At 41.2% G+C, this 288358-nt stretch overlaps 2 protein-coding genes, 2 long non-coding RNA genes and 2 pseudogenes across 7 annotated transcripts; 2 read left to right on the forward strand and 4 right to left on the reverse strand.

Annotated features, from left to right (window-relative positions):
• Positions 1–107949: 107949 nt before the first annotated feature.
• On the reverse strand, positions 107950–109650 carry LOC130142026 (uncharacterized). The gene is made up of 2 exons (XR_008819266.1): positions 108044–109650; positions 107950–108004 (listed from the first exon to the last, which is right to left on the reverse strand). It is a non-coding gene; the product is annotated as an uncharacterized LOC130142026 (long non-coding RNA).
• A 22954-nt stretch (positions 109651–132604) lies between these two features.
• On the forward strand, positions 132605–144460 carry LOC130142030 (uncharacterized). Its single transcript, XR_008819270.1, has 2 exons — positions 132605–132939; positions 139382–144460. It is a non-coding gene; the product is annotated as an uncharacterized LOC130142030 (long non-coding RNA).
• Positions 144461–145226: 766 nt separating this feature from the next.
• LOC130142021 (secretory carrier-associated membrane protein 1-like) lies at positions 145227–216947 on the forward strand. 4 transcript variants are annotated; one of them, XM_056323421.1, is made up of 9 exons: positions 145227–145463; positions 151736–151813; positions 162711–162809; positions 163081–163192; positions 194830–194958; positions 199689–199848; positions 203300–203401; positions 211506–211623; positions 213409–216947. In XM_056323421.1, the coding sequence occupies exons 1-9, from the start codon at positions 145407–145409 to the stop codon at positions 213565–213567; spliced, it is 1014 nt and encodes a 337-aa protein (XP_056179396.1). In that variant the 5' UTR covers positions 145227–145406; the 3' UTR covers positions 213568–216947. The 4 variants fall into 4 exon arrangements, with proteins under 4 accessions (XP_056179396.1, XP_056179398.1, XP_056179399.1 ...); XM_056323423.1 differs by lacking the exon at positions 151736–151813; XM_056323424.1 differs by lacking the exons at positions 145227–145463; positions 151736–151813 and adding an exon at positions 156394–156492.
• Positions 216948–217917: 970 nt separating this feature from the next.
• LOC130142023 (uncharacterized) lies at positions 217918–219970 on the reverse strand (annotated as a pseudogene).
• An 8039-nt stretch (positions 219971–228009) lies between these two features.
• Positions 228010–229212, reverse strand: LOC130141925 (uncharacterized; annotated as a pseudogene).
• A 28606-nt stretch (positions 229213–257818) lies between these two features.
• Positions 257819–258750, reverse strand: LOC130142022 (uncharacterized). The gene has a single exon (XM_056323425.1). The coding sequence runs from the start codon at positions 258684–258686 to the stop codon at positions 257829–257831; it is 858 nt and encodes a 285-aa protein (XP_056179400.1). The 5' UTR covers positions 258687–258750; the 3' UTR covers positions 257819–257828.
• Positions 258751–288358: the final 29608 nt, after the last annotated feature.

Here is a 288358-nt window from a genome sequence, read left to right on the forward strand (position 1 = left end):
AAGTACCTCTCATTCCTCGCAGTATTAATTGTATACTACAATATATAGAAAGACCAAGGAAAAGGGACAAAGGGAGAAAAATATAAGTAATTGAAACTGTAAACATACTGATAATCTTAATAAGCCAGTACTGAGATCATTAGCTATACAAATTAATGAGGAAAACCTGGTTTTTAAATCTTCTGCAAAGTTTGTGCTTTTATTAAATACAGGTTCAATATTACCTTTTATTTAGTTTCCACTAAAAACCTTCCATTTCATTATTCTATTATGCAATTTATAAAATGAAAGCTTTTTTTACTAGCAACTTCTAGTCTCGAATCCAACAGAAAGTTAAACCTACAGGGTTCAATATTAACATCCCAGGTAGCAAAAAGCAGAAAATAGATATGAAAAATTTAAAACCCATATTTTTTTAAAAAATATTTTTCTTTTTAACTTTTCTTATAATTGAAAAACAAATGATGAACTTTATGCTAATGAATAAGTTATGTCACAACTTTCCCTACAGTACTGTCAAGATCAACTTTATGTTCAAAACTAAACAAATCATAGAAAGGAGACTCCAAGTGAAGTCATCATTATGACACTTGACATCTTAAATCTTATTGCCAGTAAATCAAAAATTATTATTAAACAATAAAAAGTGATAAAAAACATGTGAAAAGATGAAAGAACTGGAAGATTTTTAGCAACATACTGACGTACGGAATTAGACTCTATAACTCGAAAGTTATAAAGTAGGTATGTTTATTGCGCACAGATGCACGGGGGATCGCTCCTCCACAAGCGTGCATACCCGAAGTGATGAACCATCTCACATTTATACAATAAAACAAATGAATATTCAATTAATGCCTTTACATATCCCTTACCTAAACCCGCTTACTCTTGCTTCCTATGTTAATTAGCTTATCAGTCCTTTGCCTGGAATGTGGTGGTCTTGCAGGTTTGTAGGTGATTCATGTCCAGCAAGGAGACAGCACTCCCTCTAGATAACATTGGAATGTCTCTCATCCTTTTCTCATTCTTTTTAAAATAGCCCCTTGTTAGAGGAAGAAGGGTAGGTGTCTCCTCAAAGCTGTGTGCCTATGTGACCAGACACCACACCCATGACCAGTCACCATACCCACATTCCTTGAGCAGACATATACAATCACAATCGATGTCCATTGTCCCCATTTCACACTATTTCTCCATATCAATACTACAAGGTTTTTTACTACTGACAAATATCTAAGGTCAAAGAGAGAACAATTTAATTGCTGGTAAATTCTATGAATGGTACAAATATTGGCATAATAGCATTCAAAGAAGCATGATTTTACTTGATAACTTGCACTTAAACATCTCAGTTTAATAACAGAAAGTTAGAGATCATAAATCAATACCATATTTAACAGATATGAAGAAAATGATTTATGGAATACGGAAGATAAACAACTGAACCTATTCTCAGTGCGATGTGGTGGCAATCATATCTAACAGTTGGGTTTTGTGTGAGATGTGGAATTATCTCATAGATGCTGAACAGTGATTTTAGAAAAAGGCTGTGCTCTAAGAAAATTGTTATTGTAAAACTGCATTCAGTTTATTTCCAAAGTTTTCTGGCAGATTAGAAGTGGTTTTGAAAAGAGTTAGACATTAGTCAGAGTCTAGAAACTTATTTCAGGTAAGAAAAAAACCCTGATTGTTAAGCTTGACGTGCGGAATTAGACTCTATAACTCGAAAGTTATAAAGTAGGTATGTTTATTGCGCGCAGATGCACGGGGGATCGCTCCTCCACAAGCGTGCATACCCGAAGTGAGGAACCATCTCACATTTATACAATGAACAAATGAATATTCAATTAACGCCTATACATATTCGTTACCTAAACCCCGCTTCGTATGTTAATTAGCTTATCAGTCCGCTTCCTGGAACGTGGTGGTCTTGCAGGTTTGTAGGTGATTCATGTTCTTGTGACCATCCGATCTTCTTCAGGTGATTGTGACCACCCAATCTTTTCCAGCAAGGAGACTTAGCACTCCCTCCCTCTAGATAGCATTTGAATGTCTCTCATCTTTTCTTATTCTCTTTTAAATAGCCCCTTTGTTAGAGGAAGAGGGGCAGGCCTCTCCTCAAAACTGTAGTTGTCACCGCACCCATGACTAGTCACCATACCCACATTCCTTAAGCAGACACATACAATCACAATCCATGTCCATTATCCCCATTTCACATTATTTCTCCATATCAATCCCCCCTTTTCTATTAAATTAAGTAAATTCTTTTACTTAAGCAGTCTTCCCGAATGATATAAAGCATCATACATAAGTGTTACCCTTTTAAACATTCTCCAAACCCACAAATACAACATAATGGTTAGTATTAAGGAAATTCCTAAACTGATCAATAAGATCACAATGGGGTGTACCATAGTGTTAAGAATTCCTGTTGCAGAAGGTGACCAGCCAAAGAGAGTATCCCACCAATTATGGTTTCCATCCTGTTCTAATCAGGGTGTCTCCCGAAATCTTGGTGTTATCCTTTTCATTATGTTTGACACCCTACTTTTATCCTATCTCCTAATTTTCCCCATAATCGGTCGACTTTGTGTACATCCTCCCGGTCCCATTGATTCCTTTGGTACACCTCATTTTCAGAAAAAAAACACCATAGCTAGTTTGTCTTTGAGTCCACCCTTCCCATTATTCCAGTGTGTTTTTTTCTGGGCATGATTCCAAGGCCAGTTATCAGGCTCTTGGTTGTAGGCAAGAGAGAGGGTACAAAAAACCACAAATGGTTTAAACCCACTATTGATCATTTTAAGAATCTAAACGTTCCTCATATTTGATCAAAAATATCTTTGTTTGTTTGAGTTGGGGCTTACTGATAACAAGTTGGGCAAGACTGGCCACTGGCTCAGTCCCAGACTCTTTTGTTCTATATTGTTTGTTGTGGTGCCCTTCCCATATGGTGGATCCGCAACCGCTCAGGTTCACTTACTTGCCACCCACATTGTTCCCATTTGTCCGAGTAAATTTGAGTTTCAGTTCTTTTTTATCTGGGGTTACTTTCCACGAAGTTGCAGGGGCTTTCTTAATCCGGGTATGGTGAATCCAAGAATTCTGTCCCTCAACCTTGATTGCAGTGTAGGTGGTGAGTAGGACTTGAAAAGGTCTGTTCCACTGTGGTTCCAGGGTTTTATCTGCAAAACACTTAACGTATACATAGTCTCCTGGTCGTATATCGTGAACAGGTCCATCCAGACCCCTACTGCATGTTCCCATCACATGCTTTTCAATTCTTATTAATTGTTTGTTTAGTGCCACCATATAGGAAGTCATTGTTTCTTCACCAATTTGTGAAGACATCCCCTTTTGTACCCCATAGGGTCGTCCATATAAAATTTCAAATGGGCTAAGCCCCTCTTTTGCTCTCGGTCTAGTTCGAATTCATGTAAGAGCTAATGGCAAAGATTGGGGCCAAGTTCGATTTGTTTCTTGACCTAACTTGACAATCTGTTGTTTGATTAGATGATTCATCTTTTCCATCTGGCCACTCGATTGTGGTCAGTATGGGGTATGTAATTGCCAATCTATTCCTAGATGGTGGCTGATCTGTTGTACTATTCTGGACACAAAATGTGGTCCTCTATCCGAGGACATTACTGCTGGGACTCCAAACCTAGGTATTATCTCTTGGAGTAGTATTTTGGTCACTTCCTGGGCTTTAGCAGTTCTGCACGGGAAGGCTTCTGGCCAACCTGAAAAGATATCTGTTAGTACCAATAAATATCGATACCCCCCTTTTCTAGGAAGTTCCAAGAAATCGATCTGCCAATGTTGCCCTGGAACAATTCCTCTACTAATGTTCCCTAGTTTTATTTTATTTGCTGTATTGGGATTATTGCGTAAACACATTTCACATTGCTGAGTCACCTGTTTTATTACAGTATACAAGTTTCACCCTTTCAATTTCTGATTTAGACTTTTATATAAAGTATCAGCTCCCCAATGCGTCTTATTAATAATAGGGCTGTGGTCCATATTAAATTGGATGGTACCACTATACGACCATCCCTTAAATAAGTCCACTTACTTAATTTTATTTTATCATTCATGTCCTGAATTACCTTTAAGTTTTCTTTAGAATAGTTTGGCTCTTGATCTGTACTTACAGTTTGGATTTTATCATCTGGTATTAAGGATAATTCCTCCTTTCCTACCTCCTCTGTTACTCGTCTGGCCTCATGGTCGGCCAGGCGGTTTCCAATTTCCAAATCAGTGCCTCAGAGTGGGCCATGCCTCATATCAAGGTCTGGCATGGCATATGTTCCCACCGCTCAACGCCTACTAGGTTGCAGCCAGCAGCGGAGCTCAAGATTCTTCTTGGTGGCAAACACAGAGGCCAACCCAGTCTTGCCCTTGACTATGGTAGGAGGCACCTGACCAACCTTATTCCTTGTACTTCATTGTCAATGCAGTTTCATCTGCACATCCCATAACAAGTCACTGTCATGGCAAAACACACAGATTTACATTAGTAGAACTACTACAGAGTGTATTTTATTTCACTTTTTCTGCCAATATCCCCACAGCCTTGCTGACCAAGGGATATTGTTTTTATCTGAACTGAGCAAGCCTCCCCCTTATCATTTTACTGTAACAGGTAAAGCATTTTTCACCTTTCCTGGAATTTATTTTCAGATACACCTGGTTAAAAATTTCTCTTACTTCAGGGAGGTCCTCTTTTCCTCTTTTCTGCTGAATTAAAGATAAGCTCAATATTTCAATTACTTGATCATATTTAACTTTTAATTTCATTTCCCCTTCTTTAAACGTCTAGATGTTCTAATATATCTCATCCCAACAAAGATTTTAGTGAATTTGGCATTCTTATTTGTTTTTTTAGTTTGTACTTTAAAGGTTTCAGGATGTTTTCCTGGTGGCCAGCAGCTCCCACAACTGTAACAAATTTATTTATTTATTTATTACTGAAGTTTAACAAATAAGTTGGTTTTGTATTCACTAAAATTCCACCTCATACCCATTCCCTGCCCTAGAAGGGCCGTTACCGGTCCTGTTGTACTGCAAATGCTGCAGCAATTGGGGTGACATTGTCAGGTTCTTCTGCTCAATTGTCAGCAATAGCAACCCCTCCTCCTCCTCAGCAGAAGGGTTCGGGGCAGGAGATGCTCTTCCTGCTCTGCAGGTTACACACGCCTGCCTCTGCAACAGCACTTCTGTTTTAACTCTTTCTTACCCTGAATGCAAATCTGCTACTTGTTGCTTTAAGCCTGTGTTATTACGTATCATGCCGTTGTAGGCAAACAGAAAACATCCTGCCATGCATCCCAGCATGATTCAGTCGCACCTTCGAGGGGGTACGGGGGTTTGTACAAACTCACCCCAACACTTTCACAAGGTCTTTGATTCTCCACACACACACGCACGCCTCAGGTTTTACATACATCAGTACAAGTTTTTATATCTTACAACGTGTTTCATTCCGGTTGCTCCACAGAAGGAACCGCAACCTGAGCTTTTTAACACAAAAATTTCAACAAGAACATCTTTCTAGTTTAGGTCTCAGTTTTTTCCTATCCTTTTCTAGAGCCACAATCAAAGATCAGGTGATGTTAATCCCACACTCTTTCTAGTGCTAGTACCATAGGATCCCGAGGGGGTACTAATCCACAGTCCTTTTGCCACTCAGGTTTGTCCTGGAGGACGAAGAACATGTCTGCATACGATACTTCGTCCCATTTTCCTTCTCTTCTCAGACACAACATTAATTGCAGGAGAGTGTTATAATCTAACGTTCCTCCCTCCTGAGGCCATTTCGCATCGCTCTCCAATTTATACAAAGGCCACCACTGATTACAATATTTAACCAATTTCCTTCTATTTTCGGTACCACCATGTCCTACGGTATCGCTCCAATGTTTTAATATACAACCGAAGGGCGATTTTTCACAGGGCTTACTCCTTCCATTTCCCATTTTGCAATTTTAATTACTTTGTTTTTCTCCGGCCGCCTTAGCCACCCAAGGTCGGAAACGCGGATAGAGCTTCTTACTCGTTTTGCACTCAAACGCCTGTCTCAAGCACTCTTGCACTCACACTCAGTCAAAATAATTAAGCTATACACGGAAAATCAAAATGCGCATCTCAATCACACCATTCACACTCTCCGGGCAGCCCGCAGTCACACAAGCAGTATGTTATACGGTACCGTGCACTTATGTACAAACTCTTAGGAACACTAACAGTTCACAAAGTATGCATTTCAATGAACAATTGCCAAAAAAAGCAAACAATAAACAAAAACCAATTTTTCCTGGTCTTAAGCAGAGTGTTAAGTTTTCCGCTATTTGCCACGAATTACCAGAATGTTAATATTTTTCAACATACATTTCATAACTCCGAGTTTTGAACATATAACAAGACAACACATAGAACAAACAAGACACAGAGCGCTATTTCAGTTGTTACATTCCAGGAATTCCCCAATTCTTAAAACAACCTAAAGGAAGTTTTTAGCTTCCTCTTTTTCCTACGCAAAAGTTTCCCTTTTACTTTTGCTGTGAGGTCCCTCTGGTTCCTGTGAGATTCCGCCTTATTGCGTCCCGCCCCCCGCTTTCCGTCACGAGGCCTCCGGGCTTTTAGGAATGGCAGTAACCTCGGGTTTGCTCGATCTGCCCTCAAGATCGCTAGCGGCCACCCCTTGGTCAGCAAACCCCCTCCCAAGGTACCTTTCCTCCTGGGGACTACGCTGCGCGCCGGACGTCTCCGTGCGTCTCACCAGCCGCCCCGTTACTAAACATACCGTTTTATCCGTGGATCCAGGGGTTTCTCTTCTGCTCCCGGGTGAACAGCTAAGAAGAGGAGGCTCCTCCGAGGAAATCTCCCGGGGCGCGCCTAGGAGCGTCCGCTCCGCAGCTGGTCCCTCAGCCGAGCAGAAATCCTCCTGCCTGGCTCGCCAAACTGACGTGCGGAATTAGACTCTATAACTCGAAAGTTATAAAGTAGGTATGTTTATTGCGCGCAGATGCACGGGGGATCGCTCCTCCACAAGCGTGCATACCCGAAGTGAGGAACCATCTCACATTTATACAATAAAACAAATGAATATTCAATTAACGCCTATACATATTCGTTACCTAAACCCCGCTTCGTATGTTAATTAGCTTATCAGTCCGCTTCCTGGAATATGGTGGTCTTGCAGGTTTGTAGGTGATTCATGTTCTTGTGACCATCCGATCTTCTTCAGGTGATTGTGACCACCCAATCTTTTCCAGCAAGGAGACTTAGCACTCCCTCCCTCTAGATAGCATTTGAATGTCTCTCATCTTTTCTTATTCTCTTTTAAATAGCCCCTTTGTTAGAGGAAGAAGGGCAGGCGTCTCCCCTTTGTTAGAGGAAGAGGGGCAGGTGTCTCCTCAAAACTGTAGTTGTCACCGCACCCATGACTAGTCACCATACCCACATTCCTTAAGCAGACACATACAATCACAATCCATGTCCATTATCCCCATTTCACATTATTTCTCCATATCAAGCTTATCAAGAACAGGTTGGGTGGTGACTTAATTGTGGTGCAGTAATTGTTTTTGCAATGATATGAATATTCACTGTCACTGGAAGTCTTTTCTGAAGATGCCTACTCTTCATTAACAGGACAAACTGAGGTTAGAAATAAAGTTCAATTATGTGAGTAATGCCACAGTGATTCACCATCAGCATGGTCTTTTCTGTTTCTAAAAGTACCTGCATCTTAAAATATCCTGGAAATAGTACAGAGCATACTATACTCATGATGCCTATCTGTCCTGGAATCCTGACAGGGCACCAACACTAAGAATTTGGCTTGGATTGACAAAGAATTTAGGCATATAATTGTCTAATTTAAAAATGTGAGACGCAAAGGAAAGCACAATTTAATAAATCAATAACAGCTATGATTCTCTTTGTGAGTCTGCATCACTAAAACTGACAGTTTGTGCCATCCTAGACTGCTGAGAACTTAAGCATTAAAATCTAGCTATAGTATAGTCATCACATGCTATAGAAGTTAGATTCAAATGTTCTCATATTTTCTCTAATATTTTGTTTGTCCTTAATATTTGGACCATGTATTGCATTCAGTTCAGGTGTTTTACTTAGTAGCTGTGGGAAAATTACTTGAGGGGAATTAGAGAAAACTGGGACCTAATAGAAACATAATATTGCAGAAAGCTTTTTAGGGTAAAATACAGTTATCACTTTCAGGATGGATGACATGCACGAAATCTACTTTACCACAGCTCCTTAAGTGACACACCCTGCCATTTTAGAACATGCTGATAGAAGAAATGGAGGGTGGAGTGGAGTGGAGACACCATGGTTAGCCTCTGTTGTACTCCCTGCAGGAGAGGGAACTTGACAGTACCACACAGTGCTGAGATGATGTCCGCTGCTGAGCCTATCATTGTGGTGAAATTGCTTTCCTCAGATGAGATGATCTCATTGCAATACCAACACACACCTCCATCCCAGTTACCTGCCTCCAAGGTACTACAGCTCATTGGGCACACAATACCAATCAGTAACAAAAATATGTATGATTAGAGTCACTCAAGCTCCACCTAAATGTGACAGAAATTAACTGGTCTTGGACTGAAATAAATCCCAAAGGGGGGGGGGGGATTATTATCTACACTCCCAAATTACCAAACTCTTAGTGTTTAACTATATGTTAAACATTTCTGTGCACAAAATTCAGGTCGAGCAGACCCACTCTCTCAAGTCATCAAAATTGATGAATGAAAGAACTTCTAATCAAGGGAGTCAGCCTTGAGAAACAAAGAACAGATGGGGAAAAGAACATGGTTATCTAAATTATGCAGAAAGAAGCCTACAAGTGAGAAAGTTCTGGCCAAAGTGATAAGGTGAAAATAGGACAAAAGTAATTGTGGTAGTGGGAAATCGTGACCTCCGACTCAAATAGCCTCCTCAAAAGAGGGCAAAACCCTGCTTGAGGAGCATGCGTAGTTAGTGAAAAACTTCAGTAGTGCTATTTGAGGATGCGTACTAATTTGCATTAGAAGCAATAAACTTGTAACCAATCCTGTGCATGATAAATGAATATGCAATGTACTATGAAGTATAAAACGTGAACAAATTGGGGGAGAAGTTAGGGAAGATTCCAACGTAACTTCTGGGATCAGTCGACAGGCTTCTCCCCCATAGGGACACCTACTGGGTAAGAAATTTATTCTATGACTAACTCATGCTAGCTGTTATTAGGTGTATTGATTTAAGGTTGTTTTACAGTCAAGTGTATTATCACTGGCAATTTTTGAACCTTATTCTGTCACAAACTTGTATTTTGTATAACAAAAATATTCACCTGAAGTTCATTTTCGAAGAGGGTCCCCCGTGGAGAGTCGGCCAAGTCATGACAATCACACCAATATGGCTACATGCCGTGCTCACTTTATTAAACAAACAGGTCATATTTATAACTTAAACCGACTGCTCACCCGACTTTACACACAGGTGATTGGATAAAGGTTTCTGGCCACATGGGTGTCCATGTCGCTGATTGGTGAGCATGCTGCAGGCACCTGATCAGAGTGTGCTTATTAGAGTGACGTGCGGAATTAGACTCTATAACTCGAAAGTTATAAAGTAGGTATGTTTATTGCGCGCAGATGCACGGGGGATCGCTCCTCCACAAGCGTGCATACCCGAAGTGATGAACCATCTCACATTTATACAATGAACAAATGAATATTCAATTAACGCCTATACATATTCGTTACCTAAACCCCGCTTCGTATGTTAATTAGCTTATCAGTCCGTTTCCTGGAATGTGGTGGTCTTGCAGGTTTGTAGGTGATTCATGTTCTTGTGACCATCCGATCTTCTTCAGGTGATTGTGACCACCCAATCTTTTCCAGCAAGGAGACTTAGCACTCCCTCCCTCTAGATAGCATTTGAATGTCTCTCATCTTTTCTTATTCTCTTTTAAATAGCCCCTTTGTTAGAGGAAGAGGGGCAGGCGTCTCCCCTTTGTTAGAGGAAGAGGGGCAGGCGTCTCCTCAAAACTGTGGTTGTTACCGCACCCATGACTAGTCACCATACCCACATTCCTTAAGCAGACACATACAATCACAATCCATGTCCATTATCCCCATTTCACATTATTTCTCCATATCAATCCCCCCTTTTCTATTAAATTAAGTAAATTCTTTTACTTAAGCAGCCTTCCCGAATGATATAAAGCATCATACATAAGTGTTACTCTTTTAAACATTCTCCAAACCCACAAATATAACATAATGGTTAGTATTAAGGAAATTCCTAAACTGATCAATAAGATCACAATGGGGTGTACCATAGTGTTAAGAATTCCTGTTGCAGAGGGTGACCAGCCAAAGAGAGTATCCCACCAATTATGGTTTCCATCCTGTTCTACCTTTTTTAAAACTTTCTTGATCCCCTCTACATCATGATGGACCATAAGAAGAGTTTCATGTCCCTTTTCTTTGGTTTCTTCCAGTATATGTTGGAAATCTGCATGTTTTAATAGTTCTTTTATACTGCTTATATTATAGTCCTATGGGGGTAGGAATTATTATCTGTGATAGGGTAAAATTGGATTTTAAGAATTGATGAGACACTACTGGGGCTAAGTAACTAAAATCGCATCCTGTGATAGTAGTAAAATTACAAATACAATAATTTGAATACTGTGCAGTCTCTTTTACCTCCCCATCTACGGTTATTGTGTTACACTTAGTTCTCAAACACGCACATCCCTTCCCTGCATATATAATTACTGCTTTCAAGTTTGCATTTGGTCGGGCCTCGAAATGACATATTTTCTGATCTGTATCTAAACAAGTATCCTGAGCCATTATAGTATTGCTTTCACAGAGGAAGCCCTGCTGCTCTCGCATAATACAAGATTCCAAATCTACTGTTTGCCACTTGTCGCCTGTCTTTCTGGCCCATGTTCTATGTTCAAAAGGGTATAGGAGCACCCCATTATGGTTAATTCCAAGGGCTACAATGGGGTGTATGGTAATTATTACTGCATTACGTATGGTTAACACAAAAGCTGTGATGGTGTGTGTGTTGGGGTCATAGGTAAAGTTCACCATATTCCACCATGACTGGAGTTTTCTTTCTACCTCCGTAGCACTGTCCCAAACCATCTTTCGAATTTCTGTAGGAAATATGCCTTCCTCTCCTTCTCTTATTATGGATGCAGCTATTGATTGCATCCACATTTGGGCTTGGATGCAACTTAGAGCCGGGGCGACGTCATCCTGTAAACTGCCTAATGCCTTAGTGATGAGTTGATGATCTTCCATGTTTATTTGTTCCCACCTGGGGAGTACCTTCGATATCAACCATTGGTGTGCCCCTAATGCCAATAATGAAGATTTTAGTGGTTGTTGTAGTTTTGATAGATCGGCCGTGGTGGCGGCTAGTTTATTCATTATCACCTCTGAGTCTATGGAATTTAATACTCCGAGTCCTGTTCCCAACATTCCAGTTACATCTCTCACTATTCTGTTTTGATAAATATTTCCCCTTTTTCTTAACCAAGTTGTCCATCCCTCATAAGAGGTTCGTAAGAAGGGGGAACAGGATGGCTTAACATCAGAAACATTGACTTGTATTTGTAACTCTATTCTTTTAAGAGACCATTCTGGGTTAAACAACATTTGTTGCTGACCTGTATTTCTGATTACATATGGTCCAATTGTATAAATCTTTGGATCTGGTTTAGTTAATTTAAGATCAAGCGTTAATGGGGTTGTTGTAACTGTGGTGGTGGTAGGAACAGTGGTTAGTATGATTGTTATTTTGATCTTATAAGTCAGAGCTGTTCCTGGGGATTCCTTTCCTAGGCATATTATAAAGATGGGCTCGGTTAAGGTAAAATTGTGCCAACATTCCCGTGAATTAAAGCACATGGTTGTATTTAGAAGGGTAAATTCCTTATCTACCTTTCTGACATTAATCAGGGTGTCTCCCAAAATCTTGGTGTTATCCTTTTCATTATATGTTTGACACCCTACTTTTATCCTATCTCCTAATTTTCCCCATAATCGGTCGACTTTGTGTACATCCTCCCGATCCCATTGATTCCTTTGGTACACCTCATTTTCAGAAAAAACCACCATAGCTAGTTTCGTCTTTGAGTCCACCTTTCCCATTATTCCAGTGTGTTTTTTCTGGGCATGATTCCAAGGCCAATTATCAGGCTCTTGGTTGTAGGCAAGAGAGAGGGTACAAAAAAACACAAATGGTTTAAACCCACTATTGATCATTTTAAGAATCTAAACGTTAAAATCTGTTTTGATCAAAAATATCTTTGTTTGAGTTGGGGCTTACTAATAACAAGTTGGGCGAGCCTGGCCACTGGCTCAGTCCCCGACTCTTGTTCTATATTGTTTGTTGTGGTGCCCTTCCCATATGGTGGATCCGCAACTGCTCAGGTTCACTTACTTGCCACCCACATTGTTCCCATTTGTCCGAGTAAATTTGAGTTTCAGTTCTTTTTTATCTGGGGTTACTTTCCAAGAAGTTGCAGGGGCTTTCTTAATCCGGGTATGGTGAATCCAAGAATTCTGTCCCTCAACCTTGATTGCAGTGTAGGTGGTGAGTAGGACTTGAAAAGGTCCGGTCCACTGTGGTTCCAGGGTTTTATCTGCAAAACACTTAACGTATACATAGTCTCCTGGTTGTATATCGTGAACAGGTCCATCCAGACCCCTACTGCGTGTTCCCATCACATGCTTCTCAATTCTTATTAATTGTTTGTTGAGTGCCACCATATAGGAAGTCATTGTTTCTTCACCAATCTGTGAAGACATCCCCTTTTGTACCCCATAGGGTCGTCCATATAAAATTTTGAATGGGCTAAGCCCCTCTTTTGCTCTCGGTCTAGTTCGAATTCGTGTAAGAGCTAATGGCAAAGACTGGGGCCAAGTTAGATTTGTTTCTTGGCCTAACTTGACAATCTGTTGTTTGATTAGATGATTCATCTTTTCCACCTGGCCACTCGATTGTGGTCGGTATGAGGTATGTAATTGCCAATCTATTCCTAGATGGTGGCTAATCTGTTGCACTATTCTGGACACAAAATGTGGTCCTCTATCCGAGGACATTACCGCTGGGACTCCAAACCTAGGTATTATCTCTTGGAGTAGTATTTTGGTCACTTCCCGGGCTTAAGCAGTTCTGCACGGGAAGGCTTCTGGCCAACCTGAAAAGGTATCTGTTAGTACCAATAAATATCGATACCCCCCTTTTCTAGGAAGTTCTGAGAAATCGATCTGCCATTGTTGCCCTAGAACATTCCCTCTGCTAATGTTCCCTAGTTTTATTTTATTTGCTGTATTGGGATTATTGCGTAAACACATTTCACATTGCTGAGTCACCTGTTTTATTACAGTATACAAGTTTCGCCCTTTCAATTTCTGATTTAGACTTTTATATAAAGTATCAGCTCCCCAATGCGTCTTATTAATAATAGGGCTGTGGTCCACATTAAATTGGATGGTACCACTATACGACCATCCCTTAAATAAATCCACTTACTTAATTTTATTTTATAATTCATGTCCTGAATTACCTTTAAGTTTTCTTTAGAATAGTTTGGCTCTTGATCTGTACTTACAGTTTGGATTTTATCATCTGGTATTAAGGATAATTCCTCCTTTCCTACCTCCTCTGTTACTCGTCTGGCCTCATGGTCGGCCAGGCGGTTTCCAATTTCCAAATCAGTGCCTCAATGGGCCATCTTATGTTCTTTCTTCCGGGATGACCCTCTTATAACAGAGGGTGCCATTCCTCACATCAAGGTCTGGCATGGCATATGTTCCCACCGCTCAACGCCTACTGGGTTGCAGCCAACAGCGGAGCTCAAGATTCTTCTTGGTGGCAAACACAGAGGCCAACCCAGTCTTGCCCTTGACTATGGTAGGAGGCACCTGACCAACCTTATTCCTTGTACTTCATTGTCAATGCAGTTTCATCTGCACATCCCATAACAAGTCACTGTCATGGCAAAACACACAGATTTACATTAGTAGAACTACTACAGAGTGTATTTTATTTCACTTTTTCTGCCAATATCCCCACAGCCTTGCTGACCAAGGGATATTGTTTTTATCTGAACTGAGCAAGCCTCCCCCTTATCATTTTACTGTATCAGGTAAAGCATTTTTCACTTTTCCTGGAATTTATTTTCAGATACACCTGGTTAAAAATTTCTCTTACTTCAGGGAGGTCCTCTTTTCCTCTTTTCTGCTGAATTAAAGATAATATCAATATTTCAATTACTTGATCATATTTAACTTTTAATTTCATTTCCCCTTCTTTAAACGTCTAGATGTTCTAATAAATCTCATCCCAACAAAGATTTTAGTGAATTTGGCATTCTTATTTGTTTTTTTAGTTTGTACTTTAAAGGTTTCAGGATGTTTTCCTGGTGGCCAGCAGCTCCCACAACTGTAACAATTTTTATTTTTTTTTTTTTTACTGAAGTTTAACAAGTAAGTTGGTTTTGTATTCACTAAAATTCCACCTCATACCCATTCCCTGCCCTAGAAGGGCCGTTACCGGTCCTGTTGTACTGCAAATGCTGCAGCAATTGGGGTGACATTGTCAGGTCCTTCTGCTCAATTGTCAGCAACAGCAACCCCCTCCTCCTCACCAGCAGAAGGGTTCGGGGCAGGAGATGCTCTTCCTGCTCTGCAGGTTACACAAGCCTGCCTCTGCAGCAGCACTTCTGTTTTAACTCTTTCTTACCCTGAATGCAAATCTGCTACTTGTTGCTTTAAGTCTGTTGTTATTACGTATCATGCCGTTGCAGGCAAACAGAAAACATCCTGCCATGCATCCCAGCATGATTCAGTCGCACCTTCGAGGGGGTACAGGGGTTTGTACAAACTCACCCCAACACTTTCACAAGGTCTTTGATTCTCCACACACACACACGCCTCAGGTTTTACATACATCAGTACAAGTTTTTATATCTTACAATGTGTTTCATTCTGGTTGCTCCACAGAAGGAACCGCAACCTGAGCTTTTAAACACAGAAATTTCAACAAGAACATCTTTCTAGTTTAGGTCTCAGTTTTTCCTATCCTTTTCTAGAGCCACAATCAAAGATCAGGTGATGTTAATCCCGCACTCTTTTCTAGTGCTAGTACCATAGGATCCCGAGGGGGTACTAATCCACAGTCCTTTTGCCACTCAGGTTTGTCCTGGAGGGCGAAGAACATGTCTGCATACGATACTTCGTCCCATTTTCCTTCTCTTCTCAGACACAACATTAATTGCAGGAGAGTGTTATAATCTAACGTTCCTCCCTCCTGAGGCCATTTCGCATCGCTCTCCAATTTATACAAAGGCCACCACTGATTACAATATTTAACCAATTTCCTTCTATTTTCGGTACCACCCTGTCCTACGAGTTCCCTCCAATGTTTTAATATACAACCCAAGGGCGATTTTTCACAGGGCTTACTCCTTCCATTTCCCATTTTGCAATTTTAATTACTTTGTTTTTCTCCGGCCGCCTTAGCCACCCAAGGTCGGAAACACGGATAGAGCTCCTTACTCGTTTTGCACTCAAACGCGTGTCTCAAGCACTCTTGCACTCACACTCAGTCAAAATAATTAAGCTATACACGGAAAATCAAAATGCGCATCTCAGTCACACCATTCACACTCTCCGGGCAGCCCACAGTCACACAAGCAGTATGTTATACGGTACCGTGCACTTATGTACAACTTTTAGGAACACTAACAGTTCACAAAGTATGCATTTCAATGAACAACTGCCAAAAAACAAACAACAAACAAAAACCAATTTTTCCTGGTCTTAAGCAGAGTGTTAAGTTTTCCGCTATTTGCAACGAATTACCAGAATAGTAATATTTTTCAACATACATTTCATAACTCCGAGTTTTGAACATGTAACAAGACAACACATAGAACAAACAAGACACAGAGCGCTATTTCAGTTGTTACATTCCAGGAATTCCCCAATTCTTAAGACAACCTAGAGGAAGTTTTTAGCTTCCTCTTTTTCCTACGCAAAAGTTTCCCTTTTACTTTTGCTGTGAGGTCCCTCTTGTTCCTGTGAGATTCCGCCTTATTCCGTCCCGCCCCCCGCTTTCCGTCACGAGGCCTCCGGGCTTTTAGGAATGGCAGTAACCTCGGGTTTGCTCGATCTGCCCTCAAGATCGCTAGCGGCCACCCCTTGGTCAGCAAACCCCCTCCCAAGGTACCTTTCCTCCTGGGGACTACGCTGCGCGCCGGACGTCTCCGTGCGTCTCACCAGCCGCCCCGTTACTAAACATACCGTTTTATCCGCGGATCCAGGGGTTTCTCTTCTGCTCCCGGGTGAACAGCTGAGAAGAGGAGGCTCCTCCGAGGAAATCTCCCGGGGCGCGCCTAGGAGCGTCCGCTCCGCAGCTGGTCCCTCAGCCGAGCAGAAATCCTCCTGCCTGGCTCGCCAAACTGACGTGCGGAATTTGACTCTATAACTCGAAAGTTATAAAGTAGGTATGTTTATTGCGCGCAGATGCACGGGGGATCGCTCCTCCACAAGCGTGCATACCCGAAGTGACGAACCATCTCACATTTATACAATGAACAAATGAATATTCAATTAACGCCTATACATATTCGTTACCTAAACCCCGCTTCGTATGTTAATTAGCTTATCAGTCCTTTGCCTGGAATGTGGTGGTCTTGCAGGTTTGTAGGTGATTCATGTTCTTGTGACCATCCGATCTTCTTCAGGTGATTGTGACCACCCAATCTTTTCCAGCAAGGAGACTTAGCACTCCCTCCCTCTAGATAGCATTTGAATGTCTCTCATCTTTTCTTATTCTCTTTTAAATAGCCCCTTTGTTAGAGGAAGAGGGGCAGGCGTCTCCCCTTTGTTAGAGGAAGAGGGGCAGGCGTCTCCCCGTCTCCCCTTTGTTAGAGGAAGAGGGGCAGGCGTCTCCTCAAAACTGTGGTTGTTTACCGCACCCATGACTAGTCACCATACCCACATTCCTTAAGCAGACACATACAATCACAATCCATGTCCATTATCCCCATTTCACATTATTTCTCCATATCAAGAGTGTGTTGATTTCGTGGTTCCCAGGACTTGCTCTGCACCTGGCTTCTTGTTTGTGCATAGCTTGTTTTCTTTCTCACACTGCCTGTTCCCAGGACAACTTAAAGTTGCTCTGCAGCTTCAACTAACAGGCCTGGGTTGTCCAACCCGGACAATGGTAACATATTTCCTTGGTCCTTTAAAAATCCCTCTACACATTTTGTATAAATCTCTGGAGATTTGAGTAGTTGTTATAAGGGATTTGACTCAGTGACACTGTCAGTGGAAGTCCCTGAATAGGTTAGTCAAATCACCCTCTGATACAGTGGGCTGTCAAAAAGCAGGTAGCAGACAGGCTGGTCAGACAGAAGGGTCTCATCTTTCTTGGGAAACTGACAGGCTGATCAATATAAAGGGTTCCAGGAAACCGCCCTTTTTAACGTGACAGGAGTTAAGTTAATTTCAAAAAAGAAAGAACCACCATACTTGTCCTGTAACAGACACTAGAGAGTATTATCACCACTTTTAAAGAGGGATATATTTTACTTTTCGATCTTTCAAATTTTCTAGGAACATAGATATTTAGTAGCTCAACATTTTAATAAGAAAGGAATTTTTCATACAGCAGCATTTTGGCTTTGAGGCAAGGTCTTTATATTTCATAAGAGCAGCTTTTGGCAGTATAGGTGTTTTATATGTCTTTATCAGATCTGTAGAAGTTACTTTCACTGTATTCCTCCACAACCTCATCATCCTACTGAAAAAGTGACAAAAAACATACACAGACTGCTTGAATCAACTGGTTTAATTAATTTAAGTAACATATACCACCAAAATTTCATGCAAGATTCATACACTTTTTTAAAAAAATAGCCATCAGTTCTACTTCAGTTTCCTCAAAGCAATAAATCATAGAATGGTTTGGGTTGGAAGGGACCTTTAAAGTTCATCTAGTTCCAACCCACTTGCAATGAGCAAAGACATCTTCAATTAGATCAGGTTGCTCAGAGCCCCATCCAACCTGACCTTGAATGTTTCCAGTGATGGGGCATCTACCATCTCTCTAGGCAATCTGTTCCAGTGCCTCACCAATCACATTGTAAAAAATTTCTTCCTTATATCTAGTCTGAATCTACTCTCTTTCAGTTTAAAACCACTACCCCTTGTCCTATTGCTACAGCCCCTACTAATAAGTCTGTCCCCATCTTTTTTATAAGACCACTTCAAGTATTGAAAGGCCACAATAAGGTCTCCCCGGAGCCTTCTCTTCTCCAGGCTAAACATCCCCAACTGTCTCACACTTTCCTCATAGGAGAGGCATTCCATCTTTCTGATAATTTTTGTGGTCCTCCTTTGGACCTGCTCCAATATGACCATGACTTTCTTGTACTGAGGTGTCGGTTTCTTTCATCTGGGATAGAGTTAATTTTCTTCTTAGTAGCTGGGGCAGTGCTGTGCTTTGGATTTGGTGAGAGAACAATGTTGATAATGCACTGATGTTTTTAGTTGTTGTTCAATAATGTTTGTACTAAGTCAAGGACTTTTCAGTTTCTCAGGCCTTGTTAGCGAAAAGGCTGGAGTGGCACAGGAAACTGGGAGGGGACACACCCAGGACAGCTGACCCGAACTAGCCAAAGGGATATTCCATACCATATGACATCATGCTAAGTATATAAACGGGAGGAAGAAGGATATAATGAAACAGAATAAGGTCTTAAAAGATTATTCAGGATGAGTTTGGTACAATGCTCTGGGTGATGCTCTGTTTGTGTTGAGAAAGGAATGTACTCTGAATAATTGGAAAAGATAAGGTGGGCACCTGAAGGAGATAAGGAGACCATAAGTCAGGAAATTGTTGAACAAAGAAAGTTGAAAGGTCTATTCCACCTAGATACCACCTATTATGAATGGAATGATTGGGTGTCAAAATCAAATGAATATGTATGTAAAGATGTTGTAACCTCTCACAAAAACTGTATACAATTCCTAACTTTTCACTGAAAACTTTGGAGCTAGTTTGTCTGGTGCGAATCGGCTAGCTCCCCCAACGTTGCACGAAATAAATACCTTTGCTGCTTAAAGACAAAATTTGTCTCTGAGCAGTTACTCTGTGACGTTTTGGCATCAATAGAGTATGGAGACAGTGCGTTTGACATTGATAATGTGGAGCTGTGACCTTGCTTTAATGATGTCCAGCTATTATCCTGCAGCAAAGAAGCAAATAACTTTGAGGGAGTGTGAGAAGAAACCCAGAGGGAACGGAAACAAAGGAGGAATATAATCTCACCTCTAGAAGATAAGGAGACATCATGAACAGCAGAGAGTAGCCTATAGTGAACAGCGGCTGGGCATGTGGAAAGTAGAGTTTGACCAATAATAAGGCTTTTAGCAGCACATGTACAGAGTATAAACTTATAAAAGCTGTAACTAACAATAAAGGTCTTTGCTTCAACATCCCTGCAAAGTCCGTGCCTCAGTCACCACAAATGGTGACCCCGATGTGATGGTCAATAAGCCGTGGGCCATAGAGCAGTCGGTGGTGACGCCCAGCTGAACTCAAGAAAACAGCGGTAGAGAGCTGTTCGGTCCAGACCTCATCACCTTTACAGGTGAGCAGCTGGGGACATTATGGGTTTGCATATGTCACACGAAGAAAAATCAATATGCAGTATGATAATGAAAATACTGGAGAGGAGAGGGGTGAAGTATGACGAAGGAGCTGTGAAACTTTTGCTTGCCTGGCTGCGCAAGCAGGGACATGCTGCGGATGCCACAACAGCATTTCGCACTCAGCTTTGGGAAGAAGCTGGAAAGATGCTATTTGACACAGTCTCAAAAGGAGATTCCATAGCCACCTCCTCCTTAACAATGTGGGGCTTAAGTAGGAGGCTCACGGAGCCCCAAACTGGTGGCGGAGCCTGACTGAACCAGGATCCGCGGAAACTTTGTGCACCCATCACCTACAAAAAAGATGAACAGTCAGGAACAATAAGAGGGAAGTTATCCTGAGATCAACAGTGCAGCCTGGACGTATTGCGACGGCTGCTTGCAGCTCAGCAATGAGCTGTGACAGGTCCGCAGCCAGTGACTCTGTTAGAATGGATCTGTGACAAAGTGCTGGACTTTCCACCTGATGGCACTTTGCAAATTCCTGCCTGGCAAGTGGTCAGCAGACAATCATATGATGCTGCTACGGATGGGGACTCTGTGGCAGGAATGCATTTAGCACCTTGGTGGCAAATTCTGACTACTCTTCACCAAGTGTCGACTAATTCTACTAACGGTACTAAACCAGAGGAAGCTGTAAATTCCACCAACAGTGTAAGCACTGAACTAGAGGAGGCTGTAAATTCCACCAACAGTGTGATTCTTCTCAACACACCGTCAATGATGGCGACTCCATCTGCACCTCCTCTGCCCCCAAAGCTCCTGTTGCCAGTTGCAGTGACCCTCACAGCACAGGACCAATTGCAGAAACAGGACAAATCAGACAATGATTCCATTGATACTGATAAACCTTTTGACCCAGGCCCTGTAGATCCAGAAAAGGAATTGGACTTTTTTCATTCCCCACCCCCCACCCCCCCCCCACCCCACCCTGATGCGTTGATTGTATTTTCAGGGAGGGTGAAAGGGGGTCCAGGGGACTGATGGCAGGAATGCAAGCAGGAAGTGCTTAAGCGAGTAGATTTGGGAGTTGCTATGGCATGTCCAGTATTTTATTGGTCAAATCAACCTCCAGAGTGGCAGCCTGTGCAATATGAGGCTGTTAAGGAGTTAAGAAAAGCAGTGCAGGAAGGGGGGATTCATAGTACATTTGCTATGTCCCTTCTTGAAGCCATGGCAGAGTCTTATACACTTGTACCACGTGATTGGAGGTCATTGCTTTGTATGGTACTAACTCCGATGCAGTATATGATGTGGTTATCTGATTTTTGTGGCTATGTGTAGTGGCCTTGATTGAAAACCTTAATCGGGGAATTGCTGTTAACTATGAGCAGTTGTCTGGGGAAAATAATTATGCCAATTCCGTGACTCAGGCAAGGTATCCCAGGGATGCCTATTTGCAAATGAAGGAGATGGCTATTAAGGCAGTCCGGATACAGGAGTCTGGGCAAACCTCTAGTGAGTTGTTCGACACAGTCTTGCAGGGTCCTAGATAGTCATATAGTAACTTTATTGATTGGCTTCAGAATATTTTGCAACAACAAGTCAAGCATGAGAAAACTGGAGGGTTGCTTTTAAAACAACTAGTTATGATAATGCCAATGAAGACTGCAAGTGAGCATTGCAGCCCTTTCACAATTGCAAGCCCACCATGTGTCAAATATTTATAATGCAGACCTCACAGCAGCCTTTAACTCTCAGGCTGAGTTCTGGAATGCAGCGCAACACATTTTTGCTTCTCTTAATCTCTTCTGTAGGAATAGTACACGCTCTTAACTTGCTTAATAAATTAGGCTGCTAGCTTGCTAAAGAAAGTAATACTACAAATACTGCTTTTTCTGGCTTATTAACAGATGTCAATTCTGTTCGACATACGTTGCTACAAAACTGAGCTGCATTAGTTTGTGAACTTAACTGCAAATCCTTTGGTGAAAATGAAGTTGTCATAGAAGTTAGACTTTAACCCAAGTAACATACCTTTTGATACCTTGTAAGTGAGAAAGACTGTGTCCCAACAGCATGCCGTTTCCCACACTTGTGCCTAGAGTTATACTTGAAATCAGTTCGCATGTTAAGTTTAAATGTAATCACACAGATATCTCACAGTCCACAAAGATACATTACTGCTTAGGGTATTCTTGCAATATAGCAGGTGCAAAACTGTGGATAACTGGCTAGCTGAAAAAGTTCACATAGACATAGTCCAGCTGGCTGGACAAAAATGCACATTGCTCTCAGCTTATCTGAAGTAAAGCAAAAGTTACAAAATAACAGGAAGATTTTGGTGGGAAAAGAATGTTGCAGGTGGGAACAGATGACTACAGAAGAGAAACTAGGGGCGGGCTTGGTATTTAGGCAACTAACCAATAATGAGCTTAACTTTTGTAATATGTATGAGCTAATTATAAGAAGGCATAAAAGGTGACTGTAAGGGACAATAAACGAAGTCTGCTGATCACTCATATTGAGCGACTGTGTCTTCCTTCCGTCGCGACAAATGGCGCCCGAACAGGGACCCTAGAGAGGGCTGAACCTGCGAGCCACGGATCGACGGAGATTCGGGTACCGGTCCTGAAAGCAGCGCAGGAGGCGGAAGGGCACAGTCCCCGCGCCCGGGAGCACCTACAGAGGGTCCCGCCGGCCACGCGTCGCCGAAGTCTCGCAAAGGCTGCAACAGCGCTGACGACGGTATGGAGAGACAAGCGACGTACGATTCGCTCAAATGCTTTTTAGAAAAGCGGAGCGTTCGGGACATAGATTGTAAAAAGGAATTACTCGGGTTATTAGCGTATGGGATAGCGTCCGGGACCCCCGCGGCAGCGGCAAGCGGCGGCGCGCAGTCCGGCAGGCCCCTTCCCGGCCGCGGTTTCTCTCCAAGGCGGCACCCACACACCCCCCCTCCGATCGGCGCCATGGCGATGCAAGCGGCCAAGCGAGCTAACATCCGGCTGCCCCCAGAGGTCAATCGGATCCTTTATATTCGGAACCTGCCGTATAAAATCACAGCGGAGGAAATGTGTGATATTTTTGGGAAATACGGACCTATTCGACAACTCAGAGTTGGAAACACTCCTGAAACAAGAGGAACAGCTTAAGCTTCTCAAGGGAAAATACGGAATTGATTACAAACCCACCAAAAAAAGTGCTTCAGATGTCCCCTACAAGAAATGGGTTTCTGCCTTGAACTAGCAAACATCTCTGTGCTTAAAGAGAAGCCTTTTTGCCTTGATGGAGATAATTTATTCTGCATTCTATATTTATGCTGTATTCTGAATGTGGAAATTGGTTGGGACTAGGAGGCTGGCTTAAAGGCATTTTGCAAACGGGATTATTATTTTTGATCATTATTGTAATAAGTTTTTTTGATCAAAACCAGCCAAAATTTTTTGTAAGCATTAGGCATATCTGAAGAGAATGCCTTTATTTGAATCAGCAGTTAAGGTGTAGTTTAGTCTGAGGCTGTGGTTTTATCTGCTTCTGGTGAATTTTTGAAGTGATGAAATCAGAGATACAAGGTATACTAAGAGTTATGAGGGAATAAGGTAATAATCTAAGTAAGGGTGCTGTCTTTTATATCTACAAGTGCAATATGCTTTTATGTAGCAGAGAGAAACTTTAACAATAATGTTGCTTGAGCGAGATGTGCATGTGACAACTTGGGAAAAGGGATATCACAACTGGAGTGCAACAGTGTTTCTATGTCTGGCAGAGTGAAATCTTTCAAGACCTGAGTTTAGACAGTCTAAAATAAATTGTTAGTATTCAGAAAACCCATCTTAAGCCTCTTTTGCTTACATAGTGTTATGGAAGTCAACTGCAATTGTAGAGAATTAATGATTTTTTAATACATATTAACAAATACTACTATTTTAACTTGAGGCAGTTGAGTGAGAAATACTCACGTGTAGCATTTGAGGGAATGTCAGCATAAATCGCACTTACAGTAAGACTGCATTTTTATTTACTGTACTCGTTAAGATTCGATGATGCCATAAGGCTAAGGCCTTTTATCACAGATTGGTTCTGAACTAAAAGGTGTGTGCACATGTAGATATGCACATTTGTGTTATTTTCCTTAATTGGCTACAAAATAATATAATTAGGTTGGGGACTAGATCTTGGGAATTTGTCTATTATACTTCTGTTTGTTAAGGAACGTGCATAACACACAGCACCCATGTAGGCTTGGCTTGTGGCATAGTTGTCAAATTTAGCATAGACATTCAGACAGATAAGCAATGTACTCTTCTTGTGTGTATCACCTACAAGCCATTATGGCTTAAGTGTGTAAATCTGTATGTAACTATTGAATGTATACAGCTTAGAACTAATAAAGCAGACAATAAACGAAGTCTGCTGATCACTCATATTGAGTGACTGTGTCTTCCCTCCGTCGCGACACAAAACCAGTTCTAAAGTAATGATCTAAAGAAGTGTTTTCTTTCAGGAACACCATTTTTTCACTTCTAATAGATCACACACAATGCAGCATAATATCTCTCCATAAAGTGTCTTATGGATAGAATGCATTCTGCAAATTTGTATTAGAAATAAATGTTCGTATTTTCACCTGATTGAAATGTACAAATATACACATAAAATAAGGCTAAAATTGGTAATTAAGTGATGAAAAAAAAAAGAACAAACAGTTCATAACACGTTAAAACAGAATTTTGTAATTGAAAAACAAAAAGGGGGAATTATAGAGTACAGAGACAGTGGGTTTGACATTGATGATGCACAGCTATTATCCTGCAGCAAAGAAGTAAATAACTTTGAGGGAATGTGAGAAGAAACCCAGAGGGAACAGAAACAAAGGAGGAATATGATCTGACCTCTAGAAGATAAGGAGACATTGTGAACAGCAGAGAGTAGCCTATAGTGAACAGCGGCTGGGCATGTGGAAAGTAGAGTTTGACCAATAATAAGGCTTTTAGCAGCACATGTACAGAGTATAAACTTATAAAAGCTGTAACTAACAATAAAGGTCTTTGCTTCAACATCCTTGCAAAGTCCGTGCCTCAGTTGCCACAGAAGGAAATGGGGGACATTTGGCATTATGGTGTTTGTCTTTCCGAATAGCCATTACACATGATGGAGCCCTGCTTTCCTGGAGATGGCTGAACACCTGCCTGCCAATGGGAAGTAGTGAATGAATTCCTTGCTTTGCTTTGCTTTGCTTGCATGTACAGCTTTTGTTTTACCTATTAAATTGTTTTTATCTCAACCCTGGAGTTTTACATTCCTTTCTGATTCTCCTCTCCATTCCTCTGGGTGAAGGGGGAATGAGCAAGCAGCTGCGTGGTGCTTTGTAGAGGAATTTTTAAAGGACCGAGGACATATGTTACCATTGTCCGGGTTGGACAACCCAGGCCTGTTAGTTGAAGCTGCAGAGCAACTTTAAATTGTCCTTGAAACAAGCAGGGTGAGAAAGAAAACAAGCTATGCCCAAACAAGAAGCCAGGTGCAGAGCAATTCCTGGGAACCATGAAATCAACACACTCTGATAAGCACACTCTGATCAGGCGCCTGCAGCATGCTCACCAATCAGCGACACGGACGCCCATGTGACCAGAAACTTTTATCCAATCACCTGTGTGTAGAGTCATGTGAGTGGTTGGTTGAAGTTATAACTATGACCTGTTCGTTTAATAAAGGGAGCACAGCATGTAGCCATATTGGTGTGATTGTAGTGACTTGGCCGACTCTCCACGGGGGACCCTCTTCAGTGCTTGGTTGCCAGCCGGGGTTAAACCACAGTTAAGGTCCCCAGAGGTGAATGCAGTGCTCCAGATGGGGTCTCACAAGAGTGCAACAGAGGGAGAGAATCATGTCCCTCGACCTTCAGGCCACATTTCTTTTTCTACACCCCAGGATATGGCTGGCTTTCAGGGCTGTGAGTACACCTTGCTGGCTCATGTCCATCTTTCATACACCAATACCCCCAAGTCCTTCTCTGCAGGGTTGCTCTCAATCCCTTTGTTCCCCAGCTTATATTGATACTGGGGGTTGCCCCAACCCAGGTGCAGGACCTTGCACTTGGCCTTGTCGAAGCTCATGAGGTTCACGTGGGCCCACTCCTTGAGCTTGTCCAGGTCCCTTTGAATGGCATCCTGTCTCTCAGGCATGTCAACTGCACCATTCAGCTTGGTGTCATCTGCAAATTTGCTGAGGGTGCACTCGATCCCACGATGTCACTGATGAAGACATTAAACAGTACTGGTCCAAATACAGACCCCTGAGGGACACCATTTGTTACTGATCTCCATCTAGACATTGAGCTTTTGACCACTACCCTCTGGATGCGACTATCCAACTAATTTGTCATCCACCAAATAGTCCATCCATCAAATACATATCGCTCCAATTTAGAGAGAAGGATGTTGTGGGGGACCATGTCAAAGGCCTTACAGGAGTCCAGAGAGGTGACATCCATAGCTCTTCCCTTGTCCACTGATGTAGTCACTCCATCGTAGAAGGCCACTAGGTTGGTCAGGCAATATTTGTCCTTGGTGAAGTCATGCTGGCTGTCTCAAATCACCTCCCTGTCCTCCATGTGCCTTAGCATAGATTTTAGGAGGATCTGTTCCATGATCTTCCCAGGCACAGAGGAGAGGCCGACAGCTCAGTAGTTCCCAGGGTCCTCCTTTCTACGCCTTTTAAAAATGGGTGCAATGTCTCCCTTTTTCTAGTTGCTGGGGTCTTCACTTGACTGCCATGACTTTTTCAAATATCATGGAGAGTGGCTTGGCATCTACATTAGCCAGTTCCCTCAGGACTCTGGGATGCATCTCGTCAGGTCCCATAGACTTATGTATGTTCAGGTTTCTCAGGTGGTCTCAAACGTGATCTTCTCTTACAGTGGGAGGGACCTTGTTCCCCCAGTCCCTGCCTTGAGGTCCATCCACTTGAGAGGTGTGGGAAGAGGAATTGCTAGTGAAGACTGAGGCAAAAATGTTGTTGAGTACCTCAGCTTTCTCCTCACCTGTTGTTACTCATTTTCCAGTCATGTCCATCAAGGCGTGTGGTGGGTTGACCTTGGCTGGATACCAGGTGCCCACCAAGCCGCTCTATCACTCCCCTCCTCAGCTGGACAGGGGAGAGAAAATATGACTAATAGCCCATGGGTCAAGAAAATGACAGAGATATCACTCAGCAATTACCATCACAGGCAAAACAGACTCTACTCAGGGAAATTAATTTATTTCAAATTAACACCAGAGTAGGATAATGAGAAATAAGAACAAATTATAAAACACCTCCCCCCCCCCCCCCTTCTTCCCAGGTTCAACTTCACTCCCAAATTCTCTTTCTCCTCCCCCTGAGCAGCACAGGGGGATGGGGAATAGGGGTTGTGGTCAGTTCATCACACATTGTCTCTGCCACTCCTTCCTCCTTACACTCTTCCCCTGCTCTGTGGTGTACGAGGCACAGACTTTGCGAAGATTGTGAAGCAAAGACTTTTACTGTTAGTGTAGAGCAGGGGTACTCAAACTTTTTAAACAGGGGGCCGGCGCGCGGATGAAGTGGCAGAAAGCCATCTGCGGCTGCTTGGTTTCCCCCCCCAAGCCCTGGCGGGGGGGGGGGGGGGGGGGGAACGGGGGAGTTCTGTAAATACTGGGGGCCGGACTGAGGACCCTGGGGGGCCATATCTGGCCCGCGGGCCGTAGTTTGAGGACTGGTGTAGAGGAATGAAGGCAGTGGGTTGATTAGCATTGATAACATACAGCTGTGGCCTTGCCGCAGAGGCAGTGGGTTGATTGACATGGATGATGTGCAGGTGTAGCTCGTTCCTGCTAAGTGGTTAAATAGCCCTGAGGACTGTGGGAGGGAGTGTTGGATGGAGGAGGAGTAGTGTGGTTTGTTCTCTGGAGGAAGGAGATACAACACAGACGGTAAACTGACCAATGGTAAAGCCTTGTTGCAGTCTACTAGTTTAATTGTGCTGCAACAAGTTATTTACACCTTTTATAAGTTTATACTCTGTATGCATGCTGCTAAAAGCTTTATTATTGGTCAAACTCTACTGTCTACATGCCCAGCTGCTGTTCACTATAGTCTACTCTCTGCTCTTCATGCTGTTTCCTTACCTTCTAGAGGTGAGATCATGTGGTGACACAAGTTAAGGCAGACAGAAAAGAAACACCATGTCTGTGTGGCTGGGTTTGGACAGAATGGCCTTTATTGTTTATACAAATTATCTATATATCTTAGACAGTGCAGGTGTTAGACCCTGATAGGCTTTTGTTTCCTTCTTCTTGCTTGCTATTTGCTGTTGCTGTAGGTGCCTGTATGCTGCGGTTCTAAGTTCCAATTCTTCACATCCTGTTTACATACCTGACAATTTGTGGTTGTCTTAAAAGTACATGGCTAAGTCTTTGAAGTCAACTAACTTGCCTGCAGACCCCAACAATTCCCCCTTTTTGTTTTTTGAACAGCTAGTACCAGGTTTGCCATGTTCTGCAGGGCCCTTGCAAACATGACAGCAACCAAGGAAATGGCAAATTAAATAAATAAAAAAAAAAAAAAAACAAAAAAAATAATGCCAATTGAATAAATTGATGCCAAAAAGGCTGACATTTTCTCAGATTTTGATAACATGTTGCTGCAATGGGGTGCCTAAAATCCATGCAGCACATACCATCAAAATCCTCACAGCCATGTCCTTGAGCCGACAACAAAAAGCCAATAGTTGCTCTGTTTTGTATATAATGGTGGCAAATTTGACTCACACTCTTAACAGCCTAACAAACAAGGTGATTCAATTTTTTAATGCTTTCCCTGCTGTTACTTTGAATAAGAGAAGAACCGCTGCAATACGTTCCCATCAGTTCCATAAATCAACTACATCATTACCATGTGTTGATTTATGCAGGTGTCATGGTCCCATCATAGCCTTTCACTACATTAGCATCTACATAAAGACAACTATCAACATTCAAAGTGCAAACAATATTGACTTCTTTTGGGTTAACATTATACAGAGGTAATCAATTATCCCAAATATCAAGACTTTCAGTAAGATTCTTCATTCCCCGCGTACATTCACTTTTTTGCAACAATGTCTGAAAGTCAGTTTCAAGGAAGGGCACACCAGACAAGGACTGGTTCAGTAAGGAGGCCACACATTAGTTGTTGGGTTGAGTGGCGGCAGCAGCGCTCCCACGATCCGGCACGCTAAGCTCAGGCCGCACACAGCCAGCAGGTATCCATCGTGGACCTTCATCTGTAGAAACACAAGCATAACCTCTCCCCCAAGTTAACAATTCATGCGGTCCCGACCAATGCCCGGTACGAGGGTCTTTCATGCATACTGACACCTTCATGCTTTTGCTGCTTGTCACCAATTGACACAAAATGTTGCACAATGGGAGGCACCGCGTGGTTGGCAGAGATTTTCAGAAAGTTCAAAACATAACATGCTTTCTCTGAATGTGCCTCTGGGGTCATTCCCTTCATTCCCCCTTTTTGTTTTTCAAGCTGGCATTTAAGAGTACCATTCATGCGTTCAACAATGGCTTGGCCCGTAGGGGAATGGGGAATTCCAAATTTGTGGGAGATACCCTATTGGGAAAGGAACTGCATGGCTGGGTTCAGACAAAATGGCCTTTATTGTTTATACAAATTATTTATATATCTTAGACAGTACATGTGTCAGACCCTGATAGGTTTTTGTGTCCTTCTTCTTGCTTGCTATTTGCTGTTGCTGTAGGTGCCCGTATGCTGCGGTTCTAAGTTCCGATTCTTCACATCCTGTTTACATACCTGACAATTTGTGGCTGTCTTAAAGGTACACTGCTAAGTCTTTGAAGTCAACTAACTTGCCTGCAGACCCGCTGCAGACCCCAACAAGATCACATTCCTCTTTTGTTTCTTTTTCATCCCGTTTTCTTCTCATGCTCCCTCAAAGTTATTTACCTCTTTGCTGCAGGATCACAACTGCACGTTATCATTGTCAAACAACCCACTGTCTCTGTTCCCTACACTGCTCCAGAGTGGGGTCCCTCCCATAGGAGACAGTCCTCCATGAACTTCTCCAACGTGAGTCCTTTCACAGGCTGCAGTTCTTCATAAACTGGTCCACTGTGGGCCCTTTCCACAGGGTGCTCTCCTTCAAGAAGACTGCCCCAGTGTGGGTGCCCAATGGGGTCACAAGTCCTGATAGAAAACTTTCTCCAGCATGGCCTCCTCTCTCCGCAGGGTCACAGGTCCTGCCAGGATCCTGCTCCAGTGCAGGGTCTCCACAGGGTTACATCCTCCTTTGAGCGCATCCACCTGCTCCAGCATGGGGTCCTACAGAGGCTGCAGGGTGGATATCTGCTCCATTTGGGACCTCCATGGGCTGCAGGGGGACAGCCTGCCTCATCATAGTCTTTACCACAGGTTGCAGGGGAATCTCTACTCTGACACCTGGAATACCTCCTCCTCCTTCACTGATCTTGGTGTCTGCAGAGTTGTTTCTCTCACATATTCTCACTGCTCTCTTCCGGCTGCTGTTGCACAGCAGTTTTTTTCCCCCTTCTTAAATATGTTATCACAGAGGCACTACCACTGTCACTGATTGGCTCAGCCTTGGCCAGCGTTGGGTCCATCTTGGAGCCAGCTAGCGTTGGCTTCATCAGACATAGGGGATGCTTCTAGCAGCTTCTCACAGAAGCCACCCCTGTAGCCCCCCTGCTACCAAAACCTTGCCTCACAAACCCAATGCAGGGGGATATGCTTTCTTTGACCTTCCTTTTCTTGCTGACATACGTATAGAAGCCCTTCTTATTATTCTTTGGGTCCCTTGCCAAGTTCAGCTCCAGCCATGACTTGGCCTTCCTGACCCCATCCCTACACAACTGGGCAATGTCCCTATACTCTTCCCAGGATACCTGTCCCTGCTTCCACTGTTTGTGCATATCTTTCTTTGCCTTTAGTTTGATCAGCAGGTCTCGACTCAACCATGCTGGTCTCTTGCCTTCCTTTCTTTTTTTTTTATACCTGGGGATCAAGAGCTCTTGCGTCTATGGAAAGCATCCTTAAAGATTTGCCAGCTCTGTTCTGCTCCCTTGTCCCTCAGGGCAGTTTCCCAGGGGGTCCAGGAAGTTTGCTTTCCTAAAATTCAGGGTCCTGACTTTACTCTTCACCTGTCCCATATCCCTCAGGACTGCAAACTCTACCAGTAAATGTACCAACATGAAAAATTGTTTAATAGTATATGTAAAATTTCCTTTGAAATAAGATGAACTACTAAATGAAATACCTTCATTAATATTCTGTAAACGATATAAAGTATGAACATTGGTCTTTTTTGGACTTAAAAGCCCATGAATAGAAATTGACATTTCTGAAAATGGTCACAGTTCTTTAAAATTCACTCTTTTTGGAAAACTTAATGCAAGTCATGTGCATTCTTTCTTCTCGAGCAATATGTTATCTGTGAAATTAGCAAACCTCAAAAAAAAAGACATTTCTTAAGAAATTAGATGGGATAAAAGGTTATCTATCCTGAGCCCAGTTTTCTCTGATGAAGTACAAATCCTTGAGTTTATTTAAATAAAGTTATGAACTATCAGCATAATGTCACTTAAAAAAAACAATTCACACTAAAAGAATTAATTAAAGTTCGAGATACTAGTAAATTAAGCTTTTTTTTTTTTTACTCCAGAAGGCTAAATAAAGGAAAATAAAGGAATATATCTGATTATGTAAACATGATAAATTAAAACAAATCTTAAGATTTCTGTTGTGGATCTAAAAATGGATAAATATGCTTATATTTAATTAGCACTAATGTCCATAATTTTAAAGAAAAATAAGATGAATACTATCAGGATTAGATCAAAACAGAATGTCAAATCCTAGCAGCTGTGGTGTAAGCTTATGTGGGTCTGCACAACCACACTATGCAGGAGGTACTGTATCCACCAGCATGCATAGGAGAGAAAGGTGGAAAAGTAAGAGGTGCACAGACTTTTTTAACTTTCACCCTGTAACTTTGTACTCAAGTCCCTAGAACTACATGTAGTTCTACTTGATCTTAGTATCAACTAAGTTGATTACTTATGTGCAACTAAACGCTTTTTTTCCTTAAAGAAATGAATGTCAGGAAGGGAGAGAGCAAATATTCTGGTTAAATTAATTTCTAACATTCACTGGCTTCATGTAGAGCTGCCAAAGCATACCGAGATCTCTACTTGCAGGTTTAAATATTTATCTCTCAGGATTATGAATAATATATTGTTGTACTGCAGCTATGCCTAAACTCAATCTGATCAAAGTCAGGGCCTTAGTGTCAGCAGAAAGCAACTTGTTTGTAAAGAAACACATATTTAAAAGGTTTTAATATATTTAAAAAGGGGGTTATTGGGAAGATGGAGCCAGACCTTCTCAGAGGATACAAATTGCAGCAAGGGAAATTCCAGTTAGACACCCAGTGAAAGAGATTACAATCAAAACACAGTAATTATCATTGCCCAGAGAGTTTGTGGAATCCCCATTCTTGAAGCCTTTCAAAATTCAAATGAGACTGTGGGCAACTCAATCTAATTCTTCAGCTGGCCCTACTTTGAGCAGGGAGCTGGACTAGAAGACCTCTAGAGGTCCCATCCAACCTAAATTATTCTGTGACTACAATGGGATAGATGATTTCTTATGACAGGTTGTTGGTAGAAGGGGGAAATGGATGAAAGTGGTTTGTGGATGACTTTGACAGCAGATATTCTTCTGACAGAGGTAGTTTCTACCAGGATGGCTGTTATCATAAACTAGACTTAGCACAGCTAAATTGAAAGGCATGACAAACTTACTCAGCTAAGCAATTAAGAACTAGGAGGAAAGGTAGAATTCTCCTCTTTATGTTTAAGAATCATGAGCTTCTTAAACCTGCATGACCAGAGTATGGCCAAATAGATATCTAAAGGGCTACAAAAAGATTAATGATGCTAGCACACGAGTATCCTGGAATACAGATGATCACTTTAGGAAGAAAGCCTTATAGCAGCAATAGGCATACTTAAGATGTATTACACACTCATTTCTGAAAAAAAAAAAGAAATAACTAAAGAGTAGATTATAAAAATTCACAGTACTCACCATTACAAAACTTAAAGAAAAAAAGATACTGACATTGCAACCTGTTATGTCCAAGCATGTGTCCTTGCTCTCCTAAATTCTTCCATCTCACTTTGTTACTAGAACAACTAAGAGAGCATTATTGTGCCTAGCTGGATCTATTCACGTTAAAATGGGATGGCTGGTACCAAACACTAACTACACCAATAGCTTTGCTCGTCTTTCTCTTGTCTCTGTCCACCTCTTTTAAGGAGTATACAATTCTACACAACTGTTTTAAGAGGATTAAGCCATATACTCAACTGCTGATATTTTAAAAAGACAAAATTACTTTTGAGAAAAATATATCTTTTAAATTCTGGCTGGCAATAGCAGAGAAATCAAAAGTGGATGGAATAATAGCTAGAAATTAAAACAAAGGCAACGGTAACTTAAAACTTTTGTTGCATACCTTGGTCAAAACCTATCAGTAGTGAAAGAGCCTATAAAAGAGTCTTCAATAGAACAAATGGGGGGGGGGGGGAAGAAGTGACAGTAAAACAAAGTTGTCATTTTAAACTGTTTTTTTATTACAAATGGAAAGGACCCAAAAATAAAACTTCCCTTCAAATTTCTTCTCACTTTTATTCCTTGACACCAACAGTGCTCTCAGTGTTTTACAGAATTCCTAGTAAGCATTTATCTCTTAGATTACTTATGCAACAGAAACTGAAGTTGTTTAGATGTGCACACAACTTTGTGGTAGTCACCCTTCTAAATTAAAAAGACACAGAATGATAAATCAAGAGTACCAGTGTTGTGGTTTAACCCTGGCCAGCAATCAAGTATCACACAGCTGCTTGCTCACCCCCCCCATCACCCAGAGGGATGGGGAAGAGAATCAGAAAGGAATGTAAAAGTCAGGGGTTGAGATAGGAAGAATTTAATACATACAGCAAAAGCTGCGCACACAAGCAAAGCAAAGCAAGGAATTCATTCACTACTTCCCATGGGCAGGCAGGTGTTCGGCCACTCCCAGGAAAGCAGGGCTCTATCATGTGTAACGGTTACTCAGGAAGACAAACACCATAATGCCAGATGTTCCCCCCCTTCCTTCTTCTTTCCCCAGTTTATATACTCAGCATGACATCATTTGGTATAGAATACCTCTTTGGATAGTTTGGGTCACTGGTCCTGGCTGTGTCCACTCCTAAATTCCTGTGCGCGCGCCCCCCCCCCCCCCCAGCCCTCTTGCTCACACGGCCCAAGAAACTGAAAAGCCCTTGATTTAGTATGAACAACACCCAGCAACAACTGGAAACATAAGTGCATTATCAACATTGTTCCCTCACCAAATCCAAAACACAGCACTGCACCAGCTACTGAGAAGAAAATTAACTCTATCCCAGCTGAAACCAGGACAGTATCCACCCCTTCTTCCTTACCATTTACTTCATCCCATACTCTCCAATACAACCTCATTAACCACCATCACCCTTGTCATCTTTTGATACAATACAAAGATATCATTCCCCTAATCCATGCACCACTCCTGTAAAAATGTCTATAAAACATCCACAAATATACACAAGTGTCCACAAAATGTCCATTGAGTTCATTTAGTCCATGAACACGATCTCTTATGGTGGTCACTCAGGAGAAGTTGCGTGTTGTACGGGGTTATCAGGCATCAAAGCCAGCTCAGGTCAGGTCACTGTTGCACTTGCACTGCTTCTTGTAAGGCTTCTCCTCCAATGGTTCAGGTGGTTGCTGCTATAGTCACTCCTGTAACGTGAAACTCATATCATGGGTTACAACCATTTAAAGGTATATCCATTACAATCAACACCCCTGGGCCCTTTGGACCACCCCTTAGGGTTCAACATTGCAATGAACTCCTCCCCTTGCCCCTGCTCCGGCTTGGACTTATCCACAGACTGCAACCTGCTCCAGGTGGAGCCTCAGCTACGAGCCACAGTCTCTCCAGGGGTATACCTGCTGCGGCATAGACTCATCCACAGCCACAGTCACTTTGAGGTGCACCTGTTCCAACATGGCCTTATCCATGGGCCATCACCATAGACCTGCTCCAATGTGGCCTTACCCACAGCCACAGTCCCTTCAGAAGTAAATCAGCTCCAGCATGGCCTTACCCCTGGCTGCCTCCAGGGCTGTACCTGCTCTGTCATGGGCTTATCCATGGCCACACACTTTGAGGTGCTCCAGCATGAGCTCATGCACAGCCACTGATGCTTCAGGGTGTACCTACTGCAGCACAGACTTATCCACAGCCACAGATGCTTTGAGGTGTACCTTCTCCAACATGGACTTGTCCTTGGGCCACAAATCCTTCAGAGGCATACCTGCTGCAGCACAGACATAACCATGGCCACAGACATACTGAGGTATACCTGCTCAGGCATGGACTTAGTCACGGATACAAATGCTTTGGGGTGTCCTGCTCCCACATGGACTCATCCACAGGTCACACAGTCCCTTTGACTCAAGTTCACACTGGAGTTCCAGCCTGTCCAGTACAGCAGCACAGAAACAGCAGCAATGCCCTGGCCACCTGCCAGCCCCGGTGCATTGCCATTGCTGTTATCAAAATCATCATGTGCTGCACCCAGGAACATCAGTAGTGCAGCAAGCAGTGAAAGCAAGAAGCAGCCACTAACAAGCACCAGACTAATATACATTAAGGCAAGCAAGCCCCATGGTAAGCACAGAATCCCACCCCTTCATAGCTAAACAGCAATAACAGCTATAAATTCAAACTAGCACATTCCAATTAGATCTGTTGTTATCCCAAACCCTTAGTGTCCCATGTTGGGTGCCAAAAAGGAATGTTGTGGTTTAACCCTGGCCAACAACCAAGCACCACACAGCCACTTGCTTACTCCCCCCCCACCCAGAGGAATGGGAAGGAGAATCAGAAAGGAATGTAAAAGTCAAGGGTTGAGATAAGAACAATTTAATAGGTAAAGCAAAAGCTGCACACACAAGCAAAGCAAAGCAAGGAATTCATTCACTACTTCCCATTAGCAGGCAGGTGCTCAGCCATCCCCAGGAAAGCAGGGCTCCATCACACATAACAGTTACTCAGGAAGACAAACACCATAATGCTAAGTATCCCTCCCCTTCCTTCTTCTTCCCCCAGTTTATATACTCATCATGACATCACATGGCATGGAATACCTCTTTGACTAGTTCAGATCACCTGTCCTGGCTGTGTCCCCTCCCAGTTTCCTGTTCCCCCCAGCCCTCTCACTAGCAGGGCCCGAGAAACCAAAAAGTCCTTGACTTAGTATAAACATCACCCAGGAACAACTAAAAGCATCAGTGTCCTATCAACATTGTTCTCACATCAGGGCCAAAATACAGCACTGTACTAACTACTAAGCAAATTAACTTTATCCCAGATGAAGCCAGGACAAATGTCTATACTAAGTCAAGGTATTTTTGGTTTCTCAGGCCCTGCCAGCAAGAGGGCTGGAGAAGCACTGGAAATTAGGAGGGGACACAGCTACGAGAAATGACTCAAACTAGCCAAAAGGATATTCTATACCATAGAATCTCATGCTGAGTATATAAGCTGGGGGAAGAAGGAGGAAGGGGTATAGAGAAATGAAGCTGGGTTAAATAATATTGATAACATACAGCTGTGGGCTGGCTTTAGGGGCAGTGGGTTGGCTGATGTAGATAAGGTGCAGCTGTGGCTGGTTCTGTTAAGTGGTTAGGCAGCCAATGAAGAGAGAACAGCCAAGGAAAAAAGAAAGAGAGCATGTTCTGCATGAAGAGAAACTAGGAGAAGGTAGTAAAGGGTCTGGTATGATAGTTATGTTGGTGTGTGGTGGTGAAAGACTTTATTGTGACTTGATAGTTTGGAGAGCGCTGTGATAAAGGGAGGCATATTTGGAGTTGTGGTGTTTGTTTTTCTGAGTAGCCCTTATGTATGGTGGAGCTCTGCTTTCTTGGAGGTGGCTGAACATCTGCCTGCTTATGGGAAGTAGCGAATGAATTTCTTGTTTTGCTTTGCTTGCACGTGTGGCTTTTGCTTTACTTATTAAAATGTCTTTATTTCAACCCCTGAGTTTTCCTTCTTTTACTCTTCTAGTCTTCTCTTTCTGTCCTACTGCGGGTGGAGTGAGTAAATGACTGCATGGTGCTTATTTACCAGCTCGGGTTAAATCATGGCATACAGATAACTTTCTGCACCCTTATTCTCCAATACTCAGTATCTGTATTTTGCCCACACTAAGCTGTGGGATATGTTTCTTCACGCTTGCTTGAAGAAATGCTAGATATTTGTGGCACTTGCATTTTAGTTTCCCAGATTTCTAATTGGAGCTAAAATCAATTATAACTACTATATACTAGCAGTTCTATCAGGAAAGAAAAAATCCAACCCACAACTCTGATCCCTTTTGACAGGAAAGAGACAGCATGATAGTTCAGGGAGTAGATTCAAATGTTCCCATGCTTTCACTTGTTCTTTCACTTTAGGTGCAGTTTCACAGTTGATATAAGACTAATCATGCCATTACAAGGTTTTGTTTGTTTTTTAAAAGCATGTTTCATTTTCTTCAGGATCAGTAAAATTTCCTGGCTCACCCTGTGGTCGCAGGATCACTAGAACTGCTGAATTTCTGAAAGCAATATGTGGTAAAGGGAAAAGGACAGAACAGAGGCATTTCCTTTCAGCAGAAGTCTTTTGTTAAACTGCATTAAGTACACTTACAGTGTGTATAACAGCACATAATTTAATTGCACAGTTAATAGATTATTCTATATTGGCAAATCACTAAAGCTCAGAACCCTGGGAGAATGAAGTGATTAAAATCTGAGAGACCACCAGCATTCTAGGCTAGGAACTGCAAATGGACTTTGCATTCCCCATCTTATGTAATTTATTCAGTCCAGTAGACAGGTGAATATTTTAGTGCCAGAGAACATGCATCACTATTTTTTTACATTATTCCGGGTAGTTTGGCAGTTTCTTCATTTAAGCTGTTAATACTTCATGAAGATATCTCCTAGATAAAAAGTTCCATTAACCTGTTTTTAAAGTCACTAAGTAAATGAGCTAACATTTAAATAAGATCTTGCTTGAAATTACATTAAATATGGCATAAAAGTTGAGAATGTGCCTTCCATGTAGGGTAAAGCACATTATGCAAACACTGCAATTACCTCCAAACAGAGCTTCACTGAAATCTGAAGCATGAACACATACTATTTGCCTACTGTACTGTTACCGAAATCTCGGAATGAAGAACTTATCAACACCAATGTGATGAAGATAAGCAGACACTTCTTTATTAACGTCCGGGTGTGTGAGTCCTCTCACGATCAACGCACACCAAATTTCAAAATCAGACACCATATATAGAACTTATTCATGCATATTCATTAAGTATTCATGCATAATCATAGTATTTCCCATAAATCATTAACATACTCTCCTCCCATATCTGATTCTGCGCAGTAAAGGTTAGAAAGGTCCAGAAATGGGTCTGGGGTACGATTTGGGTAGGTGGTATATGAGTCAGTGGTCGCGATCTCCCCCTGCCGGAATTACCTTTTACTAAAGTTCACGGTTTCTTGGCAGGTAACTACAAGCTGTTCCAGTCGACTCTCCCCAGTTCCCATTAATCCTATATTCTGACATTTCAATACACTTTCTACATACAGAAGACTAGTTAACTACAAAGAAACCTTTCAAACCCTAAATTTATTACCTAAGTTTTAAACCCTGATTCTCGTCCATTCTTCTGGCCTTGGTATGGGACTGTACAAAGGATTTCATAACAGCTTTTACTGTGCAACTATAAGTTTCATTAAAATATATTTCTTATCCCTCTATAATTCTATTAAAAAAATGATTTTATAAAACCAAATAAAGTCAATCAATCTTAACTTATTAGCAAATCTGTAACACTACTAGCCTTAACTGTCTTTTATTCAAAAGTGATTTGAATATTTGCATTCCTAGGTTAAGTGCAAATTATTTTAAAGATATAGACTTTAGTTTTAATCCTCAGATTCATAAGGAAATACAGAGCTTTTTTTATTACTGCAGCAGAATCTTTTTGCAGATAAGATTTTCACTATCATCCAGAGCCCTTTCTAATATTTATAAGAACTGCTCTCAAAAGAGTTTGGGATAAGCTAAGTTTGGAAGTTAAGAAAAGTTTTGGGACTATTCACTAGTCTGTGAATCCAACTGCAATACCAAAAGCACCTTAGCAAACCAAGATCAGCAGTCTGCTTGTTTATCATGAACAGCATCCTTGGAAAAGGGAAATGGTACAAAATGCATAGAACAGTTTCCTACTTAAAGAATCAATGATGTATCCAAGACAGATCTGAAATTTTGATGCTGTTTGTGAAGATGCCTACCCAAATCTTTCCACGTGCTTAACAGATGGGTTTCAGAACAGTAGAATAGACCTACTTTTGATGTCTCAGACCAAAATAAAAACTATCCTCAAAACTGTTCAGAAAGTCAAGAAATGAACTGTGACAACTTTCAAATGGACCTCCATCTGAGATGAGCAGACATCAACCAATCACACTTGTTAATAACCAAATGCTGGTAAAAGTATCCATACTCTCCACAATAGGAAGTCCTTCAGTAAGATACAGGCATGCCAGTATAGTTTCTCCTGCTTTCAGCTGGGATAGAGTTAATATTCTTTCCAGGAGCTGGTACAATGCTGTGCTTTGGATTTAGTATGAGATTAATGTTGACAACACACTGATGTTTTTAGTTGTTGCTAAGTAGTGTTTATACTAAGTCAAAGACTTTTTGGTTTCTTAGACCCTGCCAACAAGAAGGCTGGAGGCTGCAGGAGGGGGCCTGGAAATCAGGACCATGTTAGCTGAAAGGAATGTGCTCGAGCTTGTAGGCCACAAACCTTGGGGGGACAGGGAATGTGAATAGATAACAATTAACAGGATGAATCATGCCGAGAGAAGATAAGGGAATGAGGAACAGATGGCAACAAGGAGAAGTTATGGGTTGCTATTAATTGATGAGTGTAAACACTTACTTAAAATGTCCTTTGTTTGTAGTTAACCACCAATCAGGGATTGCCTAGTATGTAATGCTTAGCTTAAATTACCAATCTGTTTAAAGCGCGCAGCTTCTGAAAACATATATAAACTTGTGATTGTGTGTACAATAAATCGACATTTGCTTGCATCAAGCATCGTCCCATCTCTTCATTCGTCACAGGAGGTGCAAGGGAAATTGGGAGGGGACACTGCCAGGACAGCTGACCCAAACTAACCAAAGGGATATTCCATACCATAGAATGTCATGATTGTGATAAAGGCAGTTATGATTCATGTCAAAAATAAAATGTACTGTGATAAGTGTAGTTGTTGTACCCTGTGTAAATCTGGGACCTGTATCGCAGTTGTGGTGAGTGGGCACATGTGGTTCTCCTTTAAGACAATTTGATGGCTTCCCCTTCCCCTGAGGCAATCGCTGCTTGGAAACGCCAGCCAAAGGAGATAAGGAAAGTGAAACCATGCCAGAGAAGACCCACCGAAGGAGACAAAGACCTTGAGATTTGAAAAAGCGCGCCAAAGGAGAGCCAATAGGAGGAGAAGGTGTACCCTAACGACCCAATGGGGAAAGAGCAGGACGAACATCCGGCGAGAAGAGATTGGTCAAGATCCGGGCATAAAAGATGCTGCTTTTAGGGCTCAGGTGTGCCTGTGGTGGAACTAATTGAGTTCTCCACACACCCGGTGCTGTTTTTGCTTATTGTTTCTCAACCTAAATTGATTGAACCCAAAATAAATTTGTTTTAATTGTTATCGTTTATAACAATTTGGTGACCCTGACGTGATCTCGCTGTGCTTTCCCGAACTGTGACTTTTCGAGGGGCGCCCCACAGATTGTGGCTCGAGAGTAGCAGTCTAGGTCAGTCTCTGGAGATCAACGAACAAAAGAGAAACAATAACCAAAAGGGATTGGAGCTTCTAGGGCAAAACTGCAGTATAAAGGACCCGTAATTCTGGTGCACGAAGATCCGAGCACAGACGACGGAGTCGTGAGTATAAGGGAAGCCGTTCGGTTGGGTGGGATCGGTTACTTGTGTGTAAGAGTGTGATTGAGATGGAATCTAATTCTGGAAACGGACTCTAGGTTCAGAGCCAGGATTTGAATTCCGAAGCGAGTGTGGAGGTCTTCTAACCGCGGTTCCAAACTTCCGCGAGGGACTTGGCCCGTGAAGGACCGAAGCTGTTCCTAATAGGATTCATGGGTGGGATCTGGACTCCTATAGGGTATGTGGGTGGGTGAAGGGTTCAGCCCCCTACAGGACACTCTTACCGGTAACTAAGGGCGATAGGAAGCCACTGTAAAAGTCCTAGGATTCGCGGGTGGGTGATAGGTCCAAAACCCCCTGTAGACATTGGTATCGGTAACCAAGGATGTAATACTCCCGGATATCATAGGGGGGCGTCAGATTTGAGACAGAACCCCTGCAAGACACTTTTTGGTTGCTAAGGGCCATAGGAATTGCCGCAAAATTCCTAATACAATGGGCCAACAGGACTCAAGATTTGAAGAGGAAACAAAGGAAGAAAAGGAATACCCACAAATTATTCCCCTGAATAGTGCTTTAGGAATAATGCTCAGGCATTGGGGCCACTGGCCATCTCAAGAGGGAAAAACTAAACCAAAAATGGTCCATTACTGTATGAATGTGTGGACGAGAGAGGAAATTCGATCCGATTATGCATATTGGCCAATATTTGGATGTTTTGATGATTGGATGTGTGAGACATTAAATTTATATGTGAATAATAAAGAGCCCTTTAGTCAGGAAGAAAGTGAATATGCTGCACTGTGGAGAGGGTCGGAGACAGGAAGATTGGTTTCATTATTTCCTTTGAGAGAAAAGAGGGAAAGGGAGGCACGGGAGATTGAAACTAAAACAGCCACGTCATCATGGGAGCCATTAGACAATTTGCCCCCGCCTTATTTAAGGCAGGACGCGGAAGGCCGTCAGGAGAGGATACATCTTCCACTGCCTCCTGACCCCGTTCCGTCGGCTCCCCCACTGCCTCCTGACCCCGTTCCTTTGACTTCCCTACTCTCTCCTCCTTCTAGTCACACAAGGAGTAAAACAGTACAGAAAGAGAGAGATGAAATTTATAAAAAAGAAGGAACAGTGGCTCTGGCTCCCCTCCGAGAGGTACCGGTGGGAGGAGATACAGAAGGAATTGGATTTGTATCGGTACCTTTGAATACAGGAGATGTGAGATCTTTTAAAAAAGAAATGGGTCGTCTACTAGATGATCCTTTGGGAGTCTCTGAACGATTAGACCAGTTCCTAGGTCCTAATACCTATACCTGGGAAGAAATGCAATCTACCTTAGGAATATTATTTACAGCTGAAGAAAGGTCTATGATTAGACAGGCAGGGATACAGATGTGGGAAAGAAGGTATCAACAAGGCCCTCCTGGAGAACAGAAATGGCCTAACCAGAACCCAAACTGGAGTAACCAAAATGCCCGTGATAGACAAAATATGTCAGATTTGAGAGAGTTGATTATCCAAGGAATCAAGGAGGCAGTCCCAAGGGGGCAGAATATTAATAAGGTTTTTAGTGAACAACAGGAAAAGGACAAATCTCCTGTGGATTGGTTAGAGAAACTAAGGAAAAATTTACAAATGTATTCGGGGCTAGACCCAGCCTCTCCAGTTGGAGAAGCATTTCTAAAAATCCAATTTGTGGCTGGATCATGGAGGGATATAAGAAAGAAACTGGAAAAGTTGGACAGTTGGCAAGAATGAGGATTACAAGAACTGTTGAAGGAAGCTCAGAAAGTGTATGTACGGAGGGATGAGGAAAAACAAAAAGAGAAAGCAAGAATGTTTGTAGCGGCAGTCCGGGAAACTCAACAAATGGAGGATTTCCCGGGGAAAATGCCCGAATGTTATCATTATGAGCAAAGGGGACATTTCAAAAAGGACCGGAGGAGACGAATGAAGGACAAACAGATGTTTAATGAAGATGAATAGGGGTATCGGGGCTCTACATTCTGGGGACAAAAACAACATCTGAGCCCTTGATAAATTTAAAAATTGGTCCCCAAGAGGAGAAAGTAATGGGTTTTTTTGTTGATACCGGAGCTGAACGGTCTACAGTTTGGCACATCCCTTTGGGATGTCAAGCAAGTAGATATATAGCTTTGATAGTAGGAGCAACAGGGGAACCTTTCAGGGTTCCTATTATTAAAAATGTAAAGATTGAATTTAAAAGAACTTGATGTAATGGCTGGGGAAATTTATATTGACTTCCGTAAAAGGGTAATTGAATTTACAAAAATGTAAAGTACAGGAGACCCGATGTTATCTTTAGTAGCTGATGGAACCTGCTTTTCCCTAATTTTCCAGGACCTCTGTTGGTGTTTGTTATGTTGGGAGTCGCACACCTTGATAAAACTGGAGAGGGCAAGACCGGAGGGAATCGGTGCTGCAGCTGACAAGGTCTGCCGAGGGCTGCAACCCCTGGGGCGGTGACCGCTGAGCATTAGGATCCTGACCGGACCTCTCTTGATAAGGGTCCTGATTGGAACCCTGTGGGAAGGTGTGGACACCCTTTATACTTCCAACTTTATATTAAGAAAACAGAGGGATGGATAAAGAAAGGAGAAGATAAAAAACATTGTTTGTTATCTAGCTTGTTTTATCATGAGATGAAAATGGGAGTCAAATATGAAGTTCCCACAGTTGCTAAAAATGTGTTTGTAAAACTAGTTAAAAATATAACAAAGGGTAACTATTTAATCTTACCAATGGTTGTATGTAATTGAGTTACTGAAGTGAGTGTTATACTCTTGGGAATATTTGGGGGGTTGTTACTTGTCCCTGTTTGATTTGAGCATTGGAAACTAAGACATGAATCAATAAGGTAAACAAAAACAAAAGGGGTGGTTGTGATAAACGCAGTCATGATTCATGTCAAAAATAGAATGTACTGTGATAAGTGTAATTGTTGTACCCTGTGTAAATCTGGGACCTGTATCGCAGTTGTGGTGAGTGGGCACATGTGGTTCTCCTTTAAGACAATGTGATGGCTTCCCCTTCCCCTGAGGCAATCGCTGCTTGGAAACGCCAGCCAAAGGAGATAAGGAAAGTGAAACCATGCCAGAGAAGACCCACCGAAGGAGACAAAGACCTTGAGATTTGAAAAAGCGCGCCAAAGGAGAGCCAATAGGAGGAGAAGGTGTACCCTAACGACCCAATGGGGAAAGAGCAGGACGAACATCCGGCGAGAAGAGATTGGTCAAGATCCGGGCATAAAAGATGCTGCTTTTAGGGCTCAGGTGTGCCTGTGGTGGAACTAATTGAGTTCTCCACACACCCGGTGCTGTTTTTGCTTATTGTTTCTCAACCTAAATTGATTGAACCCAAAATAAATTTGTTTTAATTGTTATCGTTTATAACAATGATGAGTACATAAACTGGGGGGAGCTTGCTGGGGCTGGCCAATTGCTGCTCGGGGGCTGGCTGAGTATTGGTGAGCAATTGTATTCTGCATCGCTTGTTTAGGGTTTTTTCCTTTCTGATTTTTTTCCTTTCTCTCTCCTTTTCATTACAACTGTTTTTATTATTATATGTTATTTTATTTTATTTCAATCATTAATTTTTTCTTATCTCAACCCACAAGTTTTACCTTTTTCCTGATTCTCCTCCCCATCCCTTTGGGGGGGGGGGTGAGTGAGCAAGGGAGCGAGCAGCTGCGTAGTAGGGTGTGAGGAAGAGGTAGAACAAGAGGTAACCACTTGATCCCTGTCCCTGAGTGAGCTGTGGGATATTTGAAAGGATTTTAGCCATCATACAGGTGAGCACACTATCACCTTGTCGCATGCCGTCCAAGACCGGAGCATGGTTCTGTTTGTATTCTCGGGAGCAGAATTAAGGCTCGAAATGGAGTCAAGAGCCAAGGAACTTTATTTGCCCAACAAGAGGTTTGCAAATGCAAAGGAGAGACAGAACGATAAAGAGAGAAAGTAAGGAAAGAAAGAAGGAAAAAATGAAAGAATTCACAGCAATAGCTACCACCCCGGAGCTGCAGCATCCTGACAGTCCAATTCATTTCCAAGTCCAGTGGGGAGAATGTTCTGTCCGATGTTGGTTGGTTCCATTCTTTTATAGGCTTGTCACGAGCTGTTCTGCTTAACCACACCTTCCACTCGGTGGTGGTGTGCGTACTCAATGTCATCAGGTGGTCCTCAGAGGTCTCCAGGCCCCTTGATCCCCCTGACCTTGGTTCTGGGCGCATGCACAGGGGTTTGGTTAAGTTTCTCAGGATTAGCTCCCCCCATTGCTCCACGGTGTCAGTCGGTGGGTTTCCTGCCTTTACAATGTTGAGATAAACCTCTGCTGTGGCAGAGGTGTTGGCTTCTTGCAATAACAATGTTAAGATAAACATTTGCTGTGATGATGGTGGTTCTCACCAACGCAGTCTCTTACACACCTGGCTGCTTCCATGCTGGGATAATGGGGCTGATAGCTTGGAATTAGAGGTCAGGGAAGCCAAGAAGCTGACATCTCTTTATAGAGAAGGGGGCATTGATAAGGCAATTAGAGGAGGGACACAAGTCCTCAGCCTCTAGAGGTGATTCCTGTCAAGCGTGAAGGAAAGGTATCCCTTCAGGGAGGATATTACATGTCGCCCAGGTAAGTGGACTGCAACAGAAAGAGGTATCCAATACCTGAGTTAATTAGCCATGAAAGAGATTATTTATTATGACCAGAAGAACATGCAGCTAACCACAGATCTCAATGAAGTTCCATGCACATGACCTATGTGGTGGAAATTTGTACAGAGTGCACCATTGTCTTATGCCAACTCATTGGCAGTAATGACCTGGAGAAATGAAACAGCACTGATGGTGGATGAAGTGGCTCACCAGCTCCAGGAATACAAAGACAATTTATCTTCCTCATCTGGACTGTGGAGAAACTGGTCCAGCAATTCAATTAGTATAGATCCTACTCCCTGCCTGTATGGACCTGCATTTCAGCTATTAACAGCAAGTGTCCTTTTACTTGAGAGGGAGAATATAGGAGGTACACACCATGGGGTACCCTTTGGTTTTTCCTGCAAGACCACGGAGAGGACATGAGGAGGTGGGATGGAAAATCTGCCTCAACCCTGGAGTCATGGGTACATGAATTACAAGAAAAGCAATCACAAATAGGGGTTCCTCTGGGAAAATTGCTGCTTCAGTCTCCAGTAGGCAGTTTCCCAGACAGTGAAAGGGCTGATCTTACTCCTAAACCTAGGGAAGGGAATTCTAATCCATTTTTACAAGAAGTAAGTGGAGAATCCTATGACCATGGCTAGAAGGGCCCTGCCCCCAGCCAGGTGGAGGAGAGGGAGAACCAGCTTTACTGGACTGTGTGGTTCCAATGGCCTGGCACATCAGACCCACAGGAGTATAAGGCTCTAGTAGATGTCAGCGCACAGTGTACCCTAATGACATCAAGCTGTACAGGGGCAGAACCCATTTGTATGTCTGGAGTGACACAGGGATTGCAACAGTAAACTGTCTTGGAGGCTGAGATAAGCCTGATTGGGAATGAGTGGGAAAAACACCCCATTGTGACTGGCCCAGAGGTTCTGTGTATCCTTGGGATACGCTACCTCAGGAGAGGGCATTTCAAGGACCCAAAAGGGTACAGGTGGGCTTTCAGTATAGCTGCCTTGGAGGTGGAGGAAATTAAGCAGCTGTCTACCTTTCCTGGTCTCTCAGAAGACCCTTCTGTTGTGGGGTTGCTGAAGGTAAAACAACAATAGGTGCTGATCACTACCACAATGGTGCACCGGTGGCAATACTGTACCAATCAAGACTCCCTGATTCCCATCCATAAGCTGATTTGTCAACTGGAGAGCCAAGGAGTAATCAGCAGGACCTGCTCATCCGCTAATAGCCCCATATGGCCAGTGCAAAAGTCCAATGGAGAGTGAAGATGAACAGTAGACTATCGTGGCCTGAATGAAGTCATGCCTACGCTGAGTACTGCCATATCAGACATGCTAGAACTTCAGTATGAACTGGAGTCAAAGGCAGCCAGCACTGATATCACAAATGTGTTTTTCTCAATCCCTTTGGCTGCAAAGTGCAGGCCACAGCTTGCCTTCATTTGGAGGGGTCTCCAGTACACCTGGAATCGACTGCCCCAGGGGAGGAAACACAGCCCTACCATCTGCCATGGACTGATCTGTGGCATATGAAGGCACAGACCCCAAGTCAGTGAAGAAGTGAGATCATCTATTGCATATGTATGTGCTAGTTATATACAAATGTTTATTTGCCCAAGTTCTGCCTGGAATGTGCCTACGTGCAGCAGAGCACCTGGGAATTTGTCTATGGTGTAGCAAAGCAGTTGCTCTTTATGAGCTGTTCACATGCTTGTGGTTTTACGGCCAAATTTGGCCACTTATCTGTACACTAACAGCTCTGTCAATTCAGCCTTCTTTCTCTACAAGGTCAACTTATTTTAGTCCCCTACGCTGATCCAGGCTGCACTAGAAAAGGGTTAATCTCCGGAACACCTGCAATACATTGATGACATCATATTATGGGGCAATAGGGCAGAAGGATTTTTTTGAGAAAGGGAAGAAAGTAGTCCAAGTCCTTCTGAAATCTGTTTTTGCCACAAAACGAAGGTCAAGAGACCTGCACAGAAGATCCAGGTTTTGGGAATAAAATGGCAAGATAGTGTCACAACCCAAAAGGAGGTGTTTAGGATGACCTCCCTCCCCTTGGGACCAACGACCAAGTTTGTGATACCCTTGGACTGAATTAATGTGAAACAACACGAACCAACCAGTTTTACGATTTATTAATATAAAATACAAGGCATGTGGTTAGATACGATAACTCAATGGCAATTACTTTCACTGGATAAGCAAGTCCCGTGCCACACATTGTTATTTAGATCTGGTCACTATTCAATAAAAAGAAAGAGAGGAGGGGGGGGGGGGGAGAGGGAGAGGGAAAAGAGATATCACCACCTGTGGATCCAGCAGCGTTCCGTTGGTCCTTTTCACCGTGGGTGTCTTGGTGATGGGGGTCCCACCTGAGCTTTTGTGGATACAATTTTTATTCTCTTAAGAGGTTGCCTTCTCATTTACATAAAAATTGAGGGTGGGTATGGTCTGTGTCTGCACAAGCTCAACATGTGAGTGGTGGTTGCAGGGGGTCCTCATTGCTTTTCATGAGGGGTTTTAGACAACCACTGCTATGCACGAATAGTTGCCTTATGTTACCACAGAAGTTTTTTCCAGGAAGCTCTAGCTAGATCTTGCCTTCGCAAGACCTAAAGCTTTTACATCCTATACCACCTTGTGGTTACCAAGTTAGGCAACAGCAGCTCACTGCAGCAGCAGCAGCAGCTCATTTCAGTTCCTCTGCAATCTGAACAGAACAGCTTTGCACCAGTTCCACTTGAATTTGTGCACTAAGCAATGTTTCAGGCAATTATCAAGATATCAGTTCTTTATGGATAGACATCATCAGATCCCAATGGATGTGATCAACAAAATAACAGCTCTGTCTCCACCAACTAATAAGAAAGAACTCAGGCTTTCTTAGGCATTGTGGGGTTTTGGAGAATGCACATTCCAAACTACAGTCTGATTGTAAGCCCTCTTTATCAAGTGACACGAAAGAAGAATGATTTCAAATGGGGGGGGGGCCTGAGCAACAAAAAACCCTTGAACAAATTAAAATGGGAGATGGCTCAAACAGTAGTCCTTGAGCCAGTTTGGACTGGGCAAGATGTAAAGAATGTGCTCTACACCACAGTCAGGGAGAATGGCCCTTCTTGAAGCCTCTGGCAGAAAGCACCAGGGGAGACTCAAGGATGACCCTTTGGACTTTGGAGTCAGGGATACAGAGGATCAGAGGCTCGCTATACTCCAACTAAAAAGAGATATTGGTAGCTTATGAAGGGGTTTGAGCTGCTTCAGAAATGATTGGTACTGAAGCACAGCTCCTCCTGGCACCCCAGTTGCTGGTGGTGAGTTGGATATTCAAAGGGATGGTCTCCTCTACAAATCATGCAACTGATGATACATGGAGTAAGTGGGTCACACTGATCACAGAACAAGCTCGAATAGGAAATATGCCTTGTTCACTGACGGGTCCTGCCATATTGAAGGAAAGCAGCAGCAGTGGAAAGCGGCTGTATGGAGTCCCCTATGACATGTCGCAAAAACTGCTGAAGGAGAAGGTGAATTGTGTCAGTTTGCAGAGGTGAAAGCTATCCATGTGGTGTATGAAGGCATGGACTCAGTTTGTGGTGCAACCAGAGACACTTTATTGTGCAAAGAAGGTCATATTTATATCTTTGAGCCCAGATACAAATTCCAGCTGTATGTTCCACCAGGCTCAGGGCAGAAGCCATTCATGCAGTTACATAGCCATATATGGTTATAAACACGCAAACACCTTTTGGCCAGATAAACATGTTTTTCTTTCTTACTTTCCTTCATAAGACCCAGCTGTTTTCTTACTTCCCATTAGTAATGATCAGACAGTCTTCATCCTCTTCCACAATCCAAGTGGCTTTAGACATTATTGAATGAGAAAAATGCCCAGAACTTTATGTCTATACTGACTGATGGATGGTGGCAAATGCCCTGTGGGTGTGGTTGCAGCAATGGAAGCAATTGGCAGTGCAGAGGTAAACCATCTGTGCTGTCATATTATGCAAGATATTGTTGATCAGGTGGAGAATCTGGTTGTGAAGGTACATCAAATAGATGCTCATGTACCCAAGAGGCGTGACATTGAAGAACATCAAAAGACCCAGCAGGTAGATCAGGCTGCTAAGATCAAAGTGGCTCAGGTATATTGGGACTGGTAACATAATGATGATTTATTCATATCTCAGTTGTCCCATGACACTTCAGGCCATCAAGGAAGAAATGCAACATATAGATGGACTTGTGATCAAGGGGTGGACTTGACTATGGACACTATTGCACAGATTATCCATGAATGTGAAACAGGCACTGTAATTAAGCAAGCCAAGCGGTTAAAGCCTCTCTGGTATGGAAGATGATGGCTAAAATATAAATATGGGGAGGCTTGGTATATTGACTATATAGCACTCCCACAGACCCGCCAAGACAAGCACCATGTGCTTACAGTGGTGGAAGCAGACACCAGTTGGCTTGAAAACATACCCTGTGCCCAATGCCACAGCCCAGAACACTATCCTGGGCCTTAAAATCAAGTCTTATGGCAACATGGCACCCCAGAAAGAATTGAGTCAGACAATGGAACTCATTTCCCAAACAATCTCATAGACACTTGGGCCAAAGAACATGGCATTGAGTGGGTATATCACATTCCCTATCATGCACCAGCCTCTGGGAAAACTGAACAATGTAATGGACTGTTAAAGACTACACTGAAAGCAATGGGTGGTGGAACTTTCAAACATTGGGATAAACATTTAGTAAAGGCTACCTGGTTGGTTAATACTAGAGGGTCTGCTAGCCGAGCTGGTCCTGCCCAATCAAAGCTTTTGCATGCTGTAGATTGGGATAAATTTCCTGTAGTGCATCTTAAAAATATGCTTGGGAAAACAGTCTGGGTCATTCCTGTTCCAGGCAAAGGCAAACCCATTCATGGGAATACTTTTGCTCAGGGGCCTGGGAGCACATGGTGGGTAGTACAGGAGGATGGGGAAGTTCGATGTGTGCCTCAAGGGGATTTGATTGTGGGTGAAAAAAGCCAATAAATTGAGTGATGTTAATTTTTACATAATACTGTATATTGTCATTGGTGACAATGGTAGAATTTGAACTCACGCCCCCGGAGAGACTAGATATCTTGTGCAGAAGCGAAATAATGGACTCAATGACATATCAATATGACCCTAGTTGAAGACCCTTTACTTAAGTTTCTGCAAACTTATATACAATTTTCATATCTGTACACGCATCACGCCTTAATTCTATTGGTTACATACACTGTTCACGCGCTGTGAAAGCGTCGTTATACAGATACTAATTGGTTAAAAGCATACAGGCTCTCAGTCCCATTTTTAGAATTGTTGACATTCTTGCGGTTATCAACTCTCAACTTAACTCCTGCTTTTCTGCCTGCTTGACTGTCAAAGATCCTGTTTTCTTTGTTCTCGGTGTCTTTCTCATAACCTTGTGGCCTTGCTGAGCAGGCAAAGCCTTTAATCATGTAAAGCTGCTAAAGCAAGAGTGACTTTTGATAGGCCAAATGTCCCTTTTCTTCCAAATACATTGCCACAATCTTGTGGCACCCATCTCTACTATTTTAGATTTGAAGATTTGAACCTTATTCCTCTTCAACTGCCACACCAATAAAGACTGACTTTGGTGAAACCAGATCAGTGCAGCTGTAATAGAATCAGAACTGGCTTCAACATGGAACAATCCAACAACTCATACCACCTTCCCTGCCCAGAAAGACTGTTATAACAGATGAAGCTCAACATCATGGACTAAATGAACTCAATGGACTTCAGAGGGATGGCCCATAGACTAAGGGAATGATATCTGTGTATTTATGTTAAAGGACAGGAGAGGTGACGATGTATTGGAAAATGTAGCATGACATAAATGGTATGGAATAAGGGGTGGATACTGTCCTGATTTTGGCTGGGATGGAGTTAACTTTCTTCCTAGTAGCTGGTGCAGTGCTGTGTTTTGGCTCTGATGTGAGAACAATGTTGATAAAATATTGATGTTTTTAGTTGTTGCTGGGTAATGTTTATACTAAGTCAAGGACTTTTTGGTTTCTCATGCCCTGCCAGCCAGAGGGCTGGAGGGGCACAAGAGACTGGGAGGGGACACAGTCAGGTCAGCTGACCTGAAACAGACAAAGAGGTATTCCATACCGTGGGACGTCATGCTTGGTATATAAACTTGGACCGTTAGCTGGGGCAGGGGGGATGGTTGCTCAGGGACTGGCTGGGCATTGGTCATCAGGTGGTGAGCAGTTGTACTGTGCATCATTTGTTTTCCTTTCTCCCTTTTCCTTTGGATTTTATCCTTTTCCCCACCTTTCCATTATAACTATTATTATTATTGTTATTATGCTTACCTTTTAATTCTGTTTAAATTATTAAATTGTTCTTATGTCAACCCTGGAGGTTTATTCCTTTCTGATTCTCCTCCCCACCCCTCTGGGTGGGGGGAGAGTGAGCAAGCGGCTGTGTGGTGCTTGGTTGCCGACACCCCCCTCCTGCAGCTCAGCCATCTGCAGGTGGTTGAGGTCTAGACACTTCCTGCAGTCTGAGGTCTGCAAGGCGGTCTCTCCCTTCAGCAGCTCTGTCTGGGTGGAGGCATTGGCCACAACCAGGGTAGATGGTACAGTACCCCAAGCCGGAGGTGCAGCCTTGGCTCTCAGACGAGTGCCCACGATTCTGCCTTGATGGCGAGGTAGAATGAGTGCCCTTGACCTGTGCATATGGTCACAGAGAAGTGCCTGATAGCTGGGTTCCGTAGACTTCAAGTCTCTCCAGTCGGCCAGTGGAATGTCTCTCCTTCAGAGCGGTGCCCTCTCTGCAGGAACTGCCAAGCAAACTACCACACCACACCCTGGCTGACACGCCACACTGTTCACAGCACTCCTGATTGCTTGTGGGAGTGGGGGGTGGGTGGGTGACCGTTGTTACTCCTGGCCCCGCCCCCACCTCGTCAGCCACTCTCGTGCAAGCTTTCAGCTCCTGGTGGTCTCTGCGCTCCCCCGGGATTTCCCCACCTCAGGAAACACCCCTATACCCTTTGATCCCCTGCTTCACTGTGGAATGTGCCTGCACCGGAGCTGATCGCCTCAACAAGTCTATATAATAATATATTGCCTTGGAGAGTTGATATAATAATATATAGAATATATTAGTTATATAAAATATGCATACAAAATTATCACACTACCAAACATTGCATTCTATCACTCCACCAGGGACCAGACCTGTTGCTCCTAAACAAATTAAAAAGTACAGTTCAGTGAACTATAATGGAATGAAGAACCAATAAAGATGGCAAGATCATAATGATATTACTCTGGCATACTTGAATAATTTTTACTTCAGTTATAACTACAGTCTAGTCATTACCATTGGGATAGAGAGGTCAGATGGAAAACTTGAGGTTTTGTTTGAATTTGTAGAACTATGAAGATCTGAAGCTACTGAAACAGACTTGGCCTTCTACAGTGCCCTTTTCTGAGGACATTTTTTCAGTTTACAACTCTATTCAAATGAGTCTGCTAGAATTACACTGAAAATGTAATATAATAATACATTTATATAAAAGATAGTATAGAATTCCAATAAATTGCAATGGAAATTGGTACTTTAGTTTTACATTTTAGATAAAAGCTATCATGTTCTGGTCAAATGAGATTTTATGGTCTCTTGCACACAATGATATTTGTGGGGTTTTAAAGTTTATTTATCTAAAGCAGGGGTCCTCAAACTTTTTAAACAGGGGGCCGGCACACGGATTAAGTGGCAGGAAGTCATCTGCGGCTGCTTGGTTTTCCCCCTCAACCGCTGGCGGGGGGGGGGGGGGGCAGGGGGGCTCTGTAAATACCGAGGGCCGGATTGAGGACCCTGGGGGGGCCGTATCTGGCCCATGGGCCGTAGTTTGAGGACCCCTGATCTAAAGAGATAAACATGCTTTCAGCTAATATAAATTGAAGTATTAATGGAAATGGTAGTTGTGACAAATTGAAAAAAATATTTGGGTCACTGCAAATTATATTGTCTGATTCTAACCCTCATTCTATAAACTGTGTATTGTGCTAATACAGTCACATGATGTTGAAAACCAATCTATTTTTCAAATGCAGACATCTGCCAGGGAATGAGACAACCTGAAAAAGGATTTACAACATGAGTGCCATTGAAATTTCTTACCAGATTTTGTCTAACCCAAGGGCCAATACAGTCTCAACCACCTATTAATACAAAAAGCCAAGAGACATGAGAAAGGTAATTTGAGAATCCATGATCTAAAAATGCAGGAAAAAATGGGCCAAAGTAGTTTTCAAAGAAGAAAAGCCCTGTCTTCTTTTCTGTCTTCAATGCATTTATACCAGTAGACACTCTTTATTGTTTTCAGTGTATTAGCCAAAACCAAGGCATTGAGTTCACACAAGAGGTATGTAAAGGAAGAGACTCAAACTCTTATGGGTTACTCTAGGTTCGCAGTTTTAATCGGTGCAGCAGCGTTGGGTCACCTCCGTAGAGAGTGACAAGGTTACAGGATTTTTAGCTCTACATTTATAGTCTCTACAAAGCATTACCTAATCTATTGGTTTCAAACAAGTCTTTTATTAGTCCTTATCTTGACAGTCAGTTTCACAAGTTGTTCTATATCTTGACCACTTCGCCATTTTACTTCTTCTTTCAAGGATGATCGCTTCGGGTTCTGCACGTCTCAGTTCTGAGTAATCACAATAGACAATCTCCACCGTCTCAGCCTCCTAGAGGTTAGGGTCTTCTGTTCTTAGAATCCTCTTTGAACTGTCAGGTACAGTCTTACTAATATTAAACTTTCATTGTCTAGCATCTATTTACTGACCGCACTTGCAGTCCTGGTCTGGGGCTATACAGGGGACAAAGCTGAGGTGTACAGCCTACAGTAGCACTGATCTGGCATTTTCCTCCAACAGTCCCCCATTTTCTTTTTAGATACTCACTATCTTAACGAATACAGTAGGGATATGTTGGTATATGAGACACACAAGACATACAACATTGTTCCCATTTTGGCATCATTTTGTTTTTACGTTTAAATGATTTCACAAACACTTCATCTCCTACTTTATAATTATGAACTTGTACTTCAGGACTAACCCCTTGATATCAATAAACATATTTCCGAATTCAATCAAAAGAATCTTACAAATATAACAAATACTGAGTGACATTCTCATCCCCATCTAATAATGCAGGTTTTGCTGAAATATATAAACCTGGTGCTGCTAAAATTCATCCAAATAAAATCTCTGCAGGACTCAGTCCATGTGGTTGTTTTGGAGTTGTTCTCAAATCTCATAAAACTAGGTTTAAAGCCTCTGGCCACTTAAGACCAGTGCTAGCACAAACTTCTGCTAGACGTTCCTTAATGGTTCGATTCATCCTTTCTACTTGTCCAGAGGATGGAGGATGATAAGGAGTATGAAACTGACCTTTAATATCTAAAGTCACATAAACTTGAAGCAAGATCACAGCTGTAAAGTGAGGTCCTCTGTCTGAATCAATTATTTCAGGGATTCCATATCGAGGAACAATTTCTTTTAACAGAGTTTTTACCACAGTCTTAAAATCATTATATAGGGTAACAGGATTTGGAATAGAAAAGAAATTAGTAACCACCACGTCAGGGGTCGGTTGATTTTTGATTGCGGCCGCTCGGGCTGCTGCGGCGAGTGAAGAGACGGGACGCAGCTTGATGCAAGCAAATGTCAATTTATTGTACAGAAGCACGCGTTTTTATACACTTTCAGAAGCTGCGCGTTTTAAACAGATTGGTTCTTGAAGCTAAGCATTGCATACTAGGCAATCCCTGATTGGTGGTTAACTACCAGCAATTAACAGAAAGGTGTTGCCTTTCCTTGGCGCCACGCGTCTCCCACTCCCCTGTGCTCTGTAAACATGCCTCATCGTGTTAATTGTTGTCTAGACAAGCTCGAGCACATTCCCCTCAGCTAACTGATTGCCACGCATGGTCCTAGTTTCCAGACCGCTCCTGCAGGCTGCGGCATCAGCAAGTGTGTTTCCTGCAGCAAGTTGATCGGTTCATCTAGTGTGTGCAGGTATATAAACAACTGCAATTTCTTCGGGTTCCTGTATAGCTAAAAAGCAAATTATTAATTAGATGACCATGAGCGATTGTTTTACCTGCAGATGTTAAAAATCCTCTTTCTTTCCACAGGGCTCCCACAGCGTGACAGATTCCAAAGGCGTATTTTGAATCCGTATAAGTATTAACTCGTCGTCCTTTAGCATATAGGGCTGCTCAAGTCAAAGCAATTAATTCTGCTGCCTGTGCCCCCAAAGTTGGAGACAATGGTTTGGCAAACAACACAAGGTTTTCAGTTGCTACCGCAAAACCTGTGAACCTTTTTCCATATAGATAATAAGATGAGCCGTCAGTAAAGAGGTTTACATCAGGTGCAGTTAAAGGTGTATCTTTTAAGACCTCTCTGGTTTTACTTACAGTTTTGATCACTGCAATACAATCATGTGCTCTTTCTGGTTCACTCACAGGTAATAAGGTGGCAGGATTCAAAGTCTTTGATCTTTCAAGTTTGACTTTTTCTGTTAATAACAAGATGATCTCGTATCGATGTGTCCTTTGTGCAGAGAGCGCTTTTTCTGCATATCTTGTTAACAGCATCTCCACCTCATGTGGGACAGCAACAGTAAGACGGTGACCTAAGACAATGTTTTTTGATTTTTCTACTAGTTCAGCGGCTGTGGCTACAGACCGCAGACAGTGTGGAGATCCTCTGATAACAGGGTCTAAAGTGAGTGAATAATAAGCTATTGGTCTCTCATAAGGTCCTTGGTTTTGTACCAGTACTCCTTTAGCTATTCGTTTGGCTTCTGTAACATAAAGTTTAAATGGTTTTTCATAATATGGAAGTCCTAAAGCTGGTGCATTTACCAATGCAGTTTTAACATTCATGAATGCCGTTTCTAGTTCTTCAGTCCAGGGTATTGGTTCTGGGTATGCATCCTTGGTGGTCCCCACTAATGGTTTGGTAATTTCAGAAAATCCCAAAATCCAAGGTCTACAAAATCCTGCTTGACCTAAAAAGGCTCTCATTTGTTTCTTGGTGAGTGGTCTTGCTATTTCTTGTATTGCTTGTACTCGACTTGGATCTAACTTCCTAGTTCCCCCTGCTAAGATAAACCCTAAATATTTAACTTCAGGCTCACAAAACTGCAATTTAGAAAGGGATGCTTTATGTCCTTTTTAAAAAGCTTGTTACAGACATATTCAGTATCCTTTACACAATCTTCAAAAGTTAAACTAGCAATAAGTAAATCATCAACATACTGAATCAATATTGATTTGGCTGGCAGTTCCAAGTCTTGTAAATCCTGCTTAAGGATCTGAGAAAACAAAGTTGGTGAAGCGGTAAATCCTTGCGGAAGGCGAGTCCAGGTGTACTGGCGACCTTCCCAAGTAAATGCAAATAAATTTTGACTTTCTGGGTCAATGGGAATAGAAAAGAATGCTCCGGTTAGATCTAACACAGTATACATACCACTTTGCCCAATTTGGTATCTTTGTTAAAATGGTTGATGGATCAGGGACTACTGGGTGTGGGGGTTCCACATATTCATTGATTGCTCTTAGATCTTGTACAAAACGATATTCAGGATTTCCGTCTTCATCAACTCGGTTTTTATTTACAGGTAAAATTGGAGTATTAAATGGACTAATTGTAGGTCTTAAAACTCCTTGATTCAAAAATTCTTGAATTTGTTTCCGAATACTGGGGATAGCTTCTGTTACTATGGGATATTGCCTTATGGCCGGAGGGATTCCTCCTTTTGTTTTAATTTTTACTGGTACTGCTGATTTTAAAAATCCCACATCTTTACTTGATTTGCTCCAAAGACCCATGGGAACATTCCTTAGCTCCCAGGGTACAACTGGTGGTTTGGTAGGTTCCTTTTGAACCACCACCGCTGATTCTATAAAAACTAAATGGATACCTTTTTTCCCTAGGGCTATTTGAGTTCCTAAATCTTGTAAAATGTCTCAACCTAATAATGACACAGGAGAACCTGGGGAAACTACAAATCTTGCCCACGTGTGTCTATCACTAATTGTCACAGGTAAAGGTTTAGTCATAAATTTTTCCTCTTTACCTATCACCCCTTTTATTATTACTGTTTCATTTGATTTTTCAAATTCATCAAAATTTAACAAAGACAAATTTGCACCAGTATCAACTAAAAAGGTTACATTCCGCCCATTCACTTCAGCTATCAACTGTCCATCAGCATTCAAAGGTACCGACAATATTGTGATAGACTTCACTGCCGAGGCGGAGGTCTTCCGCTGTAAAACAGCAGTATAGTTGGCTCCTGAAAGACCACTGGTTGTCTTGGGCGAATTGGACACTCTCTTTGTATATGACCTAAATTACCACACCAAAAACATTCAGTCGGAATTTGAATATCTGGTCACCAATCTCCTCTACCTCTGGGAAAACCCAGTCTTATACCTCTGTTACCTCGCCAAATACCTCTTCCTCTGCCATTTACACCCTGAGCTATAGCAGCTGCTAAAAGGATCATATCATCTCTTTTCTCTTTCCGTTCACGTTTTCGGTCCTCCTCTCTCTGTTTTTCTAATTTTTTCCTGTCTTCTTCTCTTTCTCTTTCAAGACGTTCCTGCTTCTCTCGATCTCTGCCATTATAAACAAAGGTAGCTACAGAAATAATCTTTTGTAAATTCTCATTTTGCCATCCAGGCATATGTTTTTGAAAATACTTCCTAATATCAGATGGTGATTGATTGACATAAACATTGATGGCTAGTGCCTCTTGAAAATTCTGTTCTGTCATCCCACCAAACTGTAATAAATCCGTACACAATCGCTGCCAAAAATCACTGGGGTGTTCATCGACTCGCTGCATACACTCTTGAACTTTTGCCCAATTAATAATTCTTTCCTCGCATTGACGTACCGCTTCTATTAATAAAGTAGTTGCGGTTTGCCAAGCCTGTAACCCATCTTGAGTATGTATCTGCCAATTTGGATCATTCGGAGGCCATATTGGCCTACCTTGGGTGTTTTGACTCATTCTCTATACTTTTGCATAATTCGCTCTCGCTCTTCATTAGCGAAAAGTTCCTGCAACAAGGTTTGCATGTCTTCCCAATTAGGTTTATAATCTCGGATTATGCCAGATAAAAATTTTGCACATTTTTCAGCATTATTTCTCAAGCGTGGCATTTTCTCTTGCCACAACATTAGATCACCTGGTTTCCAGGGTTGGTGAATAGAGACTGCAACAACAGGTGATACATCTGGACCAGAATTGGGACCTGCCCTTGGATTGGAGTGAAACTCGACTACCATAGGAAATTGTCCAGCTTCAAGAGACTTGAACTCTTTATCATACTTCTGGTTTTCCTCTAAGAGACTTGAACTCTTACTATACTTCTGTTTTTTACTCTAAGAGACTTAAACTCTCACCATACTTCTGGTTTTTCTCTAAAAATGCTAATAATTCCTCCCTTTTCATAGGTTTCTTAAAGGCCAGCCTTTTTCTTAAATCAGCCCATTCTAACCATAAAAACAAATAATTCATTTGTTGAGGATTCCTGTCCTCTAATATTGATCTCAAACACCTTATTCTGACTTCATCAAAAGTTCCTTCAGGTGGCCACACTTATTGGGATCCAGCCCCTTTTACTCTCGTCAAAAATGGCCAATCATCTTGACACAAGGTAATAACCTTTGATTTCGTCAACCCTGCTGTACCCAGATAGTTTGTTCCAATTACTTAATAATTCTGCCAGAGGAGATCCTTTTGGAATTGATGGATAACCTCCCATGTTGCAAGTTTAATCGTGATGGGTACTCCGAGGTATCTAATTGACTTAACACCGTACAAAATACAAGAAAAGGGAGACTTGAACTCACCAATTCTGTTGCCGGGGAGACTCAAACTCACTAATTCTATTGCTGGCGTCTTTTGTAGGATGTTAAGCAAGGATCCTCACAATCCTTCCTTCCCCGTCACGACCTAGAGTCCCATCTGGGGTGCCCAAACTGTAAAAGAGACTCAAACTCTTATGGGTTACTCTAGGTTCACAGTTTTAATCAGTGCAGCAGCGTTGGGTCACCTCCGTAGAGAGTGACAAGGTTACAGGATTTTTAGCTCTACATTTATAGTCTCTACAAAGCATTACCTAATCTATTAGTTTCAAACAAGTCTTTTATTAGTCCTTATCTTGACAGTCGGTTTCACAAGTTGTTCTATATCTTGACCACTTCGCCATTTTACTTTTTCTTTCAAGGATGATCGCTTCGGGTTCTGCACGTCTCAGTTCTGAGTAATCACAATAGACAATCTCCACCGTCTCAGCCTCCTAGAGGTTAGGGTCTTCTGTTCTTAGAATCCTCTTTGAACTGTCAGGTACAGTCTTACTAATATTAAACTTTCATTGTCTAGCATCTATTTACTGACCGCACTTGCAGTCCTGGTCTGGGGCTATACAGGGGACAAAGCTGAGGTGTACAGCCTACAGTAGCACTGATCTGGCATTTTCCTCCAACAGGTATTGCACTCAAGAATAATTGTTTTCCTACAGATTTCATCTCACCAGCACAGACAAGATGTTTTTGAGCTCAATTAATCCCTTTGCTAAAAAGGCTTTGAATTTTCTTTTATTGATGGGTTGTTTCAAAGAGGTTCAACAGCTGAGGGAAGGAAGGAGTACAATTTCCAGAGTTATATTTTATAAGGGCACAAGATTGTGGCAATGCTCTCATGGTCTAAACATCAATTGCACCATTCCAAGACTTAAATAATTTGGAGTTTAGTATCATCCAAACCAAGGTAACCTCATGACAATTATGCACTACCAGTAAGAGAGGATTGCATCAGCATGTGACAACAGTTCAATGCTGCAAGAAATACGATTCATATTAGGTGAGATTATCAATAGTATCTATTTTTTGGCTTTAAAATACTAGCTTTAGTTTCCATTCAGTACCAACAAACAAGAAAGCCATTGCACAAAATCCTCCAGTATCTCTTGGTATTCTGCATTTAATAGCGGTTTACTGACTATGATGTTTGTAACATCCCTATTCTAGGGCAATTTTGAGACATTACTCTGTAAAGGGATTTGTCTTGTGAGTCAGCTTACCCTGTAGCAGCAATAGCCTCTGGAGTTGCATATTTCAAACTGACCAAAACATTTTCACATCTCTTTAGAAAAGCTAAATTTTAATGTGGCTAAGGAACTGACAATAAATTTCTACTAGTTTGGGAAGATTTCAAAAAAGCTTTCTATACAAAAATCTTCAAATTTATAAAGATAGTGACCTTGATATCTAAGCTACACAAAGGTACTAAGACACCTACTCAGACTTGAGAATCAGACTGTGGCACATTAAATTTAACATTAAGGCATTTTCTGTCACATTGCTCTTAGATTAACTTCTGGCATATATAAAAGTTACATGATAAATGATAAGTAAAACAAGCTCCATTTGTAGTTTACTACATCTTTTATTCTCATATACATATTCTAAGACTATATTCCTACATATTGTCATTTATACAATAACCTATATAATCCCACTGTAGATCTACGTGTTTACATACATAGGTATATGGGAAATTTGGTGGGTTTTTTTAAAGAATGAAACTCATATCACATGAAAGACTCTTCAAAGACTCTTCAATCCAGCTTTACAGTGGCATTTAAAAATCTTCTTAACCTATAACATAGTTTTGAAAACAAAGCAAAAATATTGAATTAATTAAGAGCTAGTGAAAAACTAAACATCACAAAATGTTCTTCAGAAAGCCTGTACTTAAAGTTTTATACTACAGATCAGAGTCAAAAGAATCAAACAAGTGGAAGTATGGGTTTGAGGATGACTAAACAATATTTTTTTCCCAATATATCACAATTACAGAAACATTTGTGCTAAGTAATATCATACTGAAGTAATGTGAAAACTCAGTAAGTGTTCAAAACCTCATTCTCATTTCTACCAGAGGCAGCAACTAAAGCTAGGACTGCTGTCTAAAAATAGAAGCTAAGAGTTAAATATGCTGCAGTAATTAACATCTTTCTGCAGCAAACCCAAATTCCCAATTATTGCTATAACAAAGTCTCACAATACCTGCAGCTAGAATTAAAACAGTTATTATTTTTAGATCAATTTCATTCATTCAAAACAGTCCCATTCTCCTCAAAATGGAAGTGAGGCATAAAGTAGCTTTCTCTTAATATAAAAACACCATCATTTTGATAGTACATGGAAAAGGAACCATAAGAAGAGTGCGAAGACAAATTTGCAAAGCAAAGAACAGAAAAAACATTTAGGACATAAGAAGGGGAAGAACAGAAAATATAAGGAAGAACAAGAAGGGATAAAATAAACATTGCAAAAAATGGTGAAGGAGCAAAGGTGAAGGGATAATTTAAAGGGAGAAAGATATCATCTACCTCTGTTACTGGCTAAAATTTCCCCATTTTTGTTCTCCAATTCAAAAATTAAAGTGGAATTTGCAACTTGTATTCAGAAGTTTGATTAAATGCTTGAGCAGTTTTTAGGTTTTTTTATGAGGGTTAAGGTTTAATCTCAGTTTAAATTTAATCTCAGTTTAAGTACTTGAAGAGTCAGTATAAGGCATCCTATAAAGATAGCAAGCACTTATAAGTCAACCACTGAGCAAAAGTATTCTTCCATAGGGTTGCACAATAAGTGAACCTTAAAGAAAAACAAGTAATTGTCAGTTACTTTGGGGATACAATGAAGAGAGGGGTACTACATGCTCTAGGAGTAGTCATCACCACCTGTCATGAATTAAAAAAAAAAGTATGGAAGAACAGGGATGTCTCAGGGATCCTCAGCCTGCACAGAACTGTAATGGTTCACAGTGCCCCTCCTTTTCTAGTGTTCCAAATATACACTCTAGTAACACCACATACACTTCATGTACCTTTACTCTTTAAAACTACTCAACTCCTTTCTCTCTGGAAGGAATGTACATAATTATAAATATAAAGTCAAAGAGAACAAATAGATCTTCCCCATTCCACACAACATGCAAACACACTCATATCTTTATTTTTCATTTTTATTTATCCCTACCAGTAGTTTTAGGATTTTTTACAGTTACTAAAATGTTTATCCAACATTTAAACTGTATTTGGACTAAAGCCCTAGCTCTAGATGTTATTTAGGAGCCTCAAAATTTCAAGTCATAAAATGACTGGAAATCTTAGAAGAATGCTAATTGTACCAATATACTTGTTCTTAGATTGGCAGCCTGAAAGATGAAAGTCTACTATTCTCACCAGAAAGTCTGTCCTACTTGTCTAAACAACATAAACGGACAATAAATCCTGTATTACAAGCTTTTTTTTTCCTTCATCTGAATGCATAAGTAGGCAAGTGAGCTGAGAGCATCTTAAAATATCTATTCATTTACTTCACTGAAATTCTCAGACAAAAAATTGATGGTATATTTGTTCTGATGGTAAAGCCATGATGGAAAAGCATGTACTGCTACCATTCAGGCCTGTTATACCCAGTCTTCTTGTCTGGCATTTTTCCAACCATAAACTGGAACAAACTTGTGGATGTACTATCAAAGAGATGGACGATCCAAGATAAATTTTATATTTACTGTTCCTCATAGTCTTTTAGAGACATGCCAAAACCAATCAGGAATATTACCCGATATTACAAATAGTAGAATGTACAGGCTCAGACTCAGGAGACTAAAGCTTCCTCAGAGCAGAGGTCTGACCTCACATAAGTATTCCTCAAACAGCAAAAATTAAACAAAGGCTTAGTTTCGCAAAGAAGGATCTAAGGAAGCTTGTTTTGCAACATTTAGAAATTGTGGATAACTGGCTAGCTGAAAAGGGTCACATAGACATAGTCCAGCTGGCTGGACAAAAATGCACATCGCTCTCAGCTTATCTGAAGTAAAGCAAAATACACTGTCTTTGGCTGTCCTTGTTACACAATAACAGGAAGATCGCGGTGGGAAAAGAATGTTACAGGTGGGAACAGATAACTACAGAAGAGAAAGGGGCGGGCTTGGTATTTAGGCAACTAACCAATAATGAGCTTAACTTTTGTAATATGTATGAGCTAATTATAAGAAGGCATAAAAGGTGACTGTAAGGCACAATAAACGAAGTCTGCTGATCACTCATATTGAGTGACTGTGTCTTCCCTTCGTCGTGACAAATGGCGCCCGAACAGGGACCCTAGAGAGGGCTGAACCTGCGAGCCACGGATCGACGGAGATTCGGGTACCGGTGCTGAAAGCAGCGCAGGAGGCGGAAGGGCACAGTCCCCGCGCCCGGGAGCACCTACAGAGGGTCCCGCCGGCCACGCATCGCCGAAGTCTCGCAAAGGCTGCAACAGCACTGACGACGGTATGGAGAGACAAGCGACGTACGATTCGCTCATATGCTTTTTAGAAAAGCGGAGCGTTCGGGACATAGATTGTAAAAAGGAATTACTCGGGTTATTAGTGCATGGGATAGTGTCCGGGACCCCCGCGGCAGCGGCAAGCGGCGGCGCGCGGCCCGGCAGGCCCCTTCCCAGCCGCGGTTTCTCTCCAAGGCGGCACCCACACACCCCCCCTCCGATCGGCGCCATGGCGATGCAAGCGGCCAAGCGAGCTAACATCCGGCTGCCCCCAGAGGTCAATCGGATCCTTTATATTCGGAACCTGCCGTATAAAATCACAGCGGAGGAAATGTGTGATATTTTTGGGAAATACGGACCTATTGGACAACTCAGAGTTGGAAACACTCCTGAAACAAGAGGAACAGCTTAAGCTTCTCAAGGAAAAATACAGAATTCATTACAAACCCACCAAAAAAAGTGCTTCAGATGTCCCCTACAAGAAATGGGTTTCTGCCTTGAACTAGCAAACATCTCTGTGCTTAAAGAGAAGCCTTTTTGCCTTGATGGAGATAATTTATTCTGCATTCTGTATTTATGCTGTATTCTGAATGTGGAAATTGGTTGGGACTAGGAGGCTGGCTTAAAGGCATTTTGCAAACGGGATTATTATTTTTGATCATTATTGTAATAATAGTTTTTTGATCAAAACCAGCCAAAATTATTTGTAAGCATTAGGCATATCTGAAGAGAATGCCTTTATTTGAATCAGCAGTTAAGGTGTAGTTTAGTCTGAGGCTGTGGTTTTATCTGCTTCTGGTGAATTTTTGAAGTGATGAAATCAGAGATACTAAGAGTTATGAGGGAATAAGGTAATAATCTAAGTAAGGGTGCTGTCTTTTTTATCTACAAGTGCAATATGCTTTTATGTAGCAGAGAGAAACTTTAACAATAATGTTGCTTGAGCGAGATGTGCATGTGACAACTTGGGAAAAGGGATATCACAACTGGAGTGCAACAGTGTTTCTATGTCTGGCAGAGTGAAATCTTTCAAGACCTGAGTTTAGACAGTCTAAAATAAATTGTTAGTATTCAGAAAACCCATCTTAAGCCTCTTTTGCTTACATAGTGTTATGGAAGTCAACTGCTATTGTAGAGAATTAATGATTTTTTAATACATATTAACAAATACTACTATTTTAACTTGAGGCAGTTGAGTGAGAAATACTCACGTGTAGCATCTGAGGGAATGTCAGCATAAATCGCACTTACAGTAAGACTGCATTTTTAATTACTGTACTCGTTAAGATTCGATGATGCCATAAGGCTAAGGCCTTTTATCACAGATTGGTTCTGAACTAAAAGGTGTGTGCACATGTAGATATGCACATTTGTGTTATTTTCCTTAATTGGCTACAAAATAATATAATTAGGTTGGGGACTAGATCTTGGGAATTTACCTATTATACTTCTGTTTGTTAAGGAACGTGCATAACATACAGCACCCATGTAGGCTTGGCTTGTGGCATAGTTGTCAAATTTAGCATAGACATTCAGACAGATAAGCAACGTACTCTTCTTGTGTGTATCACCTACAAGCCATTATGGCTTAGTGTGTAAATCTGTATGTAACTATTGAAAAATCCACTTATGAATGTATATAGCTTAGAAATAATTTCTTCCCTTTGTTAATTCTTTGATATCAATGAGGTATTCTTCAGAAAATGTATGGACTGGTTGGTTGCATAAGGGCAGTTGTTATTTGGACAGAAAATTGTTAATGGTCAGGGATTTTTCACTAAAATATTTGCAAATATTCCTAGTCAAACATCAGTTTGGTTTCTTTTTGGGTTTTGAGCTTGCATCAGTCCAGGTTCAGAACTTTAAAATTACCTTTGAAGTTTTTAAACTTTTTATATTACTGGAACAGAAAGAGCATCTAAATTAAAGCTTCAAGCTAACTTTATTTTTCAAGTATTTCTGGAATTACACTTCTGAACAGAGATTTTATAAGTTGGCTGTGTATTTTCCTGTGTTAAAATGCTGTTATTGAAAATGGTCAACCAGGCCTATGTCGCCCAAAATAAAAACGGGGGAATTGTGGATAACTGGCTAGCTGAAAAGGGTCACATAGACATAGTCCAGCTGGCTGGACAAAAATGCACATCGCTCTCAGCTTATCTGAAGTAAAGCAAAATACACTGTCTTTGGCTGTCCTTGTTACACAATAACAGGAAGATTTTGGTGGGAAAAAATGTTGCAGGTGGGAACAGATGACTACAGAAGAGAAACTAGGGGCGGGCTTGGTATTTAGGCACCTAACCAATAATGAGCTTAACTTTTGTAATATGTATGAGCTAATTATAAGAGGGCATAAAAGGTGACTGTAAGAGACAATAAAGGAAGTCTGCTGATCACTCATATTGAGTGACTGTGTCTTCCCTCCGTCGCGACAGGTAGTGTTAGGTTAATGGTTGGACTTGAAGATCTTAAGAGTCTTTTCCAACCTAAATGATTCTATGATTCTAAATATTGAACTTGTTTGCTGGGGATGTTTGGCACTGTGACATTTACAGTGAATTACAATTAAAATACATATATACACTAAAGCTAGCCCATTAGTATCTTAATAGTTTCACTAAAATTATTAGAAAGAAAATGTCAAAATTCCACATTTAAATTTTTGGAATATCCTTCCTCTGAAAATATCTCATGTAAGAGAGGAAAAAAAACACTTTATCACTTCAAGATCCTTTGCTCTTCATGTAGCTCTGTAGTTTGCATTGTATAAAGGGATGTTGCTTTTCTAGGCATTTATTGCTTTAAGAAAAAATTTAGACTTGCAGAATATACAAAATATTTACGTTGTAGTAGGTCTTTTTTAAGAAATGTGACCACATTAGTTTGCTATTATGTTTGCAACAAGCAGGTTGGGAATGAAGTGAGACTTGTTTGTCTAATATTAGGCAAGAAAGCAGTATAACATGCTGGTATATTTGCAACATAAATAATAAAAAAAATTAAAGCTATTACTGTTAAAAAGTAAGTCTCTTGGTGTTAGCCTCTTAGATGAATCCCATAGTTTTGTTAGAGGTTCATCTAGCTTCTTAGAGGAGCTGGCAAAAAGACATAGAAATTCTGCATTAAATGTTTCCTAAGGAATTTACATTATTCAGTCAGTGTGTGCCCATGTGTATGCATCAATGCTACTGAAAAATATCACATTCCTTCAAGTTTCAAGGAATAGGTGTATAAGTGAGAGACCATATTAGTGCCCCAAATGAGGGAAAACTTGCAACATTAACTAAACTACATTATTAGGCACCAGAAAATTGATAGAGGGCACATTATGAATGCCTCCAATTATAGAGAAAGCTTTGGAGTTCATTCTTCACTAAACAACTTGAAATCTTACTGCTAATTTCAAAGCCAAAAGAAAGCTGGTTGTGTGAGTTATATCTTCTAGTCCTCCAGTTAATATAATGTGGTATCTGCTCTTTGTCTAAGTTAAGGTCCTGTACATTTTAATCTGAACACATCTAACAAAGGACTATATAGAAGACATACAGCCTTCCCTGCACTTCATTCCTCTGTTGGTTAGTATCTTCCTGGTGTTCCCTCTTACTAGTCTTCTTCAGCCCCTGTAACTGCTACCATCCACGTAAAGGGTATTTTTGTATAATGTAAGGGGGATGACCTGAACATCCAAGACTACTTTCTGCCACAGAAGCACAACCCAGCAGCTAACACTGGCTGAAGCATCCATTTCACTACAGCTTTGGTCCTACCCACTTCTGTGTTTAGAGGGTACTTCTTAAAGGGACATCTCCCAAGTTGTTACATATCTGCTATTAGTTAGAATTAATTAACCATATTTGATTTTAATAGGAATATAGAGTTATAAGAAATATCTTAGTGGAGTTTGTGTTTGCATAGCAACTGACAGCTACTATGAAATCCTCTGTACAGCCCCATACCAAGGCCGAAGGGATTGGTCAGAATCACCTAGTAGGAACGATTAGAAATTAGATAACAGTTTCATGATTGAATGCATGATTGGATACAGTGTTTACGTGTAGCCTAGGAGAATGTATTGAAATGTCAGAATGTAGAATTAATGGGAACTGGGGAGAGTCAAATGAAACAACTCATAGTTACCTGCCAAGAAACAGTGAATGTAGGTAAAAGGTAATTCTGGCAGGGGGCATCGCGACCACCGACTCATGTACCATCTACCCGAATAATACCTCAGACCCATTTCTGGACCTTTCTAACCTTTACTGCGCAGAATCGGATATGGGAGGAGAGTATGTTAATGATTTTTGGGAAATACTATGTTTATACATATTCATTAAGTATTCATGCATAAGTCCTATATAAGGTGTATGATTTTGAAACTTGGTGTGCGTTGATTGTGAAAGGACTCACTCGCACACCCGGCCGTTAATAAAGAAGTGTCTGCTTATCTACATCACATTGGTGTTGATAAGTTTTTTATTCCAAGATTTCGGTAACAGAGTGATACAAGCTTGGAGTAGAAGGAGCAGTCAAGGCACTTTAGGAGGCCACGTATGGAAGCTCCTATTAGTATTCTATGAACACATATGTCTCTCATTACACCCAATGCCATAGTAAGCAATACACCCTGAATTATGATATTCTTACTGGTACTGTTATTTATCCTATAGAATTTATATTTTCAAGACTTGAATGACAGGAAAGCTTTGCACTTTTTGCCATTTTTTTTTAGAGTATTAGAGTTTAGAGTAAATATTCTGGATTGTCCAAAGGGATCCTAAAGCCAGGACAGGACAAGCTGTTGAAGGGTGGCACTTGCACAGCTTAGCTGTGAAGGGGGTAAGAATATGTGGCTGAAACAGAATTATTTCAGAATTCCAGTCACAAAGAAATAGATAATTTATAGTTCTGTGTGTAACTTGTCCATTTCCCTTCTTATTTCAAATACAGCTGTATGTCACATACTTAGTTGAATATATATTAAGAAATAATATATAATGTACAATATACAATGTAAAAGATATAAACAATTTCATACCAAAGTAGTAATAGTATATTGTTATGCAATATTGTTATTATAAACATATTCAATATTACACAATAAAACACTATATTATTAGTATTTAAAAGATGATATGTGATATAAAATATTATTATTGAAATCCCTTGCTTGAGTTTTAAAATTAAAAACAGCTGGTCTAAGACAGAAATAAGAGAAGAAATATTTTAAATCTTATATGATGTGTATTTATGTGGTAGGTTGACCCTGCCTGGATGCCAGGTACTCACCAAAGCCTCTATATCACTTCCCTCCTCAATTAGACAGGGGAGGGAAAATATAACAAAAGGCTTGTGGATCAACATAAGGACAGGGAGAGATCATTCACCAATTACCGTCACAGGCAAAACAGACTTGACTTAGGGAAATTAATTTATTACCAATCAAATCAGAGTAGGATAATAAGAAATAAAACCAAATCTTAAAAACACCTTCCCCCACCCCTCCTTTCTTCCTTGACTTAACTTTACTCCTGATTTTCTCTACCTCCTCCCTCTGAGCAGCACAGGGGGACAGGGAATGGAGGTTGCGGTCAGTTCATCACATGTAGTCTCTGCTACTCCTTCCTCCTCAGGGGGATGACTCCTCACACTATTCCCCTGCTCCCAGCGATGGGTCCCTCCTATGTCAGCCAGTCCTCCACAAACTTCTCCAACATGAGTCCTTCTCACAGGCTGCAGTTCTTCACAAACTGCTCCATAGTGGGTCCCTTTCACAGGATGCAGTCCTTCAGGAACAGACTGCTCCAGCATGAGTCCCCCACAGGGTCACAAGCCCTGCCAGCAAACCTACTCCAGCATGGGATCTCTCTTCACAGGATCACAGGTCCTGCCAGGAGCCTGCTTCAGCATGGGCTTCCTACAGCAGGGTCCACAAGTCCTGCCAGGAGCTTGCTCCAGCATGGGCTTCCTACAGGGTCACAGCCTCCTTCAGGTGCATCCACCTGCTCCAGTGTGGGGTCCTCCACAGGCTGCAGGTGAATATCTGCTCCAGTGCCTGGAGCACCTCCTCCCCCTACTTCTTCACTGACATTGGTGTCTGCAGAGTTGTCTCACATATTCCCACTCCTCACTCTGGCTGCAATTGCTGTTCTACAGCAACTTTTCCCCCTTCTTAAATATGGTATCACAGAGGGGCTACCACAGTCACTGATTGGCTCGGCATTGGCCAGTTGCCTGTCTGTCTTGGAACTGGCTGGCATTGGCTCCATTGGACATAGGGGAAGTTTCTAGTAGCTTCTCACAGAAGCTACCCCTGAAGCCCCCTGCTACCAAAACCTGGCCATGCAAACCCAATACAATGTATCATGGCAATTTTCAAAGTTGCCTAAGTATAATCATACTATTTCCATTCAAAACAATGATCTGTTTGGTTAATGCTGATTCAAGCTAGAAAAAAATTTGAAAGAGTTTTAAAATGCATCAAGAGAAGTGTCTCTTCACTATTTCATAAAAGCCAGTTTTCATTCCTTCTTCTAAATTGAATCCACATATCATGTATTGAAAATGTTAAAGCTGTTAGACACTAAACAAAAAAAAAAACCAAAAAAAAAGCACATAAAGCATGATATTCTGTATTGATGTCATTTATTAAATGCAGTATATGTAATTTCTTGTATCAGTCAATCTGGTTGTCACATCCATCATATTAGTCAACAGACCTTTCAGCCACTGAATTAATACATTAGATGTGGGACAACTGAAAGTTAGCACATTCATATACTTTTCTGTTCTATAAAAGCATCCAGTAAGTAGTGCCTGGTAAAGCAAGTGTGTAAGAAAGGAATTACATTTCAGGTGTAGATATGTGCATGTATTTGTCCTGGTTTCAGCTGGGATAGAGTTAATTTTCTTCTTAGTAGCTGGTGCAGTGCTATGTTTTAGATTTGGTGTGACAACAATGTTTATAGGACACTGATGGTTTTAGTTGTTGCTGGGTAAAGTTTATACTAAATCAAGGACTTTTTGGTTTCTCGGGCCCTGCCAACGAGAGGGCTGGAGGCGCAAAGGAAATTGGGAGGTGACACAGCCAACACAGGTGACCCGAACTAGCCAAAGAGGTATTCCATACCATATGACGTCATGCTGAGTATATAAACTGGGGGAAGAAGAAGGAAGGGGAGGACATCCAGCATTATGGCCTTTGTCTTCCTGAGTAATCATTATGTGTGATGGAGCCCTGCTTTCCTGGGGATGGCTGAACACCTGCCTGCCGATGGGAAGTAGTGAATGAATTCCTTGCTTTGCTTGCTTGTGTGTGCGGCTTTTGCTTTACCTATTAAATTGTTCTTATCTCAACTCTTGAGTTTTACATTCCTTTTTGATCATCCCTCTGGGTGAGGGGGAGTGAGCAAGCAGCTGCCCGTGGTGCTTGGCTGCCAGCCAGGGTTTAACCATGACAGTACTGAATAACTGTGAATTTGAAAGACCTTACTGCTCAGCTGACAAAATTTTGGCCTGCCACACTGGAAATATGGTGTCTAATATCACCTCTTTCTAGAATGTTCTTCTGCAAGTTTACTGAGTTTTATTTGTAAAGTGAAGGCAAGTTAGTACTTTCTCAGAAAGTCATAAAGGCTACAAAGTTCACAAATCATTAGAGATCGCCATTAGAAGTGATGCTAGAGCTCATGGGTCTCACTGTTGTACTTCTGTTCCAAAGCTATGAGCAATATACAGTATTTGTAGGTGCTGATCAGTAAGAACTCTGAGGCTGGATACCTTTACAACTTTAGTATAAGGATGACCTATGAACAATGAAGAGATGAGCTGGTGAGTGGAGAAGAAGGCTCTGTAGATTTCTTAGTCTGACCTCTTACCAGATTGATTCTCACAAGTAAGATCTGGCTCCAACAAGGCTTGCTTGGAAGATTGTTCCATTTTCAGAATATTTTAAAATGTTGACAGAATATTGTAAAGTGTTGGGAAAAAGAGGTCAAACTAATGCTGGTTAATAAGAAACACACTTTCTAAGCCTAATGAGCAAAGCAATATTAACTGGAAAAAAAGAGTTCTGACTAGCTGCTTAAGTCCAAGATCAAACTCATTTCAAAACAGCCAACTGAGAATATTACTAATAATGTCCTAATTTGAATGGGGAGTTATCAATAAATAAAAGGACAGAATTAAGCAAAGTTTTTGAAGATGTCATAAAATACTGGGAAGGGGTAAGGAATTACTGAGAATTTCTCCAGTGTATCAGGTGATGCCTTGTGTAAGTGAAACCATATTGTTGCCTGTAATGTATTCTTATTTTTGAAGCAGGAATTATTATATGGAGTACTTCATGATCTGAGTAATAAATCCTTTCTCCTACTTGTCAAGGAGGAAGAAAGACACTCAATATAATAAAAATAAAACACCAATTCATGTAGAAAAGGACAGATGAGAGAAGGAAAAATAACTGGTTAAAGGATCTCTTTTCTGAGGAACATGCCTAACTTTGTGAATAGTAAGCATCTATTTCAGTTCTTATATAGCTCATTTCACAACATCTGGCATGCTTTAAAAGTCATATCTGTGTAAAAAAACCCTCTTTTGTCTTCAGTCACAGGCTGGAATAATTAAATTCACTTTTTAACAATTTCCTTTAAAGATGCATTAAAATTGTGCAACATTAAGCAATATATATTCAGCAACATTTCCTCCAGACCTCCAGAAAAAATGAACCAAGCTAGAACTTCTGAAATTCATTGGTCAAAGGAAAAAAAAAGATTAAGATAACAAATATTCATAAGTGTAAATTAAAGCAATCGAAGCATAAATTATTAAAGGTAAATGACACACTGTATGCTTAACTGAGGCATCCTTAATTTGTATGAATATTCCACTAAGACAGGAGAACTACTGAAACAGTACTCACAAATAAAGGATGATAAGTCAGGACCTTAGTCTAAACCTTTAGCCATCTATCAGAAAAAGAGAAGTCACAATGCAGGTCACTTTTCCGTTTTTTGAGAAAGACATGTTAGGCAATAAAATACCTTTAAATATAATATAAAACCATGACGTGACTCATGAGTAAATAAACATCTTTTATTGTTTATCCATTACTGAAGGTGGAGAAAACAAGGCTTTTTTAACACCAAAGCTAATAGGATGAGAGGAAATAGTCTCAAGTTGTGCCAGGGGAGGTTTAGATTGAATATTAGGAAAAAAAAAATTTCACTGAAAGGGTGGTCAAGCATTGAAACAGGCTGCCCAGGGAAGTGGTTGAGTTGCCATCCCTGGAGGTATTTAAAAGACATGTAGGCGTGGTGCTTGGAGGCATGGTTTAGTGGTGGACTTGGCAGTCCTGGGTTAATGGCTGGACTTGATCTTAAAGTTCTTTTCCAACCAATTCTAGGATTCTATGAATTAAATGAAGAAACATGTCATATCAGTAGTCATTATATTCTAAATATTACTAAGAATTACTAAAAGAATATTTTAAGAGAATAAAATGCAGTAAGCAATTTAAAAAGCCAATGTTATGCATGAAGAATAAACTTTGAATTAAAACTGTTTTACAAAATCTAACATTAAAAGAAAATGTGCAAATGCAAACCACAGCCAAAACAACTTGTTTAAACATCAGTGGTCTTCTGTGTTGTATACAACACATGTTATTATACCAGTGATGTACCTTGAGAACCAAGGAAGCAAAACAGATGAACACATTAATGTAAAAGACAATTTTCTGTATTGAATTAAATTCCAAAAATAAAATACATGTACAACTTTATTATGTACTGAAATAAAAATATATATAAAAGAAAAATAATTTCAATTCTTCCATTGCACTTGCTCTAAACAGAGAAGATTCTGGACAAAGAATTGCAAGATTATTAGGAAAACAAACTTATTACCCCTTTATGAAATCTTCAGTCTATTTTTGGATTGTATCCTCACCTAGTTAGTGCAGAATAGCTTCTGACAATAACAAAATTTATGAGGCTGCCCCCATAAATTGATCTCTTGATATAATGGACATAAAAGTGATATGGAGAAATAATGTGAAATGGGGATAATGGACATGGATTGTGATTGTATGTGTCTGCTTAAGGAATGTGGGTATGGTGACTAGTCATGGGTGCGGTGACAACTACAGTTTTGGGGAGACGCCTGCCCCTCTTCCTCTAACAAAGGGGAGACGGGGAGACGCCTGCCCTTCTTCCTCTAACAAAGGGGCTATTTAAAAGAGAATGAGAAAAGATGAGAGACATTCTAATGCTATCTAGAGGGAGGGAGTGCTAAGTCTCCTTGCTGGAAAAGATTGGGTGGTCACAATCACCTGAAGAAGATCGGGTGGTCACAAGGACATGAATCACCTGAAGAAGATCGGATGGTCACAAGAACATGAATCACCTACAAACCTGCAAGACCACCACATTCCAGGAAACGGACTGATAAGCTAATTAACATACGAAGCGGGGTTTAGGTAACGAATATGTATAGGCGTTAATTGAATATTCATTTGTTCATTGTATAAATGTGAGATGGTTCATCATTTCGGGCATGCACGCTTGTGGAGGAGCGATCCCCCGTGCATCTGCGCGCAATAAACATACCTACTTTATAACTTTCGAGTTATAGAGTCAAATTCCGCACGTCAGTTTGGCGAGCCAGGCAGGAGGATTTCTGCTCGGCTGAGGGACCAGCTGCGGAGCGGACGCTCCTAGGCGCGCCCCGGGAGATTTCCTCGGAGGAGCCTCCTCTTCTCAGCTGTTCACCCGGGAGCAGAAGAGAAACCCCTGGATCCACGGATAAAACGGTATGTTTAGTAACGGGGCGGCTGGTGAGACGCACGGAGACGTCCGGCGCGCAGCGTAGTCCCCAGGAGGAAAGGTACCTTGGGAGGGGGTTTGCTGACCAAGGGGTGGCCGCTAGCGATCTTGAGGGCAGATCGAGCAAACCCGAGGTTACTGCCATTCCTAAAAGCCCGGAGGCCTCGTGACGGAAAGCGGGGGGCGGGACGCAATAAGGCGGAATCTCACAGGAACCAGAGGGACCTCACAGCAAAAGTAAAAGGGAAACTTTTGCGTAGGAAAAAGAGGAAGCTAAAAAACTTCCTTTAGGTTGTCTTAAGAATTGGGGAATTCCTGGAATGTAACAACTGAAATAGCGCTCTGTGTCTTGTTTGTTCTATGTGTTGTCTTGTTATATGTTCAAAACTCGGAGTTATGAAATGTATGTTGAAAAAAAATATTAACATTCTGGTAATTTGTGGCAAATAGCGGAAAACTTAACACTCTGCTTAAGACCAGGAAAAATTGGTTTTTGTTTGTTGTTTGTTTTTTGGCAATTGTTCATTGAAATGCATACTTTGTGAACTGTTAGTGTTCCTAAGAGTTTGTACATAAGTGCACGGTACCGTATAACATACTGCTTGTGTGACTGCGGGCTGCCCGGAGAGTGTGAATGGTGTGATTGAGATGCGCATTTTGATTTTCCGTGTATAGCTTAATTATTTTGACTAAGTGTGAGTGCAAGAGTGCTTGAGACAGGCGTTTGAGTGCAAAACGAGTAAAAAGCTATCCGCGTTTCCAACCTTGGGTGGCTAAGGCGGCCGGAGAAAAACAAAGTAATTAAAATTGCAAAATGGGAAATGGAAGGAGTAAGCCCTGTGAAAAATCGCCCTTGGGTTGTATATTAAAACATTGGAGTGATATTGTAGGACATGGTGGTACCGAAAATAGAAGGAAATTGGTTAAATATTGTAATCAGTGGTGGCCTTTGTATAAATTGGAGAGCGATGCGAAATGGCCTCAGGAGGGAGGAACGTTAGATTATAACAGTCTCCTGCAATTAATGTTGTGTCTGAGAAGAGAAGGAAAATGGGACGAAGTATCGTATGCAGACATGTTCTTCGTCCTCCAGGACAAACCTGAGTGGCAAAAGGACTGTGGATTAGTACCCCCTCGGGATCCTATGGTACTAGCACTAGAAAGAGTGCGGGATTAACATCACCTGATCTTTGATTGTGGCTCTAGAAAAGGATAGGAAAAAACTGAGACCTAAACTAGAAAGATGTTCTTGTTGAAATTTTGTGTTAAAAAGCTCAGGTTGCGGTTCCTTCTGTGGAGCAACCAGAATGAAACACGTTGTAAGATATAAAAACTTGTACTGATGTATGTAAAACCTGAGGCATGCGTGTGTGTGTGAAGAATCAAAGACCTTGTGAAAGTGTTGGGGTGAGTTTGTACAAACCCCCGTACCCCCTCGAAGGTGCGACTGAATCATGCTGGGATGCATGGCAGGATGTTTTCTGTTTGCTTGCAAAGGCCTGATATGTAAGAACACAGACTTAAAGCAACAAGTAGCAGATTTGCATTCAGGGTAAGAAAGAGTTAAAACAGAAGTGCTGCTGCAGAGGCAGGCTTGTGTAACCTGCAGAGCAGGAACAGCATCTCCTGCCCCGAACCCTTCTGCTGGGGAGGAGGAGGGGATTGCTATTGCTGACAATTGAGCAGAAGGACCTGACAATGTCACCCCAATTGCTGCAGCATTTGCAGTACAACAGGACCGGTAACGGCCCCTCTAGGGCAGGGAATGGGTATGAGGTGGAATTTTAGTGAATACAAAACCAACTTACTTGTTAAACTTCAGTAAAAAATAAATAAATAAATTTGTTACAGTTGTGGGAGCTGCTGGCCACCAGGAAAACATCCTGAAACCTTTAAAGTACAAACTAAAAAAAAAAACAAATAAGAAGGCCAAATTCACTAAAATCTTTGTTGGGATGAGATTTATTAGAACATCTAGACGTTTAAAGAAGGGGAAATGAAATTAAAAGTTAAATACGATCAAGTAATTGAAATATTGAGCTTATCTTTAATTCAGCAGAAAAGAGGAAAAGAGGACCTCCCTGAAGTAAAAGAAATTTTTAACCAGGTGTATCTGAAAATAAATTCCAGGAAAGGTGAAAAATGCTTTACCTGTTACAGTAAAATGATAAGGGGGAGGCTTGCCCAGTTCAGATAAAAACAATATCCCTTGGTCAGCAAGGCTGTGGGGATATTGGCAGAAAAAGTGAAATAAAATACACTCTGTAGTAGTTCTACTAATGTAAATCTGTGTGTTTTGCCATGACAGTGACTTGTTATGGGATGTGCAGATGAAACTGCATTGACAATGAAGTACAAGGAATAAGGTTGGTCAGGTGCCTCCTACCATAGTCAAGGGCAAGACTGGGTTGGCCTCTGTGTTTGCCACCAAGAAGAATCTTGAGCTCTGCTGTTGGCTGCAACCCAGTAGGTGTTGAGCGGTGGGAACATATGCCATGCCAGACCTTGATGTGAGGCATGGCCCACTCTGAGGCACTGATTTGGAAATTGGAAACCGCCTGGCCGACCATGAGGCCAGACGAGTAACAGAGGAGGTAGGAAAGGAGGAATTATCCTTAATACCAGATGATAAAATCCAAACTGTAAGTACAGATCAAGAGCCAAACTATTCTAAAGAAAACTTAAAGGTAATTCAGGACATGAATGATAAAATAAAAATAAATAAGTGGACTTATTTAAGGGATGGTCGTATAGTGGTACCATCCAATTTAATATGGACCACAGCCCTATTATTAATAAGACGCATTGGGGAGCTGATACTTTATATAAAAGCCTAAATCAGAAATTGAAAGGGTGAAACTTGTATACTGTAATAAAACAGGTGACTCAGCAATGTGAAATGTGTTTACGCAATAATCCCAATACAGCAAATAAAATAAAACTAGGGAACATTAGTAGAGGAATTGTTCCAGGGCAACATTGGCAGATCGATTTCTTGGAACTTCCTAGAAAAGGGGGGTATCGATATTTATTGGTACTAACAGATACCTTTTCAGGTTGGCCAGAAGCCTTCCCGTGCAGAACTGCTAAAGCCCGGGAAGTGACCAAAATACTACTCCAAGAGATAATACCTAGGTTTGGAGTCCCAGCAGTAATGTCCTCGGATAGAGGACCACATTTTGTGTCCAGAATAGTACAACAGATCAGCCACCATCTAGGAATAGATTGGCAATTACATACCCCATACTGACCACAATCGAGTGGCCAGATGGAAAAGATGAATCATCTAATCAAACAACAGATTGTCAAGTTAGGTCAAGAAACAAATCGAACTTGGCCCCAATCTTTGCCATTAGCTCTTACATGAATTCGAACTAGACCGAGAGCAAAAGAGGGGCTTAGCCCATTTGAAATTTTATATGGACGACCCTATGGGGTACAAAAGGGGATGTCTTCACAGATTGGTGAAGAAACAATGACTTCCTATATGGTGGCACTAAACAAACAATTAATAAGAATTGAAAAGCATGTGATGGGAACATGCAGTAGGGGTCTGGATGGACCTGTTCACGATATACGACCAGGAGACTATGTATACGTTAAGTGTTTTGCAGATAAAACCCTGGAACCACAGTGGAACAGACCTTTTCAAGTCCTACTCACCACCTACACTGCAATCAAGGTTGAGGGACAGAATTCTTGGATTCACCATACCCGGATTAAGAAAGCCCCTGCAACTTCGTGGAAAGTAACCCCAGATAAAAAAGAACTGAAACTCAAATTTACTCGGACAAATGGGAACAATGTGGGTGGCAAGTAAGTGAACCTGAGCGGTTGCGGATCCACCATATGGGAAGGGCACCACAACAAACAATATAGAGCAAAAGAGTCGGGGACTGAGCCAGTGGCCAGTCTTGCCCAACTTGTTATCAGTAAGCCCCAACTCAAACAAAGATATTTTTGATCAAAACAGATTTTATATGTATATATGAGGAACGTTTAGATTCTTAAAATGATCAATAGTGGGTTTAAACCATTTGTGGTTTTTGTACCCTCTCTCTTGCCTACAACCAAGAGCCTGATAACAGGCCTTGGAATCATGCCCAGAAAAAACACACTGGAATAATGGGAAAAGTGGACTCAAAGACGAAACTAGCTATGGTGTTTTTCTCTGAAAATGAGGTATACCAAAGGAATCGATGGGATCGGGAGGATGTACACAAAGTCGACCGATTATGGGGAAAATTAGGAGATAAAAGTAGGATGTCAAACATATAATGAAAAGGATAACACCAAGATTTCGGGAGACACCCTGATTAATGTCAGAAAGGTAGATAAGGAATTTACCCTTCTAAATACAACCGTGTGCTTTAATTCACGGGAATGTTGGCACAATTTTACCTTAACCGAGCCCATCTTTATAATATGCCTAGGAAAGGAATCCCCAAGAACAGCTCTGACTTATAAGATCAAAATAACAATCATGCTAACCACTGTTCCTACCACCACCACAGTTACAACAACCCCATTAACGCTTGATCTTAAATTAACTAAACCAGATCCAAAAATTTATACAATTGGACCATATGTAATCAGAAATACAGGTCAGCAACAAATGTTGTTTAACCCAGAATGGTCTCTGAAAAGAATAGAGTTACAAATACAAGTCAATGTTTCTGATGTTAAGCCATCCTGTTCCCTCTTCTTACGAACCTCTTATGAGGGATGGACAACTTGGTTAAGAAAAAGGGGAAATATTTATCGAAACAGAATAGTGAGAGATGTAACTGGAATGTTGGGAACAGGACTCGGAGTATTAAATTCCATAGACTCAGAGGTGATAATGAATAAACTAGCCGCCACCACGGCCGATCTATCGAAACTACAACAACCATTAAAATCTTCATTATTGGCATTAGGGGCACACCAATGGTTGATATCGAAGGTACTCCCCAGGTGGGAACAAATAAACATGGAAGATCATCAACTCATCACTAAGGCGTTAGGTGGTTTACAGGACGACGTCGCCCTGGCTCTAAGTTGCATCCAAGCCCAAATGTGGATGCAATCAATAGCTGCATCCATAATAAGAGAAGGAGAGGAAGGCATATTTCCTACGGAAATTCGAAAGATGGTTTGGGACAATGCTACAAAGGTAGAAAGAAAACTCCAGTCATGGTGGAGTATGGTGAACTTTACCTACGACCCCAACACACACACAATCACAGCTTTTGTATTAACCATACATAATGCAGTAATAATTACCATACACCCCATTGTAGCCCTTGGAATTAACCATAATGGGGTGTTCCTATATCCTTTTGAACATAGAACATGGGCCAGAAAGACAGGCGACAAGTGGCAAACAGTAGATTTAGAATCTTGTATTATGCGAGAGCAGCAGGGCTTCCTCTGTGAAAGCAATACTATAATGGCTCAGGATACTTGTTTAGATACAGATCAGAAAATATGTCATTTCGAGGCCCGACCAAATGCAAACTTGAAAACAGTAATTATATATGCAGGGAAGGGATGTGCGTGTTTGAGAACTAAGTGTAACACAATAACCATAGATGGGGAGGTAAAGGAGACTGCACAATATTTAAATTACTGTATCTGTAATTTTACATCTAACTTTACCCTATCACAGATGATAATTCCTACCCCCATAGGACTAAATATAAGCAGTATAAAAGAACTATTAAAACATGCAGATTTACAACGTATACTGGAAGAAACCAAAGAAAAGGGACACGAAACTCTTCTTATGATCCATCATGATGTAGAGGGGATCAAGAAAGTTTTAAAAAAGGTAGAACAGGATGGAAACCATAATTGGTGGGATACTCTCTTTGGCTGGTCACCTTCTGCAACAGGAATTCTTAACACTATGGTACACCCCATTGTGATCTTATTGATCAGTTTAGGAATTTCCTTAATACTAACCATTATGTTGTATTTGTGGGTTTGGAAAATGTTTAAAAGGGTAACACTTATGTATGATGCTTTATATCATTCGGGAAGACTGCTTAAGTAAAAGAATTTACTTAATTTAATAGAAAAGGGGGGATTGATATGGAGAAATAATGTGAAATGGGGATAATGGACATGGATTGTGATTGTATGTGTCTGCTTAAGGAATGTGGGTATGGTGACTAGTCATGGGTGCGGTGTCTGGTCACATAGGCACACAGCCTTGAGGAGACGCCTACAGTTTTGAGGAGACACCTGCCCTTCTTCCTCTAACAAAAGGGGCTATTTTAAAAAAGAATGAGAAAAGGATGAGAGATATTCCAATGCTATCTAGAGGGAGGGAGTGCTAAGTCTCCTTGCTGAAGAAGATCACGGATGGTCACAAGGACATGAATCACCTACAAACCTGCAAGACCACCACATTCCAGGCAAAGGACTGATAAGCTAATTAACATACGAAGCAAGAGTAAGTGGGTTTAGGTAACGAATATGTATAGGTGTTAATTGGATATTCATTTGTTTTATTGTATAAATGTGAGATGGTTTGTCACTTCGGGCATGCACGCTTGTGGAGGAGCGATCCCCCGTGCATCTGCGCACAATAAACATACCTACTTTATAACTTTCGAGTTATAGAGTCTAATTCCGCACGTCATTTTAGCAATTAAAATAAATATTTTAAATTTTTTTCTTCCTATTATTCCTCAAGAGACAGACTACTTTCCATGACTCATGGCTTTAGGTATATACGTTCAAAGACTTGTTATTTTTCTCCTAAAAGTCTTTATTCTTTTAGATATTTTTCTTCAGGTTTAATCCTCTCTCCCCATCAGTTATGTCAGTCTCAACTTCTGAGCACTTTAAATTGAGAAATTCTTCAATAATTAATCCTAAAAATGTAAGCTTGAGACTAGTACATAAGTACTGGTTTATAAATAACTTCACTATGACTGAAGCCCATGAGCAATCTGAATTCACCATTTTTTTCAGTCTTAATTGAACACCAAGAAAGTTTATTCCTGTAACCTGCAATTGTCTGAAATGAAGCTGATCAGCCCTGAAAGTCACTTTTTTTTTTTGGCGAGACTATAGCTTTCAGCTCCATTTTGCTCTCTTCAATGACCGTTGAAACTTCTGACCAAGTCAGCTGTTTTTAGAAAACACCCTCCAACATGACACACTCATTTGGTCATTTGGTGGTGGATCTATATACCAGGACAGCTGAAACAGTCATTGCCTTCTGTGATGTTTGACTCCTTGTGGAAACAGGGATAGCTAAACCACTTGAAAAATCAGTTCCTAAACTGCTATACTGCAGCTCAACACATTCATGCAAGCCAACAGCAACATTGTTTTAAAAATCTTCATGTATTAGGCTGTAAACTGTAATGGTCCAGGAGCTATTTTGCAAACCTGGCAGTCCCAACAACTCCTGAGAAAAGGGCAGGGCAAAACATTTAAGCTGTAAGGCATCAAGGTGTTATCTGCCATCAAATATGTCTTTGTCACCCAGAAAATTGTTGGAATTGTTCTTCCCACTTAGTTCTGAACAGGTATTTTCACTCCAGAATATGAGTGTCTTGCTCTCATTCTGGTTAACGTTAAAGCTGGACACAGTTTATGAAAAAAAAAGGTTATTCAGAAACTGCTATTCACAAGTAACTAAAAAAACAGCCTCTAAATATTTCAAAACTAATAGGATAAATCAAGGACATTCTTTCTCACAGTGATCATGGTCAGAATTAAAAATTCTACACTTCAGAGAAGCTAAAATAGGAATACAAAGTGAAGTATTCTTGGTTAATGGGTAACTGAAAGTTTTGCAACAACTTTAAGCATATTGCTCAAAAAAAGGATTTTCCTCCATAACTGGTACATTTTTCAAAATTTTCTTTAGGTTTCTAAATGCAAAAGAAATCAATTCAAAACATTAAACCATCACTTGGGAATTAGCTCAACTTGAAAAAAAGCAGCATATGTTTCTCAAAAAGCAGGGTAAATTTTAGTGAATAAAAATAAAAATATGCATTTGAAGTCTTTAATTTATTAATCTGATAGGTTTAATTTTCATTTTCCTGCATCAGCTTTATTTAGAAAGTGTCATGCCCTATAAATATACTGTTAGTTTGTATAGTCAAGCACTCTTTTAACAAATCTAATTAATATGTAAATTTAAGTCAAACAGTCTTCTCCATGTGTGCCATGAATTCCTAGTACATCGTATAATTGGATTTGACTTGGCATCCATTATTTATCAAATATGTCAGTTAGAAAAATTATGGAAAATGCACTGCAATTGATATGACTACAATTTACTTTGTCAAAATTTAATTGTTCCTCAAATCATACATTTACAAACAGCCTAAATACTGATCTATAACAATGCAAATAAACTGAACTGAAAAACTCTTCTACTGCACAAGATGCCCTGTTGTCTGTGTTCATTTAAGAACCTTTTGACAAAGGCATGCATTTCAACTAGCTCCAGAAAAAAATTCTGCTGATGTAATTGCTGAGTAGGTAGACAAACTAAATTTTGCACAGAAGCTCATGAAGGTGGAAACAAAGCGTTATTAATACTATACCACTGATGAATAATTTTAGGTTAACACTGGCAGTATTGTTACACAAATCTTTTGCATTCCTACAGCAGAAGCCACAGGAACAACTGTCATCCATCTGATTTCAATTAAAAAAAAATAATTGCAGTCTTAAAGAAACCTAATCCCATCAAGGTCTCCAACCTCTCAGTCCAAGAAAGGAAATCGTCCTTCTCTTCTACTCTTCCTTTGCCCAATCACAGACTAAAACTGGGTTAAACCAAATATGAAACTGTATCTTTAGACAAAGCAAATTTTCAATTTTGATTCTTTTTAAAGTTTGGAGAGAAGAATGTCAGCTACTTCCTTTCAATAAGCAACGTGTAATAAACATTCTTCTTCAAGGATTTAGGGAAACATATTAATTGACTCATTATCAAAAAATACTTCCATGATTTTAAGCAATTTTCTGGAAAGATTTAATTTAACAATTTAATTTTCATCTGAAATTAAAAAGGGAGTTCCAGAACTCAACTGGTAGTCCAAAAATATGATTCTACTTCAGATGTTTTTGCTAAGTTTATAATTTTCTAATAATTATATCCTCTGCTTATTTAAGATGAAGGGAATATAGATGTAAAGTAAATCTGGCTGAAATTAGCCATTTGTCCAAATGCATCTCATTATAATTATTTTCACATAATAAATTATACATCTATTAACAATGAATACCACTGCATTGCAGTTCCATTCCCAAATAGTATTAAAAGACAGAGTTTCAATGAACTCAGTGATAGCTGGTATCATTCTCTATTCCAATGCTTGGATGGAGGGAGAATCTTTAAAAAATTGTTAATATGTTCTGTTGTGCATTAACCCAGCAGGCAACTAAACATCACATACCCATTCTCTCACTCCCCCACAGTGGGATGGGGGAGAGAATCAGAAAAAAAGTAAAACTCATGGGTTGAGATAAAGACAGTTTAATAGGACAGAAAAGGGAGGGAAAATAATAATAATAGGAGAATATGCAAAACAGGTGGTGCACAATGCAATTGCTCACCACCCACTGACCAATGCTCAGCCAGTCTCCAAGAAGCAAGCTGCCACCCCCAGCCAACTCCCCCCAGTTTATATACTGAGCATGATGTCATATGGTATGGAATATCCCTTTGGACAGTTGGGGTCAGTTGTCCTGGCTGTGTCCTCTCCCATCTTCTAGTGCATCCCCAGCCTACTCGCTGGTGGGGTGGTGTGAGAAGCTGAAAAGTCCTTGACTTAGTGTAAGCACTGTTCAGCAACAACCAAAATATCAGTGTGTTAACATTATTCTCATCCTAAATCCAAAACAGCACTATATCAGCTACTAGGAAGAAAATTAATACTATCCCAGCCAAAAGCAGGACATCTTATTTATACTAGTTACAAACCATAATAGTCTGCACTGAAATAACAATGCATTACAGAAGTGTTAAGGTACATTAGCTGAGCTATAGCAGAACTACTTCAGTCTAGATAAATATAGTGGGAGTAAAAAATTAAATTAAAAAAAAAATCAAATTATGACATTTTCTCTAAAGGCTGTAGGATAATCTTATATTCATTACAAGTAGGTACCCTAAATATCCATTTATGTGACTATCATGGTTTAACCCCGGCTGGCAACCAAGCACCATGCAGCCGCTTGCTCACTCCCCCCCACCCAGAGGGGTGGGGAGGAAAATCAGAAAGGAATGTAAAAGTCAAGGGTTGAGATAAGAACAATTTAATAGGTAAAGCAAAAGCCGCGCACGCAAGCAAAGCAAAACAATTCATTCACTACTGCACATCGGCAGGCAGGTGTTCGGCCATCTCCAGGGAAGCAGGGCTCCATCATACATAACAGTTACTCGGAAAGACAAATGCCATAACGCCCGATGTCCCCCCCCTTCCTTCTTCTTCCCCCAGTTTATATACTCAGCATGACGTCATATGATATGGAATACCTCTTTGGCTAGCTTGGGTCACCTGTCCTGGCTGTGTCCCCTCCCAATTTCCTGTGCCGCTCCAGCCCTCTGGCTGGCAGGGCCCAAGAAACTGAAAAGTCCTTGATGCAGTATAAACATCACCCAGCAACAACTAAAACCATCACTGTCCTATCAACATTGTTCTCATACCAAATCCAAAACACAGCACTGTACTAACTACTAGGAAGCAAAAATATGTTCACCTGATTGACAGGCATAATCTTTCCACATGTCTTGCAGTTCATTCAGGGATAGGGATCGAGAGGTTACCTTCTTCACCTTCTTCCTCCTGATCCTGTGATGGGCCTGCTTCATCATCCTCTACCAAATGAGCTGCTTTTTGTTTCCATTTCTTCTTCTGTATAGGGGTCACTGATACTGACACAGGTTGGTCTTCTGCATCATTCGTTGCAGGGGCTGAGGTAGCTGGAATGCCTGCCACAGGGGCTGGAGTAGCCTCAGCATTTCCATGAGGCTGTACTAGCCAGGGCTGGAGCAGCTGATGTTTCTGACATGGAGGCTAGAGTAATGATAACTGGTTGCTTAAATCTCCACCAGGTCCAGGAGGTGAAAATGACATTCAGTATGCCTAGCAATCGGGTCCTGGGCTATGATGGTTCCAGCAGTCCAAAGATATTCAGAATTTCTAAAAATCCTAAATTCTTCAGTAATTAGCCCTGGGGAGAAGGGAGAGGTGAAGGCCCCACCCATAAGTTGGGTCTCCAAAAAAGCCAAAGGTGCAGTTGTTGGCATTCCCCACCAGGGGCCACCCGACCCAAAAGGGTGACAACAACACCGAATATATAACCAGGTTATTTTTAAGACCAGCAAGTCCATCATATCATAAACCAGTACTATATAGTACAGCACTATGATAACTTTAGCCCAGGCCCCATGGAGAACAAACAGCACAATGGGGAACACATACTGCAAGTAAATAACACAGCCCTGAGACCATGGACAGCAACTTTCAGAACAGAGGAATCGGCATTGTGGCCAGTAATTATTAATCCAATAAAATGAATGTCAACAACAATTTCGTTCTAACACGCTCTTGTTGAACCTGTCGTTATCTCAACCCTTCGTGCCCCACGTTGGATGTCAAAAAGGACTGTCATGGTTTAGCCCCAGACAGTAACTAAGTACCACGCAGCCGCTCGCTCACTCCCCCTTCACCCAGAGGGCTGGGGAGGAAAATCAGAAAGGAATGTTAAAACTCGAGGCTTGAGATAAGAACAATTTAATAATTGTAATAAAAATGAAAGAACAATAATAATAGCAATAACAGTTATAATGAAAAGGAGGGAGAAGGGGTGATGCCAAAATGGCACAGAGTAACTGCTCAGAGATGAATTTTATGTTTAATCAGCAAAGGCATTTATTTCGTGCAATGTTGGGGAGCTAGCCGATTCGCACCGGACAAACTAGCTCCAAAGTTTTCAGTGAAAAGTCAGGTAATTTATAGTTTTCGTGAGAGGTTACAACATCTTTACATACATATTCATTTGATTTTGACATCTAATCATCATATTCATAATAGGTGGAGTTTAGGTGGAGCTTGAGGCGGAGTCTTCTGGAATCATGTTTTGGGGGCATTTTTGGGTGGTAGTTCCGTTCTTAGGCCTCACTCTTGGGGGTTGCTCAATCTTCTTCCTCGCTTGAACTTTTCAACTTCCTTTGTTCAATGATCTCCAGACTCATGGTCTCCCCATCTCCTTCAGGTGCCCACCTTATCTTTTTTAATTATTCAGAGTACGTTCCTTTAACATTGTCAGCAGAACTAACAGGATGTGCCATCTATCTTATCTAAACACAAACAGAGCATCACCCAGAGCATTGTACCAAACTCATCCTGGCTAATCTTTTTAAGACCTTGCTCTGTTTCAGGGGAGAGGGATGAAATCCAAAGGGAAAGGAGAAAAGAAAACTAGTGATGCAAAATATAATTGCTCAACATCTACTGACTGATGCCCAGCCAGTCCCTGAGCAACAATCCCCCTGGCCCTGGCCACCCCCACCACCACCACCCCAGTTTATATACCGAGCATGACGTCCGATGGTATGGAATATCTCTGGCTAGTTCAGGTCACCTGTCCTGGCTGTGTCCCCTCCCAGTTTCCCGTGCCCCTCCAGTCCTCTGGCTGTCAGGCCCTGAGAAACTGACAAGTCCTTGACTTAGTATAAACATCACCTAGCAACAACTAAAAACATCAGTGTCCTATCAACATTGTTCTCACACCAAATCCAAAACACAGCACTGTACTAGCTACTAAGAAGAAAATTAACTCTATCCCAGCTGAAACCAGGACACCCCTGCCAAACCAGATGATAGATCTTTAAAAATGTTAAATGTTTATAGGGTGTATTGGGTCTGGCTGAGATGGAGTGAATTTTCCCCATAGCAGCCCTCATAGAGCTGTGCTTTGTATTGGTAGCTAGAAAGGTGGTGATAACACACCAGTGTTTTGGCTACTGCTGAGCAGTGCTCACACAGCATCAAGGCTGTATCTACAACATTCCTCCCTCCCCTCCCCACTAGGTTGAGGGTGGGCAAGATCCTGGGAGGGGACTGTGGGAAAATCGCTTGGAGGGGGAAATTAGAGAAAACTGGGACCTAACAGAAGTTGTAGTATTATAACAACCTTTTTAGGGAAAAAAACAGTTGCCACTTTCTGACAGTTGGCATGCATGGAATCTACTCCACCATGGTTCCCTAGGCAACACAACCCTAGAGGAGCAGTGGAGGGTGGAGGGAAGTGGAGACCTTGCTGCCAGGCTCTGCTGTAGTCCCTGAAGGATTGGGAACTTGATGGTACCATACAGCTGATAAGCTGCATAGTGGCTGTCAGATGAGAAATATGAGATGTCCGTTGCTGAGTCAACAACTGTGGTGAAATTATTCTCCTTAGATGAATCTTGCTCACTATAATCTCATTATAATACTAATGCACACTTCCATCCCAAAGTTACCCACCTCTAAGGCATGACCACCTCTCACTGAGCATGTGCTTTCTATTTCTTATCAACTATGTCTTTAAATGAAAGTGAAGGAATTTTACACCAATCAATATTGAAAGAATGTATGACTAGAGTCACTCAAGCTCCACCTGAGAGTAAAGAAAAGTATAAAAAGTGAATGAATGAGGGGAGAAGTTAGGGAAGACTCCAAAACTTCTGAGATTGGTCAATGGGCTGAACGTGTCTTGTCCCCCTAGGGACGCCTATTGGCTAAAAACTTTGTCTTATGCATGCTAACTAACTCACACTAGCTGTTATTAGTGATTAATTATTTTTTTTAATATAGTTTGGTTGTATACCACTTCAAGCTTGTTTTTGCAGACAGTCCCTATTGCCGGCAATCACGAATTTTAACTCATCACAATTTTATATTAATAGAGTGTTATTCTGTAAACTGTTAGAGTCAGTCCTTTGTGGGCGCTAGCAGTTGCCAGCAGTAGGTAACACATTCAAATAAAGTGGGAAGACCTGCTGAGGTGGCCCCCTTATGCTATTGGCGTGTTTCCCTGAACAAATCAGTCGAATCGCCCTCCAATCCAGTGGGACTGTTCAGTGAAGGGTCCTTGTAATGGGACGCTGTCAGACTGGTTGGGCACAAGGGTCTCAGCTTTCCTAGGGTGCTGACAGACAGATAAAACACCTGGGGTTGAAAGAATCTCCATCCCCCCCTGCTTCACGTGACAGGGACATAACCAGGACAGATGACCCAAATTGACAAAAGGGATATTCCATACCATATGACATCTGCTCAAATATAAAAACTAAGGGGGGGGGGGGGGGCATTCATTATTTACATTTGCCTTCCAGAGCAAACGCTACACCTACTGAATTCCTGCTTCCCAGGAAGTGGCCTAACATTGCCTGCTGATGGGAATTAGAGAATAATATCTTTTGTTTTCCTTTGCTTCTGCATGTGTGACCTTTTCTATTGCTTATATTAAACTGCCTTTATCTTGACTCAGAACTGTTTTTTATTCCATCTTATTTTCTTCCCCTTTTTTTGCTGAGGAGGGTAGTGATAGAGTGGCTTGGTGGGCATCTGGCATTCAGCCAAGGTTAAGCCACCACAGTACTTTTTGGTGCCCAATGTGGGGCTTGAGATGATGGCAGTTTTGTATAAAGTGTGCTATAGCTATAGTAATTATTAAGTGGCAAGCTCCTGTGCAGGTCATGGAGTTTGTTGGCTGAATTGCTTCTCTCTTTATTTTGCTAAGCTTGGGAACATGTTAATAGAAATAATGACTATGTCCTTTGCCCTGGCATTGATGGCCTTGCTGTACTGAGAGAGCTGTCTTCTGGAGAAGATGAGGGAATACATCTCCCTCTCCCTGCCTGGGGCCTGATGTGGATGGTTTTGTTATGCAGGCTCCCAAGATCCTTGTTCACCCTTATGTGAGCTGTTTAATACTGTTAGTTAATACTGTTGGCATATTATGGGTTTTGTGGAATTTGGTCTCATCCTGGTGTAAGAGGAGACAACTTTTGGATGAGGCAATACTGAAATGTGCCCTTAGGCAGCTGGTCCCAGGGTGGCAGGGAGTGTGGAAGGATTTGGGAAGATTCCTAGGATGGTTATCACCTCCCATAACCTGGGAATTTACACCTGAACAGGCAAGCAATCTTGGCAAACTGGCACACCACCTGATAAAAGGGTGCCTTGTCTACCCCAATGAACAACAACAGCTTCTAACACTGTACTGGGGCCTGGCCTGTGCTTATTGAGCCACAGTTGAGTACTCTCAGGTGACTGTGGTTGAGGCAGGGACCCAAATTACATCTGAAGACACCATGGTTGAGATAGGGATACAAACAACAACAACTAGAGTAATTGCCCCAGTAGTGAAAAAGAAACAGTGGACAAGGAGAACAATGGGTCCATATCATCAATTAGTAAGGGAGGAAGAAAAAGAGGAAAGTTTTGATCAAGAGACTGGTCCTTTGACAAAGAAATTGGAGGAAGGAGCGAGAGTATTTAGACAAGAAGCAGAAGCTACCTGGTCCCTGACCTCATCAGAACTTCAAGATATGCATAAAGATTACAGCTGCCAGCCAGGTGAACAGATTGCTGCCTGGCTGTTTTGATGCTGGGATAACGGAGCTGACAGTCAGCAATTGGAAGGTAAGGAAGCCCAACAGCTGGGATTCCTTGCTAGAAACTGGGAAATTGAGAGAGGAATTGGAAAAGAGGCAGCAATCTGCAGTCTCTGGAGGTGGCTCCTCTCAAGTGTAAAGGCAAGATATCCAGTCAAGGAAGATCTTGTGAACTCCCCAAGAAAGTGAACTACCGCAAATGAAGGCATCTAGTATCTGAGAGAACTAGCAGTGCTGGAAGTCATCTACAGTGATCTAGACGATGATGAGGTCTCCAAAGAACCAGAGGATGTCTTGTGCACACAGGCCATGTGGAGGAAGGTGATTCAAAGTGCCCCAATGTCATATTCTAACAGCTTTGCAGCAATGTATTGCCCAGAAATGGATACACCAACTGTGGAGAAAGTGTCTTCTTGGCTCCAAAACATTGAATAAAATCTCTGTACTCCCTTAGCCCCATGGGCCAGCACCCCAGCTATCAGGGGTGCCCCAAGAAATCAGTCCTCTCCTGCTCCAGTCAGAGGGAAAGGGAGCCCCAGGTGCATGCCATGTGGCACACTCTGGTTCTTCCTGTGTGACCAGGGGGAGGACGTGAGGAACTGGGATGGTGGACCCACCTTTAAGCTGGAAGCCTGTGTACATGAACTGAGAGGGAAGACAGCTGTTAAGAAGGGATCACCTAAGAAGGCTGTCAGCGTAATGGCTGTAGAGACACACAAGGCAGTAATCAACAGTCTCCCAGACACAGAAGAACTGAAATCACCTCCCTTGATCCTGGTGAGGGGACTTCTGGTCTGGCACTGAAAGGGTCAGACAGTGAATACTGTGACCAGGAACAGGAATAGGCAGTCCCTATCTTCTGCCAGGAGGAGGAAAGGGATGACCGGGTATACTGGACCATGTGGATTCGATGGCCTGGCACATCAGACCCACAGAAGTATAAGGCTTTGGTAGATGCTGGTGCACAGTGTATGCTGGTGCCATCAGAGTATAGGGGCACAGAACCCCTCTGGATCTCTGGAGTGACAGGGGGATGCCAAGAATTGTCTGCATTGGAGGCTGAGGCGATCTTAACAGGGGACAAGTGGCAAAAGCACTCCACTGTGACCAGCCCAGAGGCCCCTTGTATCCTTAGCATAGACTACCTTAGGAGAGGGTGCTTCAAGGACCCAAAGGGGTACCAGTGGGCTTTTTGTGTAGCCACTGTGAATACGGAGAAGGTCAAACAGCTATCTACCCTGCCTGACCTCTTGGAAGATACTTTTGTTTTGGGGTTGCTGCAAGCTGAAAACCAGCAGGGGCCAATTGCTACCAGGATGGTGCACTGGAGGCAATATTGCACAAGCTGAGCTCCCTGGCTCCCATCCGTGAGCTGATTCATCAACTGGAGAGCCAAGGAGTGATCAGCAAGACTCACTCACCTTTTAATAGTCCCATATAGCCAGTGCAAAAGTCTGATAGAGGATGGAGGTTAACAGTAGACTATTGTGGCCTGAACAAAGTGACACCACCACTGAGTGCTGCCGTATATGAACTGGAGTTGAAGACAGCCAAGTGGTATGCTACAACTGACATTGCCAATGCATTTTTCTCAATCCCTTTGGCAGCAGAATGCAGGCCACAGTTTGCTTTCACATGGAGGGGTGTCCAATACACCTGGAATTGGCTGCCCCAGGGGTGGAAGCACAGCCCTACCATCTGCCATGGACTAATCCAAACTGCACTGGAAAAGGGTGATGCCCCTGAACATCTACAATACATCGATGTCATCATCATGTGGGGCAACAAGGCAGGAGAATTTGACAAAGATAAAGAATAACTCAGATTCTTCTGAAAGCTGGTTTCACCATTAAAAAAAAGCAAGGTCAAGGGATCTGCACAGGTGATTCATTTCTTGAGAATAAAATGGCAGGATGGATGCCATCATGTGCCTCTGGATGTGGTCAACAAGATAGCAAATATGTCTCCACCAGCTAACAAGAAGGAAACACAAGCTTTCCTACACCTTGTGGGGTTCTGGAGAATGCATATCCCAGGTTATAGCCAGATTGTGAGCCCTCTCTATCAAGTAACCCAAAAGAAGAACTATTTTGAGTGGGGCCTTGAGCAACAACAGGCCTTTGAGCATATTAAACAGGAAATAGCTTGTGCAGTAGCTCTTGGGCCTGTCAGGACAGGACCAGCTGTGCAAAATGTACTCTACGCTGCAGCTGGGGAGCATGGTCTCACCTGGAGCCTCTGGTAGAAAACATCAGGAGAAACTTGAGGTCAATTAAAAAAAGAAACTAGCAGCATATGAGGGGGTTTGAGCTGCTAAAGAAGTTGTTGGTACAGAAGCACATCTTCTTTTGGCACCACAATTGCCTGTGCTACACTGGTTGTTCAAAGGAAATATCCCCTCTATGCATCATGCAACCAGCGCTGCATGGAATAAGTGGGTAGCGTTGAATATGCAATGAGTTCAACTGGGGAAACCCAACTGCTCGGGAATTTTGGAAGAGATCAAGGACCGGCCAGAAGGCAGAGACTTTGGAGCATTGCCTGAGGAGGTGTCTCATGCCCAAGGGGCACCACCATGAATGAGTTATCAGAAGATGAAAGGCATTATGCTTTGTTTACTGATGGATCCTGTAGTGTGGTAGGAAACCAACGGAAGTGGAAAGCTGCTGTGTGGAGTCCCACATGACAAGTCATTGAGGTCACTGAAGGAGAAAGGGAGTCAAGTCAGTTTGCAGAAGTGAAAGCCATCCAACTAGCCCTAGAGATTGCTGAATGAGAAAAGTGGCCAGTACTCTATACTAACTCCTGGATGGTGGGTAATGCCCTATGGGGGTGGCTACAGCAGTGGAAGTAGACCAAGTGGCAGAGCAGGAGTAAACCCATCTGGGCTGCTGCATTGTGGCAGGGCATTGCTGCCCAGGCAAAAAACATGGCTCTAAAGATATGTCATGTAGACACTCACATACCCACAAGACGCACCACTGAAGAAATTAACACAATGAACAGGTAGACAAGGCTGCCCAAATTTAAGTAGCTCAGGTGGATCTGGACTGGGGGCATAAGGGGGAGCTATTCGTAGCTTGATGGGCCCATGAAACATCAGGACATCTAGGGAGAGATGCAACATACAGATGGGCTCGTGATCGAGGAGTGGATCTGGCCATGGACACCAACACACAGATCACTCATGAATGTGAAACGTGCTGCAATCAAATGAGCCACATGAGTAAAATCTCCCTGGAACAGAGGGCAGTGGCTGGGGTTTTGATATGATAAGGCCTGGAAAATTGACTATATTGGACTACTGCCACGAACATGCCAAGGCAAGCGTTACATACTCACCATGGTGGAAGCAACTACTGAGTGGCTAGAAACATACCCTGTAAACGATGCCATTGCCCAAAACACCATCTTAGGCCTTGAAAGGCAAATTTTGTGGTGACATGGTATCCCAGAAATAATTGAATCAGACAACGGGACTAATTTCTGCAATAAACTTATAAACTCCTGGGCAAAGAAACACAGCATTGAATGGGTGTATCACATCCTCTACTACCCACAATCCTCTGGAAAGATTGAGAGATATAATGGACTGTTAAAGACTATGCTGAGAGTGTTGGGCAATGGGGCATGGAAGCATTAGGATACAAATTTAGCAGAAGCCACTTGGCTGGTTGTCATGGTTTAACCCTGGCTGGCAACCAAGCACCACACAGCCGCTTGCTCCTCCCCCCCCCAGTGGTATGGGGGAGAGGATAGGAAAAGTAAAAGTGAGAAAACTCGTAGGTTGAGATAGACAGTTTAATAGGTAAAGCAAAAGCTGTGCATGACAAGTAAAGCAAAACAAGGAATTCATTCATCACTATCCCATTCACAGGCAGGTGTTCAGCCATATCCAGGAAAGCAGGGTTCCATCATGCATAAGGGTTACTTGGGAAGACAAACACCATAATGCCAGATGTCCCCCCTTCCTTCTTCTCCCATTTTATATACTCGGCATGACGTCATATGGTATGGAATATACTTTGGCTAGTTCAGGTCAGCTGTCCTGGCTGTGTCCCCTCCCAGTTTCCCATGCCCCTCCAACCCTCTCACTGGCAGGGTATGAGAAACTGAGAAGTCCTTGACTTAGTATAAACATCGTCTAGCAACAAACAAAACCATCAGTGTCCTAAAAACATTGTTCTCACAACAAATCCAAAACACAGCACTGCACCAGCTACTAGGAAGAAAATTAACTCTATCCCAGATGAATCCAGGACACTGATTAACACCAGAGGATCTGCTAACCCTCCTGGTACTGCCCAAACAAAACTCCTACATACTGTGGGAGGAGATAAGGTCCCCGTAGTGCACACAAGGAAGTGGCTGGAGAAGACAGTGTGGGTTGCTCCTCCCATGGGAAAAGACAAACCCACTTGTGGGATTGTCTTCGCTCAAGGACCTGGGTATATTTGGTGAGTAATGTGGAATGATGGGGAGATCTGGTGTGTGCCTCAAGGGGAAAAATAATCTGTGGTGTGAGTTGTATGTTGTAAGAAGTAATGTAGCAGGTATGACTTGAAGCAATGAAGAGTGAGTTTTGTAAGGAACCAGATGAGCGCAACCATGACCCAAATCAAGCTGGTGTTGGTGTCCAACAATTGAACATACTGCTTCTCCTCTCCTGAGTACCCATCTTGACAGATGGGGCCCAAGTCATAGGCTGTTCTTATGAACATCTGAAGGAGTGGAGGAAGCTCATGGAACGGAAGAGTAATATCTGTCTGTTAAAGGACAAGGGATAGTAGTTAATGAGAATTTGTATGTTTGGTATAAAGATGGCTTAAGTATGTAGTTAAAGCTGTAAGTGTTGGTAAGAAAGGATTTCAGTAATGAGAATTCAATACAGTGGAGTGGTTAGAAGATATATATATGTATTAAGTTATGTGAGACCTGAACATGATACAAATGGTATGGAATAAGGGGTGGAGATTGTATTGGGTCTGGCTGAGATGGAGTGAGTTTTCCCCATAGAAGCCCTCATTGCACTGTGTTTTGTATTGGTAGCTAGAAAGGTGGTAATAACACACCAGTGTTTTGGCTACTGCTGAGCAGTGCTCACACAGCATCAAGGCTGTATCTACAACATTCCCCCCTCCCCTCCTCACTAGGTTGGGAGTGGGCAAGATCTTGGCAGGGGACATAGACAGGACAGATGACCCAAACTGACCAAAGGGATATTCCACACCATATGACATCTCAGATATTAAAGCTAAGAGAAAAGAGGAGGAAGCAGGGGCATTCCTTATTTATGACATTTGTCTTCTGGAGCAACCACTATGCGTACCAATGCCCTGCTTCCCAGGAAGTGGCCAAACATTGCCTGTAGATGGGAAGTAGAGAATAACATCTTTTGTTTTCCTTTGCTTCCATTTGTAACCTTTGCTATTGCTTATATTAAATTGCCTTTATCTTGACCCACAAGGGTTTTTTTCCATCTTATTTTCTTCTCCCCCTGTCCTGCTGAGGAGGGGAGTGATAGAGCAGCTTGGCGGGCACCTGGCATCCAGCCAAGATCAACCCATCACATAGGGCTATTATGACTATATTTAAAATGTACTTGAGATGTTACATCTAGGTTGAATATAGGAGACCAACTGGAAGCTAACAACTGGTAATCCCCTAGAACAAAGGACTGTTTGCTCAGAGGGGTACGGACAATGGCAGGAGACAAAACTCGATAAGGGAACAGGGGGTTGAGACCCTCTGTACCTGTCCAAGAGATGCCTCAAACACTTAAAAGACTGATGAGAGGGAACATCCTTCCAAAAGCTGGGTGATTGCCCAATAAGCAGCGGAATCAGCAGATATCAACTCAATTCAAGACCAAAAAGACTTGCTCCCCCATGCCTGTAAGGAGCATGTGTGCTAATTCACATAGCAAGCGCAGCTAATTTAAATAAGAGGTGGTCCACATTGAAGAATAAGAATAAAAGAGGAAGGCAAGTGCCATTGGGGGGAATAATAAAAGAAGAAAAAGCTTCTGGACGAGTATTCCTACAGACCAGAGACCCCCTGTTGGCTGAACCAACACTGGAACCTGGACTAGTGATGTCTCTCTCTCTCTTCTCTTTTTCTCTTATTCTTTTACCTTTTTCTAGTAAGTAATGCAAGGCATAAAACTTTATACACATGGCAAGTGATAAGCATTTCAGCTACCTAATTATTTACCAATGAGTCTAGCTATGGAATAAAAGTCTTTGTTTACCTATGGACCTCAGGTATAGTGTATACCCTATTCCAACCAAGAGAATCAGTGAATCTGAGTAACTCCTCCCTCCTTCTTGGTGGGATGTGACAATGACCCATCTGTTCTGCTCTCAGGGGCACCAAGTCCCAGCCTGCTGGTTGTCTAGTCTTTCAATTGTAAGGCTTTGGTGCTGCACAGTTATTAGATCCAGCACTCCACAGAGGAGTTTGCTCCTTCTCATTGCTTCAGTCAAAACAGCCAGTGAGACTTACATAGAAATTTTTTTTTCTCTGTAGCAGTAAACTATGATCCAGATTTTTGTTTCTAGAATCCAGGCTACTTCAGTCATTAATTTTCCTATGAACATCAGACAAGCAGCTAGCATGTAGAAAAGCAGCTAGCAGCTAAGAAAAGCAGAAGTCCTAGTCATAATGTACTTCCTTTCAAACCTTGATAGTGTTTAAAGATTTGCCAATATGTCATGCAAACCTTCTGACACCATTGTCATCAGAAAATTTTGCTTCTTTTATGTCTGCATTTCTTCCTTCTTTTGATCATTAGTGACTGGTTCATGAAATGCTAATAAAAGAAGACAGCTGCATTTCTATTACCTTCTTTTACTGGGTATTCATCAGGGAAAGACAGTTGCTTGTTACTGGTCTGAGTTGCTACCCAATAATCAAAGCTTTTCATGTTTATTTTTATTAGAAGAGGAAATTGATGGGATAAGCAAAGTCAAAGTAATGGCCGGTGTTGTACAAACAGAGCAGCTCTACAGGGGCACACAGGAGTGTCAGTTATTCTGAAACTGCAAAATTGAGCATGCAGCATAGATGAACCTGGCACATTAGTCTGGATAGTGGGAGTATGGGAGTAGGATGAGGAATGCAGTTGGGAGAACAAGGAATACTACACCAACACAATGGCCAGGGTGGTCTGCATCTGGTTCTCCTCAGCAGAGCTTTGTGCACTGGGCTTTGCTTCTGGGGCAGAAGATAACAGAGCATTGGAGAGCACATGTTCACTTAGATGTGGGTTTGAGGGAGCAGGGAAGAAGATGAAAGCACTAGAGATTTTGCCCTTGATACCAAACAGCCTTCTTTCTGCCTTGAGAAAAGCATTTCTTTGATGCAGCTTTGTATACAATGTCTTATTCCCTGAAAACAGAGACACACAGACCAAATAACAGTTTCCTTCTGCACAATTTCCAAGTCACTTTTTTCAGCAAAACTGGGGCCCTAGAAGTCCTCTTTCTATATTCACTCAGGCTCCCATTCACACTTGCTTCTTCTGATGGCTGATGACTTTCTGCCTCTTATCCACATTTTACCAATCTAGGTGTTTAAGTGATTGATTGTCAAAAAAGAGGAGGAATTTTTCAGCAAAATTTAATCTAAGCAGAATTAGTACTTTTATAAGCAGTCTACTTTTACCCAAACACTTGCTAATGAATCATAGAATCATAAAACCATAGAATGGTTTCAGTTGGAAGGGACCTTTAAAGATCATCTAGTCCAACCCCCCTGCATTGAGCAGGGACATCTTCAACTAGATCAGGTTGCTCAGAACCCCGTCCAACCTGACCTTGAATGTTTCCAGGGATGGGGCATCTACCACCTCTCTGGGCAACCTGTTCCAGTGTTTCACCACCCTCATTGTAAAAAAATTCTTCTTTATATCAAGTTTGAATCTACCCTCTTTCAGTTTAAAACCACTACCCCTTGGGCCTATCTCTACAGTCCTACTAAAAAGTCTGTCCCCATCTTTTTTTACAAGCCCCCTTTAAGTATTGAAAGGAATGAAAGTGTCTAAATTCAGGTACTCTCATTTTAAGGGCTAGGCAGTTACAAACATCAGAACAGAGTACCAGCAAAGTGCTTTTAAATGGAGAACTTTCAGGCTTCCTGAAAGAGCAATAGGTTTAAACTTTAAGCTACATAGAAACTTAATAGTTTGTCTGCCTGAAGGACATCCCTTCTCCCATACTTCAGACTTTCATCAATACTGTTCTTAATTTATTTCTATTCATTGTTTGCTCTTTTTTAGTTTCTCTGAGTGGCACTCAAGTTCCTATATGACAGAAATGGAGACAAAATTTATTACCAGACACTGAGAAAGTCTGAGAAAGCTCTGTCCTGGTTTCGGCTGGGACAGAATTATTTTCTTTTTAGTAGCTGGTACAATGCTGTGTTTTGGATTTAGTATGAGAATAATGTTGATTACAACACAGAACAACTAATGTTGCTGAGCAGTTCTTACACTAAGTCAAGGACTTTTCAGTTTCCCATGCTCTGCCAGTGAGCACGAGGACAAGAAGCCAGGAGGGAGCAGAGCCAGGACAACTGACCTGAATTAGCCAAAGGGATATTCCATACCATAGAATGTCATGATCAGCAAATAAACTGGGGGGAGTTGGCTAGGAGCTGCTGATCACTGCTCAGGGACTGGCTAAGCATTTAGTGAGCAATTGTATTATGCATCACTTGAGGTTTTTTCCCCCTTGGATTTTATTCTTCTCTCTCCCTCTCCTCTTCATTACAATTATTGTTGTTGTTGTTACTGTTATTTTTACTTTATTTCAATTATTAAGCTGTTCTTATCTCAACCCATGAGTTTTACCTTTTTCCGACTCTCCTCCCCATCCCTCTAGGGGGGAGGAGTGACCAAGCAGCTGCATGGTATTTAGTTGCTAGCTGGGGTTAAACCACAACAAGCTCTCAAAAGTATTATATATTTTTGTCCTATTTTTACTCTCCTTGGGAGAAAGTAGACTAGGAGATGACCCCTTGTTCTGACCCACTATGACCTTTCTTATGATTTTGTAATTGAGCCTGTGACATAGAAGTAGTACATGAAAATATCTTCTACAGCAGTAAGGGGAAAAAGTATGAAATTTGAATGGAACAGAAAATGGAAAGTCACAAATAAAATTACCTAAGAAATACAATATTAGAAGAAGGACTGGAGGAGTACACAACAGAAAACCTTTCCATTCTCTCCACAATTTGTAGGTTAAAGACACAAAATCTGATTCTCTAAAGATTTTGCTATTGTTTACTCATTTCTACCCATACAAAGTAAATAAAATTCTAAGCCTCCAAATGGTAAAATAAAAATTTACATTCATCAGGCACTTTTTTTTTCCACTTAGAGTTATTTTGAGATTTTTGAAGTAAACTTAGCTTTGACATTTAACTTAATTGTGTTAAAAATCAGGGCTCTTGAAACTTCCTTTACATGGACTGACTTCCTGGCCTGTCCTTGTCCCCAGGGAGACCCCAGCCCCTGCTGCACCCTGACATGTTCTATTCTTATGTTTAAAATTCCATAGACAGAAAAACACTGTCCACAGATCCATATTCTCTTTACAGCATAAAAATCTATATTATTATTATGTAACATTGTCAAAGGGAAATATATTGAACTTTATTCTAGAGTAGATAATGAAAATATCTTGTCTGTAGCAGTTCCAACTTTGGGCACAAGAGGTAGATGTTTTCACGTGAAACTTCCAGCAAATACTCAATATTACTGAATAACTCTCTCTTACGCTCCAAGGTAAATGATGACCACCAATTGTTCATTTCCTCTTCTGTCTTATGAAGGAATACATTTACAAAAAGTGAGATTAATTGTAAAGAAGTACTGTGGAGAATGGGAATTGCCATGAATTGATTTATAATGGACTATAGTGGGTTATTTATATGTGCCCAGGGGATCTTAGGATGAACAAGCCAAATAGATTCTATTAATACAATTCCAGTTCAGGAATTTAAACAGAAAGAACAGAACGAGACTGTCTTGCGCTGTCACTGATTGCCTTGGGGTGAGTTTCTAGAAACTTCAATCAGCACAGACTGATTACAGACCTGGTAGGTAAAGAGTCTGTACTAAAACCAGTCCAGCCTGCAGAAGCTGAATGTGACTTTAAATCAACTGTCTTTCTTATCAGCCAAAAATGGCTGTTTCATGCAGAGAAACCACAGATATACCCTGTCCTGTCACCCAGGCAGTGAGAAGCCAGAAGCAGTGGGTCTGCAGTGCTACAGCAATATGTATTTCAGGTCTCAGGCTTCTTCTATGAGCGCAGGCCAGCTACCACAAAACAGTTTTGCAGCAGTTCTATTTTTTGGCTTTGCATCCTGACTGATTCAACTGACACGTTTTTACTAACAAGGTTCTGAGCTCAGCTAACATCCCAGTTCTTTACTACATAGAGCAAGAGCAGCCTAAAGGAAGGCTGAGTCATATGCCATAATACAGTAGTACATAAAGCAATACATAAACTACAGCTTATGACTATATAAACTAGCTTATGAATATATAAGATTGTCTATCATGTGTGATTAGTTTCTGTGAAGCAAATAGTCACAATATACTTATGTGATAAATGCCAAATATAATGAGTTACAGCAGGAAACTGAAGCAGAAATAAGTTACAAAACCAGGTGAGTTTGGACTTCTGAGCTGGATTTGGTTTCCTGTTTGAGTATCCAAAGTGTACCAGGCAAAAAGGTGAATGAAGCTTGCAGAACCAGTGGGAAATAATGGGATGATGAATTATGATTACTACTTCAAACTCAACATCTGCTAGCTTAAAATAAGATTCATGTTATTTAATGCTATGCACTTTACATTTTTTAATGTTTTAGAATAACAATGTATGAAAAAAGCTAAACATAGCAGAACTTAGTTGAGGCATTGGACATTGACAAATATTACATAACAGTGTTAACCTTGAAAAATCCAACTGTTAGTAAAATGTGAATGTTTTCCAAATTTACTTTTGAACTATATTCTTTATATTTTTCAGAAATTTAATCTCATTAAGTGCAGGCTTAAAATAGAACATTATGAAAATACAATTTAATAGTGGAGTACTGCTAACACTAGCTCTCCAGTGACTATGCAGACAGCTGTGAAAACTTAATAAAACTGTATTTCCTCATATATATATATATATATTGCTACTTTAACACCATGTAGAATCATATGTTTAATTAAAATAATTGCTTATATGGCCCCAGGTAGTCTTTTTACCATGAAATGGAGATTTGATATGGCCTTCTACCTACTCCTTATTTTAATTAAGCTGAGCTGTAAATCTCTTTTTTGTTGTTGTTGTTTTGTTCATTGTTGGCTCCATTTAAGCTATTCTCCTTTCTCCCCTTCAGAGTAATTATCTTATAGGTATCCCAGCCATTGTTCAATAATCTAGTCCTATCTGTATGGCCAGAGTACCATGTACACGATTTAGACATTTGTAGAACAAGTTAACTCCGGAAAGAACCTGTGTTTCCTCATCTGATCCCCTTCATAAACCAAATTATAAAATATACATTGACTCCTATTTCAAATGAAAACTATTCTGTACTGTGACTATTATTTAGAACATTGTGTCTTCACTGTATTGACAATCCATTAATTTGACACAGTATCTGATCACTCTTGTTAAAATTCAGTGTATTTGAACCTGAATTCATATCAATTCAGCCTTAGTCTCCATTTTTCTGTCTTTATTTGATAGATTTAGCAATCATGTTCCCTGTGTATGTATTATTAAAGATAGGTTTAGGACTAGAGTTGTCACAGTTATTCCAATTTTCTTAAAGAAGACTATGTGGACAGCATGGAATAAGTAACATGAGCATAAATGCCTCATAAATACATCTGGATATATATATCTTTATTTGAATTTTGTACTTTCCGAGATTTTCAAGAGAAGTACTAGTAACAGGAGGGTCTACTCCACTGAGAGGAAGAGAGTCTGAAAACCTCCTGGTTTTGTTCTTATCAGATCCAACTGGGAAGTGCCCAAGGCTTTCTATATAGAACTGGAGAGGATTAATTAAACTGGAGCTTTGATTTGAGGAAAGGTGATGGATACTGGGATATGGGGAAAATACCAATAGAATAATTTAGGCCATTTTGCACAGGGAGAGTCAAACTGTTGTCAAAATAGGGCTTGTGAAGATTTTTGGTCAACAACCCTAACTGCTAATAGTGTTGGTAATTCTGTTCAGTGCTAAGTTTCCAGAAATTTCTTATAAATTACTTGATACCTCTTTTGGATATTAAAATGGTGACTAAATAGAAATTATAATTAATGAACCTACAGTGGAAAGAAACCTCTCAGCTAATAGCACGGGTTTAGATTATCCCACACACATGATTATGAAAGTGTGGAATAAACTAGCTAAACTATTTTATCAGCTTTAGCCGAAAGAGTAAAAATCACTCAGAAGTTTTGGCTATTAATTTTAATACCCAGCCTCCAACCATATGACTGAAATGAACATTTGCTCTCTTTGCTGTCACAAAATGTGAAATTCAAGGAGATGGTCATATTTTGCAAGAACTTGTGTCCCATGTGCCACATATTTAAATTTGCCTGTCTCTTCCATCCTACCATGTGACTTGCACTAATGTAAAATTCTCTGATGTGTTTCTTGAAGGATGAAGCTTATTGCTGCTCTTCTAGTACTGCCCTTCTGCAATTTACTTCTGCCAAACTATGCTTAAGTAGATTTTTCTCCTACTTAAAAAAATGTGAAAGTTAAATCCTATTGTCCAAGATTTTACAATTTATTATACAAGGTAGGTTTACAATTATTTATACTGGCAGGATCACATTAGACTGTTGCCTAAAAGGAGCAATAGGAGGATATTTTGCTCTTCTTACTTAATTGAATAATTCTATTATGCAGATTCTGTGGTAAATTGTTTTATTTCTTGTTTTAATTTATCTTAAAATTATTAGAGATACTGCAGTAATTTGCTTCATATAAATGTATATAAGAATGACTAATCTCTTTATAAACAAAAGTTAGCTTTGGAAAAATATATTTCTATTTAAGAAGGAGGATATTGGTGCTTCTACCACCCTAACTTATTATCTCTTTATTGCAAATCCTGAAAAACAGTAGGCACTATATAATTCAGAAATTAAAAATCCATGAATGCTTTCATTGATAAGACTATATGAACATAATTTTCATATTGTGGGAAAATCACTGTGAGGGGGAGAATTAGAGAAAAATTACAGACCTAATAGAAGCATAGTATTACAGAAAGCTTTTTAGGGTAAAATACAGCTATCACCTTCAGGATGGTTGGCATGCACGGAATCTACATCACCACAGTTCCCTAAGCAACACAACCTATCCTAGATGAGTAGTGGAGGGTGGAGCGGAGTGGAGACACATGCGGCCAGGATCTCCTGTACTTCCTGCAGGACTGGGAACCTGATGGTATCATACATCCGATACGCTGCATCGTGGCTGCCATGAGATGTCAGTTGCTGGGCCAACAACTGTGGCAAAGACGAAAGCAGGAGCCTCATTATCTGTGAGAGAAGGTCGGGAACTCAGCGCCCTTAGCACTTCAAGGAAAAGATAAGACAGATGTAGATGAGCTCAACAAGAATGTAAATAAGGAGCCTTCTGAGGAGGAGGTGCTAACTGCTAAAAGAAAACAAACTGCTGATGAGATAAAACTCAAGGATGCTAGGGTAAAATAACTGTGGTAGTGGGAGATCACAATGGCCGCCCCTGAAGAGGATGAATCCCCCACTCGGGGGGCATGCGTAGTAAATTTAAAATGAACTATATCTTTCAATGAAAGCGAGAGAACTTTGCACCAATCATAATAAAGGAATGTATGACTAGAGTCACTCAAGCTCCACCTGAGAGTAAAGAAAAGTATAAAAAGTGAATGAATGAGGGGAGAAGTGGGGAAGACACTATTGAGACTGACTCCTGGGGCTGAGCCTTTCTATTCCTCCCCTTGGGATGCCTTGGGTGAGACTTAAACTAAAAGTGCTTCTTAAGGAAATTTAGAAATATCTCTAGAGAGTTATTCTTTAATGTTTATAGCCAGGCTGTATTGTTTGTAACTTTTCCATTCATTTTATACTTTATAATATTTTATCTGCATGTGCTTTCTTGCAGACAGTCACTATCACTGGCAATCCAAAAACCTGTATATCTGTTGCACAAATAAAACTGCACTGTTAAGTAGGAGGTCATCACAGTTTCTCATTGAACGTGACCAAACCCTAGAGTGTGGCTGTGCCAGTACATGAGCACAACTGGACTGGCAGTGTAGACCGCTATTAGTGTATCCAGAACCATGGTAGTTTAATATACATATTAAACATGACTGAACTGATAGTGGTAAATTTGACATCACTTAGAATGTAAACCTAGCCGCACCTAACCTCCTACCTCGGTGAGGAAAGTTAGAAGCAAGAGGGGGTTATTTTCTGCCAAATTACTCCATCCCCTTTAATGCAACACATATTTTTATTTGAATAGCAAAGGACTAAACAAACAGATATTCTTTAATCAGTCTGGCTAAACTTTTGGTAATATACTACTTAAATTGAAAATACCCTCCAGAAAGATGCTCAGTGCACAGAAGTATGTGCCAAATTATGATAGTTTTCAAAAAACATTTTCATGAGTTTTGATGCAAATCAGACAGCTACCAAATAACAAAATATTAAAAATAAAAGTTATTTCTGAGACAGTAGTAATTTTGGGTTTAGTGGTTACAGAACAGACCTCAGCACCAGCAATAGGACACAAAAATTGAAGAGAGATATTCTTAAAATTAAGGCAGATTTTCAGATTTCTTATTTAGAAGATTTCAGAATTCTTATTAGGAAGAATGGCAGAGAAAGCAAAGGTATCAATGACCATTAAAATGGAACAAAAATAAAAGGAATAGAATTTATTGCTGGAGACCAAGGAATGTCATTCTGAAGTAGACATCTATGCTGTGTCATATGTATCATTCTCTACTTCTATTTCTATTTCTTGCTATTAACTATAAATGGCGTTTTGGATAAGTAGTGCAGATGTGGAGGGATAAATTGCAGACAGGTAAATTTAGTCAAATGAATCCCACCCAAAAAGAAATGAAAAATTGGGCAAGGTTTTGGAGTTATAAGACAAGTTTTCACTCATGATATGTATTTGACCATCTGTCTGAAGACCTGTTGGAATATGCAAGTTGTTGTAGACTTCAGGAACCCTGAAAAGAAGAGGAAGAAATGCAGCTAAATTTACTGGAAAGTATTCTAGTCCACTGACCAAGGGAAAACAGAGAACAGAGAAGGCAAATACTTTGTTACATAACTAGTAAGAAATTGAAAAGTTCCGTGGAGCCCTAGGCCACTGCAGGAGCGGTCTGGAAACTAGGACCATGCGTGGCAATCAGTTAGCTGAGGGGAATGTGCTCGAGCTTGTCTAGACAACAATTAACATGATGAGACATGTTTACAGAGCACAGGGGAGTGGGAGACGGATGGCGCCAAGGATGGCGCCAAGGAAAGGCAACACCTTTCTGTTAATTGCTGGTAGTTAACCACCAATCAGGGATTGCCTAGTATGCAATGCTTAGCTTCAAGAACCAATTAGTTTAAAACGCGCAGCTTCTGAAAGTGTATAAAAACGCGTGCTTCTGTACAATAAATTGACATTTGTTTGCATCAAGCTGCATCCCGTCTCTTCATTCGCCGCAAATTGGTGACCCCGACGTGATGCGTTTAAGGATCTAACGTGAAGGGCTTTTGAATCGCCTATCTGAGCGATATGCAGCGAATCCCACAGAACTTTGAATGATCTGCTGAAAGGAAGCAGGAGCCGGCCTGAAATCCCTCCGGAGTTCAGAGGTGAGCTGTGGGAAATCCGTAACGGGGAATCAGGCTTCGTCCCCAGAAAGAGACGTATATGGACTCATAAAGGGTCTTCTAGTCAGATCAGGGAGTCCGTGCCTCAGTCTCCTCAAATGGTGACCCCTATGGTGGTGTTCCGAAGCCTCGGAAGAATAAGGACGGAAAAAAGACAGCTCGTGGAAGAGGGCTGCGTTCCGGAGGAGACGGCTTGGCTGAACGATCGTCTTGCTGTCTGGACCAGGCGGACAACCTAAACCCCGAGGATAAAAACTGTATTCATCGAGACGGGTGAGCAGCCAAGAAACTTTAGAGACTTTGAAAGAATGAAAGTGTGTACATACAGCAGCCAAATGTATGATGCTGCCGCGGAGGGGAACTCCGTGTCGGGAATGCATTTAACATCTTGGTGGCAAATTCTGACTACTCTTTGCCAAGTGTGGACTAATTCTACTATCGGTGCTAAACCAGAGGAAGCTGTAAATTCCACCGACAGCGCGACTCTTCTCGAGACACCGTCAGCGATGGCGATTCTGTCCACACCTCCTCTGCCCCCAAAGCTTCTGTCACTGATTGCAGGGACCCTCACAACACAGGAGCAAGCACGGGAACAGGACAACTCGGACAATGATTCCATTGACACTGATAAACCTTTTGATCCAGGTCCTATAGATCTGGAAAAGGAGCTAGACCTTTCCCCCACCCCCTTGTCTCTCCCGATGCATTGATTGTATTTTTGGGGAGAGTGAAAGGGAGTCTGAGGGACTGGTGGCAGGAATGCAAGTGGGAAACACTTAAGTGATGGGTTTTGGGAGTCGCTAGGGCATGTTCGGTATTTTGTCAGACAGATCAACCTGCAGAGTGGCAGCCTGTGCAATACGAGGCTGTTAAGAGTTGAGCAAAGCAGTGCGGGAAGGGAGGATTCATAATACATTTGCTATGTCCCTTCTTGAAGTGATGGCAGAGCCTTATACGCTCACACTGCATGATTGGAAGTTACTGCTTTGTATGGTACTAACTGATACAGTATATGATGTGGTTATCTGATTTTTGTGAGCTATGTGTAGTGGCCTTGACTGAAAACCTTAATCGGGGAATTGCTGTTAACTATGAGCAGTTGGCTGGAGCAATTAACTGCCGATTCTGTGACTCGGGCAAGGTATCCCAGGGACAACTATTTGCAAATGAATGAGATGGCTATTAAAGCAGTCAGGATGCGGGAGTCTTGCCACAGTCTTGCAGGGTCCTAGAGAGTCACTAATTTTAATACTAACTTTATTGATTGGCTTCAGAATATTTTGCAACAAGTCGAACATCAGGAAGCTCAAGGGTTGCTTTTAAAACAACTAGCTGTGATAATGCCAATGAAAATTGTAAATGGGCAACTTTCACAATCGCAACCCCAACATGTGTCAAATGATTGTAACGCAGAACTCACAGCAGACTGTAATTCTCAGGCTGAGTTCTGGAATGCAGCATAACAGATTTTTGCTTCTCTAATCTCTTCTGTAAGAATAGTACACGCTCTTAGTAAATTAGGCTGCTAGCTTGCTAAACAAAGTAATAATACAAATACTGTTCTTTTTTTTTCTGGCTTATTAACAGATGTTGATTCTGTCCATCATATGTTGCTACAGAACCGAGTTGCTATTGATTTTTATTATTAGCACAGGGACACAAGTGTGAAGACTTTGATAGGATGTGTTACATGAATCTGAGTGACCACTGTGAATTAATTTACAAAAGTATACAAAACTCAAAAGCCTTAAAACAAAGATCTGCAACAGAGCCAGGGGCGGGATGCCTTTGGTCTCTTCTCACGGCTGGGAAACTTTGGGCCATGACTCAAAAGTATTACAGGATTTATTATAATTATCTTTAACCACCTAACTGATGTTTGCCTTATGTCTCCCATACCTTTTTTTCCTGTATTCAGTGTTTAGTTGATTGTAACATAAAGCAGGTCATGGTCACCCAGCTACACACAACCTTTGCCTTGTCGCAATTAACAAGCAAAAAAGGGGAGGATAGAGAATGTCTGAAGAGAGAGATAGGAGAGGAAGCTGGAGAATTATTTGACCTAACAAGAGATGAGAGAACAGCTAGGTATTGTGAAGGAGACTAGGAAAGATAAACATGGTTATCTAGTGTTTAATAGGTGTCTGCATACTTGTAGAGATATATAGCTATGTAACTACATGAATGATTTCTGCCCTGAGCCTGGTGGAGCATACAGCTGCGGTTTGTGTCCGGTTTGTGTCCGGGCTCAGAGATGTAAATAGGGGCTTCTCTGTTATGGTAAAGTGTTTCTCTTTGCATAAAAAAGAGGGAATGAGGGGAATGACCCCAGAGGTATGTTCAGAGAAGGCATGCTATGTTTCGAACTTTTTGACTGAACCAGTTCTTGTTTGGTGTGCCCTTCCATCTATGTATAATGTTAATCCGAAAGAAGCTGATATTGTTTACACTTTGTCGATAATTGTCTTTCTGTAGATGCTAATGTAGTAGGAGGCTATGATGGGAACGTGTCGCAGCGGTTCTTCTCTTATCCAGAGTAACAGCAGGGAAAGCATTCAAGAGTTAAATCACCTTGTTTGGTAGGCAGTTAAGAATGTGAATCAAAATTGCCACTGCTTTTTGTTGGTGGTTCAAGGACATGGCTGTGAGGATTTGGATGGTACGTGCTGCGTGGATTTTAGGCACCCCATTGCAGCAACATGTTAACAAAATCTGAGAAACTTTCAGCCTTTTTGGCATCCATTCACTCAATTGGCAGTATTGTTTGTTTGCTATTACCTTGGTTGCTGTCATGTTTGCAAGGGCCCTGCAGAACATGGCAAACCCGGTACTAGCTGTTCAAAAACAAAAAGGGGAAATTGTAAAACTGTACGGAACAGAGACAGTGGGTTATTTTGACATTGATAATATGTCTTAGTTGGTTTTTTATTTGTTCTATTACTTGTGCCTTGTTTTTGCTCGGTTTCAGGGGTTCTTTTGTGCAACAGGAAGGGGGAGATGCAGGAGCGGTCTCGAAACTAGGACCATGCCTGGCAATCAGTTAGCTGAGGGGAATGTGCTCGAGCTTGTCTAGACAACAATTAACACGATGAGGCATGTTTACAGAGCACAGGGGAGTGGGAGACGCGTGGCGCCAAGGAAAGGCAACACCTTGCGGTTAATTGCTGGTAGTTAACCACCAATCAGGGATTGCCTAGTATGCAATGCTTAGCTTCAAGAACCAATCTGTTTAAAACGCGCACCTTCTGAAAGTGTATAAAAACTCGTCCTTCTGAACAATAAATTGACATTTGCTTGCATCAAGCTGCATCCCGTCTCTTCATTCGCCGCAAATCACTTTCCAAGAAAGTAGTTAAAGGAAGTAGTAGTAGTACTGGGAATACAATGTTCAGTTCTGCTTTCATTATAAAAAATATTGATTAACCACAAAGGGTATGAAAGAGACCCAAAAAACCTGTTATAAATTGAGACCACAATAGATCATAATCCAATTAAATTTTTTATTAATTATAGCAAGTAGAATATGAGCAAAAACAGCGCTGGACGACAGGGGAGTCTGCGCTCCGCCAACTGCCGTACTGAGCAGTTCAAACAGTCCCTTTTTATACTTTTTTTTTACTTTCGTGTTCATGAAGTAGTGGAGGTGTTGGCCCTTCATTCATATGCACAAGCAGCATCCTGGACACCTGGCGGTGATCTTATCTTTCACAAGCGGCATCCTGGACACCTGGCGGTGATCTTATCTTTTGTTGCCTAATCTTTACATTGGGCTTAACATAAATCTTAATAAACAATACCCTAGTCCATAGTTTCTTACAATTCCCCCTTTTTCTTTTTATCCTATTATTGTTTATTAGACGCTGCTTTCATTCTCGGCACTGTGAACAAACCTTTTTCCACAATCCCAACATTTATCATAACACTCACAAGGTAATACCTCACAATTACAATAGGCATAGTTTTCACATGGCATAACGCATTCGCAACAATCTTCATCCTCATTAATAGATACACTCTTATATTTTGCCCTAGACCTCGTAGTTAAAATAAGCAATTTAGCTATGCCAAACCGTTCTCTAATAAAGTGTAGCGTAATATACAATGCCCAAATATAAGTCCCAGAATCAACATAATAAGTGGTCCTGCTAAAGCAGACAACAAAGTGGTTAGCCAAGGTGAGATATTAAACCAGTTTTCATACCATGACCTGCCCGCCTCACGATCTTTCTTACATTGATCTAACCTTTTCCGGAGTTCAGACATGGTGTCCTGGACTACTCCAGTCCTGGGGAAGTTCGGCCATTGTTGCTTTAGTGTCCCATTGTTCTGGTTCTTTTCTCCACAGTTTGTTCCTCCTCTGCCTTGCCTGTCGACTCGGTTGCTTCAAGCCACGGGGTGTACCATCTTCTCGGCAGCAAGGGAATTCTTCAGGAGAACGGCTGCTTCGGGCTTTCTGCCTGTTTACATAGGCTTCCCACTTTGCAGCTTTAATTGCCACCCACATTGTTCCCATTTGTCCGAGTAAATTTGAGTTTCAGTTCTTTTTTATCTGGGGTTACTTTCCACGAAGTTGCAGGGGCTTTCTTAATCCGGGTATGGTGAATCCAAGAATTCTGTCCCTCAACCTTGATTGCAGTGTAGGTGGTGAGTAGGACTTGAAAAGGTCCGGTCCACTGTGGTTCCAGGGTTTTATCTGCAAAACACTTAACGTATACATAGTCTCCTGGTTGTATAACGTGAACAGGTCCATCCAGACCCCTACTGCGTGTTCCCATCACATGCTTCTCAATTCTTATTAGTTGTTTGTTTAGTGCCACCATATAGGAAGTCATTGTTTCTTCACCAATCTGTGAAGACATCCCCTTTTGTACCCCATAGGGTCGTCCATATAAAATTTCAAATGGGCTAAGCCCCTCTTTTGCTCTGGTCTAGTTCGAATTCATGTAAGAGCTAATGGCAAAGACTGGGGCCAAGTTAGATTTGTTTCTTGGCCTAACTTGACAATCATTTGTTTGATTAGATGATTCATCTTTTCCACCTGGCCACTCGATTGTGGTCAGTATGGGGTATGTAATTGCCAATCTATTCCTAGATGGTGGCTGATCTGTTGTACTATTCTGGACACAAAATGTGGTCCTCTATCCAAGGACATTACTGCTGGGACTCCAAACCTAGGTATTATCTCTTGGAGTAGTATTTTGGTCACTTCCCGGGCTTTAGCAGTTCTGCACGGGAAGGCTTCTGGCCAACCTGAAAAGGTATCCATTAGTACCAACAAATATCGATACCCCCCTTTTCAAGGAAGTTCCGAGAAATCGATCTGCCAATGTTGCCCTAGAACATTCCCTCTGCTAATGTTCCCTAGTTTTATTTTATTTGCTGTATTGGGATTATTGCGTAAACACATTTCACATTGCTGAGTCACCTGTTTTATTACAGTATACAAGTTTCGCCCTTTCAATTTCTGATTTAGACTTTTATATAAAGTATCAGCTCCCCAATGCGTCTTATTAATAATAGGGCTGTGGTCCATATTAAATTGGATGGTACCACTATACAACCATCCCTTAAATAAGTCCATTTACTTAATTTTATTTTATAATTCATGTCCTGAATTACCTTTAAGTTTTCTTTAGAATAGTTTGGCTCTTGATCTGTACTTACAGTTTGGATTTTATCGTCTGGTATTAAGGATAATTCCTCCTTTCCTACCTCCTCTGTTACTCGTCTGGCCTCATGGTCGGCCAGGCAGTTTCCAATTTCCAAATCAGTGCCTCTATGGGCCACCTTATGTTCTTCCTTGCTGGATGACCCTCTTATAACAGAGGGGGCCATTCCTCACATCAAGGTCTGGCATGGCATATGTTCCCACCGCTCAACGCCTACTGGGTTGCAGCCAGCAGCGGAGCTCAAGAGTCTTCTTGGTGGCAAACACCGAGGCCAACCCAGTCTTGCCCTTGACTATGGTAGGAGGCACCTGACCAACCTTATTCCTTGTACTTCATTGTCAATGCGGTTTCATCTGCACATCCCATAACAAGTCACTGTCATGGCAAAACACACAGATTTACATTAGTAGAACTACTACAGAGTGTATTTTATTTCACTTCACTTTTTCTGCCAATATCCCCACAGCCTTGCTGACCAAGGGATATTGTTTTTATCTGAACTGGGCAAGCCTCCCCCTTATCATTTTTACTGTAACAGGTAAAGCATTTCTCACCTTTCCTGGAATTTATTTTCAGATACACCTGGTTAAAAATTTCTTTTACTTCAGGGAGGTCCTCTTTTCCTCTTTTCTGTTGAATTAAAGATAATATCAATATTTCAATTACTTGATCGTATTTAACTTTTAATTTCATTTCCCCTTCTTTAAACGTCTAGATGTTCTAATAAATCTCATGCCAACAAAGATTTTAGTGAATTTGGCATTCTTTTTTTTTTTTTTTTTTTTTTTTTACTTTGTACTTTAAAGGTTTCAGGATGTTTTCCTGGTGGCCAGCAGCTCCCACAACTGTAACAAATTTATTTATTTATTTATTTTTTACTGAAGTTTAACAAGTAAGTTGGTTTTGTATTCACTAAAATTCCACCTCATACCCATTCCCTGCCCTAGAGGGGCCGTTACCGGTCCTGTTGTACTGCAAATGCTGCAGCAATTGGGGTGACATTCAGGTCCTTCTGCTCAATCGTCAGCAACAGCAATCCCCTCCTCCTCCCCAGCAGAAGGGTTCGGGGCAGGAGATGCTGTTCCTGCTCTGCAGGTTACACAAGCCTGCCTCTGCAGCAGCACTTCTGTTTTAACTCTTTCTTACCCTGAATGCAAATCTGCTACTTGTTGCTTTAAGTCTGTGTTCTTACATATCAGGCCTTCGCAGGCAAACAGAAAACACCCTGCCATGCATCCCAGCATGATTCAGTCGCACCTTCGAGGGGGTACAGGGGTTTGTACAAACTCACCCCAACACTTACACACACACACACACGCCTCAGGTTTTACATACATCAGTACAAGTTTTTATATCTTACAACGTGTTTCATTCTGGTTGCTCCACAGAAGGAACCGCAACCTGAACTTTTTAACACAAAAATTTCAACAAGAATATCTTTCTAGTTTAGGTCTCAGTTTTTTCCTATCCTTTTCTAGAGCCACAATCAAAGATCAGGTGATGTTAATCCCACACTCTTTCTAGTGCTAGTACCATAGGATCCCGAGGGGGTACTAATCCACAGTCCTTTTGCCACTCAGGTTTGTCCTGGAGGACAAAGAACATGTCTGCATATGATACTTCATCCCATTTTCCCTCTGTCCTCAGAAACAACATTAATTGCAGGAGAGTGTTATAATCTAACGTTCCTCCCTCCTGAGGCCATTTCGCATCACTCTCCAATTTATACAAAGGCCACCACTGATTACAATATTTAACCAATTTCCTTCTATTTTCGGTACTACCATGTCCTAAAATATCACTCCAATGTTTTAATATACAACCCAAGGTCGATTTTTCACAGGGCTTACTCCTTCCATTTCCCATTTTGCAATTTTAATTACTTTGGGGTTTGTTTGTTTGGTTTTTTTTTTTTTTTTTTCCGGCCGCCTTAGCCACCCAAGGTCAGAAACGCGGATAGAGCTTCTTACTCGTTTTGCACTCAAACGTGTGTCTCAAGCACTCTTGCACTCACACTCAGTCAAAATAATTAAGCTATACACGGAAAATCAAAATGCGCATCTCAATCACACCATTCACACTCTCCGGGCAGCCCGCAGTCACACAAGCAGTATGTTATACGGTACCGTGCACTTATGTACAAACTCTTAGGAACACTAACAGTTCACAAAGTATGCATTTCAATGAACAATTGTCAAAAACCAAACAATAAACAAAAACCAATTTTTCCTGGTCTTAAGCAGAGTGTTAAGTTTTCCGCTATTTGCCACGAATTACCAGAATGTTAATATTTTTCAACATACATTTCATAACTCCGAGTTATGAACATATAACAAGACAACACATAGAACAAACAAGACACAGAGCGCTATTTCAGTTGTTACATTCCAGGAATTCCCCAATTCTTAAGACAACCTAGAGGAAGTTTTTAGCTTCCTCTTTTTCCTACGCAAAAGTTTCCCTTTTACTTTTGCTGTGAGGTCCCTCTTGTTCCTGTGAGATTCCGCCTTATTCCGTCCCGCCCCCCGCTTTCCGTCACGAGGCCTCCGGGCTTTTAGGAATGGCAGTAACCTCGGGTTTGCTCGATCTGCCCTCAAGATCGCTAGCGGCCACCCCTTGGTCAGCAAACCCCCTCCCAAGGTACCTTTCCTCCTGGGGACTACGCTGCGCGCCGGACGTCTCCGTGCGTCTCACCAGCCGCCCCGTTACTAAACATACCGTTTTATCCGCGGATCCAGGGGTTTCTCTTCTGCTCCCGGGTGAACAGCTGAGAAGAGGAGGCTCCTCCGAGGAAATCTCCCGGGGCGCGCCTAGGAGCGTCCGCTCCGCAGCTGGTCCCTCAGCCGAGCAGAAATCCTCCTGCCTGGCTCGCCAAACTGACGTGCAGAATTTGACTCTATAACTCGAAAGTTATAAAGTAGGTATGTTTATTGCGCGCAGATGCACGGGGGATCGCTCCTCCACAAGCGTGCATGCCCGAAATGATGAACCATCTCACATTTATACAATGAACAAATGAATATTCAATTAACGCCTATACATATTCGTTACCTAAACCCCGCTTCGTATGTTAATTAGCTTATCAGTCCGTTTCCTGGAATGTGGTGGTCTTGCAGGTTTGTAGGTGATTCATGTTCTTGTGACCATCCGATCTTCTTCAGGTGATTCATGTCCTTGTGACCACCCGATCTTCTTCAGGTGATTGTGACCACCCAATCTTTTCCAGCAAGGAGACTTAGCACTCCCTCCCTCTAGATAGCATTAGAATGTCTCTCATCTTTTCTCATTCTCTTTTAAATAGCCCCTTTGTTAGAGGAAGAAGGGCAGGCGTCTCCCCGTCTCCCCTTTGTTAGAGGAAGAGGGGCAGGCGTCTCCCCAAAACTGTAGTTGTCACCGCACCCATGACTAGTCACCATACCCACATTCCTTAAGCAGACACATACAATCACAATCCATGTCCATTATCCCCATTTCACATTATTTCTCCATATCACTTTTATGTCCATTATATCAAGAGATCAATTTATGGGGGCAGCCTCATAAATTTTGTTATTGTCAGAAGCTATTCTGCACTAACTAGGTGAGGATACAATCCAAAAATAGACTGAAGATTTCATAAAGGGGTAATAAGTTTGTTTTCCTAATAATCTTGCAATTCTTTGTCCAGAATCTTCTCTGTTTAGAGCAAGTGCAATGGAAGAATTGAAATTATTTTTCTTTTATATATATTTTTATTTCAGTACATAATAAAGTTGTACATGTATTTTATTTTTGGAATTTAATTCAATACAGAAAATTGTCTTTTACATTAATGTGTTCATCTGTTTTGCTTCCTTGGTTCTCAAGGTACATCACTGGTATAATAACATGTGTTGTATACAACACAGAAGACCACTGATGTTTAAACAAGTTGTTTTGGCTGTGGTTTGCATTTGCACATTTTCTTTTAATGTTAGATTTTGTAAAACAGTTTTAATTCAAAGTTTATTCTTCATGCATAACATTGGCTTTTTAAATTGCTTACTGCATTTTATTCTCTTAAAATATTCTTTTAGTAATTCTTAGTAATATTTAGAATATAATGACTACTGATATGACATGTTTCTTCATTTAATTCATAGAATCCTAGAATTGGTTGGAAAAGAACTTTAAGATCAAGTCCAGCCATTAACCCAGGACTGCCAAGTCCACCACTAAACCATGCCTCCAAGCACCACGCCTACATGTCTTTTAAATACCTCCAGGGATGGCAACTCAACCACTTCCCTGGGCAGCCTGTTTCAATGCTTGACCACCCTTTCAGTGAAATTTTTTTTTTCCTAATATTCAATCTAAACCTCCCCTGGCACAACTTGAGACTATTTCCTCTCATCCTATTAGCTTTGGTGTTAAAAAAGCCTTGTTTTCTCCACCTTCAGTAATGGATAAACAATAAAAGATGTTTATTTACTCATGAGTCACGTCATGGTTTTATATTATATTTAAAGGTATTTAATTGCCTAACATGTCTTTCTCAAAAAACGGAAAAGTGACCTGCATTGTGACTTCTCTTTTTCTGATAGATGGCTAAAGGTTTAGACTAAGGTCCTGACTTATCATCCTTTATTTGTGAGTACTGTTTCAGTAGTTCTCCTGTCTTAGTGGAATATTCATACAAATTAAGGATGCCTCAGTTAAGCATACAGTGTGTCATTTACCTTTAATAATTTATGCTTCGATTGCTTTAATTTACACTTATGAATATTTGTTATCTTAATCTTTTTTTTTCCTTTGACCAATGAATTTCAGAAGTTCTAGCTTGGTTCATTTTTTCTGGAGGTCTGGAGGAAATGTTGCTGAATATATATTGCTTAATGTTGCACAATTTTAATGCATCTTTAAAGGAAATTGTTAAAAAGTGAATTTAATTATTCCAGCCTGTGACTGAAGACAAAAGAGGGTTTTTTTACACAGATATGACTTTTAAAGCATGCCAGATGTTGTGAAATGAGCTATATAAGAACTGAAATAGATGCTTACTATTCACAAAGTTAGGCATGTTCCTCAGAAAAGAGATCCTTTAACCAGTTATTTTTCCTTCTCTCATCTGTCCTTTTCTACATGAATTGGTGTTTTATTTTTATTATATTGAGTGTCTTTCTTCCTCCTTGACAAGTAGGAGAAAGGATTTATTACTCAGATCATGAAGTACTCCATATAATAATTCCTGCTTCAAAAATAAGAATACATTACAGGCAACAATATGGTTTCACTTACACAAGGCATCACCTGATACACTGGAGAAATTCTCAGTAATTCCTTACCCCTTCCCAGTATTTTATGACATCTTCAAAAACTTTGCTTAATTCTGTCCTTTTATTTATTGATAACTCCCCATTCAAATTAGGACATTATTAGTAATATTCTCAGTTGGCTGTTTTGAAATGAGTTTGATCTTGGACTTAAGCAGCTAGTCAGAACTCTTTTTTTCCAGTTAATATTGCTTTGCTCATTAGGCTTAGAAAGTGTGTTTCTTATTAACCAGCATTAGTTTGACCTCTTTTTCCCAACACTTTACAATATTCTGTCAACATTTTAAAATATTCTGAAAATGGAACAATCTTCCAAGCAAGCCTTGTTGGAGCCAGATCTTACTTGTGAGAATCAATCTGGTAAGAGGTCAGACTAAGAAATCTACAGAGCCTTCTTCTCCACTCACCAGCTCATCTCTTCATTGTTCATAGGTCATCCTTATACTAAAGTTGTAAAGGTATCCAGCCTCAGAGTTCTTACTGATCAGCACCTACAAATACTGTATATTGCTCATAGCTTTGGAACAGAAGTACAACAGTGAGACCCATGAGCTCTAGCATCACTTCTAATGGCGATCTCTAATGATTTGTGAACTTTGTAGCCTTTATGACTTTCTGAGAAAGTACTAACTTGCCTTCACTTTACAAATAAAACTCAGTAAACTTGCAGAAGAACATTCTAGAAAGAGGTGATATTAGACACCATATTTCCAGTGTGGCAGGCCAAAATTTTGTCAGCTGAGCAGTAAGGTCTTTCAAATTCACAGTTATTCAGTACTGTCATGGTTAAACCCTGGCTGGCAGCCAAGCACCACGGGCAGCTGCTTGCTCACTCCCCCTCACCCAGAGGGATGATCAAAAAGGAATGTAAAACTCAAGAGTTGAGATAAGAACAATTTAATAGGTAAAGCAAAAGCCGCACACACAAGCAAGCAAAGCAAGGAATTCATTCACTACTTCCCATCGGCAGGCAGGTGTTCAGCCATCCCCAGGAAAGCAGGGCTCCATCACACATAATGATTACTCAGGAAGACAAAGGCCATAATGCTGGATGTCCTCCCCTTCCTTCTTCTTCCCCCAGTTTATATACTCAGCATGACGTCATATGGTATGGAATACCTCTTTGGCTAGTTCGGGTCACCTGTGTTGGCTGTGTCACCTCCCAATTTCCTTTGCGCCTCCAGCCCTCTCGTTGGCAGGGCCCGAGAAACCAAAAAGTCCTTGATTTAGTATAAACTTTACCCAGCAACAACTAAAACCATCAGTGTCCTATAAACATTGTTGTCACACCAAATCTAAAACATAGCACTGCACCAGCTACTAAGAAGAAAATTAACTCTATCCCAGCTGAAACCAGGACAAATACATGCACATATCTACACCTGAAATGTAATTCCTTTCTTACACACTTGCTTTACCAGGCACTACTTACTGGATGCTTTTATAGAACAGAAAAGTATATGAATGTGCTAACTTTCAGTTGTCCCACATCTAATGTATTAATTCAGTGGCTGAAAGGTCTGTTGACTAATATGATGGATGTGACAACCAGATTGACTGATACAAGAAATTACATATACTGCATTTAATAAATGACATCAATACAGAATATCATGCTTTATGTGCTTTTTTTTTGGTTTTTTTTTTTGTTTAGTGTCTAACAGCTTTAACATTTTCAATACATGATATGTGGATTCAATTTAGAAGAAGGAATGAAAACTGGCTTTTATGAAATAGTGAAGAGACACTTCTCTTGATGCATTTTAAAACTCTTTCAAATTTTTTTCTAGCTTGAATCAGCATTAACCAAACAGATCATTGTTTTGAATGGAAATAGTATGATTATACTTAGGCAACTTTGAAAATTGCCATGATACATTGTATTGGGTTTGCATGGCCAGGTTTTGGTAGCAGGGGGCTTCAGGGGTAGCTTCTGTGAGAAGCTACTAGAAACTTCCCCTATGTCCAATGGAGCCAATGCCAGCCAGTTCCAAGACAGACAGGCAACTGGCCAATGCCGAGCCAATCAGTGACTGTGGTAGCCCCTCTGTGATACCATATTTAAGAAGGGGGAAAAGTTGCTGTAGAACAGCAATTGCAGCCAGAGTGAGGAGTGGGAATATGTGAGACAACTCTGCAGACACCAATGTCAGTGAAGAAGTAGGGGGAGGAGGTGCTCCAGGCACTGGAGCAGATATTCACCTGCAGCCTGTGGAGGACCCCACACTGGAGCAGGTGGATGCACCTGAAGGAGGCTGTGACCCTGTAGGAAGCCCATGCTGGAGCAAGCTCCTGGCAGGACTTGTGGACCCTGCTGTAGGAAGCCCATGCTGAAGCAGGCTCCTGGCAGGACCTGTGATCCTGTGAAGAGAGATCCCATGCTGGAGTAGGTTTGCTGGCAGGGCTTGTGACCCTGTGGGGGACTCATGCTGGAGCAGTCTGTTCCTGAAGGACTGCATCCTGTGAAAGGGACCCACTATGGAGCAGTTTGTGAAGAACTGCAGCCTGTGAGAAGGACTCATGTTGGAGAAGTTTGTGGAGGACTGGCTGACATAGGAGGGACCCATCGCTGGGAGCAGGGGAATAGTGTGAGGAGTCATCCCCCTGAGGAGGAAGGAGTAGCAGAGACTACATGTGATGAACTGACCGCAACCTCCATTCCCTGTCCCCCTGTGCTGCTCAGAGGGAGGAGGTAGAGAAAATCAGGAGTAAAGTTAAGTCAAGGAAGAAAGGAGGGGTGGGGGAAGGTGTTTTTAAGATTTGGTTTTATTTCTTATTATCCTACTCTGATTTGATTGGTAATAAATTAATTTCCCTAAGTCAAGTCTGTTTTGCCTGTGACGGTAATTGGTGAATGATCTCTCCCTGTCCTTATGTTGATCCACAAGCCTTTTGTTATATTTTCCCTCCCCTGTCTAATTGAGGAGGGAAGTGATATAGAGGCTTTGGTGAGTACCTGGCATCCAGGCAGGGTCAACCTACCACATAAATACACATCATATAAGATTTAAAATATTTCTTCTCTTATTTCTGTCTTAGACCAGCTGTTTTTAATTTTAAAACTCAAGCAAGGGATTTCAATAATAATATTTTATATCACATATCATCTTTTAAATACTAATAATATAGTGTTTTATTGTGTAATATTGAATATGTTTATAATAACAATATTGCATAACAATATACTATTACTACTTTGGTATGAAATTGTTTATATCTTTTACATTGTATATTGTACATTATATATTATTTCTTAATATATATTCAACTAAGTATGTGACATACAGCTGTATTTGAAATAAGAAGGGAAATGGACAAGTTACACACAGAACTATAAATTATCTATTTCTTTGTGACTGGAATTCTGAAATAATTCTGTTTCAGCCACATATTCTTACCCCCTTCACAGCTAAGCTGTGCAAGTGCCACCCTTCAACAGCTTGTCCTGTCCTGGCTTTAGGATCCCTTTGGACAATCCAGAATATTTACTCTAAACTCTAATACTCTAAAAAAAAATGGCAAAAAGTGCAAAGCTTTCCTGTCATTCAAGTCTTGAAAATATAAATTCTATAGGATAAATAACAGTACCAGTAAGAATATCATAATTCAGGGTGTATTGCTTACTATGGCATTGGGTGTAATGAGAGACATATGTGTTCATAGAATACTAATAGGAGCTTCCATACGTGGCCTCCTAAAGTGCCTTGACTGCTCCTTCTACTCCAAGCTTGTATCACTCTGTTACCGAAATCTTGGAATAAAAAACTTATCAACACCAATGTGATGTAGATAAGCAGACGCTTCTTTATTAACGGCCGGGTGTGCGAGTGAGTCCTTTCACAATCAACGCACACCAAGTTTCAAAATCATACACCTTATATAGGACTTATGCATGAATACTTAATGAATATGTATAAACATAGTATTTCCCAAAAATCATTAACATACTCTCCTCCCATATCCGATTCTGCGCAGTAAAGGTTAGAAAGGTCCAGAAATGGGTCTGAGGTATTATTCGGGTAGATGGTACATGAGTCGGTGGTCGCGATGCCCCCTGCCAGAATTACCTTTTACCTACATTCACTGTTTCTTGGCAGGTAACTATGAGTTGTTTCATTTGACTCTCCCCAGTTCCCATTAATTCTACATTCTGACATTTCAATACATTCTCCTAGGCTACACGTAAACACTGTATCCAATCATGCATTCAATCATGAAACTGTTATCTAATTTCTAATCGTTCCTACTAGGTGATTCTGACCAATCCCTTCGGCCTTGGTATGGGGCTGTACAGAGGATTTCATAGTAGCTGTCAGTTGCTATGCAAACACAAACTCCACTAAGATATTTCTTATAACTCTATATTCCTATTAAAATCAAATATGGTTAATTAATTCTAACTAATAGCAGATATGTAACAACTTGGGAGATGTCCCTTTAAGAAGTACCCTCTAAACACAGAAGTGGGTAGGACCAAAGCTGTAGTGAAATGGATGCTTCAGCCAGTGTTAGCTGCTGGGTTGTGCTTCTGTGGCAGAAAGTAGTCTTGGATGTTCAGGTCATCCCCCTTACATTATACAAAAATACCCTTTACGTGGATGGTAGCAGTTACAGGGGCTGAAGAAGACTAGTAAGAGGGAACACCAGGAAGATACTAACCAACAGAGGAATGAAGTGCAGGGAAGGCTGTATGTCTTCTATATAGTCCTTTGTTAGATGTGTTCAGATTAAAATGTACAGGACCTTAACTTAGACAAAGAGCAGATACCACATTATATTAACTGGAGGACTAGAAGATATAACTCACACAACCAGCTTTCTTTTGGCTTTGAAATTAGCAGTAAGATTTCAAGTTGTTTAGTGAAGAATGAACTCCAAAGCTTTCTCTATAATTGGAGGCATTCATAATGTGCCCTCTATCAATTTTCTGGTGCCTAATAATGTAGTTTAGTTAATGTTGCAAGTTTTCCCTCATTTGGGGCACTAATATGGTCTCTCACTTATACACCTATTCCTTGAAACTTGAAGGAATGTGATATTTTTCAGTAGCATTGATGCATACACATGGGCACACACTGACTGAATAATGTAAATTCCTTAGGAAACATTTAATGCAGAATTTCTATGTCTTTTTGCCAGCTCCTCTAAGAAGCTAGATGAACCTCTAACAAAACTATGGGATTCATCTAAGAGGCTAACACCAAGAGACTTACTTTTTAACAGTAATAGCTTTAATTTTTTTTATTATTTATGTTGCAAATATACCAGCATGTTATACTGCTTTCTTGCCTAATATTAGACAAACAAGTCTCACTTCATTCCCAACCTGCTTGTTGCAAACATAATAGCAAACTAATGTGGTCACATTTCTTAAAAAAGACCTACTACAACGTAAATATTTTGTATATTCTGCAAGTCTAAATTTTTTCTTAAAGCAATAAATGCCTAGAAAAGCAACATCCCTTTATACAATGCAAACTACAGAGCTACATGAAGAGCAAAGGATCTTGAAGTGATAAAGTGTTTTTTTTCCTCTCTTACATGAGATATTTTCAGAGGAAGGATATTCCAAAAATTTAAATGTGGAATTTTGACATTTTCTTTCTAATAATTTTAGTGAAACTATTAAGATACTAATGGGCTAGCTTTAGTGTATATATGTATTTTAATTGTAATTCACTGTAAATGTCACAGTGCCAAACATCCCCAGCAAACAAGTTCAATATTTAGAATCATAGAATCATTTAGGTTGGAAAAGACTCTTAAGATCTTCAAGTCCAACCATTAACCTAACACTACCTGTCGCGACGGAGGGAAGACACAGTCACTCAATATGAGTGATCAGCAGACTTCCTTTATTGTCTCTTACAGTCACCTTTTATGCCCTCTTATAATTAGCTCATACATATTACAAAAGTTAAGCTCATTATTGGTTAGGTGCCTAAATACCAAGCCCGCCCCTAGTTTCTCTTCTGTAGTCATCTGTTCCCACCTGCAACATTTTTTCCCACCAAAATCTTCCTGTTATTGTGTAACAAGGACAGCCAAAGACAGTGTATTTTGCTTTACTTCAGATAAGCTGAGAGCGATGTGCATTTTTGTCCAGCCAGCTGGACTATGTCTATGTGACCCTTTTCAGCTAGCCAGTTATCCACAATTCCCCCGTTTTTATTTTGGGCGACATAGGCCTGGTTGACCATTTTCAATAACAGCATTTTAACACAGGAAAATACACAGCCAACTTATAAAATCTCTGTTCAGAAGTGTAATTCCAGAAATACTTGAAAAATAAAGTTAGCTTGAAGCTTTAATTTAGATGCTCTTTCTGTTCCAGTAATATAAAAAGTTTAAAAACTTCAAAGGTAATTTTAAAGTTCTGAACCTGGACTGATGCAAGCTCAAAACCCAAAAAGAAACCAAACTGATGTTTGACTAGGAATATTTGCAAATATTTTAGTGAAAAATCCCTGACCATTAACAATTTTCTGTCCAAATAACAACTGCCCTTATGCAACCAACCAGTCCATACATTTTCTGAAGAATACCTCATTGATATCAAAGAATTAACAAAGGGAAGAAATTAGTTCTAAGCTATATACATTCATAAGTGGATTTTTCAATAGTTACATACAGATTTACACACTAAGCCATAATGGCTTGTAGGTGATACACACAAGAAGAGTACGTTGCTTATCTGTCTGAATGTCTATGCTAAATTTGACAACTATGCCACAAGCCAAGCCTACATGGGTGCTGTATGTTATGCACGTTCCTTAACAAACAGAAGTATAATAGGTAAATTCCCAAGATCTAGTCCCCAACCTAATTATATTATTTTGTAGCCAATTAAGGAAAATAACACAAATGTGCATATCTACATGTGCACACACCTTTTAGTTCAGAACCAATCTGTGATAAAAGGCCTTAGCCTTATGGCATCATCGAAACTTAACGAGTACAGTAATTAAAAATGCAGTCTTACTGTAAGGGCGATTTATGCTGACATTCCCTCAAATGCTACACGTGAGTATTTCTCACTCAACTGCCTCAAGTTAAAATAGTAGTATTTGTTAATATGTATTAAAAAATCATTAATTCTCTACAATAGCAGTTGACTTCCATAACACTATGTAAGCAAAAGAGGCTTAAGATGGGTTTTCTGAATACTAACAACTTATTTTAGACTGTCTAAACTCAGGTCTTGAAAGATTTCACTCTGCCAGACATAGAAACACTGTTGCACTCCAGTTGTGATATCCCTTTTCCCAAGTTGTCACATGCACATCTCGCTCAAGCAACGTTATTGTTAAAGTTTCTCTCTGCTACATAAAAGCATATTGCACTTGTAGATATAAAAGACAGCACCCTTACTTAGATTATTACCTTATTCCCTCATAACTCTTAGTATCTCTGATTTCATCACTTCAAAAATTCACCAGAAGCAGATAAAACCACAGCCTCAGACTAAACTACACCTTAACTGCTGATTCAAATAAAGGCATTCTCTTCAGATATGCCTAATGCTTACAAATAATTTTGGCTGGTTTTGATCAAAAAACTATTATTACAATAATGATCAAAAATAATAATCCCGTTTGCAAAATGCCTTTAAGCCAGCCTCCTAGTCCCAACCAATTTCCACATTCAGAATACAGCATAAATACAGAATACAGAATAAATTATCTCCATCAAGGCAAAAAGGCTTCTCTTTAAGCACAGAGATGTTTGCTAGGTCAAGGCAGAAACCCATTTCTTGTAGGGGACATCTGAAGCACTTTTTTTGGTGGGTTTGTAATCAATTCCGTTTTTTCCCTTGAGAAGCTTAAGCTGTTCCTCTTGTTTCAGGAGTGTTTCCAACTCTGATGTGTCGAATAGGTCCGTATTTCCCAAAAATATCACACATTTCCTCCGCTGTGATTTTATACGGCAGGTTCCGAATATAAAGGATCCGATTGACCTCTGGGGGCAGCCAGATGTTAGCTCGCTTGGCCGCTTGCATCGCCATGGCGCTGATCGGGGCAGGGGGGGTGCCGCCTTGGAGAGAAACCGCGGCCGGGAAGGGGCCTGCTGGGCCGTGCGCTGCCGCTCGCCACTGCCGCGGGGGTCCCGGATGCTATCCCATACGCTAATAACCCGGGTAATGCCTTTTTACAATCTATGTCCCGAACGCTCCGCTTTTCTAAAAAGCATATGAGCGAATCGTACGTCGCTTGTCTCTCCATACCTTCGTCAGCGCTGTTGCAGCCTTTGCGAGACTTCGGCGACGCGTGGCCGGCGGGACCCTCTGTAGGTGCTCCCGGGCGCGGGGACTGTGCCCTTCCGCCTCCTGCGCTGCTTTCAGGACCGGTACCCGAATCTCTGTTGAACCGTGGCTTGCAGGTTCAGCCCTCTCTAGGGTCCCTGTTCGGGCGCCATTTGTCACGACAGAGGGAAGACACAGTCACTCAATATGAGTGATCAGCAGACTTCGTTTATTCTACCTTACAGTCACCTTTTATGCCTTCTTATAATTAGCTCATACATATTACAAAAGTTAAGCTCATTATTGGTTAGTTGCCTAAATACCAAGCCCGCCCCTAGTTTCTCTTCTGTAGTTTTCTGTTCCCACCTGCAACATTCTTTTCCCACCAAAATCTTCCTGTTACTGTGTAACAAGGACAGCCAAAGACAGTGTATTTTGCTTTACTTCAGATAAGCTGAGAGCGATGTGCATTTTTGTCCAGCCAGCTGGACTATGTCTATGTGACCCTTTTCAGCTAGCCAGTTATCCACAACTACCAAGTCCAACACCACTAAAGCATGTCCCTAAGAGCCATGTTTACATGTCTTTTAAATATCTCCAGGGATGGCACCTCAACCACTTCCCTGGGCATCCTGTTCCAATGCTTCATAACCCTTTCAGTGAAGAAATTTTTTCTTAATATCCAATCTAAACCTCCCCTGGTGTAACTTGAGGCCATTTCCTCTTGTCCTTTCCCTTGTTACTTGGGAGAAGAGACCAACTTTTCCACTCCACAGCTGCCTGGAATGCTCTCCTTACTCCCAAATAGCATGTGTTCACTTTGCCATATCTTCCCTCATTACTGTAGCTTCCTATTTATTGCTCCCACATGCTGGCTCCCACGGTAGGTTAGCCATCCTCTTAAAGGCAGCATTTGTTGCAGTGTGTGGCTGCATCCACAGGTGTCACGACTCTTTAGATAAGGGGGAGATTGCTACTGTTCTGTCTCCAGCTAGACACATACATAAGTATTCTTTCAGCAGGAATAAACCTTCCATGATTACATCCTGCTGTCTTGGCCAGTGCTAATGATTTCTGGGCTTTATAAGTGTGATCGTGCTTACCTTTGCTGCCTGTGGGATGGGAAACAGGCAGACAAGTTCAGTCTGGGAGAAAAATGAAGATGACTTGCTGGTGATAGCTATGCTGTGTCTGCACATTCCTAAGATACAGGCATCCTCTGCCATGGGAGAAGGGCTCTACTCCTTGGACAAGGACCAGCAACTGGTCCACAGGAAAAAGAAGCAGAGGAAAGGATGGTTTGCTGATGGTCTATTCTTTGTAGAGTCCCAGAACAGATAGAGCAGAATAGGCCTAAGGGAAATACGAAGAGCAGCAGAGACTGATGACTCCACTGGGACAAGCTTTTACTTTTCATATTTAAACTTCATTTTGAATGACATGACATTGAGCAATGTCATTCTAGGTCAGCAAAAATGATTCTTTTCTCAAGCCAAGAATGACTCAATTTTGTTACTATACAGTATACCCTTAGAGCACCTGGACATTAGCAAAATCAGTTACTCAAAGTAACAAGTATGAGATTTTGGTTCTCTGCTGTGAAGTAAAGTTCAGTTCTGATGCCCCTGAAACACTACATGAGGAATGGTTGCTGGATGCACATGTTCTTGTCAGTGCAGGTCTGGGGTATAGCATACAGGGCATGTTCAGTCAGAGCAACAGAGTGGGATAGAGCATGGAGATACAGGGCATGAGATCACTGCTAGTACTAGACTGACCTTTGGCAAAATGACCACAACCTGGCTATGCATCAGTTATCTGTTCCCTGCTATGATTCAGCTATTGCCCTGGGGAATCCTTCTCCTACCTCTGAAAAGGTTAACTGTCCACAGAGAAGAATTGCAAACAACCTGCTACAGTTTTGGAACACAATAGGAAAATCTAAGTGTGCAGCTTCAGAAAGTGGTCAGGGTTCTCATAAAAAGGGCAAGACACTCACCAGCTTGTGAGTATTCAGTTGCACTTGTTAGGCGACCCCAGAGGTTTGGCTTGGTCATGCACCACCCCCTGTGTGCTGGCTAAGCCGGTTCTACTCAGAAAAGGATGCAAGTAACAACAGCAGAACTGGCAAAGCTGCCTTGCTCCCAGAAAAAGACTAAAGATACCTCTTCAGACTTTAAACAAGTTTATATTGGCTCAACACTTTGCATGATGGAAACACAGAAATTTTGATTCAGCAATCAGCATACTGAAAGTGGATTTATTATCTTGCAGAACCAGGGCTTCATTGATTGTAAGAAAGAGAGAGGTTAAATGGGAGTCTGCATGTAGCAGATTTTGAGAGTTCTGAATGCTGCTATTATTTCTGCAATTTCTCCTCTCTTCTCCGCACTTATTTCTTTAAAATTGAGGCAAAAGATTTTGGGGAATATTGCAGATGATGACCTTCAAGTATTATATTGAAATGCCCACTTATCACACTTCTCTTTTCTCTCTCCTAAGTTAAAATATTTCCAGCATTTTCTAAGTAAAACTGTCTGCTGTAAAACCTAGAAAAAGGTTCTCACTATTTTAAATTCTTCCAAGAGCTGTTATCAAATAACTGTTCAGGTAGTTTTACTTAACAGAGTAGGTGTCTTCTCCCCTAAACTTTCAGCAAGACTTTAAAACTAGTATCTGCATATGACCTAATTTAAAGCTGTACCTTACACTTACAGTGCCATAGAGTTCCCTTGCTTGTTTCTTCTATATGAGTTTCTAGCAATCAGTCATTTTGCTTAACTTCTATAGCAGAGCCTTAGCTAAGTGCTCATGTAGCACATGGACATTCTCCATCCCTGTTTTTTTCTAACAGTTATGCTTACATTTGATGCTGCATAGACTTCTCCATTCTATGAAATGAAACACTTCTTTAGAAGGGTTACTAGGACTTACTTGTTACAGCTTGTTTTATTTTTTGAAGGTTCATCCTCTGTAAAACTGTGATCTACTTTACTGGGACAGAGAGCTGATCAAGACACATCACTTGGTTGGCTACTCAGCATTCAAGCATTTTGGATTGAGGAAAACCTGATGGATTTTCCTGTCAGCTGATCTGAGCATTCCTTGCCACCATCTGAGGTTGGCGTAAACATTGCAAATTCCACAAGTGATAGAAAATTGAGAGAACCAGGACTTGAAGGAATATCAAGTCAGTTACCTTACACAAGATTTCTGAAACACGAGTATACAAGTACAGTACTCACACAAATAGTTCAAATATATTGTTTGTTGAAGTTTAATCTCTTCTTTCTGAGAAAATGGCCAATTCAGATTAAGATAATTTTGTTTGCTAAGAAGGCAACTATTTCAGAATTATTGAAAACCACTGAATGAAACCAATTCTGTGAGGCTGGGGAATTTTTAGTTGAGAGATATTTTTATCTAAATAATGTCACCCATTCTCTACTAGAACTTATTTTTCAATGAACTTACTTATCAGCATATTAAAATTCAGACTGATGTATTTATGAGCTATATCTTGTACCAGAATTAGAAACAGTAAAAAATTAAATTCTACTATTTGGAAAGCAAGGTGTAGAGAGGACTTGGGGGGGGGGGGGGGACATGTACCTTTTCTAATTCTGACTCCTTTGGAAGATGAGGAAAATAACTGACAATGTCAACTCTCAGCATCAAATGATGACCATTTATATTGCCTATGTTGTATATGTATAGTATAAACTATTCAATTAGCTGGCAGCATATATTCATTCTCATTTTCTATTAGCTGGCAGTCAGTTGGTATCTCCCAAAGTTAACATTTTTAGTAGCAAGCAATGATACACTGTCAAAGTTCTATCATTTAACTGTAAAATACTTATTATTCTTTCTAAAAACATTCTAATGCAGTTTCATTTTTGCCTTGAAAGTCATATATGATGACAGATTATTCCCCTTTAACTGTGCACAAACAAAATATTATCAGAGAAATGTTGCAATGGCCATAATTTGAATCACCAGCAGACACACAGGAAAATATATTCTTTTCAGCCAAACATTAATTAATTCATGCATGGATTAATTTATTCATGTTAAGTTGAAAGAAGAGCAAATGCACAATTACCAATGCACACAGCTTTTGAACTATCAACATGTATCATTGAGCTATTGTATATTGAGCCATGATATATTGAGCCATGGATGGATATTGGAAAACATGATTTAATTTGCTGTCACCTATATGAATGAGCTATATGAATGACTATGACTAGTACTGTAACATACTTTTGTTGATTGTACAACAGATGTCTTTGTGTTTTTTGAAGTATGAAGCTTTTTACACTTCATAACAACAAAAAAGTTGAAAGTGTTTTGTTCTTTAGAAGCTATGTTTTAATGATTTGTTCCATTTGCATACCAACTTATATCTGACAGTCTTTCATAAATAAATGAGAAACTTCTGCATAAATTAGAGCAAGCCTTGAGGCAATTATTGCTTTCTTTACTGATCCATGCAAAATCAATTCTCTTGTACATGTGGGATTTTTCCTGACTTGTTGATAAAACATCACATTCGCAATGACTGCCAGTGTCAGGATCAGAGTAATGATATATGTACAGCCATTAAAATACATAAAAGTGATAACATTCTGAGTCACCCTTTGACAAATCCTTGACAGCGTGCCTCAAACTTAGTCTATGATTACTACATAGGGAAAAAAACTCACATTTGAATACCAAAAATTTAAAAGGCCAGTTTCACTCTCGTAGCAATTTCTTTTAGGTAGGCTACAGGCTAACCTGTCTCAAACCTCTCTTTTTGCATTTAAAAGAAAATTTAAATAATTTCATTAGAAAGCATGTAAAGAAATCCAGAATTCATTGGTTTTAAAAGTGTTGCATCAATGTAGACCATTACTTTTCAATATCAAGCAATACAGGATTTCAGATTTTAATGATAGCTCTGAACTAGAGGTTCTTCAGTGCTTCAAACAGCTGTTCCCACTTATTTGCATAAGTCAGACTGGGTTCTTCAAAGTGCAGTGTCAGCATTTCTTAGGAAGTATTTGAAAAGTCTTTGGAACAGTTCAAAATGGTTGAACATTTCCAAGAAGCTCTTTCAATGTGTCCACCTGTTACCTTGTAGACATACACTTAGTTATATTTTATATATTTAGGTAAAAACAAACTAACAGTTAAAGAATGAAGTTATAACTTAGGGATAGATACTAACTCAGGAGAAACATGGTATACATGGTATTCAAGGACTGTTTAGATTATATATAAAGTCTACTTAATTTATGGCCCTATTATTCACAGATAAAACTTAGGAAGTAAGTGAATAGCTGCCAGTGTTACAGATAAGGAACCTCTCAGGGTTACAGACTTGCTCAACCAAGGACATACATGTTCTTAACAAGAAGTTGGCAAGATAAGCAAGAACTCTGGTGTCCTCAGGTGACACATTGTGGATAACTGGCTAGCTGAAAAGGGTCACATAGACATAGTCCAGCTGGCTGGACAAAAATGCACATCGCTCTCAGCTTATCTGAAGTAAAGCAAAATACACTGTCTTTGGCTGTCCTTGTTACACAGTAACAGGAAGATTTTGGTGGGAAAAGAATGTTGCAGGTGGGAACAGATGACTACAGAAGAGAAACAAGGGGCGGGCTTGGTATTTAGGCAACTAACCAATAATGAGCTTAACTTTTGTAATATGTATGAGCTAATTATAACAAGGCATAAAAGGTGACTGTAAGAGACAATAAACGAAGTCTGCTGATCACTCATATTGAGCGACTGTGTCTTCCCTCCGTCGCGACAACACATAACCATAAAAGGACAAAATGAGTAGGGATATTTTTCCCCAAGTGACCGCTGAAGGTCCTCTGAGACCCCCACACAGGCATAGAAGTCTGCTTGCTCAGCAGAATGAATATGTATTAGATAGCCAGAATAATTGTATTAGATAGGTGGAATGCTGTAACTTTTGTATACAAATATCCAGTAAACAATACCTAGTAGGTGTGCTTGATTTGTGGAAATCTTCCACCTTTCACCTTGTGCAGAATAAAACAATATCTCCTCTGTAAACATACTTTGTGTGTATTTTGTATTGAAAGTAACACATCCAATTAAGCAGGATTGTGTGACCATGGTTCAAAGCCATACCTACATACAGCCCTTGTTGAACCTCTGTACAAGACATCTGAGAAACCAAACACTTGGCATGCTATTTATCATGCCAACAGGAGAAGGGAATAAGGGAGAAAATATGTATTTTACCAAATAAGTCTCAAATATGAAAGCTTTGTCGTTACGTTTGCATGTGCATTTCACTTTCCAGACAAGGCAGGCTGTCCTGACCCATTCTGAGGGGCAGGATGGAGGAAAGGAGAGGCCATGCACCTCCTCCCCTTGGGTACCATCTGCAAAGTACTGACATGCGGAATTAAACTTTATAAATCAGGATACGTTATAAAGAAGGTATGTTTAATTCACCGGTGGGTATCAGGGTGGATAATTCCAAAAGTACCTGCTGCCTCCGCTTCTTTGTACACATTTGATTTAAAGTATACATTCATACATATTCAATAGATGCCTGAGAATAGGTTGGGTTAGGATAATTAGTCTACTGAGAAGTCATTAACATAAGTTTCCGCCCATTTGCACTTGCGCACTGTCTCCTGGTGGGGGTCGTTGTCTTGAGTTTCTTCAAAACAAAAAAACAGGACAGATTGCATGTAGAGGGATTTTTAAAGGACCGAGGACATATGTTACCATTGTCGGGGTTGGACAACCCAGGCCTGTTAGTTGAAGCTGCAGAGCAACTTTAAATTGTCCTTGAAACAAGCAGGGTGAGAAAGAAAACAAGCTATGCACAAACAAGAAGCCAGGTGCAGAGCAAGTCCTGGGAACCGCGGAATCAACACACTCTCATTGGCACACTGATCAGGCGCCTGCAGCATGCTCACCGATCAGCGACACTGACGGTCATGTGGCCAGAAACTCTTATCCAACCACCTGTGTGTAAAGTCGGGTGAGTGGTCGATTTAAGTTATAAATATGACCTGTTTGTTTAATAAAGTGAGCACGGCATGTAGCCATATTGGTGTGATTGTCGTTTCTTGGCCGACTCTCCACGGGGGACCCTCTTCATCTGGTGCCCTAACAGGGACCCATTTAGTCGCTTAAACGCGGTTTAGCTTAAATGCTGTTCACTTAAATGCGGCAGTCTCTGTGCATCGGACCCGAAGGGAAGTTGTCCGATTAGGGAGCTGGAGGTCGGAGGCGGGCGGAACCTGGAAGGCGAAAAGCGGAGTCCAGAGTTCGGTGTAGAGCTGCAGATCGCACCCCCGCCGGAGGTAAGACCGCGTTGAGTAAATCACGGCAGGGCTCCCCGCTGAATTCCTCTCTGTGTGGGGAGGGGAGGGGAGGGGGGGGCACTAAGGAAGACCGCGACGGGTGTGGCGGGGCTCTCCACTGATATCCTTTCTGTGAGAGGGCGGAGCTCTGAGGAAGACCGCAATTGAATTAGACGCGGCAATTAAACTGTTAATTAGCATCCTCTTTAAGAGAGGGGAGAGTATTAAAGAAACAGAAGAGGAGACACTAGTTCACTGGGCACGAAAAAAGGATAAGATTTCTGAGCCCGCGTTATTGTTTAGTATTACGGAATGATGTGGGAAATTGCCTCTGGGATACTACGATCAAGGGAGGTAAAGAAGGAAAAGATGCTAAAGCGTTAGGAGCTACGTGGTGCTCTTTAATTAACACTCTGGAAACTATGAAGGCGGGAAAAAAAATAGCGGCAGCAGCTATAGAAGCGTTGGGGGGAGATGTGGTAGAAAAGCCAATAGAGCAGAAGGGTGATTCGCCTAAGCCTTCTCTCTTGGCTACATTTTTCGGAGTTGGGCACACTCATCCTATGAAGGGTATGTCAGCCTCTGCGTGTTCAACAGTGCAGGAGTTTTTAGATAAGACAGCGGACAAACCGGAAGTTACTCCTCGGGGGTCTGTTGTAACTGAGCTGAAACCGGAAGAGGCTGTTGAGCCTCCCCAGGAAGGAGGAGCAGCAAGTAATGCTGCGCCAATCGGAGCTGTGGGTGGAGGAAGACCAAAACGGAGGGTGGCTACAGCTCGTAGGTCAAATCAGGGAGGGCAAAAGCGCTGTCTGATGTCGTATCCTCCTCTTCCTGAAACATCATCAGACGAATTTGAGGAGGAAGGAGGGGAGAAGCTTTGTGATAACAATACAGAGAAAACCTTACAGGAGGTAATAGATAAATTAAGAAACCTGGAAAAGCGAGTTGAAATGAACCTGCCTACTACTTCAATACCTGTAGTTCCTCCAGTTAGCCCGACTACACCTCTGATGCTGAACTCGAGAAAAGATCCAATACTACAGCGTTGGTCTGGTGGTGTTCGTGATGCTGTTTTGGAAGGTGACTGGCAGGTGACTAGCTCATTGGCTTGTCCAGTAGTGGTTAATAATCTGGATGCACATAACTGGGACATGATTTATGAAAGGTTAATGATCAGATTTTAGCAATGGGAATGTTGCAACCTGGTCTTCCAACTCCTACAACGATCCCTCAGAATTGGCAAATTGTCGTGATAGACTTCAAAGACTGTTTCTTCACGATTCCCTTACATCCTGATGACACGCAAAGATTTGCATTCACTCCGCCATCAATAAACCGTGCCGCTCTGGCTAAACGGTATGAATGGGTTGTCTTACACAAGGAATGAAGAACTCTCCTACGATGTGTCAGACTTTTGTAGATCGGGCACTTGTTCCGGTACGACAACGTTCGCCTCACGTCCTGATCTATCATTATATGGACGATATTTTATTGGCTGCTGAACAAGGGATTTCAGATGGTCAAATGAAATGGCTTGTTGACCACCTTCTATCATGTGGTTTGATTGCGACGCCTGAGAAGGTTTAACATTCGGCCCCATGGAAATATTTGGGCTGGCTCATCTCGGATGCTCAGACCCAACCACAGAAGGTAACTCTTACTACACAAATAACTACTCTGCATGATGCTCAAAGGCTTTTAGAAGACCTACAGTGGGTTCGTAATATAGTTGGCCTCACTAACGATGATTTGCAACCGTTCCGATCCTGCTTGCATGGCACCGAAGCCAACAGCCCTCGAACTTGTTCACCAGAACAGTGGGCTGCCCTAGAAGTTGTGTCCCGCAAGATTCAGACTGGCTGGTGTGGTCGCCGAATGGCGAATCATCCATTATCTTTTTTGGTTTGTAATGCTGCCACTTCACCTTTTGCCCTTATTTTGCAATGGCAAAAGAAAAAGGGGGAAAATACAGCGAGTGTTTTAGAGTGGTTGTTTTTGCCATTGCAACCCAGACATCTTATTTTAAGTCGTCCTGAAGCAGTAGCGGCCTTGGTGAGAAAAGGAAGAGACAGGATTGTTGAAATTGATGGGACTGAACCGGCAGATATCAATATTCCAGTCCGTGGGTGTCGCGACGGAGGGAAGACACAGTCACACAATATGAGTGATCAGCAGACTTCGTTTATTGTCTCTTACAGTCACCTTTTATGCCTTGTTATAATTAGCTCATACATATTACAAAAGTTAAGCTCATTATTGGTTAGTTGCCTAAATACCAAGCCTGCCCCTAGTTTCTCTTCTGTAGTTTTCTGTTCCCACCTGCAACATTCTTTACCACCGAAATCTTCCTGTTACTGTGTAACAAGGACAGCCAAAGACAGTGTATTTTGCTTTACTTCAGATAAGCTGAGAGCGATGTGCATTTTTGTCCAGCCAGCTGGACTATGTCTATGAGACCTTTTTCAGCTAGCCAGTTATCCACAATTCCCCCGTTTTTATTTTGGGCGACACAGGCTTGGTTGACCATTTTCAATAACAGCGTTTTAACACAGGAAAATACACAGCCAACTTATAAAACCTCAGTTCAGAAGTATAATTCCAGAAATACTTGAAAAATAAAGTTAGCTTGAAGCTTTAATTTAGATGCTCTTTCTGTTCCAGTGATATAAAAAGTTTAAAAACTTCAAAGGTAATTTTAAAGTTCTGAACATGGACTAATGCAAGCTCAAAACCCAAAAAGAAACCAAACTGATGTTTGACTAGGAATATTTGCAAATATTTTAGTGAAAAATCCCTGACCATTAACAATTTTCTGTCCAAATAACAACTGCCCTTATGCAACCAACCAGTCCATACATTTTCTGAAGAATACCTCATTGATATCAAAGAATTAACAAAGGGGAAAAATTAGTTCTGAGCTATATACATTCATAAGTGGATTTTTCAATAGTTACATACAGATTTACACACTAAGCCATAATGGCTTGTAGGTGATACACACAAGAAGAGTACGTTGCTTATCTGTCTGAATGTCTATGCTAAATTTGACAACTATGCCACAAGCCAAGCCTACATGGGTGCTGTGTGTTATGCACGTTCCTTAACAAACAGAAGTATAATAGACAAATTCCCAAGATCTAGTCCCCAACCTAATTATATTATTTTGTAGCCAATTAAGGAAAATAACACAAATGTGCATATCTACATGTGCACACACCTTTTAGTTCAGAACCAATCTGTGATAAAAGGCCTTAGCCTTATGGCATCATCGAATCTTAACGAGTACAGTAATTAAAAATGCAGTCTTACTGTAAGGGCGATTTATGCTGACATTCCCTCAAATGCTACACGTGAGTATTTCTCACTCAACTGCCTCAAGTTAAAATAGTAGTATTTGTTAATATGTATTAAAAAATCATTAATTCTCTACAATAGCAGTTGACTTCCATAACACTATGTAAGCAAAAGAGGCTTAAGATGGGTTTTCTGAATACTAACAACTTATTTTAGACTGTCTAAACTCAGGTCTTGAAAGATTTCACTCTGCCAGACATAGAAACACTGTTGCACTCCAGTTGTGATATCCCTTTTCCCAAGTTGTCACATGCACATCTCGCTCAAGCAACATTATTGTTAAAGTTTCTCTCTGCTACATAAAAGCATATTGCACTTGTAGATATAAAAGACAGCACCCTTACTTAGATTATTACCTTATTCCCTCATAACTCTTAGTATCTCTGATTTCATCACTTCAAAAATTCACCAGAAGCAGATAAAACCACAGCCTCAGACTAAACTACACCTTAACTGCTGATTCAAATAAAGGCATTCTCTTCAGATATGCCTAATGCTTACAAATAATTTTGGCTGGTTTTGATCAAAAACTATTATTACAATAATGATCAAAAATAATAATCCCATTTGCAAAATGCCTTTAAGCCAGCCTCCTAGTCCCAACCAATTTCCACATTCAGAATACAGCATAAATACAGAATACAGAATAAATTATCTCCATCAAGGCAAAAAGGCTTCTCTTTAAGCACAGAGATGTTTGCTAGGTCAAGGCAGAAACCCATTTCTTGTAGGGGACATCTGAAGCACTTTTTTTGGTGGGTTTGTAATCGATTCCGTATTTTTCCTTGAGAAGCTTAAGCTGTTCCTCTTGTTTCAGGAGTGTTTCCAACTCTGATGTGTCGAATAGGTCCGTATTTCCCAAAAATATCACACATTTCCTCCGCTGTGATTTTATACGGCAGGTTCCGAATATAAAGGATCCGATTGACCTCTGGGGGCAGCCAGATGTTAGCTCGCTTGGCCGCTTGCATCGCCATGGCGCCGATCGGAGGGGGGGGGGGTGCCGCCTTGGAGAGAAACCGTGGCCGGGAAGGGGCCTGCCGGGCCGCGCCACCGCTCGCCACTGCCGCGGGGGTCCCAGATGCTATCCCATACGCTAATAACCCGGGTAATTCCTTTTTACAATCTATGTCCCGAACGCTCCGCTTTTCTAAAAAGCATATGAGCGAATCATACGTTGCTTGTCTCTCCACACCTTCGTCAGCGCTGTTGCAGCCTTTGCGAGACTTCGGCGACGCGTGGCCGGCAGGACCCTCTGTAGGTGCTCCCGGGCGCGGGGACTGTGCCCTTCCGCCTCCTGCGCTGCTTTCAGGACCGGTACCCGAATCTCCGTCGAACCGTGGCTTGCAGGTTCAGCCCTCTCTAGGGTCCCTGTTTGGGCGCCATTTGTCGCGACGGAGGGAAGACACAGTCACTCAATATGAGTGATCAGCAGACTTCGTTTATTCTACCTTACAGTCACCTTTTATGCCTTCTTATAGTTAGCTCATACATATTACAAAAGTTAAGCTCATTATTGGTTAGTTGCCTAAATACCAAGCCCGCCCCTAGTTTCTCTTCTGTAGTCATCTGTTCCCACCTGCAACATTCTTTTCCCACTGAAATCTTCCTGTTACTGTGTAACAAGGACAGCCAAAGACAGTGTATTTTGCTTTACTTCAGATAAGCTGAGAGCGATGTGCATTTTTGTCCAGCCAGCTGGACTATGTCTATGAGACCTTTTTCAGCTAGCCAGTTATCCACATGTGGGGATGTTTATGAGTGGCTCCTGAGACATTCAACAGCCATACAGGAAGCCTTGATGGGTTATACAGGTGTTGTACACAACAACCGGCCAAAAGGAGCTCTCTGGAAGATGTTAGAACATTACCAGTGGATTGCGAGACCGTTATGCTCAAAAAGACCAGTTGAAGGGCCAACGGTGTTCACAGATGCAGGACGAAAGATGAAGAAGGCTGCGTGTGTTTGGCAATCCGATATTCAGTGGCAGAAACACACGATCACCGGTGAACCAGGGGACAACCTTCAAACCTTAGAACTGAAAGCAGTGTGTTGGGCATTGGGAAGCTGGAACAATATACCTGTAAACATAGTATCAGACTCATTGTACGTAGTTGGTGTAGTACAGCGCATTGAAGATGCCTTGTTGAGAGAGACAAAGAACCAACATCTTGGTGACATGTTTATACAACTGCGTAGCACTCTTCGACAGAGAAAACATGAATTTTGTATTATGCATATTAGAAGTCATCAGTGGACCACTCGGTTGGGAGAAGGTTATGCTAGAGCTGATGAAGCAGTCAGCTGTCTGGCAATAACTCCTCCAACAAAGAAGTTTGAAGAAGCTTGTAACAGCCACGAGATGTTTCATCAGAATGCAAAGTCTTTACATCGACAGTATCAAATACTAATAGCAGATGCAAAGGGTATTGTCCGCTCCTGTCCTCCATGTAGTCATCATGGACCTGGTTTAGGGGTGGGCACTAACCCAAAAGGTCTGAAGGCACTTCAGGTTTGGCAAATGGATGTAACACATGTACCTGACTTTGGGAAGCTTAAGTATGTGCATGTCACAATTGACACCTATTCTCATTTTATATGGGCCACTGCACAAACCGGTGAAAAGGCATTACATGTGGAGAGACACTTAATGTCTTGTTTGGCTGTCATGGGAGTACCTGTAGAAATAAAGACAGGCAATGGCACAGCGTATAGTAGCCAATGAGTTGCTAGGTTTATGACAACTTGGGGAATTAAACATGTTAAAGGGATTCGTCACTCCCCAACGGGGCAAGCAGTTATTGAAAGGGCAAACCGTACCCTGAAGGATTGTCTTCAGAGACAGAAAGTCTCGCAGGACATCGATGTAACTAAATGGGTGACTAATAAGTTGTTTACATAAACTATCTGTCTCTTACGGAGGATAGAGCGGGACCACCTGTTGTTATACATTGCCCAACAGCACGAGGGAACCAAACAACTACAGTTCCTGGTTTTAATGTTTTGTATAAAAATATGGCTTCAGGTATATGGGAAGGACCTAATCTGGTGTTATTTATCGGTAGAGGCTCTTTTTGTATCTCCACAGATAAAGGACCTATATGGGTCCCTACTAAGTTTGTGCGACCTGTATGTCAAGATCAGAAGACGGAAGAGAAGACTCAAAGCGAGCAGACAGAATAAACTGTCTATGTTGTAAGGGATGTAAACCATGGGTATTATGCCAATGTATGCTATGTGGGGTAAAACAGTTCTGTAAGCCAAAGCTTAAATGTAAATGGTGTAAAAAGTGTATGTGTTTGATTAGTAACCGGGCATGAAGCAAGAGAAAACATATGACTAGTGTAATACCATGCTGATTGGAGACAGTATACATCAACAGAATCTATGAAAGCACAGATTTGTGGGGTGGAATGTAGTAAAAAAAAAAAAAAAAAAAAAAAAAGTGGAAATTGCAGGAGTAAACATGATTGAGTGGTGGACTTGGTTTACGGTCTTGATGAATTTTTTACCCATTGACAAAGTATTTTTGACATCTTGCCTAGGACAAACATATGGGTGACTGAGGATAACTGGCTAGCTGAAAAAGTTCACATAGACATAGTCCAGCTGGCTGGACAAAAATGCACATCGCTCTCAGCTTATCTGAAGTAAAGCAAAAATACACTGTCTTTGGCTGTCCTTGTTACACAATAACAGGAAGATCGCGGTGGGAAAAGAATGTTGCAGGTGGGAACAGATAACTACAGAAGAGAAACTAGGGGCGGGCTTGGTATTTAGGCAACTAACCAATAATGAGCTTAACTTTTGTAATATGTATGAGCTAATTATAAGAAGGCATAAAAGGTGACTGTAAGGTAGAATAAACGAAGTCTGCTGATCACTCATATTGAGTGACTGTGTCTTCCCTCTGTCGTGACAAATGGCGCCCGAACAGGGACCCTAGAGAGGGCTGAACCTGCAAGCCACGGTTCAACAGAGATTCGGGTACCGGTCCTGAAAGCAGCGCAGGAGGCGGAAGGGCACAGTCCCCGCGCCCGGGAGCACCTACAGAGGGTCCCGCCGGCCACGCGTCGCCGAAGTCTCGCAAAGGCTGCAACAGCGCTGACGAAGGTATGGAGAGACAAGCGACGTACGATTCGCTCATATGCTTTTTAGAAAAGCGGAGCGTTCGGGACATAGATTGTAAAAAGGCATTACCCGGGTTATTAGCGTATGGGATAGCATCCGGGACCCCCGCGGCAGTGGCGAGCGGCAGCGCACGGCCCAGCAGGCCCCTTCCCGGCCGCGGTTTCTCTCCAAGGCAGCACCCCCCCCTGCCCCGATCAGCGCCATGGCGATGCAAGCGGCCAAGCGAGCTAACATCTGGCTGCCCCCAGAGGTCAATCGGATCCTTTATATTCGGAACCTGCCGTATAAAATCACAGCGGAGGAAATGTATGATATTTTTGGGAAATACGGACCTATTCGACACATCAGAGTTGGAAACACTCCTGAAACAAGAGGAACAGCTTAAGCTTCTCAAGGGAAAAAACGGAATTGATTACAAACCCACCAAAAAAAGTGCTTCAGATGTCCCCTACAAGAAATGGGTTTCTGCCTTGACCTAGCAAACATCTCTGTGCTTAAAGAGAAGCCTTTTTGCCTTGATGGAGATAATTTATTCTGTATTCTGTATTTATGCTGTATTCTGAATGTGGAAATTGGTTGGGACTAGGAGGCTGGCTTAAAGGCATTTTGCAAACGGGATTATTATTTTTGATCATTATTGTAATAATAGTTTTTTGATCAAAACCAGCCAAAATTATTTGTAAGCATTAGGCATATCTGAAGAGAATGCCTTTATTTGAATCAGCAGTTAAGGTGTAGTTTAGTCTGAGGCTGTGGTTTTATCTGCTTCTGGTGAATTTTTGAAGTGATGAAATCAGAGATACTAAGAGTTATGAGGGAATAAGGTAATAATCTAAGTAAGGGTGCTGTCTTTTATATCTACAAGTGCAATATGCTTTTATGTAGCAGAGAGAAACTTTAACAATAACGTTGCTTGAGCGAGATGTGCATGTGACAACTTGGGAAAAGGGATATCACAACTGGAGTGCAACAGTGTTTCTATGTCTGGCAGAGTGAAATCTTTCAAGACCTGAGTTTAGACAGTCTAAAATAAGTTGTTAGTATTCAGAAAACCCATCTTAAGCCTCTTTTGCTTACATAGTGTTATGGAAGTCAACTGCTATTGTAGAGAATTAATGATTTTTTAATACATATTAACAAATACTACTATTTTAACTTGAGGCAGTTGAGTGAGAAATACTCACGTGTAGCATTTGAGGGAATGTCAGCATAAATCGCCCTTACAGTAAGACTGCATTTTTAATTACTGTACTCGTTAAGATTCGATGATGCCATAAGGCTAAGGCCTTTTATCACAGATTGGTTCTGAACTAAAAGGTGTGTGCACATGTAGATATGCACATTTGTGTTATTTTCCTTAATTGGCTACAAAATAATATAATTAGGTTGGGGACTAGATCTTGGGAATTTGTCTATTATACTTCTGTTTGTTAAGGAACGTGCATAACATACAGCACCCATGTGGGCTTGGCTTGTGGCATAGTTGTCAAATTTAGCATAGACATTCAGACAGATAAGCAACGTACTCTTCTTGTGTGTATCACCTACAAGCCATTATGGCTTAGTGTGTAAATCTGTATGTAACTATTGAAAAATCCACTTATGAATGTATATAGCTCAGAACTAATTTCTTCCCTTTGTTAATTCTTTGATATCAATGAGGTATTCTTCAGAAAATGTATGGACTGGTTGGTTGCATAAGGGCAGTTGTTATTTGGACAGAAAATTGTTAATGGTCAGGGATTTTTCACTAAAATATTTGCAAATATTCCTAGTCAAACACCAGTTTGGTTTCTTTTTGGGTTTTGAGCTTGCATTAGTCCAGGTTCAGAACTTTAAAATTACCTTTGAAGTTTTTAAACTTTTTATATCACTGGAACAGAAAGAGCATCTAAATTAAAGCTTCAAGCTAACTTTATTTTTCAAGTATTTCAGGAATTATACTTCTGAACTGAGGTTTTATAAGTTGGCTGTGTATTTTCCTGTGTTAAAACACTGTTATTGAAAATGGTCAACCAAGCCTATGTCGCCCAAAATAAAAACGGGGGAATTGTGGTTAACTGGCTAGCTGAAAAAGGTCTCATAGACATAGTCCAGCTGGCTGGACAAAAATGCACATCGCTCTCAGCTTATCTGAAGTAAAGCAAAATACACTGTCTTTGGCTGTCCTTGTTACACAATAACAGGAAGATTTTGGTGGGAAAAGAATGTTGCAGGTGGGAACAGATGACTACAGAAGAGAAACTAGGGGCGGGCTTGGTATTTAGGCAACTAACCAATAATGAGCTTAACTTTTGTAATATGTATGAGCTAATTATAAGAAGGCATAAAAGGTGACTGTAAGAGACAATAAAGGAAGTCTGCTGATCACTCATATTGAGTGACTGTGTCTTCCCTCCGTCGTGACAGGTGACATGGCAAATATCACGGGAGTAAGAAACTTTTGTTTAAGTCTACAACAGGCAGACAACCCCTTCAGAACTTGTTTAATTGGTATTCCCCTGCAAGAGAATGAAACAAGTTTTGATGTTTTTTGGAATGTTAGAACAGTGGATCTGACTTCCAATCAGAATGGTACATGCATGAGTCCAAATGGGCAATATGTTTGGCCTTCTATGCGTAATGCAGCGTGGCAGAAGACGGTTATTGAGAATTTAAATCAGCCACATCATTTACCTTTGCAGGAATTAGACCTATTGGATAGTGTTGTACCTGTTGAGTATGTCAACGTTACTGCAACTGGTACGGCAGACTGTACCCACATGTCATCACCACTTCAACCCCTGAATGGCACTGGAGTAATTTGGTTTGGTGACCCATGGCAGTTATGGCTAACACATCAAGGTGAACGGGGGTTTTATACAGGGTTTCAAAATCTAACCGGTTCACCTAGTTGGGGTGAATTGAAATCTGGGGGTTTCCATATAGATGCATCAGGGGTTTATCATTTGCCACCGGGAGTCTTTCTGATATGTGGGGACAGAGCGTGGCCAGGGATTCCTTTGTATCAGTTGTTGGACCATGTTATTTAGGGCGTTTGACTTTGTTTGCTCCACATATGAAAATTATTGAAAATGGCTCAACAATCTCAGATCACGGAGGGTACTGTGCAGCTTTGATGAAACATGTAATGACCGAGTCGATCTACATTCAGTAACAGCAAATGTCCTAGCCTCCATATTTATGCTGGAGGCAATGGCAGCATTAAATGCTAAGAATATCCGAAGGTTAGCATGCTGGGGAGAGAAACAATTTAATCTTACATCACAGATTTTAAGTTTGTTATTGCTTGATGTAGATAGTACTAGGCATGCTACGTTACAAAATAGAGCTGCAATAGATTTTTTGTTATTAGCACATGGACACGGTTGTGAGGATTTTGAAGGGATGTGTTGTATGAACCTTTCTGATCATTCCATATCGATGCACAAGAAGTTGTCACAACTGCAGGGAAACATGAAGCATATTCTTGCTGATGATAATCCCTTTGATGAATGGTTGAGAGGATTGGGGATAACAGGTTGGTTAAAGACATTATTGATGGAAGGCATACACTTTGTTATAATCGTTGTTGTAATGTTTTTAGTTTTTAGCTGTTTATTTTCTTGTTTGAAGAAAGGTTTACCATCTATTGTGAAACAGACATGGGTTGTCCAAAAAGAAAAAGTGGGATATGTAGAGGGATTTTTAAAGGACCGAGGACATATGTTACCATTGTCCGAGTTGGACAACCCAGGCCTGTTAGTTGAAGCTGCAGAGCAACTATAAATTGTCCTGGGAACAAGCAGTGTGAGAAAGAAAACAAGCTATGCACAAACAAGAAGCCAGGTGCAGAGCAAGTCCTGGGAACCGCGGAATCAACACACTCTCATCGGCACACTCTGATCAGGCGCCTGCAGCATGCTCACCGATCAGCGGCACTGATTCCCACGTGGCCAGAGACTTTTATCCAATCACCTGTGTGTAAAGTCGGGTGAGCGGTCGGTTTAAGTTATAAATATGACCTGTTTGTTTAATAAAGTGAGCACGGCATGTAGCCATATTGGTGTGGTTGTCGTGACTTGGCCGACTCTCCACAGGGGACCCTCTTGGACTGCATACCACTGTCTTCTTATCAGTACACAGAGCATCCCAGGTACATCTTATCAGTAAAATGGAAAAAAACAAGACAGATCTAGTTTTCCTATCTCAAGGCAGAGGTGTTCGCATGCCAGTGTCTTCTTATCAGCACAGGAGCACCCCAGGTCCATCTTATTAGTACAAAGGTTACTAGGACTGGGCCTAATTTGGAAAGTCATACTGTGAAGCTCCTCTTTGTACATACAGTGAGAGTTTTAATTAATATCCTATTAATCTTGTTATTTCTAAGCTTTCTACCCTGGCCGAGCCGGCGACTCAGAGCTGCCAGGCCGGGTGCCGCTCTGTGAGGAGAGGCACCCTGTTCCCCCCCACGGCCGTTGAGAATGTACACACGTGGTTCCCCAGCTGCCTTGCTGGGTGGGAAGCCTCGAGCTTACTTCCCCGCCGCCCCCCCCCCCGATTCCAGACTGGTGCTGACAAGCGAGGGCGGTGGGAGAGAGCCCCCCCATCTGCTCAGCCGGTGCGGCGAGGGCGACGGGCGCCTAACAGCCCTCACCGCAGCAGGTCTCCAACCCTCGCAGCCATCCCCCTCTACGGGAATGGGCTCTTCCAGCTCTCCTCCCTCCCCACCCTGGGAATGGTTCTTCCAAGCCCTGCGCGCTCTAGGAGTGGATACCTCCCTCTTTCTTCCAGAACTATTCCGCCCCCCAACCTCACTTCCGGGACAGCCATTTTAGGAGGTCGGTGTTCTGTGGCTGGTTGGTTTGGTCCTAGGCTGCAGAAGCTGGTGATATTGGCGGGGGATAGTCCAAGAGCTGGCGTGTGTGGGGAGTGCTGCAGGGCAAGAGCCGCCGCCCAGTGACTGTAGTGCCTGCCTGCCTGCCTGCCCGCCCGCCCCTGCCATGTCGGACTTCGACAGCAACCCCTTCGCTGACCCGGACCTCAACAACCCCTTCAAGGTGAGGCTGCAGACAGCGGCCGGTGGGGGGCCGCGAGCTTTCCTCGGTGCCGCGGTGGGGGCAGAGTGAGCTGCGTGGAGCCGTGGGCATCTCAGGGAGGGAGGGGCACTGGCACTACTGCGGTGGCGGGGAGGTGGGGAAGCGTTAGCGCTGCGGGGTAGCGCTGGCCTCGGGGAGGGGGGGAGTGGGGGGCTGATGGGCTAGGGGGCGCTGCTCGGCAGTGCCGGAGGCGCCTGCCTTCCGCTGGTCTGGGAAGCTTATAGGATAAGCAGCGCTTTTGGAAGCCCTAGAAACGGGCATAGCCGTTTCACAAGTTCAGGCGTCTGTGTTTCATCTTGCCTTCTATTGCTAAAATAACGCAAATTGCGTTTCAGGTGCATTATTTTGAAGGAAAAGAAAAAAAATTTTTTGATTTTGGCAGTAACTTAGTATATGCATCCATAATGCTACAACATTTTTTTTCTTCTATTTGACTGACCTAGGTAGTTAAATTTATTGAATTTACTCCCTTTTTCATCTCTTGCCTCCTCCAAGCTCCCGTCAAGCTTACCCACTTCTTTACATTATTTCTGAAGCATGCAGGGTACTGATGGTTAGGCATAAGTTCTACCCTGCATCTCAAAATGCTGTGTTATAATATATTCTACAGATTTTAGTTTTTGCACTACTGACCTGTCATACAGATGAGACTTGTTTCTTTACCTGCTGTTTTGGCTTCAGCTGTCACGATGAGTTGACCTCCTTGGATGCTTCCCCTCCTTATCTGTTCTTTCTTTGATATTTGAATCATAGAATCATATCATTTAGGTTGGAAAAGACCTTTGAGACCATAAAGTCCAACCGTTAACCCAGGACTGCTGAGTCCACCACTAAACCATGCCTCTAAGCACCATGTCTATGTTTTTTGAATACTTCCAGGGATGGTGATTCCACCATATCCCTGGACAGCCTGTTCCAATGCTTGACCACCTTTTCAGTGAATAATTTTTTCCTAATATGCAGTCTAAACCTCCCCTCGCACAACTTGAGGCCATTTCCTCTTGTCCTATAGCTTGTTACCTGGGAGAAGAGACCAACACCCACCTGCCTACAACCTCCTCTCAGGTAGTTGTAGAGAGCAATAAGGTCTCCCCTGAGCCTCCTTTTCTCCAGACTAAACTACCCCAGTTGCCTTAGATGCTCCTCATAAGACTTGTGCTCCAGACTCTTCACAGGCTTTGTTGCTCTTCTTTTGGGCGTGCTTCGGCCCCTCATTGTCTTTCTTGTAGTGAGGGGCCCCAAACTGAACGCAGTATTTGAGGCATGGCCTTACCAGTGCCAAGTACAGGATGCAATCACTTTCCTTGTCCTGTTGGCCACACTATTTCTGATACAAACCAGGATGCTATTGGCCGCCTTGGCCACACTGCTAGCTCCTGTTCAGCCAGCTGTCAACCAGCACTCCTGGGTCCTTTTCCACCAGGCAGCTTTCTAGTCACTCTTCCCCAAGCCTGTAGCATTGTGTGGGGTTGTTGTGACCCAAGTGTAGGACCTAGCACTTAGCTTTGTTGAACCTCATGCAATTGGCCTCATCCTGTCCAGATTCCTCTTCAGAGCCTTCCTACCCTCAAGCAGATCAACGCTCCTGCTCAACTTGGTGTTGTCTGCAGACTTACCGAGGGTGCTCTGGTGGAAGTTTATTAAACAATGATTGATTATTGCTTATGGAAAAGTCTTTCATTATATATTTAATTAGGAATTGTTTAACTTGGCAGTGAGTTCAAGGACAACTATAAATTGCATTTGATGAACCTGACACACTGTGCTTGTCCTGAGCCCCCTGAACAGGCAGGATGTGAGCAGGACCATCCGGACAATAAATACTGTGTGCAGCTGTGTCATGACAGTAACTCAGCCATGCTCGGACATCTAGCCAGAATCCCTGGCATGTGTGGAACTTACGGATCATGAGACAGTGCATGCCTGCACTTGGCACAAACTTAAAAGCTTGCATATACTAGGTATGTAAGCTGGTGTCCTGGTTTAACCCCAGCTGGCAACCAAGCACCACACAGCTGCTTGCTCACCCCCCCCCCCCAGAGGGGTGGGGAGGAGAATTGGAAAGGAATGTAAAACTTGAGGGTTGAGATAAGAATAATTTAATAGGTAAAACAAAAGCTGCGCACACAAGCAAAGCAAGGAATTAATTCACTATTTCCCATGGGCAGGCAGGTGTTCGGCCATCCCCAGGAAAGCAGGGCTTCATCATGTGTAAGGGTTACTCAGGAAGACATACACCGTAAAGCCAAATGTCCCCCCCTTCCTCCTTCCCCCAGTTTATATACTCAGCATGATGTCATATGGTATGGAATATCCCTTTGGCTAGTTTGGGTCACCTGTCCTGGCTGTGTCCCCTCCCAATTTCCTGTGCCCCTCTAGCCCTCTGGCTGGCAGGGCCCAAGAAACCGAAAAGCCCTTGATTTTAGTTGTTGCTGGGTGATGTTTATACTAAACCATCAGTGTCCTATCAACATTGTTGTTACACCAAATCTAAAGCACAGCACTGCACCAGCTACTAAGAAAAAAATTAACTCTATTCTAGCTGAAACCAGGACAAGTTGATAGATGTTCTTCCCTATTTTTTTCTCTAGGTATAAACAAGTTGACTGCAGCCATTAAGAAAATATTATTGCTGCACCTGTAGATTAAGCTACTGCTGTTAAGATTAAGATAATGTTGTAATAGATGCTGATTCTAAGAATCTAGATTTTATTTTTCAGTAGCTTAATAGTTTTTGTATTTAAGTGTAGATTCAGTCACTTTTTAAAAAAATGACAAATATTTCATATTGAGATTTTAAATTTAAAGGTCTTAAGAGGAAATATAAACGTATATAAATACTTATCTTCATCCCAGCCTATTGACTCTAGTTTGTTTTCTGCTGTTGAACCAGAATGTAGAAATTAAGAAATGTGTGTATATATATACATAACATTTATAAATAGTATATTTATAGCTATTTTGTATATTTGATATACATATGAAATATTGTGCACTTGTTTTGTCTATATATGTAAATATAAATGTAACTAGCCTTATCAAATAAGTGGAATTCTTAATTTTCAAGAAAACCTTCCTTTCATTCATTATTATGTTCTGAAGATGCAAAAATCTTATAATTAAGCCACAGATACAACATAGCGGAACCAGGCATCACATGAAATATGTACAATTTTTCTTTATATGGAGTTAGTGTTGTCTATGGTAGTGGGTACTTTTGCAGAATCAAGCCTGCCTGTCTCTAGCACAGAGAAATGTTTCATTCCTGAAATTGCTTTTTCAGGCTAAACTTAAGCAGTCTTTTTTACTGTAGAGTTCATTGGAGGAAAAAAACTACACCTTTTTCTTAATTTTGCCAGTTCAGGTAGAAGCTGAACCAGAGGTGCTTTTGGCATTATGGGGCACTGTTTCTTCAGTTTCATTTTTCTGAAATGCTTTTCCTGTTCCTGAAGGTGTTGGAGGTATTTCTGGGTAGGGAAAACCAAAAGTTTACAAAAACCTCTTTTCTTCTGTTGTGCTCTTTGAGTGTGTAGTTGTGGAGTCCAGTGGTCAGCATAGTTTTCTTCCTTTCTCTATTGAGAGCCTTTTTCCCTTATAAATCAAATGTATAACAGATGGAGTTTCTTTTAGACTATGTTAATCTAGTTTTGTAAGAAGCTCAGGATGGAACAATGTCATTTTGGGGACAAAGAAAGAGGTGGATATTTACAGGCTTTTTTTAGTGAACACAAACTTTTTTGAGTTTTATATGATATAACTATATGTGTTTACTTGTTGCTTGTGTACATATACATATCCCAACTGAAACCAAGACACCTCAGGAAACCTCAGTTATACAGTCTGGACTTCAACAGAAGTTCATGGCATTATCTCTTCCACTAGCTAGAAGACTCAAGGAGAAGTAAACCAGAGATCACAGGAAGAGTAATTTCATAGCTGAAGGCAGCAAATACTAGCTTGGATATCCACATCTCTCCACTCATTCACTGAGATCTTCTGTAATGCTAGAACTAACCTCAGTATGGAAAGAAAAAATATCTTCATAGTTTTGGAGGTCCAGGTGTAGGCTGCTGGACTTTGAATTGTTCTGAACACATATAGTGCAGTGAATTACTGATGCCAACAGGAGCTACACTTCAGATTTCAAAATGGTACTTAACAATATTTCTGAAAAGATTAGACCTGACGTCCCGAGGAACACAGAGAATTACTATGAATTGTGTACTTTATGCTTATTGCATCTTACTTAAAAATGGAGCAAATGCCAACTCATCTAGATGCAGTGAGAATAACTACAAAGAACTTGTACTTATTGCTGCAGAATAATAAAATATTTAATTCATAAATTAATCAGTGTAATTAACATGAGCAACAAGTGTTGTGCAGGATCACATACTCAGAAAAAATGACATTTAAATTAATGCTATCAAATCTATATGTTGCATGACTTGTATCCTAGTGGTTAAAAAAGTGAAAACTGTAATATTCTATAGGAATAAGTAAATCAAGACTGGCATAATTTATTTTTCCATATTTGATATTCCACCTAGATAATAAAGTTAAAATGTATTATTTTTGAGTTATTTTTGTTTGTTAATATTAAGAAACAGAAAAAAGCCACAAAGACAAGTTCCAATAGGTAATAATATACAGACAGCAACACAGAACAGCAACATGGCTGGAAACACCAAATATCCAGAGACCTCAACCTGCTGCATGATTTAGAGTGATTAAAAATTGTGTTATCCTCTGCAAATACAGAAAATGGGGAATTTCTGGGACAGACTTTAAATATCTGATGTCAGCTACTGAATGCAGCAACAGTAAAATGCCTGGTCCAATCTCAAACTGAGAAGGCTATGTCCTGGTGGACCAGTACTTCTGCCTGAAATGGTTCTGCCCTTGCACAAACTCCTTGCCGCAACCTGATTGTCTTCAGCCACCCAGCCAGTCCCAGTACCTGCTCCTTATAGTGCTGATCCCAGTAATTCTCATTTTTGCTTACTCAACTCCTTGTTCCCTCTTTCCAGCTCACACTTCTTTCTCCAACCTTATCTCACCCAAGCTCTTGTCAGTTCAGCACCTTGAGTTTCTGGTAATTTTATTTAACTATTAGTCATACCAACCAGGGAGTGGAATTTAAGAACAGGCCATTTTTCATACCCAGATACTGTTACCGAAATCTCGGAATGAAGAACTTATCGACACCAATGTGATGCAGATAAGCAGACACTTCTTTATTGACGGCCGGGTGCGTGAGCGAGTCCTCTCACGATCAACGCACACCAGGTCCCAAAATCAGATTCCATATATAGAACTTATTCATACATATTCATTAATTATTCGTACATAATCATAACATTTCCCATAAATCATTTACATACTCTCCTCCTATATCCGATTATGCGCAGTAAAGCTTAGAAAGGTCTAGAAATGGGTCTAGGGTACGATTTGGGTAGGTGGTATATGAGTCGGTGGTCGCGATCTCCCCCTGCCGGAATTACCTTTTACTAAAGTTCACAATTTCTTGGCAGGCACCTACAAGCTGTTCCAGTCGACTCTCCCCAGTTCCCATTAATCTCATATTCTGACATTTCAATGCACCTCTGCGTACAGAAGACTGGTTAAATACAATGGAACCTTCCAACCCTAGAGTTATTACAATAGTTCCAGGCCCTTCTTCTAGCCTTGGTACAAGACGTACAAAAGATTCCATAACGTCTCTTATTGCGTAGATGCAAGTTTCCTATAAATTTTTTTTTCCTTAGCCTTCTACATTTTAATTCTATTAAATGATTTTATAAAATCAATTAATTAATCAAATAGAATCAATCAATTTTAACTTATTAACTAATCGGTAACATTTCCCCCCTTTGAAAGTGTTGAAAATCATTATTTCAATACTTTCACTTTATTCATATATCTTTTGTTTCAACATATTTGGGTAATGGATCATGTCTTGGTGAAATAGTTGGTACTTCTCTCATAATCATACGACTCACTGCAATTCAAGGAGGAGGGTGTATGGTGTGGTGTGGTATGTGGAACTGCTGCGCAACAGCAGCCGGAAGACAGAGGAGTGAGACTATGCGAGAGAAATAACTGCAGACACCAGGGTCAGTGAAGAAGAAAGGGGAGGAAGTGCTCCAGGCACCAGAGCAGAGATAACTATATGTGTTGACTTGTTGCTTGTGTACATATGCATACATTTACAGAACTGTTGTCTCTTCTAGAATCCTTCTGTTTCACAAGCGATAAGAAATATTCCTCTGGGGCTAGATGAGTACAATCCTTTCTCCAATTCAAGAACAGTAAGCACATTTATTAATAATGCTGTTAATCTTTTCAGTTAAGATTTGTGGGGTATTGTTTTCAGAGTTGTAAAACATACAAATTGGGGGATGAAAGGCTGGAGAGCGGTCTCACGGAAAGAAATCTGGGGGGTCTGGGTTGATGGCAAGCTGAATATGAGTCAACAGTGTGCCCTGGCAGTCAAAAGGGCCAACTGTGTTCTGGGGTGCATGGAGCACAGCATAGGTCAAGGGAAGAGATTGTCCCCCTCTGCGCTGTATTTGATTTATTTTTCTGAAGCTTGAAGAGTTTCAAAATTGCTTTGTACAGACAATAAGTTATAAATGTCAGGTAGGTGTGTTTAAAAATAATAGGTCTTGTTTAAATAAAAAAAATATCTGGAGCTACTTGAGCTACTCTGACATTTTTAATTACTTTTCTACTTATTTTAACATGCAGCTCTGTCAGAGAAGGAAAACTGAAATATATGGCTAAGTTTATCTGGCTTCTAACAGTCAGCTGTGCATTTATAAATTCTAATTGTTCATTACAGATGTCACTCATACAGAAAAATTGGGAGGATGGGGGAATCTTGAAGTCAGTGTTCAGATCTACTGAATATGTGCTATGTTCATGCACTGTGATTAAATTAATAATCTATGGGATGTTACCAAATTCATAAAAACTGTCTATTGAATGAATAGATCTTTCTGCAGAGGAAAAAAAGGAACTTCTTCAGGCTTTCTCTTCAGTACAATATATATTCATCTAAGAGTGTAGTAATAATCAACCTTTATACTCCTCTTCCTCTTTCTGTATCTTGTGGATGCTGAATATGTAAAGAAGTATTTCATAATTATATGCATTTGCAGGAATGTGCTTAGATACCTGAGGACATGCTCACAATTCCGTGTACTCACCTCTTTTTCTACCAGCTTTGTGTGCAAGAGAAGGGCATACTATGCATGTACAAATGTATATGCAACAGGAGTAAGGGAAGATAAAGTGGAAGTGAATGCCTTTTAAAGACTGGATGAACAGAGGTAGGAAAGCAAGGTCTGTGAATATTAGACTTGGAGGATTATAATGCCCATCAGGGTAGGGATAGAAATTACTCTATATTTTGTGTGCTGCTCAGAGAAAAAACGTCCAGATAGTTTCCAGGGGCTTGGATTTGCTGCTGTTTTTTGTTCTACCTTTGTTGGGAAGCTGAGCCATCTTGAACAGCTTTGTGCAGGTAATCCTGCTTCTAACATTTGAAAACCATGATGGCACTAGTGAGCAGAAAGGATATATGCTGGTGGTAGCAAAATATGTCCTGGAGACTTGTGCTCTTCAATTTGAGAATCACTGGCCTGTAAGACTTTAAATGATTGTGTTTCACAACAAGTAACAGTGTGTAGCTCTAGTTTTTAAGGAAACTGAGAATTATATGCTTCAATTATAAACAAGAAAAATTTGAATTTCTACATCTTAGCTAATTCTAAGATGGTATCTTACAGTCTATAGCATTAACCTTCCCTCCAAATTCAAGTTAACAAAAAATTCTGGACTGCACAAACTCCATTGCAAATCCAGGCAGGGATATATTTCTTCTGTGAGAAAGTGACTTCAAACTCTGAATACTGACACTCATTATCTTAGCTCAGTTGTGTTCTCCCTTTGCCAAGGGAAATGCTGCCTATCAGATCTTTCTTGGTTTTCAGGATAGGACAGGGGAAAAAAAAAAGGTAAACTGTATTTTATCCCCCCCCCTTCTAATTTGGTTTGGTTTTTTTTAGTATTTTGGTGCATTCACCTTTTCTCTGTCAACTTACATCCTTTACATCTGCAGTGGGAAACTTGGTAGGAAAATAACACGTAAGACATAATGAGGAAAATGAACGGGCATAGGAGACTTTAGGTCCCAAGTGTCACCACCTTGATATCTAACATGAGAAATCAGGAGTTTTTTCTTTTTTGGCTTCTTATCAAATGTCAAAGCTTGTCTTATTTTTGATTGTTAAACCAAACAAAGTTTTCAGTGAATGGTATAAATGTTAGACTAAATATAATTGCCTGCATCTTCAGTGGTTTTGTCTCCAGGTCTAACAGTTGCCATGGAGAGGACTTTGTGTCTTTTTTCATGTTTCTGAAAACAACAAGGAACAGATTAGACAATTATTATTTCTGCTTCATCATTTAATGAAGCTACTGTTAAAGAAGGCTTTTAAACTCTTCCAGCTTCTACAAGTATTGCTAATGCAGGCTGAACTCCTCTGAGCACTGTGTGTATATATGTATAACGTATAGCATGCTCTTTCAAATTGATATGTTAAAATTTTGAAAAAAATCATTACTAGAGATGGGTTTTTCTTCTTGTTGCTGGTTTTAAGAGGCATATTTCAATGGATTTTTTCAGTAAATTCCTGGACAGCTCCTCTCCTTATGTCTTGCATCCACTCACAGTGAAGTGTTTATAGGAAATCAGATTGATCAGCTACACCTGGCTTCTTTTGGAACACTACCCCCCCCCCCCCCCCCCCCCCCCCCCCCTTGAATAAACCACTTACATGGGAAAAATCTGTTCAATAGAGAACTTCTTTTGAGCATTTATCTCCAGCCAACCTCTTCTCTTCAGGAGAGGTCATACTAATTTGATTTTTCTCCTATTGTAGCTGTGACAGCAAGGCATGAAATAAAAATATCTGTTCCAGAAGTACCATTTGGGGTAGGGACAAAGAGGTGCTTTAGAGAGAGGTTTGTTGAATTTCAGGATAAAATTTGTCAGTGAGGGTCAAAGACCATGGATCTGTGAAGTAAAGTCTCTCTAAAAACAGTTGATTTGGTTCCCCTGGCCAAATGTGGGTGGTATATCATGACATGATATTATTCAGTGATGGCTGGAGGTTATTGCAGTCCTCACAATACAAGTCTGAGTAATTAGTGTTAGAGTTACACCCTTAAAAAGACAGACTTGCTAAACATCTGTCTTGCTGCAAATGTCTTGTCAGTCCTATCTAGGCTGTAAGTCAGTCAAATATCTCTCTTCCATACCCAAATTCCTAAGCCACCAACACCCCATGGACAGACAGGTATGACAAAATAAGTGCCAAGTCATAGGTTACAAGGGACCTCTGGAGGTCATCTTTTTCGATCCCTCCCTATTCAAAGTTGGTCACTAAGTCACATTTCTCAGCATCTTGTCCTGGTGAGTTTTGACTATATCCAGGGATGGAGATTCTCTGACCTCACTGGGCAACCTGTCCCAGTGTTTGGCAGTTCTTGCAGTGAATTGTTTCCCCCCTAATATCCAATTAGTTTGCTGTGTTCCAGCAAGTAACATGCTGTGTAATAAAAGCAGCGTCATCTTTTCCCAGCAATCCCATGTGTATGCTGATCAATAAGGGAGTCAAAATGTATCTGTTTCATTTCTTATACATAGTACATTATGTATTATTTAGGGCAGAATTCTGCAGCGTTAGCCTAATAAGTGGATAAGCCAGGCTTTGCTTCAGTATGAGATTAAGAAATGAAAGAATTCTTATGGGGTGACTGACATTCTTATCAGGTAAGAAACACCAATCAAGTCTTGTTTTAAAATTTTCATTATGCATGATGTGGGGCCAAGTCTTCTAGGTTCCAGAAGGATGGATTGAACTGCTAAATTTGAGAGGGGAAAGAAGAGGCTTGACTTCTGCTGCCCTGAAGCCACCTGAGAAGCCTATGTCTACCCATCTGCTTCTGAGACAAAAGGAGGAACAGTAATTTTTGGTATGCTCTGGTATGAACTGCATAAGATGTTCATCCAGGTTAAAGGAGTTACCTGGAAAATGCCAGATTCAATAGTTTCTTTCAAAGCTACCTCAGCAATTTTTATCCCTAGAAATCCTATGTGAATAAAAATCAAAATAACATAAAGAGACAAAAGTATACTGTATGACAAGAATTCCTGTTCTGCTTATTTAATAGTTATGGATCTTGGTGTCTTTATGAAGTGTCCATTACTTATTAGAATTAGTTCCTACAGTTACCTAGTTTGACATCTTCAGGATTTTGATAGTTATTGACCAAGTGTCTTTCTCCCACTTGCATCTTTTGTGCTGATAAAACATTTGAGTTGACCTCGGAAAGTGGATGTTTGCTTTTAGATTTAAATAGCAAATCAATTGCTCCTATACTTAAACTAGCTCTAATCTGACCACTTGGTAATAGTATTTCCTCAATAAGATTTAAATTTACACTTAATATATGCAATTTTTGTCTGTATTAAATTGATGTCCCTTGCCAACCTTTTTAAAACCTAAATCTAAGCCATTGCTTTCCAGAATGGCTTAAAAATGCCTCCAATTTCAGACTTCTTGCATCTTGTACAACAGCACTTATGTCATTTCAGACAATTTTTCAATACAGGAGTGTTGATAGTTTAACCCTGGCTGACAACTAAGCACCATGCAGCCACTCGCTTGCTCCCCCTACAGTGGGATGGGGGAGAGGATCAGAAGAGTAAAAGTTAGAAAACTCATGGGTTGAGATAAAGACAGTTTAATAGGTAAAGCAAAAGCCACACACACAAGCAAAGCAAAACAAGGAATTTATTTGCTACTTTTCAGGAAAGCAGGGCTCCATCACGTGTAACCGTTACTTGGGAAGACAAATACCATCACTCTGAATGTCCTTCTTCTTCCCCCAGCTTATATACTCAGCATGACGTCATATGGTATGGAATATCCCTTTGGCTAGCTTGGGTCACCTGTCCTGGCTGTGTCCCCTTCCAAATTCCTGTGCCCCTCCAGCCTTCTTGCTGGCAGGGCCTGAGAAACCGAAAAGTCCTTGACTTAGTATAAACATCACCCAGCAACAACCAAAACCATCGATGTGTTATTAACACTGTTCTCGCACCAAATCCAAAACCACATCACTGCACCAACTACTAAGAAGAAAATTAACTCCATCCTAGCTGAAACCAGTGTTTCACCACCCTGATTGTAAAAAATTTCTTAGAAGATGGTTTGTAATACCTGTGCCTGTTATGCATTGAATTATGAACTTTAAATAATGACCTGTAAAAATAAGCACATTAAAGCAATATTGAACTTCCACTGTTAGAGGTAGATTTGAACACTGACACTTCATTCCCCTGTGTACACATTATGAAGCTAAGATTTCATTTTTTATATATATCAACCTAGCAGAAATTCTGCAGTGATATCCAGCAAAAATTAAAAACAGATGTTGAGGCAGATACATGATTTTTCTTATCCTTTCCTTAATACCTTGGATTCTCTTACAAGCTCTTCTCTCTACTTTTTCTTACATTGTTTATTAATTCTAGCAAGTGATATTAAATAACACAAGTGATATTAAACACACAATAACTTAAACTAATGGTGTAGGCATACCTACTGTAGCACAAAAATAGCTACTTTAGATGTACCATAAGAGACTAACCATGCTGTGTGGAAGAGGAGGATGGAGAATGTCTGAAGAGAGATGTATGAGAGGAGGATGGAGAATGTCTGACCTGGCAGGAGATGAGAGAACAGCTGGGTATTGTGAAGGAGAGTAGGAAATATAAATGTGGTTATCTAGTAGCAAATAGGTGTCTGCATGCTTGTAGTGATATATAGCTATGTAACCACATGAATGGTTTCTGCCCTGAGCCTGGTTGTACATACAGCTGGAATTTGTATCTGGGCTCAGAGATATAAATAAGAGCTTCTCTGTACAATAAAGTGTCTCTGGTTGCACCACAACTGGAGTCTGTGCCTTCATACGCCACAGTGCTGGCTTTTTACTTCTTTTGATTTACACGGTGTCAAGCATGCTACTGGGGTAAGACGGCATTTAGAAAAGTGGAAACTATTTTCAAAGAAAACTTAAGAGCTTAAACTATGGTAAGCTAAGTGTGAAACTAAGGCAAGCTCAAAGCTCTGAGGAAAAATCTTGTAGAGCAACTTGGGAAACTTTCTTTCCCAGAAGCAGGAAGCTTCTACCATCTTTAAGGTTGTAAGAGTACTAATAGAAGATAACAATGTAGGAAAAAGCCAAATTAATTGTTTCTTTACAAGGGAAGTGTCTTAAACTTGAATTCCTAATAAATAGGCTTTAGAGAAGCAATAACTTGCTTGAAACAGGTAGCATTCAGCTGAGTGTTAAGAAAACTAATGTGGAAAATTGCTAAAGCATGAACTAGAATGTACCTCAACTGGCTTTATACTAGAGGAAGGAAAAGTGATGGCTGTCACATTCACTATAGAAAAAGTTCTTAAAAAGGATTCAAGAAATTAAGAGGCCAGGAGGTACAGGTTCTTTACTGGACATGTAGAAAGGGAGGGCAAGGAAGTCTACTAATCATAAATGTTTGTTGGTTGGGTGGGTTTTTTGTTTATTTTGGGGTGGTTGGTTGGTTTGTTTTTAGTGAACTCTACATATACAGGGGTTTTAACCTTCAAACAGACATGGCAGTTGTCTTGACTGCCGAGTCATTCCTGCATTAAGTAATGGACTGCAGTGCACAGATCTGACAAAGTGGGACTAAGTTCAGCTGCTTTCTTGCACTGTAGTGCTTGAAGAAATAATCTGGAGTGTCCTCCTTCATGTTAATAAAGTGATATGGCTGGCTGTATGTTTTTTGGGGGGCTGAGGCCTGAAGTAAGATCATAATCCCAGTTGTATTATTACAGAGTATCCAAAGGGCCAATTAATTCCTAATCATGTACTATCCTTGAAATAGTCATGATAGCCTTTCAGTTGTAAACCTCCATGATGGTCATGACTATCCAAATATTCCAATCAGCCATACTGGTTACTGTAAAGATATGTGGAATGTGAGAGCATCTGTTTCATTGAGGTTATAGACCTTTTCAGTTTAAAGGGAGTAATAAGTAACAGGGAAAGTGATGAAAAAACCCAGATAGATGAGTGATAACAGAGACATAAAGTAAAACTCTTCAGCCACTAATTGATAGGCCATTAAGAAACAGCAGGTGTAGCTTTGAAGAGATTCAACCTGGACTTTGTAACTGATAAGAAGGGCAAAAGGAGATAAACATGAATATTATGGATAGTCAAGGGGAGCCTGTGAGACTATGCAAACTTTATTAAGGAATATTAGGGAAATAGTCAAAGGTCAGTTGGGAACTGGGGAGGAACAAGGAGGAGACTAGTGAAGAGGATGGATAAAAGGGGCTGGTTGTATGTAAGTTGTTATCAGTCAGTACACTTGTATGACAGAGCTATGCATCTAATCACTGAAGTTATTGTTAAATCCTTTCTTAACTCTTTCTGTGAAATTCACTCTATACCATCTGTGAGTGCTGCAAAGTCTAGGTGCCAGCAACTGGAGAGACTAGAGTGAATTAGGTGGGTGTCAGCGATCTGGTCAGACCCCAGTAGTAGTGGTCTGTATGTCTGTGGTGTGAACAACTGAGCATCCCAGTGTCAGCAGCTGGAGGGACCATGGGTCATAAGGCCTATGTGTTTGGGGTGCCAGCAACTGGAGGGACCAGTGTGTTTTCCTCTGTGTGTATATGTGTAATTTACATATATATGTGTATGTGTTTTCCTCTCTATGTATATGCGTAATTTACTAGCAAACTTCACGCTGGACTACCTGGCAAATAGGAGGAAAACCTGTCTCTGGGAAGACTCAAATTCTGAGCCAAAAGTGAGTAAGGGAGTCCAGTGTCTGGACTTAGATATATGGCAAGCTGAGAGCCTGTGCTGGTGTTTGAGGGAGCTGCGAGGGTGGGGGATGCTTGTGAGACTAGTGTTTGAATGCATGAATCTGCTAGTGAACATCAAGCTGGGCTAACTGGCAAACAGGAGGAAACCCATATACCAGGTAAGAGGGCCCTGGATCCGGGCAGGTATATCAGACAGGCTAAGGGCCCATCCTTATATCTGAGGGATCTGCAGTTGTTGGCATGTTTGTAATTCTGGAGAGGCATGTGTTTTTTAATAGTGAACTTCAATGCTGATCAGCTGGAGAGGAGGAATGGAACACGACTCTGTGTACCTATATTTTATGTAGTTCTGATAGTGGTATGTGGAGGTGTTGTTAAAGGCAGTGCCCTACCTGTGGCAGCTTGTGTAGCTGGCTGTGCTAGTATCCTTGGTACGTGTGGTTGTGTGTGTATTTGTGTGCATCTCTGGGATACGCACTCAGTCTTGCTACTAGCTGAACCTGGAAACAGGAAAGCAGCAGCTATATCCATCTGACGGAGAGCCCTCAGAGGGTCTGAAGATGTGCTGGATTAAGCTCCAGCAGTTGGAAAGGAGTTGTCCCGGATCTCAGAGTCAGCTGGAAGAGGTAGCTTTTGTCTCCCAACCTCTCCTGACCTTAGGATTCCAGGATGCACAGCCCCTGCTACAAATCACTGGTTTAGTCTCTCTTGTAGTGAGCACAGGCTCTTACCTAGGCATGTGCATAGTGGACAGCAATTTTAACACTGTATAGGTGGTCAGCTAGCATATAGTGGAACCTATAGTGGAGTTTACTAGGGCATGATGTTTTCTCCACAATGTATTGCATTTGTGCATTTCAAAAGATGATTGGTCTATTGGGTTTGCGTGGCAAGGTTTTGAGGTGTGTGTGTGGCTTATAGGGGTGGCTTCTGTGAGAAGCTGCTAGAAGCTTCCCCTATGTCTGATAGAGCCAATGCCAGCCGGCTCCAAGATGGACCCACCACTGGCCAAGGCTGAGCCAATCAGCAATGGTGGTAGCTCCACTGTGAGAACATTTTTAAGAAGGGGGGTGGGGGAACTGCTGCACAACAGCAGCTGTAAGCAAGAGGAGTGAGAATACGTGGGAGCAACAACTCTGCAGACACCAAGGTCAGTGAAGAAGGAGGGGGAGGAGGTTCTCCAGGTGCCAGAGCAGAGATTCCCTTGCAGCCTGTGGTGAAGACCATGATGAGGCAGGCTGTTCCCCTGCAGGCCATGGAGGTTAATGGTGGAGCAGATATTCACCTGCAGCCCGTAAAGGACCCTACACTGGAGCAGGTGGATGCACCTGAAGGAGGCTGTGACCCTGTAGGACAGGGGTACTCAAACTATGGCCCGTGGGCTGGATACGGCCCCCCAGGGTCCTCAATCCGGCCCCTGGTATTTACAGAATCTCCGCGTGTGCCCCCCCCCCCGCCAGGGGTTGGGGGGGAAACCAAGCAGCCGCAGATTACTTCCTGCCACTTCATCCACGCGCCGGCCTCCTGTTTAAAAAGTTTGAGGACCCCTGTTGTAGGAAGCCCATGCTGAAGCAGGCTCCTGGCAGGACTTGTGATCCTGTGAAGAGAGAAGATCCCATGCTGGAGCAGGTTTGCTGGCAGGGCTTGTGACCCTGTGGGGGACCCATGCTGGAGCAGTCTGTTCCTGAAGGACTTCACCCTGTGGAAAGGGCCCACTCTGGAGCAGTTTGTGAAGGACTGCAGCCTGTGAGAAGGACTCATGTTGGAGAAGTTCATGGAGGGCTGTCTGCCATGGGAGGGACCCATCGCTGGAGCAAGGGAATAGTGTGAGGAGTCATCCTCCTGAGGAGGAAGGAGCAGCAGAAACAATGTGTGATGAACTGACTGCAATCCCCCTTCCCTTGTCTCCCTGTGCTGCTTGGGGAGAGGAGGTAGAGAAAGTTGGGAGTGAAGTTGAGCCCTCAAACTAGGTGTTTTAATATTTGGGTGTATTTCTCATTATCCTACTCTGATTTAATTGGTAAAAAATTATATTAATTTCCTTGAGTCGAGTCTATTTTGCCTGCGATGGTAATTGCTGAGTGATCTCTCCCTGTCCTTATCTCAATCCACGATCTTTTTGTTATATTTTTCTCTCCTTGTCCAGCTGAGGAGGGAGAATGATAGTGGCACCTGGTGTCCAGCCAGGGTCAACCCACCACAGTTGGAAAAGATACAGATAAGCTGGGCCAAGTCATAATTTGACATGTTAGTGGTATTCAGTTTATTCCTGCTTTGTTTTAACGTGCTTTTTTATTTAAAACATCACACTGTCACCATATTTTTGTTCTTGATTTCCATCATATTAGGAACATGTGGTTCTCTGTCTTAAAAGATCACAGTATGGGGAAGTCTTTCATGTTGCAAGCTCTGCACAAAGATGTGAATTGTAGTTTTCTCCCAGGCATATTTAAGAATAAAATAACATCATAGTAGGGCTCTACTGGTCTGCTTTGGTAAAGTTCAGTTTATAACTTTAATCTAGGTAGTAGTAATTTTCTTGGTTTGATAGGTAATGGTTAATACTGTGTATGATAGAGAGTTGTGGAGAAAGTCAAGAGATGAGGACAAACAGGAATAAGCAGGAGAGGATTTAAAAACAAACAAAACCATAAAATTGAAAAAACTGAGCTACTAAAAGGTTCTTGTAAGATGTGTTCTCATAGGAAATGGCCAAGTGACTGAGTTGCTAGTGGTAGTTGAAACTAGATACTATAGTACATACTGGTGGAATAGTTAAGCAATAGGTTATGGATCATCAATTGAAAAATTTAATACGGTACATTGCTTCTCTAGTTAACCAGGTGATATAAGCCTTTGTTAAGTAGAAAGCTCTGGAAGACATTACTAATAAATGACATCATTTTAGAGAATATGAATAGATCACTCTTAAATCCTGCAATTCTCTTAACTTACCCTTAATTCATGTTCATGTCTGAAAAAATTAAAATTCTGTTTACTTTCTGATGATCCATAAAATTCCATATGTGTTTATGGCAAGTAGTGCAGTGTAAGAACAAACAAGTAGAACACTTGAATATATTTATCTTCTTTTTCCTAAAAGTTATAAATATTGCAGGCAGCATATCAGATTTTCAGTTTATCAGTAGCACTTCCTTTAAAACAACTGGATTAGTTCTTAAAGAGTTAATGAAAAGATGTTTATTATAATAGGAGACTGTTTCCCTATAATTGTCTCTTGTTTTCTTAGACTCCTCCAGGAAATGTGAAAATGCCTAATGTACCCAGTGCCCAGCCAGCAATAATGAAACCAACAGAAGAACCACCTGCTTACATGCAGATTGCAAAGGTTTGTCTATAACTTTCAGGCACTAGGTTCCTTCCAATTATAATCATATAAATATGTTTCTGGAATAGTGTCTTTTATAAATAAGCATTGCTTTTCTTATGATTTATGAAAATTAATACTGCCTTAAAGTAATCAGTTACTGCATGAATTCATGTAATATTAGGTCAGTGTCTATCCATAACTGGAGATGCTTAATTATGGAAAATAGAATTGGAATATTTATTTTCTTTGTATTTTTTTATCAATATCTAATGATGCTTGTTTTCTTCAGGAGCATGCCTTGGCCCAGGCAGAACTGCTAAAGCGTCAAGAAGAACTGGAAAGAAAAGCAGCTGAACTAGATCGCAGAGAAAGGGAAATGCAGAGTCTCAATCAGCAGAGGGGTATGCATGAAAAAAATACTTTCTTAAATTGCAGAAATTTAACTTTTTCTTAGAAGCTGGTTTAGTTTTACAGTGACATTGTGAAACTGATAAAAGAGGGGTTTTTATAATTTCTTCAGGAAAGGAAAATTGATCTCCTTTGAGATAATGCATACAGTGAATAAAAACTGTCCTGGCCTGTGAAAAATTTCAAAGCAAAAATTTTAATTGTGGCCTTGTCCTGATTTTGGCTGGGACGGACTTAATTTTCTTCCTAGTTGCTAGTACTATGCTGTGTTTTAGATTTAGTATGAGAATAATGTTGATAACACACTGATGTTTCAGTTGTTGCTAAGTAGTGCTTACCCTAATTCAAGGATTTTTCAGGTTTCCCATACTCTGCCAGTGAGCAAGCGCACAAGAAACTGGGAGGGAGCAGAGCCAGGACAGCTGACCCATATTAGCAATAGGGATATTCCGAAGAGGGTCCCCCGTGGAGAGTCGGCCAAGTCACGACAACCACACCAATATGGCTACATGCCGTGCTCACTTTATTAAACAAACAGGTCATATTTATAACTTAAACCAACTGCTCAGATGACTTTACACACAGGTGATTGGATAAAAGTCTCTGGTCATGCGGGCGTTCGTGTCGCTGATCGGTGAGCATGCTGCAGGCGCCTGATCAGAGTGTGCCGATGAGAGTGTGTTGATTTTGCGGTTCCCAGGACTTGCTCTGCACCTGGCTTCTTGTTTGGGCATAGCTTGTTTTCTTTCTCACACTGCTTGTTCCCAGGACAATTTATAGTTGCTCTGCAGCTTCAAACTAACAGGCCTGGGTTGTCCAACTCGGACAATGGTAACATATGTCCTCGGTCCTTTAAAAATCCCTCTACATATCCCACTTTTTCTTTTTGGACAACCCATGTCTGTTTCACAATAGATGGTAAACCTTTCTTCAAACAAGAAAATAAACAGCTAAAAACTAAAAACATTACAACAACGATTATAACAAAGTGTATGCCTTCCATCAATAATGTCTTTAACCAACCTGTTATCCCCAATCCTCTCAACCATTCATCAAAGGGATTATCATCAGCAAGAATATGCTTCATGTTTCCCTGCAGTTGTGACAACTTCTTGTGCATCGATATGGAATGATCAGAAAGGTTCATACAACACATCCCTTCAAAATCCTCACAACCGTGTCCATGTGCTAATAACAAAAAATCTATTGCAGCTCTATTTTGTAACGTAGCATGCCTAACACTACCTGTTGCGACGGAGGGAAGACACAGTCGCTCAATATGAGTGATCAGCAGACTTCCTTTATTCTACCTTACAGTCACCTTTTATGCCTTCTTATAATTAGCTCATACATATTACAAAAGTTAAGCTCATTATTGGTTAGTTGCCTAAATACCAAGCCCGCCCCTAGTTTCTCTTCTGTAGTTATCTGTTCCCACCTGCAACATTCTTTTCCCACCGCAATCTTCCTGTTACTGTGTAACAAGAACAGCCAGGGATAGTGTATTTTTGCTTTACTTCAGATAAGCTGAGAGCGATGTGCATTTTTGTCCAGCCAGCTGGACTATGTCTATGTGAACTTTTTCAGCTAGCCAGTTAACCACAATTCCCCCGTTTTTATTTTGGGCGACATAGGCTTGGTTGACCATTTTCAATAACAGTGTTTTAACACAGGAAAATACACAGCCAACTTATAAAACCTCAGTTCAGAAGTATAATTCCAGAAATACTTGAAAAATAAAGTTAGCTTGAAGCTTTAATTTAGATGCTCTTTCTGTTCCAGTGATATAAAAAGTTTAAAAACTTCAAAGGTAATTTTAAAGTTCTGAACCTGGACTAATGCAAGCTCAAAACCCAAAAAGAAACCAATCTGATGTTTGACTAGGAATATTTGCAAATATTTTAGTGAAAAATCCCTGACCATTAACAATTTTCTGTCCAAATAACAACTGCCCTTATGCAACCAACCAGTCCATACATTTTCTGAAGAATACCTCATTGATATCAAAGAATTAACAAAGGGAAGAAATTAGTTCTAAGCTATATACATTCATAAGTGGATTTTTCAATAGTTACATACAGATTTACACACTAAGCCATAATGGCTTGTAGGTGATACACACAAGAAGAGTACGTTGCTTATCTGTCTGAATGTCTATGCTAAATTTGACAACTGTGCCACAAGCCAAGCCTACATGGGTGCTGTATGTTATGCACGTTCCTTAACAAACAGAAGTATAATAGGTAAATTCCCAAGATCTAGTCTCCCCAACCTAATTATATTATTTTGTAGCCAATTAAGGAAAATAACACAAATGTGCATATCTACATGTGCACACACCTTTTAGTTCAGAACCAATCTGTGATAAAAGGCCTTAGCCTTATGGCATCATCGAATCTTAACGAGTACAGTAATTAAAAATGCAGTCTTACTGTAAGGGCGATTTATGCTGACATTCCCTCAAATGCTACACGTGAGTATTTCTCACTCAACTGCCTCAAGTTAAAATAGTAGTATTTGTTAATATGTATTAAAAAATCATTAATTCTCTACAATAGCAGTTGACTTCTATAACACTGTGTAAGCAAAAGAGGCTTAAGATGGGCTTTCTGAATACTAACAACTTATTTTAGACTGTCTAAACTCAGGTCTTGAAAGATTTCACTCTGCCAGACATAGAAACACTGTTGCACTCCAGTTGTGATATCCCTTTTCCCAAGTTGTCACATGCACATCTCGCTCAAGCAACATTATTGTTAAAGTTTCTCTCTGCTACATAAAAGCATATTGCACTTGTAGATATAAAAGACAGCACCCTTACTTAGATTATTACCTTATTACCTCATAACTCTTAGCATACCTTGTATCTCTGATTTCATCACTTCAAAAATTCACCAGAAGCAGATAAAACCACAGCCTCAGACTAAACTACACCTTAACTGCTGATTCAAATAAAGGCATTCTCTTCAGATATGCCTAATGCTTACAAATAATTTTGGCTGGTTTTGAACAAAAAACTATTATTACAATAATGATCAAAAATAATAATCCCGTTTGCAAAATGCCTTTAAGCCAGCCTCCTAGTCCCAACCAATTTCCACATTCAGAATACAGCATAAATACAGAATACAGAATAAATTATCTCCATCAAGGCAAAAAGGCTTCTCTTTAAGCACAGAGATGTTTGCTAGGTCAAGGCAGAAACCCATTTCTTGTAGGGGACATCTGAAGCACTTTTTTTGGTGGGTTTGTAATCAATTCCGTTTTTTCCCTTGAGAAGCTTAAGCTGTTCCTCTTGTTTCAGGAGTGTTTCCAACTCTGATGTGTCGAATAGGTCCGTATTTCCCAAAAATATCATACATTTCCTCCGCTGTGATTTTATACGGCAGGTTCCGAATATAAAGGATCCGATTGACCTCTGGGGGCAGCCAGATGTTAGCTCGCTTGGCCGCTTGCATCGCCATGGCGCTGATCGGGGCAGGGGGGGTGCTGCCTTGGAGAGAAACCGCGGCCGGGAAGGGGCCTGCTGGGCCGTGCGCTGCCGCTCGCCACTGCCGCGGGGGTCCCGGATGCTATCCCATACGCTAATAACCCGGGTAATGCCTTTTTACAATCTATGTCCCGAACGCTCCGCTTTTCTAAAAAGCATATGAGCGAATCGTACGTCGCTTGTCTCTCCATACCTTCGTCAGCGCTGTTGCAGCCTTTGCGAGACTTCGGCGACGCGTGGCCGGCGGGACCCTCTGTAGGTGCTCCCGGGCGCGGGGACTGTGCCCTTCCGCCTCCTGCGCTGCTTTCAGGACCGGTACCCGAATCTCCGTCGAACCGTGGCTTGCAGGTTCAGCCCTCTCTAGGGTCCCTGTTTGGGCGCCATTTGTCACGACAGAGGGAAGACACAGTCACTCAATATGAGTGATCAGCAGACTTCGTTTATTCTACCTTACAGTCACCTTTTATGCCTTCTTATAATTAGCTCATACATATTACAAAAGTTAAGCTCATTATTGGTTAGTTGCCTAAATACCAAGCCCGCCCCTAGTTTCTCTTCTGTAGTTATCTGTTCCCACCTGCAACATTCTTTTCCCACCGCGATCTTCCTGTTATTGTGTAACAAGGACAGCCAAAGACAGTGTATTTTGCTTTACTTCAGATAAGCTGAGAGCGATGTGCATTTTTGTCCAGCCAGCTGGACTATGTCTATGTGAACTTTTTCAGCTAGCCAGTTATCCTCAGTCACCCATATGTTTGTCCTAGGCAAGATGTCAAAAATACTTTGTCAATGGGTAAAAAATTCATCAAGACCGTAAACCAAGTCCACCACTCAATCATGTTTACTCCTGCAATTTCCACTTTTTTTTTTTTTTTTTTTTTTTTACTACATTCCACCCCACAAATCTGTGCTTTCATAGATTCTGTTGATGTATACTGTCTCCAATCAGCATGGTATTACACTAGTCATATGTTTTCTCTTGCTTCATGCCCGGTTACTAATCAAACACATACACTTTTTACACCATTTACATTTAAGCTTTGGCTTACAGAACTGTTTTACCCCACATAGCATACATTGGCATAATACCCATGGTTTACATCCCTTACAACATAGACAGTTTATTCTGTCTGCTCGCTTTGAGTCTTCTCTTCCGTCTTCTGATCTTGACATACAGGTCGCACAAACTTAGTAGGGACCCATATAGGTCCTTTATCTGTGGAGATACAAAAAGAGCCTCTACCGATAAATAACACCAGATTAGGTCCTTCCCATATACCTGAAGCCGTATTTTTATACAAAACATTAAAACCAGGAACTGTAGTTGTTTGGTTCCCTCGCGCTGTTTGGTGATGTATAACAACAGGTGGTCCCTCTCTATCCTCCGTAAGGGAGAGATAGTTTAAGGTAAACCACATCTTAGTCAACCATTTAGTTACATCGATGTCCTGCGATACTTTCTGTCTCTGAAAATAATCCTTCAGGGTACGGTTTGCCCTTTCAACAACTGCTTGCCCCGTTGGGGAGTGAGGAACCCCTTTGACGTGTTTAATTCCCCAAGTTGTCATAAACCTAGCGACTCGTTGGCTACTATACGCTGTGCCATTGCCTGTCTTTATTTCTACAGGAACTCCCATGACAGCCAAACAAGACATTAAGTTGCTCTCCACATGTAATGCCTTTGTTTGTGCAGTGGCCCATATAAAATGAGAATAGGTGTCAATTGTGACATGCACATACTTAAGCTTCCCAAAGTCAGGTACATGTGTTACATCCATTTGCCAAACCTGAAGTGCCTTCAGACCTTTTGGGTTAGTGCCCACCCCTAAACCAGGTCCGTGATGACTACATGGAGGACAGGAGCAGACAATACCCTTTGCATCTGCTATGGGCATTTGATACTGTCGATGTAAAGACTTTGCATTTTGATGGAACATCTCGTGGCTGTTACGAGCTTCTTCAAACTTCTTTGTTGGAGGAGTTATTGCCAGACAGCTGACTGCTTCATCAGCTCTAGCATAACCTTCTCCCAACCAAGTGGTCCACTGATGACTTCTAATATGCATAATACAAAATTCATGTTTTCTCTGTCGAAGAGTGCTACGCAGTTGTATAAACATGTCACCAAGATGTTGGTTCGTTGTCTCTCTCAACAAGGCATCTTCAATGCGCTGTACTACACCAACTACGTACAATGAGTCTGATACTATGTTTACAGGTATATTGTTCCAGCTTCCCAATGCCCAACACACTGCTTTCAGTTCTAAGGTTTGAAGGTTGTCCCCTGGTTCACCGGTGATCGTGTGTTTCTGCCACTGAATATCGGATTGCCAAACACACGCAGCCTTCTTCATCTTTCGTCCTGCATCTGTGAACACCGTTGGCCCTTCAACTGGTCTTTTTGAGCATAACGGTCTCGCAATCCACTGGTAATGTTCTAACATCTTCCAGAGAGCTCCTTTTGGCCGGTTGTTGTGTACAACACCTGTATAACCCATCAAGGCTTCCTGTATGGCTGTTGAATGTCTCAGGAGCCACTCATAAACATCCCCACATGTGGATAACTGGCTAGCTGAAAAAGGTCTCATAGACATAGTCCAGCTGGCTGGACAAAAATGCACATCGCTCTCAGCTTATCTGAAGTAAAGCAAAATACACTGTCTTTGGCTGTCCTTGTTACACAGTAACAGGAAGTTTTCGGTGGGAAAAGAATGTTGCAGGTGGGAACAGAAAACTACAGAAGAGAAACTAGGGGCGGGCTTGGTATTTAGGCAACTAACCAATAATGAGCTTAACTTTTGTAATATGTATGAGCTAATTATAAGAAGGCATAAAAGGTGAATGTAAGAGACAATAAACGAAGTCTGCTGATCACTCATATTGAGTGACTGTGTCTTCCCTCCGTCGCGACAAATGGCGCCCGAACAGGGACCCTAGAGAGGGCTGAACCTGCGAGCCACGGTTCGACGGAGATTCGGGTACCGGTCCTGAAAGCAGCGCAGGAGGCGGAAGGGCACAGTCCCCGCGCCCGGGAGCACCTACAGAGGGTCCCGCCGGCCACGCGTCGCCGAAGTCTCGCAAAGGCTGCAACAGCGCTGACGAAGGTATGGAGAGACAAGCGACGTATGATTCGCTCATATGCTTTTTAGAAAAGCGGAGCGTTCAGGACATAGATTGTAAAAAGGAATTGCCCGGGTTATTAGCGTATGGGATAGCATCCGGGACCCCCGCGGCAGCGGCGAGCGGCGGCGCGGCCCGGCAGGCCCCTTCCCGGCCACGGTTTCTCTCCAAGGCGGCACCCCACCCCCCTCCGATCGGCGCCATGGCGATGCAAGCAGCCAAGCGAGCTAACATCTGGCTGCCCCCAGAGGTCAATCGGATCCTTTATATTCGGAACCTGCCGTATAAAATCACAGCGGAGGAAATGTGTGATATTTTTGGGAAATACGGACCTATTGGACAACTCAGAGTTGGAAACACTCCTGAAACAAGAGGAACAGCTTAAGCTTCTCAAGGAAAAATACGGAATTGATTACAAACCCACCAAAAAAAGTGCTTCAGATGTCCCCTACAAGAAATGGGTTTCTGCCTTGAACTAGCAAACATCTCTGTGCTTAAAGAGAAGCCTTTTTGCCTTGATGGAGATAATTTATTCTGTATTCTGTATTTATGCTGTATTCTGAATGTGGAAATTGGTTGGGACTAGGAGGCTGGCTTAAAGGCATTTTGCAAACGGGATTATTATTTTTGATCATTATTGTAATAATAGTTTTTTGATCAAAACCAGCCAAAATTATTTGTAAGCATTAGGCATATCTGAAGAGAATGCCTTTATTTGAATCAGCAGTTAAGGTGTAGTTTAGTCTGAGGCTGTGGTTTTATCTGCTACTGGTGAATTTTTGAAGTGATGAAATCAGAGATACTAAGAGTTATGAGGTAATCAGGTAATAATCTAAGTAAGGGTGCTGTCTTTTATATCTACAAGTGCAATATGCTTTTATGTAGCAGAGAGAAACTTTAACAATAATGTTGCTTGAGCGAGATGTGCATGTGACAACTTGGGAAAAGGGATATCACAACTGGAGTGCAACAGTGTTTCTATGTCTGGCAGAGTGAAATCTTTCAAGACCTGAGTTTAGACAGTCTAAAATAAGTTGTTAGTATTCAGAAAACCCATCTTAAGCCTCTTTTGCTTACATAGTGTTATGGAAGTCAACTGCTACTGTAGAGAATTAATGATTTTTTAATACATATTAACAAATACTACTATTTTAACTTGAGGCAGTTGAGTGAGAAATACTCACGTGTAGCATCTGAGGGAATGTCAGCATAAATCGCACTTACAGTAAGACTGCATTTTTAATTACTGTACTCGTTAAGATTCGATGATGCCATAAGGCTAAGGCCTTTTATCACAGATTGGTTCTGAACTAAAAGGTGTGTGCACATGTAGATATGCACATTTGTGTTATTTTCCTTAATTGGCTACAAAATAATATAATTAGGTTGGGGACTAGATCTTGGGAATTTACCTATTATACTTCTGTTTGTTAAGGAACGTGCATAACATACAGCACCCATGTAGGCTTGGCTTGTGGCACAGTTGTCAAATTTAGCATAGACATTCAGACAGATAAGCAACGTACTCTTCTTGTGTGTATCACCTACAAGCCATTATGGCTTACTGTGTAAATCTGTATGTAACTATTGAAAAAAACACTTATGAATGTATATAGCTTAGAACTAATTTTTCCCCTTTGTTAATTCTTTGATATCAATGAGGTATTCTTCAGAAAATGTATGGACTGGTTGGTTGCATAAGGGCAGTTGTTATTTGGACAGAAAATTGTTAATGGTCAGGGATTTTTCACTAAAATATTTGCAAATATTCCTAGTCAAACATCAGTTTGGTTTCTTTTTGGGTTTTGAGCTTGCATTAGTCCATGTTCAGAACTTTAAAATTACCTTTGAATTTTTTAAACTTTTTATATCACTGGAACAGAAAGAGCATCTAAATTAAAGCTTCAAGCTAACTTTATTTTTCAAGTATTTCTGGAATTATACTTCTGAACTGAGATTTTATAAGTTGGCTGTGTATTTTCCTGTGTTAAAACGCTGTTATTGAAAATGGTCAACCAAGCCTGTGTCGCCCAAAATAAAAACGGGGGAATTGTGGATAACTGGCTAGCTGAAAAAGGTCTCATAGACATAGTCCAGCTGGCTGGACAAAAATGCACATCGCTCTCAGCTTATCTGAAGTAAAGCAAAATACACTGTCTTTGGCTGTCCTTGTTACACAGTAACAGGAAGATTTCGGTGGGAAAAGAATGTTGCAGGTGGGAACAGAAAACTACAGAAGAGAAACTAGGGGCGGGCTTGGTATTTAGGCAACTAACCAATAATGAGCTTAACTTTTGTAATATGTATGAGCTAATTATAAGAAGGCGTAAAAGGTGACTGTAAGAGACAATAAACGAAGTCTGCTGATCACTCATATTGAATGACTGTGTCTTCCCTCCGTCGCGACACCCACGGACTGGAATATTGATATCTGCCGGTTCAGTCCCATCAATTTCAACAATCCTGTCTCTTCCTTTTCTCACCAAGGCCGCTACTGCTTCAGGACGACTTAAAATAAGATGTCTGGGTTGCAATGGCAAAAACAACCACTCTAAAACGCTCGCTGTATTTTCCCCCTTTTTCTTTTGCCATTGTAAAGTAAGGGCAAAAGGTGAAGTGGCAGCATTACAAACCAAAAAAGATAATGGATGATTCGCCATTCGGCGACCACACCAGCCAGTCTTAATCTTGCGGGACACAACTTCTAGGGCAGCCCACTGTTCTGGTGAACAAGTTCGAGGGCTGTTGGCTTCGGTGCCATGCAAGCAGGATCGGAACGGTTGCAAATCATCGTTAGTGAGGCCAACTATATTACGAACCCACTGTAGGTCTTCTAAAAGCCTTTGAGCATCATGCAGAGTAGTTATTTGTGTAGTAAGAGTTACCTTCTGTGGTTGGGTCTGAGCATCCGAGATGAGCCAGCCCAAATATTTCCATGGGGCCGAATGTTAAACCTTCTCAGGCGTCGCAATCAAACCACATGATAGAAGGTGGTCAACAAGCCATTTCATTTGACCATCTGAAATCCCTTGTTTAGCGGCCAATAAAATATCGTCCATATAATGATAGATCAGGACGTGAGGCGAACGTTGTCGTACCGGAACAAGTGCCCGATCTACAAAAGTCTGACACATCGTAGGAGAGTTCTTCATTCCTTGTGGTAAGACAACCCATTCATACCGTTTAGCCAGAGCAGCACGGTTTATTGATGGCGGAGTGAATGCAAATCTTTCCGTGTCATCAGGATGTAAGGGAATCGTGAAGAAACAGTCTTTGAAGTCTATCACGACAATTTGCCAATTCTGAGGGATCGTTGTAGGAGTTGGAAGACCAGGTTGCAACATTCCCATTGCTAAAATCTGATCATTAACCTTTCATAAATCATGTCCCAGTTATGTGCATCCAGATTATTAACCACTACTGGACAAGCTAATGAGCTAGTCACCTGCCAGTCACCTTCCAAAACAGCATCACGAACACCACCAGACCAACGCTGTAGTATTGGATCTTTTCTCGAGTTCAGCATCAGAGGTGTAGTCGGGCTAACTGGAGGAACTACAGGTATTGAAGTAGTAGGCAGGTTCATTTCAACTCGCTTTTCCAGGTTTCTTAATTTATCTATTACCTCCTGTAAGGTTTTCTCTGTATTGTTATCACAAAGCTTCTCCCCTCCTTCCTCCTCAAATTCGTCTGATGATGTTTCAGGAAGAGGAGGATACGACATCAGACAGCGCTTTTGCCCTCCCTGATTTGACCTACGAGCTGTAGCCACCCTCCGTTTTGGTCTTCCTCCACCCACAGCTCCGATTGGCGCAGCATTACTTGCTGCTCCTCCTTCCTGGGGAGGCTCAACAGCCTCTTCCGGTTTCAGCTCAGTTACAACAGACCCCCGAGGAGTAACTTCCGGTTTGTCCGCTGTCTTATCTAAAAACTCCTGCACTGTTGAACACGCAGAGGCTGACATACCCTTCATAGGATGAGTGTGCCCAACTCCGAAAAATGTAGCCAAGAGAGAAGGCTTAGGCGAATCACCCTTCTGCTCTATTGGCTTTTCTACCACATCTCCCCCCAACGCTTCTATAGCTGCTGCCGCTATTTTTTTTCCCGCCTTCATAGTTTCCAGAGTGTTAATTATAGAGCACCACGTAGCTCCTAACGCCTTAGCTTCTTTTCCTTCTTTACCTCCCTTGATCGTAGTATCCCAGAGGCAGTTTCCCACATCATTCCGTAATACTAAACAATAACGCGGGCTCAGAAATCTTATCCTTTTTTCGTGCCCAGTGAACTAGTGTCTCCTCTTCTGTTTCTTTAATACTCTCCCCTCTCTTAAAGAGGATGCTAATTAACAGTTTAATTGCCGCGTCTAATTCAATTGCGGTCTTCCTCAGAGCTCCGCCCTCTCACAGAAAGGATATCAGTGGAGAGCCCCGCCACACCCGTCGCGGTCTTCCTTAGTGCCCCCCCCTCCCCTCCCCTCCCCACACAGAGAGGAATTCAGCGGGGAGCCCTGCCGTGATTTACTCAACGCGGTCTTACCTCCGGCGGGGGTGCCATCTGCAGCTCTACACCGAACTCTGGACTCCGCTTTTCGCCTTCCAGGTTCCGCCCGCCTCCGACCTCCAGCTCCCTAATCGGACAACTTCCCTTCGGGTCCGATGCACAGAGACTGCCGCATTTAAGTGAACAGCATTTAAGCTAAACCGCGTTTAAGCGACTAAATGGGTCCCTGTTAGGGCACCAGATGAAGAGGGTCCCCCGTGGAGGGTCGGCCAAGAAACGACAATCACACCAATATGGCTACATGCCGTGCTCACTTTATTAAACAAACAGGTCATATTTATAACTTAAATCGACCACTCACCTGACTTTACACACAGGTGATTGGATAAGAGTTTCTGGCCACATGACCGTCAGTGTCGCTGATCGGTGAGCATGCTGCAGGCGCCTGATCAGAGTGTGCCAATGAGAGTGTGTTGATTCCGTGGTTCCCAGGAATTGCTCTGCACCTGGCTTCTTGTTTGTGCATAGCTTGTTTTCTTTCTCACCCTGCTTGTTTCAAGGACAATTTAAAGTTGCTCTGCAGCTTCAACTAACAGGCCTGGGTTGTCCAACCCAGACAATGGTAACATATGTCCTCGGTCCTTTATAAATCCCTCTACAATATTCCATACCATATATCATGCTCAATATATAAACTGTAGGGAGTTTATTGTGAGCCACCAATCACTGCTCAGGGACAAGCTGGGCATCGGTAAGCAGGTAGTGAGCAATTGTATTGTGCTTAACTTGTTTTTATTTCCCTTGGGTTTTATTCCCCCCTCTCTCTCTCTCTTCATTACAATTATTGTTGTTTTTATTACATTTGTACTTTATTTCAATTATGAACTTTTTTTATTTCAACCCATGGTTTTAGATTTTCTGATTCTCCTCCCCCTCGTAACGGGGGGAGGTGGGGGGAAGTGAGTGAGTGGCTGCATGGTGCTCTAGTTGCTGGCTGGGGTTAAACCATGACAGTCCATTTTGGCACCCAGTGTTGGGCTCAAAGGGCTGAGATAATGAATCATCTGATCAAAGCATGTTGAAACAAATCTGTTATAAGCATTTATTATATTAGTTTAATAGTCCCTGGTCACAGTATTGATTTATTTGCTTTCAAAAGATCTGCATGTGATCTCAGGGTTATGTAATGCCTTACTTGCAGTATGTGTTCCCTGTTGTGCGGTTTATCATCCTTGGGGCCTAAGCTAAGGTTATCATTGTGTTGTACTTTGTAATACTGGTTTATGATAGAATTGCTGGTTGTGAAACTAATCTGGTATGTGTACTCAGCACTGTCATCACCTCTGTACTTCAGGAGCCATTTTATGGGAACTATTAATAATTATACCTTTTACCATTTCTCCTCAGAGAGCCAACCTATAGGGGAAACATCTTCCTACATCATCCGTCCTTTCTTCTTTCCTTTGTCCTTTCTTTCCTTCCTTCTGACATCTTCTTTCTCCTCCAGGCTAATCACAGAAGTATTTGAGAATTTTGAAAATTTTAAATAACCTTGGGATGTTGATCATAGGCTGTTGTTGGCCCTGTTGCTAGGAATGCTGAATGTGATTCAGATCTTTTTTAGGATTAAGCAGCTATCTGTGACTACTCCAACACACCCCGCCCCCCCCCCCCCAATAGCCTCTGCAGCTACTCCAACCCCAGGGACAGGTACTACAGATACTTCAGTCCCTGTGACAAGCACTGTGGCTACTCAAACCTCGGTGAGAGGCACTGCAACTACTCAAAACCTGGCAACAGGCACTACACCTACTCAGACCCTGGTGATGGGTGATGCAGCCGAACCAGAGAACCAACCCGTGTCAGTATCAGTTTTTTGTATACACAAGAACAAATGGACACAAAAGTTGGCTTGCTTAGTAAAGGAGTTCAAAGCAGGGCCATCACAGGAACAAGAGGAAGAGGCAGAACAAGATCTCTCAATCCCTATCCCCAAATGAGCTGTGGGATATGCAAAAAGATTTCACCATCATCCAGTTAGGCACATTATCACCTGGCTGCTCTGATGCTGGGATAATGGGGCTAATAGTTTTGAATTAGAGGGTAGGGAAGCCAAGCAGCTGGGATCCCTTTCTAGAGAAGGGGGCATTGACAAGGCAATTGGAAGAGGGACACAAGTCCTCAGCCTCTGGAGGTGACTCCTATCAAGTGTGAAGGAAAGGTATCCCTTCAAGGAGAATATTATATGTTACTCAAGCAAGTGGACTGCAATAGAGAGATGTATCCAGTACCTGAGGGAATTATCCATGAAAGAGATGATTTATTATGACCTGAACAGCACACAGTTACCCACAGATCCTGATGAAATCCAATGCACGTGACCCAACTCAAGTTGCTGGGGGAGGGGAACCTCAGTCTATCCCACTCCTACAAGTTTGATGCCAGTGCCAGCAGGAGATGCCCAGAGCCTGGAGAAGGATTACAGGTCAGCAGGAGAGCACCTGAAGAGCAGCACAAAGGAATTCCAGCTGCTCCAGCCAGTAAGTCAGCTACATCAGGAGCCCAACTTAAATGCCTCTATGCAAATGTGCATAGCATAAACAAGAGCAGTTAGAGATGTGTGTATGTCTGCAGGGCTATGATCTTATTGGCATCATGGGGACATGGTGGGATGACTTATGAATGTAATGTTGGAATGGAAGGATACAAGCTCTTTAGGAAGGATGGGAAGGGGAGAAGAGGAGGGGGTGTTGCCATCTATGTCATTGACCAGCTGGAGCACATGGAGTTCCACCTGGGGATGGATGAGGAGCCGACCAAGAGCTTATGGGTCAGGATTAAAGGGAGGGCAGGGGCAGGCCCAGGAGACATTATAGTGGGGGTCTGCTACAGGCCACCTGAGCAGGAAGACCAAGCAGCGTAAGCCTTCTATAGGCAGATAGGAGCTGCCTCACATTCACAAGCCCTGGTCTTCATGGGGGACTTCAGTCACCCTGAGATCTGTTGGAGGGACAACACAGCAGGGCACAGTCAATCCAGGAAGTTCCTGGAATGTGTTGATGATAACTTCCTCCTTCAAGTGATAGAGGAGCCAACGAGGAGAGGTACTATGCTGGACTTTGTTCTCACCAACAGGGAGGGGCTGGTGGGGAATGTGAATCTCAAGGGCAGCCTTGGCTGCAGTGACCATGAAATGGTGGTGTTCAAGATCCTTAGGGCAGAGAAGAGGGTGCACAGCAAGACCGCTACCCTGGACTTCAGGAGAGCAGACTTTGGCCTCTTCAGGGTTCTGTTTGGTAGAATACCATGGGGCAAAGCCCTGGAGGGAAGAGGGGCCCAAGAAAGCTGATTAATATTCAAGGATCACCTCCTCCAAGCTCAGGAGTGATGTGTCCCAACAAAGAGGAAATTGGGCAAAAAAGCCATGAGGCCTCCATGGATGAACAAGGAGCTCCTGGACAAAATAAAACACAAAAAAGGAAGCCTACAGAGGGTGGAAGCAAGGACAGGTAGCCTGGGAGGAATACAGAGAAGTTGTCTGAGCAGCTAGGGATCTGGTTAGGAAAGCTAAAGCCCTGATAGCATTAAATCTAGCCAATGATGTCAAGGGCAACAAGAAAAGCTTCTACAGGTACGTTGCTGATAAAAGGCAGACTAGGAAAAACATGGGCCCTCTCCAGAAGGAAATGGGAGACCTGGTTACTCAGGACATTTAGAAGGCTGAGGTACTCAATGACTTTTTTGCCTCAGTCTTCACTGACAAGTGCTCCAGCCACACCACCCAAGTCACAGAAGGCAAATGCAGGGACTGGGAGAATGAAGAACCACCTGTTGTAGGAGAAGATGAGGTTCAAGACCATCTAAGGAACCTGAAGGTGCACAAGTCCATGGGACCTGATGAGATGGATCTGTGGGTCCTGAGGGAACTGGTGGATGAAGTGGCTAAGCCACTATGTGACGAGCGAGGGGAAGCAAGCAGCCGACTCAATGTGAGTGATAGAGCAAGCTTCGATTTATTACGGCGCGATTATGGCATTTATACAATTCCAGTTAATTATGCCTACAAATCATCTGCTGATTGGCTAAGCTCTAAAGGATTACACTTTCATACGTCCTCCTATTTGCGGTTTCTGCGGATAGCTAACTACATATATTTTTTTTTTCTTCTCTTGTCTACGCGAATTCCTCAAAGTTATTTACAACATTAGGCACAAGGTCAGCATGACCTTATCTCTCTTCCCTTATTAGCAAGCCTGGTAATTTTCCATTTTTAGCAAACCTGGTAATTTTCCATTTCTAGCAAGTCTGGTAATTTCTCGCTGCGGCCTAGCTTGGTTCACTCCAGACTTATGTCAAAAGCTGTATCACACAGTCCTTCTATGGAACCGTGGCCGTTCTCTTTCATCCATTCTGCAACAATTCCCCCTTTTTCTTTTTGGACAAGGAAAACTGGTCCAGTTATACGCTCAAATAATTTTCGAATACAAGAGAGAGCACAGCTTAAACATATAAATCCAATGATAACAATTATTACTATAAGCAACACACTTTGCAACAGTCTTTTTAACCAGCCTCCTATCCCAAGCCAATTTGTTAAGCTTTCAAGGCCAAAAAATCCAACATCTTGTTGAATTTTTTGAGAATGTTCCATCAATTGTTTGATTTCTTTATGTATGGAGCTTGAATTATCTTCAAGGTCCATACAACACATGCCTTCAAAATCTTCACAGCCATGTCCATGTGCTAATAGTAAAAAGTCAATGGCCATGCGGTTTTGCATAACAGCATGTTGAACAATAGTTAAACTATCAGCTAGGTCTGATAAAACTCTGCTGCTGAGGTTGGCTTGTTTAACCACCCAACAAGACAGCGTTTCTAAATTTTTGTGGGCCCGAGCAGCGGCGGCACCTGGGATAAATAACGAAGCAAAAAATACCTCCCATTTGTTCCAAAGTTGAACGTTATCATCACAGGTGTTACCAAGGATCTGGGAAGTGTCTCTTCTCCATCTCACTGGGTTTGATTTGTTAGGATGAATATGTGGTAAGGCTAAACTCAGACGACCGATGGTACATGGACCACCTACAGGCATTGAGGGTATTCCATTCCATGCTCTATTACCACAAATAAAAAACAAACCAGGGGATAATTTCCTAGGATATAATACTCCAGGTGCAGGATTAGACAGATTTCGACTGGTATGGTTACACCAAACACTCCAATTAAACTGATTCTTAATTGGATATACGGGAGTGATAGCAGTTGTACTACAAGGCATGTTAGAGGCTTCACCAGCACAAGGGTACCGGGAAGAATTCAAATATACACAGTAAGAGGCATTTAGTGAATCGACTAGTTCGATTTCTTGAGGGCTAGGACCAATAGGGAGTTTGTCATCCCAGTTATCAAATTTTTCAAAAAAGCTGCTCATATTATTACCTCGAGCCAATATGGTAACTTTTGGCATCTGGTTAAGAGACTGGTTAAGGGCGATCCAATCTGAGTCATTTAACGGCACACCTACTAAACAAGTTAAAAAGGGTACGCTAGGGGTTGACAAACTTGCACAAAACGTGGTTGTGTTAACAGCTCTACTTAAAGTTACCCATACATTTTCTCGCAAATCAAACAATGATTTAGGCACAAAAGCTACAACTACGACAACAAAATTAATTAACACAACAATTCTCAACATTATGCTTAAAATATAGCTAAAACAATATTAATAAATCAATCACGAGTTGACATTGGTTACTGGAGCATCAGTCACTGCTGCTTTGGTCCATTTTGCTGGGATCCACTGCGGCCCTGTGGGGGTAAGTACACACATATAACCTCTTCCAGCATACTTTACTTCTGCTGGCCCTTTCCACAAACCAGTTGAAGGATCCCTATACATAACAAACATTGGAACATCATCTTTACATGTTTTAAGATACCCATGTAACCATGCAGGTGATTCTTGCTGTTCTGCAAATATACATAGATGATTCAACACAAAAAGAACTTTAGCAAGTCTCTCTTGTACATCTGTAATCTTCTCAAACTTTTGTAAATATTGCTTTAATGTCTGATGTGTTCTTTCAATGATTGCTTGTCCCGTGGGAGAGTGAGAAATACCTGTAATATGTCGCACTCCCCATGCTTGACAAAAACGTCTCATTTTTTCACCGACATAAGCAGGGCCATTATCAGTCTTTATTGTCTGCGGCACTCCCATGACAGCAAAACAACTTGTTAAATGCCGTATTACATGGAGTGCTCGTTCCCCTGTTTGTGCTGTAGCCCATACAAATTTACTATATGTATCAATTGTAACGTGTACATATTTTAATCTGCCAAATTCAGCAACGTGAGTGACATCCATTTACCACAACTCTCTGGCTTTAAGTCCTCTGGGGTTCACTCCGATACCTAGACCCGGTCCATGATGACTGCACGTAGGACAAGCTCGTACAATTCCTCTAGCTTCTTCCATTTAATGTCAAATTGTCGATGCAGTCCCCGCGCGTTTTGGTGAAATGTGTTGTGTGATTCTCGTGCTTTAACAAACTCGCTTAGTGGAGCTGCTACAGACACGAGCTGGTCAGCGCGCGCATTCCCTTCCCCCAAACCTTCAGACCATTTATGACTTCTAATATGTATAACGCAGTAGGGTTGCGTGCGCTGCTGTATTGCTGACAACAGTTGCCTAAGGAGTTCAAACAGCCGTTGACTTTGCACTTCTTTAAGGCGAGCATCTTCAATTCGGCTTACGATTCCTGCAACATACATCGAGTCCGTTACAATGTTTAACCTCGTATGTATCCATTGGGTACATACCCATACAACAGCAGCTAGCTCTAAAGTTTGTAACGAATCTCCTGCTTTCGCAGGAAGGATTTGGTGGTGCCATTGATTGTTCTTGTGCCATGTTGCTGCTGCTTTTCTTGAGCGTTTCCCTGCATCCGTATAAACTGTGATAGCATCCGCTAAGGGTCGCTCACTTCGTTTCGGACGCTTTAACCAGTCATAATTACTAATCCATTTTAATATAGGTGCTTTTAAAGGCTCAACTTTAATCTCCAGAGCATCACTTAGTAAACTTAATTGTAAAGCTGATGAATTCTGCAACCACCACTCCAAGTCTTCTCTGCGTATTGGTAGATACACGACATTTGGCTCCATTCCGGTAATTTGTAAAATTCGTGTACTTCCTTTTCGAATGATTTCTGCCAAATTTTGCGTTTTTTCTTGGATGGTAGTCTTTGGTTGCATTTTGGTAAAGATCCACTCTAATACTCTCACAGTCTCCCCCTTATTCTTTTTGCACTGTGTAAGTGCACCAATAAAGTGTGAGGGACAGTTTAACACAGTGAGGTCTATAGGAAGATTAGGGTCAATTCGATCTACTGCACGCTCTACAACCCGCTCACTGAGTTGTTGAATCATAACTTGTTGATCCTTAGAAACAATAACAGGATTAGATGGATCTGTTCCTTTTAATAAAGGTCGTAACACGTCTAGTTCATCATTGGTGATGCCTGCTACTGGGCGTAGCCATTGGAGGTCACCTAATAACTTTTGAGCATCATTGAGGGTATGCAGATCTTTACAAATGGTTAATTTTTGTGGACTCACTTGTGACTGAGTAATATTCCAGCCAAGATATTTCCATGCGGGTGAACGCTGGACCTTTTCAGTTGCTATGACGAGATTTTGCGTCTCTAACTGTCGTTGTAAAAAGGTCTCCTGTTGTTCAGTGAAAGGCTGTTTTTGAGCAAATAGAATATCATCCATATAATGGTAAATAATAACATGAGGCCATGCTTTTCGAATAGGTTGGAGAGCAGCATCAACAAATAGCTGACACAGGGTAGGGCTATTTTTCATGCCTTGTGGTAACACAGTCCATTCAAATCGCTGGTCAGGTCCCTCTCTGTTAACCGATGGCAATGTAAATGCAAATCGTTGAGTGTCATTGGGGTGTAGCTGAATTGTAAAAAAGCAGTCTTTTAAGTCAATTATTAATAAATGCCATTCGGTGGGCAACATAGCAGGATTAGGAAGACCCGGTTGTAAGGCTCCCATTGCTTGCATTTGTTGATTCACTGCTCGTAGATCATGTAAAAGCCGATATTTTCCTGATTTTTTCTGGATTACAAATATTGGTGTATTCCAAGGACTGGTTGACGGTTTAAGATGACCTTGTGTTAACTGGTCTTGAACTAGCAAATGTGCTTGTTGCAGACTTTCCTTTTTCAACGGCCACTGTCCGATCCAAACAGACTCTTCCGTTAGCCATTTCAAAGGAATCGGGAAAGTCCATTTGACAGTGACCGTTCCTAAAAAGGTGAATTTGTGGTAAGTATTACTCCTAATTGATTCAACACATCTCTTCCGATGAGTGCATTCACTCCACTAGGTAAGGGCATGACAGTAACATGTAGTATCGCTGTTTTTCCATCTATGATGATTTGTATTCTTTGTTGACTGCGCTGAACAGGCGCTATTCCCCCTACTCCTTCAACTCCTCCAGGGACGTGTTGCAGTGGCCAATAAGAAGGCCACTGACCACGTGCGATGATTGTGATATCGGCACCAGTGTCCAAAAGTGCAGTCATGTGTTTTTTATCAGTCCCATGTACAAGAATAATTTGGGCGAGTGGTCGTTGATTCATAGGTACAGTCAACATCGCTAAGCCTCCTGTGGATCCAAAACCATCTGTCCCTCGATCGTGATTGGAGATTGCAGACATTTGGTGAGTTAAGTGTTGGAGTGGTATCAATTGAGCAATGCGACTACCTTTAGGAATATATATAGGTGGAAAACTTGTTTGAACAATTATAAAAATTTCTCCTTTATAGTCACAATCAATAAGTCCTGGTAAAACAAAGAGTCCCTTGAGGCCACTGGAAGAATGACCCAGCAGCAAAGCTCCATGAAGTTGTCCATTTATCATTATAGGTCCTTTGATTCCTGTGGCAACTTTCTGTGGATGATTATCAAGTAGAGTAATGTCTATTGCTGTTGCCAGATCCAATCCGAGGCTCCCTCGGGTTGCCGGTCGTAAATTTGTGGCTGGTTGAAGGCGGGAGGTGTTGGTTGTTGGTTGGGGAGCTGGTTGGGGACAGTCGTTGGCATGCAGGTTGCTGGAGCCGCTATTGGGGTCGGCGCGCCGCGACTCCTGGCGCTCCGCTTCCCGTTTCCCAAACGCCGGCAAGCTGCGGTATTATGATTATTCATTTGACAGTTTCGGCACCATACTTGGCGTTCTTGACATTGCCGGCGCATATGACCCAAACGTCCACAACGAAAACATATATAGTCCCTTCGATGGTGTATTCTGTCTCGATGTTCATCCGGAGGTTTCAGTGGAGCGAGGGCTGCAAATGTTTGCTGCTGAGCCTTAACTAAATTGTTCCCTACCTCCCTAAGCGCTTCAACTAACAGAGCTTGGGGTCCTACAGGAACTCTGCTCATTCGCTCTAACATGGTTTCAATAGAGGCATCCAGAGGAAGAGTAACTAAAATGCCTTTTGTATAAGAGTTACAATTTTCCAGCACACATTGTCTTAACAAAGGTCCTTTCATAAACTCAGCCATATCTGCACGATTAATAGCATCTGTAACCCTATCTACAAAAGAGGCAAAAGATTCATCCCTTCCTTGTTTGACTGACATATATGAGGGCGTAGCCGGTGTAGTTTTGACTTTTTGTAAGGCTTCTCGTGCTAGCCTCATAGACTCTAATAAGACATCTGGGCCAGATTGCATCTGCATTTCTACAGAAGCAAAGGGCCCGGTTCCCATCAATTGTTCTACTGTTAAACCCGCTAAACGATCATTCGGTGCACGAGGCATATGTACAGACAGTTCACAAAGTTTCTGCCAGTGGGCTTGCCATAACAACTGTTGTGATTGTTTCAAAATGAGTCTCATTATATTTTTAATGTCTTCTGGACAAAGCATTCCGCTACTCCAAATATAGTTTAACATTTGCCTTGCAGGTTCGCCATGTAAACCTGACTCATTAACTGTACTCCGTAACCGATTTAATATTTTCCAGTCTAAAGTATGATGTTCTCCTGTCATTACTCCTGCATTATCAACAGTGTAAATTACTGGATAGGCTTGATGATTAATTTGAGCTACGACATCAAAGTCTTTTTGTTCCATCGCTTCTCGGACTATTTTGTCCCAACCGACTCGAATTAGTCGTGGCTGCGGGTGAAGGCAAGGCAGTTTAAAAGTTTTATTAGCTGAATCAGTTTTTAACTTCCCATCGTCTGCCCTCTCATTTTTGTCACTTGTCTCCTCCTCAGTTTCACTTTCTTGTGATTCTCCCTGCACCTCCTCTTGAGGTGGTGCCGAGGGACAAGCTTTTTCTTCCGGAGGAGGAGGGGGAGGAGGATGGTCTGAGGGTCGGCGGACAACAGGAACAGGGATTCCCGAGGCAGGGGGGGTAAAATAATCACCTCCTGCCGTAAGTCACCCAGCAGCCGGGTCAGACCGTTCGAGTCAGCTGGAAGCAGCTGCTGCCATTTGTTTTTCAACTTTATATCTTTTTAAACAATTAATAACTTCTCTCCAAGGTTTCATTAATTTCTTAGCAGCTTTATCATCATCTATTACTGAATCCCATAAACAATCCCCATAATTACGCCATTCTTCTACTTCAAACATATGCTCAGGATCTGCAAAATATCCTTTTGCTTTACCTAATGCAATTAACCTGGCCAGATCTTTTAAAGGGCCTACTCCCCGCTTTTCTAAAAAGCGTTGTAAAAGTGCTAGCGCTACCTCTTTTTCCATTGCGCGCTCGTTAAAGTCCTCTTTGTTGCAGCCTTTTCCCTTGGGTAGCAGCTCACGGACGGCGAACCCCTTCTTGAATTATCCTGGGCTCAAGCACGGATCGGGTACGATGCCAGCATCAGCCGATCTTCTGCTCTCTGGTCGCTGCTACCAGTGCTTCTCCGTCCTCGCTGTCCGGTGAAGAACAAGGTTAGGGGTCCCTTGTTCGGGCGCCACTTTGACGAGCGAGGGAAAGCAAGCAGCCGACTCAATATGAGTGATAGAGCAAGCTTCGATTTATTACGGCGCAATTATGTCTTATATACAGTTCCAGTTAATTATGCCTACAAATCATCTGCTGATTGGCTAAGCTCTAAAGGATTACACTTTCATACGTCCTCCTATTTGTGGTTTCTGCGGATAGCTAACTACATATATTTTTTTTTTCTTCTCTTGTCTACGCGAATTCCTCAAAGTTATTTACAACATTAGGCACAAGGTCAGCATGACCTTATCTCTCTTCCCTTTTTAGCAAGCCTGGTAATTTTCCATTTCTAGCAAGTCTGGTAATTTCTTGCTGCGGCCTAGCTTGGTTCACTCCAGACTTATGTCAAAAGCTGTATCACACAGTCCTTCTATGGAACCGTGGCCGTTCTCTTTCATCCATTCTGCAACAACTATGCATCATATTTGAGGAGTCATGGCAGTCTGGTGGTTCACACGGACTGGAAAAGGGGAAATGTAACCCCCAATTTTAAAAAGGGAAATAAGGAAGACCTGGGGAACTACACGGTGGTCAGTCTCACCTCAGTGCTTGGTAAGATCATGGAACAGATCCTCCTGGAAGCTATGCTAAGGCACATGGAAAATAAGGAGGTGATTGGTGGCAGCCAACATGGCTTCACTAAGGGTAAATCATGCCTGATAAATTTGGTGGCCTTCTATGATGGGAATGCAGCATTGACAGATGAGGGAAGAGCAACTGACATCATCTACCTGGATTTGTAGACCTTGACAGGATTGAGAGGTGGGCCTGTGTGAAACTCATGAAGTTCAACAAGGCCAAGTGCAAGGTCCTGCACATGGGTCAGGGCAATCCCAAGCACAAATACAGGCTGAGTGGAGAATGGATCAAAAGCAGCTGTAAGAACAAATTGTGGGCACTGATGGACGAGAAGCTCAACATGACCTGACAACATGCACTTGAAGCCCAGAAAACCAACTGTATCCTGGGCTGCATCAAAAGAAATATGGCCAGCAGGTCAAGGGAGCTGATTCTGCCCCTCTACTCAGCTCTCATGAGACCCCACCTGCAGTACTGGATCCTGCTCTGGAGACCCCAACATAAGAAGGACAGGGACCTTTTGGAGCAGGTCCAGAGGAGGTCCACAAAGATGATCAGAGGGCTGGAGCACCTCCCCTATTGAAGACAGGCTGAGAGAGTTTGGGTGGTTCAGCCTGGAGAAGAGAAGGCTCTGGGGAGACCTTATTGCGTCCTTTCAATACTTTAAGGGAAAATACTTTATAGGAAAGATGGGGACAGACTTTTTAGTAGGGCCTGTAGAGACAGGCCCAAGGGGTAGTGGTTTTAAACTGAAAGAGGGTAGATTTAGATTAGATACTAGGAAGAAATTCTTTACTGTGAGGGTGGTGAGACACTGGAACAGGTTGCCCAGAGAACTTGTGGATGCCCTATCCCTGGAAGTGTTTGAGGCCAGGTTGGATGGGGCTTTGAGCAACTTGGTCTAGTGGAAGATGTCCCTGCCCATGTCAGGGGGAGTGGAACTAGATGACCTTTAAGGTCCCTTCCAACCCAAACCATTCTATGATTCTTCAGTTCTGTGTTGTCGAAATTTATACAGAGCACACTATCATTGTATACCAACTCATTGGCAGTAACGAGCTGGAGCAATGAAGAGACACTGACAGTGGATGAAGTGGCTCACCAACTCCATGAATACAAAGACAGTATCTTTTCCTCCCTCCTCAGCTGTGGAGAAGCTGGTCCAGTGACTTGGCGAGGCTAGATACTACTCCTCATCTGTACATACCCACATCTCAGTTATTAACAGTAAGTGCTTTTCTGCTTGAAAGAGAGAATATATGAGGTACGCACCATGGTACACTCTGTGTTTTTTGCTGTGGGACCACAAAACGGACATGAGGAAGTGAGATGGAAATCATACCTCGACCCTAGAGGCACAGGTACATGAATTGCAAGGAAACACAATCACAAATGGGGGTTCTTATAGGAAGCCTGTTCCAGTCTCCAATGGGCAATTTCCCACACAAAGTGGAAGGACTGATCTTATTCCTGATCCTATGGAAATAAATTCTAATCTATTTTCACAAGAAGGAAGTGGTCAGGGCTGCTCTGCTCTACAGCTGCTACACACTGCTTGCTGCCCTGGTGGTGAATCATATGACGAAGACTAGAGGGGCCCTGCTTCCAGCCAGGTGGAGGAGAGGGAGAACCAGCTTTACTGGACTGTGTGGTTCCAATGGCCTGGCACATCAGACCCACAGGAGTATAAGGCTCTAGTAGATACTGGTGCAGAGTATACCCGAATGACATCAAGCTATAAGGGGGCAGAACACATTTGTATTTCTGGGGTGACAGGGGAATCCCAACAGATAACTGTCTTGGAGACTGAAATAAGCCTGACTGGGAATGAGTGGGAAAAACACCCCATTGTGACTGGCCCAGAGGCTCCATGCATCCTTGGCATACACTACCTAAGGAGAGCGTATTTTAAGGACCCAAAAGGGTACTAGTGAGTTTTTGGTAAAGCTGCCTTGGAGGTGGAGGAAATGAAGCAGCTGTCTACCTTGCCTGTTCTCTCAGAGGACCTTTCTGTTGTGGGGTTGCTGAAGGTTGAAGAACAACAGGTGCCTATTGTTACCACAAACGGTGCACTGGCAGCAATATTGCACCAACCAAGACTCCCCGATTCCCATCTGTATGCTGATTCGCCAGCTGGAGAGCCAAGAAGTGATCAGCAGGACCCACTCACCCTTTAATAGCCCCATATGGCCAGTGTGAAAGTCTGGGGTGTATGGGTATGTACAGTCTGGGGTGAAAGGAGAGTGGAGACTGACAGTATTGTGGCCTGAATGAAGTCGCAACGCCAGTGTTGAGTGCTGCTGTACCAGACATGCTAGAAGTTCAGTATGAACTGGAGTCAGACAGCTGAGTGGTATGCCACCATTGATATCACTAATGCGTTTTTCTGAATCCCTTTGGCAGCAGAGTGCAGGCAACAGTTCACTTTCATTTGGAGGGGCATCCAATGCACCTGGAATCGACTGTCCCAGGGGTAGAAACAGCCCTACCATCTGCCATGGTCTGATCCAGGCTGCACTGGAACAGGGTGGAGCTCTGGAACACCTGCAATACATTGATGACATCATTGTGTGGGGCAATACAGCAGAAGTTTTTGAGAAAAGGAAGAACATAATTCAAATTCTTCTGAAAGCCAGTTAGCCATAAAACAAAGTAAGGTCAAGGGACCTGCACAGGAGATTCAGGTTTTGGGAATAAAATGGCAAGATGGATGTCATCAGATCCCAATGGATGTGATCAACAAAATAACAGCTATGTCTCCACCATCTAGTAGGAAAGAAACTCAGGCTTTCATAGGTGCTGTGGGCTTTTGGAGAATGCACATTCCAAACTACAGTATGATTGTAAGCCCTCTCTATCAGGTGACCTGGAAGAAGGATGATTTCAGATGGGTCCCTAGCAATGACAAGCCTTTGAACAATTTAAATAGGAGATAGTTCAAGCTGTAGCCCTTGGGCCGGTCTGGACAGGGAAAGGTGTGCTCTACACCACAGCCGGAGAGAAAGGCCCTACCTGCAGCCTCTGGCAGAAAGCACGAGGGGAGACTCAAGCTAGACCCTTGGGCTTTTGGAGTCAGGGATAGAGAAGATCTGAGGCCCACTATCCTCCAACTGAAAAAGAGATACTGGCAGCTTATGAAGGGGGTTCGAGCTGCTTCAGAAGTAATCGATACTGAAGCGCAGCTCCTCCTGGCATCCTGGTTGCCAGTGCTGGGCTGGATGTTCAAAGGGAGGGTTTCCACTACACATCATGCAACTGATGCTACGTGGAGCAAGTGGGTCATACTGATCACACAATGTGCTCAAATAGGAAACCCCAGTCATCCAGGAGTCTTGGAAGTGATCATGGACTGGCCAGAAGACAAAGATATTGGAATGTCACTAGAGGGGAGGAGGTGACGCATGCTGAAGAGGCTCTACTGTATAATAAATTGCCAGAACATGAGAAGCAATATGCCTTGTTCACTGATGGGTCCTGCCATACTGTAGGAAAGCATCAGAGGTGGGAGCTGTATGGAGCCCCCTACAACAAGTTGCAGAAACTGCTGAAGGAGAAAGTGAATTGAGTCATTTTGGCATTATCCAAGCTGGCTTTAGACATTGCTGAAGGAGAAAAATGGCCAATACTTTACCTCTATACTGACTGATGGATGGTGGCAAATGCCCTGTGGGTGTGGTTGCAGCAATGGAAGCAGAGTAATTGGCAAAGCAGAGGTAAACCCATCTGGGCTGCCACACTATAGCAAGATATTGCTGCCCAGGTGGAGGACCTGGTTGTTAAGGTACTTCACATGGATGCTCATGTACCCAGGAGTCAGGCCACTGAAGAACATCTAAACAACCAACAGGTAGATCAGGCAGCCAAAATTGAAGTGGCTCAGGTAGATATAGATTTGCAACATAAAGGTGCTCGGTGGGCCCATGACACTTCAGGCCATTGAGGAGATGTAACATATGGATGGGCTCGTGATCGAGGGGTGGACTTGAGCATGGACACTGTCGCACAGGTTATTCATGAATGTGAATCGTGATGCAATTAAGTGAGGCAAGCGGTTAAAGCCTCGCTGGTATGGAGAACGTTGGCTGAAATATAAATATGGGGAGACTTGGCAGATTGACTATATCACACTCCCACAAACCTGCCAAGACAAGTGCCATGTGCTTACAGTGCTGGAAGCAGCCACCAGATGGCTGGAAACATACCCTGAGCCCCATGCCACTGCCCAGAACACTATCCTGGGCCTTTAAAAGCAGTGTTTATGGCAACATGGTTCCCCAGAAAGAATTGAGTCAGACAATGCGACTCATTTCCAAAACAACCTCATAGACACCTGGGCCAAAGATCATGGCATTTAGTGGGTATATCACATTCCCTACCATGCACCAGACTCTGGGAAATTCGAATGATGTAATGGACTGTTAAAGACCACAGTGAGCAATGGGTGGTGCAACTTTCAAACATTGAGATGCACATTTAGCAAAAGTCACCTAGTTAGGCAGTGCTAGGGGATCTGCCAATCGAGCTGGCCCTGGCCAGTCAAAGCTTTTATGTACTGTAGAGGGGGTTAAAATTCCTGTAGTGCACCTTAGAAATATGTTGGGAAAACAGTGTGGGTCGTTCCTGCCTCAGGCAAAGGGAAATCCATCCATGGGATTGCATTTGCTCAAAGACCTGGATGCACTTGGTGGGTAATGTAGGTAGATGGGGAAGTTCGATGTATGCCTCAAGGGGATTTGATTTTGGGAGAATAGCCAATGAATTAAATTCTGATGTTAAATGCTATACAACACTGTATATTATCACTTCTATGGCGGCTACATGCCCATCACCGCACTGGGTACCTCACGGCTCCCATCTAAGCCACTCCGGATTTGGCGATCTGAACCTGACTCCCGAGGGACATTAATGAAGTTACATTAATTAAGATTGAACTTTAGCAAGACAGGAGAAGTAGAGCAGGTGATGGAATCAGAACTAGCTTCAACCTGCAACAGTCCAACACCACACACCATCTTTCCTGCCCTGAAGGACTGTTACGACATATGGAGCCCAAAGTCATGGACTAAACAAACTGAATGGACATTTTAGAGGGATGGCTCATAGACTAAGGGAATGATATCTCTGTGTGTGTATATATGAACATATCGTGTTACTGGAAATGTGATGGTGGTTAACAGGGATGTGTGGGATGGACCTGGGCATGATGGAAATGGTATGGAATATGGGGTGGCTACTGTCCTGATTTCGGCTGGGATGGAGTTAATTTTCTTCCTAGTAGCTGGTACAGTGCTGTGTTTTAGATTTAGTATGAGAATAATGTTGATAACACACTGATGTTTTAGTTGTTGCTAAGTAGTCCTTACCCTAAGTCAAGGACTTTTCAAGTTTCCCATGGCCTGCCAGCGAGCAGGTGCACAAGAAATTGGGAGGGGACACAGCCAGGACAGGTGACCCAAACTAGCCAAAGGGATATTCCATACCATAGAATGTCATGCTTGGTATATAAACCAGGGGGAGTTGGCTGGGGGCCACTGATCAATGCTTGGGGACTGGCTGGGCATCGGTTAGCACATGGTGAGTAATTGTATTGTGCATGACTTTTTTTCCCCCTTGGGTTTTATTCTTTTCTCTCCCTCTCCTCTTATTGCAATTATTGTTGTTGTTGTTACTATTATTATTTTTAATTTATTTCAATTATTAAACTGTTCTTATCAGAACCCATGGGTTTTACCTTTTTCTTGATTCTCTTCCCCATCCCATTGGGGTCGGGGTGGGCGGGAGTGGTTGATTGACTGCATGGTACTTAGTTGCTGGCTGGGGTTAAGTCACAACAGTCATATGTTACATGTTGCTCTCTGCTATCAGCTATTTTTATTTAAGGCTAATATCCAAGTAAGCAGTTTGAGAAGAAGTAAAAGTAACTTCACAAGGAACATCTCTTTGGTCTCTCTTCTGTCAGCATTTATAGCTGTGGGAGAACTTTCCTATTTTGAAATATTTTCTTATCTTTTGGTATGTTACAGACACAATATTCTATGCAAATAGCAGAAGGATTTATTCTATTATTAATCTTTTATTTATTTTTTCATATGACACTGGAACCAACAGTCAAGATCCTTATGTCATTTTGAGACAAACTGTAAGTGTGCTATGTGAAACCATCAGTTTTTGTACTGCAGTTTCACAAATGAGAAGATTTACAGCCTCTTAACTGAAGATACTTTTCTAGAAATAGATCTATGGGAATATTCCTTTTCAAAAGGAAAAACTTAAGACTGAAGTTAGAAAAAAAACAGAAAACAAAACTAAAAACCCAAAACACTGTATGCAAGGTTGACTTTGTGTCATCTTTTCACTTGTATCTAGAATTCTGACTCTTGTTTTTTCATGTGCTGGTTTTTTTGCTCCTGTGGTACAATTCCAGATTGCATAATCATTTAGTAATTCAAATTCTCAGGGAAATTTATGCCAGTCATATGCTAGAAGCTGGGAATGGGGAATTGCTATTTTTCTTCTAAGGAAAAGAATCACGGTGATATTGTCCCTACATTAAAGCATTTTTATTTTCTCAGTATTTATTCTTTTCAGTCTCTTTATTAATCTCTGTACCTCTTCTCCCAGATAATGATTTTTTTTTTCATTTTTATTTCAATTCCTTCTCCATATATTGCTCTTCATCTAATTTCACTAACTTATGTTATGGTCTGGATTGATGACTTGACTCTTCCAGGCTTCAGGGACAGTTTTGTTCATCTGTATTGTAGAACATAACTCTGATACCCCGTGTATGCTTCAGGATATTTCTAAAATGGATATGGACTGTGTTATTAGGTTGCAGTTGTTCACATCAAAGTGCTTGAAGAGTCCGTGAAGAATCTAAAGGATTCTTTAGGAAGGCTGAATAGAGAGAGCTCTTAAAGCTTTAAAGAGGATATTGGAATTTTGCCAAATGATTGCATAAAAGATGCTGCAAACCAGAAATTGTATGTTGTTACTGAGGAGAACAATATTCTTTTCCTTCTGATTTTTTTTCTTTTGCACACTCTTGGAAACACTGTAGAGATTTTTTGATTGGAGGGCAAGGTCTTTTGCAACAGTACTCTAGCTATTTGCATTTGATTTAAGATGCTGGATGCACATCTAGGACACTGTTTTCATATGCAATTGGCTACAAATTTTCAAGCTAGTAGGTCTGCTCAGCTCAATGCCTTTGGTCTTCTCTGCTCAGGTCCTGTGCAGTATTGCACTTTAGCTTATTAAAGTGTGCTGCTTCCTATTTCAGCTAGTTCATTTGGGCATGCCTGAAAATCCATTTCTGGGCTTGCATGAAGCTAGTTCGGGGGTGTCTGCATTCATAATGTAGGCATGCCATTAAAGTTATGTTAATAGGCCTTGAGATGGTAATTTGTTGCATTGAATGAAATAACTGAGCTAGCTCTTTGCTTATCAAGATACAATCTTGGAATATGAGTATCCAAAGTGTATTTAGAAAAAGGCCACTTGGTTTTTGATCTCAAACAATCTCACCAAGCTGTCTTTCAGTCTTAGTTGAAAATTTTGAAACCTGTGCCACAGGGGTGGGAAAGCACATCAAATAAAATTCTTAAGTAAGAACTTGAACTATCATCAGATATCTGATTTTTTCTGTGACTCTATCTTGACACTGTCTGTCCTGAAAGAAATAACCATATACTACAGAATGATCTGAATTATTATAAAATATTTTTCATATAAGAAATCCCAAAGAAGTTTTTAATATGGATGGGAATATTACTTGATTACCTTCTGTATGCTCCCTCTGTAAATCCCCTACTCTAAAAGGCTTGATAAAAAATGTTCAGTGGAAGAGGCAGGAAATTTAACAGATACTTAGTGCTTTGGACCTGTTTGGACAGAACTGTCAACTTCATCTTGTCTGAGTGGGGAAAGAAATAAGAAATAATGCAAGTGTGTAAGTTTTGCAAGTTTTCTGTTTTTACCAGATGAACTGCTAGTAAAGATATGGTTAAAGATAAAAACTGCAAGCAAAACCTCATCATAGTTTCAAATAAAGGTGCCTTTAGGTTAGTCACTAGTTCAGCTCCACTTTTGGAATATGGTGATTAATGTATCTCTTACATCCAGAATTTGAAATGTTACGGTAAAGGTTTGTTGCAGTTCTCTCAGTTGAATCTCTGAGTCTATGCTTGGTATGACTTGTGTTCAGCAGAATGTATACTCTAGTCTGTGAGCAGATCAGCATACAGGAAATCCAAGTGTCTGATATTGTGTTGTCTTTTGTGATGTCCTCACTCTGTCACACAACTGTATCAAAATATATTGGTGCCGTAGGGCTTCTTGTAACAAAAAAGTAGTTTAGATCATTTAAATAGCTGCCTTTCTTCAGGCTTATGGGATTTTAGGTAAAGCTTTGGCTGTAAACTGTATTGGGAACTAGTTCTAAGTGTTAGAGATATCCAGGTGTTAGAAATATCAAGACTGTAAGAATGGAGAATGCTTTTCAGTCCCCTCTGTTCCACAAAATATGAGAGTGTGGTAGGACTTAGGGAAATGTGCATTTATAAGTCAGGGAACTCTGAGAAATTTTGTGAAGAATTATCTTTTCTCATTACTTTATAGGAACTGTCAGATGCCTGCTTAATCTTTCACATAGATAAAATATTGTAATTTCATCTGTCTGCACTTCATTGTCTTTTATTTCTGAAGTTTATTTTCAGTATTGTGTGAGGATTGCTAATAAAACTCTTGGGGTTTGGTAGCTCAAGTTATTCATACACTCGTGAAACTTGTGCATAAAACAATTTGAACAAGTCCAAATGTGTTTCTCTTTCTAGTATACAGGGATTTAAACTGTATTATAAAGTGCTGGTTTTTCTTTTTTTTTCTTTTTCCTGTTTTACAGATAGAAAAAATAACTGGCCACCTCTTCCTGAGAATTTTCCAGTGGGTCCATGTTTCTACCAGGACTTTTCTGTAGACATTCCTGTAGAATTCCAGAAGACAGTAAAGATTATGTACTATTTATGGATGTGTAAGTATTTTTTAAAAGAAAAGAAAAAGTGCCTATTCAAACATACCTGCTACTTTGGCTTTTGCAACATCTGTAATGAGAAATTGTTTTAAATCCAGAAATCAAATGTTGAAGTGAAATATTTTTGTTAGCTTCAATCTTAAAAGTATTGGATTATTTCATAGAAACTTCCATAGAAAAAAAGGGAGAGGATTACCCTAAGGCAGTTTGTTATAGTATATTGCAGTTTTCTTTTTTAAATATCCCTGTTGCTGTAAAATGATCTTTGACCATTTATTACCTTAGAAATAATTTTACTGTTTTTAAAATCAGCTTATATATTAAGAAATATAATTCACAATCAGTGTCAATAGACTTGTGAGTTTAAGAAGTGTAATATCAATTTGCTTTATAATAGACATAGTTGTATATAGTTTAGCATAGTTTTAGTCTATAGTGGAAACAATATTATTTTAGTCTATTTAAAGAAAAATAGTATAAAGTAAATTAGATAAAGAATCAGTCCATGTTACAACTATCCTTTGTATACCAAAAGTGCTCTACAGTCTTTGTGGGGTTAATTTTGCCCTCATTCAGGTGCTATGCTTTGACTAGAGAAATGCTGGATGCACCAAATGTACAAATGCCACAACATTTGTTTCTTCTGCCTTGTCCAGTGTGGTGAGAGCCTAATAAATACCGAGTGATGAAATTCCAAAGATTTAGGTGCTTTGATGCCATTAATATATTTTTAGCATACTAAGGGGATATGAATTTCAGAACTCTTCTGTATTTTTTCAATGCTCCAGATTTAGTTAGCAAATCTGCATAATTTTATTTGTTAATCTGGTAGTCTTATTACTGTGATTGAACAATGTAATTGAAAAACATAAAATGAGCAGTCAGCATTGAATCAAGTGAATTCCACTTAATCGTAATTCACAGCTTTCTGTATTCATTGTTGGGTCATTAATCTTTAAATAAGCAAGTAAATCCACTGTAGAAGGTGGGACTAGTCACTCATAAATGTCATCTAGACATTGCATGATGCAGACTTTTGCCAAAGCCTTAGGTCATTTCAACTCTCAGGTGGTCATTATCTTCTAATAACTTGTATCAGGGTTGAATTTGAAGAGTCAAGTAGGTTGAAGGTACTTGAAAACATTACCCTGAACATGAAAACACCTGTGTGTTCATACAACAGCAAAGGTTATTTACGTCACTTAGTGAAAGCATTATCTCAAAGAACAAATATCTCTCTGTAGCTTAAAGCAGGCAGAGAGAAGGGCAAGTGGAGTGAAGGGAGAACTGTCAGCAAAATCTTGTGTCTTCATCTGTAGCTTGCCTGATACTCAGTTTTTACAGCTGAGATTCTACATGACAGTAGTGAAGTAGACCCCTATGTTACCAGTTTTACTGTGCAATAAGTGTCAGTAGTGGCTGTGACATTGTTTCAACCCTCTTCTGCAGTGATGGTGTTCTTTTAAAACTTGTCCTGTTATCGTAACTGCAATTACCAAAAAAAAAAAAAAAAGAAGTAATAATTTTAGAAAGTTCAAACTCCACCAGAATGTGGACTTTTCTAGTAATCTAGGGGGGTCTCCCTGTTTTCCAATATTGACTAGAAAAAGAAAGAATACCCCTTAGTAAGCTTTCTCATATTCATCAAAGAAAGGTAGGTATTTGGATTTGTAACCTTTGTTGTGCTTTATGAGGCATACAAATTCGGAAATGAGTTGCTTTCCTAACCTCTTAGAACAGTGCTAAGATATGTAGATGCATTAAATGCTCTTTGTTTAAAAGTACATTTTTTTCTGGTGAGTCTTGGAGGAAAATATGAATTGTCTGTGGGAAATGTGTTTCGAGTTCCTTCAGCCCTTTATGCATTAATGGGGCCTTTTTGCTTTAAGATTTTTTTCCACTAAGTTGATTTAGGGCTTATTTAAGCCACACCTCTCAAGTGGATGGACCTCAAGGCAGGGACTGGGGGAACAAGGTCCCTCCCACTGTAAGAGAAGATCACGTTTGAGACCACCTGAGAAACCTGAACATACATAAGTCTATGGGACCTGACGAGATGCATCCCAGAGTCCTGAGGGAACTGGCTAATGTAGATGCCAAGCCACTCTCCATGATATTTGAAAAAGTCATGGCAGTCAAGTGAAGACCCCAGCAACTAGAAAAAGGGAGACATTGCACCCATTTTTAAAAGGCGTAGAAAGGAGGACCCTGGGAACTACTGAGCTGTCGGCCTCTCCTCTGTGCCTGGGAAGATCATGGAACAGATCCTCCTAAAATCTATGCTAAGGCACATGGAGGACAGGGAGGTGATTTGAGACAGCCAGCATGACTTCACCAAGGACAAATATTGCCTGACCAACCTAGTGGCCTTCTACGATGGAGTGACTACATCAGTGGACAAGGGAAGAGCTATGGATGTCACCTCTCTGGACTCCTGTAAGGCCTTTGACATGGTCCCCCACAACATCCTTCTCTCTAAATTGGAGCGATATGTATTTGATGGATGGACTATTTGGTGGATGACAAATTAGTTGGATAGTCGCATCCAGAGGGTAGTGGTCAAAAGCTCAATGTCTAGATGGAGATCAGTAACAAATGGTGTCCCTCAGGGGTCTGTATTTGGACCAGTACTGTTTAATGTCTTCATCAGTGACATCGTGGGATCGAGTGCACCCTCAGCAAATTTGCAGATGACACCAAGCTGAATGGTGCAGTTGACATGCCTGAGAGACAGGATGCCATTCAAAGGGACCTGGACAAGCTCAAGGAGTGGGCCCACGTGAACCTCATGAGCTTCGACAAGGCCAAGTGCAAGGTCCTGCACCTGGGTTGGGGCAACCCCCAGTATCAATATAAGCTGGGGAACAAAGGGATTGAGAGCAACCCTGCAGAGAAGGACTTGGGGGTATTGGTGGATGAAAAGCTGGACATGAGCCAGCACTGTCTGCTCACAGCTCAGAAAGCCAACCGTATGCTGGGCTGCATCAAAAGAAGCATGGCCAGCAGGTCGAGGGAGGTGATTCTTCCCCTCTACTCCACTCTGGTGAGACCCCACCTGGAGTACTGCATTCAGTTCTGGAGTCCTCAGTACAAGACAGACATGGACCTGTTGGAGCGGGTCCAGAGGAGGGCCACAAAATGATCAGAGGGCTGGAACATCTCTCCTATGAGGAAAATCTGAGAGAGTTGGGGCTGTTCAGCCTGGAGAAGAGAAGCTCCAGGGAGACCTTATTGCAGCCTTTCAATACTTTAAGGGGGTTTATAAGAAAGATGGAGACAGACTTTTTAGTAGGGACTGTAGTGATAGAACAAGGGGTAAGGGTTGTAAAATAAAAGAGGATCAATTCAGACTACATGTAAGGAAGACATTTTTTACAGTGAGGGTGGTGAAACAACGGAACAGGTTTCCCAGAGAGGTTGTAGATGCCCCATCTCTGGAAACATTCAAGGTCAGGTTGGACAGGGCTCTGAACAACCTGATCTAGTTGAAGATGTCCCTGCTAATTGCAGGGGGGATGGACTAAATGACCTTTAAAGGTCTCTTCCAACCCATACCATTCTGTGATTCTATGATTCTTCTGTTTGCCTTTACCTTCCAGTAGAATGATGAGAATGTTTCTCTAGACTTAAATAAAAAATCGTTGCTGCAAGGAGTTGCTTGTGCACTTTCAGCTATACATACTGTATCCTGGTTGACAAGGTTAGAAACTGTCCTCTGAGATAGCAAAATCTCTCCTGAATCACTGGTTATTGCTGAATAAAGACATAAATTCATGTTCATCTTTTAAGTCTGGCAGAGCTAACGTCTGTGCCAGATAGCATGAAAGTGGTAGCTGCAATGTTTCTTACTACTGCTGTATCTTTTTCTGTTCCAAGGACTAAATGTATTTGAAATAAACTGAAATTGTAATGCCAATGCATTTTCTTTAGTAGAAATTCAGTAGTTAACCTGTAACAAGGTCTGCCAATGAGAAAATGTCAGTATTGAGCTAAGAACTGAGCACCAATAAGGCAGATGTTTAAGACCAATGTTACAGTAAATATTTGAATATGCAGTATGTATTAAAGGATGTATAACAGCTTCTTGCAGATCTTGTTTTACTGAGAAACACTTTTACGAAGTATGATTTTTTGCTTTATTACATGTAAGACAGCTTTTCATTAAAAGATATTTTGGGGGAAAATTTCCTTTGAAATTAGAATGTTTACAGTGCTAAATTTATTATTTATTTTCTAGAAATTATAAGCTTTTCTCTAAAAAAATAATAATAAAATCTAGTAGTTTTGTATTGTAATATTAAGGCTGACAGTCCTGCACTCATTTACTTGCCTGATTGTAAGAGAAAATAAATAACCAGCATGTTAAAAAAGTGCAAATATCTGTATGCAGTAATTGCTGTAGAAGAAGTATCAGTTATTGCAGCTGTAGAAACCTCTTTTTTTCATAATTTTAAGTTTGAAAATATTTCATTTTTATGAACTTTTTTTTTCTTTGATATACATCTGATACTACTTGAATTTTCATGTTCAGTACTTTCACTTGTGAATACTGGCTTTAACCTGAAAGTTAGAAAACTATAAAAATCAGCTTATGGCTGAGAGAGGATATTGATTTATTGTCAGCATGCTTATGGTTTTTTTAAAACATGCACAGTTTGAGTATTACTTTAGCAGTTGTAATAATGTATTAATATGAACATAATTTAATTAATACTTTTTTGCTTTTACAGTCAATACAGTTACACTATTTCTTAATATCTTTGGATGTTTGGCCTGGTTTTACATTGATGCTACACGAGGGGTTGATTTTGGATTGAGTATCCTCTGGTTCTTGCTTTTTACCCCTTGTTCTTTTGTCTGCTGGTACAGACCACTTTATGGAGCTTTCAGGTAAGAACTTCAGCTTGACTTAATATATTTAAAAACATACTACTTACTGAAATGCATTAACATTCCAGAATTTGCTTGTTTATCATTATGATAATCCTTTAACACAATTTCATTAGAAACAAGTAGAATGTTTGCCAATAATTCAGTTGCTGTATCTGAAATGTCGATGGCAACAATTAGGAGTATCATAGAATGTCCTTTAAAATATTTTTAAAATATTTGCTCCTGGGAGCATGGATGGTTCAAAAGCACATCTGAAATGCTTTTGCATGAGTGCACACAATATGAGAAACAAGCTGGATTAACTGAAAGCATTGATCTGTTCCAAGAGCTATAATATCATTGGTATTAGCAAGACTTGGTGGAATGACTCCCAGGACTGGAGTGCTGGGATGGAAGGCTGTTCAGGAGGGATAGGCAGGGCAGACAAGGTGGAGGAGTTGCACTGTAAGGGAGAGGTTTGATTGTACAGCCTTTACAGTTAGTGATGATGTGGTTGAGAGCCTCTGGGTGAGGATTAGGAGGATGGTAAACAAAGATGTCGTAGTGGGTATCTACTACTGATCAACCAGCCAGGATGATAGCACTGATGAGTTATTCTATAGGGAATTAGGAGAAATATCTGGATTAGTAGCCCTTGTCCTTATGGGAGATTTCAGCTTCCCAGACATCATCTGGCCCCCTTCAGTTCCAGGGCCAGTTACGTTCAATATATTTATCAGTGATCTGGATGCAGGACCTGAATGCATCATTAGCAAGTTTGCTGATGATACGAAGCTGGGAGATGCTGTTGACTCTCTCGAGGGACAAGAGGCATTGGAGAGGGATCTAGATGGCTGGAGCACTGGGCAATCATCAGTGGCATGAAATGTAACAAGTCGAAATGCCAGATTCTGCACCTGGGACAGAGTAACACCGGGCACAAGTATAAAGTGGGAGAGGAGTGGCTGGAGAGCAGCCCTGCAGGAAAGGATCTGGCAGTGCTGGTTGACAGCAGGCTCAATATGAGTCAGCAGTGTGGCCTGGCAGCCAAGAGGCCAAACTGCATCCTGGGGTGCATCAAACACAGTATAACCAGCTGGTCAAGAGAGGTGATTAGCCCACTGTATTCAGCATTGGTGCGGCCTCACCTTGAGTAATGTGTGCAGTTCTGGGCCCGACAATTTAAGAAGGATGTGAAGGTCCTTGAATGCATCCAGAGGAGGGCAACAAAGCTGGTGAAAGGGCTGGAAGGAATGTCCTATGAGGAGCGGTTAAGGACTCTGGGGTTGTCTAATTTGGAGCAAAGGAGGCTGAGGGGTGACCTCATTGCTCTCTGCAGCTTCCTGAGGAGGGGAAGTGGAGAGGGAGGTGCTGATCTCTTCTCCCAGGTATCCAGTGACAGGATGTGTGGGAATGGTTCAAAGCTGCAAAGCTGCATCAGGGGAGGTTCAGAGTTGACATTAGGAAGCATTTCTTTACCAAGAGGGTTGTCAAACACTGGAACAGGCTTCCTGGAGAGGTGGTCAATGCTCCATGCCTGTCAGTGTTTAAGAGGCATTTGGATAATGCCCTTAACAACAACGTGCCCAATGTTTGGTCAGCCCTGAATTAGTGAGGCAGTTGGACTAGATGATCGTTATAGGTACCTTCCAACTGAACTATTCTATTCTATTCTATTTATAGCTTCTACAATTGACATAATAGTTGTAAGAAATATTTAACTGTATTGGGCTGATAACAGATTTAAGGAAAATTTTCAATAAATTTCTATCCCTTCACAAGCAGGTTAATAGTTAAGGGTGCCTTCAGGTTTTGACTTCCTTAATGAACTTCATAAAACTCTACACTTAAAAAAATCTTGTTAAATTGTTAAGTGACCTGCAGTGTTTGTAATTGAAGTAGACTGAGATTCTTAAGAATGAGTAGACCAGGTATATAGTAATCTAACTCCAGTATTTTTCCTAGCATATAGCAATCTGGATTTTGAAGACCTCAGAAGTTTGAGGTGTGGTATCTTAGTCTTTAAAAATAGAATGGTTAGTTTGCATGCAAAAGTTAAGTTGTGTTTTTTTGTGAAAATCAGCGTGTCAAGATTCTGAATTCCTGTACTCTTACAGTATTTCATGGGAATTATTTTTTACATTGAAATGAATCAGGGTGTTCTCAGTTTAAATGCACTAATTTTTGTAGAGAAAGATTGATCGCCATAAAATATAGTTGAGTGTAACCTTTAGGCTAAATGAGATGTTTCTTCTTGCTAGCCAAAGAGATATTGCTGTACCCACACATTCTTGGGGAATCATATAGTTTAACTTGCATGTGCTCATACACTAAATTCTTATATCCTTAAAGCTAAAAAATGAGAAGGGTATTTTTCATTTACTAGTCTAACTTTTGTTCATGGCTTGGGTTACAATGTGGGTACAAATTTAGATAAATTAAAAATACAGAGAATTGCCAGTATTTTAAAATGGTAGCTTTCATTAACTAATTATAAATCTTACATACTCTTTCTTAGTAGTGTTGTTTTATATTAAATTATTATTACGTATTTGGTGGAGTTCAGTGTGATGTTATCTTTCAGGGTTTTAGATGTAGTAAATCCTTAGTGTTTCTTAATGAATATTGTTTGGGAAAGGAAAACTACTACTTGCATATTCAACTTTCAGTCATTTCTTCAGCTGAAAACGAAATAGTTATTGAACTGAACTTGTTGAATAAATAGAAATGAACAAATTCCCTTCTGCAGAAAGAGCTATTACTGGCAAAATCTGGTTCCGTGAATTAATTGATTTTTACTTCCTTTTAAATTTTGGTAGGAAGCATATCATGCACTCATTAGTTTTGATAGTAATGCGTTGAGGTCCTTGTTAATATTTTGCCCATATGTTTATATGTGGGGTTTTTGACAGACTTTTAACACTTTAGGGTTTTGTCAGACTAACATTTTAGTAATTTAAACAGCAAACATATTTTATATATTTTGTTTTTAAACAACAGATGCTTCAGTATTCTGATCTGCATTATGTTTCAGTAATTCCATACTATATGTTATTTCCTCTTACAAGTAAAATATTTTCTTCCCAACCTGCCAGCACTGTGAATTTCAGTCTGAAAGTGGAGCAGACTTTTGTTCTTCATGCACTGTAGCAAAAGTTCTATGTTCAGCTTAAGAGGTCATGCTGTGTGCTGAACATAACACTAAGGAATAGTATCTCGCTATTCTCACCTCTGTTAGAGGTGCAAGTGCCAAAAATACTATGTTAAAGAAGCAGCAGCAGCTCTTGTAAATAAACACTCTACAAAACCACAGGATTACTGGTATTTCAAGTCACCATCAATAAATCAAAGCACTTTTCCTCTAGTTAATGCAGAAAAAAAATATTAGATTGGTACTACAGTATTTGTAAAATGTCATAATGTCATACATTTCCTGGCTGCTTTAATTTCCCCCCCCCCCCTCTTTCAGGAGTGACAGTTCATACAGGTTCTTTGTGTTCTTCTTTGTATATATATGTCAGTTTGCTGTACATGTACTTCAAGCTGCAGGATTTCAAAGATGGGGAAACTGGTGAGTATTCTGTTTTATTGTCCTGGTTTCAGCTGGGATGGGGTTAATTATCTTCTTAGGAGCTAGTACCCTGCTGTGTTTGGGTTTTGATGTGAGACTTTTCAGTCCCTCAGGCCTTGTTAGCAAGAAGGCTGGAGGGGCACAAGGAATTGGGAGGGGACACAGCCAGGTCAGCTGACCCAAACTAGCCAAAGAGGTATTCCATACCATGGGATGTCACGCCTGGTATATACATGGGATGTCATACCTGGGGGGTTGGCCAGGGCGGGCAGGTCATTTTTGGGGGGACTGGCTGGGCATCAGTCAGTGGGTGGTGTGCAGTTCCATTGTGCACCACGTGATCCTTTCTTCCTTTCCCTCTGGATCTTATTCTTTCCCTCCCCCTTTTCATTCTAACTGTTATTGTCATCATTGTTACTATTGTTTTCATTTATTGTTTTCATTTTTATTTTATTTCATTTGTTGAATTGTTCTTATCTCAGCCCTCAGGTTTTACATTTCTTTCCAACTCTTCTCCCCATGTCTCTGGATGAGGGAGGAGTGAGAGAGCAGCTGCATGGTACTTAATTACCAGCTAGTGTTAAGCCATGACATTTATGTAGCGTTGTACTGTCTGCAAGACACTGGTATTTGACATAGCAACTGCAATACAGTCTGTCTGTTTTTTTTAAAAAAAATCTTGTGTTCACTGTAATTGTTACATTTAGCACTCAAAAAATCTTTTTTAGAGTGCTCTTAACTAGGAAAAGTGTGTGAAACATACCCTAAGAGTGTGAGGTACTTCTGTTATTAGGCTGGTCAAAATTTTATGTTTCCATGTAAGCCACTTTGAACTATTCTTTTATATATTACCCTCCCCTATTTTAGTGGTGCATGGAGATATTATTTGCTCTATATTTAGGATAAAAAAATAAGTAAAATTTAAAGAAAATGAGAATAATTTAGGCTGTAATAATATACTGTTTGACTATTGTTTTGTATCATTAGTTATTTCTAATTATATCAATATACTTACTAATGAAACTTATGGCTAGAATTTGAAGAATGAGTCAACATTGTATTTGGGTGAATATAGTGGTATACCTTTGATAATATGTGAAAAACTCATTTGTCTGAGTCAGCTTCTTATTCTGTGATAGTTGATATTTCATTTTGATGCTTATAAATATATAAGCATTTTTATATATAGTTTTATTTGAAGCTTCAGGGTCTAATATTTAGATTTTACAAGGAAAAGCTATTGGCAATTACTCAACCTTCTTGGAAAAAAAAACCTCAACAAACTTGAATTAACAAAAAGTACGGTTGTAGCAGCCAACTGATAGCATGGAGAGCTATGACTGGCATTAATGTACCTGGGTAATGATATTTCTGTGTATCAGTGGTTTTCTTCTAACCTCCAAATGTATTTAAGGCAGACAAAACATCATTGCTTTAGAAGTGGAGTGTAAGGAAAAATCCTGGGGTTTTTATTTTTGGTCTCAAATCCAATATTTTGCTTTTTCATAGATACCTTGATTGTGATTTGAAGAATCAGTCACCAATATTCCAGTGAGCGGAGGTTATCTTTATTCGACAGCACTGGGTGCATGGGGGATCACTCCACCGAAGTCATGCACACCGAGGGGACTTATACAAACTACTCATACTTATTCATTAGTTTTCCAGGAAATTGTTTACATATTCATTACAATTCTGAGAATCCATTTATATATCTCGTGCCTGCGCAATGTCCTTGAGGACTTGTCTTTGCGCAGATTCTATTCCTTAGCGGCCATGTTTAAAGTCTTCATCTTTGCCACGATCATTTATAACAGAAATCTAAGACCAAATGTCCCTTCTAAAGATAAGCAACCCAAGGACTTAGCAGTCTGTACATCTGTCATGTGGCAATAAGGGTCCTTGGACATTTCCTGACTTTTAACTAAACATAGGTGCGTCATCCTTTAGATAAGTGGTACAGCATTCACTATTCATTTCCCCCTTTTCTAACAACTTTTGCAAATTCTTTTGCAACTACAAAAAAAATCATTATGCCTTATGATCAGTCTTTGACAGCACCAAACAAAACATTGAAGTAATACACATATTATTCCTAAAACTATTACAATAAGTATTATAATAAAAGCATGCTTTAACCATTCCAAATTAGGTAACCACGAAGTCAGTTTGTTCCATATAGTTTCAAAACTTCATGAGAAATTGTCTTTAGTAATGTCATGCAGGATCTGCACCTTGTTCCATATCTTATGGATGTCTGTTTAATCATTCCATCCATCAGATTGCGAACAAGTATTTTGCCCTGGGTTTCCAGGACATGTTCCTCCTGTCTTGTTTTGAGCTTTCCAATGACAGTTATTATCACTTTTCATAACTACTTGTGGTGGTTAGGTTTAATATTTGTAAATCAAATCTGGGACCCAACTCATATGTTTTATTATCAAATAGGCAATATCCTATACCATCATTTGGCTTTTTCAAAAGTCTGGCCAGGTAGGCCATTTGCCATCGAGATAATTCCAGTTTTGAGAGGCCACCCCATACAGGGGTGTTATCAAGCCGCCTTTAGGAAGAGAGGTACATATCCAGCATTCCTTAGCTTTCGTAGCATTAACAATTATTTGCAATGTTTGAAGACGGGTATTGTTTACCCATGTTTCAGTTTCTAAAATCTCTACAACAGTTATAATTAAGATCAGAATAACTCTACACAAATATCCCTGATCCTTTTGACAATCCATTGTGTTTCTAGAAGTTATTAAAATTAAAGAAATTATTGCTATTACAGAAATTATTACTATTACAGTTATGATCTAATAAATCATAGTATCATGGGTCCTGCTGAGGTGACGGCCCATGATTTCTCAGGAGCTTTCTTTATCCGAGAATAGTGAATCCAGGCTGGTTGTTCTCTTATCTTGACCACGGTGAAGGTCGTCAGCAGCACCTGATAGGGTCCTTCCCACTTTTCTTCCAAAGGTTTCCCTGATAAAGTCTTTATATACACATAGTCACCAGGTTTAAAGGAGTGAATTGGTTGATCTAACCCCCTGGCCCTTGTTCCCAATATTTGTTTATTTATAACCTTTAATTGTCCCTGGAAGGCCTTCACATATTCACACAAATATCCCTCTCCCAGCTGTCTTAGATCTTCTCCAGCAAATTGTAACTGGTACAGTCTCCCGTATAATATTTCGAAAGGGTTTAAATTTTCCTTTGTTCTTGGCTTAGTTCGGATTCTTAATAATGCTAAAGGGAGAGATTGTGGCCAAGTTAGATTTGTTTCTTGCCCTATTTTTGCTATTTGTTGTTTAATTAAATGGTTCATTTTTTCCACTTGCCCACTTACTTGAGGTCTGTAAGGAGTATGTAATTACCAATCTATTCCTAATACTGTGCTCACTTGTATTATTTTGGCGCAAAAGTGTGAGCCTCTATCAGAAGAGATTGTTGCTGGTACCCCAAAACAGGGAATAATCTCATTCAACAATCCCTTCGTTACCTCTCTTGTTTTATTTGTTCGTCAAGGAAAAGCTTCTGGCCAACCTGAAAATGTATCAGTCATAACTAATAAATATCGGTACCCCCCCCCCCCTTTTCTTGGGAGTTCGGAAAAATCAACTTGCCACTGTTGTCCTGGATAATTCCCTCTACTAATGTTCCCTAGTTTTATTCTATTTGCTACATTGGGATTATTATGTAAACACACTTCGCATTGCTGAGTCACCTGCTTTATTACAGTATATAAGTTTGCCCTATCAATTTCTGATTTAGACTTTTATATAACGTATCAGCTCCCCAATGAGTCTTTTTATGTTCTGTTAGGGCTGTGGTCCATATTAAATTGGATGGTACCTCTATACGGCCATCTGTCAAATAAGCCCACTTATTTAATTTTATTTTGCCATTCATGTCCTGAATTAGCTTTAGGCTTTCTTTAGAATAGTTTGGCTCCTGATCTGTACTTACAGTTTGGATTTTACCGTCTGGTATTAAGGATAATTCCTCCTTTCCCACCTCCTCTGCTACTCGTCTGGCCTCATGGTCAGCCAGGCGGTTTCCAATTTCTAAATCAGTGCCTCAATGGGCCATATTATGTTCTTCCTTCCTGGATGACCCTCTTATAACAGAGGGGGCCATTCCTCACATCAAGGTCTGGCATGGCATATGTTCCCACTGCTCAAAGCCTACTGGGTTGCAGCCAACAGTGGAGCTCAAGATTCTTCTCGGTGGCAAACACAGAGGCCAACCCAGTCTTGCCCTTGACTATGGTAGGAGGCACCTGACCAACCTTATTCCTTGTACTTCGTTGTCAATGCAGAGTTTCATCTGCACATCCCATAACAAGTCACTGTCATGGCAAAACACACAGATTTACATTAGTAGAACTACTACAGAGTGTATTTTATTTTAATTTTCATGCCATATCCCCCACAGCCCTGCTGACCAAGGGATATTGTTTTACCTGAACTAGGCAGGCCTCCCGCTTATCATTTTTACTGTAGCAGGTAAAGCATTTTTTGCCTTACCTGGAATTTATTCCCAGATATACCTGGTTATAGATTTCTTTTACTTCAGGGAGGTCTCTTTTTCCACTTTTCTGTTGAATTAAAGATAAGCTCAAGATTTCCATTAATTGAACATCTTTAACTTTTAGTTTCATTTCTCCTTCTTTAAACGTCTAGATGTTCTAATAAATCTCATCCCAACAAAGATTTTGGTGAATTTGGCATTCTTATTTGTTTTCTTAGTTTGTACTTTAAAGGTTTCAGGATGTTTTCCTGGTGGCCGGCAGCTCCCACAACCGTAACAAATTCTTTTCACTGAAGTTTAACACCAAATAAGTTGGTTTTGTATTCACTAAAAATTTCACCTCATTTTTTCTAGTCCCTAGTTCACCAGAACCCCTTGCTGGTTCTTTAGTTTAGGGCAATCTCGTTTCCAGTGTCCCCTTTCCCTACAATATGCACAGTGATCCGATCCCATAGGAGAGGGGTTCACTCTTTCACTTCTGCCTGACATTCCTAATTTCCCCATCAAAGATTCACCTTTATTCTCCTCAGACCCATTGCCTGCCCTAAAGGGGCCGTTACCGGTCCTGTTCTACTGCAAATGCTGCAGCACTTGGGGTAACATTTTCAGGTCCTTCTGCTCAATTGTCAGCAACAGCAACCCCCTCCTCCTAACCATCAGAAGGATTCGGGGCAGGAGATGCTCCTCCTGCTCTGCAGGTTACACAAGCCTGCCTCTGCAACAGCACTTCTACTTTAACTCTTTCTTACCCTGAATGCAAATCTGCTACTTGTTGCTTTAAGCCTGTGTTCTTACATATCATGCCTTCGCAGGCAAACAGCAAACAGCCTGCCATGTGCCCAGCATGACTCAGTTGCACCTTCAAGTGGGTACGGGGATTTGTAGAAAATCACCCCAATATGTTAACACTTTCACAGGGTCTTTGACTCTCCACCCCCTGCTTCATGTCTTACATACATTAGTACAATTTTTTGTCTTACAACATGTTTCATTCTGGTTGCTCCACAGAAGGAACCACAACCTGAGCTCTCTCTCTTTTTTTTTTTAGTTTACACAAAAATTTCAACAAGAACATCTTTCTAGTTTAGGTCTCCGTTTTTCCCTATCCTTTTCTAGAGCCGTAATCAAAGATCAGGTGATGTTAATCCCACACTCCTTCTGTCACACAAACATATCTGCACACATTACTTCATCCCATTTTTACTCTCATCTCAAGAATAACAGTTAATGTAATAAAACATTATAATTCAGTGTCCCATTTAAGGGCCATTTCTCTCCCTCCCCTAACTTATACAGGGGCCACCACTGATTGCAGTACTTAACCAAAGTCCTCTTATTCACACTTCCTCCAGGTTGCCCTCCTATTTCCTTCCAGTGACTTAGAACACATCCCAACGGACTCTTTATTACTATTCCACCACTTTGTTTTCCCCCCATATTATCTCAATCACTATCCCAGCCACAGACCACTCTAATTTCACTTACAGCTCTCTCTTATCCCAAGGCATCCAAACCTTACAGTTAGGGCATTCAATTTCTTGTCCCCACCATACATAAAATAATTCTTTACACCATATACACTTTAAAACATATAGAGGTTCACATTCACCCCTCGGATGTTCAAGACAATAACCACATACCAACATTTATAATATACTTAATAAAGAAATGTTCTCACATTTCCAGCATAAATGAGTATAACAATTATTATTAGTAACCTTATAATTATTAATCCTGTATTATCAAACTTTTTTTTTTTTTTTTTTTAGGCTCCCGACCAAAACAGAATCAGAGTTCCGATATTTTCTTAATATCAGAACAGGTACCAGAACAGAATCAGATGTATACCTGTGGTGCTAGCTGCCCGGTATACGCCATCCTGCATAAGCATCCAATGATCTTACACCTTACGGACAGCTTTACAGATGGACTGGTCCCAGATCAGAATCCGAAACAGTACTGTTTAAAATATAATATTTATAGAATATTTACAATTAATATAATAATTGAATAAAGATAGTACCTTCGCTCCGTAAGATGCAGTCTTTGTCTGCTCCTGCGGTGATCCAGATGAGATGAGGAGCCCCTCCGGAAAAATCCCCGGGGGTACCCTAGGGAGTCCCCGCTCTCAATGGGTCCCGCAGCCGAGCCGAGCAGGTCCCATCTGGGTCGCCAAATTGATTTAAAGAATCAGTCAGCAATATGCAGGCGAGCGGAGGTTATCTTTATTCGGCAGCGCTGGGTGCATGGGGGATCGCTCCACCAAAGTCATGCACCCCGAGGGGACTTTTCAGTCCCCCCTTTATACAAGCTACTCACACCTATTCATTAGTTTTCCAGGAAATCGTTTACATATTCATTACAATTCTGATAATTCATTTACATATCCCGCGCCTGTGCAATGTCCTTGAGGAATTGTCTCTACACAGACTCTATTCCTTAGCGGCCATATTTAAAGTCTTCATCTTCGCCACGTTGCATGTACAACAGAAATCTAAGACAAAACGTCCCTTCTAAAGATAACCAACCCAAGGACTTAGCAGTCTGTGCATCTGTCATGTGGCAATAAGGGTCCTTGGACATTTCCTGACTTTTAATTAAACATAGGTGCGTCATCCTTTAGATAAGTGATACAGCATTAACTATTCAATTGACATGAACAAAGTAAAACAGTAATTTTAGAGGGCCAACTCTCCATGTGGAGTGTGCTTTTAAAGATACTTGGGGAAGGGGTATGAAAAGTAGCCAGATCATTAGAAGATGCTAATTACAGTTTTGATTTTTGAGTTCTCTGGTAGAGTCCAGTTGGACATAGGGGATATCAAAGCAATTTGAAACAAGTAGAGGAAAGTTTTACAGTTGTTTGGGCTTACAGAAATGTTTTGCTCTTTTTGGTGAAATAATCTTTTCTGTCTTAATGTTTTATTTTTCTTAAGACAACCTGCTTTTTGTGGCTTCGAGTTTGATATTGTACTTTTATATTGGTGCTTCAATTTTGAAGAATGGGGAAATATTTGAAGTAGATAGTGATATAGCAGTCTTTTCTCTTAATTAATCTGGCACTATCTACTTTAAAAAATATTATATTAACCCCAATTGAGAAAGCATCACTGTGTGGATACTACTAAATGAGTTTTCCCACATAGAAACTCTGTGTGGCATGTTTTTGTTTCATTTTTGAATTAGGGACGTTTTATCTTCCATGAAGAGAAAATGTAAATAAACATGTAGTTCTAAATTATTTTGAAATGACAGTATGACCAAAAAAACCCAAAAGGTTGATGAGCAACTCTCTAATGTCTCTCTTAATTTCTTCACAACTCTCCTCAAGGCTAATCATCTTTGCTAAAATTTTCCTTATAGTTTCACTGCATGCATTGAGAAAATGACAACTAAGCTGTGCAAGTTTATTATAGAACAGAAATATGCTCATGTATAATTTCCATGACTTTTTCTTCAAAAATATTCAGCTGATCAAAACCAGGAGGTTATAAAACTTCCCTTGATGATACCTGTGGTTGAATAGTTCATGTACTGTGCTAGTAAAATTTGTCTTTTATTTTTCCTTCAGTGGGTGGATTTCATCTCTTACTGGTCTTAATAAGAGTATCCCTGTTGGCATTATGATGATAATCATAGCTGCACTTTTCACAGCATCTGCTGTTATTTCATTAGTTATGTTTAAAAAGGTAAGTTACTTATTATTCCCCTCTTGTTTCCGATGTTTGATGTGGATTTCGCTTTCCTGCTTGAGAGGTACTCTCTCACAAAGTAATGGGGATTAAATGATATTCTTGGGGGTGTACCTTACCTTTTAACAACTATGCTTCTATAGTACTTTTTTGCCTATACTGTCATGGAGTTATGAAATGCTGTTTTTACAGTGCACTTATTTCTGCAAACTAAAATGGGAAAGGATAGCTTTGAATAAGAGAAGCTGGGAGGTAAGGCCACAATGAAAGGGTATGTGAATGCACTGCACACTAAAGTAGGACCTGTAGATGCCAGGTTGCAATTTTCAAATCTGTGGTGATTCATCAGGCTGAGTGAATTGTGATTCAAATAATTGCTAAGTTTCAGCTCTTATCAAAATCATTCCCATTAAAATCAGTAGAAGAGGGAGATGCCTGGCACCTCAGAAAAGGTTTTTTATTTCTCTGCTTATTGTAACATTTTGCTGTCAGTTAATGATTGCATAGCATAAAAGCTCAAAGATGCTTTTCTCCCTTGGTTTCTTTTTGTGGATTCCATCCTAAGTTTAGATACTAATGTGCTAGTAAGTTTTTTATGTTGTTTCAATCAAATGTAACTGAGAAATCTCCTGATGATGTGCTGGCAATTCTAATAATTCAACCTCAGTTAGAGTTATGCTTAAAGGTTTTCACATACCCAAACTCTTCTGGCCTAGTTACAGTAAGTTAGAAATTTTAAGAATAGCCTGGAGATGTCCCTTCTTGTTTTCTGCATAAATACTCAGGTATGGGAGAAAGAAATAAACAATAAAAATGTATGGTGAGCATTTTTTTATGCTCTACCACATTCATCTGGATTCTTTTCAAAAAACATGCATACTCAGATATGACCTGGTATATCTTTGTGTATGAGAAACAGTCACATTTATAACAAAAAAGTTACAGCATGCATTTTCCTTCTACACTTGAATGAAAATGTCTTCGTAATATTATTTGACAACTTTATTATGACTTCACTGAATATGAATCAGAAATAGAATTTCAGTTTTAATACTCAGGTACTTGGAAGTTACTCAGGATTTGTTTTTTTGTTGTACTAGAGATTATAAGTCATATTGTTTAATACCTTTGCTTATTATGCAGAGCAACTGGTCATCACACTAGTGGATATTTATCTGCATTATTGGGACATTTTATACTTTTTAATGTTCACTCATAGCTTAGCTTAATAGGTTCTTATAACCATGTCAATCAGAGAAATTAAGATGTTTCTAAAAAATTGATGTTGAAAAAAGTTCAGCATGTTATTGACACAGTAGATTAAAAAGTACTTTTTTTGGTTTTGTTTCCTGCTGTTTGTTTTAACATGCACACTTACAAACTCTTTTAATGAGTATACCAAGTTGTATACAAATTGAGAAAGAAGGTGCTTTTACAGGCTATGGGTCCTGTATTATGCTAAGGATGCAGTCTCTTTGTGTATTTAAATATGTTATTTCAGAGAGTAGATACCACATACATTTTAGTGAAGACTTACAAGACCTCCTTAATTTGTAAAAAGTTACAAGTATCCCTACAGTCAAACTGTGCATGCACAGCAGTGCAATCAAAAGTTGTAGGATTTGGGGGGGAAAAAAGTCTATTTACTCATTTCCAGATCCTCCCAAACATATGAGCAAACCAGATTTCTCCACCACAGAGCTCTGCTTCGTGTTTGAGACTGAGATTACCAAGAAATGGAAGGCTCAGCACACTTTTTTCACTGCTTTTCTATCTCCCTAGGTGCATGGTCTCTACCGCACAACTGGTGCTAGTTTTGAGAAAGCACAGCAGGAGTTTGCAACAGGAGTGATGTCCAACAAAACTGTACAAACTACTGCATCCAACACCACATCAACAGCAGCAACCATTGCAGCTCAGAATGTGTTCAAGAGTAACTGAATGTAGAGAAATATGAAAAGTCATGATGGTTCTCTTCGATTGTACTTTATTTTCCAGTCACTTATATTCTCTAAAAACATAGATCAAAATACACACAGCATGTTTGTCTTTTCTGCAGCTGTGCATGGGTAAAATGGGAACTGTTTATTTTATTATAAATTTATTTATATTAAAAAGACAACCATTCTTTGCCCGTCTTGAAAATGTTGCATTTCAGAATATAAAGCCTTTCATATTTTATGGAGGATAAATAATTTCAACAATTGGCCTAAGGATGAATTATCATGTATAACAATCAAATAAATATATTAAGAATTTGGGGGTTTCCTTAGTGGTTCACTGGTATTTTTTTTAACTTCAGGAAAGCACTTTGGATCAATTTTTTCTTCTTTGTAAGAACTGTTTTCCCTATTTCTACTATAAGAAGTGGAATAGACTGAGAGATATAGAAAGTTAGATTTGTCTATTGCTTTTGCAATTTCAGCAGCTGCTGGAGAACAAATACAAGTAGATATTATAAATTATTTTCTTGGGTTTTTTTAAGATAAGGCTTTTGATATAAACCTGTAAGTTTGCATGAATACTGTTATCTGATCTTTTTTAAATAATGTTTTGGTCCAGGATTTACCTGCACCACTTTATAATTATAGTGTTTGTTTGTATCTATTTCCATGGAGTATTCTTTACCTGTGAGAAATTACTATGGTGCAGAAACATTCCTTGTAATAGAATGTGTAATACAGTGTACAGTTTAAGGATGTTAATTGATGGTTTCAATCACAGAAATAAATTATTATATACTTGCTATTTTTAATTTCAATATTCATGTGTTGTGGTAATAATTTTGCTGGAAAAGAAACAACCCTTTGGAACACTAGTTTCATGCCCCCCTTCCCTCTTACATGCAGTGGTATTTTTGTTGTGTTTGGGATTTTTAAAATATTTTTTTAGTGTAGATTTGTTTAACAGTGGTACTAAATCTCTAGCCTTGTCAGCCACTGTGTTTACTTGTCCAAAAATCTAAATATACAGTATTTAATTTTCTACCAGGAATATTGTCTAAAATCAAGCTTTTTAAGCAATGACGCTTAACAGATATATGATTTCATTTTAACGTAATTCAGCCATCTCTGTGATTTGAACTGGGGAAAAAAGCTTTTAAACTTTTTTGAATTAGAAAAGTGAGAAATCTTCATCTTTCACAAAGTTAAATTTTAACTTATTGAACTGAAGGCCTAAGAGGTTAAATTGGTGTTGTGGAACTGAACAATCCATAATGGTATATGCCATCAAAATACCCTAAAATTTAACCAGGTCTTACTATAAAGTGATGTTTCTCTTCTTTGAAGGTTATTTGATATTCTTGGATTGCCTCATGAGTCTTCTGCACAATACTTAGGGTTTTTTTTAAAACTATTTTAGAAAATTAAAACAGGAAGGGATCACATCCCACAACCGGTATAAGTATACACTGTAGCTGAAATGAATTCAGCTCTTAAGGTGAATTACCTTTAGTAAGACTGAGCATAAAACTCTGAGGCCCCTCCATATTCTGAATGTGGACAGATTTTCATAATTAATTCTTTTTCACTACAGTCTATTCTTAATAACATAAGAGCATTACAAAAAAATAAAACCCTTAGCTTAATCCCTGAATCAGTATTGTACTGTTAGCATGAAGTCCCTATTAGTGTCCTTTCTTTTACCAATTTCTTTAAATCCAACTTGAATTTGGATAAATGTAGTAGTTTCATCTATGCTGAAGTTTGTATTAATAAATATACTTGCTTCTAAATATTCTTTGCATCATGAAGTTAAAAGTAATTTAAATATTCTCTGTAATAGGGGGTCTAAAATTCTATACTAGTGGACATGCTATCATTTAACTTAAATTTGTGTGGAATGTTATTAAAAGCTTTCCAGACAAAAGTCACCATTTTCTGTTGAGATCAGGCATCACACTTCTACCAGGTGTATATCAAGATTGTTCTTTTCATAATTTTTTTCATTAACTTGAGAGTTGTATCTAGGCACTCTTCTATGGATTACTTTTAAATCTAAATTTAAGCAATTCTCTTGGATATCTCTTGGATATGAATCCTAGGGACATCGTTCTTGCAATTTAATTTAAGTTTTAAGATTGCATAATAACATACATTACCATAATATATACTGGAAAAAATATTAGGAATAAAACTTGAATTTGGCAAGTAGATTTCTTTTTTTTTCCCCAAAATGATTAACTGCTCTTTGAGAAAACATATTTAATGTTCTGTGTATAGGGACTGTTGATTTGTAATGACATGGGTTGAATGTACACATTTAAACCTCCTAAATGAAACTGAAGATTCAGTTATACATGAATTGTTAAAATCAGAAACCTCTGATACTTTGCAGCCCAAAAGGGAGGGAGAAGTTTGAGTTTAGCTTTGACAACAGAAGGTTGATGATATTTGTTAAAATATTTTGTACCCGACTAAAACTAGATTTTGCAGTCTTATTTATCAGAGTATGGCATGCACTTAAGCTTTAATTTTTTAGTATTGTGGCAAATTGAGTACATAGTATGAAGTTTAAACACTGGAATGTCTGTAGTCATTGATCTGTAATGTAGGATATGTTTTTATTTATCTGGGGGATGTTTGTATATTTTGTAAATTGCTAACAATGCTCTGCCATCCTGGTGAATGTCATGGTTCCCTACAAATGCACTTCTTCTGTCCCTCTGTTTCATGTCTGAGTAAATCAGAAGTTTTGTGTATTTATTGTATTAACACAGTGTCATAGAATTAAAAAAAAACTTTTTTCCTGGATGTTTGCTCTGAACAGTTTTGAAGAATATAGGGATTTTTCTTTTAAAGGTCAGGGTAACACATGGCGGCTTGATCTATGTAAAAGTCTGTCCTGTTTTCAGCTGGGATAGAGTTAATTTTCTTCTTAGTAGCTAATACAGTGCTGTGTTTTGGATTTGGTGTGAGAACAGTGTTTATAGGACACTGATGGTTTTAGTTGTTGATGGGTGATGTTTATACTAAGTCAAGGGCTTTTCGGTTTCTTGGGCCCTGCCAGCCAGAGGGCTGGAGAGGCACAGGAAATTGGGAGGGGACACAGCCAGGACAGGTGACCCAAACTAGCCAAAGGGATATTCCATACCATATGACGTCATGCTGAGTATATAAACTGGGGGAAGAAGAAGGAAGGGGCGACATCTGGCATTATGGCATTTGTGGTCCCGAGCAATCATTATGCGTGATGGAGCCCTGCTTTCCTGGGGATGGCTGAACACCTGCGTGCCCATTGGAAGTGGTGAATGAATTCCTTGGTTTGCTTTGCTTGTGTGTGCAGCTTTTGTTTTACCTATTAAATTATTCTTATCTCAACCCTCAAGTTTTGCATTCCTTTCCAATTCTTCTCCCCATTCCTCTGGGTGAGGGGAAGTGAGTGAGCAGCTGCGTGGTACTTGGTTGCCATCTGGGGTTAAACCACAACAAAGTCTCATTTGTTTTTTTTAATTCTGTATATAAATGCTGTAATTCTGCTGAAATGGGGAAACAAAATCTTCGCTATCAAAATAATACATCAGGGTAACGAAAATTAGTCTACTCAACTGTAATGAAGAAAATTCTTAAACATTTGCAGACCACTTTCTTGTGCTGTATACTTAAGAGGGTTAAAATCTCAACATGTTTTGTCATTACTGAATGAAATTCTACAGGTATTAAGTGAATCCTAAAACATTATTGCAAGTAAAATGAAGTTGCTGAAAACAGCATTGCTTTGGTACTATTTATTTTCCTAATTTCTCTCTATGAATTGACACTTCTGTATCACTGCTGTGTCTTCCATTTTATTTCAGGCACTATCATAGTCTGTTGATTTTTTTTTTCGATATCAACTGTAACACCTGCTCTCTAGTACTGAATTTATTACCAAGTTTTCTTTGAAGGGCAAAATGAGTTCATCTAGACCATTGTGACGTGATTACGTATGCAGATACACAATACAGAGAACAGTGCTCCAAGGTATAATTGGGATTATTTTGGGAGATAGCAGATGTGAGTTTTTGGAGACACCTGCGCATGCATGCATCATTTAGTAGTGAAATTCTTCATTGACTCGATCTGTTTCTTTGTAATACACAAATCTAGGGTGGCAGTGGCAGCAGACTAAACAGTTTTTGAACTTTCTTGTAAATGGTAAGCACGGTTGTGCAGCATGATACAGTCATGTTTTATGATTAAAATTATTGCACAATTTAAGTGTTGTGGGGAGATAATTCCCCTGATTTGCACAGGCTAGTTATAAGCACTAAGTTGGGAAAGCAAGCACACACAGAGAAGACAGCACAGGGAAGAAAAATGCTCACATTTTAATTGAAATTTACATTAAAAATAACATATTAGGTATATCATTCATGCTAACAAATGTACATAGTGGTGACTTAAGAGCAGAATAACAGTAGCACAATTAAACCATGGTTCAAAATCTACTCTAGCTGGATTGCCACAGCCTCTCTTCCTATACGAGGCAGCTGTGGTGTATACATTGCTGCCATGCTCTGCTTTCGTTGGGCTCTGTCGATTCCTTGTTGTAGGTACCAGTGCCTGCTGCTTTCAAGGAAGATGAACTCTTCTCCGTTTACCACTAGGATCTGAGATACTCTGATGTGGAATAACAATGCAAAATGGAAATTATTTGGATGGGAAAAAAACAAACCTCAGAATCCTGAGAACTTTATTGAGGAAAATAGATACAAAGGTGTTGTGAATAACCCAGAAATAGCTCAATAGGAATGCTTTTTGCAGTGCCACATTATAAATAAAGCACATTAAGAAAATTTGCTGAGCCTTTTCAGCTTTTAGATTGTATATTGCCAGAGATGCATACAGCATCACATTTTAATTGCCTGTGTTATATGGATCTGACTATTTCATATCAGTCTAGAAGAGGTTTTTGTTTAAATCTTTAAGCTGCTGTTACTACTGTTGTATTCATCTTCAAAATCAGTGATTTTCTTGCATTAGTCTATGCTTGGTTTGTCCATATCGTCAAAACTCCAGCCACTTCTTCCCTAGGAAGTCACTTTTCAAATATCTTGTTTGAAACCAAACCCATAAAAAATAAACAAAAAAACCCCAAACCATTCCTGTTATTGCACATCTCACACAAGTTTATATATTAAAAAATATATTAAAAAATGCTACATTTTTTAAAAAAAATGTCTATGGCACTTTACAGAATATAAGTTTACAAAGTCAATCAAAGCACAAATGTTTGAAGAATTCTTCAATACCACTAAATCAGTTAAATTGAACTAACTTTGTCTTTTTCCCCAAAACATTGTTGAAAGCTACTGCTGAGGTGAAATTCAGGAACAAGTTTAAACAGCTGTCAAATTTAATGAGTGCACCCTACACCTGAGTCTGTAATATATACCATTTTATTACTTGTTAGAAAAACAAAACCCCGAGAAAAATAAATTCTGACTTTTTTCCCCTGTATTTTTTCTTAGCCTGTCTTCTATCTGTGCTTTGTGATGAACATGGATATTCTTGCAAGTTAGTTGATTATGCTGTTGCAGAGCAAGTTGATAGTATACCAACAACAAGCAGTAAAGCTGGATCTTCTTGGTTACGAATGCAAACAAAAGCAAAACATGCCACTGAAAATACTTCCTTTGTACTTAAAACTCCCACTAATAAATTTTTCTAAGAGTTCTGTAGATCACAGCAGAGATCAGTTAGTAATGTATATGAAGGTTGGTCATTGTTTACTTCTAAGCCAAAGCACAGCTGAACTAGTGCCCCAGCCTCGGTAGCACACACTCCAGTAGGGGGCTCAGGTGGAACATCAGAAGGATGGTTTGAATCACCTTGCAGCTGTGCTGGACAAGTCAAGTGCATGCTCTTCAAGTGGTATGTTTGTGTGTTATAGGAAAAAAACCCACACAAACAAACAAGAAAAACACAGGTGTGGATAGGACATGCTGGCTGTGATTTTTTGTCCTCAGACACTGCTTTGTGCTAGTAATTTTGATTTTTAAAAATCTTGCTTTGTGCAGGCAGTTGGCATAAATGGTTCCAGTCCATCATAACTTTGGGGGTTTTAATTGAATCTTTAAAAGGTAATTATCCATTTTAAACTAGAATATGGTGGAAGTGGGCTACAAAAGCAGGTGAATACAAGGAGAGGCTAGATTTAAACAATCTCTCTTTAATATCAGCAGAAGTTGACCTTGGGTTTTGCACAGTGGCTCAGTGATCACCTCCATATCAATCCAAAATGTGGCTTGAATGCACACTGGGCACAGATGTGCAAAAGCTGGGAGCTGGGTCTGGTTTCCACCATTGCTTGGATGGGCCCAGACAGTGTCTCTGCTGTACAGCAGGCACGGAAGGGGTCCTCAAAGACCGCAACTGCTGGTGTTCACCCATGCTCAAGGCTAGCCCTGGGCTTGTGGTCATGACTGCTGAGCAACTCTTGTATTGTGAATGACTTAAGCAATGTATTGAAATTAGCTGTCTACCTGTACAGTAACAACAATTTTTTAATGTAGAGGGATTTTTAAAGGACGGAGGACATATGTTACCATTGTCTGGGTTGGACAACCCAGGCCTGTTAGTTGAAACTGCAGAGCAGCTTTAAATTGTCCTTGGAACAAGCAGGGTGAGAAAGAAAACAAGCTATGCACAAACAAGAAGCCAGGCGAAGAGCAGGCCCTGGGAACCGCAGAATCATCAGCACACTCTGATCAGGCGCCTGCAGCATGCTCACCAATCATCGACACAGACGCCCATGTGGCCAGAGACTCTTATCCAATCACCTGTGTGTAAAGTCATGAGAGCGGTCGTTTAAGTTATAAATATGACCTGTTTGTTTAATAAAGTGAGCACGGCATGTAGCCATATTGGTGTGATTGTCGTAATTTGGCCGATTCTTCACGGGGGACCCTCTTTGTCTGGCGCCCGAACAGGGACCCATTTAGTCACTTAAATGCGGTTCGCTTAAATGCGGTTCGCTTAAATGCGGTTTAGCTTAAATGCGGCAGTCTCCGTGCATCGGACCCGAAGTGAAGTTGTCTGATTAGGGAGCTGGAGGTCGGAGACGGGCGGAACCTGGAAGGCGAAAAGCGGAGTCCAGAGTTCGGTGTAGAGCTGCAGATTGCACCCCCGCCGGTGGTAAAACCGCGACGAGTAAAGCGCAGCAGGGCTCTCCGCTAAATTCCTCTCGGGGGGGTGGGGGGGTGGGCACTAAGAAAGACCGCGACGAGTGTGGCAGGGCTTCCCTGTTGATATCCTTTCTGTGAGAGAGGGGAGCTCTGAGGACCACCACGATGGAATTAGACGCGGCAATTAAACTGTTAACTAGCATCCTCTTTAAGAGAGGGGAGAGTATTAAAGAAACAGAAGAGGAGACACTAGTTCACTGGGCACGAAAAAAGGATAAGACCCCTGACCCCGCATTATTATTTAGTATTACAGAATGGAGAGAAGTGGGGAATTGCCTCTGGGATACTACGATCGAGGGAGGTAAAGAAGGAAAAGAAGCTAAGGCGTTAGGAGCTACGTGGTGGTCGATAGTTAACACTCTGGAAACTATGAAGGCGGGAAAAAAAGTAGCAGCAGCAGCCATAGAAGCGTTGGGGAGAGATGTGGTAGAAAAGCCAATAGAGCAGAAGGGTGATTCGCTTAAGCCTTCTCTCTTGGCTACATTTTTCAGAGTTGGGCAAACTCATCCTATGAAGGGTATGTCCGCCCCTGCGTGTTCAACAGTGCCGGAGCTTTTAGGTAAGACAGCAGACAAACCGGAAGTTACTCCTCGGGGGTCTGTTGTAACTGAGCCGAAACCGGAAGAGGCGGCTGAGCCTCCCCGGGAAGGAGGAGCAGCAAGTAATGCTGCGCCAATCGGAGCTGCGGGTGGAGCAAGGTCAAAACTGAAGGTGGCTACAGCTCATTGGTCAAATCAGGGAGGGCAAAAGCGCTGTCTGATGTCATATCCTCCTCTTCCTGAAACATCATCAGACGAATTTGAGGAGGAAGGAGGGGAGAAGCTTTGTGATAACAATACAGAGAAAACCTTACAGGAGGTAATAGATAAATTAAGAAACCTGGAAAAGCGAGTTGAAATGAACCTGCCTACTACTTCAATACCTGTAGTTCCTCCAGTTAGCCCAACTACCCCTCCGATGCTGAACTCGAGAAAAGATCCAATTCTACAGTGTTGGTCCGGTGTTGTTCGTGATGCTATTTTGGAGGGTGACTGGCAGGTGACTAGCTCGTTAGCTTGTCCAATAGTGGTTAATAACCTTGGTGTACAATGGGAGCCGCATGATTGGAAAATATTGCAACAAGCAAAACAACTACTCATGGCCTGCATTCAGAGGCTGCGCGACAGATCATACAGTTTATTTTCACAGCAGACTTTCTCTCACCTGCTGATTGTGCTGGACTTGCTTCTCTGTTATTGACTCCTTCTCAATATTTAATGTTTGAGAGGGAGTGGAAGAGACTAGCCGTAGAGGAAGCAAATAGACATCAAGATCCAGATATAGGAGATCCGCTTTATGGTATACAGGCAGATATGTTAACTGGGCAAGGACCTTATTCTACTACGCAGGTTCAGTTGCAGTATCCTGTACAAATGCATCAACTTGTTCAAACTTTAGCCCATCGAGCCCTTTTGTCTGTGCCAGACAAGAAGAAACCTGCTTCCTATACCACTGTTCGTCAGGGAGCAACGGAGCCCTATGGACAATTTGTAGACCATTTGTCTGCAGCGTTAAAGGACAATTCTGATTTACCTTTGGACCTGCAGGAACATTTGTTCTGCACCCTCGCCTGTGAAGGGGTTAACCCAAGAACAAGGGCGATCTTAGCAACACTACCCCAAGGAAGTCCTGTCGATGAAATGTTGATTAGAGCTACTCGAGCCGAACGAAATAATCAAGCTGCTGCCTTTACTGCTGCATTGAGGGAGCAAGGGCATATAATCGCAGCAGCCTTAACAAATCATATAGGTGGACATCGAAAGGGGAATAATGGTAAATCAGGATTTGGTATTTGTTATCGTTGTGGTGAATCTGGACACATGAGGCGTACTTGTTCAAAGACTGTCTGGTGTAACAAATGTAACTTAGATACACATGCTACTGCTGTATATAGATATCACAGGTCAGGAAACATGCAGTGCAGCGTGTCGGGTCTACGCACGAAGACACAAGTACAGGCCCCAACAACGCAGATGAGAAATATGGTTTCTTATACCAATTCATCCCACCCACCCGGGGGAGCCTCGGGGTGGACGTGGCAACCACAGTAGAAGTAACTTTGAATAATAAAGAAGTGACTTTAATTCCAACTGAAGTGAAAGGACCTTTGTCTAACGTGAATTCTCCAGTTGGAGGAGTTTTATTAGGGAGATCTTCCACAGGAAGGCAAGGAGTAATTGTTTTACCTGGAGTAATTGATGCAGATTTTACAGGACACGTACAAGTTATGGCCTATGCATTACAACCACCTGTTACTCTTCCAAAAGGAAGTAAAATTGCTCAAATACTTCCCTATGAGAGTCTTGTTGCGCATCGACAATCTTATGAGCAACTCAGACAACAAGGCCAGACATCTAAGATAAGAGGAGAAGACGGTTTTGGATCTACTGGACCTGAGGTGTTTTTCACATTAGATCTTAATCAAAGACCATATCAGAAGATTCAATTGAAGAAAGGCAGTCAGCAAATTAGTCTGGAACCTCTATTAGACTCTGGGGCAGGTGTCACCATCATTAATCAATATCTATGGCCCCAGACTTGGGAACAGCAAGCTCCAATCACCCAAGTGGTAGGAGTAGGAGGTGCAAAAGTCCCAAAACAGAGTAAAGACTTGATTACATTGCAGTTTGAAGACGGCCAGGCTATTGTAATTCAGCCATACGTAATGCAACTCCCACCCACATTATCTGGGTTGATAGGACGGAATGTTTTGTCACAATTGGGACTAGTTATGACAACTGATCAGCATTTTGCACCATGGCCACTGATCGACAGCCACCCATTCTGAAGATTACATGGTTAACAGAAAAGCCAATTTGGGTAGACCAGTGGCCGATAACAGAAGAACGGCTGCACATTGCTGAGAAATTAGTGCAGGAACAACTGAAAATAGGTTATATTCTACCTTCTACAAGTCCTTGGAATACTCCTATTTTTGTGATACAAAAGAAAACTGGGAAATGGCAACTTTTACATGATTTACGGAAGGTTAATGATCAGATGTTAGCGATGAGAGTGTTGCAACCTGGTCTTCCAACTCCTATGATGATCCCTTAGATTTGGCAAAATTGTTGTGTTAGACTTGAAAGACTGTTTCTTTACGATTCCCTTAAAACCTGTTGACATGCAAAGAGCCTCACTAATGATGATTTGCTATCGTTCCGATCCTGGTTGCATGGCACCGAAACCAACAGTCCTCGAACCTGTCACCAGAACAGCGGGCTGCCCTGGAAGTTGTGTCCCGCAAGATTCAGACTGGTTGGTGTGGTCGCCAAATGGCAAAACATCCGTTATCTTTTTTGGTTTGTAATGTTGCCACTTCACCTTTTGCCCTTATTTTACAATGGCAAAAGAAAAAGGGGGAGAATATGGCGATCATTTTAGAGTGGTTATTTTTGCCATTGCAACCCAGACATCGTATTTTAAGTTGTCCTGAAGCAATAGCGGCCTTGGTGAGTAAAGGAAGAGACAGGATTGTTGAAATTGATGGGACTGAACAGGCAGATATCAGTATTCCAGTCCGTGGTGATGATTATGAGTGGCTCCTGAGACATTCAACAGCCATACAGGAAGCCTTGATGGGCTATACAGGTGTTGTACACAACAACCGGCTAAAAGGACCCCTCTGGAAGATGTTAGAACATTACCAGTGGATTGTGAGACCGTTATGCTCAAAAAGACCAGTTGAAGGTCCAACATTGTTTACAGATGCAGGACGAAAGATGAAGAAGGCTGCGTGTGTTTGGCAATCCGATATTCAGTGGCAGAAACAAGTGATCACCGGGTGTGAACCAGGGGACAACCTTCAAACCTTAGAACTGAAAGCAGTGTGTTGGGCTTTGGGAAGCTGGAACAATATACCTGTAAACATAGTATCAGACTCATTGTACGTAGTTGGTGTAGCACAGCGCATTGAAGATGCCTTGTTGAGGGAGACAAAGAACCAACATCTTGGTGACATGTTTATACAACTGCATAGTACTCTTCGACAGAGAAAACATGAATTTTGTATTATGCATATTAGAAGTCATCAGTGGATCATTGGGTTGGGCGAAGGTAATGCTAGAGCTGATGAAGCAGTCAGCTGTCTGGCAATAACTCCTCCAACAAAGAAGTCTGAAGAAGCTCGTAACAGCCACGAGATGTTTCATCAGAATGCAAAGTCTTTACATCGACAGTATCGAATACCCATAGCAGATGCAAAGGGTATTGTCCGCTCCTGTCCTCCATGTAGTCATCATGGACCTGGTTTAGGGGTGGGCACTAACCCAAAAGGTCTGAAGACACTTCAGGTTTGGCAAATGGATGTAACACATGTACCTGACTTTGGGAAGCTTAAGTATGTGCATGTCACAATTGACACCTATTCTCATTTTATATGGGCCACTGCACAAACCGGTGAAAAGGCATTACATGTGGAGAGACACTTAATGTCTTGTTTGGCTGTCATGGGAGTTCCTGTAGAAATAAAGACAGGCAATGGCACAGCGTATAGTAGCCAACGAGTCGCTAGGTTTATGACAACTTGGGGAATTAAACACGTCAAAGGGGTTCCTCACTCCCCAACGGGGCAAGCAGTTGTTGAAAGGGCAAACCGTACCCTGAAGGATTATTTTCAGAGACAGAAAGTATCGCAGGACATCGATGTAACTAAATGGTTGACTAAGATGTGGTTTACCTTAAACTATCTCTCCCTTACGGAGGATAGAGAGGGACCACCTGTTGTTATACATCACCAAACAGCGCGAGGGAACCAAACAACTACAGTTCCTGGTTTGAATGTTTTGTATAAAAATATGGCTTCAGGTATATGAGAAGGACCTAGTCCGGTGTTATTTATCGGTAGAGGCTCTTTTTGTATCTCCACAGATAAAGGACCTATATGGGTCCCTACTAAGTTTGTGCGACCTGTATGTCAAGATCAGAAGATGGAAGAGAAGACTCAAAGCGAGCAGACAGAATAAGCTGTCTGTGTTGTAAGGGATGTAACCTGTGGGTATTACGCCAATGTATTCTATGTGGGGTAAAGCGGTTCTGTAAGCTAAAGCTTAAATGTAAATGGTGTAAAAAGTGTATGTGTTTGATTAGTAACTGGGCATGAAGCAAGAGAAAACATATGACTAGTGTAATACCATGCTGATTGGAGACAGTATACATCAACAGAATCTATGAAGGCACAGATTTGTGGGGTGGAATGTAGTTCAAAAAAAAAAGAAAAAGAAAAAAAAAAGTGGAAATTGCAGGAGTAAACATGTTTGAGTGGTGGACTTGGTTTACGGTCTTGATGACTTTTTTACCCATCGGCCAAAGTATTTTTGACATCTTGCCTAGGACAAACATATGGGTGACATGGGCAAATACCACGGGAGTAACAAACTTTTGTTTAAAGTCTGCAACAGGCAGACAACCCCTTCAGAACTTGTTTAATTGGTATTCCCCTGCAAGAGAATGAAACAAGTTTTGATGTTTTTTGGAATGTTAGAACAGTGGATCTGACTTCCAATCAGAATGGTACATGCATGAGTCCAAATGGGCAATATGTTTGGCCTTCTATGCGTAATGCAGCGTGGCAGAAGACGGTTATTGAGAATTTAAATCAGCCACATCATTTGCCTTTGCAGGAGTTAGACCTATTGGCTAGCGTTGTACCTGTTGAATATGTCAATGTTACTGCAACTGATATGGCAGACTGTACCCACATGTCATCACCACTTCAACCCGTGAATGGCACTGGAGTAATTTGGTTTGGTGACCCATGGCAGTTATGGCTAACACGTCAAGGTGAACGGGGGTTTTATACAGGGTTTCAAAATCTAACCGGTTCACCTGTTTGGGGTGAATTAAAAACTGGGGGTTTCCATATAGATGCATCGGGGGGTTATCAGTTGCCACCGGGAGACTTTTTAATATGTGGGGACAGAGCGTGGCCAGGGATTCCTTTGTATCCTGTTGGTGGACCATGTTATTTAGGGCATTTGACTTTGCTCCACATATGAAAATTATTGAAAATGGCTCAAAAATCTCAGATCATGGAGGGCGCTGCGCACCTTTAATGAAACATGAAATGACCGAGTCGATCTACATTCAGTAACAGTAAATGTCCTGGCCTCCATATTTATGCCGGGGGCAATGGCAGCATTAAATGCTAAGAATATCCGAAGGTTAGCATGCTGGGGAGAGAAACAATTTAATCTTACATCGCAGATTTTAAGCTCGTTATTGCTTGATGTAGGTAGTGTTAGGCATGCTACGTTACAAAATAGAGCTGCAATAGATTTTTTTGTTATTAGCACATGGACACGGTTGTGAGGATTTTGAAGGGATGTGTTGTATGAACCTTTCTGATCATTCCATATCGATGCACAAGAAGTTGTCACAACTGCAGGGAAACATGAAGCATATTCTTGCTGATGATAATCCCTTTGATGAATGGTTGAGAGAATTGGGGATAACAGGTTGGTTAAAGACATTATTGATGGAAGGAATACGCTTTGTTATAATCATTGTTGTAATATTTTTAGTTTTTAACTGTTTATTTTCTTGTTAGACGAAAGGTTTAACATCTATTGTGAAACAGACATGGGTTGTCCAAAAAGAAAAGGGGGGATGTGTAGAGGGATTTTTAAAGGACTGAAGACATATGTTACCATTGTCCGGGTTGGACAACCCAGGCCTGTTAGTTGAAGCTGCAGAGCAACTTTATATTGTCCTTGAAACAAGCAGTTTGAGAAAGAAAACAAGCTATGCACAAACAAGAAGCCAGGTGCAGAGCAAGTCCTGGGAACCGCAAAATCAACACACTCTCATCAGCACACTCTGATCAGGCGCCTGCAGCATGCTCACCAATCATCGACACGGACGCCCATGTGGCCAGAGACTCTTATCCAATCACCTGTGTGTAAAGTCATGTGAGCAGTCGGTTTAAGTTATAAATATGACCTGTTTGTTTAATAAAGTGAGCACGGCATGTAGCCATATTGGTGTGATTGTCGTTTCTTGGCCGACTCTCCACGGGGATCCTCTTCATTTTAATATCTATAACTAACTAGTGGCATGCTTTAACGGACTGATCAGGGGTAAATTAGAATCTCTGCTCCATATTATACAGTGAAGTGATGGAGAACAACAGTGACATTGGAAGATGTTAAAAATTACCAAGAAGTAAGAAGAGGAGTCTAAAATTCACTTAGTATTTCATTAAAATTACTTCTCAGATTAATTCTTCCCAGTGCTTCTAAGCCACAGTTGTATAATTCCTTTTCTTTTTTTTTAAAAAATACCTTTTATATTTGGTTTTGGAAATAGTTCTAGTAAGTGATGCGACACCACAAATAATACAACCAACTGCCTTTGAGAAAGGAATGTCATTTGTGGCAAGGTCTGTTTTATTTCTGCTGATTTAGTTAAAAAAGGGTCCATACTACATGTGGTAAAAAAAAAAAAAGGGAAAATATCTTCTTAGCCATTTAGAATTTGGCATGACTTCTTGAAAAAATGTAAATTTCTTAAGGACTCGGCTGGCTCTGGGACATGGAACATACTGATCTGTAGACTAGGGATGAGATTTCACTGGCAAGAGAAAGAATAATACTGTCCAATGTGTGGTCTACATCTGTAGGAGAAGCTAAAGCCCAAACCAGGCTGTTGGCTCTCACAACATAAAGCCCAGCTGTGCCATGGTGAGCAGGTATCTGCTTGGGATTTCAGAAGTTTCTAATAAAGGCTGTAGAAATATTTTTAACAATGGGATTTCTAACAATTTTATCAGAATCAGGTGAAAGCCAGTGTAACAATAGCTTCTTTGCCCAGTCAATAAAACCAGAGTCAGTTACCTGCTAAGTAACTAGTGTCACACACCTTGCACTGTAAGTTTCAATACAAAGAAACCTGGCAGACTCAACTTTAACAGCTTGAAAATTGGTGTAAATGGTGTCACATCAACCTTTCTCTCTCTTTCATATACTTACTATCCAAGAAGGCACTGTACTTTAAGGAATTTCAGTATCAAAAAGCACCTCAATGAAAAGTATGGTATCAAATCAGGTGGTGGCAAAATATTCACAGGTGAGGGGAGCCCTTGGAAACAAAGCCTAATTAAAATAGGCTGGCTTCTTTGTATAAGGAAAAAAAATGTGCTGGCTTTTATTATTTTAAATCCAAATTCTTCAAAGTGACCAAGGTAGGTAAGGCAATCCAATCAATCAGAATTTGTCAGTTATAACAACATTTCTGCTATATACACACGATTCTGCACCTCCCCAACTTGATTAATAAATTCCACTGTGTCCTGATAATAGAAGGAAACTAAAAAATTCCCAATACATACTGCTTTCTTGGGATCCTTTGATCCTTATTACCCAGCAAGGAAGAAAGACCATTTCAGTAGTTCAGGGCTGGAATGCATGGGGCTCAATCACACAAATGGTGGAAACGGGTAAGCAGATCTGCTTATCCAGTCAATGGAAAGCAAATTAAGATCTACATGCTGGTGTTTTTCCCACTGGAGTTAAAGGAGGCAAATAAGGTTTTCTCCTTCTTCTATTTCTTCTTGCACTTTGTCACTGGATGTGGCTTTTTCAGCTTGTGCTGAGAAGACTGCACAGATGAATGTAATAGTGCTACCAATAGCTGTGTAGAAAGCCCAGCCCAAGGAGCAGTCTCCTAGCTTGTAAGCAGAAGCATGAGGTCCACAATAGCTTATTGCTTTCTGGCATCCCCAACCTGCAGGGTAAAGTATCAATCCTAACATAAGGAATAGGCCTAAAAATAAAAACAGAAAGAAAAGAGTTTAACAAATGAACAGTTTAACATCAAACACAGCACATGTAGTAATGGTTATCATGGTGACTACTCACTCATAAGTACTATGAATGGGAGAAGGTGACTTTTCCCCATCCATTCTTCCTTTACTGATTGTTCCCTAGAATATACCATGCAGTGTTTTATCTAAACTTGGAGCTATCCTACAATTTTTCTTATGAAAGGCTTATTTCATTATTTTGTTCTTGATTTTAATACCTGTATTCTTTCTACATCCTTTGTTTTCACACATCATTGCTAGGTATAGAGAACTTACAAAACATTCGAGCATCTCTACCTACTGTTTGTACTTTCACTTTTCAAATACTTAGGAATGTTTGCATCCACTTTTGAATTCATATTTAGGTAGTCCTTTTCACCTTTATTTATTGTCCTGGTTTCAGCTGGGATGGGGTTAATTATCTTCTTAGGAGCTAGTACCCTGCTGTGTTTGGGTTTTGATGTGAGACTTTTCAGTCCCTCAGGCCTTGTTAGCAAGAAGGCTGGAGGGGCACAAGGAATTGGGAGGGGACACAGCCAGGTCAGCTGACCCAAACTAGCCAAAGAGGTATTCCATACCATGGGATGTCATGCCTGGTATATACATGGGATGTCATACCTGGGGGGTTGGCCGGGGCGGGCAGGTCATTTTTGGGGGGACTGGCTGGGCATCAGTCAGTGGGTGGTGAGCAGTTCCATTGTGCACCACATGTTCCTTTCTTCCTTTCCCTCTGGATCTTATTCTTTCCCTCCCCCTTTTCATTCTAACTGCTATTGTCATCATTGTTACTTTTGTTCTTTCATTTGTTGAATTGTTCTTATCTCAGCCCTCAAGTTTTACATTCCTTTCCAACTCTTCTCCCTATCTCACTGGGTGAGGGGGGAGTGAGTGAGCGGCTGCGTGGTACTTAATTACCAGCTGGGGTTAAACCACAACATTTAGTGTCCAGGTTTCAGCTGGAATAGAGTTAATTTTGTTCTTAGTAGCTAGTATAGTGCTGTGTTTTGGATTTTGTGTGAAAACAATGTTTATAGGACACTGATGGTTTTAGTTGGTGATGTGTGATATCTATATTAAATCAAGGGCTTTTCGGTTTCTTGGGCCCTGCCAGCCAGAGGGCTGGGGGGGCACAGGAAATTGGGAGGGGACACAGCCAGGACAGGTGACTCGAACTAGCCAAAGAGTTATTCCATACCATATGACATCATGCTGAGTATATAAAACTGGGGGAAGAAGAATGAAGGGGGGGGACATCTGGCCATAAAGGTGTTTGTCTTCCTGAGCAACCGTTATGCATGATGAAGCCCTGCTTTCCTGGGGATGGCCGAACACCTGCCTGCCGATGGGAAGCAGTGAATTAATTCCTTGCTTTGCTTTGCTTGTGTGTGTGGCTTTTGCTTTACCTATTAAATTGTTCTTATCTCAACCCTTGAATTTTACATTCCTTTCTGATTCTCCTCCCCACCCCTCTGGGTGTGGGGGTGTGAGCACGTGGCTGTGTGGTACTTGGTTGCCAGCTGGGGTTAAACCATGACATGTAGTCATTCATGAAAAACATATTTGCCTTTTTCCTCTGGATTTTTCCTACCTTGATTTTTTTGCCTGGAAAAAATAAAATCTCAAACTGCATCTGCTTATTTGGCCACAGTAGGACATAGTAGACAAATAATACAGCCAGTTCAATAAGCTGCTTTCACAATGAAGGGATTCTGGAGTCAGTGACAAACTAATGGATTTAAGTACCCACCACCAGTGCATAGGTAACACTGGGATCCTTTAAACAGGTGATCAACTGCTGCAGAAGGAAAGCACGTTTCTAGCATGCATGAGCAAAACCCTCAACTCCTGATCTTGCTAAACCACCTGAACACTCTGCTGTGCCTCAGCCAGGAAGTAAAAAGCTGAAACTAGATGTTTTGCCCTTCTGATTGTTTTTCATATGGATAATTTTTTCTCCTATGAGGACCAGTCTGTATACAAGCAGTGAAGGGCTTCATTAAGGAAATTAAAAGTCACGTTATAGGTTAGAGTCCCTGTACATGTGATGTGTCTTTGTACAAAGGTAAGAGATTTAATCAAAATGCCTAATGTGCTAGTGGTGACAATGCTCTCATAAGAGCCCTGTGTACTGGGTTTGCACAACAAGGTGGTAGCAGGAGGGCTACAGGGGTGGCTTCTGTGAGACACAATGAGATAAAAACAGATCTCCTTCCTACAAGGTATGTAACCAAACATCAGGACAGCTCATAGTTATCAAAACTTTATTTCTGTTTTCTTTAACACTTTACTTATAAGAAGAGGAACAATTATGCAAAATAGTTTTTGCTTAAACACAACCAGTTTATCCAGAAAATGAATACAGCCTTCCAGATCCCATAAATGTTACTGATTTAGTTTTCCTGCACTGTAAAGCCCTTTATTCAACCTGGCACCTTGAGGAAAATAGCTGGTTAAGGTGTTATCATCTTCTAGAAGTGGGCTGAAAATTGTGCTTTTTATGTACGGCACTGGTTCATCCATAGATTTCATCCAATCCCAAAATTTCTACTAAGTAATAAAACAGTAGTCTTTTTTCTACCCTATACTAACAGATTACCAAGAACAGCTGTAAAGACTTGTTTGCATCTTCTTCAATTCAGTTAGACTAGCCCATTCTGCAGTATATTAGGTTTTCTTAATTGTTTGTTTAAAGAAATTCAGCCAGATGCAAAAAAACCTTTCTCATTGAGAAAGAAAAACTGGGTCCTAGCTAGTAAGCAGTTAATATACACAAAATGCAAAACCTACCATCCAATTGTCTAAAATTAGTGTCTATGAATGCCAGACAGTTCACAAAAGGGAGTCCTTCCTCCAGTGTTTTTCTAACAATGATACAACACCAGGGGCATGAATAAACTAAATGTCATTATTCATGGCAGCAAAATCTATTAGTGAATGATATCCATTCTCTGTGAAGGAATTTCATCACTGCTTACATTTAAGAGCCAATGACAAATTTTATGTAGTGTTTCCTGGCTGATTGGCCAAACTACATTAAGTATAAAGTACTGCTTTATCTTGGACAGACCCAGATAAGCTGTGCTTTCATCCTGCTGAGCCCAGCAGCTGTTTCAGACTGAAAACCAATGGCTCCTTCTCCTCTATTCATCACTAGTTTCCTGTTCTGCATAACAAGCATGACTACACAATGTATTTTTCTGACTGTACATTGGTATGGTCCAGTTGCCATTTTTCTCTAATGATTACAAGCCCTTTGTTAGTTAAATATCACCATCACTGAAGTAAGAAACCGAATCTGAAACATCAATGTAGCTGCTGTCACCAAGGAAGCCTTTGAAGTTTACCCCTCCCGTCACTAACAAACCTAGATGCCACAAAGCACTGAACAACTCTTAAAAGCTACTGGTTCATTGTATGTATACCCCAAGCTGAAAAGCCATTACCCAAAACCCAGCCCCCTCAAAAGGCTGCAGCACTGTCAAGTCTATTCATCAGGACTTTACTGAATTAGTTTTTAAGAGTATAGAAAAATCCTGGATATATATTGACTACAGCTTACAATTTTATAAACTACAGCTGTTTTCTCACAGCTGAAAACAAAATGTGGAGAAAAGTCTTAATTATGGGCCGTCAATACAGTCAGATTCTCACCTGGGTTGTTTTTTTTTCCTTTAGATAGCTAATTTTGTGAATCCTATACTGGCCTAGCATAATAAAAGAAAAAAAATATATAATGTTTTCACTACTGAACCACACTTCTACTCCATTTCAGTGCAGACAGAAAGCTTCTCAGGACATGCACCTCTTCTCAATATGACTAATATTTATTATAATTTCTCATTTCATTAATACCTGGTTCCTACTTGCTAGGAAAAGTGAACAAAGATAATTCATTTAAGCCAATTCAACATACCCACAGCAGAAACAACACTCTTTGGATTTCATGCTGACTAACAGCAAGTGGCGAGGCACAGACTCCTCTTCACATATTCAGCTCAAAGCTCCAGTACCCAGCACAATGGCTGAGCTGCACAGGGTACAAAGATCCCTTCCTGACTCTCTCTCCCTGCCCAAAAAGGGGTGTGTGTATAAAAAGATCAAGAGGAGCTTTGCTTCCTGCTTCCTAGTAACTACAAAAGAGCCACAGAGTTCATTTCAATGATTTCTGCAGCTTAATCAAAATACACACAAGATGCTTTACCACTCACAAACAGAGCAAACTGTGGGCTAAAGCAGAAGCCAGCAATTCAAAGCACTTAACTGTCCAACCATCTCAACCAGAGCAGCAGCTTCCAAAGACCCCAAAAAACCCACAACACCTCTGTGCTCCTGGGAACACAGATGCAGAGGGAAGGGAAGGAAAAAAACCCATGTGGAAATAACAAGATAATATATAGCAGGGGTAGCAAGGTCAGAAGTTATGATGATGCTTGGAAAGGCAAGGTCTGCTTTTAAACAGGCAAAATGGTTAAATGTGATACAACTAGCTCGGCAGTCTCTATGCTCTTCCACCTTTGACCTAAGGAGCATCGCACAACCATTTTATGCAACATGAAAAAGGCAGAGAGCTGTTTCTATGGCTAACGCTGTAGCCTTGATCTACATCTAACACACATCCAAGCAACTGCAGTTGAGCAAAAACCACTTACAGGCCAGTCTGTGGCTAGACGATCCACAAGGGGAAACCATGGTAAATCCTCAGCACTGATTTCTCATACCAGCATCCACAGGGCAGAGCCTGGCCAGGTCCCTTACATCTCTGCTGCTTTGATAGAAGTTTTTGCTTAATTACCTATATCCCTGCCTTTCTGTAGCCACTGCTCAGTCCCTGGGACTCACCTGCCTGAAGATCTCTCATTTTGGTTATTTATTTGTGTTACTGCAGAGCCTGGCAGCTCTGCTCACAGTTTCTGCCTCCAATAGCTGACAACCTACTTTTCAGATGAGACACACAGAGTGCAAGGCAGAAGTGAGACAACCGCAACCAGTACACCAGCAATAGTTTCATCACATCCATAACCCAATGATTACCAAGGTTTTATTTTACAGACTTTGCAACAAGACAAGAAAATATTATATATTGTTTGTGTGGCAAGGTTTTGGTAGCAGGGAGGCTACAGGGGTGGCTTATGTGAGAAGCTGCTAGAAGCTTCCCCCATGTCCAATGGAGACAATGCCAGCTGCCTCCAAGATGGACCTACTGGTAGCCAAGGCTGAGCCAATCAGCGATGGTGGTAGCACCTCATGATAACATATTTAAGAAGGAAAGGGGAGGAAAACTGCTGTGCAACAGCAGCCATAAGAGAGGAGTGAGAATAAATGAGAGCAAGAACTCTGCAGACACCAAGGTCAGTGAAGAAGGAGGAGGAGAAAGTGTTCTAGGCATGGGAGCAGAGATTCCCCTGCAGCCTGTAGTGAAACAGGTTGTCCCCCTGCAGCCCATGGAGGTTAATAGTGGAGCAGATATCTACCCTGCAGCCTGTGGAGGACCTCATGGTGGAGCAGGTGAAGGTGCCCTGAAGGAAGCTGTGAACCTGTGGAGAGCCTGCACTGGAGCAGGCTCCTGGCAGAACCTATGACCCTGTGGGGGACACACGCTGGAGCAGTCTGTTCCTGAAGAACTGCACCCCATGAAAAGGATAAGTGAAAAGGACCCATTGCTGGAGCAGGGGAAGAGTGTGAGGAGGAAGGAGCAGCAGAGACAATGTGTGATGAACTGACTGCAACCCTCATTCCCCATCCCCCTGCACTCCTCAGGGGAAGGAGGTAGAGAAATTAGGAGTGAAGTTGAGCCCAGGGAGAAGAGAGGGGTGAGGCAAGGTGTTTTAAGATTTGGTTTTATTTCTCATTGCCCTATTCTGATTTGATTGGTAATAAATTAATTTCCCTGAGTTGTCTGTTTTGTCTGTGATGGTAATTAGTGAGTGTTCTCTCCCTGTCCTTATCTTGACCCACAAGTCTTTCATAGTATTTTTCTCCCCCTGTCCAGCTGAGGAGGGGAGTGATAGAGCAGCTTGGTGGGTACCTGGTATCCAGCCAAAGTCAACCCACCACAATGTTAAAGGAAGATATATGGGTTTTAAGTTGCTTGTGGACAGCAAAAAGCAGCATGGGGGTGCATGGTTTTGTTTTCTGAAGAGTCCCTGGGGGATGGGGGGTGGTGGTGGTGGAGGAGAGAGCAAAGTATCCCACTAATGAATGAAAGTTGTCAGAGAGCATGGCCTGGAGTTTGTAAGGGACCAGAAAGGGGAGCGAAGCACCTTATCCTTGGCATTCATTTACACTCACAGTGCACAGGAACACAAGACCAGCTCCTAGCACAATCTACTGATTTGTGTATAAAAGTTGCTTTCTGGTTCAATTAACTATTATAACTCTCAGGTTTCTTAAATTTTACTTATTCTTAAATTTAACTCATTCAAATATTCTATATTTAATCTGATTGTGCTGCTTTCTAAGCCATTTAATGCTGTACATTAAGGTTAAAGCACTTAAGCTTTTGTTAGTTGTGGAAGTACAAAGCTCAGTTTTGTGTTGTATAATTTTATGTCAGCATAATCTGATGAAGCAATAGTTATCTCCTGTTGACAGTTTGCCTTGAGACAGATCTGGCAGGAAGACAGTAAATATTAATGATACAGATTTCTTTTTCTTAATAAATCAGTTTCTACTCTTGTCCCAGTGTCTTTGTGTTCAATCTTCAAGAGAAAGAACAGGGAACAAAAATTTGGTGCTCTGAATAAATGTTTTCTGCAAGGAATACTTCCAGTTCCTCGTGCTAACATACAGTAAATGAGAGTTTTAATTCACAGCCAATCTACCTGTGGATTAATTACTGTTTGTTCCACCTTCTGGGAGGAACAAATTCATTTGAGAACATTACAGACTGTTTGTCACTATGCTTCTTTACAGGCTCTCAGAGCTCAGGCTTTCTCTGTTCTAGATTTAACCCTCTCTCTGAGCATAGCTTCACTACTGGGAGTTGCAGTTTCTGCTGTATGCATACTCTTGTTTCTACTTCTTAATTAGCTCTATCCTACTTCTTAAAATCAGTATGATAATTTTTCATAACTACATTTTACTTCTTTTTAGTTGTTGCCAGCTCTCAGTTACCTTAAAATAGAGGTCTGAAAGACTGCTACACAATGCCACCAGATGCCTAGGAATGACAACAGAAAACTATTTAAGTGACTTTTTTAAACCAGAGACCTCGTCTAAAACTCTTTGTTCTCTGCTGACAGACTTATACCATTTTACCATGTTTCACTGAAGGCAATTTGACCACATAACATTTTATTATCAATTCCTAATTACCTGCTTTCAAAGAAAAAAAAATTGATGAGGTTTAGATTTTATTTGGATTACTAGACTAAAATTACTGATCCTGATTACAACATAGACAACCTATTAAACATCAGGCCTTCTATATTCAAATGATGTAAAAGCAACTCCTTTCTCCTAAAACACCAAAGCAAAACAATGCAGCATACTGTTAAATAACAACATGAATATGGCAGAATGCACCACTGTGAGACGTTTCTGAAGACAGTTTAGTAATGCTTTTTCTAAAGGAGAATCCTTTTTGTATTTGTACACCAAGAACTTTTCCTCTTCTAAGGGCCTGGAACTGCAGGAAGCAATTGCTCCTCCTTGTTTTTTTTGCAGTAGTGCTGCTAGGCTAACATCATGGAAAACCAACAGACTGATCTATTGATTGTGCATTTGTATGTCATATTATAGGCTGGTCAGTGCTGGGGTCAGTTCTGAGTAAAAGCTTTTTCATTCCATCCTTGCAAACGCTTGAGACAGGGGTTAGGCAGGTGCTTGTTTAGCTAAGTGAAGGCATGCTATTTAGTTTTGACAGTCTCCTGCACAGTTGCTGTCATGCCATATTAAACAACAGTGTATACTAACAAAGCCAATTTTCATTGCAAAGCCTGAAACTATCTGCTCATTTCCTAGAAAAATAGCAAAAAAGCTTTTAAATGCTGCTGAAGAAACAAGAAATTTAGCAGCTGTGATCAATGAGGTGGCAACGCAACAGGCTCCCATGGAGCAGCACAACTGAACAACATTTTAAGAGATGAAGAGATAAAAGGGTACAGGCAGGGAGGAATTAGCCTTGCCAAACACTGCACAGGCAGGTCGCTTCCTCAGTGGCAATGATCCTGATCATTCTGCACAACTGCAAGAGATTAACGCTTCAGCCCAAGGGCATTGCACCAGCCAGGCAAAATAAACCTGCCTTTATTGCTTATATTTCCAAATGTGTCAATATGCTACCTGAATAATTTCATGCTTAAAATATTTGTACATACGCACTATGCTACTTTAACCCAAGGAGGCTTTCACATATGCAAACTTTCCCTGACAAACTCCTATCCAGCAGGAATACCACCAGGTCACCATTCATGTGCTTTTGACTGCTTCATCCACCAACAGACAACCAAAGTGATGGCCTCCTACTCAGCAGATGCATAACAGATGCCTTCAGCCCTGTGAAATGATTCAGGAATCCCATTTTAATCAGACCAGAGCTAACGAGGCAGGCACAGACCAGCTGATGTGGTGGTCACAGCACTCCACACTGGTTATAGGAAAAGGGGTGAGGGTAGTGCCAAGGAGCTGAATGGAGCACTAGTTCCATTACCCACAGAGTGGTGCCTAAGACCTGCCTCCACAGCTGCTTTCCATCCACCTCGATGACTGTAGGCCCCACTGAACACAAGAAGCTGACCAGAGGCAAAAAGGTCCTTGCACAAAAAGAAAGGGGAGCCTCTGCAAGCCCAAGCACCTTGGAGATCACCCCTGGCCCGCTTGGAAATGCTGCAAAACAAACAGAAGAAAAATTCCTAACAATAAGAAGATCAATGATTAAAAAGCCTACTTGGACACCGTACTCAGTGCAGGTTGACACAAGCAGAGGGGATTTGGGATTAAGTTGGAAGCATGGCTGTTGGCATTGGGAAGGGTTGCTCATGGACAATGCTCCAAGGCAAAGTCCATACCTCCATACCTGCAGTCATTGCAGAGGACTGCAGCCATATGCAGATTTCGATGTACCTGAAATACCTTAAGCTGAGGCAGGAGAATTAATTGTTTAAAATTATAAACAGATGATCTCTCAAAACCTGCACAATTTTTTTTCCCTTTAAAATTGTCTTAGGGTCATATAAGGTGAAGCACTTACCATAAGAGGTTACCACTGCCTACTTCAAGCTGAGGAAAAGGATAAGACCCCTGCTCTTTTCAACAGTAAATTAACTATGTCATTTGCTCATGCATCTTTTCCCATTTATTAAGCAAATAAAAGATGCTTGTTCATGACCAAACCCATGTAAAAATACTATTTCTGATGGCATTACTGATGTTAGAATATGGAAACAGGGACAGGAATACAGCACAGGGGACAGGAGGTAGAAGGGAAAGCTACTGATGGGAGACTCAGACTATTAAGTATATTTTGCTACCCACAGAAAAAGCCAAAAAAGAGTCAATTTATAAGCCTTCATGTGGGTTGCTTTGGCAAAATGACAGCATGTGGAGGATTTGTGATTTGTTTTTTTGATATTGGTGTGATCTTACTTATTGGACTTCTCTTAAAACAAAGCATGAGCCTGTAGACTCCTGTTTTTAGGAGAGGGGAGGGCAAATTTCCCATTAGCTTTTAACAAATTTTATATATGTGGTGAGAGTCCCCATTAGTTGGGAGGGAAGGAAATGTGGAGACTCAAAGATCGTCCCAAGTGTTGTGGTTTAACCCCAGCCGGCAACCAAGCACCATGCAGCAACTTGCTCACTCCCCCTCATCCAGAGGAATGGGGAAAAGAAAAGAATGTAAAACTCAAGGGTTGAGATAAGACCAATTTAATAAGTAAAACAAAAGCTGCACACACAAGCAAAGCAAAGAATTCATTCACCACTTCCCATGGGCAGGCAGGTGTTCAGCCATCCCCAGGAAAGCAGGGCTCCATCATGTGTAACAGTTACTTGGGAAGACGAACACCTTAATGCTAAATGTCCCCCCCTTCCTTCTTCTTCCCCCAGTTTATATACTCAGCATAACGTCATATAGTATGGAATAAATATCCCTTTGGCTAGTTTGGGTCACCTGTCCTGGCTATGTCCCCTCCCAATTTCCTGTGCCTCTCCAGCCCTCTGGCTGGCAGGGCCCAAGAAACCGAAAAGCCCTTGACTTAGTATAAACATCACCCATCAACAACTAAAACCATCAGTGTCCTATAAACACTGTTCTCACACCAAATTCAAAACACAGCACTGTACTAACTACTGAGAAGAAAATTAACTCTATTCCAGCTGAAATCAGGACACCAAGCCCTGAAATGATACCGAAGCTCCTTTGCTGGCTATCAGCCATATTAGGTCATGTCACTGCATGGGGTTTCTGTGCAGCAGACACCAGCTTTGCAATTAAGTCAAGATCAAGCACTGTATAGGGGAAAAGCCAAATGCTTCTGAATTTTCAGCAACACAGAGGTAATGGAAGACTTCTCTTCTTGTGGGGCCATTGCTCAGGCACAGCTATGAGGGCTGGTCACTGCCCATGTTTGGCTTCAAAAGCCAATGAAGCATCAAGTGGTTCTATTCAGGACAGCCCAATAACAGGTCTGAAACTGCTAAATAAGTAACTAAATTATGGATAGTAAATTTGAGAGGTTCCTGAGTTAGGGAAGGAAATATCAGGCTGTGTTAATTATTCTGTCCCCAAAAGAAGCAGAGAAGACAAGATGCATTTCACAACATTTGCCATAACCTTTTCCACTGCCATCCAACTGGTGAGAATCAGTGCCCTCCAAACCATCAGTTGCTTGTTCTGAATCAGCAGAAAAGGAAAGAAAACCACCACCTCACAACCACAGTTCTATAAAGGAGGCTGAAGCAACAACCTGCCTCAGCTTAAACAGGTAAAAAGGCTGTGGGCCATTTTTTTTCATGGCATTACATTCCCTCAATACTGATCCTTCAGAGCAAAGACCTTGGAGTGGGCTGCAGAGGAACTAAGGCTCAGTGAGAAGGAAAAGGTGAAGGGCGACACAGGAAGGGGAGAATTTTGGGTAGCTTGGTGGGCTGTACAGCATCAGAGTGCCGGCTGCCTGTGTTGTGGAAGGAAGCACAGCTCAAACCCACCGATTTCCTTCACCACCGCACCAGGCACACTGAAGAGAGGAGCTAAGCATCAGTTAGCCCCCCCATCTTGAAAGAGCCACTTCCATCTTTTTTATTGCATTTCAGTGAAAACACAGCCATTGTTGAATTTAAATATTCTCCTAATGTTTGCAACCTATATATAACAGCACTAACAGTCTTGGATATGAGGCCTGGAAGCAAAAATCAAACTAAAAAGGAGCTCTGCTACTCTCCCACTATCCCCCCACCCTCTTGGGGGGCAGCCAGCACTCTCTTACTCTGCATCACTAGGACAGGGGGGTGTAAAGAAGTTCTCAGCATCTCACCTACTCCAATAGAGGTAAGGGACCTTGGCATGCACATATGCCACAGTAAAATGTTTCTCAGTGGGTAGCACAAGAGTCTCACACTGAGCACTGTTTGATGGAAGAAATTTATGGTTGCTGAGAACATCAGCTGCAAAACTTTATCAGTGAAAACCTGAATTTTTGTCTATTTTTCTATTCTATTTACAATCTGCTGGGTTTCTACTGGTTCCCACATGCCCATCTTGGTACCACTGGAGATGAGCTGACCAATCTAACCAAACACTGAAACCTTCACTTTATTTCTTTGAAGTTACTAATACTCTCCCCCATGCTCAATGGCAATTTAGCACTTTATCTCATTTTCCTTCCCTGCCATATTCCAACACAGTAGTCCCCTTAGCTTGGACTTTCAGCAGCCAAGTGTGTATTAGATGTTGTGCTGGCATTCCCTTGCTTGCCAGCTTGGCCCTTTCTCAGACAAAATAATGCATCTTTACAGTGTGCCGCTGCCTACAACCGGATATCCTAAACTACTCTGCAACTATGATAACCTTTCATGTCATGCTCTGAGCATCAGAGAGCTCTGGCAGCCTCATGCCCTCTTCACAGGAGTTTGCTCTCCTTCTGTGTTTTCTCACCTCTCTGAGGAAAGTCCTGGCTGACCTCTTGCTTCCTCTTCATCTTCCTCCTCTGCAACTCCCAATAGCCTCCTTATCTCCCAGCAGCCAGAAGCACACAGCTGCACAGCTCCACACACCCAAAGTCCTCAGAAATTGCCCAGCCCTCCCTGCTCAGATGGATCCTACTTTGTATACCTCCACAAGCAGCTCCAGATCCTTTTCCCTTTCAGATGGTTTCCATCATGCTCTGCTCAGGTCATCTTGTAATCACCCAACTTCCCAAATGGAAATGATAACCAATAAGTATAACACGCTAAATTATTTCTTAGTGCAAGAGATGTAAAACAAATCTTTCCAGCAGAAAAGATGGACTGTTACAGACACAGCTGGCTTCAAACTGGGTTTCAACTCTTCATTTTAGAAAATTGTCAAGACGTTTCCTTGCATTTGAGGGTAAAGCTGTACTCCTGTAACTGAACTATTGCCCAGGTACTGCAGTAGTTTCTGATTAAGGACACCCCCACCCCCACCCCACCCCAGTACCATAGCAGGGAACAGGAGAAGGCATGAACGGTAATACAAGGGAAAAATAAGAAATGAAGAATTAATGCAGGAGAGCTTGTGAGGATACCTGAAAAGAGAAAGTACCAGGGAAGAGACTTCACTGCTTGGGACTGAGCAGGACAAGTGCTGGGGGGGGGGGGGGGGGAAACAGCCTCACAGAACAAAGCAGGAGTACAAGAGGAAATGCTGAGCAGGAATAAAGTAGGGTAAAGTATTACAGAAACTTCAGTGCTGGAAAATGAGAAGAGAATACTAAAGTGGGACCCAACAAAGGTTTCTTGTGGGAAGAAGCCAAGTCATCTTCTTGGCAATGATGGTGGAGAAACTACTGAGGTGAGGGAGGGAATCCCAAACCTGCAGCGTTCAGTCCAAGCTGAAAGTGGCTGGGGGAACCTAACACTCCCAGCCTGCCTGCAGCAGCCTTTGAAGATAAAAGCCTCTGCTTCATCTGACTGAACATATATCTGTTAAAGCTGTAACTGTCAGTGGCCCAGTCTGCTAAGTCACAAGACAGCAAAAAACCCTGTTTGAACTAGGAGACTGTGGATTGCAAACAGAGAAAGTGGTGAGAGGAGGGGTGACCTGTAAGAGGCCTCCAAGATGAAGTCATCAACACTCTGGAAAGACTTTAGGTAACAGGAGCTATTTTATCCCCTTTTGGTAAACCTGCCTGGGAATATAGTCGTGCTCTGGCATGGAAAAGCAGGAATAACCAAAACTGAATTCCCAAACAGAGCTCCCTTCCTAACATGCCAGCACCCCTTCCCCTCTGCTCTTGCCAAAGCTTTCTAAGGCACAGAATAGTGTAGTTCCCCACAAGGAAACACAGGGGTCTGCTCAAGTTTTGAGGTTGAGATATGGTATATGCACGTAATTTAGCTTCTGCTTCCTGACACACAGTCAAGATGTCGCTGGCAGTCCGTGGCTCACCTTCATGTCAGTCAGCTGCTGGCCACACTATCAGCTGTGGGGAAGGGGCTGTGTCTGCCCAACCACAAAACCAGGGCCCAGCTGTGCTGAGCTGTGCCCTTAAAAGTTAAAAAAAAAAAAAAAAGTCAAGAAAAGTTGTTGATTGATGAACTTCATAAAGGAAATTGTGTCAGAGACAGAAGGCTGAACCTATTTTAGCCTCTGTCCTAAGCTCCCCCCTACCTTCCTTTTGAGGCCAGGATATGTTTAGATTATATTACAGTGAAGTACCAAAGCCCAAACAAGACTTGTAAACATATATACAACTATCCTATATACATACCAAAATATGTCAATAGGGGATCATCAATGATTTATTTCCTATATCTAGCTGATTACTGTAAAAATTTACTTTGAATTGGTTCTTATCAGGTACCATATAATAACATATTGCCTCTTCTAGCCTCAGCATTTCAAGTGATTCACAGACTGTAAAAAGAGAATGCTTTCCCCCAAAAGACATTCAAATGAAAGTCTGCCTGGCCTTCTTGCTGCTGGGTAGTAATTATCTATTTAATTACATGGCTCCATTTTTTGCACTCTCTATTGCAGATAAAATATGCTTTTCCAGATGAAATAATCCTCAAACATTTCCAAAAACAGGGCAACTGATTACTATTTCTGCAGTTCCAGAATGAAAGACCCTGCAGTCTGAAAATAAAGAGTAGAAAGTCTTGCTCTACAACAAATGAGTTACAGGAGTTTTAACAAGAGCCAATTTTCTTCCATTATAACTTTGTATTTCTAGTTTTCTGCCACAAAAAAAAAAAAAAAACCAAACAAAAAACCTCTGTGGACCAGATATGTGTATGTCTCCTTCCCGTTGACTTAAATGAGAATTTGCATGTTTCTCCAAGGGCTGTAACAGAAGAGATGTGGCTGTGTGTTCTGTAATTTCATCATAGGCATCATCCAGGTCACAACCAATGTTGCTAAACTGAAAAGATATATCCAGTATCTGTTATTGTTTTTTCATTGTGAATTCCAGGAATAAATTAACTTGTAGTATGTTTTTAATTAAATTAAATCTCCACAGCAAAGTTATAGAGATTTTAAATGAGATTAAGTCTGCAAGATCCTGAGTTCCTGTAGATGACTCTGCTGTGGGTGCATTCCATCTTTGGAAATTAGATGTTTGACATACTTGCAAATATTAGACTGATATAGGCTGATAAACAAAATGATTTCATGAATTCTTCTCCTACACTTCCTAAAAACCTATAACTGTTCACATTTTAAAGAATGATCTTATGCTTAAAATGATTAAGGCTGGGTTTTATCTTGTTCTTCAGTCAGGGCATTAGTCTAGCTATTATAATCCTTGTATGGATTAACCATGCCAACAACTGTCCTTGAACAAATTGCTTAAGTGTTTTCCAAAACTCAAGAACTGAGAAAGTTGTGATAAGTCATAAGGAAAATACTTTCAACTAAGTAAGCAAATCAGATGCTGTAATGCTACTATCACAAAAGTAGCAGTGGACCCAATACAATTAATCTTGAGAAACCAAATTGCTAGCCACAAGATGCCTGGCTGCAAATACTGGCAGGCATACTTCTAATAGCAATGGTTTCAGTAATATGAACTTTCAATTAACCAGTTTCATGCTGTGTCATTATTTATCTGAATTATAAGAAGGGAAGTGTTTCTATCCTCAGAACAGCTCAAAAATGGACTTATCTATCCCCTAACATGTAAGAAATGCTTTGTCTACCATATTGTTCAATTCTTGAGGCCATGAGTCCCTTTACAGGTACATCTGGTTTGATAGGGGTTGGACTAGATCAGGGGTCCTCAAACTACGGCCCACGGGCCAGATACGGCCCTCCAGGGTCCTCAGTCTGGCCCCTTGTATTTACAGAACCCCTCTGCCCCCCCCCCCCCCCCCCCTTGCCGGGGGTTGGGGGGAGAAACCAAGCAGCCGCAGATGACCTCCTGCCACTTCATCCGCACGCCGGCCCCCTGTTTGAAAAATTTGAGGACCCCTGGACTAGATGACCTTTAAAGGTCCCTTCCAACCAAAACAATTCTATAATTGTAGAGAGTTTTATGGCAAGTGCTGGAGGCCATGATGCCTGTGAAGGACCTTGAAGGCTAAACAAGAAAGAAAGTAAGATAAGGTTGGCTGGACGCCTGGAAGAAAAATGGGATATGAAGTGAGGCCGAAACAGATGTGCGATGCCACGTCTAAGCGGCTGGCTTAGAACACAAAACTCGCAGAGATAAGAAAGAAGAGAGAAAAAAAATGCAACAAATTCAGTGTGTTTGGAGCTTAGTAATTAACCAATTATAAGTAGCCAAGTAGCATGTGAACAGTATTAATTAACCAATATTTTAGTATGTTGCACGTGAACAATGAACGAGGATATATAAATGGGTTTTGGACTAATAAAGGGTCTTCTGGTCAGATTCAGGAGTCCGTGTCTCAATCTCCTCAGATAATAAAACATAAAACTGCCTTTGCACATATTTTCTCACAAATACGTGGTCTCCAGAAGAGTTTTCTAAAATACGCAAATCTACTTCCTGTGAATCTTGATGTTCGACTAGATATCTTGAGGTGATATCAGAGTTGTAAGTAAGGATATCTTTTCAACAGACCCAAGTCTGACGTGCCAAACATCAACTTATGCTGCTAACCAATCTATCCCATACAAATACATTTCCAACAGAAAAGAAGTAATGTCATTTCTTGAAAATCAGGTCTCATGGATGTCCTGATTTCAGCTGGGATAGAGTTAATTTTCTTCTTAGAAGCTAGTACAGTGCTGTGTTTTGGATTTGGTGTGAGAACAATGCTGATAGCACACTTATGTTTTTGGTTGTTGCTGGATAATGTTTATACTAAGTCAAGGCCTTTTCGGTTTCTCATGCCCTGCCAGCAAGAGGGCTGGGGGGACACGGGAAACTGGGAGGGGACACAGCCAGGTCAGCTGACCTGAACTAGCCAAAGTATATTCCATACCATATGACGTCATGCCGAGTATATAAAATGGGAGAAGAAGGAAGGGGGGACATCTGGCATTATGGCGTTTGTCTTCCCAAGTAACCCTTATGCATGATGGAGCCCTGCTTTCCTGGAGATGGCTGAACACCTGCCTGCCGATGGGAAGTAGTGAATGAATTCCTTGTTTTGCTTTGCTTGCATGCGTGGCTTTTGCTTTACCTATTAAATTGTTCTTATCTCAACCCTTGAGTTTTCTCAGTTATTCTTCCGATCCTCTCCCCCATCCTACTGTGGAAGGTAAAGGAGCAGCTGCGTGGTCCTTGGTTGTCGGCCGGGATTAAACCACAACAGTCCTTTTTGGTGCCCAACGTGGGGCTCGAAGGGTTCGAGATAATAACAGACTTGATTGGAATGTGCTAATTCAAATTAATAGCTGTTATTGCTGTTTAGCTATGAAGGGGCAGGTTTCTGTGCTTACCATGGGGGTTGCTTGTCTTACTGTATATTAGTCTAGTGCTTGCTAGTGGCTGCTTCTTGCTTTCACTGCTTGCTGTACTGCTTATCATCTCACTGTGCTGGGCCCAGGAACATTTTGATAACAGCAATGGCAATGCACCGGAGCTGGCAGATGGCCAGGGCATCACTGCTGTTTCCGTGCTGCTGTACTGGACAGGCTGGAACTCCAGTGTGAACTTGACTCAAAGGGACTGTGACCTGTGGATGAGTCCACGTGGGAGCAGGTATACCTTGAAGCATAAGTGGCCAAGAAGTCCATGCCCAAGCAGGTATATCTTGGAGCGTCTGTGGCCATGGTTATGTCTGTGCCACAGCAGGTATGCCTCTGGAGGAATTGTGGCCCAAGGGCAAGTCCATGTTGGAGAAGGTACACCTCAAAGTATCTGTGGCTGTGCATGAGGTCATGCTGGAGCACCTCAAAGCATGTGGTCATGGATAAGCCCGCAACATAGCAGGTATACCTCTGGAGGGATTACAGTCAGAGATAAGGCCATTCTGGAGTAGATTTACTGCTGAAGGGACTACGGCTGTGGGTAAGGTCACACTGGAGCAGGCCTATGGTGATGGCCCATGGATAAGGCCATGTTGGAACAGGTGCACCTTGAAGTGACTGTGGCTGTGGATGAGTCTATGCCGCAGCAGGTATGCTGCTGGAGAGACTGTGGTTCATAGCTGAGGCTCCACTTGTAGCAGGTACAACCCTAAGGGACAGCAGTCTTTTGATAAGTCCAAGCCAGAGCAGGGGCAAGGGGAGGAATTTATTGCCATGTTAAACCCTATGGGCTGGTCCGAAGGGACCAGGGGTGTTGATTGTAATGGATATAACTTTAAATTGTTTTAACCTATTGTGGTAAAATTTTATTAAATTGATTACTGCTTATGAAAAAGCCTTTGTCTTTAGGGATCGCTTAACTTGGACAGTGAGCTCAGGGAGCTCACGGGCAACTTTAATGAGCAGGTGGTGTTTGTCTTGAGTCCCCTGAACAAGCAAGATGTGAGCAGGACCATCCAGACAATAAATATTGTTTGCAGCTATGTCCTGACAGTATCTCCACCATGCCGGGCATCTGGCCAACATCCCTGGCATGTGTGAACCTTACAAATCATGAATAGTGCACACCGGCACTTAGCCTAAACTTAAAAGTTTGCATACACTAGGTGTGTAAACTGTTTTTGTTTTTCACTGAATATAAAGGCGAGCAAGCTCTGGGACTGGGCCAGAAGCCTCACCTATGGGTGGACGCACCACGTAAGAATTTTCCCAGTTACCGAGACACTCCTGGTGCCAGCTGCAATGGGGCTTCCCAGCCAAAGTGTGGGCCTGGATGATGTTAAGGCGATAATTGGTGATGTATTCTTTTCTTAGTCTCTGTAATGCTTTGCAGTAATGATCTGATGCTTTACTTCTATTGCTCTTTTATCATATTGTGCATAATAAGTAGTACTGTTTCCTTTTATCACATTGCATGCTATTTTTCCTTTATAGTGTAATATAATAAACTGCATTTATTCTTGTATTTGATTTGGAATTCATTTTTGCTTGGTATCCAGTCAATCAGCAAAACACCCATGATTTGAGTTTCATGTTATAGGAATTACTACAGCAGGACAATGAATCATTTCTGAAGTACAGGGTAAGAAAGCAAGGAGATAAAACCTTCTCCTGGCTCTAATCTGCGCTGCAGAGCTGCTTACTTGTCACACTGGTGCTGACAAATCCTGTAAACCTGGAGTGACTACAGCAAAACTTGTAATTTTTATCTAAAGGATAAATCAGATAATTTTTATCTAAAGGGTAAATCAGATAAAGTAGATAATTAATCTGCTAATTGTATGTCATCTGAACAGAAGCATCTTGAACCAACTTAGGGATCTAATTCTGTCCCAGAAGCATGAACCTTATATTTGTAGTGGTACATGTCACCCCCTCCCCTGGGCCACTTTACCACCTCAGGAATCCCTGTTAGGACTTAGCCTCTGTATAATGAGTTGGGTGGTTAAGTGTCCCTTGACCATTCTAGCAACTCTCGCACAGCTGAGGTGGGAAACTGCACTGGCTGTACCAGAAACATCCCTTATCTGCACACCACCACCACCTGCTAGCCTTGGAGGATTCCTTATCTGGAACACAACATCCCTAACAAGCCTGAGAACATTCTTTATTATGACTCTGAATGGTATGGTACCACTGTCGCTAGAATTTTTTTTAAAAAATCCATTAATTACCAAATTGGATTGTGGCCAGGATGGAAAATTACTGGTGACTAAAGTCAATCATCTCCTAACCTATAAATCCTCTCAGAGCTCGCGAGCTCCCAAGTTTGCAATACTAGGGGGATCACCACCAAAAGCTGATGATGGGACCTGTACTGATTTTCCTGCTTCTCAAGGCTCAACCCTTCACCTGCTGAGAAATACAAAGGCAGTCAATATGAGTATTTCACTGAACTTCAGAAGAACTTTTAACAAGTATACCACCTACACTGCAATCAAGGCTGAGGGACAGAATTCTTGGATTCACCATACCCGAACTAAGAAAGCCCCTGCAACTTCATGGAAAGAAACCCCAGATAAAAAAGAACTGAAACTCAAATTTACTCGGACAAATGGGAACAATGTGGGTGGCAAGTAAGTGAACCTGAGCGGTTGTGGATCCACCATATGGGAAGGGCACCACAACAAACAATATAGAGCAAAAGAGTCTGGGACTGAGCCAGTGGCCAGTCTTGCCCAACTTGTTATCAGTAAGCCCCAACTCAAACAAAGATATTTTTGATCAAAACAGATTTTATATGTATATATGAGGAACGTTTAGATTCTTAAAATGATCAATAGTGGGTTTAAACCATTTGTGGGTTTTTGTACCCTCTCTCTTGCCTACAACCAAGAGCCTGATAATTGGCCTTGGAATCATGCCCAGAAAAAACACACTGGAATAATGGGAAAGGTGGACTCAAAGACGAAACTAGCTATGGTGATTTTTTCTGAAAATGAGGTATACCAAAGGAATCGATGGGATCGGGAGGATGTACACAAAGTCGACCGATTATGGGGAAAATTAGGAGATAGAATAAAAGTAGGGTGTCAAACATATAATGAAAAGGATAACACCAAGATTTCGGGAGACACCCTGATTAATGTCAGAAAGGTAGATAAGGAATTTACCCTTCTAAATACAACCATGTGCTTTAATTCACGGGAATGTTGGCACAATTTTACCTTAACCGAGCCCATCTTTATAATATGCCTAGGAAAGGAATCCCCAAGAACAGCTCTGACTTATAAGATCAAAATAACAATCATGCTAACCACTGTTCCTACCACCACCACAGTTACAACAACCCCATTAACGCTTGATCTTAAATTAACTAAACCAGATCCAAAAATTTATACAATTGGACCATATGTAATCAGAAATACAGGTCAGCAACAAATGTTGTTTAACCCAGAATGGTCTCTTAAAAGAATAGAGTTAAAAATACAAGTCAATGTTTCTGATGTTAAGCCATCCTGTTCCCCCTTCTTACGAACCTCTTATGAGGGATGGACAACTTGGTTAAGAAAAAGGGGAAATATTTATCGAAACAGAATAGTGAGAGATGTAACTGGAATGTTGGGAACAGGACTCGGAGTATTAAATTCCATAGACTCAGAGGTGATAATGAATAAACTAGCCGCCACCACGGCCGATCTATCAAAACTACAACAACCACTAAAATCTTCATTATTGGCATTAGGGGCACACCAATGGTTGATATCGAAGGTACTCCCCAGGTGGGAACAAATAAACATGGAAGATCATCAACTCATCACTAAGGCGTTAGGTGGTTTACAGGACGACGTCGCCCTGGCTCTAAGTTGTATCCAAGCCCAAATGTGGGTGCAATCAATAGCTGCATCCATAATAAGAGAAGGAGAGGAAGGCATATTTCCTACGGAAATTTGAAAGATGGTTTGGGACAATGCTACGGAGGTAGAAAGAAAACTCCAGTCATGGTGGAATATGGTGAACTTTACCTATGACCCCAACACACACACCATCACAGCTTTTGTATTAACCATACATAATGCAGTAATAATTACCGTACACCCCATTGTAGCCCTTGGAATTAACCATAATGGGGTGCTCCTATACCCTTTTGAACATAGAACATGGGCCAGAAAGATAGGAGACAAGTGGCAAACAGTAGATTTAGAATCTTGTATTATGCGAGAACAGCAGGGCTTCCTCTGTGAAAGCAATACTATAATGGCTCAGGATACTTGTTTAGATACAGGTCAGAAAATATGTCATTTCGAGGCCCGACCAAATGCAAACTTGAAAACAGTAATTATATATGCAGGGAAGGGATGTGCGTGTTTGAGAACTAAGTGTAACACAGTAACTGTAGATGGGGAGGTAAAGGAGACTGCACAATATTCAAATTACTGTATTTGTAATTTTACTACTATCACAGGATGCGATTTTAGTTACTCAGCCCCAGTAGTGTCTCATTAATTCTTAAAATCCAACTTTACCCTATCACAGATGATAATTCCTACCCCCATAGGACTAAATATAAATAGTATAAAAGAACTATTAAAACATGCGATTTACAACGTATACTGGAAGAAACCAAAAAAAAGGACACGAAACTCTTCTTATGATCCATCATGATGTAGAGGGGATCAAGAAAGTTTTAAAAAGGTAGAACAGGATGGAAACCATAATTGGTGGTGACGTGCGGAATTAGACTCTATAACTCGCAAGTTATAAAGTAGGTATGTTTATTGCGCGCAGATGCACGGGGGATCGCTCCTCCACAAGCGTGCATACCCGAAGTGACGAACCATCTCACATTTATACAATGAACAAATGAATATTCAATTAACGCCTATACATATTCGTTACCTAAACCCCGCTTCGTATGTTAATTAGCTTATCAGTCCTTTGCCTGGAATGTGGTGGTCTTGCAGGTTTGTAGGTGATTCATGTTCTTGTGACCATCCGATCTTCTTCAGGTGATTGTGACCACCCAATCTTTTCCAGCAAGGAGACTTAGCACTCCCTCCCTCTAGATAGCATTAGAATGTCTCTCATCTTTTCTTATTCTCTTTTAAATAGCCCCTTTGTTAGAGGAAGAAGGGCAGGCGTCTCCCCTTTGTTAGAGGAAGAGGGGCAGGCCTCTCCTCAAAACTGTAGTTGTCACCGCACCCATGACTAGTCACCATACCCACATTTCTTAAGCAGACACATACAATCACAATCCATGTCCATTATCCCCATTTCACATTATTTCTCCATATCAATCCCCCCTTTTCTATTAAATTAAGTAAATTCTTTTGCTTAAGCAGCCTTCCCGAATGATATAAAGCATCATACATAAGTGTTACCCTTTTAAACATTCTCCAAACCCACAAATATAACATAATGGTTAGTATTAAGGAAATTCCTAAACTGATCAATAAGATCACAATGGGGTGTACCAGAGTGTTAAGAATTCCTGTTGCAGAGGGTGACCAGCCAAAGAGAGTATGCCACCAATTATGGTTTCCATCCTGTTCTACCTTTTTTAAAACTTTCTTGATCCCCTCTACATCATGATGGATCATAAGAAGAGTTTCGTGTCCCTTTTCTTTGGTTTCTTCCAGTATACGTTGTAAACCTGCATGTTTTAATAGTTCTTTTATACTGCTTATATTTAGTCCTATGGGGGTAGGAATTATTATCTGTGATAGGGTAAAATTGGATTTTAAGAATTGATGAGACACTACTGGGGCTGAGTAACTAAAATCGCATCCTGTGATAGTAGTAAAATTACAAATACAATAATTTGAATACTCTGCAGTCTCTTTTACCTCCCCATCTATGGTTATTGTGTTACACTTAGTTCTCAAACACGCACATCCCTTCCCTGCATATATAATTACTGTTTTCAAGTTTGCATTTGGTCGGGCCTCGAAATGACATATTTTCTGACCTGTATCTAAACAAGTATCCTGAGCCATTATAGTATTGCTTTCACAGAGGAAGCCCTGCTGTTCTCGCATAATACAAGATTCTAAATCTACTGTTTGCCACTTGTCTCCTATCTTTCTGGCCCATGTTCTATGTTCAAAAGGGTATAGGAGCACCCCATTATGGTTAATTCCAAGGGCTACAATGGGGTGTACGGTAATTATTACTGCATTATGTATGGTTAATACAAAAGCTGTGATGGTGTGTGTGTTGGGGTCATAGGTAAAGTTCACCATATTCCACCATGACTGGAGTTTTCTTTCTACCTCCGTAGCATTGTCCCAAACCATCTTTCAAATTTCTGTAGGAAATATGCCTTCCTCTCCTTCTCTTATTATGGATGCAGCTATTGATTGCACCCACATTTGGGCTTGGATGCAACTATAGAGCCAGGGCGACGTCATCCTGTAAACCACCTAACGCCTTAGTGATGAGTTGATGATCTTCCATGTTTATTTGTTCCCACCTGGGGAGTACCTTCGATATCAACCATTGATGTGCCCCTAATGCCAATAATGAAGATTTTAGTGGTTGTTGTAGTTTCGATAGATCGGCCGTGGTGGCGGCTAGTTTATTCATTATCACCTCTGAGTCTATGGAATTTAATACTCCGAGTCCTGTTCCCAACATTCCAGTTACATCTCTCACTATTCTGTTTCGATAAATATTTCCCCTTTTTCTTAACCAAGTTGTCCATCCCTCATAAGAGGTTCGTAAGAAGGGGGAACAGGATGGCTTAACATCAGAAACATTGACTTGTATTTGTAACTCTATTCTTTTAAGAGACCATTCTGGGTTAAACAACATTTGTTGCTGACCTGTATTTCTGATTACATATGGTCCAATTGTATAAATTTTTGGATCTGGTTTAGTTAATTTAAGATCAAGCGTTAATGGGGTTGTTGTAACTGTGGTGGTGGTAGGAACAGTGGTTAGCATGATTGTTATTTTGATCTTATAAGTCAGAGCTGTTCCTGGGGATTCCTTTCCTAGGCATATTATAAAGATGGGCTCGGTTAAGGTAAAATTGTGCCAACATTCCCGTGAATTAAAGCACATGGTTGTATTTAGAAGGGTAAATTCCTTATCTACCTTTCTGACATTAATCAGGGTGTCTCCTGAAATCTTGGTGTTATCCTTTTCATTATATGTTTGACATCCTACTTTTATCCTATCTCCTAATTTTCCCCATAATTGGTCGACTTTGTGTACATCCTCCCAATCCCATTGATTCCTTTGGTACACCTCATTTTCAGAAAAAAACACCATAGCTAGTTTCGTCTTTGAGTCCACTTTTCCCATTATTCCAGTGTGTTTTTTCTGGGCATGATTCCAAGGCCAATTATCAGGCTCTTGGTTGTAGGCAAGAGAGAGGGTGCAAAAAACCACAAATGGTTTAAACCCACTATTGATCATTTTAAGAATCTAAACGTTAAAATCTGTTTTGATCAAAAATATCTTTGTTTGAGTTGGGGCTTACTGATAACAAGTTGGGCAAGACTGGCCACTGGCTCAGTCCCCGACTCTTTTGTTCTATATTGTTTGTTGTGGTGCCCTTCCCATATGGTGGATCCGCAACCGCTCAGGTTCACTTACTTGCCACCCACATTGTTCCCATTTGTCCGAGTAAATTTGAGTTTCAGTTCTTTTTTATCTGGGGTTACTTTCCACGAAGTTGCAGGGGCTTTCTTAATCCGGGTATGGTGAATCCAAGAATTCTGTCCCTCAACCTTGATTGCAGTGTAGGTCGTGAGTAGGACTTGAAAAGTTCCGGTCCACTGTGGTTCCAGGGTTTTATCTGCAAAACACTTAACGTATACATAGTCTCCTGGTTGTATATCGTGAACAGGTCCATCCAGACCCCTACTGCGTGTTCCCATCACATGCTTCTCAATTCTTATTAATTGTTTGTTTAGTGCCACCATATAGGAAGTCATTGTTTCTTCACCAATCTGTGAAGACATCCCCTTTTGTACCCCATAGGGTCGTCCATATAAAATTTCAAATGGGCTAAGCCCCTCTTTTGCTCTCGGTCTAGTTCGAATTCGTGTAAGAGCTAATGGCAAAGACTGGGGCCAAGTTAGATTTGTTTCTTGGCCTAACTTGACAATCATTTGTTTGATTAGATGATTCATCTTTTCCACCTGGCCACTCGATTGTGGTCGGTATGAGGTATGTAATTGCCAATCTATTCCTAGATGGTGGCTAATCTGTTGCACTATTCTGGACACAAAATGTGGTCCTCTATCCGAGGATATTACCGCTGGGACTCCAAACCTAGGTATTATCTCTTGGAGTAGTATTTTGGTCACTTCCCAGGCTTTAGCAGTTCTGCACGGGAAGGCTTCTGGCCAATCTGAAAAGGTATCTGTTAGTACCAATAAATATCGATACCCCCCTTTTCTAGGAAGTTCCGAGAAATCGATCTGCCAATGTTGCCCAGGAACATTTCCTCTCCCAATTTTTCCCAACTTTGGCCCCTTGGTAATCTTAGGATTAGTCTGGAGACAAAGATCACATTGTTGGGTTACTTGTCTAATAGTAGTATACAAATTTCGTGCTATTATGTTTTTAGTGAGATCCTTATATAGAGCTTCTGCCCCCCAGTGCCTTTTTCTATGTTCTTCCCTGACTACTGACCATACCATGTAGGAAGGAATCACTATTCTCCCATGTGAGATTATAGCCCACCCTTCCTCATTATATGATCCCTTTAGGTCGGAAATCAGTTTGCGATCTTCTTTAGTATAGTCTGTTTTACCTTCTAGAGATATTTGTCCATCGGGTATTAGCGCACCCTCTACCTTGATTGCTTTTCAGGCTGCCTGTTTTGCTTCCCTGTCTGCCAGTTCATTTCCTCTTTCCAGTTCTGTGCTCACTTTCTGGTGTGCCTTAATGTGCATAATTGCCACCCTTTCAGGAAGCTGGACCGCATTTAGGAGTTTCAAAATTTCTTCCGCATGTTTGATGATTTTTCCTTGGGAGTTTAACAGTCCCCTTTCTTTCCATATTGCTCCATGAGCATGTACCACTCCAAAGGCATATTTAGAATCAGTCCAAATATTTATAGGTTTTCCCCGAGCTCTCTCCAGAGCTCGAGTAAGGGCTATGATTTCAGCCTTCTGTGCCGAAGTGTCAGCCGGTAGCGGCCCCGATTCTATCACTTCTTCAGAGGTTGTAACAGGATATCCGGAATGTCGCTTTCCATTCAGCATATAGCTGCTCCCATCCGTGAACCAATGTTCAGCTCCATTAATAGGAACATCCTTGAGATCCGTCCGACTAGAATAAGTGGCTTCGATTGTTTCTAGACAGTCATGATCGACTGATTCTCCAATATTCCCATTAAGAAATGAGGCCGGATTGACGATGTTTGTAGTCACGATCTCAACATCATCTTGTTCCACCATTATGGCCTGGTATTTTAGGAATCTCTGTGGGGAGAGCCAATGCCCCCCTTTTGTTTCAAGGACTGCAGACACTGTGTGGGATACTAAGACAGTCATTTTCTGGCCCAGGGTAAACTTCCGGGCCTCTTGGATGTTTAGGATGACGGCTGCTACTGCTCTCAGGCAACCAGGCCACCCTTTTGCAGTGGCATCCAGCTGTTTAGAGAAGTATGCCACTGCCCGTCTGTATGGTCCCAAATCTTGTGCCAGTATTCCTAATGCCATTCCCTGTTTCTCATGGGAAAATAGGAAAAATGGCTTACTCACATCAGGAAGTCCTAGTGCTGGTGCCGACATCAAGGCTTTCTTCAGTTCATGGAAAGCTCTGTCTGATTCAGCATCCCACTGAAGATCCTTCTGATTAGCTGCTATCAGGGAATATAATGGTTTAACAAGCAAGCCATAATTACATATCCAAAGCCGGCACCATCCTGTCATTCCCAGAAATGTCTGCAGTTCCTTTACAGTTCGTGGTCGGGGGGCTTGGCATATGGCTTCTTTTCGGGCCTTCCCCAGGACCCGTTGTCCGGCACTGATCTCGTACCCCAGGTATGTGACCTGTTGTAACACCACCTGTGCCTTCTTCTTAGAAACTCGATATCCTTGTAGTCCCAGAAAGTTCAGCAGACTCACAGTCCAAATAATACAAGATTCTTCGGTTCTGGTTGCAATAAGAAGATCATCTACATATTGTAACACTTTCCCTTCTTCTGACGGTGGTTCCCATAACTCCAAATCCTTTGCTAATTGGTTTCCAAAAATTGTGGGGCTATTTTTAAACCCCTGTGGCAACACCGTCCATGTGAGCTGGGTCTTTCGACCGCTTCTGGGATTTTCCCATTCAAAAGCAAAAATTCTTTGGCTGGCTTCATGGAGAGGGAGGCAAAAGAAGGCATCTTTTAAGTCTAAAACTGTGAACCAAGCTAGGTCAGGTGTCAGGGTGGTTAGTAAGGTATAGGGGTTAGCTACTACAGGATACAGATCCTCTGTTATTTTGTTAATGGCCCTTAAATCTTGAACTATCCTATAAGACCCATCAGGTTTTTTAACTGGGAGGATAGGTGTGTTAAATTCTGACTCACATTCTTTTAGTAGTTTTAGTTCTATGAATCGCTCTATGTTTGGACGAATTCCTTCCCTATCTTCCCTTTTCAGTGGGTATTGTTTAATTCTTACCGCACTCTGTCCATCCTTCAATTTTACTATTACAGGTGATGCATTCTTGGCACATCCCAGTATGTCAATTGCCCATACTCCGGGATATACCAGATCAATAATTCTGGTATCGATTTCCCTTTTTATAGGAGTATTGGCCAGAGATAGGCTCATAACCTGTATGTATTGATGATTATTTACCTCCAGAGTAACTTCCCCTTTTTTAAATTTGATTGTTGCCTCCAATTGTTCTAATAAGTCCCTACCAAGAAGGGCCTTTGGGGAATTTGGCATAAATAGGAATTTATGGATCCCCATCTGTTTTCCCAACTTATATTTTAAAGGTTTACAAAAATAAGCCTTTTCAGTTTGGCCAGTTGCACCTTTTACTGAAACATAATCATTTCCCAAAGGCATTAAAGCCTGGTTCAAAACCGAATAGGTGGCTCCTGTGTCTATTAAAAATTCCACCTCCTCCTGTTCTTCTCCTAATTTTAATTTTATTAATGGGTCGGCTAGTCAATTTTCTTCTTCCATGTGAGCTATTGTTTTCCCTTGATTATTGCGCCATTTAGTGTTTTCTTGATGTCTGCGTTCAGGGCATTCGTTTTTCCAGTGTCCTGTCCTTTTGCATATTGCACACTGATTCCTACCCAGGGGTGTCAGCCCACGCCTTGATTTAACTTTAGATTTTTGATTCTCATTTTCTCTTACTACTGCTAATATTTTCTTTAGGTCCTGCTTGTAACCTTCTTCTCGATTACTAAATATTCTCCATGCTTCCTCTACTAATTTTTCCAAGTCTCTATTTTCAGGAGGTCTCAATTTTTGCAACTTGCGCCTAATATCCCCCTGTGATTGTCCTAAAAAGAGGGATATTAGTTGCTGTGCGCCTACCTCCGAATTTGGGTCCAGAGACGTGTGCCGGCGCGTTGCATCTCTTATTCTGTCTAAGAATTCTGAAGGTGTTTCAGAAGGACCCTGTCTGACCTCATATAACGCTGCCCAATTTATTGTTCTAGGAATTGCTTTCTCCATTCCTCTGAATATCCATTCCTGGTATGCCTGTAATCTTCCCATTTCAGCGGCGCGGTTTGGGTCCCATTCCGGGTCCAACAAAGGAAACCATTCTCTATAATTATCTCCCTTTATATTATAATGTTCCTTTGCGAGATCCCCCGCTGTTTTTATGACTAATTGTTTTTCAGTTTCAGTCAAACAATCTAATAATAATTGTATATCACTCCAGTCAGGATTGTGCTGTTTTATTAGAAATTTAAAATTCTGTGCTGTCTTTATCGGATCATTACGGTATTCTCGGGCAGCCTCTTTCCATTCTCTCAGATCAGCGCCCGTGAATGGAACTTTTATTTTCATTGTTCCTCCGTCCGGATTTACAGCTTCTCGGAGGGGTGCCTGTAAAATAGACTTCTGTCTGGTGCGTGAAGACACCGGACTATTTGGAGCCGTAATGGCAGTTTTTGTGTTTCCTTGTGTGGCACCGGGTGTTTGGCTTTCTTTTTTTTGTGGAATTTCTTCCTCTTGTTCGCCTGGGGGTGGACTGGGAGCCCCGGCCGAACCTTGTCTCTCCACTCTATAAGGTGGATTAAATAAATCATTTAATTCGGGCTCTTGTTCTCCGTTTAATTTGATACACCTTTGTCCAATACTACATGCTGAGCAACATCTATTCAACTTTCCTTTACGCTCCCTCCTGTCCTCTCTTTCTAGTGCTAGTACCATAGGATCCCGAGGGGGTACTAAGCTGCAGTCCTTTTGCCACTCAGGTTTGTCCCGGAGGACGAAGAACATGTCTGCATATGATACTTCATCCCATTTTTCCTCTCTCCTCAGAAACAACATTAATTGCAGGAGAGTGTTATAATCTAACGTTCCTCCCTCCTGAGGCCATTTCGCATCGCTCTCCAATTTATACAAAGGCCACCACTGATTACAATATTTAACCAATTTCCTTCTATTTTCGGTACCACCATGTCCTACAATATCACTCCAATGTTTTAATATACAACCCAAGGGCGATTTTTCACAGGGCTTACTCCTTCCATTTCCCATTTTGCAATTTGAATTACTTTGTTTTTCTCCGGCCGCCTTAGCCACCCAAGGTCAGAAACGCGGATAGAGCTTCTTACTCGTTTTGCACTCAAACGCCTGTCTCAAGCACTCTTGCACTCACACTCAGTCAAAATAATTAAGCTATACACGGAAAATCAAAATGCGCATCTCAATCACACCATTCACACTCTCCGGGCAGCCCGCAGTCACGCAAGCAGTATGTTATACGGTACCGTGCACTTATGTACAAACTCTTAGGAACACTAACAGTTCACAAAGTATGCATTTCAATGAATTGCCAAAAACCAAACAATAAACAAAAACCAATTTTTCCTGGTCTTAAGCAGAGTGTTAAGTTTTCCGCTATTTGCCACGAATTACCAGAATGTTAATATTTTTCAACATACATTTCATAACTCCGAGTTTTGAACATATAACAAGACAACACATAGAACAAACAAGACACAGAGCGCTATTTCAGTTGTTACATTCCAGGAATTCCCCAATTCTTAAGACAACCTAGAGGAAGTTTTTAGCTTCCTCTTTTTCCTACGCAAAAGTTTCCCTTCTACTTTTGCTGTGAGGTCCCTCTGGTTCCTGTGAGATTCCGCCTTATTGCGTCCCGCCCCCCGCTTTCCGTCACGAGGCCTCCGGGCTTTTAGGAATGGCAGTAACCTCGGGTTTGCTCGATCTGCCCTCAAGATCGCTAGTGGCCACCCCTTGGTCAGCAAACCCCCTCCCAAGGTACCTTTCCTCCTGGGGACTACGCTGCGCGCCGGACGTCTCCGTGCGTCTCACCAGCCGCCCCGTTACTAAACATACCGTTTTATCCGTGGATCCAGGGGTTTCTCTTCTGCTCCCGGGTGAACAGCTGAGAAGAGGAGGCTCCTCCGAGGAAATCTCCCGGGGCGCGCCTAGGAGCGTCCGCTCCGCAGCTGGTCCCTCAGCCGAGCAGAAATCCTCCTGCCTGGCTCGCCAAACTGACGTGCGGAATTAGACTCTATAACTCGCAAGTTATAAAGTAGGTATGTTTATTGCGCGCAGATGCATGGGGGATCGCTCCTCCACAAGCGTGCATACCCGAAGTGACGAACCATCTCACATTTATACAATAAAACAAATGAATATTCAATTAACGCCTATACATATTCGTTACCTAAACCCCGCTTCGTATGTTAATTAGCTTATCAGTCCTTTGCCTGGAATGTGGTGGTCTTGCAGGTTTGTAGGTGATTCATGTTCTTGTGACCATCCGATCTTCTTCAGGTGATTGTGACCACCCAATCTTTTCCAGCAAGGAGACTTAGCACTCCCTCCCTCTAGATAGCATTAGAATGTCTCTCATCTTTTCTTATTCTCTTTTAAATAGCCCCTTTGTTAGAGGAAGAGGGCAGGCGTCTCCCCTTTGTTAGAGGAAGAGGGGCAGGCGTCTCCTCAAAACTGTAGTTGTCACCGCACCCATGACTAGTCACCATACCCACATTCCTTAAGCAGACACATACAATCACAATCCATGTCCATTATCCCCATTTCACATTATTTCTCCATATCAGTGGGATACTCTCTTTGGCTGGTCACCTTCTGCAACAGGAATTCTTAACACTATGGTACACCCCATTGTGATCTTATTGATCAGTTTAGGAATTTCCTTAATACTAACCATTATGTTATATTTGTGGGTTTGGAGAATGTTTAAAAGGGTAACACTTATGTATGATGCTTTATATCATTCGGGAAGACTGCTTAAGTAAAAGAATTTACTTAATTTAATAGAAAAAGGGGGGATTGATATGGAGAAATAGTGTGAGATGAGGACAATGGACACGGACTGTGATTGTATATGTCTGCTCAGGAATGTGGGTATGGTGACTAGTCATGCGTGCGGTGTCTGGTCACATAGGCACACAGCTCTGAGGAGACAATTACAGTTTTGAGGAGACGCCTGCCCTTCTTCCCCTAACAAAGGGGAGACGGGGAGATGCCTGCCCCTCTTCCTCTAACAAAGGGGCTATTTAAAAGAGAATGAGAAAAGGATGAGAGACATTCAAATGCTATCTAGAGGGAGGGAGTGCTAAGTCTCCTTGCTGGAGAAGATCAGATGGTCACAAGGACATGAATCACCTTTCCTTGCTGAAGAAGATCGGATGGTCACAAGAACATGAATCACCTACAAACCTGCAAGACCACCACATTCCAGGAAATGGACTGATAAGCTAATTAACATACGAAGCGGGGTTTAGGTAACGAATATGTATAGGCGTTAATTGAATATTCATTTGTTCATTGTATAAATGTGAGATGGTTCGTCACTTCGGGTATGCACGCTTGTGGAGGAGCGATCCCCCGTGCATCTGCGCGCAATAAACATACCTACTTTATAACTTGCGAGTTATAGAGTCTAATTCCGCACGTCAATACACTGTGCCAACAGCTTTTCTTGCCATCTTTCAAACACAATCCCCAGCTATTCCTCTCTCACTTTGAATCTCCACTCCTGACTTCTGCCTGCCAAGGTACTCCTCATTCTCCACCAATTACAAACATGGACAAATGATAGCAAAAGAAATTATCATATCTCCAATAGTAATTTTCATCTTCCTGGTCATTGAAAAACAGGCTTATTATTAAACTGTGAGGTTTTTTCCCTACATTATTCACTGTTGAAATAGATAATTCACATAGTAACAAACCACAACAGCTTGTCTATCATATCAGATGATACAAATTCACCTGCAAAGAAACAAACCTCTACAACTAGCCTTCTCTACTTGTACTTTAGAATAGAATATAACTTCAGTCATAACACCTATAATGGGAAGCTTCTGCCCACATACATACCTTTTTATCAGTGATCTGGATGCAGAACCTGAATGCATCATTAGCAAGTTTGCTGATGATACGAAGCTGGGAGATGCTGTTGACTCTCTCGAGGGACAAGAGGCATTGGAGAGGGATCTAGATGGCTGGAGCACTGGGCAATCATCAGTGGCATGAAATGTAACAAGTCGAAATGCCAGATTCTGCAGCGAATGAAGAGACGGGACGCAGCTTGATGCAAGCAAATGCCAATTTATTGTACAGAAGCACGAGTTTTTATACACTTTCAGAAGCTGCGCGTTTTAAACAGATTGGTTCTTGAAGCTAAGCATTGCATACTAGGCAATCCCTGATTGGTGGTTAACTACCAGCAATTAACAGCAAGGTGTTACCTTTCCTTGGCGCCATCCTTGGTGCCATCGGTCTCCCACTCCCCTGTGCTCTGTAAACATGTCTCATCATGTTAATTATTGTCTAGACAAGCTCGAGCACATTCCCCTCAGCTAACTGATTGCCACGCATGGTCCTAGTTTCCAGCCCGCTCCTGCATCTCCCCCTTCCTGTTGCACAAAAAGAACCTTTGAAACCGAACGAGTAAAAACAAGGTATAAGTAATAGAACAAATAAAAAACCAACTGAGACATATTATCAGTGTCAAAATAACCCACTGTCTCTCTTCCGTACAATTATACAATTTCCCCTTTTTGTTTTTGAACAGCTAGTACCAGGTTTGCCATGTTCTGCAGGGCCCTTGCAAACATGACAGCAACCAAGGCAATAGCAAACAAACAATACTGCCAATTGAATGAATGGATGCCAAAAAAGGCTGAAATTTTCTCAGATTTTGATAACATGTTGCTGCAATGGGGCGCCTAAAATCCACGCAGCACATACCATCCAAATCCTCACAGCCATGTCCTTGAAGCAACAACAAAAAGCAGTGGCAATTTTGACTCACATTCTGAACTGCCTACCAAACAAGGTGATTTAACTCTTTAATGCTTTCCCTGCTGTTACTCTGGATAAGAGAAGAACCGCTGCGACACGTTCCCATCATAGCCTCCTACTACATTAGCATCTACAGAAAGACAATTATCGACATTCAAAGTGTAAACAATATCATCTTCTTTTGGATTAACATTATACATAGGTGGAAGGGCACACCAAACAAGAATTGGTCCAGTCAAAAGTTCGAAACATAGCATGCCTTCTCTGAACATACCTCTGGGGTCATTCCCTTCATTCCCTCTCTTTTTTATGCAAAGAGAAACACTTTTACCATAACAGAGAAGCCCCTATTTACATCTCTGAGCCCGGACACAAACCGCAGCTGTATGCTCCACCAGGCTCAGGGCAGAAATCTTTCATGTAGTTACATAGCTATATATCACTACAAGCATGCAGACAACTATTAAACACTAGATAACCATGTTTATCTTTCCTATTCTCCCTCACAATACCCAGCTGCTCTCTCATCTCTTAAGTCAAATATTATCCAGTTTCCTCTACTATCTCTCTCTTCAGACGTTCTCTATCCTCTTGCTTGCTTGTTAATTGCGACGAGGCAAAGGGGGTGTGTAGCTGGGTGACCATGACCTGCTTTAAGTTACAATCAACTAAACACTGAATACAGGAAAAAAAGGCATGGGAGACATAAGGCAAACATCAATAAGTTGGTTAAAGATAATTATAATAAATCCTGTAATGCTTTTGAGTCATAGCCCAAAGTTTCCCAGCCGTGAGAAGAGACCAAAGGCATCCCGCCCCTGGCTCTGTTGCAGATCTTTGTTTTAAGGCTTTTGAGTTTTGTATACTTTTGTAAATTAATTCACAGTGGTCACTCAGATTCATGTAACACATCCTATCAAAGTCTTCACACTTGTGTCCCTGTGCTAATAATAAAAATCAATAGCAACTCGGTTCTGTAGCAACATATGATGGACAGAATCAACATCTGTTAATAAGCCAGAAAAAAAAAAGAATAGTATTTGTAGTATTACTTTGTTTAGCAAGCTATCAGCCTAATTTACTAAGCAAGTTAAAAGTGTGTACTATTCTTACAGAAGAGATTAGAGAAGCAAAAATCTGTTATGCTGCATTCCAGAACTCAGCCTGAGAATTACAGTCTGCTGTGAGTTCTGCGTTACAATCATTTGACACATGTTGGGGTTGCGATTGTGAAAGTTGCCCGTTTACAATTTTCATTGGCATTATCACAGCTAGTTGTTTTAAAAGCAACCCTTGAGCTTCCTGATGTTCGACTTGTTGCAAAATATTCTGAAGCCAATCAATAAAGTTAGTATTAAAATTAGTGACTCTCTAGGACCCTGCAAGACTGTGGCAAGACTCCCACATCCGGACTGCCTTAAGAGCCATCTCATTCATTTGCAAACAGTTGTCCCTGGCATACCTTGCCTGAGTCACAGAATCGGCACAGTTAATTGCTCCAGCCAACTGCTCATAGTTAACAGCAATTCCCCGATTAAGGTTTTCAGTCAAGGCCACTACACATAGCTCACAAAAATCAGATAACCACATCATATACTGTATCAGAGTTAGTACCATACAAAGCAATGAATTCCAATCATGCAGTGTGAGCGTATAAGGCTCTGCCATCACTTCAAGAAGGGACATAGCAAAAGTACTATGAATCCCCCCTTCCCGCAAGTCTTTGCTTAGCACTTTAACAGCCTCGTATTGCACAGGCTGCCACTCTGCAGGTTGATTTGTCTGACAAAATACTGAACATGCCATAGCGACTCCCAAAATCAATCACTGAAGTGTTTCCCACTTGCATTCCTGTCACCAATCCCTCAGATTCCCTTTCAACCCCCCCAAAAATACAATCAATGCATCGGGAGAGACAAGGGGGTGGGGGAAAGGTCTAGCTCCTTTTCCAGATCTATAGGACCTGGATCAAAAGGTTTATCAGTGTCAATGGAATCATTGTCCAAGTTGTCCTGTTCCCGTGCTTGCTCCTGTGTTGTGAGGGTCCCTGCAATCAGTGACAGAAGCTTTGGGGGCAGAGGAGGTGTGGACGGAATCGCCATCGCTGACGGTGTCTTGAGAAGAGTCGCGCTGTCGGTGGAATTTACAGCTTCCTCTGGTTTAGCACCGATAGTAGAATTAGTCCACACTTGGCAAAGAGTAGTCAGAATTTGCCACCAAGATGTTAAATGCATTCCCGACACGGAGTTCCCCTCCGCGGCAGCATCATACAATTGGCTGCTGTATGTACACACTTTCATTCTTTCAAAGTCTCTAAAGTTTCTTGGCTGCTCACCTGTCTCGATGCGTACAGGTGTTATCCTCAGGGTTTAGGTTGTCCGCCTGGTCCAGACAGCAAGACGATCGTTCAGCCAAGCCGTCTCCTCCGGAACGCAGCCCTCTTCCACGAGCTGCCTTTTTTCCGTCCTTATTCTTCCAAGGCTTCGGAACACCACCATAGGGGTCACCATTTGAGGAGATTGAGGCACGGGCTCCCAGATCTGACTAGAAGACCCTTCATGAGTCCATATATGTCTCTTTCTGGGGACGAAGCCTGATTCCCCGTTACGGATTTCCCACAGCTCACCTCTGAACTCCGGAGGGATTTCTGGCCGGCTCCTCCTTCCTTTCAGCAGATCATTCAACGTTCTGTGGGATTCGCTGCATGTCGCTCAGATAGGCGATTCGAAAGCCCTTCACGTTAGATCCTTAAACGGATCACGTCGGGGTCACCAATTTGCGGCGAATGAAGAGACGGGATGCAGCTTGATGCAAGCAAATGTCAATTTATTGTACAGAAGGACGAGTTTTTATATACACTTTCATAAGCTGCGCGTTTTAAACAGATTGGTTCTTGAAGCTAAGCCTTGCATACTAGGCAATCCCTGATTGGTGGTTAACTACCAGCAATTAACAGCAAGGTGTTACCTTTCCTTGGCGCCATCCTTGGTGCCATCGGTCTCCCACTCCTCTGTGCTCTGTAAACATGTCTCATCATGTTAATTATTGTCTAGACAAGCTCGAGCACATTCCCCTCAGCTAACTGATTGCCACGCATGGTCCTAGTTTCCAGCCTGCTCCTGCAAGATTCTGCACCTGGGACAGAGTAACACCGGGCACAAGTATAAAGTGGGAGAGGAGTGGCTGGAGAGCAGCCCTGCAGGAAAGGATCTGGCAGTGCTGGTTGACAGCAGGCTCAATATGAGTCAGCAGTGTGGCCTGGCAGCCAAGAGGCCAAACTGCATCCTGGGGTGCATCAAACACAGTATAACCAGCTGGTCAAGAGAGGTGATTAGCCCACTGTATTCAGCATTGGTGCGGCCTCACCTTGAGTAATGTGTGCAGTTCTGGGCCCGACAATTTAAGAAGGATGTGAAGGTCCTTGAATGCATCCAGAGGAGGGCAACAAAGCTGGTGAAAGGGCTGGAAGGAATGTCCTATGAGGAGCGGTTAAGGACTCTGGGGTTGTCTAATTTGGAGCAAAGGAGGCTGAGGGGTGACCTCATTGCTCTCTGCAGCTTCCTGAGGAGGGGAAGTGGAGAGGGAGGTGCTGATCTCTTCTCCCAGGTATCCAGTGACAGGATGTGTGGGAATGGTTCAAAGCTGCAAAGCTGCATCAGGGGAGGTTCAGAGTTGACATTAGGAAGCATTTCTTTACCAAGAGGGTTGTCAAACACTGGAACAGGCTTCCTGGAGAGGTGGTCAATGCTCCATGCCTGTCAGTGTTTAAGAGGCATTTGGATAATGCCCTTAACAACAACGTGCCCAATGTTTGGTCAGCCCTGAATTAGTGAGGCAGTTGGACTAGATGATCGTTATAGGTACCTTCCAACTGAACTCTTCTATTCTATTCTTATTAAAAAGAAGCAAGCCATAGGACAATAGCAGATATTCAACAGGTCCGACAAAGAGGGAGTGGACTTACTTCAGGACAGACAGACTTTTTATGTATTGGGTTGGTGAGTTTTCTTTATAAGACTTACACTGACATTAATCCTTTTGAAAACAAATACAGTCTACAAACTAGTGCAAATGTAAATCTGATTATACTATTGCCAAAAGGTGTAAAGTTCTTGATTATAACTTCCCCTTAGGAAAGGCAAATAAATGCATAGATAGATATCTATTACTTAGAAAAAGTCTCTGCATACTACCAGCTTTAAATAATCTGTCTGATTTGTAAGTTTCAAACATTTTCTTGGATTATGAAAATTAAATTTAAGATTACCTATTAGATCTCCTTGTTGCATTTTAAGTTCTATATAAATATAGAACTTCATTGCAAAATTAAAAGTTCAGTGTACCTACACAGTACAAGAAGCTGTTTTATTAACTATCCATCATGTGGGTTGCTGTTTCAAAACAATTCTAAAGAGTGCACTGCATTTTGTAAAATTATAATGGCCATTATTAGCATTAGTTGGTTCTTTAAAGTACATAGCTTCAAATTATTAATTTTATCTTCCATTTCATAATGAATGCCCTCCTAGAGAACCAACTTGTTTCAGCATGGACAAAATTAAGCAGATCTGAATAAATCATTAACAGCATTTGTAAGATGAAAAGAAAATAAAGTCATGCAGACCAGATGTTTATTTAAATATTTATCAGAATTTTACTCAGAATCTTATCTCATGAATCCATAAAGATCTTTCAATGTCACATCTCAAGCTGTGCACAGTGCCACCATTTGCATATATTCCTACTTGTGATATTTTACACAGTACATATCTCATTTATGTTCTGGAACAGCCTTCCTAGTTCATGTAGCTGCACATTTATATCTTTATCTCAGGTGGGCAGAGCATGCTCTTTTACTAGTCTTTGACTATTTGGTTATGTCAAGATGATAGAATTAATAGTTCAGATTAGGCAATCAAATAATCAAAACCATTTGAGCCTAAAATGGAATATACTGAGCAAACCAATATTTTATGTGGGTTTTTTTCTTTTTCAGGATGCTTAGCCCTATGTCCTCTCAGTTGAGTAATCAAGCTATGAGATCAGTCCAAAGCACCAAGAGAGAAAAAAATAAAAATCAAAACAGACTACCTAAACGTGGAGAGGACAAAAACGTGCAGATAGAGAGCAAAAGACAAACATTATCATCTCTGCAGCCAGTTTCCTTTGCCAGCAGGGTTTTGTTTTGCTTTTACTGAACCATTGCTTAATATACTGAAATGCTTTCCAATGACTGCTACCCATTACTGAGCTTTAGATCTCTGATAATATGTAAAATCTTGCTATTTGTCACAGTTAAAATTTTACCTTTAATATATTATAAAAAGCTTGGAAACATTATCTTCTTACAAAATAACTTTGAATTCTTCCTGCATAAAAGTTGAATCAGGAGATTTACCTATTTTTTCATTATAGCAGAGAAAAGATATGGGGACACTGGAGTTCTTATTTTATTTAGAGTTATCCAGTAAAAAAACCTATATAAAAGCTGAACTTCAGCAATGATCATCATCTCAAAACACTAAGGAAAAAAAAATCTGCTACAAAATCAACCATTGATTCAATAAATCAAAATGGAAACAAAGCAGCTTCCATGCACATCCAGTACCCTGACAGTCTCCAAGCACTGTTGGATGAGTAGCATCTCTGGCACATGCAGGAGATCATCAATTTGGCACCTCTTGTGCCAAAATGGCACAGTAAGGCTCATCTTATCTACATGACAGGGGATTCATTTCTACATGATACTGGACATATAATTAATTAAATTGTGTTCAGTGAATTCCATCTTTAAAAAAGTAAGGGGTTATTTGTTTTGGGTTTCTTTCTTTTCCTTTAAACTTTAATCCATTGTCTACAAGAACTGACATATTGATTTGGTGTTTTGCATAGGATAAATTCCAAAAATATACTGGTTTGTGTATACTACGCTTTCTGCACTGGGATAAGAAAGAACTTTCCAAGTTAAAAAATAAAACACAAACAGGTTGAACTGACCATTTGAGTCCTTCATCCTGGAATCACTTTTGTCTGTGTATTCTCTTAGCTGTCAAGATGGCACAGGAGTAACAGAATAGAAGCTTTCCAAGCTTTTCTGTGGAGCCTGGTCCATTTCCAGCACAGCCAGAACATGCCATAAGATTTAACTGGTCTGACTCATCATTTGGATAATGATCTCATCTGAAGTGAAGCTGTGAAAACACTGACTCGAGATGATATCATTGCTGTTGCAAATTCCACATTCTTCTGCATCTCTCCTAGAAAGAGGACTTTGCTGGAAAACAGAGATGAGAAACTCTTAAAGCAGACACTCCTGGGGATGTGCCCAGAGGCTGTTTGGTACACGCACATTGCTAGGTCAGAACTGTCAGCAGTGCTGCAGGAGCCCCTCAACAGCAGGCTGTCCTCTCCCAGCTGCTCCTCGTACCCTGTGCCCTTACTGGTTTTGCCCTTGTAGGGCTGAGATCTACCTCAATTGCTTGCCTTTGTATTTAGAAATCTTTCCATGTACCAGACTTTGGTAGTGGAGCTGTCGCCACTGGCTCCATAGCTGATGGCATCTGCAGTATTGATGATACCTGCTTGAGTACTGAGCAATATTTTAAGATGCTGACTGAAAAGGTCTGGATATAGCACTAGAGAACACATCTTTTACCAAAATTCACAGGCCTATCTTCTCAGAACTGGAATAGATTGCTGCAGAAGATTGAAAGGTTTAAGGCCCCGAAACCAAGGAAGATGTTGTGAGTACTTTAGATGCTTAGTTGAAGAGGCTCAGGATGGTTGTAAGATAAGGGAAGGGTGTAAAATAAGGGGGCACCCAGATAATCTCATGGTAGACAACTCAATCTTGAGAACAGATACACAGGACAAGAGAATGGCAACAATAGCCTTGAAGGATATGGTCTACTGATCCCAGAACTGAGTTTGCCCAGAAGTAAAAGTCAATCAGCAGGTGCAGTTAAGAAGACTACAAGCCTTCATATGAAGACCCAGACAACCACCCAAAGACCACCAGGGAAGACAACTGTGCATGCAGACCAGACATATGCATACGTTAACTAAAAAGTCCTTGACTTAGTATAAACATTACCCAGCAACAGCTGAAAACATCAGTGTGCTATCAACATTGTTCTCATATCATAGCCAAAACACATCACTGCACCAGCTACTAAGAAGAAAATTAATTCCATCCCAGCTGAAACCAGGACAACCTATCTCAAAAAAAGTGTTGGTGATGCAGCACCCACTCATAATGCTTTTGTTTGAAAATAACAGCTGTGAGGTGGTCAGAAAAGCAGCACCTCTGGCTCTGGACAAACAGCCCCACTTTTGTTTGGCTCTGACACTGAGCATGAGGGCTGCTGTGACCAGATTGTATTGGGTCTGGCTGAGCCCCATAGCAGCCCTCATAGTACTGTGCTTTGTATTGGTAGCTAGAAAGGTGGTGATAACACATCAGTGTTTTGGCAACTGCTGAGCAGTGCTCTCACTACTGCAAGGCTCTCTCCAACATTCCCCCCCTCACCACTAGGCTGGGGGTGGGCAAGATCTTGGGAGGGGATGTAGCCGGGACAGCTGACCCAAACTGACCAAAGGGATATTCCATACCATATGGCGTCTGCTCAGCAATAAGAGCTAAGAGAAAGGAGGAGGAAGGGAGGGGTGTTCGTTATTTATGATTTTTGTGTTCCAGAGTAACCACTACACGTACTAAAGCCCTGCTTCCTGGGAAGTGGCCGAACATCACCTACTGATGGGAAGTAGAGAATAACATCGTTTGTTTTCCTTTGCTTCCACATGCGGCCTTTGCTATTGCTTCATTAAACTGCCTTTATCTTGACCCATGGGTTCTTTTTCCATCTTATTTTCTCCCCTCACTCTGTTCTGCTGAGGAGGAGAGTGATAGAGCAGCTTGGTGGGCACCTGGAATCCAGCCAAGGTCAACCCACCACATTTTGTTATTATAGACATAATTGAAAATATTTTAAGCCATGGGAGCTGGGTTTACTAATCCTAAATGCAAAGTATGTCCTCCTAGAGTTTTAAAGAATTAATGTGGAAAGATCTGAAAGTTCCAGCTGCAATAAATATGTAATTAAGAAAATTAATAAATGTTGCTGTGGAGTGGCTGGAAGACAATGGACATATTATGAGCAATCCAGACCAAGTAACTTTGTTGTAATAGCAGGCCAAGTAGGCAACAAGCTGCAGCTGTTGTGAAGGACATATGCAAGACCAAGAGAGACAAAGAAACTGTGTACTGGCAGAGAGATAAAAAAGTTGGACTATTAAGGAACTGTACATGGGAAAGAGATAAAGGAGTTGGACTGAAAAATAAGAAAATAGAATGTCAAAACAGAATGTAGGCGAGGAGCATGGATACCACGCCATGACCAATCATAGAGTGCAGGAGAGTGAATAGACAAGCAGCTTTAGCCTATTAGCAATCTAGAAGCAATGTGTGTGCTTTGTGCTAGTGTATAAATTGCTGTGTATCCCTTAATAAAGTGGCACTAACTTGATCACATTGGTCGTATAAGTTGTGTCCGAACCTTCCGCGTAAACATGTTGCAGATGTATATTGTATAGAAAAACAAAGTACATCTGCAAGTGTCTATAAGTGCACATAATAAAGAAAGCAATGAGACTTGGCTTCCAGCAAAATAAGAAGAGCATTGCTAAATTTGTATCTAAATAAAATAAATCACCTTTTCCTTTTCCCCTTCAGGGATAGCTGATACTAACGGAAGTATTTTTGTTTTCAGATAACAGACAGGAAAGAATTTCTCCAAGAGAGATGAAAAGATTTAGGTAACACTGTATATACAATAGAATTCCAAAATGTTGCATCACTGTCAGTTCCTGCAGATGCTAGGGGAAAGATTAAGCTTGATTAAACTGCAGATTGTTCAAGTTTATTTATGGACTCAACTGTGAAACAGAGAATAAAAATCTATTTGAAACAAAGTTTTTACCCATTAATCTGTAGGTAAAATATCTGGAGACAGTTTCCCAATTATTTTCAACATAAAAACATTGGTTTAATGTGAACTGAGAAATAAATAAGTTTAGTGAAAGTGTTACACAGGGAAGTAAAGGGATAAGCAGAATTATTCCAGTCCAAGAGTCTGAAGTAGACATTTCACTGCCTATTTGGCCAAAATACATGGTTCAGATGTGTTTGTCACATGGTTCCAAATTCTTGTAATGACTTATTCAACTTAACTGACATTTATTTTCAGCACTAAGTACTCACTAGCACATGCATTTTGTCATGACAAGATTTTGCTAATGTGAAAACATTTCCTGGATAGTTTGGAAGCCCTACTGTATTCTAAGCTGATGCCTAGAAGGTAGATTTAAAAATTGAAATCCTAAGAAATTAACTCATCAGCAATGTATTTCAGCAAAGAAATTGAAGGCCAGAGAGGGAAGGACATGGAAATTAAGCAGAACATTCCTCATAGTCCGAAGTCAACATTTTTTCCCCAAGACTGCCCAGGACCACAGACAACCAGCTGCATTCCTATTCATCATGGAGGACCTGAATGTACAGACAAAATAGGTTTCAGCCCTAATCTAACAATATTGAATACAGACTTGGAAGATGCGTAAGATTTTACTCTCAGTTCCAGCAAAGGCAGGATTTAGCCAGTTCAATCCACTTCCCATAATACTTTATGGGGAGGAGCGCGTCCAGCCATATTTTACATTTCAAAGCTGCAAGAGAAAATCTGAGCCAGACTTGTGAGTTTTTGAAAATTGCATTTAAAGCCAAGAACTGAGCTCTGAGAACAGGAAAAACTTTGACATGTTAATCAAAACCTTAAATCACATCATTCAATAGTTAGTATGAGAACATTTTAACAGACAGATAAAACAGAAGAATGCAGAACCAGTTCACAGATACTGAAAAAACACACTATACAAGTCATCATACACTTCTGTAAGGGTGAGGTTGACCTTGGCCTATCAGTATCATAACATGGACCACTGATCCACAACAGTAGCAAGACAAGTAATTAAGGTTTTGCCAGTGGATGCTCTTAACACTGTCTCACAGATATTAAACCTATCTGCCTATCAACACATCTCTGTAGCATATCCTTAGGAAGAAACAAATTTGCATTGCAAGATCTCCTCTCTCAAAAAGATCCTGCATTAACTTTTAGAAAACCTTTGATAAGAATTTTCAGTCTCTAAGAAAAGGTGTCAGTTCTTTGTAATCATGTACCTTTTCCTCTGAACAAAAGCTCTGCTGCTGCTGGCTGATCTGGTCTTTTATAAAACTCATCACGAGTGCTCTCAGACTGGAGCAACTGCAGAAGCTTAACCTGCCACTCAGCCTGCCCGTCCTGTTGGTCATTCTTCACTTCACTGTTAAGATCCATAACATTTAGCTATGGATAAAAGAAGCAAATGTCTCCAGTTTGTCTGGCATTGGAAGTACAAAGGAAAATGATGACAAACTGATGAGGAAAACAAGAGAAATGGAGAAAGTGCCCTATGCTCTATCTGAAGATGGGAGAAAGCATGGTGAAAACAGAAAGCATGCAAGTGGATGAAATAACAAAACAAAAAGATATCAATGGCCTGGAAAAGATCATGCAGGCAGCTCACGTATATGTGAGACCTAGCCAATTAAGCTTACAAAACCTTTTTTTTTTTTTTTTTTTAAGATAATCACTGTGATTCTATGTTTGGGAACTACAATACCACAGAATATTACTCTGCATAATCATTTTTCTTCTGCACAAATATTTACATTGTATTAGTGGAAGAGTATCTCATATTCTTCCCTCTCTGGATTAAAGCATCACCACCAAGTTACACAAGAAGTTATGGCTAAGTGAAAACAGCTCCTAAGCCATTTGTATCTCTTTTGCTTTGTAATACCCACTAATAATTCAGAAGGATCATATCTTACATCTGCTTCTTTTCTACATCAAAGTCTTAATAGTTTGTAAGTGAAGTTGTAATAGAAGCTAGGTCTCAAGGAAAGGCACAGAAAGCCATCTTGTGGTTGCTGCAGATGTTCCCCTCTGCACATTTACTAATAGCTGCCTGTTGAGTTATAGCACTCTTGGAGTGAAGGTTTCCAGCTGTCTCCTCCAAAATTAATATGAAAACCCAGAAAATTTACAGAAGTGAGACAACCTAGAAATTTATCTTCCTTCATAATTTTTTCCCTCCAACCTCTGATATCCACAGAGGAATTGTACACAAAACCATGAATTTGCTGCCCTAACAAACACACACAACAGCAGCATACCCAAATAAAAGTGTTGCAGAAGACTCCATATCATAAATCACCATTTTCACATACCACAGTCAGTCCTTGATGCTCACCAGCAGTGGTCAGGCCACTGGGCTACACTGCCTCCTCCTAGTGCCAAGTATTCTGTTCATATACTATCAGCATGCTAAAATAGGAAGCTGAAGCTTGGGCTGACATTAATGCCCATCATCTCAGAGGCGTTATCCATAATGTGTGACAGCACAAAATTAAATACAGAACTCAACACTAAAATTTAATGAAAATTAACTCAAACTTATACCTGACCATATGTACTCCATTGTATCCTATGCTGCCCTCTAAGGCATCTACTTTATTTTCCAAATAAGTCCTTTGAACACAAAGAGAAACGGAGATGTACAATTCACACATCAAAACTTTCAAATCATGTTTTATTATAAAATTAAACCCTGTGTCATGGTTTAACCCCAGACGGCAACTAAGCACCATACAGCTGCTTGCTCACTCCCCTCCAGTGGAATGGAGAGAGAATCAGAAGAGTAAAAGTTAGAAAACTCGTGGATTGAGATAAAGACAGTTTAATAGGTAAAGCAAAAGCCACACATGCAAGCAGAGCAAAGCAAGGAATTAATTCACCACTTCCCATTGGTAGGCAGTTGTTCAGCCATCTCCAGGAAAGCAGGGCTCCATCATGCATAACAGTTACCTGGGAAGACAAATTCCTTCACTCTGAATTTCCCCCCCTTCCTTTTTCTTCCCCCAGCTTATATACTCAGCATGATGTCATATGGTATGGAATATCCCTTTGGCTAGTTTAGGTCAGCTGACCTGGCTGTGTCCCTTCCCAATTTCTTGTGCCCCTCCAGTCTTCTCGCTGGCAAGACTTGAGAAACTAAAAAGTCCTTGACTTACTATAAACACTACTTAGTAACAACTAGGAACATCAGTGTGTTATCAACATTATTCTCATACTAAATCCAAAACACAGCACTGTACTGAAAGGGTTAAGTTCCCAAAGACAAGGAAGATGTTTTAAGTACCTTAGATACTTAGTCAACTAAGATAAGGGATGGGTGTAAAACAAGGGGGGACCCCATAATTTCATGGTAAACAACTCGATCTTGAGAAAGGATACACAGGACCATAGAGATAAGAAAGTTACAAGAGAATGGCAACAATAGCCTCTTAGGATATGGTCTGTTGATTCCAGGACTGAGTTTGCCCAGAAGTAAAGGTCAATCAGCCAGCAGGCCCAGTGAAGAAGACTACAGGCCTTCATCTAAAGACCCCAACAATCACCCAAAGACCACCAGGGAAGATGACTGTGCATGCAGACCAGACATTTGCATATGTTAATGAGTTCCAGGAAATCTCATGTTTATGTAAATGAGTTCTTGGAAATCTTATGAATATGTGTAACTTTATGGTATATAGTCTCTAAAAGTTTGTCAGATTGTTGGAGCACTTATGGAGGAGCTATCCCCAGTGCTACCCCAGTGCTGCAATAAGGAATACCTTACTTAATAACAGTCTGCTGTTATTGAGTTTTATTATATCAGACTCCTTACCCAGCCGCACCTAGCTTCCCACTTTGGTGAGGTTAGAAAGCAAGGGGGTTTGGATGCTGCTGATCTTTGTATCAGTACCAGCTACTAAGAAGAAAATTAACTCTATCCCAGCTGAAACCAGGAGACCCTGTGAAGTCCCTTTATTAAATTCATCAATTATTTCCCCGTTTCTCTTGAAGAATGAATGCAGCCACCATATTCTTATTAAAAAAAAATAAAAATCAAACAAAACAGATTGTACTGAGGAACTCAGTTTCAGTGATTGCTGTATTTTATCCAAGGACTCAAATTGCTTCCAGCCAGGAACCCACAACAATGGCCTCTAAGTATGCATACAGGCATTTATTTTTCAGTGACAATTTTATGAAGATGTATACACAGCCTTTCTTGCCTCCTGCCAGAAATTTTTCTTCTTCTTTAAATGGAAACCTACTGTTTTTCTTAATGGAATGAACAATTCTAAAGTCCCAGAAATCTAGCTGTAATTAGGCAATATAAATCAAAGCACAGTAATGAAGCACACAGATGACCCAATTTTCTAACCATCATACCAGGAAGGGTTTTGGAAATATTGGTAGTGATTTTTTTAGCATCAGCATACAATATACTTTTTTCTCTCAGGCAGCTATTCTCCCTTACTGCAAAAATTTTGGAATTCTGCTTTGAAAAACAACCAAACCAACCTCCAAAAACTATCAACAAAAAAAAGAGACAAAAGAAAACAACAAAACCCCAACCAAACCTTTCCACTACAACTAAAAGCCATAGTCTTTATGGGAAACAGAAATTATTCAAACTTTTAAAAGTTTGGGTACTAATTATTTTTTGTAACATGTAAATGTCAGCTTAGAGCAGAACAACAAAGGACTGCATGAAAGAACTCTGCACTTCAAAAGTGGCAGCTACAGGTAAACAAAATACTACGCTGGAAATACTGTACTATTTTGTACTGTTAGGAAAAAGCTACATAATTTATAGCTTCTACAACACTGCAAACTCCAGAAACTATTCCTACTACAGATGAAAAAAGCAGAAGCTGAAAAACACTGAACGCTGGTGGGTTTTTTTGGTTTTGTTTTTGGTTTTGTTTTTGGGGTTTTTTTGTTTTGATTTTTTTTGTTTTGTTTTTTAATACCACTGCAGAAAGGCTTTCCACTCAACACATAAAATACTAGAATCTGCTCTTGATTCAGTAGTATTCAACACACTGCACACAACTTCCAAAAGGTCTGTGTGATTTAGAGTCCCAAGTTGTTCTTTTTTCTTTCTGCAAAACCATACTTTCCCCTTAGTGCTTTATACTTTAGAAAGGACAAGTCAGCTACCAAGGATTACTCCATTTCGAAAGTTGAGCTCCCTCTTGAAACAAAGGGACACAATTCAATTCAGCTTTTAAAAGCAGCAAGCAGGCAATTCTGACTTGCAATAGCTAACAATAATACTAGATAACACCAGTGCTAATATTTGAGAATTAGAGATGATGATAATGATCTGGGACAATGCTTCTTATTTTTTTTAAATTATAAAGGCAGCATTTTAACTGGCATAGCTGCCATTAATGATTATTGTGCAATTGGTCATACTGTGTGTTCCCAGTCACAAGTGGTGTTCCCTAAGGCTCAGTATTGGGGGCATGCAGGAGTGGGCTGGAAACTAGGACCATGCATGGCAATCAGTTAGCTGAGAGGAATGTGCTCGAGCTTGTCTAGACAACAATTAACATGATGAGACATGTTTACAGAGCACAGGGGAGTGGGAGACCGATGGCGCCAAGGATGGCGCCAAGGAAAGGTAACACCTTGCTGTTGATTGATGGTAGTTAACCACCAGTCAAGGATTGCCTAGTATGCAAGGCTTAGCTTCAAGAACCAATCTGTTTAAAACGCGCAGCTTATGAAAGTGTATAAAAACTCGTGCTTCTGTACAATAAATTGGCATTTGCTTGCATCAAGCTGCGTCCCGTCTCTTCATTCGCCGCAAATTGGTGACCCCGATGTGATGCGTTTAAGGATCTAACGTGAAGGGCTCTCGAATGGCCTATCTGAGCGACATGCAGCGAATCCCACAGAACTTTGAATGATCTGCTGAAAGGAAGCAGGAGCCGGCCAGAAATCCCTCCGGAGTTCAGAGGTGAGCTGTGGGAAATCCGTAACGGGGAATCAGGCTTCGTCCCCAGAAAGAGACGTATATGGACTCATGAAGGGTCTTCTAGTCAGATCTGGGAGTCCGTGCCTCAATCTCCTCAAATGGTGACCCCTATGGTGGTGTTCTGAATCCTCAGTAGAATAAGGACGGAACTGGTCGATAAAAAAGACAGCTCGTGGAAGAGGGCTGCGTTCCGGAGGAGACGGCTTGGCTGAACGATCGTCTTGCTGTCTGGACCAGGCGGACAACCTAAACCCCGAGGATAAAACCTGTATTCATCGAGACAGGAGAGTAGCCAAGAAACTTTAGAGACTTTGAAAGAATGAAAGTGTGTACATACAGCAGCCAATTGTATGATGCTGCCGCGGAGGGGAACTCCGTGTCAGGAATGCATTTAACATCTTGGTGGCAAATTCTGACTACTCTTTGCCAAGTGTGGACTAATTCTACTAACGGTGCTAAACCAGAGGAAGCTGTAAATTCCACCGACAGCGCGACTCTTCTCAAGACACCGTCAGCGATGGCGATTCCGTCCACACCTCCTCTGCCCCCAAAGCTTCTGTCACTGATTGCAGGGACCCTCACAACACAGGAGCAAGCACGGGAACAGGACAACTTGGACAATGATTCCATTGACACTGATAAACCTTTTGATCCAGGTCCTATAGATCTGGAAAAGGAGCTAGACCTTTCCCCCACCCCCTTGTCTCTCCCGATGCATTGATTGTATTTTTGGGGGGGTTGAAAGGGAATCTGAGGGATTGGTGACAGGAATGCAAGCGGGAAGGGAGGATTCATAATAAATTTGCTATGTCCCTTCTTGAAGTGATGGCAGAGCCTTATACGCTCACACTGCATGATTGGAATTCATTGCTTTGTATGGTACTAACTCTGATACAGTATATGATGTGGTTATCTGATTTTTGTGAGCTATGTGTAGTGGCCTTGACTGAAAACCTTAATCGGGGAATTGCTGTTAACTATGAGCAGTTGGCTGGAGCAATTAACTGTGCCGATTCTGTGACTCAGGCAAGGTATGCCAGGGACAACTGTTTGCAAATGAATGAGATGGCTCTTAAGGCAGTCCGGATGTGGGAGTCTTGCCACAGTCTTGCAGGGTCCTAGAGAGTCACTAATTTTAATACTAACTTTATTGATTGGCTTCAGAATATTTTGCAACAAGTCGAACATCAGGAAGCTCAAGGGTTGCTTTTAAAACAACTAGCTGTGATAATGCCAATGAAAATTGTAAACGGGCAACTTTCACAATCGCAACCCCAACATGTGTCAAATGATTGTAACGCAGAACTCACAGCAGACTGTAATTCTCAGGCTGAGTTCTGGAATGCAGCATAACAGATTTTTGCTTCTCTAATCTCTTCTGTAAGAATAGTACACACTTTTAACTTGCTTAGTAAATTAGGCTGATAGCTTGCTAAACAAAGTAATACTACAAATACTATTCTTTTTTTTTTCTGGCTTATTAACAGATGTTGATTCTGTCCATCATATGTTGCTACAGAACCGAGTTGCTATTGATTTTTATTATTAGCACAGGGACACAAGTGTGAAGACTTTGATAGGATGTGTTACATGAATCTGAGTGACCACTGTGAATTAATTTACAAAAGTATACAAAACTCAAAAGCCTTAAAACAAAGATCTGCAACAGAGCCAGGGGCGGGATGCCTTTGGTCTCTTCTCACGGCTGGGAAACTTTGGGCTATGACTCAAAAGCATTACAGGATTTATTATAATTATCTTTAACCAACTTATTGATGTTTGCCTTATGTCTCCCATGCCTTTTTTTCCTGTATTCAGTGTTTAGTTGATTGTAACTTAAAGCAGGTCATGGTCACCCAGCTACACACCCCCTTTGCCTCGTCGCAATTAACAAGCAAGCAAGAGGATAGAGAACGTCTGAAGAGAGAGATAGTAGAGGAAACTGGATAATATTTGACTTAAGAGATGAGAGAGCAGCTGGGTATTGTGAGGGAGAATAGGAAAGATAAACATGGTTATCTAGTGTTTAATAGTTGTCTGCATGCTTGTAGTGATATATAGCTATGTAACTACATGAAAGATTTCTGCCCTGAGCCTGGTGGAGCATACAGCTGCGGTTTGTGTCCGGGCTCAGAGATGTAAATAGGGGCTTCTCTGTTATGGTAAAAGTGTTTCTCTTTGCATAAAAAAGAGAGGGAATGAAGGGAATGACCCCAGAGGTATGTTCAGAGAAGGCATGCTATGTTTCGAACTTTTGACTGGACCAATTCTTGTTTGGTGTGCCCTTCCACCTATGTATAATGTTAATCCAAAAGAAGATGATATTGTTTACACTTTGAATGTCGATAATTGTCTTTCTGTAGATGCTAATGTAGTAGGAGGCTATGATGGGAACGTGTCGCAGCGGTTCTCTTATCCAGAGTAACAGCAGGGAAAGCATTAAAGAGTTAAATCACCTTGTTTGGTAGGCAGTTCAGAATGTGGGTCAAAATTGCCACTGCTTTTTGTTGTTGCTTCAAGGACATGGCTGTGAGGATTTGGATGGTACGTGCTGCGTGGATTTTAGGCGCCTCATTGCAGCAACATGTTATCAAAATCTGAGAAAATTTCAGCCTTTTTTGGCATCCATTCATTCAATTGGCAGTATTGTTTGTTTGCTATTGCCTTGGTTGCTGTCATGTTTGCAAGGGCCCTGCAGAACATGGCAAACCTGGTACTAGCTGTTCAAAAACAAAAAGGGGAAATTGTAAAATTGTACGGAACAAAGACAGTGGGTTATTTTGACACTGATAATATGTCTCAGTTGGTTTTTTTATTTGTTCTATTACTTATACCTTGTTTTTACAAGGCTCTTTTTGTGCAACAGGAAGGGGGAGATGCAGGAGCGGGCTGGAAACTAGGACCATGCGTGGCAATCAGTTAGCTGAGGGGAATGTGCTCGAGCTTGTCTAGACAAGTGTTTACAGAGCACAGGGGAGTGGGAGACCGATGGCGCCAAGGATGGCGCCAAGGAAAGGTAACACCTTGCTGTTGATTGATGGTAGTTAACCACCAGTCAGGGATTGCCTAGTATGCAAGGCTTAGCTTCAAGAACCAATCTGTTTAAAACGCGCAGCTTCTGAAAGTGTATAAAAACTCGTGCTTCTGTACAATAAATTGACATTTGCTTGCATCAAGCTGCGTCCCGTCTCTTCATTCGCCGCAAGGGCAGTCCTGTTGAATATCTTTATAAGCGATCTGGATGAGAGGATTGAGAGCACCCTCAGTAAGTTTTCAGACCAGAGGACACCAAGTTGGTGTGGAGCGTTGATCTTCTTGAGGGTAGGAAGGCTCTGAAGAGGAATCTGGACAGGGTGGATTGATAGACCAAGGCCAATTGTATGAGGTTCAACAAGAAGTGCTGGGTCCTGCACTTGGGTCACAACAACTCCACATAACACTACAAGCTGGGGGAAGAGTGGCTGGAAAGCTGCCTGGTGGAAGAGGACCTGGAAGTGCTGGTTGACAGCCAGCTGAACATGAGGTAGCATTGTCACCAATGTGGCCAGTAGCATCCTGGCTTGCATGAGAAATAGCACAGCCAGCAGGACAAGGGAAGTGATTGTCCCCCTGTACTCAGCATTGGTGAGGCTGCACCTCGGATACCATATTCATTTTTGGGCCCCTCACAACAAGAAAGACATTGAAGTGCTGGAGTGTGTCCAAAGCAGAGCAACAAAGCCGGTGAAGGGTCTAGAGAACAAGTCTTATGAGGAGCATCTGAGGGAACTGGGGTTGTTTAGTCTGGAGAAAAGGAGGCTCAAGGGAGACCTCATTGCTTTCTCCAGCTACCTGAAAGGAGGTTGTAGGCAGGTGGGGCAGGTCTCTTCTCCCAGGTAACTAGTGACAGGACAAGAGGAAATGGCCTCAAGTTTTGCCAGGGGAGGTTTAGATTGGATATTAGGAAAAATGTCTTCACTGAAAGGGTGGTGAAGCATTGGAACAGGCTGCCCAGGGAAGTGGTAGAATCACCACTCCTGGAATTATTTAAAAAAACATGTATATATGGTTCTTAGGGCCGTGGTTTAGTGATGGACTTGGTAGTCCTGGGTTAACAGTTGAACCTGATGATCTTAAGGATCCATTCCAAATGATTCTATAACTGTAAGCCATCATGCGCAAGTCAGCAAAATGCTTTAGCAACTGGAAAACTCAGTCTAGAGCTTTACAAAAATATGATCATCAAAATAATATCACAAAGACTTTTATATCCATTTAATTAAAATGTTCTTTACTACAGTATGTGCTTTATCACGCTTCAAATATCAAACAGACTCCATTCCATCACTTTAAATAATTGTTTGATGGCAAAACCATCTATTGTGTTATCATAAATTTAGATCTATGATAAAAGTTTTACATAACAGACTTTGTTCTAGACTATGCCATGAAACATCACACTTATGACTTTTAGAAATAGATTTGAGTATGACTAGCTCTCTTCTTCCTCAAATCACAGAATTTAAATAAATGAATTTGTAAGCTGTAAACTACCCAAAACTATTTAAAAGTTAATAAGTAGGAGAACTGAAGCAGTTCACAGTTCAACAGATTTTCCCATCTAAATACACTTATATCCCAAATAAAAAATAAACAACACTACTTTTGTTCCAAAAATAATTAGGGCAATGACAAAAGGTCCAACTTTTTATCTACTGTTTGCTCACTCTGCTCTCTTCTCCAAGCACATCTAAAACATCTGAGGCTAGTATTTGTTAAATTTCTCTCTGAGTGTCTTTTAACCCTGTGATTTACAGACTCTAGAGGTAGAAAAAAAAAAGCCTCAAATATAACGAGGTGAAAGAAATAAAACTACTTAATAATGTTCTATTAAGAATTTGATTGCAGGCTTTTTCAAATATCATGCCAAATTCTGTGAAGTTCTAGAAGAGTCTTTTCGGATGAAGTGTGTTTCAACATATAGCCCATTTCTAAGGGTGTAGTCACTGCTCACTGAAGCCAATGGGAGTTTTTCACCTACCTTCAGTGGACTTTGGACAGAGATGTACCAGCATTGCTACAGATATGGAGATACTCTTCATTCAAACTTAATTGTGCACACAGAAACATAGGAATAGTTCTTGAAAAAAAACTATTTTCTTTCTCACTTGAAGCATTAAATCCAGGTGGATCATTTAACATCTTACATTTGTGCCAATTACTCCAAATTTGAACACAGCCAACATTTTAAAAATGCGTAGAATACTTGAGTAGATTAGGCCACCCAGGTTGGAAAATCTAAAAAAAGACATAACTTCATATAACTCTCGTTGATTTACGTACACTGCAAATTGCTGGACTGTTACAATAGATGCTGCATCATTGCAACCTTTGCAAGTTAGGAAACTGGACTAATAAATGTACAGACAAACAGCTAAGAATATGGAATTAATCTACAAATTAAACTCAAGTGGAAAATTGAGTCATCTTAATCTAGAGTCTGCTATTCTGACTATCTTGTTTCTCATGGGCAAGAATAATCATATGAATACTGAAAGCCCAATTTTATGGACCTATTTTGGAAAGCAATTCTTTTATTAAATACATTACATTTTATAATACACTAGCTTCCAATGAATCAAAACATAAAGATCTGTGTCACATTATTTAATATCTTATGATTAACCAATATGAAGTCAAATCTACATTGTCCCTTAGTGAAGGATGAGGCATAATGAAATTGTAAGTATTGACTTAAGTAATTACCTGGCACAGAAAACAAAGTTCCATCATCCAAATACCAGTGCGCAGTCCCCAGTGATATTACTTTCCTTTTTATTAGCATGGATAACACTGCAAAAATATGCTGCAAAGTGAATCTACAAGCATGATCCTATAAAGAAATGTGCAACTATAACCAATACCAATCAAATCTAAGGGAGCTCAGATGATTTGCAGCTATTGTGATATGATCATGAGCCACATCTGGTATTTTCCTTGTCATACATTTAGGAACCTCAGCAGTGGTGCCCATAATTACATTTTACAATTTCATTGTTATGGTGAAGGGGAAAGGAATCTGCCTTTTTACATATATGTATCCAGACATAAAGCATGCAGGTGACACCCCTGGTCACATGCCAAACTAATGGGTATCAGATTTTGTTGCACAAAAAGCAAGAGACTGTTACAAAAGTGCTTTTAATCTGTTAACGATAATTTCTTAGTAACATTCCACTAAGATCCATATACACAAATTCCAACATGTCTTCTTTGTTGAGTACTTTCACTAATGAGAGAATTCCCATTTTTTTCCTTTCAGAGAAAACCAAGTGTTTATTTATAGGACAGGTTATAATAGCAATGGTATGACATTTCATCCACAAATAAGCTGTAACAAGTCAAAACACTGCAAGAAATAGATTAAGCTAAATTTTCTGGTTTTGTGGTGCTTTTTGTCTTTTTTTTTTAATACCAGCCTCAATAGCCTTTAGAAGCAATGATCAAGAACAGAGCACTCATGTCTTTTCTGTCTCTGAAGTCGTCTCCCCTATACTCCCTCCATTTTTGTCCTTATTTCCTACCTTTCTTACTCTTACTGTTTACATACAAGTTGGTTTAGTCATAAAATTATGAAAATAATCTTGTAATTTTGTTAGAAGTAGTATTCTAGTGGTAGAAAAAAAATGTTGTTTCAAGCGAGTAGTAGTATCAGTAAGAAAACAACACTGGCTGGGCCTCTATTGCTAAAAACTGTTATTGCTAACTATTGCTAAAAATTTACATGATTTCAAGACCACTCAATTGTTATTCAAGATGCAAATGATCATGTAAGAAACAACGTTTACTAAATAGTAAGGAGAGAGGGAAAGTACACAAGTAATTGCAGTACAAACATACACATTTTAACATTCAGCTCCTCTGAATATCCTCAAAACTTTTTGTTGTGGTTTAACCCCAGCTGGCAACCAAGCACCATGCAGCTGCTTGCTCACTCCCCCCCCCCCCCCCCCCCCGAGGGATGGGAAGGAGGACCAGAAAGGAACGGAAAACTCAGGGGTTAAGATAAGAACAATTTAATGGGTAAAGCAAAAGCCTGCACACAAGCAAAAGCCACGCACACAAGCAAAGCAAAACAAAAAATTCATTCACCACTTCCCATCAGCAGGCAGGTGTTCAGCCATCCCCAGGAAAGCAGGGTTCCATCACACATAACAGTTACTCAGGAAGACAAACACCATAATGCCAAATGTACCACCCCACCCCACCCTTCTTCTTCCCCCAGTTTATATACTCAGCATGACGTCATATGGTATGGAATACTGCTTTTGCTAGTTTGGGTCACCTGTCCTGGCTGTGTCCCCTCCCAATTTCCTGTGCCTCCCCAGCCCTCTGGCTGGCAGGGCCCAAGGAACTGAAAAGGCCTTGATTTAGTATAAACATCACCCAGCAACAACTGAAAACATCAGTGTGCTATCAACATTGTTCTCACATCATAGCCAAAACACAGCACTGTATTAGCTACTAAGAAGAAAGTTAACTCCATCCCAGCTGAAACCAGGACACTTTTACTAAGTTTTTGAAAAGCAACTGCTGCAAACAAAATTACCTTTCAACATTCACATAACCCTCTGTAAATCCTAACCGTTGTCTGAAGCATATACTGCTATTCCAGCAATGACCAAAACAGTTCAAGAAAGTAGAGGAACAAGAAAAAAAAAAATGCTTCTCCTGTCCTCATTTTCAACATCAAAAGTGTTAAAACTTACTCTCAGGTTTCACCCAGTAGGAAGCAATTACGCTTCAGCAATGGATTAAGTAGATGAATTAACAGATCTCTGTCACATCAAGTTTTGAGGTTCCACATTTTATGTAACTTGTTATTTAACAAGGAAAACCAAGAAGACCCCAAAGTAAAGTCTCTCCACAAGACAAATTCAAGAAAGCACAAGTTTAAGGGTTGCATGGAGCTGAATGCAGAAAGGGAAACACAAAACCAAGACCTTCTAGAGTACACTGTTATTTGCTTTAAATAAGATTGTGCTCTGGCTGCTGTTTCTACAAACATCCCCATCTAGCCTCAGCAAACAGTAGAGTGACATAATTTCCATGGCATCCACAACCTCAAAGCCAGAGACCCATCACTTACACAAGTCCTCTCGAATTACCACTTCCCACCAAGACCTGAAACTGGCTCCCTTTAACATCAGTTTCTCTAATCCATTCCTATAAGCCTTTAACAGTTAATTCTGTTGTTGCAAGGAACGACAGGGAAAGGGGATTTTATATATCCACAGTTGGACTGTTAGCAGAACAAATGGACTGCATCCAACTCGGTGACTCCCACCAAATTCCAGTTATTAAGCTGTGAGAACAAACCCTAAATGAAGCTGATGGCCTCAGCATCTGGGCTGAGCTCAAAGCACCCATCAGCTGGTCTGTCACAACAGCAATCGTAAGCAGGGAGCAAAGGCTTCAGAAGTTATCTAGTCAGTAAGTTTAACAATCCTGGAAGAAGGTAGGACTACAGTCATGGCAAATATGGAGTGAATCGCTCACTCAAAGTGAAAACAAACTTTTTGAATGGTACATTACCAAGTCAGCAATTTGTAGTTGGCTCCCACAAGGTGTAATGGGTTGATCTTGGCTGGATGCCAGGTGCCCACCAAACTACTCTATCACTCCCCTCCTCAGCAGAGCAGGAGAGGGAGAAAATAAGATAGAAAAAGAACTCATGGGTCAAGATAAAGGCAGTTTAATGAAACAATAGCAAAGGCCGCATGTGGAAGCAAAGGAAAACGAATGATGTTATTCTCTACTTCCCATCAGTAGGTGATGCTTGGCCACTTCCCAGGAAGCAGGGCTTTAGTACATGTAGTGGTTACTCTGGAACACAAAAATCGTAAATAACACACACCCCTCCCTTCCTCTTCCTTTCTCTTAGCTCTTATCACTGAGCAGATGTTGCAGCACTCTCCAAACTAGCCAGCTGCAACAAGGCCTTTTACCTCATACCAGCATACTCTTCACACCAGTCCCTCTGCTGCCTTCTCCTAATCTCTCCTCACCCAGGACAGGCGGCACACACTCTCTTTTCTCTCTGCTTCCTCCTTCTCTCTCTTCTTTGGCTTCTCTCTCGTCATTGGCTGCCCAACCACTTCACAGAACCAGCCAGAGCTGCACCTTGTCTACATCAGCCAACCCGCCACCCCTGAAGCCAGCCCATAGCTGTATATTATCAATGCTAATTAACCCAGCTTCAATCCTCTACAATTTCACCTTTTTTTTTCTCTTTTTCTTTTTAACATTTCATACCTCATGTTTTTACCAATCATCACAAACTTTTTACAAATAAACTTTTCATACAGTCCTCTATAATTCCTCTACAATTCCCCCCTTTTTTCTTTTCCTTTTTAACATTTCATACCTTACGTTTTTAACAATCATCACAACCTTTTTACAAATAGATTTTTTCATACAGTCTGGACAACTTGTCCCTGAACTCTTTTTCTCTTCTTAACATTTCATGCCTTATGTATTTAACAATCATCACAACTTTTCCACGAACAAACTTTTCATACAGTCCAGACAACTTGTCCCTAAACTTATATACATATTCCTTCTTCACTTTTATCTTGGGCTTTTCATTTTCTGCAGGTTGATCACCTTTCTTCTTATCTGCTTTCTTGGCATCTGGGATTTTGTTTTCTTCAGAAGGGAGTTCTGATGAACTTATAGTGCCTTGTCCTTTCACCTCTTGGGTCACACTGGACAGTAACCTGAGTGAGCTTTCGGCAGCAGCAGATCTAGAATACAGCGCTAACACATCACTGTGTCCTGAAAAGCTTCTTAACGTCCTTGTGGTCACCCATTTCTTCTACATGGGGAGACACCTTCAACGAACACATAAACACCAACAAGAATACCACCAGGCCGAGCAGCAGCAGCAACAGCAGGAGCCACCCACGGCACCGCACTGCTTCAGCGCTTTCCCCCGGCACAGCCATCACCGCTGTCTGTCCAGACCTACTCTGGAGCCGCCGCCACTGCAGGCTGCTGCCATGTCTGGCCATGTACTCCGCCACTATCACCCATTACCCTCAGTGTCTTAACTCCACGGCAGTCAGGCTTCCTTCTCTTTGATCCCAACGGCTCACCTTTACTGATGTCTGATCCAGATCCCTAGGCTCTTCCCGCCTATCTCAATGTGATCTGGATCACAGGCTATCCCCACCTGTCTCCTCTTTGTTGAGCAC

The sequence above is a fragment of the Falco biarmicus genome, chromosome W (assembly GCF_023638135.1).
Source record: "Falco biarmicus isolate bFalBia1 chromosome W, bFalBia1.pri, whole genome shotgun sequence".
Classification (NCBI taxonomy): Eukaryota; Metazoa; Chordata; class Aves; order Falconiformes; family Falconidae; genus Falco; species Falco biarmicus.

Bases quoted from the DNA above. Each gene is read 5' to 3' on its own strand.
- LOC130142021 (XM_056323421.1), top strand. From the start codon at position 145,407: ATGTCGGACTTCGACAGCAACCCCTTCGCTGACCCGGACCTCAACAAC. The intron at 162,810-163,080 runs GTTTGTCTATAA...TGTTTTCTTCAG, and splicing joins CTTACATGCAGATTGCAAAG to GAGCATGCCTTGGCCCAGGC. The intron at 194,959-199,688 runs GTAAGTATTTTT...TTGCTTTTACAG, and splicing joins TATGTACTATTTATGGATGT to TCAATACAGTTACACTATTT.
- LOC130142022 (XM_056323425.1), bottom strand. From the start codon at position 258,686: ATGAAAATAAAAGTTCCATTCACGGGCGCTGATCTGAGAGAATGGAAA.